This window comes from Lutjanus erythropterus, chromosome 13 (assembly GCF_056507025.1).
Source record: "Lutjanus erythropterus isolate fLutEry1 chromosome 13, fLutEry1.hap2, whole genome shotgun sequence".
NCBI lineage: Eukaryota > Metazoa > Chordata > Actinopteri > Lutjaniformes > Lutjanidae > Lutjanus > Lutjanus erythropterus.
In genome coordinates, this window is record NC_139329.1 from 19,811,983 (window position 1) to 20,037,823 (window position 225,841).

At 39.6% G+C, this 225,841-nt stretch overlaps 14 protein-coding genes across 23 annotated transcripts; 9 read left to right on the top strand and 5 right to left on the bottom strand.

Annotated features, from left to right (window-relative positions):
- The first annotated feature begins 3,364 nt into the window (after nt 1–3,364).
- Nucleotides 3,365–9,012, top strand: LOC146316467 (MOB kinase activator 2). The gene is made up of 5 exons (XM_084735036.1): nt 3,365–3,797; nt 6,807–6,946; nt 7,062–7,158; nt 8,181–8,305; nt 8,393–9,012. Exons 1-5 carry the CDS (start codon nt 3,715–3,717, stop codon nt 8,629–8,631), a joined length of 684 nt encoding a protein of 227 aa, XP_084591162.1. The 5' UTR covers nt 3,365–3,714; the 3' UTR covers nt 8,632–9,012.
- Nucleotides 9,013–16,145: 7,133 nt separating this feature from the next.
- On the top strand, nt 16,146–25,912 carry adm2b (adrenomedullin 2b). The gene is made up of 2 exons (XM_084733903.1): nt 16,146–16,550; nt 23,575–25,912. The coding sequence occupies exons 1-2, from the start codon at nt 16,447–16,449 to the stop codon at nt 23,981–23,983; spliced, it is 513 nt and encodes a 170-aa protein (XP_084590029.1). The 5' UTR covers nt 16,146–16,446; the 3' UTR covers nt 23,984–25,912.
- Nucleotides 25,913–29,446: 3,534 nt separating this feature from the next.
- miox (myo-inositol oxygenase) lies at nt 29,447–34,280 on the top strand. The gene is made up of 10 exons (XM_084733902.1): nt 29,447–29,565; nt 29,732–29,812; nt 30,444–30,524; nt 31,144–31,306; nt 31,386–31,453; nt 31,867–31,976; nt 32,987–33,054; nt 33,198–33,247; nt 33,546–33,658; nt 33,745–34,280. The coding sequence occupies exons 1-10, from the start codon at nt 29,548–29,550 to the stop codon at nt 33,851–33,853; spliced, it is 861 nt and encodes a 286-aa protein (XP_084590028.1). The 5' UTR covers nt 29,447–29,547; the 3' UTR covers nt 33,854–34,280.
- On the bottom strand, nt 34,045–42,375 carry lmf2a (lipase maturation factor 2a). The gene is made up of 14 exons (XM_084733901.1): nt 42,197–42,375; nt 40,675–40,928; nt 40,561–40,589; nt 40,090–40,283; nt 39,189–39,367; nt 38,914–39,052; nt 38,331–38,459; nt 38,133–38,238; nt 37,912–38,008; nt 37,557–37,739; nt 37,178–37,346; nt 36,268–36,379; nt 35,699–35,807; nt 34,045–35,057 (listed from the first exon to the last, which is right to left on the bottom strand). The coding sequence occupies exons 1-14, from the start codon at nt 42,288–42,290 to the stop codon at nt 34,677–34,679; spliced, it is 2,175 nt and encodes a 724-aa protein (XP_084590027.1). The 5' UTR covers nt 42,291–42,375; the 3' UTR covers nt 34,045–34,676.
- A 3,350-nt stretch (nt 42,376–45,725) lies between these two features.
- c2cd5 (C2 calcium dependent domain containing 5) lies at nt 45,726–79,279 on the bottom strand. Its single transcript, XM_084733731.1, has 30 exons — nt 78,975–79,279; nt 78,379–78,488; nt 77,256–77,342; nt 76,824–77,091; nt 76,014–76,169; nt 75,489–75,726; nt 72,143–72,303; nt 70,060–70,284; nt 69,476–69,564; nt 65,784–65,892; nt 58,752–58,866; nt 58,066–58,164; nt 57,832–57,943; nt 57,649–57,728; nt 57,162–57,348; nt 56,914–57,078; nt 56,003–56,047; nt 55,331–55,471; nt 55,189–55,252; nt 55,005–55,066; nt 53,761–53,859; nt 52,846–52,935; nt 52,666–52,744; nt 52,021–52,113; nt 51,858–51,926; nt 50,241–50,273; nt 49,806–49,937; nt 47,374–47,567; nt 46,154–46,300; nt 45,726–46,014 (listed from the first exon to the last, which is right to left on the bottom strand). The coding sequence occupies exons 2-30, from the start codon at nt 78,466–78,468 to the stop codon at nt 45,895–45,897; spliced, it is 3,549 nt and encodes a 1,182-aa protein (XP_084589857.1). The 5' UTR covers nt 78,469–78,488; nt 78,975–79,279; the 3' UTR covers nt 45,726–45,894.
- A 2,555-nt stretch (nt 79,280–81,834) lies between these two features.
- LOC146316472 (uncharacterized) lies at nt 81,835–84,152 on the top strand. The gene is made up of 5 exons (XM_084733302.1): nt 81,835–81,900; nt 82,282–82,378; nt 82,644–82,742; nt 83,548–83,691; nt 83,926–84,152. The coding sequence occupies exons 2-5, from the start codon at nt 82,302–82,304 to the stop codon at nt 84,014–84,016; spliced, it is 411 nt and encodes a 136-aa protein (XP_084589428.1). The 5' UTR covers nt 81,835–81,900; nt 82,282–82,301; the 3' UTR covers nt 84,017–84,152.
- A 2,318-nt stretch (nt 84,153–86,470) lies between these two features.
- On the top strand, nt 86,471–104,511 carry LOC146316473 (cadherin-related family member 5-like). The gene is made up of 15 exons (XM_084734843.1): nt 86,471–86,604; nt 89,521–89,699; nt 89,812–89,865; nt 90,962–91,051; nt 91,730–91,816; nt 93,756–93,857; nt 95,084–95,266; nt 96,319–96,409; nt 96,521–96,618; nt 97,261–97,461; nt 98,666–98,776; nt 98,865–98,931; nt 100,939–101,175; nt 102,312–102,481; nt 103,557–104,511. Exons 1-15 carry the CDS (start codon nt 86,517–86,519, stop codon nt 104,106–104,108), a joined length of 2,310 nt encoding a protein of 769 aa, XP_084590969.1. The 5' UTR covers nt 86,471–86,516; the 3' UTR covers nt 104,109–104,511.
- Nucleotides 104,512–109,732: 5,221 nt separating this feature from the next.
- Nucleotides 109,733–126,868, bottom strand: LOC146316474 (GRAM domain-containing protein 4-like). 3 transcript variants are annotated; one of them, XM_084734222.1, is made up of 19 exons: nt 126,477–126,868; nt 123,360–123,585; nt 121,818–121,923; nt 119,636–119,756; nt 119,450–119,523; nt 119,175–119,334; nt 118,974–118,999; nt 118,656–118,747; nt 118,243–118,334; nt 117,331–117,379; nt 116,945–117,016; nt 116,810–116,853; nt 115,893–116,002; nt 115,646–115,800; nt 113,046–113,193; nt 112,646–112,739; nt 111,494–111,584; nt 110,885–110,953; nt 109,733–110,317 (listed from the first exon to the last, which is right to left on the bottom strand). In XM_084734222.1, exons 2-19 carry the CDS (start codon nt 123,534–123,536, stop codon nt 110,210–110,212), a joined length of 1,788 nt encoding a protein of 595 aa, XP_084590348.1. In that variant the 5' UTR covers nt 123,537–123,585; nt 126,477–126,868; the 3' UTR covers nt 109,733–110,209. The 3 variants fall into 3 exon arrangements, with proteins under 3 accessions (XP_084590348.1, XP_084590350.1, XP_084590349.1); XM_084734224.1 differs by having other exon boundaries at nt 119,175–119,307; nt 126,477–126,865; XM_084734223.1 differs by lacking the exon at nt 126,477–126,868 and adding an exon at nt 126,332–126,465.
- Nucleotides 126,869–126,953: 85 nt separating this feature from the next.
- Nucleotides 126,954–133,204, top strand: LOC146316475 (cytosolic 5'-nucleotidase 1B). 4 transcript variants are annotated; one of them, XM_084734228.1, is made up of 8 exons: nt 127,072–127,090; nt 127,179–127,235; nt 128,123–128,164; nt 128,555–128,668; nt 128,894–129,029; nt 129,194–129,316; nt 130,654–130,784; nt 131,577–133,204. In XM_084734228.1, exons 4-8 carry the CDS (start codon nt 128,642–128,644, stop codon nt 131,820–131,822), a joined length of 663 nt encoding a protein of 220 aa, XP_084590354.1. In that variant the 5' UTR covers nt 127,072–127,090; nt 127,179–127,235; nt 128,123–128,164; nt 128,555–128,641; the 3' UTR covers nt 131,823–133,204. The 4 variants fall into 4 exon arrangements, with proteins under 4 accessions (XP_084590352.1, XP_084590351.1, XP_084590353.1 ...); XM_084734226.1 differs by lacking the exon at nt 128,123–128,164 and having other exon boundaries at nt 126,954–127,090; XM_084734227.1 differs by having other exon boundaries at nt 126,956–127,235.
- Nucleotides 133,205–138,996: 5,792 nt separating this feature from the next.
- On the top strand, nt 138,997–156,590 carry LOC146316476 (D(4) dopamine receptor-like). Its single transcript, XM_084733892.1, has 4 exons — nt 138,997–139,866; nt 146,886–146,998; nt 151,579–152,168; nt 156,029–156,590. Exons 1-4 carry the CDS (start codon nt 139,624–139,626, stop codon nt 156,244–156,246), a joined length of 1,164 nt encoding a protein of 387 aa, XP_084590018.1. The 5' UTR covers nt 138,997–139,623; the 3' UTR covers nt 156,247–156,590.
- Nucleotides 156,591–160,795: 4,205 nt separating this feature from the next.
- On the bottom strand, nt 160,796–173,326 carry deaf1 (DEAF1 transcription factor). Its single transcript, XM_084734677.1, has 13 exons — nt 172,627–173,326; nt 170,883–170,980; nt 169,503–169,629; nt 169,090–169,239; nt 168,383–168,522; nt 167,673–167,738; nt 167,148–167,192; nt 166,680–166,803; nt 166,139–166,279; nt 162,291–162,583; nt 162,023–162,121; nt 161,758–161,847; nt 160,796–161,085 (listed from the first exon to the last, which is right to left on the bottom strand). The coding sequence occupies exons 1-13, from the start codon at nt 172,817–172,819 to the stop codon at nt 160,984–160,986; spliced, it is 1,668 nt and encodes a 555-aa protein (XP_084590803.1). The 5' UTR covers nt 172,820–173,326; the 3' UTR covers nt 160,796–160,983.
- Nucleotides 173,327–175,874: 2,548 nt separating this feature from the next.
- Nucleotides 175,875–177,502, bottom strand: bet1l (Bet1 golgi vesicular membrane trafficking protein-like). The gene is made up of 3 exons (XM_084734297.1): nt 177,357–177,502; nt 176,744–176,800; nt 175,875–176,310 (listed from the first exon to the last, which is right to left on the bottom strand). The coding sequence occupies exons 1-3, from the start codon at nt 177,420–177,422 to the stop codon at nt 176,143–176,145; spliced, it is 291 nt and encodes a 96-aa protein (XP_084590423.1). The 5' UTR covers nt 177,423–177,502; the 3' UTR covers nt 175,875–176,142.
- Nucleotides 177,503–182,282: 4,780 nt separating this feature from the next.
- Nucleotides 182,283–214,834, top strand: LOC146316479 (plasma membrane calcium-transporting ATPase 1-like). 2 transcript variants are annotated; one of them, XM_084735152.1, is made up of 20 exons: nt 182,283–182,492; nt 188,921–189,118; nt 191,845–192,102; nt 192,938–193,063; nt 194,910–195,113; nt 195,580–195,606; nt 199,929–200,075; nt 202,385–202,599; nt 202,856–203,098; nt 204,283–204,524; nt 204,614–204,851; nt 206,464–206,643; nt 207,148–207,235; nt 207,596–207,702; nt 208,390–208,581; nt 208,897–209,110; nt 210,609–210,820; nt 210,921–211,028; nt 211,232–211,420; nt 212,262–214,833. In XM_084735152.1, the coding sequence occupies exons 1-20, from the start codon at nt 182,297–182,299 to the stop codon at nt 212,643–212,645; spliced, it is 3,768 nt and encodes a 1,255-aa protein (XP_084591278.1). In that variant the 5' UTR covers nt 182,283–182,296; the 3' UTR covers nt 212,646–214,833. The 2 variants fall into 2 exon arrangements, with proteins under 2 accessions (XP_084591278.1, XP_084591279.1); XM_084735153.1 differs by lacking the exon at nt 195,580–195,606 and having other exon boundaries at nt 212,262–214,834.
- Nucleotides 214,835–217,108: 2,274 nt separating this feature from the next.
- Nucleotides 217,109–225,473, top strand: gtse1 (G-2 and S-phase expressed 1). 4 transcript variants are annotated; one of them, XM_084735148.1, is made up of 12 exons: nt 217,109–217,225; nt 217,529–217,568; nt 217,676–217,733; nt 219,165–219,870; nt 221,045–221,206; nt 221,384–221,519; nt 221,857–222,255; nt 223,657–223,711; nt 224,342–224,572; nt 224,672–224,897; nt 225,074–225,190; nt 225,288–225,473. In XM_084735148.1, the coding sequence occupies exons 2-12, from the start codon at nt 217,547–217,549 to the stop codon at nt 225,372–225,374; spliced, it is 2,199 nt and encodes a 732-aa protein (XP_084591274.1). In that variant the 5' UTR covers nt 217,109–217,225; nt 217,529–217,546; the 3' UTR covers nt 225,375–225,473. The 4 variants fall into 4 exon arrangements, with proteins under 4 accessions (XP_084591274.1, XP_084591277.1, XP_084591276.1 ...); XM_084735151.1 differs by having other exon boundaries at nt 224,396–224,572; XM_084735150.1 differs by having other exon boundaries at nt 223,657–223,710; nt 224,389–224,572.
- Nucleotides 225,474–225,841: the final 368 nt, after the last annotated feature.

The following is a 225,841-nucleotide window of genomic DNA, read 5'->3' on the forward strand; positions in this document are numbered from 1 at the left end:
TTTGGTGTGTGTGTGTGTGTGTGTGTGTGTGTCTCCTTCACCTTGAGAGTGTGCTGTGTGTGCAGTGTAGCTACGGGTATGGTGTGATGTTATGCATAATGGCATGAGGTACAATACAGTCATCTTTAAGTGCCATTAAGTTTGCACATTAGCCTCATTCACCTCATTGGGTATGTGCTGTATTATACAGTGTGTGCCCAAAACTTCAACTGAGAGACAGTGGGTGTTAAATTATTACTTCATCCCATTGGGTGTTACATACACTGAGGCCATTTCAAAGTTTAAATCTTGCTCGCATTATAGCTCATTACATTTGCGTGTGTGTGTGTGTGTGTGTGTGTGTGGAGGAAGTGGTGTGAAAGACAGCTATGTTATAAAATGCCTTTTTTGTAAAGTGGACTGATGCTGGTGTGTTTTTTTTTTTTTTTGGTTTTGTTTTGTTTTTCATTTAGAGAGTAATGTGTCTGTTACCTGTTGTCAATTTAGCTTGTACATTCAGATACGAACCTAATAAATATGTCAGACCAAGACAAATAATGAGCCTGTCTTTTATCTCACATTTACAGTAGTAATAGACTGATTAATCGGGCTAATAAGCTGGTATTTTGAGATTATAAGGTCATATCTGCAGCAGCTTTGTAGATATGAAACCAGTGATCAGTATTATTGTGTTATTTTTAAAATGTGCTGAAAATGTTCAAAAAGAACCAACACTGTTACTGAAATAATTTCAGCAAGTTTTATATTGAAAACCTCTCAACAGTTTAAAATGGCTTTATGACCTTTGTGATGTCAATTTTTTCATTGCTGCAAAACAAACCCACATTGCTGTGCCTGCATCTGGGAGACTTTGGTCAAACTTTGGACAGTATTGGTCAATGTTGGACAATATTTAATGTTACCTTTTTCAAAACACCACTATCAAACAGATTTAGTGATAATTAAAGTTATCGACAGAAATTTTATCTTGGTTTATCATGAAAGAATAGCCTTTTTAGTGTGGCTGCTGTGGAACGATGTTAACGCTTCTCCTTGTGAGTTTTTGGAAAGCTAGTGCATGCTGCTGTTAATGTTTACAGCAGTCACTATTGTCTTTTCCAAATGTTAACACTTCTCCCTTTCTAAATGACAGTAAATCTAATCTGAAACCATTCACGGTCTAGCGGTAGTACACAGTATATTATGATGATAATAATACTGCAGTTGAATTATGTCTCTCTTCAGATACTGTACCCCATTCTCCCTGAAATACAATGTTGTAAAATCTAATGCACAACCCAATTAATAACCCCTTAATGAATGAATATTCCATTGAAAACGGGGATGTCAAACGTTTTGCCTGCAGGCCAATACTGATTTACCTAATGGTCCAGTCTGGCCCACTAGATGACTTTGCAAAGTGTAAAAAAGTGTGGTTATATTTAAAGATATTGAACATTGCGCAAAATATTGTCAATCAGCAGCTTCAGTTCAAAATAATGTGTCAGACTATCTTAAAACAATATTGGCAGAAATCTGTTGCTAAGGTGGTGCCAAAACGTTCGATTTGTAAATAGTTTGTAAGGCTTGAGATATCTTTCTTCCTCATTTGCTTCCACTTAAGTTGCTGTTGTGTGGTGATGCCGGCATTATTACACAGGAGTAAAGATGTATGGAAAATTAAAAGAATCTCCAGATCTCAAGCAGTTGATAGAATCATATGTAAAATACTATATTATTCCAAATACTGAAACGTTATGTGCATTTGTAGATCCACTGTGATCTGTATAATACAGTGCACATGTAATGACAGTAGACTGACTAAATGTGGAAACACTGAGACATTGTTGAAATTGCACAGATTTTTCTTAAAGAGACAGTTCACCCCATAATCACAAATACATTTTGGCCTGAGGTGCTTTTTATCCATCTATATGGTGTGAGTTGCATAGTTTTCGAGATATCAGCCATAGAGATGTCTGCCTTCTCTCAAATATAATGGAACTAAATGGCACAAGTCCTTTGATGCTCAATACATTTGAAAAATTCTAAACCAGTGTCTGTTTCCAAAAATCATCACCCAGTTGCTGTGAGCAGTTTCATGAAGGAACCACTTTCTTTTGGCAGTAAAATGTAGATGGATAAATAGCATGACAAGCCAGCAGAAAAATATGAAGAAGAGAATATAAAAAAGATTTATCAGGGTATTTATTGCTTGTTCTGTAAATTTATCATTCAACCTTTATTTATTTCTTGGTAATACGTTTCAGTGATGCCAAGATTACATTAGGCAGGAAAGCAGAAATACAATAGAAACAAAACAAGAAACAGACTGAAAGATAATAAAATAAACAGCCAATAAGAATTCTACAATTCATTAAGATCATTCCTAGTTAAAACATGTACATGTAAGAACATTAATTGATTGATGGTTCATTAATTGTATTGATATTCATAGCTTATTATGCAATGGTTTTACTGGTTCGGCCCACTTGAGATTGAACTGGAGTGTATGTGGCCCATGAACTAAAATGAGTTTGACACATCTAAAACAACATGTTACTGGCTACGATGACCATGAATATTAGATTGTAATGTGAATGGAATAATGGAATCATTCATGACTTTTCTTTGTGTTTATATGAGCATTATGTATCGCCCGTTGACCGCACTGCTCTCCAAACATAGGCTTCCAAATTTACTGAAGCACCCATATCAGTCAACTACTAATTTACAGTCTGTAGTAACACACACACATACAGTACAAACACACACAGAGAGAGAGAAGGAGAGCAGGACTTGGTCTGTGGGAACATGTTTACCTTTGGGGCAGGTGAGGTAGTGGATTATGTTGCTTCCCGTTCTTTGCTGTACATCTCTACACACATACTGTTACACCCTCACACCCACCCATCTCCCCCCCGTCAGTGCAAACATAAAGCTGCCTGACACATAGATCTTATGGCTGCAGGCAGAGGTGAGATGAGTTCATTTACCAGTGGGGGGAGACCCGCCATGAACTCCTCTTCATCTTAGAGTCTATATATCATTTTTGCCCTTTCACTTTGGGTGTAGGTTTTCATTCCTTAGCTCTAATACATCATGTTCTGTATGCCATCGCATTCCTCTTCCTTCCTTTATGACTGCTTCCACTTTTCTCCCTGCTTTCCTCCTTCTTTTCCTCTCTCCTTTTCCACTTCCACAGAGGGAAAACACCTTTACTTTGCCATGCACACCTGCCTGTTCTCTATCGCTTTCTGTGTAGAGAGGGCATACATGTAGAGAGGAGTGTGTGTATGCTGTGGGTGGAAAAAAAAGGGGAAGAAGGCGGAGTTGTGTTCTTGTACTTTAATGGGTTGTGGAGAAACCTGCCTGTCCGCTTGGAGCACAGAGAGGAGGAGCCTGTGGGGTGTGGGACTTCCAGACAAAGGAGACATATACACACTGACACTGGATCACTGGAGCAAAAAAGAGAGGAAAGACAGCTGGAGACGATCTTCAAACTCCTGGACTACTTTGTTTTTTGCTTTGTGGAAAACTTCACCATAAAGGGATCTTATGTGTTTGTCAGCTGTATGGATTCATATGTGAACTGAGCTGAGTGGGAGATGTTTGTGTTGCAGCACCCGTCACCATATGCTGCCTGGAGTGTGGGGAAGTGTGTTGGTTAGTATGTTTGGGATGGAAAAGAAGTGGGGCTGGCCTGACCAACAGCTCTGCTCTTAGCTCTACGCCATGGGGGGTTGCCATAGTTACCCCTCGGCTACAAAGCCAGACAGGAAGACTCCTCAACCTTCTGACATCAGCAGTGACAAACTGTGAGTTGCATTTCTCTTCATCAGCTTTTTACACTTATATTCATCTAGAGCTGTAACGATTAGTCAGTTAATCAGTTAGCTGTCGACTATCAAATTAATCAACTATTTTGATAATAATTTTTCTAAGAAAAATAACTGAATGTAAATATTTTCTGGTTTCTTTAGTCTTCCCTGGTGAAAAATAAATATGCAAATTATATAAAATTTTACATACTTGAATACTATAATTGTACTTAGTAGTAGTAGTTAGTTATATTAGTATACTTAAAGTGTGTTAAGGATTAGTTAACTTGGAGTTTGCTATTTTAGAACACCTACTTTTGTACCATATATATTTTAGTTGTAATTAAGTTGTATAAAACCACAATTTTAAGTGTATTCAGTGTACTTTTATGTGCTAAGCGGAGCAACTTTAAGCATATTTAGCACACTTAAAGTATATGGCTGTGTATGCACTAATATACAAGTTTGGTTAATGAAATTTAAGGAAGTTTACCTTGTCTGAGTTATTTTTTCGACGTTCACTGAAGTACAGCTTTAAATAAACTTATATCAAAATGCACTTTTTAAAGCATACTTAAATACACTTCTAATGAAGTTAAAGTGCACTTTAATAGAGCATACTATTAGCGTATTACAAAAGACTTGAAAGTATACTTTTCAAAAGTAAAAATAATTTTCCAACACAAGTATTTGCAGTTTAGTATATTTTTTAAAGTACACTAATGTACAATTTACAGTACACTGACACTTTTAAGTATTGCAGAATTGGTATATTAATTTACATTTTGAAGTACACTTTTTAAAAGTACACTTAAAATATACCTTAAATTATTCCAAAAAAAAAGTATAAGTATACTTGAGTAATTTTTGTTTTCTTAAATTAAATCTCTAATACACTACTCTTTTACCTCAGTCATGTGACAGTAAACTGAATCTACCTGGGTTATGGACAAAACGATTCATTTTAAGACATCACCTTGGGCTTTGGGAAACATTGATCAGCATTTTTCATCATTTTCTGACATTAGTAATCAAGAAAATGGCTGGCAGATTAATAAACAATTTAAATAATTGTTAGTTGCAGCCCTATACCCATGTTTCATATCTATTTCTCATTTCCTGTTTTATCTTTTTATGGAAGGAGTGTACAGAAAATGAAAATGTAGTTGTAGCAGTGGATGAAACATGACTAGAGAGCTGGCTGCACATGGTTCACTGAGGAATGTTCTCCAGATAAGAGTGTGAGTGTGTGTGTTACATATTTGCCTGATGGCATCAGTGAAGGTGAATTCCTCTAACAGCGGGAACACATGTCGAGAAGCAGAGTTTGAACCAAGACGACGAAGGGTTGTATGTGTTTTTATTCAAATATTTGCTCCAGGATGAATCTTTATTTCGAGCCAGCTGGCTGTGCTGAAGAGGACTGTTTATTTCACCCACACACGACAGAGGTAAAGGTAAACAGATGGTCAAGAGCAGGAGGAGCAGGGTCACAGAGGAGCATGTTTACACACAAACACAACATCACAAGTAGCTCCGGGTCCTTTGTGTGTTTATGTATGCTGACAACTGGTAGCCAAGAGGCGGTAATTGAGTTAATGCCATGGAGCTGGAACAGAGCAGGATGTTAACAAAAGAAGTTCCTGTGGACATTAGAGAAGTTTGTCATGGTTTGGAACCGGACTACTGTACCTGATGTTTACATTCTTCTCTGTCACTATTCCTCCCTCTCCACCTCTCATGACCTTTACTTTGGACAAAGACCCGCTGTTTAGACCACTAAACTAATTCTCCCTGCCCAGCCCTCACACACATTTAAACCAGGGGGAGTGAAACCCCACAGAGAGCACAGTGTTTCCCTTATCACAGTAGGCAAGGTCACGCTGAGTAAACTCTCAGCTGCTGTCTAAAAAACTGAGCGTGGCAGCTGCCTGATTCCACCACACTTTGAAATGTTCACTTCAATCTAACGCGCTGTCTTAAAGGGATAGTTCAGATTACTTGAAGTGAAGTTGTATGAGGTAACTAACAGATTGGTTCAGTGGTTCACCGGCTACTCCGGTATCCTAAAGTTATTGATTTTGCCCATGGACTTGGTTTGGAGAGATATTTGGCTTGTATAATGGCGGTTTCCTATCTGAAAAGGCTGTGTAACTGTAAAGTTAAGTGGTGAAAACACTATAAATATAGTGTACACTGATTTGGTGGACCTTTTTTAAACACCTAAAATACATTTTGCTTCTGACCCTGTCTGCAGCAGTATATTGCTTAGCCTTCATGCTGGTATTCTTCTGCTTCTCCAAACCTGCTGACTGCCATCTACTGTAGGTAATACACTGATTATTGATTTAATCCTACGCCAAATAATCCAAACTATCTCATTAAAAACATTCTAGCTGTCAAAGAGACAAAGTAGAACACTCATCATCCTCATAGCACACATTACCTGCGTCAACGTGGCCTTCCTGTTTGCATAAAGTCAAATCATGCTGCCAAGTTTGACTTTCCAGGACACACTGGCATGCACAAACAACATCATTCATTTCCTGCTCTCACAGTATGTAGTTATCACATATTTCCAAACTGCCAGGCCTGTATTACTGATTATATAGCACTACCTGTAGCTTATCAGCAGGTAAATGAACTGATGCAGGAAAGTGAGCAGGCTTCTGAATTCAGCCCCTTGCAGGAGTGACCACTGCAGCAGTGAGCTTCATTAACAGTAATTACTCTGGCTCTGAATGACTGCCTTCATTACATTAACTGCTGCTTTACCGGACATTCAGGTCTGCAGTTACAGCACTGTTTGTATGTGTTTGCGTGTGTGTGTCACAGAGGGCAGAACAGATGAGAGAGCATCAGAGAGGCATAAAATGTGTTATCTACTGACTGCAGCAGGAGTAATTAATCCACTGACCTATCGATTGTTTTACACAGCAATATTTTCTGTCTCTCTGTCCTTCTCTGTCTGTTTCTGCTTCATTAACTCTGTACTGTCCTCCCAAGGGGAATTAACAATAATAATCTGGAGGAGCGTCCATATCTGCAGCAGCAGTATGTGTGCCAGCGGATCACACACACAGACATGTTTGCCCTAACAACGCTGCCGCCTGGCGTCGACAAGGCAGAGTGGCTGGCCAGCAACAGTAAGTAGAGCCCATTAAACACAGCAGATCTCTGACCCCCACTGCACACTGCAAAGACAAAACAGCCAAAGGACAATGGGCGAGATTTAATGTTCCTCTTATCAATTTCTTTCAGCAGTGGCATTTTTCAAGCACATAAACTTGTTCTCCAGTGCCCTGTCTGAGTTCTGCACTCCCAGCACCTGCCCTACTGCCTGTGGACCAGGCAACACGTAAGTTACTGAGCATTCAACTGCACGTATTTAAAGGACCATGCACATACTTTAAGTTTCTGAGATGCCAGAGGCCTCGCAGTGAATCCTTTCTAAAAAACTTTCCACCAAAGAAATTGTCTCAAACCATAAAGCCTGTTGACAGAGGAGTTTCTGGACTATCCTCGGTGACCACTGACCAGGAGGCTGTTTCTGGTCTGATTTTAGTGATTTTTTCCAGCACAAGTGGAATTCTACAGTATTCATGTCCTCTATTAAAAGGGGAAATTCACCAATTTTAACAAAGTTTCACAGACCTCCATGGCCTGCTCCTCATCTCTGCTCGAGGCTAGCAGAGCTGTTGGTGGCTAAGTTGCATCATGGGTAATATAGGCCCCGGTTTTGACAAGAAAGAAGAATGCATGAAACAAGAAAGTTGGTATCTCTGTTTTCTCTGCATTCATTTCAATATGTTTTTAAATTCTCCATTGCAAGTCCGACAGTGAGTCCAAAGTTTGACTAAGCTTGAGATCTCAAAGACTCAACATTTTTTGTAAGACATGGTTGAATGGACCCCAGACATAGGACATAATTTTATGACTTTTGCCACCAGCTCTGGAAAACTATAAAATGCACCTTGGAAATGCTTGAAAAGAATTTGTCTTTGGAATGCACCTAAGTAGTGCACACAAATTCATTGTTCATCATTCATTATCACCTACTTTGTCAAACAATTATGTAACAGATGTAGATATTTTTGAAATATCAACTGTGCAGTTTTTTTATTTAAATAATAGCAGCTAAACTTGAGTCAGGATTGTTCTTTTAGGCTATGGAAACACTTTCTAGCTTTAAACAGAGTTTTCAGCTGCATCTTAAGTTCTTTATCAACAGATAGAGTTTGCTCAGTTGCCATCAGGTGATCCTACAGTGATACCATAAAATTTATCCTCTCAAAAACATTTAATATATTTTCTGTCTTCTTCTTTTTTAAGCCTGAACACAGTATAATGTGTTTTAATGACGTGTGGTGGTGTTGTCAGGGTTTATGTTTGGACCGATGACCACGGCAGGAAGCTGAAGTGCTCCGCTCCACTTTACTTTGACTATGCCATGTCATACATTCAGGAGCTGCTGACTGATGAAGATGTCTTCCCCACAAGAGCAGGTAAAACACATTTTATTTATCTCGCACTGTTCTGCATCACATTCCAGCTTCAGTGTTAAGCCTTTCTATCTCTTCCCTGTTTTCCAGGTTCAGTGTTTCCGCCAGGCTTCGTCTTTCTCGTCCAGAAGGTGTTTTTGTTGTTTTTCAGGACTCTGGCTCACATTTACTGGTCTCACTACAGAGAGACGCTCGCACTGGGCCTGCACCCACACCTCAACACACTCTTCACACACCTCACACTCTTCTGCCGGCAGCATGCTCTGCTGGAACCGGAGGACACTGAGCCGCTGCAGGACCTCATCACAGCTCTGGGACAGCAAGGCTGAGCCGAGAGCAACCACACTTACTCACATTTTCATCACTTATGTATTTGTTATATCTGGTTATAGAGCTATATAGAGTCTCTCACTTTAGGCCAAACTTCACAGTATGGATTTTTTTTAAAGGTCTGGAAGAGGGAAATACTGTTTATGAACAGTATGTGGGACAATGAATGAATCTGTTGTGCTTTAAAAAGCAGTGAATCAGACCAGACCAGAAGTATCCGCTTCCTGTTGTATATAGTTTTCATCATTATTGTGATACTGTGTGAAACTGTAATACTGCATGTTAGTGTATTTTAACATAATGGTGCATTATTATATTTTGATAAGGTCAAGATCTTCAAGGTCATTTAATGTCTTCCTCACTTACCTTAACACAGTAATAAAAAACATTGCATTTTCCTCTCTCTGGTGTCTTTTCCTATAAGCAGGGTTCAACATCAGTGTTTCTGACATGTGAGCTCTCTGTTCAGAATCCTGCAACTATCTTGTGTTTTTATCTTCATGTATCCAAGTGTTTGGTTTGAGAGCAGCACCACCTGCTGTCAGCACAGGAACCCAGCATGCATCTCTTTTTAACCTTCACTGTCAGCTACAGTTTGCTGCAGTCTGTAAGTGTTTCTTTTGCTGGCTGCAGCAAACTGGATTTGAAATAATAAAAAAAAGCAAGTGCTGAATTTCAACTTTAATGTGAGGGTGCTCAAAAATACAGGGCTACCTATGTATCAAAAGGCTACAGTCCATCTATTACAGGTATGAGTACTTTGCAGGACCCTTAAAACTGGAGAGTCAGCAGTTACTGTAAACCTTTGTCATCATTTCATTTCAAATTCAGTGTCTTGGAGTGAAGCCAGAAGAACAGAAATGTGTCATGGTTCAAAATATTTATGGACTGCACTGTACATTTTCTTAGAAATAAAGATTAAGTGTGTTTATCAACACTGTCAGCAGTTTGAGCTACAGCATTTGCTGTCAAACAGCTCATGGAGGCAAATAAGGTTATGTTATTCTTCTGCAATTTACATAGATATTGTACCCCTTTTGGGAGTAATAATTCAGTCAAATCTTAATATATATATATTTAGATTCAACATGACTTACATTTTTAAGAGGCAACCATTATATTTCTCCATTTGTGACAGGTGTATTTAGGACCCAAGTGCAGCACACTGAACAACCAGGATAATTGGTAATGACCTTTATTATGCACAGGCAAAACAGGAACGTGGGCAGGTGAAGACGCACAGGTAACAGCTCATTCTGAGCTGAGCAGGCCGCTGAAGCAGCAGAGCAGACCAGAGACAAGCAGCAGGGAAGTCGGGGCCAGGCAGAGGAGCCGGAGCCGGGAGAGCTGACAGGACAGGCAGACCAGCCGACAAGGGACGAGCAGCAGCAAAGTCAGGACCAGGAGAGACAGTGATGACAGACAGACACACCAAGCAGCCACAGGGACAGGCAGGCAAAAACCAGGAACGCTGAGACAGATCTCAAGGTCAGGGACAGAAGGCTGTGGTGAATATCCAGGAATCAGGCAAGGCAGGAGAGTCAGAGACAGGCAGGGTAGGCAATACGGAAAACAATCCAGGAATAGGGGCTTGAGAGTCTTACAGGGAAATACTGAAGAACAGTCTGGCGAGGAGTGAGTGTGCTGGAGAGGCTTTATACTGGGCTGATTGGGGATGAGCTGCAGCTGAGCTCGCAGGTGAGTGGAGTTGGGCTGATGAGGTGGGAGTGGCTGGCAGGTAGAGTGGAGCAGAGGCAGGAAGAGTGGAAAATTACTGAGGCAGAGTGAGAAGAGGGAAACTGGGAGAACAGGGAACTGATCAAGGGAAACTGGGCCTGCAGAACTGTGACACCATTGCAAACAAAAATCTATACATTTGCATGGAACTAACAGAAAAAAAGACACTCTTTTTAACTCCAAGACTTGCCTGAGAATTATCACATTTTTAAGTTTTCTTCAGTATCAAAGTAATCCAGTGATAGTTTGCACTCATCATGTAAGTGTTGCACCAAACTGGTGAGGTGTTACAATGAAGGATAGTTTCTCTATTTTGTCAGTGTCAGACTTTGAAAAAGCCTCAATACGATAATCACTTAAGTATCCCAGACAAAATAAAATGGAATTCTCTGCAGATGCCAGATCTGCCAGTATACTATCTGCCAGACACCAATCTTTGCCAATATACTGAGTGTTATTTCCAAGGGGGGAAATTTGAGAGCAAGGCTGATTTACTCATAACACCAAGAGACAAACCCTGGAGCTGCGCTGCTACCAGAGAGCACCTTTGTATGTGCAGACAGCACTGTGGGCAATTTGACAAGAGATACAAATTGCTTTTGTCTGCTTTTTGCTGTCAGTCACAGACACAAAAATAATATCCAGGGCTGAAAGCAAACTGACACTGAGACCCTGACGTCACTCTAGACCCTCAGTTCCACTGTCAAAGCAGCATATTATACACTTTAGTGCAGTAGATGCATAGAAACTTGTTTCCATCTCTCTGGAAGTGAGTGAGTGCATTTGTCCTTATGAGACCTTTGCAACACTGCAGAAACAAGAGGAAATTATCTCTTGAGAAATGTTTTTGTTCTGATATCAGTAGGCTATCTGAGGATAAGTTTTACTCTCCTCACCCAACTGGATAGATTATAATGATAATGATCAAAGAATTAATCATTACAGTATTGCATGATAGTTTTTCTTTAACTGTGGGCATGTAGTGCCACATTTCACCACACAGAGGCATCAAAATACCACCACACTGTAATCAAAAAAATATAGTACATTTTACATGTAGGTGCAGGACTAGAATTGCAAGCATTATCTTCCCTAACCTGAGAAAGAGTTTTAACAATAATTCCACTAAAACTGCAATATTTTAATAGGAGTAAATTTATGATGCCTATAGAGTGGAAGACTGAGTAATTTAACAACATTTTTGTCAAAGACAATTTTATCAAAGTTTTAACCAACTGTTAGGAAATAACTAATGTAGCCCATACAGTGTGCTACAATAACTATAAGAATTTTAACTGTAACAATTTTTTGGCATATGTGTGGATGGGACCCAAGATATTTTTCTAGCGCCCTCTATGGGCTGTGTACCATAAGGCTACCTGCAGCTGACATTTAATTAAAACTGATGATGTATTTGTTGGCTTAAAGAGTACATTTATAGTATTACTTTACAAATATTAAGTCTTATTAAATCTTAATATTCCTGGTTGACTTTTTTTGTACCTGGCTTACTACAGAGCACCTGTCAGATTATGTACTTTTTACAGAAATCATACTGCATTTTTTCACTTTTCTGATTTAGTTGTGAAATGAGTGTTCCACTGAAAATACAAAAAGCAGCTTGTCTGGTAAAATATCTTTTCAGTGTAATTGCAATTGCCCTGCAAAGAACCTTCTGATGAAAGCAGATCTCTTTTCGTCTCTGCACACCACTACCACCTCTCTCAATCTGTCTGCTGCACTCACTCAACCTGACAATGAATAAATCTCTTGTTTTAACACAGAAACAGCCCCTTTTACTTGTGGAATATCAGTTCCACTTCCAAAAACTGGACTCTCCAGATTTAACATCAGGTTTTGATCTTTTCCCATATTTACCCATTGACAAACAGATGATACTTACAGATTGTGAATGTGGTCAGACATCTGATTTCCACTCTGGTTTCAGCCCGAGGTGTCCGACTAAGACTGAAATTCAGCCTTGTCATTGAGAGCCAAAGCATCCTTGCTTGCTAAGAGATCAGAAGGAGAGAGAATGAGTCTGGATATTGCACACACACTCACACAAACACACACACAGGTTTGTTCTTAGGATAGATAGGAGAAGTGTTAATGCACATGTTGGACTGAGCTGGGGCTCACGGTGTTGGAAACTGAGCTTAGAAGGTAATACTGCAAACTGCTGACTCACAGACACACAGACACACAGACACACGCACACACACACACACACACACACACACACACACACACACACACACACAGCTCTTTAATTAAGGCCTGAAGTCACCTCCACATACAGAGCATTCTTTTAATCAGGTTCAGACTCTGAGCTTCTCATCTGTGTCCTCCTCCAATAAAAAAGAACACCTGTTGTCGTACCAGGAAAATGAGGAGAACAAGAATGCCAGACCACCTCTCTTTATCTTTTCCTTTACTTCTTTGGACGTTTGCAAATCAAAGGGATACAACGACGATACTAGCTTAACTTGAACCCAGTTACACAACTATATTGATCTCTCTGCACAGCCACTCTTCTGGCAGGTCTGATCCAAGATCTTTCACCATATCAGACAGTATGCCACAGTTTCCAGTGGTCTGGTCATATTACAAAGACTTCACAACTTACAGATCTTGTCTTAACTGTTTGGTAGCCATGGTAATTAGGGTTAGGACTTGATAAAGGAAAAAAGCCATTACAGAAGAATAGAGCCTTAAGTCAATAATCCTGTGCTAACTTAAGATAGGAAACATGTATTACACAAGCATCCTAACCCAAAATCTTGAATAGACTGTCCTCTCTCTTTTTGCAGTACCATACAGTACTGTTCATGGTAGCTAACAGTGGTGTTGGCTTCCAGTAACTACAGGTAGTGTTGGCTAACACTAGCTAATGGTAGTTTTAGTAAACTTTTTCAGTTCATATGGCTGCTGATTTATTGCTTTTACACAATGGATGCCAGATATGATGGAAACCATGTCAACTATTTTAGCCTACTGTCTTTGTTTTATCTCTTCAGTTAGCGTTGTACATTTCCTCAAAACATCGTTTTTGGATCTCTCTACAGATACGAAAACCTCCAACTCATCCGTCTGATGCCTTTTGTTATTTTTGCTACATTGTTTTATATGTGTCAAGGAGAAAATCAAAGTTCAAAGCAAGATAAGAAAAGTAACCACGGTTGTTTGGTAACAGACACAAAAGTTGAAAAGCGACACTGGATTGACTATTCAGGATTGAAAATGTAACTGGTGCATCCCTGAGTCCAAGTGGCCGTGTGTACCAAGCCAGAAGAAATTTTGTATTCTTAATATTCATAAGATATCCATGACATGGATGGACAACCTGAAAACAAAATGCCTCCAGCCACGTCACCTACGTGGAGGCATAAAAACAAAAATAAGACAATTCCCTAAAAGGTAAAAAGTAAAATGTGTTTTTTTTTTTCTTATTCCCTTACTCATTAACGCCACAACTCCACAGATTAAGCTATTATCTCCATGGGGGATCTTGACCCCCAAGCTGGGAACCAGTTGGTGACAATTTGTACACTGACATCCCTTTAATCCACATCTAAAAAACACAGCTGTTATTTTATTTCATTTACTTATTTGACAGGGAAAATAAATGTAGGAATTGTTACATTTCAATTAAGATGCAACCAAGCTCATTTGCAGTTCATGTCCCTGTTTTCTAAGGCTTTTAAGAAATTAAACACATAACACAACGCTCTAACACAGACATAAAGCCTAACATTAAAACATACATACGCAGACAGCCTCTACAACCGTTACCTGAGACATCAGGGACTAATAACAAACAACCACTACAAACATTAATTAAGACAGCAATGACGAAAAACAAACGGCCACCATAAACATTAATTCAGACATCAATGACGAAAACACGATAATTACAACCAAAAAAAAGGAAAAGAGAGTTTATCTGTTACATAACTCATGTCACTCAGTTCATACACTGCTGCAACTTCACTACAATCATTTAAATAAAGCAGCCTGGTTAAATGCTGTAAATGCTGTCCTCTACAAGAAAATCTTTTGCATATGAAGCCACAGGAGTGCTTTTTCGTTTTCATTGAGATTGAATCCCGTGCTAGGTTTCAAAGATAAATGTCAGTTTTTGCAGTTAAATTTACAAATGTCACAAGAACCTCAGCTGCACCAGAGGCAGAGCTTTTAAAAAGGGCAAATACACACCGGGCATAAAACTAGACTGACAAAGCTTTTACTGTACGTACAGTTCAGATACAACATGTGATTTCTCTGTCGGGCAATAAGAAAGAAGCAGGAGCTACACTGTAAGGCCCTTCATTCATCTCTTATCTTTTTACTGTGAGCTAATTATTGATGGATAATTGTATTTATCATTTTCTAATCAATCGCCTACAATCACACTTCAAGGTCTCACTAACACCTGCTGGCTGTCATTGTAAACTTTTATAGCTTGATATTACTTCTCTTATAGTGTCTTTTTTTACTGGACTCATGGTTGATTTTGGATTTCTGTCTTTATTTAGCACTTGTGTGCGGTATACATGGCATCCTCTTCTTCAGCACAAACTCCACTATAAGTCTGATTTCTCATTTTGTCAATTTAACAAAGGATAAAGCTGTCAGAAGACCAAAAAAAACTGACACAGGTGCCTAATATAGAGCATTTTCAGTAACCCCCATATCAACAGTTTTAACCGGTTTTCAGAATAAATAAAGTTATGTTACAGTAAAAGAAACATGTTGTGTGTAGGGCAGACTGGGGACAGCTGCAACAGGGGACAGTTGCAACAATGCATGTCTCAAATCAGAAACATGCTAAAGTGATGATGCGCATACTGCACATACTCAGTTAGACCCACTGCCCACCAGGAAGACAGAAGACACGTTCAACATCTGCTGCTGCATTTATTGAAAACAAACTTATTTTTTCACCAGGTGAATTGTTTTCCTGACCATTTGTATGAATTGATAAAGACAAAGATTACTTTTTAAAACAGATGCAGTTTTGTGCAATAAATAAACAAAACTCAATAACTATTATTTAATAAGTATTACCAAATAATGATTATGACTGTAAACAGCCTATTTTAAATGCTATGCTCATTGAGACATAAAGCAAACGTTAATCAGTGAAATTTAATGTATTTTTAAGATGGAGCAACCGTCCCCTGATCATGTTGCAACTGTCCCCCTGGTTGAGGTCAGTTGCAACTTCTGTCTTCCTTTCAAATAAATATTGTGAATGATATGTAATATGAATCATCGTTAAATGGTGTGTGTAATTAGCAGACATGATGTAAGCTTAATACATGAAGATCTGGTTGGTCTATTTGGTCTAGTGTTGCATCCGTCCCCTGTCTCCCCTATTCACTGATGAATAGATGGACTTTAACATGACCTCACTATGTTAATGATGAGTTCAGCAGTTCATTTCTAAGTAGGTCAAGCTCACTATGGCCACAAATCTAAGTTCACTGAGTAAAAAGAAACTAAATTAAATGATAATAAAAATCTATAAAGGTCTCTGTGATCCTACATTAAAAAAACACCCAAACAAATACGGCAAATGTACTTCACCTTTATAACCCAGATTATATGAGACGATTGAAGTTCTTGAGGTTTAATTAGATTGTGAGGTTCATTAGAGGTTAGGGCAGACAATAAGCCTTCTACCTCCTCCTCCTCCTCCTCCACCTCCTCCTCTTCCTGCTCCCTCAATCAGGCTTTATAAATGAGAGAGCTCAGGACTCCAGTTGCTCCCGGTGTGCGCGTCAATGAGTTTCTAAGTTTCACGTCTTTTTTTTTTCCGAGGATTTTCTCATTGAAAGCCAGGAGGCCAGTGTGCAGAGAGGATGCAGCAGACAACACTGGTGATGCTATCAAGGTCACTTCTCTGTATGGGACAATTTAGTTCTTAGAAATAACTTTATTTGTCAATTCCGTCAGCGTTTTCACTGGATTTTTTTACGCAGTTAAAATAGCTACCATCTATCTATAATAGTTTGGTTTTCTGAGATCCGTCCATCCCCTCCCTCCGGGCAGCGCGTCTCCACTGCGCCGCCATGTGTGCGCTGCTGCCGGCGTGGCTGTGCCTGCTGCTCGGCTTCCTGCCTCTGGAGATCCAGTCCCGAGCTTTGACTCTGCAGAGCTTCACTCACAGACCCAGGTAACAACTGCCTCACTCAGTATTTACACACTGAAGCGTGACTGACGGTGACTGACTTAAGGAGCAAAACTTCGCTTTATATTTTGTTTTTTGTTTTTGTTTTTGCTCACAGTCATTTCCCACAAATCTCTGGAAATCTGTCACCAAATAGTAAGTAATATAACTTTATCAAGGGCCGCTGTTAATAATACTTTACAACTTTATTGTACCTTATTGCTCATCAGTGGTAGAACAGCACATCCATATCCTCACAATATGTCCTATATTCTATTCTATTCTATTCTATTATATTATGTATTTTTGGGATTAAAATAAACTGTGTGGTAGAGTTGCAACTAATGATTATTATGTTTAGTCTGTCAGTCATTTTTGGATAAACTGAATAGTTGTTTAGTCCACGAAATGTCAGAAAAATCTGAGAATTTGGACTCTTTTAATGACTCAAAATGATTTATCGATCATCAAAATAGTTGGCAATCAATCTAATAGTTGGCAACAAATCGATTAATCAACTGATTGTTGCAGCTCTACTGTGCAGAGTAAAGTACTAGGTATTTTGATAATTGATTAACCATTAAAGTCATTTATCAAGCAAATACACAAACATTTTCTGGTTCTATCTTCTCCAGTATGAAGATTTGCTGCTTTTCTCTGTTTCATGTTATTTTAAATTGACAAGACGTTTGAATCCAAGATGTTCCAATACCATTTTTATCCTTCCTGATACTGTGTCTGATACCTGAACTTACCAGTACCAGTCTGATTTTTTTTTTAACAGCTGTACTACTAAGCCTGTATGGATGTGATATGATTGTTATCACTGTTGTATGGCCTGGCTCAGGGTAAACCCTATGTAAAACATAGACAAATACATAGAGAGAGTGAATGCCATAGTAGATGTCTTCACCATCCTGGGGGGGAAAATGCTGCTGGGAAGTTCCAGGGTCCAGTTGTGAGGTTAATAAATTATGTGGTATCGGATTGGTGCATAGACTTGTGTCCTCACTGATACAACATTTTAGGCTGTATGAAAGGCATCTTCCAACACTGGGATCCATATCAGAACAACTGTATTTTGAAGATATCACCTTGGGCTATGTGAACTTGTGATGGGTATTTTTGGGTCACTATTAACAATTGATTAAATAAAGGAAAAAAAAACAGTTTTATCAATAATGATAATAATGATTAGTCGCAGTGTTGAAGGGCAGCAGCTAGAAAACATTAAAGGTTTGTCTGTGTCTTGCCCTCTGGCAGTCATTAATGTGAGAAAAAGGTCCAGCAGCAGGGTGAGGTAATTCCTCTCAGCAGCAGGAGGTGAGACAGAGGTGAGGGTGATTTAGTGGGATTTGGGACAGGGATACATGTAGCTACATACCGAGGGGCCAAGCAGCAAACAAACTGCCCTCAGAGTAAGGCAGACTACAAAGACACACTCCTCATACAGCCGTTTGTAGGTTGCGATAGTTGTCGACGTGAGGGCATCTTGTGACCGAGGCACAGCATCAAATTTCTGTCACATGCACACCCATGCAGCATCACTTTATTTTCCAGTAGCCTCTGTGGTCAGACAAGATGTCTTGCTTTGTTATTTTGTGTTTTTTTGAATGAGAGAGGGGGAGGGTGGGTCCTTTGAATCTTATGTAACAGAGATTTATCTGTGATTAATAGTTTTATTACACTTTAATCTCATATTACTGTGAATACAGTTTGCCCATAGTTCAAGTAAAGGGATTCCTTGCTGATGTATCTTAATAACAAGCTATAAACGTAGTATTCATTTGTCTCTACATACACGCAGTACATAATACTCTTTATTTTTGCATTGTGAACTCTGTGAAGGTTTTATTAGGCTGGGTCGCAGTAGGTGTCAACAAAAAAAAATCCCTGAAGAGAGAGGAGAGAGGATCTCAGTGTGACTCAACACTGATAGATGTAACATGATACTGTTGCTGGCACTTAACAAAATGCCTCAAAAGAATTAAAGGACAAGAGAAAGAAAAACTGAAGGATCCCCTTTTAATTTAGAAAAGACAGAGAGAAAAGGAATGACTAGACCCAGCAACAATGACTGTTAGTGAAACAGTGGGGATCTCATAGGGACAAAAAGTTTGCTTTGCACAAAGTAGTTTTGAGGAATTACAACAGGAAAGTGTGTGTGTGTGTGTGTGTGTGTGTGTGTGTGTGTGTGTGTGTGTGTGTGTGTGTGTGTGTGTATGCGTGTGTGTGTGTGTGTGTTCAGTTCCTCTGTGAAGAACCCCATGCTGCGCTCTAACTTGGGAGGAATGTTGGAGACGCTCCTTTTGCTCTCAGACTCTCCACAGGTTCTCAGAGAGAGAAACTCTGAGAGGTCCTAGTTGAAAGTGCAGATACAAAAGTACAGAAATAAATGTGTGAATGTTCACTTCAACTCGTACTGCTGTCATGCAGCATTCATCAAAACCTCAAAACAGACTCTCCTGACATGTTGCCAGCATTGCTCTTTGGCCCATAAGCTGGTCAGTCCACCAATATCTCAAGCAGGGCTGCAACTAATGATTATTTAATTATCGATTAATCTGTTCGTTATTTTCTCGATTAACTGATTAGTTGTTTGATTTATAAAATGTCGCAAAATAGTGAAATCTGTTGATCAGTGTTTGCCAAAGCCCAAGATGACGTCCTCAGATGTCTTGTTTTGTCCATAGATATCAAGTGTACTATCATAAAGGAGTAAAGAAACCAGAAAATGTTCACATTGAGAAAATGGAGTCAGAGAATTTTCTTTCTTTCTTTTTTCTGAAACAAATACACTAGCTGATTAATCAATTATCATAATATTTGGCAATTAATTTTATAATCAATTAATAATTGTTTAATCAGTAGAGCTCTAATTTCAACAACCATTAGATGGATTGGTCCAGTTTTGTACATACATTCATGACATTCATTCATCCCTTTGACAAAACCCAGTGACTTTGGTGATCCTCTGACTTTTCCTCTAGAACCACCAGCTGATTGTCATTTATTGTGTGAATTACTTTGGCAAGTGGATGGGTTGGTACAAAACTGTCCACCATTAATCATTCCCAGACAATAAATCCTAATGACTTCTCATCTTGCACCTTCATTTTTCGCTCCTGAAATATTTCAAGAAATATTGCATGAATGTTGTGAAATCTGCTACAGATATTCAAGGGCCCTAGAGGATGAACTTAAACATTTGGTGATCCCCTTACTTTTCATCTCAGTTGGGGGTCAAAATTGTCCAATACTTTTGTTTATGGCCAAATTCACGCAAAACTAATGACATTCCCATCAGCCTCAGCTGTTCAGTCCTTAGTACATGTTAGCATGCTAACTCACTGACCGAAGATGGTGAACACTGTAAAACATTAAACCTACTAAATATCAGCATGTTAGCACGCTGACATCTAGGGGTGGGAGATACCACAAATCTAGTTTAATACCATGGCCAGGATCACCAATGTCAATACTTAAAAACAGCTAATCTGCTAACATGTGAGGGAGCTAAATATGTTCTAATTAACTACTATTCTACTTCTGAATATGTTACCACCACATAATTTGCCAAACACGACAGCAATTGTTGTTTGTAAAATTCTCCATAATTTATTATCTGCATGTTTAAACACAAGACAATAAAGAAAAGCACACGAATGCACACAAGCTGCAGAGATTGCAATATTGTCACACTAAGGAAAATGTTAATGTGCCCAGGATGTCATCTAACATGTGATGGATTGATTTTCTTTATGGTATCGGTCTAATGGAAGCTCCTGTAGATACTGAAGTCAAGACTTCATATCAATACTGTGTGGATCAATCTGCCAACCCCTACTGACAGCATTTAGCACAAGTGCAGCTGTGCCTTCGTACAACCTCACAGAGCCACCAGCATGGCTGTAGAGTCTCGCTGTACAAATACCATATCTTTGACACAGACGTACACTTGTATAAGTTCACTGATGCATGCTGGTGCAGTTGGTGATTCTACCTGTGCTGGTTGTGTGACACTGGCAAGCAGTTCAGTGGCCTACATTTCCTTGTATTGGGAGGCACCTCTGCGCCAAGTGCCTTTTCCTCCAGAGACCACAGTGTTTTAAACCTCACCGCAGGTGGCCTTTTAACCGTGTATGCATGTGTGTGCATATGTGTGTCTTTTGTGTAGGAAAGAGGTAAAGATAGTAGGGAATGTGCACCTGAGCATGCACATATAAAGCACACATTGTATAGTGTTTGCACCGGGTATGTGTGGATGTTTTTGTGTTGTAAAATCTTGTTTGTTGCCAGGCAGTCATCACGTGTCACTTGCACGTGTGTGCCCAACCAACCAACACCATGCCTGTGTGGGTGTGTGTCTGTGTGACTTTTGTCCAGAACTGCCACAATTCAGCATCTATTAAAAACAGTTCAGAGCTAATAGAGTTGGGCAATCTCTCAAGCTGCCACTGTGTGTGTGTGTGCGTGTGTGTGTGTTGGCAGTGAGAGTCCAAGGTGTCCGGCCAGAAGAGTGATCAGAATACCAGTCCGGATTACTTACAGGATCAAGATCATATGGTATTCTGGCCCATTTTTCACCCCAAACAAACAAACATTATCTCGCTCCATCTGTCCCTCACCCATTATTCTTTGTTTCTCACCTCATGAATAGCCAACACTTGTGAAAGGGGAAGGTGTGTATGTGTGCGCACACACAAATATCCACACAAATAGACCGTCTGATCTTCTTTGCAGGACAGTTGTACATCATGTGATTGGTAAAGTAGCTGAGCACAGGCAAAATCAACATCCGTAAACACAGATTAAGTCACCCGCAGTTGATTTAATCTGCCTGGGTTTCTGCTGGATTCACCAAGTTAAATTTAACACTTTATAAGACCTCTTTAATCCAGTGTAGAAGCAATTTAATACCTGTTTCATCATCAGTGTGGCCAAGAATTGTTTATCAATGTGTGACATTTTCCAGTATTCAATCTACTATTCAGAACATATTAAAGGGGTAGTTCAGATTATTTGAACTGAGGGGGTGTATGAGATGTGTATCCATAGTCAGTGTATTACCATGGCCATATTTAGAATATTTTCACCGCTTTACTTTGCAGTCAAACAGCACTCTTGCTCTCTTCAAACCAAGCAAACTCCATAGGTAAATCAGTCATTTTACCTCGCAAAGAGGCTCAAATATATTTTGCTGCTGATCCCGACCACAGCAGTTCATTGCTTAACTTCTGTGCTGGGATTCCTCTCTGCTTCTCCAAACTGTCTAAAAAGCCCCAGCTGCCCCGTGTCCCCTGCTGCTTTACATCATCTACACTAAGAATTGCATAATTTGTTATTGGTCCTATGGCCAAACAGACCGGCCCTCTTGCAGCTGAACTCTAGAACATCTGAAGGAGTGTGGGGATGAATGAAAACCCAAAAAGCTATTGTGACAATGTGAGAAAAAGGTCAGGCTAGACAGCAGGGAGGTGAGAAAGAAAAGTACTTAAAACACACTCCAGAGGAGTGGTGGTGGTGGAGCCTCTTACATCTGTCTACATTGTGCTCTGTGGTTTTCATTGTCTTTCTCTCATCATCTGTTTCTCCCTCTCCTGTTCTAAGATATGTCAGCTCTGTTGTTGTCAGCTCTGTACTGTTGTTGATTAACTAGAAATATTAGCCGTGTTGGTGATGGAGCGGATAGCAGTGTCAGTTGGTTGTTGTTGGTTTAAACCACTTTGCTCCAGATTGGTGCAGGAAGCAGAGAAACCTTTAGGGGTTGCTAGCAGGCATTTTACACGGTGGGTCTTAATTATTGACTAAAAGACATGTAAAGAAGAAACAGCTCGTCACCCTTTAACTGCATAATGCAGGTCCACGTGAACATGACATGAGATTTTAAAAGAACACGTTTTGGAAAAATGCTTGTTGAATGTGTTTTGCTTAATTTAGGACAACAGTTCAGAGGCAATTCAAGAGCTAACAGCGAGTGCCGACTTGTAGAGTTGCACAGTTGTTGACACTTTTCGTGCCATGGTGACCATTGATAACAAGGAATTGGGTTTAGATTCTGAATAAAAAGCTGAAGGAACAGCTACCACATCCAAGAAAAGCAGCAGGACTCTCTTTACTCTCTCCTTGGGAGCTAGTGGTGAAAAATAACAGTACTTTCCCTGTAAGTGAAATGAGCAGCCATTACACACACAAACTGTGCAATACTGCCCTAAGTACTAATACAATAATCAACTCTGCGGGGACGCAGGCCAACATTAATGTTTTTCAGAGCATGACTAATGCCAGAGTGTTTTGCTCTTGGGAGTTACAAAACAATTGTTGTGGCTTACGAGAGTGTCTGTAGGCTACACTTGATAATATTACTATAATAATTTTGGTGACTCTGTGGACCCCCTGTTGAGGACCCATGCCATAATAGACATGCTTTCCAAATCCAAATGCCAAAAAAGATTTTGATAATGTTGTATTTTGTCACCGCAAAGAAATTACACCACCAAATGGCCACTAGTCACTCTGGAAATGAGTGACAATAACTGAATGACAATGAAGGGGGAACAGTTTCGCTTTCTATGTATTTATTCCCAACTAGGTATGGACCGAGAGATCACACACAAGCAATAAGATCATGAGTTAAGTGCAAGCTGTTATATTATAATGAATTGCAGACACACACACATGCACACTATCAGATCCAGAGATAGTGCAGCTGGACAAGACAGCTACAGAAGTAGACTTGCACCTTTTCATCACCCTCTGTCTATCTCTCCTTACATCTTTCCTTCTCACTTTCTCTTTCAATCTGCTCTTTCTCTGTTTCATTCCCTGAAAAAAAAAAGAAGAGGCCACAGGTCGAGACTTTCCTGGACTACAAGCCTGACTTCTTGTGAGGCATTTCATCCTGTAGTAGTGATTCAATTTCACTCAGAAACCCAAGCAGGCGACACACGCGTGACTGCTCAGCATCGTATGTGAATGGACTGTGTGTTTTTTGCTGTAAACATTTTCTCTCTCCTTTTCTGTTTCTCAGGTTGAATTTACCCAAAACCTCTAAATACCCAAAGTCTTCTGACACTGCCATCGTGCCTTCTGCATCTGATCTCTCTGTTGCCATTGACAACCACATCACCCAGGGAGACAGGCATATCATCTGGAGGGCCCAGCTGCACAAAGAACCCCCGCTGAGGTTGGCCAACCCATTGCCTGACCAAAGCGACAGTGTGCTACAGGAAGTGCCGGGCTGGCATCGTGGGTCACGAGGTCGTCGTCATGCCCACAGTGGCGGCGGGAGGGGCCATGGACATCTGATGAGGGTGGGGTGTGTCCTGGGCACCTGTCAGGTTCAAAACCTCAGCCACCGTCTCTACCAGCTGATTGGACAGAGCGGGAGGGAAGACTCTTCTCCCATTAACCCTCGCAGTCCTCACAGTTACGGCTAAGACGACACCTCCAACCTAGCCAGACGCCTTTATCAACAAATGAAGTTACCCAGGGTCCTTTGTTGCATCAGTGACATAAGTAGGGTCAAAAATAAGCCCTTGATGTCAGTCCCTGCAACCCTGTCTCCTAGAAACGACATTTATATAATGCCAAATTGTTTTCCCAATCGACAGACATACTGATGGGATTATGTCCAGAGGCAATGTTTCTGAGTGACTGAAGCACTGCATTTATGGAGTGGATGTTTGACTTGTTAACTTGTTAGATACGCTAGTTAACAACATTTTTTATTATATTAATAGAAATTCTAGCAAAACATATTTGTTGCTCCAAATTAGAACCATATAGAGATAATTTTTAGGAGACAGGGTTGGTCCTTGATCATCTGATCTCACCTGCTAGTAGATGCAGTAAAAAGGATAATTATGTTTTTTAACTTGTGTCTTTGACTATCATTTTTATCAGTAATAATAACATTGTACTCATCAAATAATTTGCTAAGTTCTTGGAGTGTGGCAAGATTGCAAAAAACAAAAAAGGGTGCAGATGATGAAAGAAACACAAACAGCTGATCATCAGGAGAGAGGGGAGAAAAAGATGAAAATGTTTTTGGTTAAAATGATCACTTTCTCAAGTTCATTCTCTGACTAGGTTTTGTCAGCTAGCAACTAGCTGACAAACCTAGTGGAGCATTTAGCAGCTAAAATTTGTCCATTGTAATTTTATTGTAGTAAAAGTCAGTGTGGTATATGATAACATTGTAGCCTATTAGTGCAAGCATGATAGCGGTAGCACAAGCTACTGATGTAGAGATGTTGCCATGTTCCCTGATCTAAGCATTTATTCTGATGAGTACGGTGTTATAATAACCTACAGATATGATGATCAACACTTAAAATAAGTTGTCCAGTGTTTCTGTATTCTTTGACATCATGGCCTCCAGTTTCATGGTGGTGTGGGCCAGCATAGATGGGAGTTTCCTTTCAGACCACAGAGTTGTTGGCCATTACGGGCAGTTTACTGCAGAGGAACTAGAGTCCTAGGTATTTTGGCATTCATACAGAAACAACCACTTAGGCACTGTGTATGTAAACAAAGAAAACTGTGAACCAGAAAAGCCTCTGTCCTACCTGACTAATGTGTACTTTCGTCATCAATGGTGATCCTGCTGAGCTCAGAGCTAATCCACCCCGTCTCTTAAAAGCACCGTCATCTCCCTCTGTGAACAAGTAGCTTTACTTCAGTGTGGACAGAAACCAAGAATAACCTCCAATCAAACCTAGTTAACCCTTCACCCAAAACCCCACACTACGCACAATTAGCCAAAATAACCACTAACCCTAATCCAGGAACTGTCTGTACGCTTCTTAACAGATAGTGTGTCTCTTAACCAGTGATCCAGAGAGGACAACTACAGTGTAGAGTGCTTTTTAACTACAAATTGTAACTGTTTATGGAGGATTATTTTGATTGTTGTCACTATAAAGTCTGTTTTTGAGCCTTAATTGATTTAATCATTTGTAAGGCCTTATAATGCTTTGCCTTTCACATTATCCAAATTAAGCATCACGGTTAATGTTGACTATTAAAGTGTTATTTGAAGCTTTATAGTCTTCTGCTTTTCTCTTAGTGTCAGTTCAGCATATGTCCAGTTTCTGTAGTTGCTCTTACAGGTCAATTGTTTAATAGGAAAGCATGAAAGCACTTTATTGTTACATTCAGTATGACTTGAATTTTAAAAATGTGTTATTTAACTTAAAATTGATGAGAGCATTTTGCTGTAAATATCCCACTTCACTAAATCTTCATGTTCATGTGAGAGTTGCTTAAAGTGTCCTTTTGTAAACTGTCTGTGTTGCTTTCATCTAATACTTTGTAATACTACAGTAGCAGCAGTAATCTGTAATAAAACTGCAGTCAAACCTTCACATGTATTTTATCTGTCTTACAGCAATCTGAGGTATGAGTGTGACCTCTTTAGTGTCAGTGCCAACATAGTTTATGATTGGAAAATTTGTCGTCCACACCATGTTAGTGATAATGATTATTAATGTGGGTTACGAATACTATTATTACTACACACACACACACACACACACACACACACACACACATATATTAGAAGGTCAATGGAAGTAAAGGACAAAGAGAGTGAAAAGTCCAAACCATTGCCAGAGAATTTGTTCATGAAGTTCAACTGTGGATGTGTGTGTTTGTGCGTGTGGGCTTGTTAAACTAAAAATGCTGGACCAATCAAGTTTAAAGGGCTGTTTGAGGTAGAACCAGACAGATATATTGGTCAGCTGATAGTATTGGCTGATAACTGCCTATCACAGCTATATCAATACTGGTGTATCTGTTGCCCAGTGTGTGCTAATTACAGAGCTTTTTTTTCCTTTTGGCAGATCATACTGCTTATTGTTTTTGTTGTTTTTAGTTTTCTCAGTTTTATAGCGGCATTGTATGTATATTTGATCCATTTTCTTATTTCAAGTTTAATATATATGCCTATGCAGTATGTTAATAATATTTATTATGGTTGTAACTGTAAAATATCCTGCCTCCGTTACATATCTTTGCCATGACTGTTTGATAAGCACATTTGAGGGTTCATTAATTGCAACATCAGCCAATATGTTGATGTCGGAATTTTTTAAATCTTTATCATCATCGACATAAATGGGGCTTGAGAATACATTTAATCAGTGACAGGTCCACATGAATATAGTAACACAAGTCTGTGAGTGTATGAAGAGCATAAATCATGTCTTAGGTTTTCTAGTTTAGAATGGCAATGCCAATTGCTCAAAAGTTATGGTCAGCTTTATTATCATATATACAACTATGCAGAGTACAATGTACAGTGAGATTTAGTCTCTGCATTTAACCCATCCTAGAATTAGGAGCAGTGGGCAGCTGCTGTGCAGCGCTGGGGACCAGCAGTGTACTGACTAGAGAACTTACACATGCATAGATGTGTTTGACGATAGGAAAACCCACGCCAGAATGGGAATCAAAGCCATGACTTTCTTGCTGTGAGGTGAAAATGCTAACCATTGCAACACCACCTGACAAGCCAACAAAGAGTATCTCAGGTTTTCTACCAGGTAAGTTCAGCTAATTTTACTTTGCAAATCTTCAAGTGGTTCCTGTTCTTCAACAGTTAACATTTCAACCTCTTAATAACAGAATAATGAATTAAGCAAAACTTGTAGATGAAATCAACAGGACACATTGGGCCTCACACAAGAAAAGCTCATACTAATTGATTTATTGTTTCCTAGCACAATTATGTGATTTAAGAGAATTAATAAAATGCACCAGTTTTCTCTTAATCAGAATTTTCTCTTGGGTACAAACAAGATTTGCAAGTGATCCGGACTGTCTGACTCATACTGTGCCTTGCTACACTTGCTTGACGTAAGAAGTATAATGGTATAATCAGAATGAATATGAAGGGTCTTTTTTTAATGAAGTTTTGAAGTAAACTGCCATAGGAAGAAAACAAACAAACAAACAAACAATGCAGACATATCTTGATAGGCCACAGACAGTATTGTATATAACTTGATTTTACTTTCCCTAATGCTTTGCGCAAGGTATCAGTTGTTTTTCTCTTTGCACCACTGGTTCAAGCTTTAGAGAGCCCTGAAGAGATGTCTAATAAGGACTGGATCCATTCAGAAATCCAGAGTTTATGAGGGGGCTTCCAACATTTTTTGGCAGTTGTCAGACCTAAAAGCAGCTGAATCATCATTTAGAAGTAGAACATTTGGTAGACTGAATGAAAGAAGGAATACGAAGATGTTCTATTGAGTGAATCGCTTCTTTTTACTCTTTGGTGACATTTTTGTGAATATACTGTAATTTGCCCAAAAACTGAGTGGAATAGGTAGTTTTATATTACACACACCTCCTCATGAACATGTGACACTCATCAGACAAACAAGTTGTTTATGACAGGTTTGTTCACTCAAGAGAGTTTAGTGAATCCAACTTGAAACACACAGAGGAAAGTAAAAGAGATTTAGCATAAGAACACAAGAACGTTCTTGCATTCAACCCATTGAAAATTTGAGTAATGTGGTAAATGTGGAACATTTTCTCTGTTGATTCTCAGGCGAGCGCTGAACCAAACAAGGGGTCAGAGCTTTGAAAGGCATGTTTAGATTTCATAACCTGTTTGAAGGGCAGCTGGAGAGTCCATAATGAGCAGGAACACACATGATCAGAGTAAGAAGATATTTAGTCTTTTTAGTCTCTAGTATGGGACAACCTCAAAAAAATTCCAGATCTGAAGCTGCACTTAGGCTATTAAGATAATTGCAACTTTCTGGTAGCTGTCAGTACAGTCTGCAGATCCTTTTAGATGTGCGTACCACACAGCTTTTTTGTCCTTGGCCCGAACCTCTTCCACCCCTAGACACCTGAGTTCAACAAAAGTGAAACCAGTTGAAAACTTGGAAACTTTTCAACTTGCTAGAAAACACTTTCAACTTAAATTTTCACAAGGACAAACAAACAGATATCTGCTACTGCATGTATGTAAACAGGCAATGACCTTTAATCAATACAACAGCTTTAAACAGACAGGAAATTGGGAAGAGAGCCAGGGGAGAATGTGCAGAAAAGGGCCGCACTGACTTCTCTAAAGGGCTGTCAGCCAAAAGTAAAAACCTCTCAAATCTTAGAGCAATCTCCAATATATCACATCATATTTAAATCTTTCACTGCCTGTTAAAGCAGATATCATGAGGAATTTCCTCTCATTCACATATTCAGTACTTTCATTCTTTAAAAGTCATCAGAGCACAGGAAACAATTTTTTTTTGTATCAAAATCCTCCCTATTTTTAAGGTCTCAAGGTTTATAAGTATAACGGCGTCACGTAACATCAACTGACCGGAGTCAATAAATAATGAGATCTGGGTCATTGACATTTGAACACTTTGGGCAACTTTACATTTGGCAGAACACCTTAATCAGTCCCAGCCAGTCTGTGGACGTCTGTGTGTGCTTGTTTGTTCCAACTGACATTTGATGCTCATAAATCACCAGTCAGAACCTGTTATATCTGTTTTGAAATGCACTCAATAGCAAGACATAAAACTGTATTGCTAAAAAAAAACTTATTTATTTTAGTTTTATTTGTGTGTGATTTTCTTTTTGTGTGTCTGGTGTGTGTAGGTTTTGAAAACATAGACTTGTAAATCAATGTAAATGTTCTTTTTCCAATAATAAATATATTATATGGTTAAAAATAAATAACTGTGGAAGAAAGAACTACTGAGTCATTCTGCATCGGTCCAAACAGGTAACCTGCTGATTACTGAGAAACTCTTCCTGGGAGGGACACACACACACACACACACACACACACACACACAAACACACAAGGCCAAGGTTCAGCACAGGGTACCCCATTAGATGAGGTTTGGTTAAAGAGTGACTGGACTTCGGTGCACATGTTATGTAGACCTACAGTGCAGGATATATATACAGGCACGGACGTGTTCAGTCAGCTTCAGAGGACCAACACACCACAACACAGACTTCTGCAGCCATGAGGGTCATCAGCTTTGTACGTGTGGTTTCAACACACACCGAGGCTATGCTTACAATTTGATCATTTTTACTTATTTATCTATTTTGAATACTTGTAAATTTCTTTTGAAAGACTGGTTGTTGTTATTTATCTTTGTAAAATGTGGAAATGTTCTCTGTACCATCTGTTATTTGAAATGCAGGGTCCAGACCCGTCTCTGGCATATCGGCCAAATTTGGATAAGAATGAGGCTAAAGAGAAGGAAGACTACAGAAACTTTGAGGTAAGCTTGAAAGCTCTTCATCAGGTGATGACACTTGTTCAATGCTGCATTAATTTAGAGGGGACACACCATTATTACAGTTACATATCAACCGGTTCCTGACTGGTCAGCACCGAAATATTGATAAACTGCTGGACAAATAATACTGCAATTGGCATTAATGTAACCTTACATAAAATGCTGACAGGGCAAAACATTCAAAAGTGTGGGTTGTAAATTTAATGAAAATGCAGTTAAATGCAATAACTCATAGAACAATTTAACATGTTAATTTTGCAAAAAGGTAATAAAATACAATATAATGAAAAATAATATAATAATCTTTTCATGTCATGTCTTTATTGCACGAAATTATGGTGAGTGATAAAAATAAGAGTATTGGTTTTTCGAAAAAAATCCTAATGATACAGTCCCTATATTTATCCACTATATTTTGCAATACACTGCACGTTGTTAAAACAAGTGTGCTCACTAGTTTTTGAAAGTAATGCAGAGAAATTGCTAAACACCAGTTCTTTTGTCTGGTACAGGAACTTGTTTTGTGTGTTTGCCATCATTTTTATATAACAGTTTGGGATGTTGTAAATCTGTTATCGTTTTGCATGCCTGTGTGTGTGTGTGTGTGTTTCAGAGTGGAAGCCTAATCAGCCGTGTGTTCAACACATACAAGCTGATGCACACTAACCAGACGCTGGACTTTGTAAAACAAAAGGTGAGTAAATCAGGAGCACCTGCACAGAAGTTCAGCATGTCACCAAAAATCTGAGGTAAAAACACTTCCACTTTTAAATTACATGTGACGCTGCAACAAAATATTTCTGTCTATGTGTCAAATATCAGTGAATTAGCTGCAGTAGATTTACTTTGCATTTCATGAATTTCCTTTTTTGCAATCCTGTCAGACTGAACAAACAAATGTCACCCAGCCCTCAGAAGTGAAAGACAAACACCAACAGTCTGGACTATATGCTGTTTAATTAAACTTGTCTAACCTCTCCCAAAGGTTACAGAGGTTTCCTGTTTTTGTATATGTGACGCAGCCATGGTCACCTTCTCTAGGGCTGTATTCAGACCATTGCAAAATGAAAAACAATATTGTTAACATTCAATGAGTTTCATGTAACAACTATTTCTGTTCCCTGGATGCATCTGGTCACTTGCACAAAAATACACAGCAGATGGGCTTAATTTAAATGAAGCAAAAGGTTTCTGTTTAAATTAATCGGAGACAAACCTTTATCCCTAAAAGTAAAAACAAAAGTAGAGACTTTCTTGGTACAATAGTGAAAGAAAACCTCCCCACTAATGCTGGAACTCTTACCTTCCTGCAGCATGCCGTGTGGACCAGCTGCAGACACACTCAGATGGGGATGATGGACGCCATCATGTCTCTAGACCAGCTGGTGGACGAGTCTGATCCTGATGTGGATTTCCCCAACTCCTTCCATGCCTTCCAGACTGCTGAGGGCATTCGCCAAGCACACCCAGACAAAGGTACCGTGACAGACAAACACACTGTGTACAGCCACACAAACAAGTCTGATAAATATCTATATTTACTGTTCCTCTGCAGACTGGTTCCAGTTGGTGGGTCTGATCCATGATGTTGGGAAGATAATGGCTCTTTGGGGTGAACCCCAGGTAGGAGACAGGGGCATCTGGTATAACAGTTCCATCAGGGTGCCTGAACAACCTCAATGAAGAATAAAGGTTCAGTTTACTAACTTAATGTCACGCTTTTGTCCTCTCAATACTCTGACGCCTCTTTGATCCGTTTTGTCTTTTTTGGATTACCTTCCTATTATTATGAAAACAATCCCTGACATTTTTAATTTTTATAGAATATATACTGCATTAAGAAATCTAAGCATGGGATAATGTACAGTGAGCAGGTCATTATGGCAAAATAAACACAGACAGGGTGACACATGAGCACACTGTGAAGTGGAGGGGTCTTATTTTGCCATAATGACCTGCTAACCACAGTGTCCTGCTTACTGCATGGCTACTTAGAGTGAGTAATTCTAACAGCAGTCTACATATGTGCTCTGCAGTGGGCTGTCGTAGGCGACACCTTCCCTGTTGGCTGCAAGTTTCAAAACTCCATTGTGTTCAGAGACAGTACCTTCTTGGATAACCCAGATGACAAAAATCCCAGCTACAAGTTAGTATTTTCATGTCACATTTTCAATGTCTGTGAATTTAAGATCTGGTTGACATGACATGTACAAATAATCTGCTTTCAATAATAATGTGTGTCTGAAAAAAAAAAAGGTGCAGTTTCCACATTAAAATCCTTAAAAACACATATAATCCTACCTAAGTGTATGTGCACTGATGGCTTCAAGTTTCAACATCACACTTGCAAACTGGACCAGGATTGACTTCCAAACTATTTGTGATGTCACAAATCATGTTTGTGGGCTTCAGAGGTTCAGCAGATGAATGTGAAATGTCTTTAGTATCAAATGTCAAACATTCAACTGAAAGAACAAGAAGAAAAACATAATTCAGAGCAGAGAGGGACTTTATATATGAAGGATAAGGATTTACACAGATAGACACCATGTATTCTGATTACTTTATTAGTTTGACTTAAATTCCAGATAAAAAACAAAACTCCTACCCCTAACCTTTTAGGAAATGTATTTAAAGTTTTCCATGCTTTTGGAACACTTTTTGTGTGCTAGGATTTTGTTAGCTGCAGTGTAAATAAACTAATTAATTATTGTTGCGATATCTATAAACGATAATCCATGTTTTAATTTAATGGAACTAGGGCTGAATACTTCATTAAAATCGCAACACGGCCTCTGCAATATTTGTTAAAACTGAAATGTGTGTCCATATGCCATTTTAAATTAAATATTGCTGTATTGCAGAGATGTCCTGTTCTGCACATCATATTCAACAGACTTAAGAAAAGATCTTCGTTTAGTACAGATCCCTGCAAATATCACACCATAATCTAATGTTTTCAGTTTCATTAATGAAATAATGATGTAATAAATTATCATTTCCTATGATATTACCTTTATCAGCCCAAAATGGAACAAAATACAATACCATCCTTGTTTATTTCAGGACAACAATACCTCATACAACCTACTGTATAGACTAGTTATTGTAATGGGATGTTGTCCAGTTAAATAACACTTTTTTTAATCTTTTTAGTACTGAAGACGGGATCTATGAACCAAACTGTGGGCTCGACAATGTCCTCATGTCTTGGGGCCATGATGGTACGAGACAATGAGCCACATAACTCTAATACTCCATAACAAAACACATACACAAACACCCACTATAACTTTTAAAGAACGAAAAGTGCCTGTTTATCAGCGATACTGTGCCTGAACTCACTGCATTGTCACATTGTCTTCAGAGTATCTCTACAGGGTTATGAAGTTCAACAACTGCTCAATCCCAGAGGAGGTGGGTCAATTATGACATTAAATGATTGTTAAAAGTTTTGTTTTGGGAAATCAACTTCACACATAACCAGGAGTTAAAGACAGTTATTTTATTATTTTATATGAAGGACCGCTATTGACTGCTGCACTGTTTTTGTTTCATACATAATCCAAACATTCATTGCCAAAGACAAGTCATGCCAATTGGTTTTTGGTATCATTACATCAGAAATAGACAGAATAAAAAAAGGTGTATGAATTTTCTTTCCTCACCTGCAGTGTTTACAGGCTGTTCTGGCTGACTTTTCGTCTCTCGTCAGGGCTTGTACATGATCCGTTTCCATTCATTCTACCCCTGGCACTCTCATGGAGACTACATGCATCTGTGCAATGACAAAGACCTGCGCATGCTGCCCTGGGTCCAGGAGTTCAAGTGAGTATCTTCCTCCCTCATCACAGATGCATAATCATCCTTCTCACCGTTTTGACCTACAGCTCCATGTTCCATCATTTCCACAGCAAATTTGACCTGTACACAAAGACCACTGACCTGCCCGACATCAAGAAGCTGAAGGTGTACTACCAGTCTCTGATCGACAAGTACTGTCCAGGAATACTGAAGTGGTAAAAGTTGTGAAGTTGTCAGAAATCAGCTTACTGAATAACAGAATGATTTGATGTGTTGCTGCTGTAGAGTAACACTAAAGCTGAATGCATATTACTCATCACTGAATTTAAAACCACTCACAATATAACCATAGTAACTGTTTATCTCATCTTGCATATACTGACAATTTATCAAACACATATTGTTACACATTTGATTAAAAACTTCCAGAGAAGCATTTATACTTTATTGTATTTTAATGATATAAAAGACATTTTAAAAGCACTACATTGATTTGTGTGATGCTTCATTTATAACACGATATAAAAGACAAATTTGTGAAAAAGGAAAAAGGTGCAGAGGTGTTTTAGTTCTGTACATACAGCAAGAAAGAAAGAGACCACAGTGATGAATATAAAAAGTGCAACACCACACCCCACAAACAGGAGACAAAGAGAAACATGAACGACACACATTTACTCTCTCGATAGGCAAAAAAGAACCCGTTTTATATTTTAATTTCTATATTTCTCTCTACTTTAAACATTATTTGATCTGTTGAACAGATTTCAACCAGAGGGAGGTTTAAAAATCTGGCAAAACACCTGGCAACATCTGCTGAACTGAGCGAGTGATTTCTGATGTAATCAAGTGATACAGGAACATCATACTGCAGGAAGGCGAAGGTGTGAGAAGGCAAATTAACTTTTTCCCCCCCCATAATTGTCTGACCAGGAGATACAAAATATACACAGAACAGCTTCTTTGGTCATTTCAGTAACATTTTATGAAGGCAGGTGGTGAAAACAGTCTACTGTGAGATTACCTGCGTCTTTTTCAAAACTCATCTTTTTCTTTCCCCGTCTTCCTCCTCCTCGTCCTCCTCTTCTTCTTCTTCTTGCACCTCCTCCTCCTCCTCCCCAACAGTGTCTTTCTCCTCTTCTCCACACTTCTCTCCATCTTCCTCCACCTCCTTCTCTGCTGCCTGCTGTTCGTCTGACTTCTCACGACGCTCTGAAGAGCTGTCAGGTACATTTTCTGTGTGATCGTTCACAGTCATGGGTTTTTTCTTGCTTTGCAATCCCTGAAGCAGACAGAGGGTGGCACTGCAGGCAATGATGGTCCAGATTAGCATGGGGACAGGAACACCTCTGACCTGAGAGCGCACCCACCTGACTGCCTGGGCGACAGTGGTGTTGGGCATGCGACGTGGAGGTGATTTGTCCTACACACAAATAAAGATTAATATTAATCAGATTACATTGCTCTGCGGTTTCTAATGAAATCTTTGTGACAAAAGGGAAATACAGAAGGGGGAAAAGTCCAAAAGGACTTTTAAATCTGGGGACTGTTCTCAGTGGGTCAGTGGGTGACAGGGTTTGCCATCTAAAAGGGTTTCTGCAGGTTTCAACAAGTAAAATTTATTGTGAATACAATTTAAGACCTTTTTCATGTGCATACTGGTGAAATGCAAAGTTTGCATTAGTGGTTACTGGTTTTGTTTTGTAAGTGTTTCTATATGTGCACAGGCTGTGGAAACAAATATCCTCTATCAAAGGACAATAAATGATCCATCTATCTATCCATCCATCCATCCATTGATTTGTTACATGATCAATACAAATACATTTTAAAGTGAGGCTGACCCTAACTTCATAAAAGTGACATTAACTTCATAATTCAAAGTCTAAGACCTGTCAAAATTGTAAAATTGATTAACAGCATTTTTAAGACATGTTTTACCCCATCATGCTAATTCTGTCATGTTATCCAGTATATTACTATTCTAGTCCCACCTGTTATATCTTGTCTTACTAAATACCTTTAAAAAAAGACATTTTCTATCTCATTTTAAGATAAATTTACCTTGAGCCCATACTGGTTGAGCATGCTCTCCAGGAAGGTGTTGCCCAGGTGCACTGTGGGATAGAACTCCTCATCGTAGACCCTCCTCCACCAACGCTGTGGGTACGAACTGCCAACAAAGAAGAGTCTAACAGTAAATATCCTGTTTGTGTGCATGTGAGGTTTTTAATAAAGGCGACTGATGTTTTAAAAAAGTTTTTTTCTAATTTGAACAGGCCAAAATCAAAACATGCAGGAAAGTTGCAGACAGTGTGCAACAATAAACTTGGTACAATACAGTTCAACCCTGTATGTCATTCACTTAATATACTTTTAATATTTCTTTTATCCAAGGAGGTTTTGAGGACGTTTGCACATAAAAAAATAAGACAATATGCCAGCATGCATACCTAAACTCAATTTAATTTAAAAAAAACAGCTGAGAATTCTAATAAATCATGTGAGCACTCGTTTACTGACTCTGAATTGTATTGCAGAGTGTCATTTTCAGTAAATACAGCTTACCTCAAACTCATGCAATATCAGATTTATTCAGTTTACTGAGACAGAGGGAGAAAGTGAGCACTGACCCGTCAACCTTTGATTCAGTGAACCAGTATCTGTAGCGGTGAGCTCGGAGGAAGGCAGGAGGCTCCTTGTGGAATGGATACTGAGATACATCTGTCTGGATCAACTCTATCACTGCAGAGTACAAAGCAACACTTTCAGATCTGCCTGTTCTTAAAAAACAAACAAACAAGAACACTGCATTCTTTTCTGTGGTTATCAAACACTGAATCATTTAAGGTGAAGAACATTTTCTGCAATGTGCTGTATGGGTTGAAACCTTTAAGTAACTGGATCCTGGTCACAAGGTGTAACACCCTGTCAGAGATACTGAAAAATGTAATTGGTATATTTTGAAACAATAATTAATGTTGGATTTCAAAGTAAAGGTAGCACAGCAACGTGTACATTGGTGTCTGCAACACTTCACGATTGCTCCACTAGGAGGCACCAAAGACAATTTTCACATTCACAAACAGTAATTTTCCAGATAACTTACTCAGATTGCACCTTTACTTAGAAAACTAAATTCTCTATTTGAGTCATTCACATTAGTAGACGACAAAAAGAACAATAAGTTTGTGGAAGACTATGAAATAATTTTCCCTGATACCCGTCTGAATATATTCGATCTCATGTACCCTTGTTTTTCCATCTTACATTCTTTATATGTATTTAGCATTTAAATTTGATGTGTGCTGTTATAATTTACCTGATTGTTTGTATGTTATATTGTTCTTCATATAAAAGAAAACATCATCTGACATCAATATTATTGTTTGGTAAGAAGTACAGTATCCTTGAAAGTTTTAAACCATCAAAAGCAGCACACTGGTCGCTTCCTTCCCCATTTAATTCAGTGCTGAATTATCTTTGAGGAAGACAGAATGAAAACAGTTTAACAAAAGGAGAACTACAAAAATCCTTGCGTACCATCTCTTTTTCCCTGCAGCAGTCTGTGCATGAGGCTGGTGAACCATGGAGCCTGTGTATGAACACCAAGGGCAGCAAACCACATCTGCCAGTCCAACCTGGGCTGATGAGGGGTCACAAGAGGAGGAGGTGCACTCAGGTTGCCTGGCTTATACATAAACTCAATCTCCTGAAAGAAGAAAAAAAAAAAAAAAGGAAAGCCACTGACATGAATACCTTGCTAACAGCGATGCAGGGCAATTGTTTGATGCTGCCTCCGTGGTATCATTGTACAGTTAAAGATTGTGCAAACTAGGATCAATTTATGATAATATTAGCAGGGCAGTCGTTAACAGATACATTTAGACGTTGTTTAAACCCTGATACTTTTTTCTCTCACCGTCCAGGACACTCCATCGTGGCTTCCCTCAATGACGACCTCTGGCCGCCCACCAACCCCGGTCATCCTTCTGAACAGGCCGTATGAGTTGACGACCTGGAAGCGATCCACCACCTCGTAGGCCCGACGCACTCCCGGCCACAATCTGGCATTAGAGTCATACTCTATGTAGGTGAACGGCACCTGGAACAGAAGAACATCATTAGAGTGAAACTGTGGCAACATGAAAGAGAAATCACTGAAATAGATAAAGGGGTGATAGCAGCCATGTTTGATGAAATATTGCTGTTCAATTAAAACATTTAAGCTTTATAATATGAAGCTCAATCATTACTGTGTTTCAAAGAACACCCACCAGACTAACAGTGAACATGGCAGCAGCAGCAGCAGCAAACAGAGTCCACTGGACAGTTCCACAAAACCTTTTCAAGAAACCAGAGACACATGCACACCTAGAAAAAAGAAAAACACATTACATATGCTGTTGTTGTACATGAACACATTTTCTATGAGAGGGTTCCTCACTAACATGCAGCTCAGAATCACATAATCAAAGACACAGTGGGAGAGTCCTACCTGAACATGGACGTGACCATCTCCCAGGTGAGAGAGAGGACACCAATCCAGACACAGGGGATAGTGACAGTCTTCAGAAACTGGTTAAACTGGTAGTATGTGAATGCTAAAAAGACAAAAAAAATAAAAATAAAAATAAAAAGCTACTACAAAATTCCATTGTTTCTAATTCACATACATGTACACAAACAAACACACCTATCCTGGAAGAGACTGCGTTCTTCGCTGTATCCAGCTGCAGGTCAAAGAACACAATGGTTCCAAAGATTATGAGAGCCCAGACTGCCAGTTCCAGCAGGTAACACAGCCATGACCAGAGCCTGGAGTCTAACCAGAACAGAGAGAGAGAGAGAGAGAGAGAAATCAACATTTTTACAATACAATCTGTTATATTAGTAAGTCAGAGGTGCTCATAGACCAGCCACAGTGGCACCACATGAGTTTTAGTTAACTCAAGTAACTTGAGCTTCATGGGGAATCTTTCCAACCTCCTTTCAATATGTGTCCTTTTGTTGACCAGATTCACATCATCAGTTTACTAGTTTAAAAATGGAAAACTTTCAAATAAGTGCGTTTAATATGCTCATTTACACTGATGACAGTAAATGATAAAAAATGTTGTCTGTGAAACAGCATTGAGCCTGAGCTGTGCAAAAATTATTTATTATTGAAATCCTAAACTTTAAGAACTGGGAGGAGTGCTACAGATTTTCATTATTTTTCTACACCTGAATTTATGTCACCCATATATGTATATACACCGCTGTTATGTTTATCATACCATTGTTGCTGATCCTGTCTGCCTTGCGTAGCCAGAAGTGTACATGCTGGTCATCCAGAAGTGACAGACAGAGGGCCAACGTTAGCAGGTTGAAGAAATTATAGTTGCCGGTCAAAATGATGAGCACTTGAAGCAGCACCTGCACAAGAAATAAACCCAGAGTTAACCAATACTTCCTTGTGCTGCTTGAGGATTATTGTTCATTAGTTTGTGGGGAAGTTTAGCACTGCGACTGGCCATCTAAGCATTACCAAAGTAAGCATAGCATTACCAACCTGCAAGTAAAAAGACCCAAGTCGGAGTCTGCGCAGCGGGCTGAAGAAAAGCGGGGGTACAGCGATCTCTATGACGAAGGTCCCCATCACACTCAGCTTCTGCCACCACACTGGCAACTGGTGGGCAAACCAGGCCAGTGGGGTGGGGATACACTGAGTCTCATAATGATACGTCAGAGCTGTTCAACACACAGTGAAAAAAAAGAGTCAAATAAAAAGGAAAAACACGTTTTAGTTACAAACAAAAGGAAACACAAAATAGTTTAAATCGTGTCCACTGATGTCATTTCAGTTTTCAAATTATACTGATGTCCTTTCTTCACAGATGTACTGCCTAAACATACACACACACACACACACACACACATCAGTTCATCTTGCTTTTACATGTATTTAAGCTAATTTGCGTCCTTATTCTTAGAAACTAGTGAAATCTCTTGTGTGACTAAGACTGTTTTGGAGTCAGGGTTTCTACAGATATTAACAAAATAAATGTAAGATCTTTTGAAGGCCATTATAAATGCAGTTTAAGGCTTAATTCATATTCATACTGGCAAAAAATACAAAGCTTTTTCGCAATGTCTGAATCAGGGGAGACAGTTTGAAATAGCTCACCTGTCTTAATTGCTTTAATATGACTGATGTTTAGCTATTGTATGCTCAAGACAAATTCATACCAAAAACACATCTAAAAGTGAGACTGAATAACGCAACTTTATAAAATTAACATTAACTTCATCAATCCAATCAAGTTTTAAGACCTTTCAAAATAATCTTTAAGACATTTAAAGGCCAAAAATTCAGATTATTGGATCTTAGACCTTTTAAGACACCGCAGACTCCCTGTGTAGTGTGCAGCCTGACTAAAAGGATACAAAAACACACTTGTACTTGTACACACCAGTTAGGCCCCACCATGTAGGACAACGTGACGTGAGTTTCACCACACCGGAGGCAAACATGAGCCTGAAGAGCAACCAGCGGGTCAACCAGAAGGTCACACGATCATGCTCTCTGACCCCCCGCGACCCCCTAATTAATGTCAGCGGAGCAACAAGGATACAGAGGAACCCCGTCTCCAGAAGCAAGTTATCCCTGGACAGCAATAAATTTAAAAAGAAAAAAGCAACAGAAAACAATTTAATGGACAGAAAAAGTAGAACAGGGAACGAGGCTTGTGATAGTGAAGTATAGAGTGTTGCACAGCAGCAGAGACAAATATTAGTACCATGTTACAAACAGTGGACTGAGGATGACATAAACCTATCAGCAAACTGACAAAACTATCTTGGGACCTTTAACTAGCTGCTTTTTATAGCACTATTGTGGTAATTACAAAAATAAAATATAAATCTACGAAATGATCACTCACCACTGGAAGTAGAGAAATACCTGGCCCACCTGAAACAAGAGACAAAAATGTTCAGAGACGCCACAGCAGCTACCTGTGAAAGAAAACCGGGTAGCATCAATACTGCAAACTCACCTGGTACATGGACAGGTACAAAGCCCAGAGGCAGAAAAACACCACGCTGTCGCGCAGAGCCTCCACCACAGTGGCGGCAAGGCTCAGCACAACTCCTATGAGGCACAGCAGCTCCATGGCGGTGTGTGTGTCCAACCCGAGCCGAGGTCCCAGCCACAGCAGGGTGGGAGACGACAGCAGCTGTTCCCCGAGAGACATACCGCTGTATCGCAGCTGCCAACGAGCAGGCAGCAGCCCATCATTACCATACAGACCTACAAACAGATATAAACACAGGATGCAACAATGTCTATCAAAATTAAGTGTTATAGTAAGGTGTCAAAGTTTTAAAGGGGCAGTCCACCCCAAAAGAGGAACGTTTTAATCGAATTGGCTGCCCATGAACCAAATCCAACCCTTCATTCAGAAAATATGAAAAAAGTATATAATTATGAGTTTATTTAAATAACCTACATTCAAAGTTTATGGATGTTTACATTGTTTATTAGAAGATCATCATTTTAATAGTAGACTAATGAACCCGTTCATTACATCACACTTATTTTAAACAGTTTTAACTCAGGCTGCTTAAGCAGAGAGAATTCAGGAGTCAAACAAACTGATTGAAAAAAGATGTTAAATGCAACATTTTGTTTATAAAAACAACAAGCTACCGCTAACCTAAGATTAAAATGTGTATTTTTTTATACTGTTGTAAATAATGTTTCTTTTCTTATCTTAAAATTAATAAAAATTAGTAATAAATAAATAAATAATTTAAAAAAAAGGTGCATTCTTTTACATGTTTACATTCCTAACTTTACAGGTCAGATCCGGACTCTTACCACATTACTTTTATCAAATCTTGGCCTAGCTCTACAGGTAAGAGGAAAAAGGAGTAGTTTGGAGGTTGGGGTGAACTGTTCATTTAGGAAGCTTTACACCAAATATAAAATTTCAGACATACATTTTAAATGTTATGTATTTCAAAGTGTGTGCACTAAAGTACGCTGCATAGTTTAATGTGATCTGTGTTTCATTTAAGTGACCACACAATGAATCCATGAATTAGAAGTTGCAGATTCCAAGTTTGTAAAGTTGCAAATGCCTCAATGTACTGGCTTTAAATGAATGAAGCATTGTGGGAAAAACATGCAGTGGAAAATTGTCACATTTCCTTTAACACATGGGCGTGGAGGGCGACGTCTTCTGCACTTCTGCTGGGCTACTAAAATAAAGCGTCCCTAGCTGATAAAAATCAGAGGTTTTGTGGCTGTTCAAGTACAACACATCAGTGTTATGTTTTGGGTCTTTCCCTCTCAGCAGCTGTTAGCTTGTAAAGCCAGACAGGGGCAAGGGGATCCATAGAGAAACTTCCAGGCAGTTTTTCATCACATATGACAGCATGAAAAGCACAAAAAAGACGGGGCGCCAAGTTCACAGCTAACAGGCTAATACATGACGCTTCACCTAGCAGCAACAGCAGCAGTTAGTGAGTTAAGAAAGCTAGCTTCCACACGGGCAGCAAACTTGTGAGTCTCACCTGGAATCTGCACATAGAGGGAAACAAAAGCAGTCAGATAAATGACCGCCATGCTCCAGAGGAACATGCGCCGTGGCAGGATGATTTCCCCCATGTTTGGGCTAGAGCTGGACGGGACAGCCGCTGCGTTCACCACCGAGGCGCTGCCGCCTGTTCCTGGAGCAGGACGGAAAGCAGGGAGCGGGATTTAACGTAGCCGGGGGACACGTAGCGGGGTCATGTCTAGAAGAGAACCCTAGATTTAGTAAAGTCTCGCGAGATTAGCACGTGTTGTTTCTTTATTGACCACGCCGTGCAAACTAATAGTTTTTTTATGATGTGACAACGCTGTGATTAAAACAGTGGTACGTTAGGAACAAAAAGACTTGGTTATGGTCAGGGAAAGATCATGGTTTGGGTTAAAATGATCACTCTCGTGAGATCTTTAGCGTGTTTGCGGTTCCCTTCTAGACATTGCTGATACAGCTGTGGGCGCTTGACGGTATGAGCGGTCATAATAAATTCCCTCGAACGGCCACAAGATGTTGCTGCAGTGCATTTAAACGTTATGCTGCATTCACGTGGTATCGGATGAAACATTTGCTATGATTTGGTTTTGAGTAGATTTTTGTTGCTTCTCTCACGATGAAAGACAAAAATTAAAATTAAAATTACTTAATATTTCCAGCAGTTCTTTAACATCTACAAAATGAAAGTTTGAGCTAATGGCTGAAACACATAAGGTCATTGACTATTTACTGTAAAACAAAAAACAGATTAATCAATAATGAAAATCATTCTTGCAACAACCTAACCACTGTAAAACAGAGTATCTTGGTGTAAGAGTTTCATTGCATAGTTTAAACTTGGCAGTGAACAGCAGTGGCTTTTCACGCTTCTTCTACTTCTACTCCATGACAGTTCAGAGGGACATCTGGACTTTTTTTTCAAGCTGATGCAATGAAAGTTAACTACCCAACAAACAGTATATGCAAGTACAGCTGAAATGATTAGTTGAGTAAATGAGTAGTTGATTGACAGAAAATCTTTAATTATTATTATCCTTCAAGTTATTTTCTATGCACATTTCATGGATCCAGCAGGATTATGAAGGTGTCACTTAGGACAGTGGCAGCATTTCTTGCCATTTTCCTGATTTCTAAGAATCAATTGTCTATGACTTAAGAAAATTTGTATATTAAATATGCATTATGAAAATTATCATTGCAATCTTCTTTTATAGTAATGCATGGTAATAAAAGGTAATATTACTTTAGTAACATTTTCAATGTAGGACTTTTACTCATGGGTATTTCTATAGTGTGGTAGTGCAGTGGACCTAAAGTATATCAATTTCATCCTTCTTCCTGTGTATTTAAAAAAATATGTCCTCAGCTTTTATCAAAGACAACGATCAAACATATACAACTTTGTTTGAGTTTATTGTGCAAGACTTACCAGGCGAGCATACAGATTCATGGCAATAAAAAGTGGGTCTGCATGCTGCTAGTCAGAAAGCAAAAGCATACAAGTATGTACATTCAAGTTTTAGACACAAATATAACAAAACTGATCACACAAACAGATTAGAGTACCACTAATTCTCTGACAAAGTGAGTCAAAACATCAGGAATCGATTGCACAGGCAACATGAGCAGTAGGTTTCATAAATTTTATGTTACAAAAATATTAAAATCTGATTTTAGAGAACATTTACACAGTTTTATTTTCAGGTGGCACCTACACCAGGAGATGCTTTTTTCTCCAGCACTGGACATGAAAATTGGAGATGGACAAATCAGTAGCAGATTATTCAGAATATGAGTCCCAAAGCAACAGTGATGAAGCTTGACAAAGAATTTGTGAAATCAGAGAAGCAAGAGTCGCTTCAACACACACAGCGTCATGTTTAATTCAGTCAAAACGACGTCAAAGACTTTATCCTATGAAAAATCCTTGGTGCTGGACCCCCAAAGGGCCACATCATATGACTAGGACTGCATTTTAAGAAAAAGCAATAAAAATCTTAGTAGTAGTAATAATGGCTGAATACAAATATGTTCATAAGCCTTTCAGCCTGGCCCATTTTTTACTGTTGCATGTGAAAAAAAAATAACCTGTGACATTATTTGACACTAAAGAGATTTGATTTTCCTTAGGATACTGCTTCTGAGCAATACTGTGACCGTAATTAGGAAGATTATCTATCGACAAAATCAACACAAAATCTATTGGACACAAATTAACAAGTATACAATTGTAACAAAATGACATCACAGGTTTGTCTGGACTGTTTGGATTCTAGCTTCACATATTTTCATTCTAGGGTGATTTTTTTTTCTATTTTGCTGAAATTTAAATACTTTCCTTACCTGACACAGGCATTATTAGTGTTGGGGTAACGTATTACTCTGCAACATACTTAAATTACTTTTTTGTTGTAACTAGTACTCGGTTATATTTTTAAATGAGCAGCCTGTTACAATTTTACCACATTTTCACCACTGCAAGAAGCACTGCCATCTGCATCTGTCTGTAGGGGAGATTGAGGGTGACTTTTTTTTCATTTGAGGAGAGACACAGCCTGTGGTCTTGGCAGATGCTGAAATTGCACAGTATCTCAAGTTGGGTCTCAAGATGAATGTTTTGTCTTTCTTCAAGCCAATAATCCAACACCATGCCTGTGGAGAGACTTACTAGCCCCAAAATATGTGTATGATAGTCTGTACTTCTGAAGTCTTATCAGAAGAACAGAATATCACACATAATTTGAAAAACTTCTCCTGTGTTATAAGAGTAAAATACAAAGAACATTGGTTGGGTGACTCCATGTGATTTGAGCCTGTGTACTTTAATAGTTTCGATATAGGCATGTGCTTTGAGAAGCCCAACTGGTTCATTAGCTGCTTGTTGAAACATGATGTGCTGTAGGCTATATAAGCCTGCATTTCTATGTTTTCAGTTGTGTTACACCTCTGCCCAGTTTGATATTAGATTGTCGGGACAAGATATACCAAGGAAACTCTCTAAGGAGTTACTTGTCGCAGTAGGTATCAAGTTACTTTTTAATAGCAGTAATCTTGTAATGTAACAAGTTGCTCTTAAACGTTCCCCAACACGGGACATTTCTGTATGTGACCTCTGTGAGATAAGAGATGGGAAGCAGCCTAACACTGAGTGAGAATCTGACTGTACTGAAATGATTTGATGGTATACAAATGTGTCCCTTTTGGCATGGTCATTTAATGACTACTCCTAGGAGATGCAGATGGACAAATTACTCATAGCTGCCTCAAGCATCACTTGTGCCCACACACGACGGGATGGCCGACACACTACAGCCTTGAGTGACCCCAATATGGACGGCTGTAACACATGGGTGAAAGTTAGATGTAGAGGGGTCCTTTGGCTGTTGTTTTACATCTTCAAACACTCCCAGATGACCTAATTCCCAAATAGCTACATCAGCATCTCTTATAGAAATGCCCTCTTGAAACATAGAAAAACAAAGAGAAACATCCTGCACTCCTATATTAATACAGACTGCATGTTTTTGAGTGTGTGTGAGTACTTGTTCTTTATTACCTGTGTCCAAACCTGTGGATCTTTCATAGTTTTAAGGCAGACATAAACAACTTGTATTTGGACGGCTAGACTCAGAAAGTAAGTTCACTCAGATTGTGCGTCCTGCAAACAACGTGAGGCTCCGTGTTTCACTGTCATGTTGCCCCATCTGTTCCGCTAGTGCAGGTCTGTCCGATACTTGAGGGAATGAGCTCCTGTTCCGTTTCCCTGACACAGATGACGGCATCACCGCTCACATTAATGAGACACTGAGCCTAGAGGAGGCACAAAGGAAGGAAGATTAAACCACAAGTACAATAATATATCTGAGGTCTGAGGATGCCAGGAGTAGTTCATTGTGCGTTCATGTATAGATAGTGTACTTGGTAATGATGAGCACGAGTGTGTGAGTACCTGGTTCTTGTTTGGATTTTCCATAAACACACACTCTTTCATGCTGTAGGAAACTACTGCATTGCCACCCAAGGCTGCTACATGGGCTCGAACCATCGCAAACACTTCTGCTATGAATGAATGGAGAAAACCACTGACACCGCCTTCCTGCAGAGGACAAAACACACATTTAGGAGTGTTAAGAAAATATCGATACACTCAAGTATTGCAACTTTACGTTGTGATACTGTATCAATTCTCCAAAACCCTGTTGTGATATATGCAAATATTTGTGGCAGTGGTTCATTTTGTGTTGTGTTTAAACCACCAAGGTAATGTTATGCATCTTCACTGGTTGGACTGCATAAAAAAGTCAACTTTTTTTTAAACTTAGCTATTACGCATATGGTGGTGTGGTGTGTATACAATGACAGTTTTCCTAAAATTACATTAAAAAATAGCAATATATCATCTTGATACAGTATCATAATATATTGAATCATAACCTCTGTATTGTGAGAAACATCACCAGATTATTGCCACCAAACAATATTTTTCCTGAGGCCAGTATATTTTCTCAGTTACTTCTTTTGGGAACACAGCGTATTTACATTTTGCTACAAACGTCTGCGGCATGACAAGGTGCTTTTTTCTGGTCGCCAAGAGTTTAAAAATGTTCATCTTAGGGTAAAACACTGCACCCCTCACAGTCACTTTTTACCCAGCCATCCAGTCACAGTGGAGAAGGGCTGAGACAAATAGGTGACCACAAACTGTGTCCTGCTCGTATTCCTTGAACCACACTCAGGCTAACTTCAGCTCTTGAATCAAACAGTGGTACTCACCGACATGTTTCCTCCACAAAACCTCATGAACTCGCACACAGCGGCAAGTCTGTCCTTTCTTCCTACGTACTTCAGCCATACCCTTGTCAAGAGCAGGGACAGGAGCAAGTACTCTACCTTGTGCCAACATTTGGGAACTATGTACTTCCAAGACATGAATTAACCGTTTCGTCTGCAGATAGTCCACATCATTGCAACCAAAGACACTCTGCAGAAATAACAATGTGCCTCCAAAGCGCTCTCATGTGCTCCCAGCTGAGTGTGTTCAGCAGAGGGCCTGGCATTTTCAGGTAGGAAAAAATGCTTTGGTGGACACAGCCCCTAACAGGTATGTCTACACTCTGCACAAGAAGATTCTGGGGACTATGCATGTGTAGTGTGTCACTGTAGTTGTACCTCCCGCAACGACGTTGTCTCTCTGATAAAGAACATGTTGATGATCCCGAGGTATTTAATGATGCGTGTTCCAGGGAGAAAGGAGAGTGGCGTCATCTTCACCACGGCAACTGAACTGCCCCCAAATGAGCGGTTGGAACGCAGTGAGCGGGAACGTCCCTCAGGCACCGGACTGGAGCGCTCCAAAGATGAGACTGCAGGTTCAGAGAGAGCAGACAGAAGCCCGAAAGAGGAGACGTGAAAAGAAAACAAGAGGAGGGGAGGGAGAAAGAAGACAAATGGAGATACCAGAAAACACTCAAAAATGGTGGAAAAATTAAAAGCAGATTATGAACTTTAAAGCAGAAAGAAATGTGAATGTGGAATGTGCGTGCAAAAATGCAGTCCTGTTAGCGTTTGAACAGCAAGAGTGACACGTGTACACTTCCATGTGAATGAGTCTGTTGTCTGTGTGTGTATTAGGTGCATATGTGACTTGACATGCAGTGGTGTGCACGTGTGGTGCCAAGACAATCACGTGGAAAGCGTGCACTGCCATGCATGTCATGCAGTCAAGGCAAACGGACAAGACAGTTACACAGTGTCTGCAGACAGACGGACAGACCTGGGCACAGCTGAGTATGCTTTTGTGTGTGTGAATACAGTATCTGTTTGCATTTGTGAAAGAGGTTTGAGAAAATGGAGACGGACAGAGACAGCTATGAGTTGAGCTGGGCACACGTACACGAGCCAGAGTGTGAAAGATGCTCCATCGTCTTACTTCAAATTTACCTGATGTGGCTTACATCCATCAAACCAGGAACCTTCGGATTAGATCGTAGTTCACTTACAATGCACAGGACTGAAAACCATACCAGATCTTGCAGAAAAGCATTGCCCCCCTTGCCCACCATGATCTCTAGGGCTGGGTATTGCCACTGGTTTCATGAACTGATCTGATTCCAAATCATCTGGATCAGTCTTGATTCAATTTCTGATTTGATATCGATTCTTTTAGGTATAAATATTTAAGTTACAATAACAATTCTGCTTAGATATGAAAGACATTCTCATAGAACTAATGCTGTAAATTGTACAAGAAACTAAAGGTAAAACAATCCATCAGTCTGGATTGATACACTGATTCAATAGTCAATAGTCACCATATTTAAGATATCCTTAATTTTGAAATTAAAATTCCCGTGTTGCATGTCTGTATCACTGTTTCCAACCTAACTAGATGGCAAAAAGTTAAAAACAGTCAGTCAGTAAGTCAGTGATCAGTCAGATGTGCCACACTGCCTGTATACCTGAAAGGAAGATTTTCACTTGACTCAAAAAACCTCCATGATACATGTAAGTTAGCTAAACATGTTGCAGAATTTTGGTGTCCTTCACACTTTATTATTGTGTGGTAAATTATCAGCATGTATACACATGGTTTGTGAACTTACATTCACATACTTAAATTCAGTGCATTTACTGTATGTGCTAAAAAACAAGAACTAAACTCGTTTACAGTCATCAGTTAACCACCAGTGAATGCTTTTTTAATAAGTGCAACAACTGATATAGAAAATATGTTTATAATTTATTTATTTATTTATAATTCCTCACTGAAGTGTTAAACCAGTGCATTTTTATATGCCTCTATTTGCTTTATCCTGTTATTGTAATGCACACTGACTGACAAAAGAAAACAAACAAGAAGAAAAAAACACACCAACAAACAACAACAAAAAAACAACAACAAATGCTCAACTGGAGGAATCTCAGATTGATTGAAGGGTCTCCAACTGATGACTTTCTGAGGGCAGCCCCACTTGGCACCTACAAGTGCTTCATCCCAGCTAACAGAGAAAAAAATTGGTATGGACACAAATCCTAACATGATTAAAGCTTCATGCATCCACGGGAAAATGCACGTATCAAAAAATTGATCTTGGATTGTGTGTGAGTGATTCAAATCATTTTTTTAAACCCAGCCCTAGTGATCTCTACCACAGTAAGATTTGTATGTGTGCAGTATACCCGCAAATCGTGACATATTCTCTGCTTAGATTCACGAATGCAAATCAGAGAAGAATCAAAGGAAGTCTTTCAGAAACTGTCATCAAATTGCTGCAAGTTAAGTACAAGCACGCTGAAGGCAAAAACAAAAAATAAAATTAGCTTCCCATTAATTTGTTGCCATGGTTACCACAGCTACAGGCATTTCAAAGCCAAGCTACTGATTGTAGATCCCTCTGAGGGGCGGGGCCTTAACTTTCACACTCTAGCTAAAAAAGCTGGTGCTTGATTTACAATGCTCCGCCCCCCAGCGGCATGCATGGAGGGGTGTGTGAGTGTTTGCGAGCATGTATGTATGTATGTGTGTGTGTGTGTGTGTGTGTGTGTGTGTGTGTGTGATTGCTTGTGAAACTGTGTGTAACTGTATTTGTGGGTTTGGTCACCAGAGTGTGCTAGAGACTGTGTCCTCCTACTTGTCTTAACTGATCCTCGTCTTATGGTGTGAGCTTTCAGCCTAAGCAGCTCTAGCCAGGTGCTGCATCTGTCTGCAAAGGAACCGTAATCAACGGAGGCAGCTGGAGAGAACACACACATACAAACACACACATACACACACACACACAGCCCACAACCCAACACACACAAACGCAACAACAACGACAACAAGAGAAAAAAAAACAAAAACAAAAACAAAAAAAAAATAAAGACACAAAAAATGAACAAACGAACAGAAAAGAACAAAAGTGGATGAGGTTTGGGAGCGGTGCAAGATAACTCTGTCCGAGACAAAAGGATGAAAAGTCAAAACAGGGCAGTGTAGTAGTTTTGGTAGCGGGGAGGTGGGTCAGGGGGACATGGTTGGGGAGAAAGGGGCTTACCTCTAGATGAGATGTTGGTAGTCTCTGGGACACCTGTCACACACACACAAACATCACAGTCTACCTTTGTCCTTTACAGCGAGCGAAAAGAGTTTGGGGTGAATCCCTTGCCCTTGCCACAAGGCTGGCACAGCATGTGTTACTTAGTTTTCACCTTCAAATCTACAGTCCCTACAGTTAGAAGATCTATAGCAAATGATCTAAAGTGTATGACGCAAGTGCATTTAGGTCCAACTCCACTTTGCAGCGCATACTTTCAGTGCAAAGTAAGGCACAAGATGCAAAGACGTTGAATTTAGTCTCTTAATTAATCATAGGTGTGTTTTGGGCATAACATGAATGCAACCTTTTAAGAGCAAGGTGCACTTCTGTACCGCATTGCTATTTAAATGGTGGATTCAGCAAGTTGGAGAAGCAAACAAGGATGCTTTAATGACCAACTTGTACAGCCACTGTGGTTAAGCATGCAGGTGGAGCATGCTGGGTCATAAAAATTAACATCATGATTAATGATGGAGAGAAGCTATATGCATTTACACATGAAGCACAGCAACATGACAGCTATGACATTACTGCACACTGACTGGAACTTAACTAACTTACTAGAAACATACACATTAATGACTGAAAGCAGCCAATCATAAAGTAGATTGTTAAAGAAAACACTCATACATCAATACAACACACAATAAAGAAATCACCAGGAAAGCTTGTGCTGCTGGGCATTATTTGAAAGATGCTTTAATAATCAGAGAGGCTGCTTTCAGTTATATTTCCATGTGTGCAGTAACGTCAGTGTGGAAAATATTGTTAATATTTAAACAGCAAAACTAAAAACTGCAGTTGTAAACTTGACAGGACAGAGAAACAGAGGAGATCTGATGGAGGTCAGAATTTATACAGCTGCTCTACTCCAAATTATTCACTGTATGAACTTTGTGCGCAAGACTTTTCGAATATGTCAGAGAAAACAAAATATTAACAGATCCTGGCTGATCCTGTCAGATTTGAAAAATCAATTAAGTTACAGCTGCTGTGTGTAAATGTGCATCTCTCTTAATGGGGGAGATAATTACCCTATTTCACCCACGTACAGCCCAATTGCTATTAATCAAAATGTTAATTTTTATGACCTCTGGATTATCTGCAGACCCCTAGGTGGAGAGTGTGCACATGTTGTGAATCCACCTACATAGGTGCATCTTACTCGATTTCTGCTGCCTCAAGATAGCAACGTGCCAACAATGCACCTGACCACACCTCATTTTAAGAGCAACACACCAATGGACACACAGATGTGCACAAGCACATTTGCTACTTACACAACGAGGGCGTTGGGTGAGAAAATGACAACTGCGTCAGTCTGAAAACAGCAATGACTGCAGCACTGCACTGAGCACCACTTTGTGCCAGTCGGAAGAAAGAGTCCTAAATGTTTTGAACATAAAAAAGGCCTATGTGTATGGTTGGGATTCGCTAAGGTGCTCTTGTTATGTGATTCATGTGAATGGAAAGTAAGCCACGCTGCTTTGGGAGGACGTCTCATCTACATCACTCTGCCATCTAAGTTCAAATCAACAGAACACACTGAGCTATGACACATCACTCTTTATTTACCTGCTGAACGAACCATAACCAGCTGATTTTGGCAGAGTTTTGCAGCTGGGGTGAGTAAAGAGACTGTACCTAAAGTGTTAGTGGAGGAGACGGGCAATGCCTGTTAGTGAGGTATGGCAAAGAAGGAGGTTAGGAAGTCAATAAAAAAAGGGGAAAAGGCTACCTGAGATTTTGGATGATGGCTGAGTGTTGGCAGATGACAAGTCTGCGCACAACTCCAAGGGAAACTGCAGCTGTTCTTCAGTCTCACTGTATCCTGTGAAGATGTCCACAAAATCATCCAGGTACTTTAACCAGAACACAAAGCATAACTTAAGTGATGTTTCTTGAATGACTTACATTGTTCAGACTACTGTGGTGTTAAAAGGATAGTTCTGTACTTCACTACTATTGAAACAAACTCTTAAAAGCTTTTCCATTTTTCTACATGCAGTTTCAAGGTTTATTGAATATTGATATTGGCCTCTTAGCTCAGTTTCTGCATGACCATGGGAACAAGTAGCAGCTCTACTGAGAAACAGCTTTAAAATTGGCCAAAGATACAGGAAGTGGCTTGTCTAATTAAATCTAATCTACTAATTTCACTTGTGACAAAGAATGTATATAGTATCTTTTTAACAGAAAATGTACTTTTGCATTTTGGTTCAATGGAAATGTTTGGAAAACAAAGCTCAATAAAAGTGGTATTAAAACTTCAGTGTTGTCAAAGATGTGTACTGCATGAACATAAGGTATTATTGACTTTGGGTAAGATGAAAACATTAAAAACTTCCCAATGCCATATATAATCTCCTTTAACCAGACAGACCTTTGGCGATTGGCTTGTCTGCTGGCTTCTCCTGAGTCTGGTCTTTGTCAAATGTCATGGCAACTGCTGTCACTGCAACCTGCGAGGCAGACAGACAGAGGTACAGTGAAATTTTAATTTTAATATCAGTTCTGTTCTGTATGCTATTCCACAAATCAGAGATGGGCTGAGAGTTCTCACCTGTATGAGTTCTTCTTCTGGCACTGCTACGGCGAAGTTGAGATGACAAAGACAGCAGGGGATCATAGAGCGCAGCTTGAAGTAAAAACTCTGGAACAAACACAATGAATCAGTTTGTAAGTACTCAATCTAAACACAGCAACTCCAAGTACCATCATAAACAGAGCAACAGAGTGTAACAAAGGCTAAACATGGCACCTCATATGGTGTAATCATAGGGGTGTAATGATTCACTCATGTGTCCGATGCATCGGACTTTAATGTGTTAGATACAAGTGCATCTCTCCCGCTGTCTCTGCCTGCACCGCTCTTGCTGGACGCCTGCTGCCGCGCTCACAAAAACAAGCGCTCCCTCCTCCCTCTCCTTTTCATTTGCTCAAAACAGACAGCGCTGAAAACACCGACAGAAGTGACATTGTACCACGTCGCACCACCAATCTTTCACAACGCTCAAGTGTAGAATACGTTTGGGTTTTATAAGAAAGATGAGAAATGCTGCTGCAGATCATTTATGCAAAAATACTGAAATTTTCAACAGTTTTTAAGTTTCTCATTTATCTCACCTCATTTACACGAGACTCATAATAAGATATAAACATCACTGTGATATCTCCTTCTCTCTGTCTCTATTGTTACTATATTTAGTAAAACTATCAGGATTTTTTGGCAACTAATAGCACTCTACAAACGTAGCATTAGTTGAATCAAAATGTAAAGACTGACACATTGCATTGTCTTGTATTGCATCATATCGTATCGAATCATGACAGAGCTGAATCGTATCAAACCAAATCGTTGGCCACTTAAACATTTATAAAATATATCGTATTGTTGAACATGTATCGAGATTCGTATCGAATCGTCTCAGTCAGTGAGATACACACCCCTATGTAATTACTATTAAGGGTTTCTTACCTTTAGTAGATTCTCACACAGGTCAGTGAAGATCTTGTTCAAGCCTTGGTTAGTGAGATTGGCATTACTCAACCTAAAGACTCTCACCGATGTAAACATCTGGAAGGCAGTAAGAGAAACACATGGCATGAACGGGGCCTAATTTCCTAAATTCCAGCACAGTAATTTGCAATCTGCCCTACTGGCACACTTGCTCATACTGGCTACTATATTCACGTTGCTGTTTTGCTATATGTGAAAAATATTAAATGTGTACAATATAGATACATTAAAAAAGACCTCGAAAAAAAACAACCCCAATTCTATATGTTATTCTATAACATAAATAAAAACAGAGTGCAATGATTAGCAAAACCTTTTTGACCTATATTCGATTGAATACAGTACAAAGACAAGATATTTGATGTTCAAAATGATAATCATTATTGTTTTTCAGAAATATACACCAAGTCTTAATTTGATGTCAGCAACACTTTCCAAAAGGTTGTGACAGCTGTTTGGAACATTCCACAGGTTGTTAATTGGTAACAGGTGAGAGTATAGTGATTGGGTATTAAAGGAGCCTCCTTGAAAGGCTCAGTCGTTCACAAGCAAGAATCCCTGTATCGAAGGGGTAAGGCCAAAAACCAACAGCATCTGTCATGGTTTTGGGGTGTGCTAGTGCCCATGACATCATGGGAAACTTGGACATCTGTGAAGGCACCATTAATGCTGAAAGGTACTCATGATGCCATCCAGACAATATCTTTTTCAGATACGTCCCTGCTTATTTCAGCAAGACAATGCTAAGACACATTCTATATGTGTTACAACAGCTAGACTTTATAGTAAAAGGGTTTGGGTACTAAACTGGCCTGTCTGCGGTCCAGACTTCTCTCCCATTGAAAATATGTGATTCATTCTAAGAGCAAAATACAACAACAGAAATCCTGGAACTGTTGAGCAACTTAAGTCATTTATCAAGCTAAAATGGGAAAATCCCTTTCAAAGTGTCAACAATTTCATCCTCAGTACCCAAATGTTTACTAAGCAAGAAAAGGTGATATGGTACACATATCCCTGTCCCAACTTTTTGGAGCATGTTGCTGGCATTTTAAAAAAAAAACACGTTAAAATTAATTTAACATTTGAACATTTAATATCTGAATATTGTCTAAAAAGGTTGTTGTTTGGTAGTTTGGTGAGAATAACAAAAGATTTGCTATAATCTGTGAAGGAAATCACACTGTATTGTCAAGAGTTACCTGAACTGCTGAAGTCCAGTTGTAAATCCCAGGCATGGTCTCAGTGTTGCAGCTGAAGAAACCTGAAGACAGGAACGAGTAAATAGAAACAGGGATGATGAAGCAGATGAATAATGGCATTTACCCCAACCCAATCAGGAAATAACAAACTATAATTGCTGTGGAGTAAGTGGATAGAACATACCTGTGGGGGCAGGGGCATCAGTGAGGAGGGAGTGGATGTCCTCCACAGCATCTGTGTCATCAATCTATTGAAATGGAAATGGTTATATTTATCTATGGAAATAGTTGCATATTTATTCATATTTACTTTTATAGATACACACCTCAAGGACAAAAGCATCCTTCTTGCCGTGGGAGAGGTCCAGTTCTGACACTTCGTCTGAGCTTTCCGAGTGGGAGCGGAAGAGTCTGGATCTTTGCCTTGGCTCAGGAATCGGAGATCCCACTACTTCCTCAGTCAGCTCCTGCAAGCAAAGAGGGACAAAAGGCCTAAGCAGATAGGATGTCAAAGTAAATACCAGAACACCACAGCTGCAGCCCACATCTGCATCTCACATCTGTCCAGCTAGTAGAAAGACTATGTTAATAACACACCACATGCTCACATTCACTCAGGTAACCAATCAGTTGCACCATTACACACTCATGGCTGGTGTTAATTTGAATATGGATCTGGAAGAGTAAGGAGTGACGCAAACACACACACACGCACACACAGACACACACACGCACACGCACACACACACACACACACACAGGTGAGAGTGTGAATGGGCCGGGTAGATGGTCATAATACAAATACATTAACACAACTATGATGAGTCTACAGCGGGTTTGCCCTCAAGAGGTGACTCTGGAGTAGGTTACACATTGTCCGGCTCCCAAACGTCCCCAGTTAAGAGCTGTTATATAGTTACAGTAAAAGTGGTGTAGTATTGAGATTAATATAGTGAAATATTTGTCATGCTTTGCTGTGTCTCACAGCTAAAAAGTACCATGTTTATGCCGCAGAACACCTCAGGGTCCAGGGCAAATAATTTCTTTAATGACCAGAGAGAGACAACAGGGGTAAGTTTATGATGATTCACAAAGAACAGACTATGTATAATGTATGATTATGTACATGAATTTAATACACTGAAACAGAAAAAATTATACCCAAAATAATGGAAACAGTTCACCACAAAATGAATCTATTGGTGTAAAAGTATCACTACACTTATTGTGTAAAATAACACCCAAATAACTTGATATAGCATGTGATACAGAGGTATAAATCTTAGGTATTTAATGGCCTGTAGATATTATTCTGACATCTGATATCCATGCTTTTTTTAAATTCAAAATATAACTTATGATACAGGTAAATTAGTAATAAGATTTATCAGGGTAAATGCTAAGTTTCCAACACATCTGAACAACACAATTCTAGTTTAGAGGTAGGGATGCCACGAGAACCAATACTTCAGTACCAATTCAATGCCAAAATTCTGAAAATGTGACAGTACTGTTTTTTTCCAGAACCAGAGGTACCGGAGATGCAATATTTCAGGACCCTGATAAGGACAGCATATGCCTACAAGTGTTTTAGTCTGCTTTTGAATGCCAAAAAAGATGAATGGCTACCAGAACTGAAGAACAATAACGTGTAAAATAGTGACAAGTACAGCTGCAGTAACAGTAACAGAATTGCTTTTTGCACTCATAAGCAATATGCTCCCCGATGTGATTGGTGTGGTGTCGAATTGCGTATTGAGAATTGCTGAAATTCACTGGTACTGGTATCGACTACTAAATTTCTGGTATCATGACATCCCTAGTCATGGGCTGTAATGTTGAACTGAAACACTGTAGAAACCTGTTTGACAGTAACTCTTACTGCCCATGCATGTGTCATGTGTCTCACCGGAGGGTTTATTTGATAGAGCTCTTTGTTCTTGGCTATGGTGTCATTGATCCTTTTCTGGATGGTCAGGATGTGGTGCTCATTATTCAGGTCACCAGGAGTCTTCCCTGCAATCTGGATGCCCCCTGGTGCCGGCAGGGCTGTCAAGTACACTCCTGTGGCAGACTGCACACACACATACCCACATTTTATGTTGCAGTAAACACACATAAGGCTGATTAAGCTGTAAACATAAAATGTCAACCTACAGCCAGACCCAGGAGCATGTTCTCTCCAACACTGATCTGTATGCGTAAGCCAAACAGAGCGTTCATGCTGCGCAGCTTCAGTTTGTTCATCAGCTGAGTGTGCAGCTCGTATTCCATGAAAGGCAGCAGGTTTGAGATGGCTGTTGCATTCACCTCCCCCTGGGCCTTCTTTTTTAGCCGACACAATCTGGAAGACAATAAACACGGGTATTAACTCACTTTGATCAATGTCTTTGATGTGAGGCTCTATTTTGGGACATGTGGTTCAGCCTAAATGCTGCCACTGGGAATATATTTTCAGATAACACACATTTTTAATTTTTTCTATGTGCTACATTTCAATGCACTAAATCTTTCCTCCATTATTTAACAAATCATTTTATTGTATTTGGAAAATTTCTGTTGCAACTGACACGTATCATTTAGTGCAGCATTTCTTTGATCTTTTCTATAATTTTGGAGCAATTTTAACTGTGAGTTGTTTTACCTGGCCTGTATGAGGCAGCCTGTCCCTGTCACAGCCGCTTCTGGTGGCAGGTCAATTGTTGTGAATAGCACATCAGGAACCTTGAGAAAACATAATGATTATCGTGATTAATTCATACTTATTTTTCACCAAACTTCATAAAGAAGTCTTTAATTGAGGCAAACAAGAAAATATATGCGAGACCTTTTGTCTTCTGCAGTGGTAGCAGTAGGTGAGCTGGGCAGGAAAGGGCATGTTGAGCTCATCATACGGGATGTGACAGAAGCCACAGCTCGGGGGAGACGGCTCTTCAAATCTGGTGAACAACACACACCATCTGCTATCAGCCTCCACAACTCAACCCAAGCTGTACTGACACAAGCTGTACACATTACAGAGATTTACACTCAGTTTGCTCAGTCTCTGAACTGTAACAACCTGTGGTCGGTGATTCCGATGTCTAAGCAGCCTTCACGCATATACCGAGGATTCAGGATGGCAGCTGTGCCTGATGCTGACAGGATACACACCTCCTCACTGTGTTGAGGAGAGATGAACAGATCAAAAGAGCAGAGGATGAGAACAGGGCCTGAAACCTTGTGTGTTTAAGACTTAATATCAAACTGGTTTATAACATATTGATTTTGTGATAGGTAAAGCAAACAAAAATTGATAAAAGGAGTGTATTTTTCCATGTACATATGGTTTTCCCTGTCTATTTAAAAGCCAGGCCATCACTGTATTTTGGCCACCACCTTGGTTGAAAATCAAATCAAATCAAATAAACCAAAAATGTAGGCCTAAAGGCACTTTTTATGACAAACTACTGTGCCTTTTATCAGCAACTGCTTTGGTGCACTTATACTCAGTACACAAACATTACGCATGGCACTCATATTGTACTATACTAAGTTGGTCTAATGTAGCACACCTATTTTGACTGCTAATGCGTAAATGATTCATTTTGCATTAATACTTGAATAAAAAATAATTGCACTTTTTTCAATAGTTTCTATGTCATGAGACCAGCAACTTGAAAATGCAGAACTGTATCACTACACTGGACAAATTAGTGCTTCCAGAGATCCAGGAAAAATCCTGGTATGTAGTCGTACATTACATACCAAATGCTAGTGCTCTCGCTGTACCCCACAACAGCATGGCAACCAAGAGCTTTGGCATGAGATTTGATCTCCTGGCGAATCTCCTCCCACCAGGCATCACGAGTCTCTGGCTCATCTGCAAAACACAAAACCCTGTATCAAACAGCTTTCACAAAAAATTCTGACTGTCTCATCAAAACCTCATACTGAAGTCATAACCTAACTAATGGCTGTCAACACTGATAAAAAAAAAAAAGACTGCCCTGACAAGTACACACTGAGAAACCTGACAAGACTACATCATATCTGGTTAGCTGATCTGACTGCTTTGAAGAAAACAAAACAGACAGCAAACAGTACAGTTTGTATTCTCTGATGACTCATGAGTTAGATGGTGTCAAAGCAAGCCAAAACCAAGTATCAGTGTGTGAAACAAAGTGACAATGAGGATGAAAATGAATTTAAGGGTGATGATGAAGGCAAATTCAGTGGTTAGGTTAGTCCTGTGTGTTCTTACTGCTGGCATTTCTTTAGTGCATATTATCTAAAAACTTAGCGTTTCCCTTTTCTATTATGTTCCCTGTCAGTCAGCTGTACTAAGGCCGCGTTCAGACAGATTCAGGTGCTGTGGCAAAAACAGCAGTCTCCTCTCACATCCTGAAGGAGGATAGTCCGTTTGGGCTGTGTTGATGTGGGCTGCTGAAAAACAATCCAGCGGTGTGCGACGGAGAAACTTGAAACAACTTTTTGAGTAACGCAACATGACGCTGTGGCCAATCACAAGCCACCGATTAGATGCTCTTGACAGTCAACGTGATAACTCTAAAAATGGGTACTACCCAGGCAGAGTTTAAGTTGACACTACAGTTGTTTCCTTGCTTGGTTTATTTCATGTACCTAGCTTCAACGTCTGGGTTTGGCTGAAGTTAATGCTACAGAATAACGCTTCCAAGAAACTTCCTTTGGTATGTGTCTGTGTGTTTGAGAGAGAGCGTGTAGCTGTGGGCAGTCAAGCTACAGACTGAATAGGGAGAGAGCAGCAGCAGCACGATAGTCGACAGACACTATTTTTTTGATTATTTCAGATTATTTCAGATCAGTTATGTTCTCAGCACAAATAAACACCCCCTCAAATTTTTGCACAGCCTGATTCTGTCTGAATGTGGCCTAAAAGAAAAGACAGGCAAGAAATACACTACGCCACCAGCCATAAGGTATGTTTTGGCTGTGGTGGCATGACTAGAAATAAAAGATTCCTGGTTTACATAAAAGATAGTGTGGCTGATGTGTTTCCTGCCCTTGTGACAAAGATTTTAAATTCAAAAGGAGTGAGCCTTCATCATACTTAGGCTAAACCATGGGTGTGTTTCAATAGTCTCATGAGGCTTTACTCCAATATCACCTCCATTTAACTAGTATTGTTACACCTAATTGTTTCAAGTTGTGAGTTTAATCTCACTCATTTGGTAGTTCTGGATCACTCAACACATGAAGGAAGCGACATTAGAGTATTGAGCCGCACCCCATGACTCCCTGGGAGGGCCACATGCTGACGATGCCCCAGAAAGAGAAAGAAACTCAGCTGCTAGGAGAGACAGGGAGAGAGGAGGAATGAATAAGGGGAAAAGATCAACTGAGGAGAAGATGAAGAGTAATGGCCGATGGTCAGGCATCAGGCCCACGAGGTGGGTTCCTTTAAACCAGAAGCAGCATGTCACACAGGCACAGGCTCACCAACGTGCACACTCATGACCATGTGCACGCTCATGGGCAGAGAAGGGCCATATTCATTCACCAGAGTCCATCTAGTTTTTAAGTTAGAAAATACTTAGTGATAACATACTTGAGCTCACATCTTTCCTTCCATCCCCATCATACATTCCAAATCCATATTTTAATTTTCCTCTACTGCCACCCATCCAATCAACCTGCCTTTCATGCATTCATCCATCCCTCCTTCTCTCTCTCTCTCACTTTCTCTCTCTCTCTCTCTCTCTCAGTATGAATACGGCCCAGTGAGTTAAGGATGCACATGCCCGGTCAGTGGCTCTTTGTCACAGAGTAAACCTCCTAAACCTCCTCTGGTCTAGACAGGTTTGACCACAATGCTGATTCAGGAAGCATTAGAACAGCGCTGGGACAACGTTAGGGAAGAGTTGCAGCTCTTCTGTGCAGCAGGATGAGCTGGGTGGGTGGGTGGGTGGGAGGGAGCTGGGCCAGGCTGGATGGGGTGGGGGTGGGGACACAGCGCATGCTCAACTCAGCTCAGCACACACTCACACAGATTAGAGAGCGGAGAATGGCAGCTCACTGAATTCATCACATTTCAGTAATACACTATCCAGCTAATGTTGGGTTTGTTTGTGGAGGTTTATGAGGTCTATGTTGGTTAAATTTCAGAGGTTTAACTTCACTGAGCTGCCATCACTCCTGTGGGTGAGAGCAGTAAAAGGGGGGAAATACCTGCAGTGACACTATTCCAGTCTAGCAGTTTGTATGAGCGCGTGTTACCCAAGGCTGGGCCAGAACACACCGTTAGTACAGAAAAGAGAGAAAAAGAAAAGAAGAGATAGTCTAACAAACAAGCACAGCACAACAGCAGCACTCCACAGTCACTATGCAAAGACAGACAGCACATCACAGTCACTACGCATAGACAAACTATATTCAGGCCTACTAAAACAATCTCGAAAGAAGAAGACTGGCGAGGAAAAGAGGAGAAGAGAGATGAGTAAAAGCTACAGGCCTAGCCGAAATCTTCAAAAGACTTGAGGAGAAATGAAACTATACAATACAAAAAGGAGCATGCAGTCACAGTCTAAATGGCCATCCACACCAGGAACGGTAACTATAAAAATACCAAGAACAATAGTGATGTGAGCATCCCCACCCATAAAACCAGATCTAGGAAAAAAAACAACAACCTGGATTTGACCCACTACCGCAGCAGCCAAAACCAATAAGTTGAGGGCAACATATTTTGCCAGTTCAGCGTGGCGAGATGCCACCAAAACATTTTCAACTATGGCTACACTAAATGCCTGTGGCATCCAATAAAAATAAATTCATAAAATGCAGAAAAATAATTTAAGGAATGCTTCCATTCAAACAATGGATATCAAATGAAGTACTTGATTGATATCTGTATCACTTTAAGGATACTGCTATCGAACTGGCATCATAATTATATCAACAATGCCCAGACCTAAGTCGATGTCAATTTGATGGTATTCTGGCATTCTGGCAATCTTCACAGAGGACATCAGTAAAGACCAAATGCCCCATCAGAATCAAAGACCATGGGCAGTATATTTCAGGGAAAATTACCTTTTTTTAATGTGTAATTTGTACCACAATAGTATGTTATATAGGCACAAGTTGCATGGGGGAAAACAAACTTTTTAAAATGTGAACATCTACCGCCCACTGACAGATAAATGTTAAAATTCACCAGCCACTCAGTACTGAATCATTGTTTTGTGTCTTAAATCTACCAGCCACTATCATACTGGTGCTGATTTCCCGATAGTATACCAAAATACAATATGGATTTTGATTTGACTTTGTGTTTCTATTGTTCATCAAGTCACTGTGAAATGAATCACAACAATATTGCTCACCACTGTTGTCATTAAAGTTGTGTGGATTCCACCATCCACTTGAGTTAGAACAATATACATATACATATATACATATATATATATATATATATATATATATATATATATATATATATATATATATATATATATATATATATATATATATATATATGTATGTATATATATGTATATGTATATAGTTACTGTTGTACTTGTCATTCGTGGTGTGGATGATCCTTAACTCTTATATACTTTCTAAGCTTAAAGGTGCCCTGCTGAGTTTTCTTGTAAACAATACAAACATTATTCACTTTCAGTTTCTCAAAAAAAAAAACAGTGTGTGTATCCTAAAACATCTGTAAAGCCAATGTTTTAGTGTTTTAAATCATTGCTTGTTATTGCCACCAATTGTCGATCAGCAGTGTAACAATCAGCAGTGTCTGTATCGCATCACCTGCAAGCTGGCATGTGTGTTCATGTACACAATACAAAGAAACAGTATAATATTGCTTCATAGTGCTATGTTTGGTCAAAAACTCCACAGGGTACCTTTAATGTTGCTCTGTCACTGATAATAGTAAAGGCATAGGAACAGTGGACAGGGCTCTTTTCAGAATGGCATCCAAGTTAAACCTGAAATTTGGACCAGGGAATAATGTAGAAAACTATGTTGTTTACCCTCATTTTGACAGGAATACTAGAAGTTTAATCATTGTATGCCTAGAGCTTTTTGGAGATTCTTAGTAAAAATCCTTTTAGGGTAGCTCGTTTTGGCTCCCCAGTCCACCTCTGCAAAGAACCCTGCTTATCCTAACCCAGCCAACATTCATCAGCACTTCCCTCTCCCTAAATTTTCAGACCCCCTTGATTCAGAGTGGTAAAGACCCGTAAACTGAGCAAAGGGCAAAATTATTTAGGCTGCCAAGGGGACTCAGACAGACCAACGCCTTCAACAGGCAGATGCCACCTATATGAACAAACTGTCATCAATATAAACCCATTAAAAAGTCTATAAAATACACGAAAACATAAGGATTTCATTAAGACAAGAAGCAAATTTGAAATCTGAAGGCTGCAGAGCATTTACTGTATAGAGGGTATGTCACTGTACCACCAGAGCATGTCCCCTCAGTCAGACTGTGCAGCAAAGCATCCTGAAGCTTTAATAAGAGGAACTGCAAAACTCAGAGTTAAACAAACTATTATCTGCTTTTATTAAAGGCAGTTTGACTAGACAATGGCGTCTCATGCCAGAGCCACTCGTACAAACAGATTTGTTCTTAAGTGGTGTGTACGAGTGATTTAAGAGAACTTGTGGCATTCACCAACTTTCTCGTATTTTTAATTTTCTTTCAGGTATGAACACAATTTACAAGTGGTCCAGACCTGTCGCAGAGTCATGTGCAGTCAGTGTGCTGTTATCCAAACTGAAGTTTTTCACTAATGACTGTATATTTCATTAGTTTGAAGACATTCTGAGTTTATAATACATATAAATAAATAACATTATTCTGTTTGACTACATTTCAAATTATAACATAATTATACATTTACATATAAAGCCTCTCATCCTTCATTCAATGATCTATTATTACCTGCTGTCAGGTGTATTGTGTATGTCTGCATAAGCAGGTTTATGAAGTCTCAGTCCAAGCGAACATCCTCACTTATTCTGTCCTCTTTCTCCGTGATGAAAACTTCCCCTTAAATCTCTCCTCACACTGCAGTCAGCGATCGCCCCTCACTGTGGCGAGTTATTTTTTTTCACTTAGGTCATTTTTATATCGAGATATGTCCTCTTTTTTTCAGTGACAGTTCGACCCTCCAGTTAGACAGCATTAACAGCACTTGCTTTACCCATTTCTTTGCTTTAACAGGTCTTTTAATTCCACTGCTGTTAAAATAATTTTCCTTAATGGATCTCTGAAAGCCGGACGTCAAACTCATTAAGTTCTGCTTTTTTCTCTTTGATGCTAATTTGCAGGACTCATGCATGTGCAGTCAAATACGCACAGGTGAATAATTTGCATGGTCTTCTGAAGTTACGAGCATTCATTGGCTCTAATGTGGCATGTTCGTAGGAGCCCTTTGTAAAATACGCACCAAGTCTATTTGTGACGGATGCCGCGTCAAGTAGCACAGAGCAGGTTGAACGGGCAGGAAGTCAGGCATGGAAAAGGCAAGGATGATCCAGTTCATTTTCAAAATAAGAGACCCTATGCAGACTCACAATCATAAGGACAGACAGAAAAGAAACTATTTAACTACGTATCCTGCTTATCCATGGTAAAGGAAAGAGGACTTAATCAACAAAATCAGAGCAAGTAAACACAGTCAGACAGGCAAAATGCTCCGCTGCTGAAATTCTTCTGAAACACTGCTGGTGGGAACTGTCGTGCATATGACGGAACAAAACCGTGGTGCACACGCAACGTCACAAAGCTGCATCTGGTGGAAATCCCTGGTAACACTGTCACTCAGTAGTCTTTTTGCTGAGTCTTTTTTTTGGGCTGATGGATGTGACCATTGTCCATTCTCAATGGCTGCCCAGTGAGGCAAACCCAAGACGCTCCGTTAGATTGGTGGCAGTAGTGCTTCTTTTCTCCAGACCACTGTGTATTTCATTGAATCATCCCACTAATATTTGCAGTATTGTTTTCTTAGCTTAGCTTCCTCAGTATAGCTCATTGGCTAACTTTGTTTCAAGCTTCAGAGGCTGAACAAGTAAAACGTAACAGAAATGAGGTGCATTACAATATCATAGTCCATCGCCATTGCATTAACTGTGGACACACATACCCTACTAGGTGGGTATAACCGCAGTCTCGTCCACATACTGTGACATTTGTGCATACCCTCTATACTGTATGAGTCACCACAGGACCTTATCACAGTGCCATCTGCAGCCAACACCACCACACAACAGAAGCAGCAGGCAACAAACTGGAGCCATGCACCACTATTGCACCTCACCTCCAGGGGGCAGCACCACAGCATACAACAACACAGTGACCAGAGCATACACACAACCACACACGCACACACACCCACAGCCATCACATAACCGGGACAGATTATACATTACACAAAGCCTGTCAGTCAAACCACAAGGTGAAAGTTGCCCCTATTCATATTCTGACACAAGTGATGTTAGCCTATCCTAACTTTATTTCCATTCAAAAAGCTACCGAGCTGCAAACTGTAAGTGTGACCAGGAACAGCTTTCACCTCCTTTAGGAGTCGTCTATCTCTAAACAATCAAACAGATTGGAACTTGGACCATACACAGTTTAATATAAGAGGATAATGGGCAGCATTAACTAACAGCCAATTGCAACAAGACCAGACACTGACAAGATACTGTAGGTCAATGGAGGAGCTCATTCATATAATTTTACAGGAAAATGGACAAACTACATTAGGACAGTGCTTTTGTGTGCGCTGAACTCACCGGGGTTGTGTATACGGTCCAGTAGTTTGACCGAGCGAGCACTGACCACTCCACCGACATGAACCAGAAAACCAGGAGGAAATGCCGTCAATGTGAAGAAGGGGAACTCCTGCAGAGAGAAAACATCCCTGTCACTTACAGTCGTGGAACACACACTGGAATTTTCCCAATGTATTTCTGCTAATCATATTAAGTGACAGCTCCATGATTGGAACATTTCATTACACTGTATGGTATTTCTCACAATTTAAGCTCTATAATATCAGTGTGTCTGAGTTCAAATGTTGTACAAACCCTGACTCCAAAAACTGACGCTGTGTGAAATGTAAATAAAAACAGAATGCAATGATACAGTACAAAGTCAAGATATTTAATGCTCAAAATGACAGAATGTTTTTTTTTTTTTTAGTACATGCTCATCTTGAATGAGATGCCTGCAACTCCTTACGGTTTGAAGTCACATTCTTTCCCATTCTTGCTTGATATACGACTTCAGTTGCTCAACAGCCCAAGATCTCCATTGTCGTACTTTGCACTTCATAAAGGTCCACACATTTTCAGTGGGAGACAGATCTGGACTGCAGGCAAGCCATTCTAGTACCCAAGGACTTTTACTACAAAGCCACACTGTTGTAACACATGCAGAATGTGTCTTGGCATTGTCTTTCTGAAATAAGCAGGGACATCCCTGAAAAACATGTTGTCTGGATGCCAGCATATATTGCTCCAAAACTTGTACATGCCTTTCAGCCTTAATGGGGCCTTCACAGATGTGACAGCTGGCCATGCCATGGGCACTAACACACTAGATGTTTTCAATTAACCTGTTTACCTGTGTAATGTTCCAAACAGTTTTTTTGAGCATTCTTCAAGTTTTCTAGTCTTTTGTTGTCCCTGTCCTAGCTTTTTTTGAAATGTGTTGGAGGCATTAAATTCAAAATGCAGATATATTTATAAAAATCAATTAAGTTTAACAGTTTAAACATTAATATCTTGTTTTTGTATTTTTTTTTCAACTGAAAAATGATTTGAAAATCATTGCATTCTGTTTTTATTTACATTGTACACAACTTCCAAACTTATTTTGGAATCAAGGTTTGTAGACCGTTTTGAGAGTCTTGTGTTCTGTTTTGGCTACATGGAATAAAATCAGAAAAAAATTTCAGACATTTCTTTAAAATATATAAAACTTAAATATAGGCACTTTATGTTGTAATACAAAAATGAAGAATTTTCATAATACCCAAAATTTTCATAACAGTCAAACACTATGTACTGTATCTTTAAATGATGTTTATAGACTTATAGACTTATAGATACGAGTGTTAGAAAAAGTATCAACATGCAGCAAGGACTGAGTGTGATGGGTCCCCCCATGCAAGGTTTCTACCCTCAAGAAGTCCCCACTCGATCCATTCCAGCCTACATTCATAGACACAAACTCAAGAGCATTTCAAATAGATCTGGAAGTGATTGAGCCTCGATAATTTGTATCACTGATTTAGTGATTAATTCAATCCTTTCAAATCTATATAAATGCATCAATTAGGTTTGGTGCTGAAAGTGAAGAACAAACACACACTCACAAGGCCCTGGCTAAGATTCAGGACTCTGTTTTACATGCTCTGTCCACTAACACAACAGCTGATCCTCTGCTCTGAGTCAAACAATGAAATGCAAATCCATGCAGTCACTCACAAGAGGAGCTGGAAATACATGTGCTGCAAGTTACTGATTCTAGGTTAAAGTGCTGACCACCTTTACAGAAAACCTGAGGGTTACATTGTGATTTCCATCATGCAGGTATGTGTGATGAGAAGAACCATTACTTTCTTTCTTGTCCAGTACTCCAGGAAGGAAGACAGCTACTAATTTGACTGATAGCTCCTCCCATCGGAGCAAGAGGGCAAGAATGAGGTGATGAGATGAGCGTGCTCATTCCCATTATTGACACAGGGGAAACCAAATTGGACTCAAGGAAGAAGTCAGAAAGGAGGGAGGTGTTTGAATATCCAGAAGGCACACACGCACGCACAGTCACACACCCCTTCAAACCTGAAGGGAACAACTCCTAGCCTCCATCCCTTCATCTAACATGTCTGTGAATCTTTTAGAGTGCGGCAGGTGACAAGCAAACACACAAACAGGGTTCGACCAAGAACCCACTGCCATGTTGCTCAACCCAGCCTGCCCCTCTGAGATCTACAAACAGCAGAAAGAGGGGTGGGTTAGGAGTTGATTCAGACTTGGTGGTGGCCATCAGTTGGTCAGGGTGTTAAGGGGAAGGTGGAGAGAGAGAGTGTCACACTGATGGGACATACCCTTGCGTTTAACAATAACCCAGAGGAGGACGCTCCCTGAGTAGCACAAGCAGTGAGGACAGAGAAAGGGAACATTACTTGCTCTTACACAGACCCTCTTAACCCCATTAAACACTTCACACCTCACCAGTGTAAATTAGTGATCTCTCACAAAAAAATACAGCTGTGTGAAAAGTGTGCACATGGTAAATGTCTGACCCTATGTGCAGACATCTAAGGCTGATACACAACACAAACTGCGTGTCAGAACTATGGAGAGTAGAAGAAGTGGACAGAAACTCCAGGTCTGAAATATGAAGCTGATGTGGAAGTGCCTTAAATCTGCATTCTTTCTAATGGCCAGCAGGGGGCAACTCCACTGGTTGCAAAAAGAAGTCTGACAAAGTAGTCTTATGAGAAAATGACCTTGCTTCTAACTTGATTTATGACCTCAGTGAACAGTTTCCTATTGAGTGTATGATCACAATCATGAGTTTCAAGTCTTCTTCAATACTGCATGATGTTAATCTTGTAAATTATGATCCCACTTATAGGAAAATGAATGACGAAGCAAGTTATGCTTTAGAGTGAGGCTAACAAGTGATTGACAAGTCATTCTCAGTGAGTCCATCCGGTGTAAAGCACAGGGCTCATGAAACTCAGTTCAAACTGTCAAACTAGACAATATTGATCAAACACAAATTTTGTTGATGCATTGCATATTTCTCACCTAAAAGGTTTTCAGAAACATGATTTAGTGTACTGTTAATCTGTAATAGAAAAATCGCCATTGTGTTTCTGGCCTCAAACAGGGCCTCCTGAAACTCAGATCAAACTGTAAAACTAGGCAGTGCTTAAGATTTTCCTAATATGTTGAGTATTTCTTGCTTAAAATGTTTTCAGAAACATATATCAGTGTACCTTTTAGTTGTAATACAAAAATGATCGCAACCAGGAAGGCAACCATTATTTCCTGCTGAAGGGTCTGGCCAAAACCAAGCACTGCCCAAGTCATAGTGCGTTATCCACCAGTTCCACACTGTTCACTGGTACTGTGCCTGCTCTGGTTGCAAAAAAACAAGATGGCAACCCCCCCATAACACCAAACTCCAGGTTTCATAATAGTAGTCCAGAAACCAATAGGTGACAACATGGTGACTCTGTCCACTTATTCTACTGTCTATGGTCAGAACATAAACTGTCAAAAATACCTGTTTGTTTTTTTTTCTTCTGTTTCACTACAGTGATGTTGCTAGTCAATCAAGCCCGATACAAGACATTATGTATGTGTAGGAAAAATTCTGTTTTGCAGAGCACTTTAGTCTCAGATGTCTGCATGCATAGCCAGCCTGTACGTGTGTGAGCAAGTGTGAGCCTCAAGTGTCATCATACCCTCTGCTCGAGAGCCGTCTGTGTCTGTTGTCTGAGTAGGGTCTTCAGAGGCCCTGCCTCCTTCCCGGCGCTGCCCCCGCTGCCCATTCCTGATCACAGAGGAGAGTCTGGCCTTAGTTTTGTCACTTTCAAAACACAGGTCAATGGATTTCAGATAATTAGATAATTATTACATTGCATATTAATGTTATTGTGACAAATCAAGTGAAATTGACTTCTGGAGTTGCACACAACACCTTAGACTGAGAACAGTCAATAAACCCACTTCACCCTCAACCTAAGACTAGCCTACTCTTAATTTTTTTTATTCAGGCCTACATACAGAACCTAGAGAAAGGTTTGGGCACGCCTGACAAACACATCAATCCACATGCTGAGGTAGGAGAATCCTGTGCAGGACTCAGGACTATCAGTCAAGCTCTTGGCAGTCACAGCATGCATGTTGAGTTAATGTCTCTAATAACACCAGCCAAGTTGATCTGGGCATGAACAGTTCTTCTGTTGACCCAATATATAAGAGAGGCGCCATTCCTACACTGCCGTAATGTTCAGTTACTCGTTGACACACAGCGGTCCTACTATACCGGAGGCTGCCAGCAGCAGGTCCTCGGTGAAGGACACACTTTTTCTCAGCAAGGCAGAGTCTGAGCAGATGGAGGAGGGAAGGGGCGGGGTGATGGCTCTGGCGACAGAGCCATGACCACAGCTCACTGAGCCAGAACCAGGAAGGGACAGAGTGTCTGTGGAGAGGGTGGGGGAGCTGGGGCAGAGGAAGATCCCAGGCCCACGTCTCACTGGCTGGGGACCCTCTGTCCAGCAGAAAAAGAGATGGAGGGTGCACAGAGAAAAACAGATATATTGAGAATGGACAGGCAGAGAAATGAGGTGAGCATTCAGAAGCACAACAACTGAGGAGGGGGGGCGGCGAGAGAATGTGACGGGGAGAAACTGGACACCAGCGTAGAGAAAGAATACCTGGTAAACAGACAGAACTGTTTCCATTGATTTATTCAGCATGACATTGTGTTCATGTTAGAGATTTTCTTGTTGATGGGTGTTGTCTTTTACTTAATTCACTCATCAATCATCCCTAATGAGTAGCGAATGACAAATCGATTTTCAGTCGGAATGGAAACCGTTTCAGAGGCTGCTAAGAATAGATACTACACACACAATGTCTGTCAATTTAAAAGATAGTTTTACAATTCAAGACAGTCACTGTTCGCCTCTCTATTTAAAGTGTATTTTACAAAGTGCAATTATCAAACATGGTTTTCAAGTTAATTCAAATTTTAAAGAGTAATACTAACCATTGGGAAATTTATTGTGGTCTATCGTGAAACTGGTAATCATTTCATCCAAAGATAAGAGCAGCTGACTGGATGCTAATGCTAAGCTAATTTACAACACCCTGTACAACTGCTTCAGTCTCATCCACGCTTGTCTCCATTTTTCATGGACAGAGCTAGCAAGCTATAACAGTTCCAGAGTTCAACGTTACTGTTTTTTTCACTTGCCTGGTCGGGCAAGTGGGTCAGGTATCTACTTGCCCAAAGTCAATTTTAACTTGCCCAAGTACAAATAAAAATTTGCTTATTTAATTGATAGTTATCAAATAACAAAAAATACTAAAGTTAATTGTCATGTTTAATTCAGGGCTGCAATAAAAAATGTCCATCCCAGTTTTTCAAAGTCCAAGGTGATGTCTTTAAATGTTCCTTTTCTACTATTTTTGCATGAAAAATTACTTTAATGATTAATTGATAATCACAATAGTTTAATATTTTTTTTACCACTTGGTAAAACTGACATAGCATTTTACTCACTGATACTAATCCATAGGGTTGAGCCCTGAGTTCTGATTGGCTGACCGTTTCCCACCTAGTGAAAACAACCATCAGTGGGCAAAATAATGCCAGACCTACAGTATCTGAGCAGAAAAGAGGTACACAAAGAATAACGTTGGGCAAGTTAACACAAATGAGGGGGAGAATACAGGAGCAAAAGGAGGAATAGAATATGAAAAATGGATGAGAGTAAAGACGTAATATGAAAAAGAAAAGCAGATGAGTGGGAACAAGCAGGAGGGATGCTGGTTTGGAGGGGGGCTGCTGGTCCCCTCCTGACGGGTCAGGGAAGTGGCTCTGGTAAGAAAGTTTTTCAGGCTAAAAGAAGGCGTTTACAGCTGAACTGCGTTAAAATGTGTTCAAGTTGTCCTTGGGGCAGAGTTTGACTACACTTACCTTTTCCACAATGATTAACCATTAATGGCTGCTAAATGAAGAAGTGACCTTAGATCAACAACAGCCCCTCATGAGACACAGTGCTTCCATTAAAGACCACAACAACAGATGAACAAAACTAATACAGAGATCTGGTGTGTCTTCACACTATTATACAATTTTCATATACACCAAAGTCTGAAGAGAATTTTTTTTAATAGTGTGAAAAAAGACACACCAGGCCACTGAGGACAAAGGAGAGGATGGGACCCGGCTAAACAAATATTTACAATAAAATAATGTTAAACTTAAAAATGATTAAATGTAAAATAATTCATTAAATAAACAAAATTTCAAAAACCACCACTGGAGTAGCACCACAATGAAGTGGAGGAGAAGGGAGGGATATGAATGGGGAGAGAAGGATGGGGCCACGTGTTCTTACCCGTCTTGGGCGTCAAACTGAGGTCTGTGTCTGATGATGAGGACTGGCGGCTGCATGGCTTGGAGGGAGAGAAGGGGGGAGGAGAGGAGGAGGAGGTGGGGAGGGCTCTGAAAGGGGTTGGTGGGCCGGAGGACGAGAGCAGGTCCTCAGCAAATACCGGCCTGCCAGGAGAACATGACACATACACACACCCACGTCAGTCGCCGCCTCACCCTCTCTGAGCGTGTGTGTGTGTGCTCATATGGGAGTGGGTTAGTGTTATCGTTAAGTGGGAAGGTTGTATTTTAATGTGTGATTTTGTTTGCTTTGGGTGAGGTGTGTTTGAGGTGCTACGGATGGCTGGAGAACAAAAAAAGCAAGCGAGGAAAGCAAAAATTAGACAAACACAAAGCAATGCACTCACATTAAACTAAAGAAAGCAACGTGGCAAAACACAAGAAGGTCAGACTCAACAGAGGATGACGAGCTGAAGCATGTGTCCCAGTAGAGTGAAGCAAAGGTCAGGTGACTGTAGAGAGATCACAGGCCCTTCCTCAGAGCTAAAACCACACTGTAAACACTTCTTTGTTGCAAACAGCCAATAAAAATGCAGAATCTGGCTACCCACCCGCTGTCATTGGAAAAAAAACTTGACAGTTGTTTTCTGATTTGATTTGAGGCTACTCTCGACATATGGTATTTGGCCTTCCTACAGAGTCATGCCTATGTCTATGTCATGGCTTTATTGCTACTATGTGGCTGTCAATCTACCAGACTCCAGCAAAAATATATTCACTTTTTTCCTTTCATATAAACATCACCATCTACAATCCCAATTCCAAAGATGTTGGAGCGCTGAGTAAAGCTTGAATAAAAACAGAATGTAATGAGTTGCAAATTCTTTTTGAATTGTATTGTGCAAAGATAAAATATTTAATTCTCAAACTAATATATGTGTATACTGTGTGATACGGTATAAGTGAAGTTGTATATCAAGCAAGAATGCAAAAGAATTTCACTTTCAAAACTTCACCAATTAGTGTCCTCAGTTCCCAGTTGCTTACCGTGTGTTGTTAAAAAAAAAAGATGAGGTATCTCACTGGTAAACATGCCCTAGTCACAACCTTTTGGAATATTTTGCTGGCATCAAATTAAGAATGAGTGTATATTTACCAAAAACAATAAAGTTGATCAATTTAAACATTAAATAGCTTGGCTTTGTTCTGTTTTCAATTGAGTATAGACCAAAAAGTATTTGCAAATCATTGCATTATGTTTTTAATTTATGTTTTACTCAGCATCCCAACATTTTTAAAACTGAGGTTTATACTTTATACTCTTTGTGTTTCAAACTTCTTCTCTTTCTCCTGTATCTAATTCCTTCCCTGCCTCTGCATACCAGTGAAGATGAGTGTGGGAACAGAGACAGAGAAGTTCTGGGACAGTCTCTGGGAGCTGCAGGCCGAATGCACTGGGCTGTTGTGGGTGGAGCGACATCCGTGGGCAAGGGGAGACCTGGGCGAATCAGCACGTAGAGAGAGGAAGAAGACGGGGGGGCCGATTTGGACACAAGAAGTGAGAAACGTCCCAATCCGAATGTAGCCAGAGAACCAGAGGGGAAGAAAGAGACGCACACAAGAACCAACACCACAACATTGCAATAGAGTGAAAAAAGGAGACAAAAAGGAAAAGAAGTTTTTACTCCCTGTCTTTGCCTCAGCAGGAAACTCATGCAGAGCTCTCAGCTAAAGATCTCAGTCTCTCACACAAACATACACAGACAACAGGGATGTAAGCACAACAGAAAAAGGTGACAAGGGCTCAAACAGGGACAGGGACAAGCTAACCTGGCAAGTCCCCATTACAGCTGAAGCAATAGTCAGTGACAGAAAATAAAGAGGCAAGAACTTTGGTTTCAGCTTCTCAAATATTAGAATCTTTTCTTTGTTTCGTATTACTTGGTTTTGGGACAAAACAGGCAATCAGACATCATTTAGCTCTGGGAAATTAGGGCTCAATGCTAATGCGTTTTTTTTTTTGTTTTTTTTTTACTTGCCTCTGTATAAAATTTTTGCATTTATTAGCTGTTCTCACAAAACAACAAAGACTAAAGTTACCATGTTTCGCTGCAACATCTGAAAAATGTCAGAAAATAATGAAATAAGTCAATCTGTTTTTCTAAAAGTTCAAGGTGATGTCTCTGAATGTCTTGTTTTGTCAGTCCAAAACACAAAGAAGTTCAGTTTAATATCAGAATAAACAGAACAAAGCAGGAAATCTTCATATTTGAGAAGCTGAAAATGGTGTTTCTGCCAAAAACTACTTTACTCATTGATTGACTATCAAAATGGTTTAATAGTTTAATTCTTTCTTACCCTTGCCTAGTCGGCAAGTGAACTACTAGATTTACTAGCCTGACATGGCATTTTACTTGCTTTGGCCATGTGGGCAATCCTTACTGATGAGCCTTGGAAATTGTGAGGGGCTTGTGTGACTTTTTTTTAACATTTAACTGTTGATTTAGTCTTTTTCCTTTTAGCCTTTACTAAGTTAGATCCAACTGAGGAGAACTTTGGTTCACTGAATAAACAATTTAAAAAAAGAAGAAAAACATGGACATAATGCACAGAAAATGATATATTTGGTGCATAACTTCCTGAACACTTTCTCTGAGCCTCACATCCACTCCATTATCACCATAATCACATGAGCAGGGCTAGAATCAAAGTAATCACTGAACAGAGTTTGCATCCCTGATACACACATCTCACACACACTGACACACAGATCACCTGTACTATAAATGCAAACAAGAGCCAGACATGCACTCAACTGTGATTATGCTTACACTAACTGGATGAAATCACAAGCTAAATACTAAATAGTGGGGGTGAGGACAACAGAACAATGTGAAGGAGCACACTGTTAGAGGCTGAGGAGGCAGAACACGTGTGTGCTAGATAGATACTCACTAAAAGACGTAGCACTAGAACATGCAGAGGCAGAGCAGAAAGCCATGCAAGAGCGGTCTAAAAGAGCAGACAAGGGAGGAGGGGGGTTGAGGATGGCTGTGTGTGTACTGTACATGTGTGTGTCTCAGGATATGTTGTGTGCTGTTAGTTTCATGATGCAAATACACGTGACACAATAGACACACCAACTACAAAGGGGAATCAAAGATACTGAGACACACACAGGACTAACTGCTAGACTATAAACAGACAGAGTACATTTTGTCCACACACTCTCCCTCACATGCACACACACACACTGATCATCTTTGCCCATTCTCACAAACTAGATTTGCAGTGAAACTTGCACATAAAAAGAGGCAGGGTCCATGCTTGCATTGTTGGTTCATACTCACTCCTTTCCATCCTTGGAAGGGGAATTGCACGCATTGGAAGCAGGGGCTGTGTTAGGGTGCATGTGTGTGGTGGTGTTGGGGGCGCTGCCAGAGCTCAGTTTGTCCAGAGTGCAGGCAGTACCTATGGCCCGGACCACCAGGCCAGACTCTCCCTCCAGGTCAAAACACTGCAAGTAGCCCACTACTGCATTTCCGCCCATCTCCAGTACCTTAAGTCCTATTTTCCTCTGCAGCTCTCCTAAAGAGGGGTAAAACAAACATTAACTGTGTTAAAGCTACAATTGGTAACTTCTATATATTATTATATAATATTTAGGTTTTTTTTATTTACCTACTTTATGTGTTATTGTTCCATTTTAGCCCACCATGATCAAAATATTGTTCTTATCTGTCACTTCATATTACTGTATGTATATAGTTACGGGAGAGATGGGGAGGACCCAAATTCCCTTACCTCCACACACACACACACACACACACACAAACACACACACACACACAAAATTTAACTGTAAATTTCCTTACCAGACATAAGGGAGATGAGCCTCTGACGGGCCTCATTGGAGGCTCGAGGAGTTCTAATGCGGTCAATCCACTGGTACTCTGGATCTTCATTCACTACAAGTTCCTCCACAAATCCGTGCACCATCACTGCCCGGTAGCACCGTGGAATGGATGTGGCTATCAAACAGATACATAAAGCGTAAGGATTTTAGATTAAATAGAAAAGGTTCCTTTTAACTTCTCTTCAGCTTTTATTCTATTTTTAGCACACATTCTCACAGACACACTGTTCGCACTAACAGCTTGTAATTTTGTGATCCTTGGAAATAACACAATTTCTGTTGGTGTAGACTAAATAAGGGTATTATCGATTGATCTGCTGATTATTTTCATGATTAATCAATAAGCTGTGAATTTAGCCTGTGAAATGTAAAAAAAAAATCCCAAAGCCTAAAGTGACATCTTGAAATTGCTTCTTTTGTCCAACCAACAGTTAACAATCAAAAGACTCTTCATTTACTATCAGTATGTATCAGTCCATCATAAGAAAAGCAGCCAATCCTGAAATTTACGAAGCTGGAAACAGCAAATGTTCGACATTTTTGCTTGAAGATGGCTGAGACATGCCAAGTAATTTTCTTCTGAAGAACTAATCATTTAATCAATTAATCATAACATCTCCAAATAAAACATCTCTCATGCTCTTTACTGCGCATCACTTCAGACACCAGCTTCACTGTCAAACTGCATTTTATGCATATGAATGCTGTGTGTTTTGTATTTTAAAACTGTAAACAAACAATTGTGAAGCAAAAGTCAAGTCAGACGTACTGCAGAAGAACTTGACCCCACAGGAGGACTGTCGGAAGCGGTTCAAATCATTAAAAAGCTCCACTTTGACGAGGACATTGATCTCCCCTCTGATACCGTGGATGGTATCATAGATGGGAAACCAGCCAGAGATGACAGAGGCAGCCTCACTGCACAGCAACGGGTCAATGTCAATGTAAACTTTCCCTATGGCATCATTAGCACTGTAAGTGTCGTGGTCCAACACAGTGACCTGCAATGGTTCATCCTGCAAGTCCTCATCATCAACCTAGACAGCAAGACAAGGAGATGCAAAGAGGACAGAAGGGAGTAGAGATAAAAATGAGAGAGAGGTTAAGAACGCTGAAATTCAATGTAATTCATCCACATTGTATGATCATCAAAATAATATCAACACTGCCATATTTAAAGAGAAGTTAACAGGCACTTTACCTCAAATTTGAACCACTCTGAGTTCCACTGTGGATTCAGTGATTTGGGACAGACATCAGTTTTAAAAGTTGTGTTTCCAAACTTAACCTGGGAAATAAAAGGCACAAAACACTCATTTAAAATGCATCATTTAGTATTTTGAGTAACGATGATGAACTACTGAAATAAAATATAAGTTACATTGTTACAGAAGCAGCTGGGCAATATGGTTTCTGAATAATATCTTGATATTTTTAAGCTATGTCAATACACACACACACACTTTATTTTTAATTACCTACCATATACATTTGAGCATCACAGTGTTATGTTTTATGTTACTATGCTGATTCTCACTGTATTGTGATATTGTGATACAGTGTTTCATTTTGTGTTGTGTTTTAAAACCCTGACTGCTAGATATCAGTGTTGCTATCTATTTTTACTTTTCTGATTTCATAAAAAAGTATACTTTTTAAACTTAAGATTCTATGCATATGGTGGGATGCTATTTGTACTACGATGGCTTTCCCCGAAACTAGATTTAAAAAACAGGATTATATCACCTTGCTTACAGTTTCACAATATATTCTGATATATTTAATCATGTCCACCTCCTGTATCATGATAAGTATCGTACCACCATAATCTTGCCAAGACATGGCCCCAGGAAACACGATGATCGTATAAAATATCAAGCTTTGCTGTTACAAAACTACCAAACAGAAGGGCTGAGATTAACAACATCAAATATTGCAATATTTTTTACCAACTACCTCAATATGGATATTGTAACAATACTGTAGGGATGTTGATTGATACCTTCAGAAAATAAAACCACAATGAGATTTCTGATAAATAATCATCAGTAATGTGGATATAGTAACTAAGAGGGGAAAACAAAATAATAGAGCAGCTCGTCAGTCTGGTAAATTAATGAACATTACATCATTTTACTGTAATGAAGCCTTTAAAACAAAAGGCAATACTTATGCCATATCACAATACAACGATATCCTACCTCAAGGACAATATCTAGTCATCTAGTCATCACAACATCAGTATATTGTCCAACCCTAATTACAAATGACTATTATTTCATTAAAAAAAACAAGTCTTGTTTTGCTCTTCAAGCTTTACTCACCTCTACAAAAGCATCAGTGAGGTCACTGGCTCTGTCCATCACAGGCAAGTGGCGCCCTGCCACAATTTTGGCCTTCAGTTTCCCAGGCATTATTTAGTTTTAAGTGCTATCTGTGGTCATAATATCAATAACAATAATAAATGTATCAGAAACTTTTCACCTGTAGCAATCAAACCCTGATGTCTCTAACAAGTGTATACTGAAAAGTGGGCCTCTTAACTACATGGCCATATGTTAATGACAATGTGGAGAGCCCCTTCCTCTGTTTACATGCTCACTAGCTAATAAGCTAGCTTCCCTCAGCTAAACAAGTCTTTACCGCTTCAAGCTCATGTCTAAATAACTTATCGATTCGGTTCAAAGTCACCTGTTAAACTACACTTTATCAATACGACAGCAGCTGTCAGTTAGCTAAACAGTGTTAGCAAAGCAAGGTTAGCAAGAAAAGCCACTTAGCAGGTTAACTGCATTGCAGCAATCTCCTTAGCTGCTCTACCTGATCGGCCATGTTTTTACAATCACACTGCAAAGCCGCCACCCCATATAACAACAATATTACCTCCTGCTACTCCCAGTGCAAACAATATAATCCTTACCAGTGCTATAATATTAAAAGACAGCTGTCAAAGCGGCAGCAGGCTCGTTTAACACGGACATTACTGTTGACAGCCCACTGCTCGTCTGACCTCCGTGTATCTCCCATAACACGACACGTTAGTTTCCCGTACACCAGGATGGAAAGTGTAGTTCGAGTCAGGAATGTTCATAAGCTGATATTACAGCTATATGATAAGCAAGAGCTGCACGGGTGGCGTTACGACCGACTTGTTAAGTCACTGCACATGTCACTGGTTAGCGCGCAAAGCCAACTGTTTGCGTGATAAGGGAACAGTCCGTGATGAATGAGTTTTGGTCGTATAAAGAAGGGATTCCTATATTTACGTAACTCTCGCGAGATTTGTACTAGTTTTCTCATTGTTCCTTTCTTTTTTTACAAATAAATTAGTAAATTGTATGATAACGATGTTCTTAAGTTGTAAATCGATTTAGGGACGAAAATCACCTTGTTAGCATTCAGAAAAGATCATAGTTTTGGTTAGATTGGTCACTCTCGCGAGGTCTTTCGCGCTCCTGGGGTTCCTTTTTAAACACACGATTTTTCAGGGGTTAGCGTGTGCTGCCTTCCTGTACACCTCGTAAGCTCGTTCATTAATGTTCCTCTAGTCAGAAAAAATAACAAAATACTTAAAAAAAACAAAAAAAAAAACAAGCAGTCACACCGTAAACATCGAAAAATATACATATAGATACATAATAAACACTGAAAATAGATTTTGGTCTGTTTTGCTGTATTTTACGGCGCTACAACCTCAGATCATTACATTATTATACAGTATTCCGGAGCTACTTAAAGGCAACGTAAGGGCTTGTCATGCGCAACTTAAACAACCGGGCTTTATTTTTTAGGTGACACTGAATGAAAGAAGCAAATAGGGAAGACTGGGGCAGTTGTAATAATTTTTGCATTTTCTTTCACAACACAGCTATTTGGAATAGACATTTCATGCTTTGATATGAGAAACACATATGTGCACGACTTAAAAACACAACATGTTTTCACAAGATTATAATATTTAAATTTAATTCAAGAAGTCAGAGTGTTTCAGTTGCCATGTAGTGGGGGTAACTGTAATAGTGGGTTGGGCAGTAGTAGCCTAAGTCATATTAACCACTGTATTTTTTATTTTTATTAATTTACATTTGTGAAAAGTAATATAAAAATTAAGAATTCATTGAATTAGTTAAAGAAATCTGCCTGAATTTGATAATCTTTGGTTGCCCTAAAACTGAAATAAGAGCCCCATCTACTGGCCAGCACTGAAAATTGCTTGAGTTCATCAGATAATTTACAGTTGAGGACAAAATTATTAGCCCCCTATGAAATTTAAAGTTTTTTTCAAAATTTTCCCAAGTGCTTTTTTAACAGAGCAAGGAATTTTCAACGTAGCATTTCTAAACATAGTAGTTTTCTTTACGAAGCATAAATTAATTCTATTTGCACAATAACATAATTATTTCAGAAAAAACAAAAATGACTAGGGTCAATATTATTAGCCCCTGTAAGAACGGACCTTTTTATTGAGCCATAGCACAAACCACTGTTGTGCAATGATGTGCTTTAACTTTGTAATGATCAAAGCTAAAGTAAGCTCAAATCAAAACTGATCTTCCAATTTACACACAGTATAAAAACGTCATTTGAAAAAGTATCATGCCAAAAACAAAAGAAATCAGTTTAGACTTGAGAAAAAGAATTGCTGATATTGGATATACAAAGTTATCACAGCATTTCCAAGTGTCAAGAGCTGGAGTGAGAAGTATCATCAAGAAATTCAAAGAGAGCCACACAGTACAGAACAAGCCTGGAAGAGATTTAGTGAGAGATGTGTCTAAAGACCCCAGAACAACTGCCAAGACACTAGTGAATAACTGTGAAGACAATCACGTCTGCAGAAGAGACACCTTCGAGCCAGACTGAAGTATGCTAAGGACAACCTGGAGAAAGATTATGCATATTGGAAGTGTGTCCTTTGGTCAGATGAGACAAAACTAGCGCTCTTTGGCCATAGAGACGTTGTATGACTGGAGAAAGAAGGGAGAGGCGTATAACCCAAAGAACACCGTCCCCACAGTGAAACACGGTGGTGGGAGTGTTATGCTGTGGGGATGCTTCAGTGTGTCCTGAACTGGGAATCTTGTCAAGGTGGAAGGAATCATGAAGAAAGAAGATATGTTAAAAAAATGATTTTTAAAACAAAGATGATAGCCAATAGCACAGTTTTATACCTATGGTATCAACAGCTATTGTTTATATAATAATATAGACTATGAAGGGTTTTAATGCAGTTTTAAATAGTGAATTCAAAGGTATTTTCTGGGACAGAGAAGTTTAGAAACATTTAGGCCAACCAGAGCATTTCATAAATGACATTTCATATATATAAATTCTTAAAGAATAAATTTTCATCCAAAACAATGAAATTAGAATGTTGGTGTTAATAATCTTTAAAGTTTTGTCACAGTTCTCAAGAATGGGGGACATAATAATGGTCTGAGGTCAATTTCTCCACTGAGAACTGTGGTAACAGAGCAAACAGGCACAAAAATCATAGTAATAAAAAGATATGAATGTGTGTTTGTGAATCAATAGTCTGTATTGATGAGAGGATGATTTCATGTGAGCAAACAGCAGGCAGCTCTCTCAGGTGATTAGAGCTCATTAAGGAAGTCAGATCCAATAATTTCATTAAGATTTCAGGGGATGAACAAACTGACACTGCTTCTGGAAAATCTGATTCCCTGAAAATGTTGACACGGTAAATAATCAGAACAATAAAATCAGAGTAAAGTCTGTCAGAGGGTCGATAACTGAGGGGCTACAAAAGGAGGCAGCCCAGCCCCTGACAGCCAGTCTGCAGGTCTGATCCGGTCTGATCTGGTCTCTGAACAGGATCTCTCCAGGTGAGTCTCTTTCACAGAGATGTGCTTCTTTTGACCACCTTTTGGAAAACATTAAACATGAGGTTTAGGTCACAAATTTGTCATAATATGTTCATATTATTAGTATATCTATGCTGTTTTCTGACTTACATGTGAACATGTTTGTGAATGTTGTATATTTTTGTAAACAGCAACATGTTGAAACAGCAAAGAAAGAAACACAGCATGTTGCCACTAAGTTGGAAGCTCACTGTTGTCTTGTATATCATCTTGTGCTGCACTGTTAAGATTTCCTTTCATTGGAAACAAGCAGCAGAGTAAAGATCAAACAGACCAAGACTGAAAGGACACTACTGGATGTTTTTGTCTGCTTGAAAAAAATAAATCCCCTTGTCTCCTCAGAAAATCATCTACTCATCCTCATGATGCCATCCATCGGTGTGACTCAGGTCTTCCTGCTGTTGGCCCTCCTCCATCTCGCCACAGCGCTTCCTGTCAGGTATTATGACTTGAACAAAGACTGAAAAGTCAAAAAATCTCATCCTTCCCTGATAAACTACAAACCAATTCAATATCTACCAAAGAAATCTCACCCAGATTCCACTACATATGATAACAAACTTCCACATGATCTTTTTGATTAAAAAAAACCCTTTGATTTGTATTAACCACTGACAGTACATGAAATTAGGACAGATTTCATCCTCTTCTGATATTGTCCTTTCTGTTGGTTTAAATATTTAAATACTGTTATGTGACCTCAGGGATGAAGATGAAGTGGAGGGTTTCCTGACTCAGATCAGACCAGTGAACGCACCATGGTCTCTGTCGGACGATGACACTCTGCTCGAGGCCAGACTCCGGTGAGTTTACACCAAAAGAAGAGAAAAACAAACAAAACTACAACACTTTGTGATGTAGAAAATGAATCCTTACTTCCCTGTGGAGCTTATAGCCCTGATATGCACAAATGTTACTGACCCCTTAAAGTGTCTGTAATTGATATATATTTATATGGTAACAATGTGTAAAATCACAATGTGAAAGGGGTCATCTGTAGTGATGAACCTACAGAGAATTATGATCTGAATCTGCAGCTCCTCTCGGCTTTCTGGAGATTTATAGTGAATTTCAGCTTATTGAACATATTGATAATGTGAATATATTGTATACTGTGAAAACATTAAGTCATGAATTGACCCTCCACTGAACTGTCCAGTTATAGATTAGCACCGCAGGCCTGTCAAGCTTTGTATGTCTCTTCATGTTGAGGTGGTATTCATAGGGCTATAAGACAAACAATACTCTGTGTTTCCTGAGTTTAGAGGGTAGCTTCTGTTTTTGAAGTCTTTCAAAAATGTAAAACACATGGGTGAGGAATGGCCTAAACTTTGTCAGTAACTGCTCTAACATAAACTGCAAACGAGAGTCATCATTTTAGTCGGCTACATCCATGGTCATCAGCCAGAATTAAGAGGCTGCTTTTGTTTACGTCTCTGTGGAATCAAAGACCTTGTATTCTAAAAATTACTCACAATTTCAGTGTTATCTGCTACTGTCATCGCTGTAAACTGCAGTGCAAGAAAGCTTGACAGGCATCAAAAACCTGATGTAGATGTGTGTATGCTGATCCACATTAATGTGATTATTGATGTGTCTGTGTTTCAGGCAGCTGCTGTCTACAGGTCTGGACCGCAGGAGGCAGCTGGGAGACATCGAGTTCTCCAACAGATATGCAGAGTTCCTGCGATCCAAAGCCAAACACAGCTCCATCTGCGCCTTCCTGCGCCGTATGCAGGGCGTCAAGAGGAGGTGTGAGACTTCACACACTTAAACACATTTTAACAGCAGCGTTACACAGTACAACAACTGTTATACATGTTTTAGTTATAAAAATTGCTGGCTGCAGGTCTTTAGGTCATTTCTTTATTTAAAATGAAAAGAAAATACAGAAAATGGTCCAGGTGTACCACCGTGCCTAGTTATGATGATAGTTACTCTTCCGGCTGTAGCAGTGTTTAAATGTTGCTGTGTTTTTGTCCACAGTGGGGTGGGAGGAGACACGGAGAGGGTGAACCTGCTGCTGAAACAGTACATGTGCCCGTCCGTCTACAACAGCTGGCCGACTGACCTGTAGAAGACACTCAGCAGAGACAGAGGCAGATTAAAGCTGATGTTAGGAGGACAAACATGTTACTTGTATTCTGAATAAATGCAGCTGTTGTCATATTTAATGTGGAAACATGGATATCTTTGTTATTAAACTATGTTTTATGAAGTATTTTTGTGTGTTTAGTGTTTGATAACATTTACTCACACCATTCATACACTACATTCACTTTGATGAGTGGATATTAAAGGTAAAATATGCAACCCCCCCCCCCCCCCAAAGAAAACAACCAAAAAAACAAAAAAAACAATGCAAATTCTAACATAATCCCTTTCACTCATTATGTATGACCCACTAAAAGTGTGTGGTGGTGGCTGAATCTGTAGAAACCGCTCTCTCTGCCTGTGTTTCCTTATTTTTGTCATTATTTTGTAGGTTCTGTAGGTTCTCCTACAACCTTGGAACCAGAGAGTGAGACAAAGGACACTATTTTCTGCGTGGCGCAAAGCAGCGCACAGCACAGCTATCATTGCTATTTTTTGACTGACAGTTTTCTCACCCAGTGCCCACACTGGGTAGGTAGCAAATGTACTTGCACCCATCAGTGCACCCATGGCTGTGTTGGTCTTAAAAGGAGGTGTGGTCAAGTGCATTGGTGGCACATTGCTTAAGGCAGAAGAAAGTGATTGCACCATTGACGAAATAACCTGTGGTTAATCCACTGGTCATAAAGATTAATATTCTGATTAATACTGAATGATTGCAGGTGGGAGAAATAGGATCAAGTTGTGTGCACATTTCCGCACAGCAACTGTAACTTCACTGATTGTTTAAATCAGACAGAATCTAATGTTTATTAATGTCCCGTGTTCTTCTATACATCAAAAAGATCTCACATACAGTCAGTTCATAGAATGAAATTGTTTGGAGTAACACAGTATAAATCCTTGCTTCCAACAGAGTTTGTGATGTTTTAATGTGGAGAATTTCCTCTGTTCTGACCATATATAATGACAGTTTTTAGCTTTAATGCTTAAATATTAGCAATATTTGCAGCAGCGACATTACGCGTATATGGAAATGAAACTGAAAGCAGTCTCTCCAATCACTAAACCATCTTTTAAATGATGTCGGGCAGCACCAGCGTTTGAGGTGATTTCTTTATTGTGAGTTGTACTGAAGTATAAGCATTTCTTTAAAAATTTACTTTAATGATCAGAGAAGCTGCTTTCAGTAATGAACATACTGTAGTAACTTGTCCATGTGCACTGTAATGTAAGGCGGGGGAGAGGCTTCAGCCTATTTCACCCACCTTCAGCCCAATCACGATTAATCATATTATTATTTTTTATTGACCCGTGAGGTTAATTGCAGTACCTGAATCACCCAGTGGGTCATTTCCGTTTATTCCTGTTTGCTCTCCAACTTGCTGAATCCATCATTTAAATAGCAATGCACCAGACGCAGGTGCACCTGGCTCTCAAAGGGAGTGGGCGATGACACTTGATGATTGGTTTCATTCATGTTACGTCCCCCAAAAAACACCTACAATTAATTAAGACACTAAATACAACACCTTTACTCCTTACTCTGCACCCAAATTATGCCCTATTTAAATAGCAAAGTGAAGTTGGACACGCCCTAAACGGCCATATGTACATTGGACCATGCGCTATAGATGTTTAAATAAGGCCCAAAGCAGTTGCAATCTAAGAAGCTTACTGTTAGGTGCCACTGAAGTCTCTTTCCAGAACTCATGACCCCGTTACTCAAGATAATACACAGACCTTGTTGTTAGCTGTTTAATGTAGGAACGAAAATAGATCCAGCAGAAGCCAAGTGCAATCCACCTCCATTATATTCCATCTCTATGGCTGATATCTCCAAAAATCACACTAAAACAGTCTAGATGGGTTAATATCACTACAGGTAAGAGGGAAATTATGTTCTTTTTGTGTGAAATGTCCCTGCTCAGATATGAGCAGCCAAAAGAGTTGGGGAGCTCTCAGAGGACTAAAGTTACAGTGTAACCACACATAATGGTTTGAATGGACATTTTAAAGGATTTGTTAAGACTTTAGGATATGTTGAAGCATAGATATCGAACCTTCCGTATTCAAAATATTTATGGTGCCAAATTGTGTTTTCTTCCTCTTTCTGTGTTTGGTGTTATGTATGTTCCCTCACTGTTGTCAACCATAAATGCAGAATCTAGAAACATGAACTCATGAAAAAAGGGAAATAATAAAGAATGTGCTTATATGAGGACATTAAGTGATAGAAAACCTAATGAATGTAATCATTAATTCTCTCTTCTTCTGTAAACATGTGACCATGGAGCATCTAAAGTTTAAGCAGTCAAATAAAAAGACAATTAGTTAGAAAAAAAAATCTTATGTGACTTCCCAGCAAACAGATGTGCTAGTGTTATGTCTTTATGACGGGGAAAAGTCCACTGCAGCCATAAAGCGAAGCAGATAAGCAGAGAACAGAGACAGACACAGATCAATTCAGACAGGACCGAGACATGGACGGGATTCATCCACACTTCACTATGAAGGCGTCCTTCAGCTTTCTACTTCTGATTCTGCTTCAAACATCCACTGAGGCCCAGAGTGAGTACTGAAAGTACCTGAGGCTTGTTTGTTTGATTTGACTTCACAGAAAATCAGTAACAGTGTTCCAACATGTGGGACTGACAGACTAGTTCAAAATACTCATTTATCTTTATAAAGATAAATGATGTACATTTACAGTACTTTGACATCTAAAAATAGCACAGTGAAACGTATATGTGTGGAGGCCAGAAAGGTGAGGGATGGAGACATTTATAATGTGGGATTCTAAACTAAAATTACAACTGATCTAGGGATAATATTGTTTGTTACACACTTCTCAAAAAGTGGAAGACCTGTTAAAGAAGAAAACTGTAATATATGTATTGTATTAAATCATAAAAACTATGATATGTCATCAAAGATCAGGGAAACATGTTAAGTTGAAATACTCGCTACTGCAGCCCTTAGAAATTGCTATTCCAGACCAGAATAACTACTTTTGTATGTCTGTATTAAGTTAATTAGAGTTCAAATTTATGCCGAATGTTTGTTTAATTAGTAAGTGTCTGTTTATTAGTTATAAGAAATCATTAATAATCTTGTAGAAGGTGTAGATGTTTATAAAGGTTAAATTGAGCAATAGGTTAATGGGGCCTGGCAGTCAGATTCCTCGAGTCTGCGTAGAAGAGGGCAGGTCGAAAAAACTCGTTTCAACCATAGACCATATATTAAACAGGATTTCAACGCATTTAATATACAGTCTATGGCTCAGACTTGCTATTTCGACTGCTGTAGTCATTTGTGGACGTGCACTTGCTGCATGTTGCTCCTTTAATCAGAGACTCTAAGCTGGCTTGCTGGGAAGCGTAGGCAAAAGCTGTGGGGGGGAACAACAGATTAAGCTTCCATATAAGTGCTAAAAATAAATCCATAAAATTACAGTGACACCCTCAGAGTGCCTTGGCAGAAGCAACCTCTATTTCAGTGTAACTTTGTTTCCTCGAGCAGGAGTCGGACTTCTACAAAATTCTTTGTATTTTACCACAGCCGGCACAGTGTGGATACCTTCCAAAACAGAAATCATGTGCAGAATAATGGCCAACTAGAATTTTTTTTTTTTATATTATGCTAACAGCAGTGGATGTATGTAGATCTAGAACTGCAGGTTCTACCTAGAACCTAGCATAAAGGGTTATACCTAGAACCATGTGAAAGGTTTCACTCAGAACCTGCCATGAGACTTACTACAGAGAACCCCTCTATTGTGTAATGAGAACTCTGTCCACAATAATTCCAGTTTAGAGGGATGCTAACAAGAACCCATCCATGAGGTTCTTCTGAGAGCCTTTTTATATACCAAGGGTTTTATCTAGAACACAGTCAGGGTTTCTACTGAGAACCTTTTTAAATTCCAAGTGTTTTATCTAGAACCACCATGGGGGTTATGCTGACAACTTTTTTATGCCCAAGGATTTTATCTAGAACCCACCAAGGGAGTTGCTACTGAGAACTTTTTCAAATTCCAAAGGTTTAATCTTGAACCTTCCAAGGGGGTTCTAATGAGAACTTTTTTATATTCCAAGGGTTTTACTTAGAACCCACGAAGGGTGTTCTATTGCAAACCTTTTTAGATTAAAAGGGTTTTGTCTTGAATTACCGAGAACCTTTATATTAAGTGTTTTATCTAGAGACCACCAAGGGGGTGCTACCAGGAACCTTTTTATAATCCAAGGGTTAGCAAGAACATTCCATGGATGCTCTACTGATAACCTTTGAATTACCACAACAAGCAAGATTTGGGGGTGGCTAACTCTGTGGCAAGCTCCAACATGACTTACTAGCTCTTAGTTTTATAGTAAAAAAGGCCATAAAATACACTTAAAACTCAACAGAAACAAAATAAAACTCACCAAAAAGTCTTCTCACATTAGATTAGATAGAATATGGTGGCTCCCCGCTGCCTCTCTGATGTGGTGTAGGAGTCCTGTTGTATGTCAGCTTGGTACAGTGTTCCCCATTGTCAGGCCGGTCCCTCTCAGTCACAGAGACTGTGTTTGGTCCCGGTTCAGCTGAGAGGCTGCTGAGCCCAGTTCAGTTTCCTGCAGTGTAAACATCAACACTCCTTTAGTGCTCTGAGCTGCAGATCCAGCCAGACTCCAGTCATAATTGAGTCTTTACACGCAAGTGATCACATGATGCTTAAATACTTTAAATTTAATCAAGATTGTCTGAAAGACATCCATTTAGGTCTAAACATCCTTCTGAGGGCCACACCTAAGCAGTTACAAACTTATGTTACAAACAGCTGGGTGGGATCAGCAATGATTCCTCACCAAATGAAGACATCATAAATTGCAACTTACTTGTGTAGAGTGACCAGTTTTTAATGAGTTATAACTTGGGTATAATAATCCAAATCATTCTGTTTGAACCTACATATGATGCAGCTGTCTGAAGGCTTTTAATTTCTAATATCCTGTTTTATTAAATACATTAAGCATATTCCTATTTAGTTAGTATTCGGTTCAACTCATTAGCTTTATTGGCATGTCTGCAGAAATTACAATGTTATCAAAGCATGTCAATACAAACATGCACATAGGAAACAAAATAAACAATCCCTGTGTTCCAGTAAGGGACGTCTTCCAGAGTAATTTAGGTAGAGGGAATCAGGGAATATTTCTTTTATTACTTTTTTTGTAAAATATTGCTCTCTAATATCTTTGTGTGTTTGACACAGAGTCAGGAAGTGCAGCTCTGGCTCTTTTTGTTAGTACACTGAATATGTAGTAGGTCTACACTTATAGAGTAAAGAATAGCATAAAGTAGTAGTATAGTAGTAAAGTAGTATAAAGTATAGAACTTTCAGGTTTTTCATATTTTCAGGCATTACACTAGCACTCTGATCTCTGTTTCTCTGAATAAACCCATTTGGTAATCTGACACAGCTCTTTTCCTCTTCTTTTCCAACAGTCTGTTCTGCTGCTAGATTTGTGGAGTTTCCAGAAAACAACACAGTCAATGCTGTCGTGACAAAAATCACCGTGCAACCAGGGGTGACCGTGATATTCAAACCTCCCCCTGCAAACCCTGACAACCCATTCGGGCTTGATGCAGACAATTTGATAGCCGCAAAGGTGTTGGACCGTGAGGTACTGTAGATCATGTCTATAAGCACCAACTAGATCCAAAATCATGTCTCACTTTTGATACCGGTTTGTGACAATATATGTCCGGTAAACATGTAGTTTGTTTTGTTTGCAGAAAAAAGAAACGTATACAGTCGAAATCAGCTGTGAAGGAACCGACGGCCTCACGGTAAATCTGATCTGTACTGTGCTAATTTCAGTTTTTCAAGGACCAGTGTGTAACATTGAGTAGTATCTATGAATGAATGAATGAATATGACGTGACAATAAAACACTCAACACAAATGGGGGAAGAATAAAGAAAGGAAGAAACAAAACAACACTTAGGGTTCTATTTTTTGAGACCACTTGAAAGGCTTGATGAGGTTCTCCAGGTTTCTATGGAGGTTATACAAGGGGTTGTACAGATGCTTAAATAGGCTGTACAGGGCATTTAGGAAGTTGTACACATTCTTTAAGAGGTTGTTAAGGGACATAGGAAGTTGCACAGGTTCTTGAAGAAGTTGTACAGGAACTTTCAGAACGTGTACAGGGTCTTTAGGAAGTTGTACAAGTTCTTGAAGAGATTGTACAGGGACTTAGGGAGGCAGTACACGTTCTTGAAGAAATTATATAGGTTCTTCAAAGGGTTGCATAGATTCTTAAACAGATTGCACGGGGACTTTAGAAGGTTGTATTAGTTCTTGAAGAGGTTGTATGGGAAATTTAAGAGGTTGTGCAGGAACTTAGGGAGGTTGTACCGCTTATTGAATACGTTGTACAGAGACTTTGGGAGTTTGTGCAATTTGAGGAGCCTATATTGAGAGTTTAGGGAACATACAGGGTCTTATAGAGGTTGAACAGGTTCTTGAGGAGGTTGTACAGGCATGTTAGGGGGTGTCCAGGTTCTTGAAGGGGTTGTAGTATTTATCCTGTGATCCAAATTTATACTCTGGGCACATTAGGAGGTTCATCAGGTGCTTGACAAGGCTGTAAAGGTTCTTAGAAGGCTGAACCATTTTTTTATTTAGCTTTAGGGGTCCTGTTGTTTCACATTTTTAGGCAGGTCATACACAGAAAATTCTCACAATCAGGCTCTTCGCACAGCTCAAAGAGGGATGTGGGATTTTTGCGTCTTTGATTTATTTCATTCTTGATTCATTCTTATATTTTAATCACACATTATTTGTGGTTGTAGTAAACATGCAATATCAACAATAAACAATCATATAGATAACAATACCAAAGAAGTATTTCAAAAAAGGATTATGTGTCTTTGTTTCCAGTTGGGCCTCATCATCATTGTATCTGTGACCAATGTGAATGATAACCCTCCAGTCTTTGCTAATAGCACCTACACTGTCAGTCTCAATGAGGTAAGTGTTTGGTAAATACATTTAACTTAACAGGAATTATTGTTTATCATTGTGTTTTTTTTTTGTCAGTTTGCATGCATGCTATGCATTCATTTTCTTCCAGCATTAACATCAAAGTTTCTCTGAAGTATTTGCAACCTTTTCTCCTTTAATTGGAGATACCCACATCCATATATTTTAATGTATTATTTGACTGGAGCTAATTTTCACGGTATGGATCCACTGAAATTGATCTGGATCTGGAAGAACTTGACCTGCCTGCACAGAGCCCTGACCTCTACTCCATGCATCACCTCTGGGATGAACTGGAACGCAGACTCTTGTGGCTGAATGAGAGAAAATCCCTGCAGCCAGTTTCAACATCTGGTGGAGCCAGAAATCAGAGAAGTGGAAGTTGTTAGAGCATAGATAGATTAGATTAACACCCATGGTCTTGGAATTAACGTGCAACTCTCATAAGCTGTCCACATACTTCTGGCTGTGTAGAATATGACCACGAACCTTAAAGTATAGTTTTAGGTCTGGTGACATTGTAAGTGACAACGACTTTTGAACACAAATGACTGAACAGTGTTGTGGCTGCTAATTAAGGGTTTGTTCTGTGAATCATTAAATGAAATGTTGAAAACTGTGTTTCATGGTAGTATGGCATTTATGGTATACTGTGTTTTGTTCCAGATGTCTCCTCGAGGCACATCTGTGTGCAACTTCCCTGCCACAGATTTAGACAAGGAAGAAATCTACTACCGACTGACACCTGAGTCTGTAAGACTTATTATTTTTCAATTGTCTCTCATATTTATGAGATATTGCTCATAGGTCTAACATTTAGATGAATCCTCTTGTTGGCTGTTTCTCCAGAGTCAGATGACATTAATTTGCAGCTTTTGCCCATTGCTGACACACTTGTTGCCTAATCTAGTTCATTGTGTCAAAACTCTCCACACAAGGCAAATAAGACAGAACAATTGGTGATAACATTTCACTTCTTTATTTTAAAATTCTTTATTTTAGAACGCCATGTTATATTACAGGCATATCTTGAGACACTAGCTGTATCATTTCCTCTGCTGCCCGCAGGTTTTTACAAGATGTAAAAATACATTTGGGGAGAGTTAAAAAAGTGCACACAAGAGAAATGACAAATATGTCAAAGAGAGATTGGAAAGGAGATAAAAATTCATTGAGGTTCAGCAAAACACAGGGTCACTCATCCTATTGCTCCACAAAATCAGGCCTTAAGGGCTTTACATATTTGACCCATTTGGTCTGGTACTTAATGAACACTTTTTCTTAATGTAGAGGAGAGAATCAATCTTTTCCATAACATAGATCTCGATAAAATCTCACTTCTATATCAATATGCAACTCTCCAATCAAAACTATACAATCCTTTCATAGTACTTTATTAACCTTTTTTAATTTTCTCATAGAGGCTTTTGTGAAGATTGTCCCGGTGCAGTCCATCTATTCACATTTAAATCAGATAACGCAAAAATCAGTCCAGAGTCTCCATATTTTGTGCTTCATAATGCACCACATATTTTCAGATCTGGTTTGCAGGCAGGTCAGTCTAGTAACTGAACTCTAGTAACTAAAATACAGAATGTGACTTGGCGTTGTCTTGCTGAAATAAGCAGCATGTTGCTCCAAAAACTGCATGTACATTTCAACATCAGTGAGGCCTTCACATATGTGCAAGTTACCCTGATGCTATGCACACTAACAAACCCTCATATCACAGATGGTGGCTTTTAAAGTTAGCACTAGTAACAGTCTGGATGGGCCTTTTTCTCTTTAGCCTGGAGGTCACAACATTCATGATTTCCAAAAACAATCTGCAATATGGACTTGTCAGGTCACAGCACACTTTCCCACTTTACATCAGTCTCTCTTAGATGAATTTAGTCCCAGAAAAGTCAGCTGCGTTTCTGGGTGTTGTTGATATATGGCTTTTGCTTTGCATAGTAGCATTTTAACTTGTATTTCTGGATGCAGTGATAAACTGTATTTGCCGACAACGGTTTTCTAAGGTGTTTCAGAGACTTTATAGAGTTACATGGGTTTTAATGCAGTTTTTAATGCAGTCCTGCCTGAGGGGTCAAAGGTCACAGTTCGTTCAATGCTGGTTTTTGGCCTTGGCCCTTAGGCGAACGATATTATGGATTGTAGATGGTGAAATCCCTAAAGTCTGTGCAGTTTGTGTTGAGAAACATTGTTCTTAAAGTGTGGGACTATATGGCCTCTTAATTTGTCACAAAGTGGTGAATCTCACCTCGTCCATTCTTGTGAATGACTGAGCCTTTCAAGGATACTCTGACCTTTTACCAGTTCACCTCTGTAATGTTTCCCATTGTTTTCTTAGCATTACACAACTTTCCCAGTCTTTTGTTGTTCCTGTCCCAACTTTTGTGAAACATGTTGCAGGCATTAAATTCAGAATGCATGTAAGTGTGCTTCAGAATTGCAAAGTGCAAAGCAGAAAAAGCGTTTGTATTATTACAAAAGTTACAGAAGTTTAAGGTTTTGATGATTTTGTCTAAGCATTCCCTTTCTATGTGTAATCAATGGGCAAAAATTGTAATCTCCAATACAGAGAGAGGTGTATTTCTACGCCCAAAGCCCAGCACAGAAACCAAGGGGAATCTGTTAGCTTGAGAGGCACATAAAAACATTGCATTTATATCCTGTTTGATTTCTGCAGAGCCCCTTTAAACTGGAGTCATCTAGGAGCCCAGAGCTCCTGGTTGAGACGCCTCTTGAGTACGACAAAGTAAAAAGCGTCAAACTGATATTATATGCTCAGGTGAGTGCTGCTTATTGCTGGTCCTAAACACTGATTTCCTTTTTCCAACTCATTAAAAACTAATATAAATAAATAAATAAATAAATAAAGGTCAGGTATGCTCTCTTACAGTTTTTACTCACTCAGTTTTTGACATTTGGCCATTCAGAAGTAAGATTTTAAAAACAGATCAAACACAGGCCTAAACTGAAAGTCGCTGGTCAAAATGAGTCAGTTTTCTTGTGAAAAGCTTTTACACTCACAAAACATTAAAATTGCTTTTGGTCAAATTAATATATTTATTAGTATGTAAAATAGATAACAGAATACAAAATACAGCTATCAAAATGAACTGGTTTAACCTTCATTTGTGCTGTATGCCTGTGCACTTTATTGATACTTTACATAGTTATAGTATGTGCCGAAATATATCACAGCATGAATTCTAATCTTTTCCCTAAAGATGATTTTGCAAGAGACAGCGTAACCATTTCTTCATTTATTGTATTCTTGTCTTTCTGTGTCCATAAACTGTTAACATGTTAGACCTACAGGTACCTAGTAATTTTCTCTGCACCAAAGAACTGATTAATAATTTCACCTGAAGTAATTTAGTAAACATTTAGAAAAAAATGTGTCACAGTATTGTATTCAGTCAGATTTGTCCATGTCATTCTTTTTGGCTGTAATGCACAGTGGATTCAACCCTGTAAAACACCAGTTCCTCCTCTAGGGATGAACAAGAGTGTCTTTCTGAATTTTATTGTCACACTTGCAGGCAGGTGACCACAATTATCAACAGAGTATCAGACTGTGAGCGCACCTCTCATTTTCTCACTCCGTTATTTATAGTCACAAGTTCAAGATGTACAAGAGTTCAATAAAAGACTCATTTGGCGTTTCTTTCAGACGTCAAAACAACATGTGTTTCGCAAACTTTTTTCTGAGAACCCACTTTTTAAAAAAATGACAAACCATCACAACCCTGCACAATCTTCTGAAGAGTTCATTTGTGCAGTTTGTGTAAGTTTTGTGTAACTCAAAGTCTTGAATTTTTAAAAAGTTTTACCAACTAATAAGCATTAATATGAGAGCATGCAAGGCTAGTACTCTCTCTTGAATGTTAGGACCCTACAGAAAACTGTAAACTTTGAGAGATTAGTTTCAGTCCAGTTTCTCAGACCGCCATGCTGTAAGTATGTTGAACTGAAATGATCAGGTTCTGACTGTCACGTCTTTTTTTTAAGGACACACCACTAACATCGAGCGCCAGCCCTTCACACACAGCCTCTGCCACCATCATAGTCAACATTGTAGACGTTGACAACAGGCCGCCGTGGTTCCTGCCCTGCACCGTGGATGATTCTGCGGGGCCTCTGGTCTGCCAGAGCTCCGGCTACACCACCAGGGTCGTCCTAAATGAACAAGAGGTGCGACACTTACATTGTGGTAACATTTTATCTGGTACTGAACTGTCAGATGGCTAACATAGATGGAGTGAGGCAAAGTGAGCTTGCTGGGGGTTTAGTCTAGTCAGGTTTCTTATTTGTGAACAGCATCTCAGAGCCACTCAAAGACTCTTTTATGTCACTTGAACTCAGGTCTGTCCTGTCTACATTAGTTAACTGGTTGTATTTGGCAGTAGTCGATGGTTACTAAAATTCAGTAGCAGTGAATGCCCAACTAGTTGGACCTTTGTGTGGATTGACCAGGTCTAAAACACATCCACTGACTCCCCGATTTCTTCCCAACAACTCTCTGTCTTTTATGCATCTTTCTAGACTCAAAGGAAATATAGACAGCTATACAAGTGCATTTGTTATTTTTACATGGATTATTATGAATACTAATACTGCCAGATATCAAGCAAGTGCAACAAGACATAGCAAATCACTTCATATTAATGACTAGTCCCACAGCAAGAAGCCCAGCTCTGCGTTTGTCTTGCAGCCTTGCATTTCATGAAGCTCTCGCCACTGACTAAATGACAGTGTGACGTTCTCCACATAAAATCTTGTTTCAGCTTCAGAGTGGGAATACAGAGGCACCATTCACCCAATTACAAGTCAGTGTAGCATCAAAAAGAGTTAGAAACTGTGTAAAATCTGCATTATTGTTGATTTGTCGGTTTCAGAAAGCTGCAAAAATTGTTGGATCCCTCTCTAGGTACACAAAATAAGCTTGACCATTACACATTCTGAATAGGTAAATATGTGTGTTATTATATACAGTTCTGAAAAAAGATAAAGAAAGTCTCATTTTGAAAAGTTACAAAATGAAATTGGCACCGATTTGGTGGAAGGAAAGAAGGTTTTAGGTGCTTTTTGATAACATGACAAGCACTTTGTTTAAAGCAGGTTAAGGCATTAACACAGCATCTAAAGTCTGTTCTCCACTTTGCTCATGCTAAAGAACGACTTTCACTGCTGTGTTAGGCACATGATGATGATGATGATGATGACAGTGTATTCCTGCCCCGCAGGCTGGAGTGTTACCACTGAAACCAGGACCACTTTATGCTATTGATGGAGACTCTGGGTTAAATGAGGAGATAACATACTCATTCCTGGGCGGTAAGAAGCCCAGATTATAATACACAACAGTGGTTTATTCTCTGCTAAGACAGACATCAGTTGTTGATTATTTGCAGGTAGAAGCAACTCAGTCTGTCTGATTTTTTTTAGGAGATGCTGGTGGTCTGTTTAAAATCAACTCAAACACGGGGAACATCACCATGCAGAAGCCGGCCGATGTGTTGGGGACGGTCACTCTGACAGTGCTGGTAAAGACGAAACATTCAATTGCTTTTCTGTAATTCATTCAAATAATAGTGTCTGTGTCTCTGTTGAATCTTTATCTGTTTTTTAATGCTGCAACCATCATGTTTGTAATAACTGAATGATAGAAACACTGTACTAAAATATGAAAGTAATTATCTGTATACAGCATTACTAGAACACTAGCATCACAAACCAAAACAAATGGGCTTGTTAGCCTAAAGTTCGTGCTATCAGTTAGTTTCCTGTGGGATTACTCCAAGGATTGTTTCAGTTTAGTTTTAGTATTTACTTTCAATATTAGATTTTGTTTTTTGTTAGTAAGTTATATAAGTTATAACATAGGCCTTTTTGTCAGGGGCAAGGTTTTTGTAAATGATTCACAGAAAATCAAGAATGAATGTTAAAACTAAATGGGAACGATGTAATTTTCTTAAGTTCCTTTAATGGGTTTGGTTGGTGCATAGCCAAAATGACTTTATAAGATGGTGTTCTACTGGGGGAAATCTGTTTCTAAAATCCTGGTTGCTGTCCTGCTTTTCACCTGCAAATCACCAACCATCTCAAAGATCTCTGTGGTTATAAACAAGACAGTGAGCACTTGTCTTTTATTTAAATCTTCTACCTGGCATGTTTTTCCCTCCCAGGCATCTCAGAAGATGAACATTCATCAGTTTTCCACTACCACCGTCTCAGTCAGGGTTCAGGAGAAGAGTAACCACCTTCCAAAGTTTCAGAAGTCTCAGTATGAAGGTGTCGTCACTGGAGTGGGCAGCATGGCGACTGACCCAAACAAGAATGAACCACTGATAATCCTCGCTACAGATGATGATTATGCTGCTACTGGGGTAAAACACACAGAATCTATATTTCTCTTTTTCAGTCAAGCCACATATCTTACCAGCATTCTGATACTAAAATGATATGTTTCAGACACAAAAATCAGGAGAAAAATTACTTTGTTCAAGACCTGCCTTTGTCTCAGCAACACACTCTCATGAGATCTGGCAACACAGATAAATTTGTACTGTGTCTAATGCACCATATCTGCTTTTATCCATCCACACAACATTCATAACTATTCCTACACTTTTCACCCGTGTGCGCTTAGGAGACAGGAAGATGATATAATTTCATACCATTGGTATGCAATTGTTCCTCAAGGTTCCTCAAAATTAAAGGTTAAGCATGGAACATTTAGGAGGATTTATTTGCAGAAAATGAATAGAATATTCCTATAAATGTGGATGTGTGTAATAAATATGTAAGGAAACTTAGCTTCAGACTTAATTAAAGGGGAGTTCTGGTTTATTTCAACCTGCATCTAGTTTTTGTAGTTTTGTCCATCATTTCAATCAGTAATAACATTGTACACAGTAAGTTAAAGGGATAGTTCAGACTATTTGAAGTGGGGTTGCATGAGGTGCTTATCCATAATCAGTGTATTACCTGCAAGTAAGTGGTGGTTGGCATGCTAATTTGGAGAAGCAGAGCTGTGGACAGGGTCAGCAACAAAAGGTTATTTAGCCACTTACAAAAGGTCTACCTAAAAAAATGAATATCAGTTTGTGTAGGCAATATACTGACTATGAATAAGTACAGCATACAACCACAGATAATCTGAACTATCCCTTTAATAGCTGTGATCTGGGAACACAGTGACGTGTCAAGAAACACAAACAGGCAGTCAGTCAATACAGGCTGCAAACAAGCCACAACTAAAAAACAACACAGGCATGTGTATAGCTGACAGTTTGGACAACATTTTTTCCATTCAACTTTAACTCAAATACATTTGCCAACCTTGGGGTTATGACCAGTGGACATAAGGTGATAATTTTTTTTTTGTTTTTTTTTGGCTCTGAAGTAATAATTAACCTTCATGGCTTTCAAACAGTCTAATGGCAGTAAATTTGAGACATGGGCGGTGAGGTCTGGTACCTGACAACGTAGCTCAATGAATGAGCTTCATTCATTAAATCATTAGGGTCTTTTTGTAGTTTTATGTCTACTTGATGAGCAGCACTAACCTTTTCATTTCTGTTCAAACAGGGTTTAAATCCCCACATGATTTACACCATTAAGGGTAGCAACGATTTCTCCATCGTTGATGGCTATTTATTCATGACTAAAGATCTCCCAGAGGGCACATTATCTCTGCAAGTGAGTTTTCAAATATCATAAAACTTAAAGTGACTAATTCATAGTTTATTTTCTCATTGAGCACTCAACTTCACTTTTGCACTTCCAGGTGGTGGCAACAGACAAGTCCAATGATGACACAGTCACAGCTCAACTCTCAGTGGAGAGGAAATTAGGTAGGAAGAAAACATTGACAAAGTACTCTACTAAAGATGGAAAGATAGCCAACAAAAGTGTGGTTGTTTTTCATCTATGGCTCTATGCCATGTTATAATCAAATCTCCTTCATGACCATCAGGTACATGCATACATGAGTGCCAGAATGAAGAGCTTGTATAATTGTGCAAATTAGCTGCTGGACCCTGCAGACCAAAACAAGCCTTTTATTTTTAATTAATTGCAGGATCATAATTGGCCAGTTTCCACTGCAAAACTTTTCCAAGACCGCAAGAACCTTTTCAGGAATTCAAGGAAAAATTTATTGGCATTTCAACCAGAGGAATCAGAGTGTAAATCCTCGTTCGGTCTCCCCTGTCCTGTCGATTGCATTTAGTTATGTTTTTTAATTGAGGCTCAAATCCATCGTGACACAGTCCTGTGGTTGGTCTGCTCTGATGTCAACAACAACAACAACAAAAGACAAGTTTACTTGGATGTCGACAAGAACTTTTCATGCAGTCTTGGTGGAGTTTTCCCTCCAATGTCCTCAGGCTGCTCAGCTTTAACTCTCTTTAAAGGGCGACTCCATCTTCATTTTTCCCCTGGTTTTTCAAAGGGAAACTCCCACTCAGCCGTCACAAAAAGCAGTGCTGTAGGTTCCACTGCTGACACCCTCCCCTCCTCTCCCCTCCCACAAAAGAAGTCCGATCCTCTTGCTGTCTCAGCTGGAAGATGTGTATGAGCAACAGCGTTGCAACTTTCACAAGCTCTTAGCTTTTTTAGGCTAAAGACAAAATCAACTCACAAAAATATAAAGAAAACCTTTTATTTGTAAAAAACTGTACACCTTGTCATGTGGGAAAAAGTTTTTAGAAGGGCTCAAAAAAAATAATATTTTGATGCCAAGACATATGTACTTACACCAAAACTTGGATGTTTGAATTTGAATACATAATGATTACTACTGGGAAGGAACAGAATGATATAAAAACCTCAAAAACACAAAAGAAATAATGGCCTTGCCCTTTAAAGTGAAGTTATTTGTCTTTTAAATATATACAAAACTGTACAAAATTTGTGTAATTCATTGATAGCAGCAGCTGTGTGCACACACATTTGATGCATAGCTGTTAACTGGTGTTTATTAACAGTCCTTTATTTCAGATGCGGAGCTCTCTCTGTCTATGTAGGTTCATTAATGAGGCCAGAGGTCTGAGGTGCCACCACACAAAAAACACAGGAATTTAGCTAGCTAGGTAGGTAGGTAGAGCACATGCTGGTACCGTTGGCGCAATTGGGTGTTTGTAGCCAATTTTTAAAAAACGCACTAGCAGTCAGGTTCACTTAAACAAGGTGAAAATTAGCTTTGCGTCCAATCTGAAGTACCTTAAATGGCTAGTTTGCCCAAAAATGAGTCATTATCTATTCACCCTCACGCCGATTTAAGTTTGGGTTGATTCTGCTGGTTCACAAAACACTGTTGGAGTTTGACAGGGAAAATAGTGCTGCAGAATTTCCTGAACAACGTGACCACTTTTCAAATAAAAAAAAAATAACAGAGCAAAAACATCAAACGCCTCCATACTGCTTGTCTGGTGTAATCCAAGTCTCCTAAAGCTCTGACATGCCATGTTGACCTAAAAAATGTTTTTTACACTGTTTTTGGCCTCAATCTTCACTGTAGATCCTTAACTTAGAGCCATGTTCACTTGCACATGCACACCATCTGTACTGGGTATGTCAGGACTTTAGGAGACACCAGATGATCAGTATGGAGGTAATTTATGTATATATTTATTTTTTCCAGTTGTTTTTTACATTTGGAAACTGGTCACCATTCACTTCCATTGTTTGGGAGATTCTGCACACTGTTTTCCCGTGAAACTCCAGCAGTGTTTTGCAGACAAACAAAATAAACCGGAACCTCAATCGGCCTGAGAGTGAGAAGACAATTACTGAATTTTCATTTTTGGGTTTTGGGTTCAGAGAGAGAGTCGGGACATAAAAGTGTGCTCTCCTCCCAGGTCTCAGCACCACCACCAGTGTGCCTCTGAGCACCACAGACAGTATGAGCACAACATCCATAGGAGAATCCACCACAGAAGATATTTTGTCCACCAGCAGCCCGAGCAGCATCTCAACTACCATCCCCAGCGCTACCAGTGACAGCACCGTCGCCAGCACCGTCGCCAGCACCGTCGCCAGCACCGTTTCAACCACTAATCCCAGTCTGACGGCCAGCACAGCTCACCCTCACACAGGTGGTTTTCTCTCAGAAGTTTCGGTCACATAAAATATTTAATTAATTTAAAGTGAGAACGAACCTCACCTGGTTCATAAAAATTATAACACCACAAATTATTTAAAAACATGGAATACTATACTACGAAGCAGCTACCTGTACTGCAAAGTGACAACCAAGCCTGAAGACAGTGAAGACCTGCAAAATTACCAATCCCAATGTGTTCAGGAGATGCCAACTTTGGCCAGGAAAGATGTCTTCTTGTTGATATTCAAGGAACCAACCACAGACTCTCTGCTTCGCCACACAGTGAAAGCAGTCAGCTCTGAAAAGATGCTACCAGACTTAAATAGACCTACATGGAACTCATCATTCAGCTCAACGCTAGGCTAGGCTGACATTCTCAAGTAACATAATGATAATCGTTTGAAATTCGACTGAAAATGAGTTTGAGGTCATCTGGATTTGTTTTGGTGCTCAGTCCTGGGTCCCGCCCATTTTAAATGTCTTCCTACACGAGAGCTTCATCTTGACATGTTATTATGCTGGATCAAAAATTGTCAGAAACTCATACACAACAGGTAAAGTGATACAGTTGCATGATTTGTTTGCTTAAAGACAGAGACCAAATGAGCTAAAAAGAATCTATTAAAAAATATATAATTTCTGGTAGACAAAAATGAAAAGAAACCATATAGCTACTTTCTGAACACACAGCTGATAACAAAAAATCAGAGTATAGCACTGACTAAATGTTACTGTCAAATTTGGCCAAATTTGGCCCACAGCTTGTTGTTTAATCAGAAAGTCATTCTGCAAAATCTAATGGTTGACTACTGGCACATTAGCTACTTTTTCGAAAAAGGTGTTTCCATCTCCCATTAAGCACATTAATTCTTTTTTGAAAAAGGAAAAGACCACCTCAAGTGACAAGGTTTTCTACAAACTTTGGTCTTTCCATCAACCTTTTCTGATGTGATATTTTACATTAAAATATGTTAATGGAAACTTAATTAGTGAGTGTAAAATTTACAATCCTGTTACAGAATTCGTCAATTTAAAAGAGAAACTGTTCAGAAGTAGTTCAAGGATTTACCAAGTTCCTTTCAGAGTAAGCTGTTTTCTTGTGACAGTTGTTGACCTTTGTTTCTGCAGAGATCGTACCATCAGGTGGCTTTGGGCCTGTGGACATGGCAGTGCTCGGTGCAACCCTGGGTGTCCTGCTGTTCATCTGCCTGGTGACCATTGGGGTTCTCGTCTGTCGTATTAGGAGGGGGGACGCTGATTGGCAAAAAATCTACGAAACCAGCATGTTCCGAAGCTCTGTAAGTTGCAATTTCAAGCCGTTGTGAAAGTGCACAGAGTAATTACAAGAATTAGAAAAGTTTTTCTACCATCCAGGCCGATTCCTGACCCTGACTTAAGATTATTGTACACATCACTTTGCTAAAGTGATATATGCTTTAATATTAACATATTTAGCTTGGAATCTGTCTGTCCAACGCTCCCTACAACTACTGGTCAGATTTCCATGCGAGTTGCTGTGGATATTCATGGCTCCCAAAGCCCTACTTTTGGTCATTCTCCTCTAGGACCATCTGTAGTACAGCGTTTCCGTTTGTGCTCAAGAAGGCTGAATATAATTGGCAGATTCTGATCCCCAGAAGATGAACTCTTTAGTTTTTAACACCATCTTAAAAAAAAATACATTTTTAGTTTCACCACTGGTACTGCTGTAATAATAACTAAATTATCAGTATGTTGACCTTCAATTCAACAATGTTTAGTCCATACTCAGGTATTCTCCTCTGGCTATTATTGCCTTTATGTCATCCATCTTAGCCAGCAGCTGGTCCTCATTGCCGTCAGATCAGATTGTGACGTCCCATTGTTTGGCAGGATGTGGGGGTCAAAGGTTGTGTGTGCTGTACAATAAAATCCTGCCAGCTGATCAGGCTTGATATTACTGTATTAGTGGATATAACTCTTGAATATGCTGCACAATCATTTTCATTTCTGATTTCTCCAGGGAAAAAAACATTGCTGTTCTATTGTTATATTATTGTTCTCACCTGCTGCTTGCCCACAATTTGTTCATTTTTACCTGTGCCCGCCCCTGTGAATTTATATAAATGTATTTTTTTATCCGTTACACAACATTTTTGGGGGTCATCTGCCGAGCACCCAACTTGGTGCAGGACACTAAGCGAGAGTCTTGGACGCGCATGCTCTCAACCTCATGAGCAACAGTCATAGGAATAGGAATATATGAATCTCTTTGCAAGTTCCTTACAATACTGTAATGAACACTGCAGACTCTAGTGTTCACTTACAGAGCTGAAAATTATATATCTTGTTTTCTAACGGTCTTCTCTCCCTGAATGTGTTGTCCTTCTACAGCTGGGTCAAGGTTCAGGTGGTCAGAAGCAGGGCATCCAGTACACCAATGAGGCCTTCCAGAATGATGATGATGGAGATAGCACTGTCTCTGGCAGTCCAGAGAAAGACAGCGTAATGGCTGACAAAATGCCACAGAACGCAGCAGGGTCCACTCCGCACTATGAGACCATCGTGACATCTTCGGCGCCGCTGCATGCCCTCCTGGATGACGACATCAGCCAGGCAGGGTCAGAAAAGGCTGACAGCGATAAGGAAGTGAAACCAATCCTGACTAAGGAGAGACGCATGGACGAAGGATACAAGTCCGTCTGGTTTAAGGAGGACATCGACCCTAACGCCAAGGAGGAGGTAGTCATCATCCCAGACAGCAGAGAGAACGACAGCGAAGAGGAAGACGAGGAACAGCCGTCTAGCAGCAGAGAGGACGACGAAGACGACAACCCACAGACAAAACGCCAGAGAGTTGGCTTTAATGATGCCGATCTGGACAGCGGGATGGGGGACCCAGCAGAGGACTCAGAGGATGACGAAGATTTGACCGCTGATCTGTGAGACGCACTAGATGGGAAAAAAACGACGAAGCGAGAACCGCCCCTAATAAAATAATGATGACTTATCAGCATTCAGTCCTGCAACACTGTGCCTTATCGGTGCTTTACAGAGGACCAGGACTGAACACACCCTGTGGAAAGACTGATATAAGTAAATTACAAATCTAAATTTCATTTGTTAGCCTCGCCTTGTGTATGAAAGTTTAGATTCTGAGTAAATTGAACCTCTTACAACTATTATTCTTTATGTAAATACTTCATTTAATGCAACCTGGTTAGATATTATGTTATTATGATCGGCGTAGTGGAAGTGCAGGCATGAAGACCCCTAGCAGTCTTTGCTAGCATCACCAGACTAATCCACAGTCTGGAACCTTTCAGTCAATCTCCAACGGGTGTTAGTTAACGTATTACGTTAACGTATTTTGGCCTGCAGTGCGCAGGCCAAAACGCCTCTGGACACAGTTGTATAGGGCCACAATCATTCAGAGCAATGAAACGTGCGATGTAGCAGCACTTAATCTCTTTTCCAAGCAGGGAACACAATGGCGGCTACCTGGTTACAATCTTTCTCCTATTACAGCTAAACAGTAACATTTGAGACAAGAAATAAACAATTTTGATCCATATTTGATCAGAACTGACTAGTTTGACATGTTGATCTGAGCCTGAGGCACTAGACTGAACCAACGTGCTGAGTGGATAAATTAACTTTTCCTAAGCACCGTCCCTTTTTCATCTATGCTCCAAAAACAGTGGAACAAATGTGGTACCTCAGTCAACTTTACTCTTTCCCTATAAAATCACTACATAGGGTCACAGCTTAAGTTAGCTAATGTCAGCAAAACTGCTAGCTTGCTAGCCGTCTAACTCGGCTCGGCTGGAAGCTCGGCCAGTTTGTTTGTTTGTTCCCAGGTTAGCGTGTCCAAGATTTTTAAAAATAATTTACTGGTTTATGCTCACTAAAATCAGACATGCATTTTAAACTTCTCATTATTGCTTTCATTATTTTCATTATTAGATAACAGAATTCCTCAAGACACCAACTGACAACAGTCGAGGTGGATTTATAGATTTGTGTTAAGACATTACAGCATAGCTTCAGTCCTGTGCACAAATATGTGTTTGATATTAATTATGAAGCTATAAAAGCACTCACTGTAGTTAAATGCAAAATTTCTTCTTCTTTTTTTTCAAAAAATGAATGTTCTTTATTTTTGTAACACTTATGTTTTGCAGTAGAGCTGTCAGTAAACATGGTTTTAAACTGAGAGGAAACTAATTTACCCAAATTTTTTGTATTTTGGGTTAATTATTTACTGGTTGTGTTGGTTATTCAATACTGACAAGCATGTCATATAAAACAAGTAACAGCAGGCGATGAAGACAAACATGGTAATAAAAACCCTCCCTGCTGATACTGGTAACAATAAAACATTATGACACAAACTCTGAACTTCTATTAAATTATACACAGCATTTACGACAAATGTTTGTCAGCAGTTTCACTGAAAGAGGTGATGCTTATTGAACTTATAGCAGAAAAACAAAGTAAATAAGTCTGTTAATGTTTGACTCAAACCAAAGTGACAAAAAAAAATGTAAATTAATGATAATAAAACCCTTAAACTGAGAAAGAAGGTGACTGAAAATTCCTGTCTTCCAACTTTTATGATTGTTAGTATAAACATCCAGCCTACATTGAATATATGGTTCATACATGTGCAGTCTCTCTCTTTGTTTAAGTTACGAGAATATTTTGGTGTTTATACAAAAAGAAGACAAATTTCATTCTGCAACCACAGAGGAAGAATCCAACCTCCTCAAGTGGTGACACCAGCAGGCTGAAGAAGGTACTGCACATAAACAGAAGACTGTCAGTGTTTAACATTTGATTTTACTTAAATAAAAAATGTACATCACATTTTAACAACAGAAATCAGTTAAAAATTGCACCTGTTTGTACAATGACACCATTTTATAAAACCATCAAATCCGAAAAGGACGCAACAGGTTGACAGAGAAATGTTCACAGCGTTGACGTAAACACGACAGAAACGAAACCTGAGACCACAAAAACAAACTGAGGAGGATCGGGAGTTAAAGCATAGAGTCAGGAAACGCATAGAGCAAAAAGTCTGGATGAGGCAACATGGCGGTAATAACTGGCATCAATATTGCAAAAAATTAAAACAAAAAACAAAATGAAGAAAAAGAGAAAAGATTTGGCAACTTAAGAGCTTTGTGAAACCAAATGACACCAGTGGGAGAGATTAATCAAATCTGTTTTGTCACAAACATCGATATAATGTGTTGTAACTTGAGGACGAAAAAAATTGCTTCCTTTATACTTTGAGTTTCAAGTCCCGGTTAGAAAAATGATTATTATTTTACCTTTGCTAACAAAAAGGATAGCCATTTTAGACAGTTTGTTTTGGTCAAATTTGTGATGTTTTCATTAAAACTAAGTGAATTTGATGAGAAATATAAGTGATAAATGCTGGTGGTACATAGTTAATACACAGTTATGATCGGCAGGAAATCTTTGAAAATCTACATAGCTGCACTTTATCTGGCTAGCAAAATGTGCTTAGGCTGCAAAAAAGTTGTCCACGTTTAGCGTAAAACTGAGAGGAGAAATCTGTAATATATTTACTGTAACTTATCATTAAATGACCCTGATACGCCATCAGACATAAAGGAAACATGCCATGGTGTCCTCCTATTCTAAGCCCTTTTAGTTTGCCCATTTCATGTTAATTAGGGTTGAAATTATTTCTAAATGTTCGCCAAATGAGTAAGTGTCTGTTTATGAATCACAAAAAAAATCATCAATAATCTTGTAGAAGGAGCAGATGTTTAGAAAAGTTAAAATAAGCAATATGTTAATGGAATTTGGCAGGCAGTAACTAAACTCCAGGCCACGTGTTTGTGATGTACAAAAGCCTGATAGGTGTTATATTTGCGTATAAGTAACACAGCTTTACACTTTCAAGCAGCATGTGGCGCATACATCAAAGTCCAATTCTGCACGCAGGTGATTCACCAATCCCTCCCATAAACTTCTGAGGAGAGCAGATATGTAGTCAAGTGACCTTTGTTGTCATGGTGACAAAACTAAACATAAGGTTATGCAATTAAGTTTAGGCAACAAAACTACTTGGTTAGGTTCAGGACACGATCATGGTTTGGGTTAAAATAAGTACAGGACATAAGTGAAGCAAGTCACGTCAATGCACGTAACTTTATGTTACTTGAACCCTGGTCTCCTGTGTGAAAACTGATATTTGTTTGACTCATTCAACTACCGCATGTCCTACACACACACACACACACACACACTCACTCTTTACACTATGTCCCCTGACGTTTCTTTTATGGGAAGGACTGGTATGTGTCACCTGCAGGCAAAATTGGACTTAAGTCTATGTACTGCATGCAACTTCAAGGTCTAAATTTGTGGTCTTTGTATGCAGATTTAAGGGATTAGGCTGTGTTTCTGGATATTGAGATGTCAAAGGAAAATATAAGTAGGCTATATCAAAGGGTCTTGGTTCAAAATTACCTTTTAAAAAATCCAAGCTCATTTAGATCAGATCGGTAGCAACTTAGGAGCTATAATTAATCATCTGAGATCAACAATTAGTAATATTGCGTGAACAACTTAAATGTTTGTATTCTGTGACACCTGCTGACTGAAAAGGAAAAAAAACTTTTAAGACTTTGTTTTAACTTGTCTAGCCTTAGCTTATTGGATAGGGCAGCAGTGTGCTTAGCATTTTGTTTTATTGAAGCATTAGCTTCAAGGTAGGAAAAAAAGCTTAAGCTGAAACAAACCGGGGGGGAAAGGCAAATATTTGATGTCACCGTGTGGCTGCTTTCTCCTTACAGTCTTTTATATTAGTGCTTGTGAAAGAAAACTAATGATAAAGCATAAGATGAATTAACTATCATCAGTCAAAATGAAAAAGATGAGCTTAAAAGCTGAGATTAATTTTGTGGTTTACATTAAATGACACAGAACTAGTTTTTGAACATTCATAGGATACAAACAGTCTTATACCACCACATAAAAAACAACAGGGGCTACTGTGATATTAACATACTGTAAGGCTTAGCTGCTACAATACAGAGTCATAATGAAGATTTTCCCTGAAGACACTAACGTAAATTGATGAGATTTAAAAATGTTTATGTTTAAACCTCGTTACATAACACATTAACACTGTAAAAACAACTTTAAATCCAAATAAAAATCTTTCTTTTAGATGTAGGTGGAATATGTTTAGAAACTTAAGTAATTAAGCTATTTCAGAATTAAGTGATTATTTAGTAAACTTTCTAGTGTAAAACATAATCAGGGTAAGGACAGGATGCTGCAGTAATGAATGAAGATTTGCAGCTTTTCTCGGTTTTATGTCATCTTTAACTGAATTTTCTTTTTTCAGATTTTGAACTATTTGCCGGACCAAACAAATAATAGCATTTTTCATTACTTTCTGACATTTTTCTATATAAAATGATTGAGAAAATATCCGCTTTACTTGATTTACAGTGAAAATAATTGTTGGTTACAGTCCCTTTTTAAAGTTAAGTTCTGCTGTGACTGTTAACAGAGTCAGTAGCATTCAACCAAGTCTTTAAATTTAGGAGGAAGACATCCTGTTATTGTTTGATACAAATGTCCTCTGCATTTTTTCATCTGTTTCTAAATATTTTTTTCTCTTAATTAACTTAATCAGGTTGCTGTAGACTGATAGCCAAAGGTGACATCTGGTTTTGTCCTGCTAAGATACTTAGTTTACAATGATGCATAAAACAAAGAAAAGCAGCAAATCCTCACTCACAGAAAAGCTGCAGCCAGAGAACGATTGGAGCTTTCTGATTGATAAGTGACTTTATTGTAGTTTTTGAAATGGACAGTTTTTTTTAAGTGGGGTTGTATGAGATTCTTATTCCTAGTAAGTGTATCACCTGCAGTAGAAGGTGGTCGACATGCTCCGAGTTTAGAGAAGCAGAGAGGAGAACCAGCGTGGAAGCTAAGCAATGTACTGCTGTGAACAGGGTCAGCAGCAAAAAATATTTCAGCCAGATGTGCCGCTGCCTCGATCGATTACTTAGTTTGTGTCATTGTGTGATTTTGGTGTTTGAAAGGTTAGTTCAAATTCCCCAAAGTAACACAATAACACTAACTAACAAACCAATCAAGCAGCAGTAGACCAGCAACTCTTGCGTTCTCTAAGGTAAAAATAAATGATTTTACCAATAAAGTCTGGTTGCTTTAGAGAGAGCAAACTCAGGGCCTGCTGACCACAATCCACTGGAGGTACACTGACTATGGAAAGTACCAAAGTACCTCATACAACCATACTTCAAATAATTGGAATGAGGCCGTTAGCAGTCGATGTTTCACATTAAAAACCTACCAAGTAAGGGAAGGACTGTACCTTTGGGAAGCTTTAAATGTGAAGCAGGAAGTGTTGAGCTCCACAGATATTAAATATACAAAAAAAAACAGCAAAGAAGAAGCATCTAGAAACAGTCAGTGAGTAGTAGTAGAAACAGTGTTATTAACATTAATCAGAGAAAGTGATTTCAGCAGAGCGGTGAGTATGACATGACTGATGGGATTAATGCTGTGGAAATGTAAAATGTACATTACACTGAATTTATCAAGTGATACATTGTAGAAAAGGTAACCCCACCCTCCCTTATTTGTTAATGCACGATTATTTGAGACTGACATTATTTAAATTTAAATACCAGCCATTAACTTGGGAAGTTACAGTAAAGTAACAGTCAAGAGTGACATACAGTTGTGTGTTTTTCTGTACACCTGTTTAAGAAGAGTGGCTGCTACTGGCTTGGCTGATTCTGACATGAACTGGCTGATGTGACTGTAATCAGTAATGTAATGCCACTGAATTATTTAGTTTTGATGACTGAACTTGCCTGGGTCCAGATCTTTGAATCTCCGCTGATTCTCTGAAGATGAAAACATGGCGTAACAGATTGACAATAGCAGCTCAAACTGAAGTCAGCAGCTGTCTGAAGGTGTCACTAGTGAAGAGAAACAGTTTCAGGGTTGGTGTGAAGGTGGTACTATGTCTCTGGGTTAATGGCTGCTGCCATGGCGTTGATCTTCATGTACTGAGTGTTGATGGCATCGAAGGCTTCGTCTCTGTGCATCATCGCACCAAACACCATCGGCTGCAACAGAACAGAGGAACATTGGATTCAGTCTCAGCAGAGACGTGATTAGGGACTTTTATTTTATCTTATTATTTTATTTATTTTCAGGTAGTTTTTTTTTTAACTTATATCTACTTCAAGGAACTTTCATATTCTGTCGATTTGATGGCCCCTGTTGACAAAAGCAGTAGTGTTTCCACTGCCATAAGCACAAAATATAACATGAAAAGTAAAATTATCTAAATAAAATTCTCCTCCTGCTTCCTTTTAGCTGGCTAACAAAGTACTTGCTGTAACTTAAGCTGGAAAAATGTAAACACAGGAGTGTTTTATCTGATTTCAAGGAGAATCTGACCTGGTGGCAGCCATTAAGAATAGCTTATCGCTGATGATCTCATTTGTAGGTCCTATAGAGGCATCAGTATTTAATTGAGACTGTTTCATAACCAGTTAAAAATCCTTGTAGTAGCTTTAGGTAATGCATCTTGTATTGAGTATTTTTACACCACTGTAATGCTACTTCTACTGAGGTAAACTGGGTGAAGAGTGAACTCCATAATTAGGCTCCTCCCTCTGACCGCTTACCTTTTGGGTGGATGGCGTTGCTATGGAGATCCCCATCCCAGATCCAGGCAGCACAGACAAAACTTTATACTATGAGGGAAAGAGAAGACAATGCATCTAAAGCCACATACAAATTAACAGCATTTTCATGAATTACTATCAGTTTAAAACTAAAGTTTATGACACAACATAAAAAAAATATTTATAAACAAAACAAAAGGACAAGCAGAAACCTTTAAACTGCCATGTCTTCCTGCAGCAGACAGAGAGGCCCAGTTCCAACATCCTCCCTTATGCACTCACAGACTTTATGCATACTATCTCAACAATTGATCGAAATTTTTGATCACCGGAGGCGCAATATTTGTTAAAGACAAAATGTGTGACAACAAACCATTTGCAGAGATGTCCCAGACTACATATGACATTCTACAGACTTAAGAAGACATCTTTGTTTGATACAGTTACAGCAAAAAATCACACCACAATCACTTTAATATGTCTGTCAATGAAAATAAGAATAATGATGTAAAAATTATTATTCCTCTAGAATTGCAATATCAATCAATTTCAATTAGATGTTTCTTCAAAACTGTTGGACACTGGAACAGAACCAGATACTCTGCATACCTTCTGGATGTCTGTGATGTCAGTGAGTTTGATGACTTTGTTCCTCTTGGAGGATCCAGACCTGGAGCTGGAGCTCTCGAAACACAGATGACTGAGGAGACAGAGGGGATTCAGTTAACCTTCCTTACACAGACTGAGTCAAAGACTGGAACAGAGGCAGGATCCAATGAATGGATGATAATAAATTCTGAACAACATAAAACGTAAAACAGTATCCTCCAGAAGTCAGTAATATCAGTGCTTCAGTTGATTTAGCCGAACGGGTTCTTCCCAACTTCCTAGACCTTGCTGTCAAAAGTAACATTAGATAAAAAGTAAATGTAAAAGTAGAAAACTGTACACTACTTATGACAGCTCATATTCACTGTTGAGAGACACCACCGCAGTAATGGTGGCTTGTTTACTTCTGGTACTTCCCAGGATTCATGTATAATTTATTTTTTATTTTTTCTAGATCTGGGTATACAAAGTTTTGATACTTTTTGGTTCTGGGTAATTTAGGCAAATATCTTTAAGGTATTGAGTACAGATACCCAGCCTGAACAGTAGGACAGCTTGTTTACTTTCTTTGAATCTTTGAGTCACTTTCTTATTTAGACAGTAAAGCTCAGGTCTAAAGGTTCACTAGTTTTACAATGAACATTTTACAATGTTCAGGTGTGTTCAGGCCATTGTCATTTTCCTCCAGTCTCTCCCCTTTTCACTTTTGTCTGTTTGCATTAATGAGGTGGATTTATAAAGTTTTGGGATAAACACAAATTTTTTGGTACATTTTCAACTTGTACCGAGGTGTCTTTGCCTCACAGCCTGAGTGAACTCACATTTAACCCAAGTTCACTCACATCACTCCATTGACTCTAGATGCAATCACACTGCCTCAGAAATTGAGAATTTACTGAATACACCTTTAAAAGGAGTGTAAATTTAGTCATATAACAAATGTAGATAAATTAATGAAGACATGAAAACATACTTCTGAGTATTATATGGAATATAATGTCATTAAATTGATATTTCTGTCAGTAGATCTCCCTAAATCTAACACACCTGACCTTTAAATATACAATGCTTGGATCCTTGGTGGATCCTCAGAAAAAAAAGTTAATCTCAGTCTTTAAAATAAACGGAGTCGACAGGAAGTGGATAACTTACTTCTCAGTGACGTAGAGGACTCCATTGCGGATGTAATCTGTCGGTGTTCTCCGGTCTCTGTTGATGAGGCAGCAGCGCCAGCCGTTCTCACACACTGAGCCAAAAACACAGAGGTCAGACAACAGTTTATATCCCCTGTCCTTGATGTGGGAATTGCATTTTAAGCAACCTTTGCAGGATACAAGTGCAGAAATGAAGAAAAAGAATTCAGTATTTCCCATCAAAATAAAAAAAAAAAAGAAAAAACAAGAAAAAAGAAAAAACAAGACATCCACGCTGGCACATGAAGAGTAATAAAAAAATGAGTACAAAATGTATATTTTTTTAAAAAAAACTTTTTGTCTACTTTGAAGAAAATAACTAATAATGGATTTTGCCCCTCATGCATTTCCTCCCCCACCTGTCAGAGGGCGCTCACTCTCCGGCAGGTTGAAGACTTCGTGGAAAGCTCCTCTCTTGGTGCTGTAGTACCGTCCTCCGTCCTCCTCCCGGCTGACATTCAGTGGGGCTGCAGCGCCGAAGCTGCCTCGACCCGCCGCTGTAGGAACCTGAGCAGGTGGACGGAATGGGGAGGGGGCGGGGCAGATACCAGATTAGCAAATCACATTCAGAGAGTGAAGTTGCAGGCAGAGCCGAGAGTCGACAGAACATCTCACCTGTCCAGGTGTGTTCACAGCTGTTTGACAGATTGGGTCGGAGGACTGTGCCTAAAATCTCACTATAGCGGTTAATATAATGTTTATTACAGTGTAATAAACATTATAATTAAATTCTAAAAACAGCGGTAAAGTCCAACCCAAAAATTCACATTAAAACTATAAATAATAATAGATAACATGTTGATACAAACCTGGAAATCTGAGTCAAAACGTGAAAATTGTTAAGATCTAATCTAACTTTATCCTGAGGTTAGCGCTAGTGGAAAGAACCGGGATAAACATTCACGTAAAAAATACAATAAAATCCTCAAATTAAAATCTGGCCCAAAAATTCACATAAAAACAAATAAAATGTTCATACAAATGTGAACATTTGGGCAAGAACATGAAAACCAAAATACAAAAACCAAATCCCATTCAGATAAAGTGTGAAAACAAGATACAAACCTGAAAATTCAGATACAATATAAACTCCAAAATTTTGAAGTAGGCAGTAGAGGAAGAGGATGGGGTCATTATCATCTAAAGCACTGGTTACCAACCTGAGGATCCCAACCCCAACTAGGGGTCACCAAGGCCTTCTTTATTTTAAGGAATGTGAAAATTGTTTTTAAAAGATAAATTAACAGTAAGCTAGGGTTCAATCTTTTTCACTTGCCTGATCAGGAAAGCGGCTTAGAAGTATATTTGCCTTAAGTCAGTTTTTACTTGCCCCTGCACAAATTGGCTTATTCAATGGTGGATATCAAATAACAGCAAAGAAAAAAGTTAATTACCATGTTTAGTCCAAGTCCAAGGTGATGTCTTTAAATGTCTCATTTTGTCAAAGAGATTCAGTTTAATATGATATAAAACAGAAAAAATGGAAATTTCCATATCTGAGAGAATGAAAACAATATTTTCTGCCATTTCTACATGAAAAATAAATGTAATGATTGCTCAATAATCAAAATATTTTATTCTTTTTTACCTTTTGCCTGGTCCCATATGGCATTTTATTTCTTCCGTACAGTGGGTAATCTTTATTGTTGCACCCTGTAGGTTTATATCTCTGCATTTCATTCATTGTCGTAAATAAATTTAAATGAAATTGTTGCTTTAAAAATTTATATTATTATTTAAGAAATAATTTATCTTCAAAATCTTATTTAAGAAAAAAATCAACAATTGAAAAACAGCACAAGGAACTGACACCCATTATTCCTGTAGCGTCTCAACATAACTTTAAAGACAGCATTGCTTGACTTGAACTTTATCTGCACAGAAATTAATGAAATCCTAAGATACAGGCCTTCTGTATATATATTTTTAAAAAGTTGTCTGACACCCCTTAAAATCAGGAAGACCTTGGGACTCTCCGCGAAGCTTTGGCGACCCCTAGTGGTGGTCAGGACTCCAAGGTTGAGAACCAGTGCCTTAAATAAAACGGCTGGAAACAGCTGGTCTAAAGGATCCATCCTGATCACAGCAGGAATTAGACATTTACTGACAATCTGACCAGTGGGATTTAGGATATCTGAGATTTAAACAGCCTAACACTAATGATCGGTTCTGTCGGCCAGAAGAAGAAAAGCTGCTGATTGGTCACATTCAGTGATGTCAGCATCAGACTCTACGTCTCGAACTACAGTACACACTACTGAGCTCTACACTGAGACTGTAAATACACACAAAACACACACACACATCAGGATCCTACCTGTTCACACTCAGACAGCTGAGAGAGAAAAACAACAGAGAACTGAAACCAGACAGACCAGAGACCACCCACTGGGACCAGTAAGAACCAGCAATACACTGATCTCATTTGTACTGGTGCTTTTTTTGGCAACTAATTTTCCTTCTCTTCAGGCTGCAGTAAGCAGTGATGCACTTTATGATCCGAGCTCATGTTCCTCTGCAGATCTGTCCTGAAAATGAGTCTGAATTTAACTTTCTATTCAAGTTTACATAATTCGATTAATTGAGGAAAATATCTTGAACAAAACAGATGAATAATGTATTAATGTGCTGGACCATTTGAGTTCCTGCAATAAATACGAGAAAAGTAAACCTGCCTCTTGTGTTCTGATCAACGCCCCACAGAGACAGTCACACTGTATTCCCTAACCCAGCAACCTAACCCCCCCCCGACCGAAAAAAATGTATTTATTTATAATTCCTCATTGAAATGTTATCCCTGTGCATTTTTGTAAGCTTCTATCTGTTTGATTTTGTTATTGTGATACACACTGACTGAAAAAAAGGACTTGAGGAACTTCAGTCAACAGAGGGGTCTCCGACTGATGATTCAACTCATCGACTTTCAGAGGACAGCCCTACTGTGAGCGTTCATACTGACCCGTCTGCTCAGTGTGGTGCTGCCGCGCTCCTTCAGCTGCAGGTCGGTGGGTAAATTAGTCCAGATGATGTAGGGGGTGTCATATCGCTGCCTCAGCTTGGGACAGCTCTTGAAGATGAAGTCGATGATGAAGAACTTTATGCCTGCATAGACACCTGAGGTGGAGGAAGACACAGACAAAACAAATGTGTGATGATTACAGTATTTAAGTGTATAGCCTATAGGATGCATACTATAAATAATGTACCTATGATAAATCCCAGCAGTTTGTACGGCAGCAGGCAGGAGGAGATGAAGGCCACCCACAGACCAATGTACAGCTTCTGAGTCAACTCTGGCTGAACCCACATGAACAGACTGCACATGAACACAAAGTATTAAAGATCCTGGAACAAACTGTTTGCAGACCAAGGTTATTATAGTTAAAGGACAAACCTGTAATCATACGTCATCAGAAATCAAGGAAAAATTCTAAGTTGAAATACTCGCTGCAGCTGCAGTTTCCCCCTTTGAAATATCAATTCTGAGCCAGAATAATTGTTATTGTTTGTTCGTCTCAAGTTAATTAGAGTTAGCCACTTAACTTCAACTCCAGAGTGTTTATTTTCAGACCAGTGGACTTTTATTTTCACAGCGGTAGAAAAATTATCGACTTACAGTGAAGGACTCGTCAGTCTGGAGAGGAGAGGATGGGGGAACTACTCCCTTCAACCATAAACTGTATATTAAATAGGATCTAAATCTATTTAATATACAGTTCATGGCTCCAACTCAGTATCTAAACTACAGTTCTCATTTTTGCACACATAATTGCTACATATTGTTCCTTTACCTGAAAACTAAAGCAAGGTGTAAAAAACAGAGAAGAAACAGAAACAATAATGTGGAGGCATTGGTGAGTATGTTTATTGAGACTTTGACTTCAATGGGCTTCACAAACTGTTGTGTTTCTCTTGTCAAACCAATTCTGCACTTCGTAAATCTTGGCCCTGCCACATACCCTCCATATTGTAATTGGGAAAAAAACTACTATGGAAATGAATAAAAAAAAATATTTAGAAAATAAACTGAAAGAAGCAAACCCACTCTGGAAATTGAAACTACAGTTAAAACAAAAAAAAACGAATGAAAAACACTGAACTATAATAACCCTGGTGCACTCACTTCTTTATTTTCTCCAGGATGTTCGCCATCTTCCCAAACAGATTCTGTGAGGACAAAAACAAAAACAGTTGTGGTGAAATCTGTCCAGAGGTATCGACTGTGACGTACAGCCTCTGACTGACCATCACGTCTGACCTGAGCTTTCTGAGCGACGTCCAGAACCAGCTGGAACTTCTCTGAAACGGTTAGGTCTTCTTTAGGAGGCTCCTGGGAAACAGAGGAGACAGTGATGCCATCAAACATCTGTCAATCACCTGCAGAAAATCCTGAACACTTGATCCAAGGCACAATCTGTGATCATAATGTTAAATGCTAATTAAATTTATTACATCAACCAAAACAAACATTTTCATTCTGAATTGGTTAAAGTCATTCCTCTATTTTATAGTAGATATAACAATGTCACTGTCAGATCACCTATATCCTCTTGGTCACCTGGTCCAGGTGGGATATCAGGCCAATTTTACCTGGATATTTCTCACGTTAAGAGGCTGATGTGTGTGTGAAGAGAGATTTCTCACCATGGGCTCTGAGACTTCAGGTACGATGCTCCACTGGATCCTCCAGCCTCTGAGAGCAGTGCATCATGGGAACAGACAGATACATATGAGATCATTTCACACTCATTACATATCTGTGTGTCAGAGATTTAAATTCAAACTGATCATCATAATCATCGGGGGGCTTTAAAACATAGTGAATCCATTGTGTGTTTTTAGAAAGTCAGAACTAGAACTAGATTAGTGTTGTCAAATATATTGCTAAATATTAATACTTGAATATTTGAAATGCTCTCAATACTCGCAGTATTGATAGTCTGGTACATGATGTACTTTCTCACTCTCTTTTCTCTTCAACAGTGAGAAGACACACAGCACACAGCGCCCATCCAGTCTCATATTATAGCCTCATTATATCTACCTTTAAAAAAAAATCTGAAATTTTATGCCCTCAATGTTGAGTAATTTTTTTCCCCAGTGGTATCAAAAATTATATAGATTATCAATATTTCTCAAGATATCATAGTGAAATTACAAATTCCAGTATCGTGACAACCCTAAACTAGACATAGTGGTAGGTATGACATTACCCGAGTGTCATAACCATAGACTGGAGCCTTATTTGATCATATTCAGACATATCCTTCTTTATCACCTGTTTTACTATAAATGGGAACAAAATTTACAAAATGAACATCGTGCTGTATTGAAGAAGGCTTGAAACTAGTGATTGAGACCATTAACTAATTAGGAGGTAAGTGTATTTTCTGATAAGCTTATATAAAATGATTTCACAATGGCTTCACTTTTCAGACCTGGAAGCCATGTCCACTTTTTATACAAGACTTTTATACAGCCTGTGCTGCAACCTGGAATCAAAGGCTGAATCAAAATGCGATTGGCTGACACAGAGTGGGCGGGGCTTGCACTTACTTGGCAATGAGGTAATTCAGGGAGAGACGGAGGATGGCGAGGAACAAGAACATGGGGATGGCCCAGCCGTGCCACGCTGCATACATGTAGAGCTGTAAAGAACACACACAAACACACACAGTTCATTTTTAAGGCAGTGTGCAGATTTACTTTCAATCAAGTTCATCTACGTGAGATGCAAATATTTCAACTGAAAACTTATCCTGAAACTGCTTAACTGCATTGCCCTATCATTCATAATATATAAAAATAATAAAACAATCAGTGGGGCTGCACAATTAATTGCAATATTATCAAAATCACAATGTGGCCAAATATAATATCCATATTACTTTCCATTATTTTCCATATCATCATCATAACAACCCCTGAACATCAGTAACCTGCTGCTGATTGTCTGTGTGTGGACTCACAATGAAGGCGATGCCCGACGTGTAGACGGAGTACCAGCTGGATAAGGCAGAAAGGTTCCTCATGAAGTTGGTCACAGGTTTGAATCCTCGTTCTGGAAATGCAACAACAGATCAGCTGACCAATCACAGACTGAGAATCTATCATGACAGAGAAAGCTCTGATTCTTCTGTATGTTTTAAATAAACTGTTAAATAAAAGCATCTGCAAAAGCATGCAAATGTTTGTGGACACCACTGTATTTTTGGTCACAATCTGTTTACCCTGGTTTGGTGTATTTGATGTATTAGAGCTGTGAATTTTCAATCAGAAATACTCACTGAGACGTCTCATGTTTTCAGTCAACCTGTGGAACAGAAACCAGATATTTACTTACCAGCTCTAACACACACACAAAAAAACATATAGTACATTAATGTTTTGGTTGTGTTTCAGTGTTTTCAAGAAATTACTCCTAAAGCAAGTGGACATGACAAGACAATGGTGTCTGATCAGACAGTTAGTGAATTTTTCCTCTTCACCTCTTGGCACTCAGCGGCTCCTCCGTCTCCACTGTCTGTTCCTCCGGTTGAAAGCGGAAATCTTCGATATAAACGCCAAAACGATCATAAAGCCATTTCAGGAGGCTGTCAGACAAAGTGTCCTTCTGTTTGTCTGAGGACAGGGAAAAAGAGAAAGAGTCTGAAAGAGGTAACCAACATGTTCATTAACATTTAACCATAAACCACAAACAAATTAACCAAGGTGGGCATTTTTTGAGGCAGCTAAAATACATTGAGTGAGTTTTGCAGCTCACCTGTACCGCTGACTGCAGGTGCAGAAGGCTGAGGGGACGGGGCTTTAGGCGCCTGGGAAGGTGAGTCTTCAAGGCTGTGAAGTGACCAGCAGACAGAAACAACAATCAGTTAGAAAAGCTGCTGTGTCTGATGTCTCATAGCAGCTAAGTAAATAATGTTTTTTTTTTTGTTAATCAAATAACAACCTGGATCTCAAGATGTCGTTGATCTTCTGCTCCAGCTCACTGCATCTGCTGCGCTCCCTCTCCAGCTCCTGCTTAAGCGAATCCACATTGGACTCCTCTTTAAGTTTCCTCAGCTCTTCCTCTGAAACAGATGAATGGTCACATGATCAGTCTCTCTGAGTGGGAGTTAGTGAGGGGGGACAAAATCCAAGATCAGCTTTTTTGTGCAAATCTACATTCTAAACTTCAGCTGAAACTACAACCCAAATTCCAAAAAAGTTGAGATAGTATATAAAACATTAATAAAAACAGAATACAATTTCCAAATCCTTTCCATCCTACATCCAACTGAATACAGTACGAAGACAAGATATTTAATGTTCAAACTGATCAACTTTACTGTTTTTGCACTCATTCTGAATTTGATGCCTGCAACATGTTCAATAAAGGTTTGGACAGGAGCAACCAAAGTCTGGGAAAGTTGTGAAATGCTCAAAAAAATACCTGTTTCACAGGTAAACAGGTTAATTGTTAACAGGTTGCTGATGTCAGGGCCAGTAAACCACATTTTTGATATTAGTTATTAAACTTGCTGTTTTCAAGCTGCACTAATTTTAAGAGATAATCTGGTCCATTCAGCTGCATGATGAGATTATAGTAGGTGGACAGCAGCAGCCTGTGAGGTATGGTGCAGAGCATGGGAGGCAGCTGCAGACAGCTGCAGACAGCAACACCATCACTGGGTGGCAGATGCAGCCTAAAGGCACCTTCACTCATCACTTACATTTGAACTGCATTATGAAACGATCACTTTATGGCCAGTATTGAGACAAAGGAAAATCTGTCAACTCCTCCTCTAACTGACACATTTCAGTTTCATAATTTCACTCCAGAACTCTGCTTCTTGTTTCATAACATCTAACAGAGATCAAGCAGAAAATGGCAAGACATTATGCTGGGACTGTCATGTAATTCCTTTAAATGCTATTAATACTTTTATTTTACTGAAGTCTTTATTCAGTGGGTTTGTATGAATGTGTGTGTGAGATCAGGTCAGTATGGTTATTAATAGCTGTGTGTGTGTGTGTGTGTGTGTGTGTGTGTGTGTGTGTGTGTGTGTGTGTGTGTGTTACATAAAGCAGATAGGCAGATATTGATGGATTACCCAGCATTCTGTTGTGCTGTGGGATGTTTAACTCCAAACTGAAGTGAGAAGCCACAGTGACCCAATAGCAAATGAACACGAACTCATCCTGCACAGATTAAAGGCACTTTACTATTTTACATAATTTTATCAATTTTTGAAAGCGGCAGATGGTAGACTGCAAATTATATCACAAATTATAGCTGTTGTGCAGCGATGAATCGGGGCTGGGTATTATGGAAAGGAAGAGGAAGAAGTGGAGGATGATAAGGAAGAGGGAAAAAAATGACAAATACATGCGGGTCCATCAGCAGAACTGCCCAGAGCGATAGTTATTTAAAAATTTTAACATTAAAAGTATCTCTAAAATCATGTCTCTAATCCCCAAAGCATGAAGCTTAAGCAAGCATTAGCACATCCTGGATCACCCAGGAGGCAAACTCACAACCTCTGACTCCAAGAGCAACTCACAACCCTGTAGAGCTACGTGTCAAGTAATAAACCACAGATGGCTTCACAATGTGACTCTGGTAATCAGCAGGGGGGTTGTTGTGCGTTGGCAAATGTCACACTAGTTTCAAAAATTCAGTTTTTAAGAAAACAATTCTGAGACTTTATGTACCTCATTTATACAATATATAGCTGCCTGTAATTCATTTTCACAAAGACTAATTGCTCTACAATAGACAAACTGATGTCTTAAGATGCTCTATTTTCCATTGACAATAATGGCTTAGGATACAATTCAAACATGTTTTGAATTCTGTTTTTAAGATACAATTCTGAAATTTACTACTTCTACTTTGACATCAATATTTTGTCATTTTTTCATGAACATCATAAAACATTTCTGTGCACTGGGGGCTCAGTTTTTTATAAATCCAAAATCCTGCTGGATCCTTTGTGGAGAACAGTCTGGACATGCAGTGGAGCAAGTTTTAAGGCAACTGAGCAAAAAATTAAGTTGTGCAACACTTGTCTTTTTTCTTAGGTTCATATTATTTATATAATTTTTTTATGAAACCCCATGTAGATGACAGTCCAGGTAAGACTACTCACGTAAGAAGTGTTTCTCTAACAAGGCAATTTCTAGGTGACCTTTGACCTCATTGAGATCTGTCCTCGCGTCATCTTGGAGAGCTGCAGAAAATGATCCTGGACCAGCCTGAGACACATACACACAGACAGAAATATGAAATAATAACCAGACAGCATAGAAAAGATCATATAAAAGAGTTAAATAACATCAGTTACACAAAATAAAACTGACTGTTTGATTATTGATTTTTATACATTGTCAATTTCCAAATAAATAAGTAAATAAAATCTCTGATTAAGCTGGTTGGTTCACAGATGTGACAATGACCTGGATCGAGGTTTTTCTTTGTGAGGTGCCACGACCATCAAACCTGGATCCTCCTCTATTCACACTTTACATTAATATTATCCTTTACTAAACCAAGTAAGAATCTGTTAACATTATAAATCTCAACAGTAGACAATGGCCCCCAATCACATTTTTTTTTCTAATTTATTTCTCCTAAATTTGTTTGTTGATATAATGGTAAAATAAAGGAATATAAGAAAGTCTATGTCTGATTCATGAAACATGTACAGACTCCTGATTCTTCTTAACCAAACAGAAATCCAAAAATAGTTGTGTAATGTTGCATCATTATGCATGATGCATCATCTAATATCAAACAGATTCCACACTACAAAATAAGTAATAAAAGTATGTATGATTCGTGCTGATATCGTATCGGATCAATATCGGTATTGGCCAACACTCAAGGTTATCGGTATCGTATCGGAAGTGAAAAAGTTGTATCGGGACATCCCTAATGACGAGACTGTTGGCGTTAAATGTTTGCTATGTTATAACTTCCTCTAAGAAGTGTTTCCACCCCCATTAAGCTTGTTAACCCTTTTTTAAAAAGACAAAAAAAAACACCTCAAAGCAGGCATGAAAACTTGTCTCACAAAATTGAGGATATATATATATATTTTTTTTTCCCAGTTTTTCAATGGTGTGAATGGGCATTCCCATCAGACAGCAGCAGCTTAATGAACACAGTGTGTGAGGCTTCAAAGCGCCATCTCTGATTGTCAACTAGTTACCCTCCAAAAGGTTCATCAGTGTATCAAATAAACAGTCCTCCAGGATGGACAAATGCATGATGATGCAGGTAGCAGCTGGAGGACTATCAGTCTTTACCCACAGAGATGCAGTCAACAGGAAAGGGACTGAATCAACATAAACACTGAGGAACATGAAGGAGGAAACGCCTCAGCCCCAAGGTCTCTGGAGGACCTGCAGCCCTTAAAGCACATTTCTGTTTTCCTTTAGAGACTCGCTCTTATTTTGGTGGTTTTGAGCATCATTTCCATCAGTTCTGGACACATTTTACTCAACAGCATCATGATCACAACAACAGAGTCCTGCAGCAACATGAGCCTTCAGACAACCAGCAGGTCGGTAACAAACCTGTAGTTTAACCCAACAGTTTTGGGTTCCGTCAAATCAGAATTTCTAACATGGTTTAGTGGATTTTAAGGATCAGAAACATGTTCCTGGTTCAGTCAGGTGTGTTTGTGTACCTGAGTGTCATTCTGCTGCTCTCCCTCTGCCTCCTCTGACTCTCTGACAGAGCCACGAGGTTTAATCACAACCTCTTCTGTGCATTCTGTGTCAGACGTGTTGGGTGACTCGGCCAGATCCAGGAACTCGTCCCGTCTCTGGCCCCGGAACCGGATCCTGTCCAGATGCTTCCGCATGGTGGGCGCCGTGGAGCCGGTCTCTACCTGAACATGACTGACGATGGCGCTGCAGAGACAGGAAGAGAAGAGGAACACTGAGAGATGATCCACAAAACTGACCTGACAACTGTCATGTGTTTCCACAGTGAGTGTCAGTTTTTCAGCCTTGATAGCAGCATGGCTCTGGAGATAACACTGTCGGTTCCAGACTGAAATATCTCAACAACTACAGCATGAGTCACCATGAGATTATGTGTAGATGGTTCTCAGATAATGTATCTTACTGACTTTGGTGATCCCATAACATCGCCTGTAGCGCCACCATGGGGTTGACATTTGTATTTTTTGAAAGATGTCTTTACAACTTAAGAATGGATTTCAATGAAATTTGGTTCAGACATTCACAGTTCCCAAACAGTGGTATGGTTTATAATGAAATGCCTGAAAAAATAATGACTTTCCCATCAGCCTCAGCTGTGCTTTGTTTTAAGTGCTAACTAGCAAATTTAAGCACGCTGGAGAAAATGGTATACACTGTACCTTATAAAGATCAACATGGTAACACTGTCAGTGTCAAACAAGACATTTGAGGACGCCATTTTGAGCTTTGGGAAACACTGCACACCATTTGCTTACATTGTATGGATCAAACAACTAAATGATCAATTGATGATGAAAATTATTGCTAGTTGCAGCCCTAGCTGCTGGAGGGACCTGCAGCCAGGTGGAGGACGGATCAAACCCGTGGTGTAGATATGATTTGCCCAGTGGAATCAACTGGTTACAGAACTGTTAACATGGACTCTTAGCCTTGTTAATATACTAATAACTGACATGTTTTAGATCTTCAGTTACACAAACACACTTGTGTTGGTGTGTAGCAAATCTGCAAATTATTGATAATATCAGCGTACACTAAATGGTCTGTGTAAGCTGTGTGTAAATCAGACATCTTTTTTCAGCTTTATTGCTAAAATTTATAACAGAAATACAGCAACAATATCATCGTCCATCATGATGTTTCCCTGTGGACATCATCATATGCTAATTGAGCAGACAGGTCAACCCTTTTGGTGACCACAAATGTCCTTCTAAAACTTTATGACAATCCCTCCAGCAGTTGTTTAGACAGGCTGACTGATCCGTCTCTAGAATCAACCAAACTGAATCTAATCAGATTTTTTTTGAATTGTCACATCTAACCTCTGACACGTGTTAAAAATGATGTTCATTTAAGCTCCTGTGAGATAATTCAACACATTAACCCTGAGTCTGAAAGTGAGGAAACAGATCAACTGAACTTGAAACCAGAGTTGGGTGAAAAGCAGAAACAGGAGACAAAACCCAGATGTCTGAAAATGAACATGCACGTCTTCTGACTGACCTTAATGTCAAGCTCCCTCAACACTGAGTGATCATAAGCTTTATTTATACAAGGAGAGTCAGCACTCAACACTCCAACCCACTCCCATAAAGACTTGTACAAACAGCCAATCAGATGCTCCTCTGGGACGTCATCATTACTGTTTGTTCAGAGAGGAGAAAATGTTTCATCATCTCTTAATGTTCCTCCTGTTCACATTTCCTCCCCTGCTCTCAGATCAACACAGGGACCATAAAACATGACGGCAGAAACTGTCCAGTCTCCAAACCGACTCATCTAAAACCTGGACTCTGTGTTCATCACTTTTCACTATGGCATTTGCAAAATTACAATACCAGTACCCTTAAAATGGAAAATGAATAGATCAGATTAATATCAGTTTAATAACATAATGCAAATTGCTCTGATATTTTTAACAATTTCAGAAACACTTAATTGTCAGCTGTTGTTTTACTCACTGTGAGTTTCTAGAATGACTTTGATTATTCTTTTAGTGTTCAGAGCAGAGGCTTGTCTCACATTTTATTCACTGTTTGTTATATGATTGATTGTTCATAATATTTATTATTATTAATTTTGTAGTCTATGCATATACATGTGCATACAAATCCCAACTGAACTCCTGGCGATAGCTACAGCGGAGGTCTACAACACAGGGACAGCTGACTGTGTAAGACTGAAGGTGTTGTTCAGTCTGAGGATCACTGAGCTGCCTGACTGGTCTGACCACTTCTAATGGTTATGGTCTGATTCTGCATCAATGCTGTCTGAGCATGCAGGACTGACTGCTCACTGATAACATGAAAGTAAATCGCATGCTGTCTGATAGATTGATTGACAGACAGAGAGACTGACTGGTATGACTGCCTCTACATATTACAGATAACTGTCTCCTTCTTCACCTGCACACACTTCAACACTGATGGCCCATGGCCACAAAAAGGTACTTTGGCCACCAAAATACTTCATGTAAGGGGCCACCTGTGACCACCAAGTTTTATCACCTTACTGTGGGCCTTCAGCAATGTTACATTTCCATTAACATCCCAAATCCTTTAAACCTTCTGGTTTAACACTCTACAAAAACATCAAACAATACTATGATATGTCAGATCTGATAATTTGGACATTTTCACTTAAAAAATGACTCAGATCGATTAATCGATTATCAAAATAGTTGGTGGTTAATTTAATAATTGACTAATTACTGATTAATCAATTCAATAATCCCGTATTTACTGACATAATTATTAAGTGAATGGCTTGCATTAGAGAGACTTTCCATGTGACTGACAGTTTACTGACGAAAACAAAAAAACTGACCGTTTACGGACCAACTATCAGTCTGTGCCTATGACAGCAGAAAACTGTCTCCTACTGATGTCCATCACCTGAATTAAACCGGTGACAGCAATCTGCTGCTGCTTACCTGCAGACCTCAAGGGGTATCAACAAGAACCTAACCGGTCCGCGAGGTCCAGGTTGGACATACTTAGACACCACAAAGGACCGAGATGAAGAGGGTGGGAGGTGGGGAGGGAGAAGAATAGGGGGACAGAGGAGGAGTTTCTCACCTTGAACCGAAGCAGAAGCAAACTTTGCCTCCTTTTCTCGTCCCCAGCGGTCCACACCCGTTACAAACCCGCTCCAAACCGGGTCAAATCCTTCTCCAAACCGGTACCAGGCTCCTCTCAGACCCGCTGAAGACCAGCCTGCCTCCTCTGTCGTCACAGTTAGTCCAGATATGGAGGTTTTATTAGGCAAAGCCGGACCGCGTCTCTCTACCTGACACAATAATCACCGCTGTGGGCGGGGTGGCAAGTGGCAGACAAACAAGGAAGTGACGCCATCACGCTGCGCGCGGAAGGAGTCATGTCTAGAAGGGAATCCCAGACCCGCGAAAGATCTCGCGAGAGTGATCATGTTAGCACAAATCGTTATATTTTCCCAACCACAACCGCGCGATTCTTGTCTCTGAACACAACCGGTTCTTGTCTACAGCGTTTTCACATTATAAATCACAATTTCTTTGTACAACATGCACAACAAAAACACAACGCGCGCAAATCCCGCGAGAGTTCCGCAAACTAGGTTTCCCATCAGGACACGACCCTCTTAAAGCGAACGTCGGGGTTCAGGGCAGGCGGAACCCAAACAGACAGTTCTCTGTTTCTGGAGGAACTTTGAAGTAAGTTAGTTTGACTGCCAGTTCAGTGGTAGTTACTGCGTTGTGACGGTGAATAGACTCACCTGTTAAGACTGTTAAAAACCTGCAGAGTTTCAGCTGCGAGGCGAACATGGTCTCCACGATCCAGAACACCGACGTGAAGCAGGTAAGACTCACCTGCGGCAATTTACAGTTGCACTGTCTCATTCCGAAAGACAGTGAGACAGGTGAGAAGATCACATGCTTGCAAAAACGTTGCCACCCAGCCCTGAATATTGCACTGGACTTTGTGCAATTGCTTTTTCCAGATTACAAATAATAATCAGATTTTTTAATGCCATCTTCCTTATTTCCAAAACAAAAAAGCAAAAACAAAAAAAACATCGCGTAAGTTTTATTATTCTAGATATCAAAGTCATGTGGCAAATTCGGCTCATAAATAAACCATGCAGCCCACTATTGCACCAGAGTTTGACTTCCGTCAGCCAACAAATGTCCTGTCCCTGAGAGAAAATCCAAAGTGGCAAATGTATTTTTCTAAAAGCTAAAATTACACAAAATATTACTAGATAGTGTATGTAATGTATGCCGAATTGACGAGTATGACCTAATAATTTAAAATACAACATAAGTCATGTATTAATAATGCCAAACTGTCAGTTGTTATCGACGAAATGCTAAAATTTCCTATTTTTTAATAGCCATTCGGACTGGAGACTGTCAAGCTACAATTAGGGCGGCGTCTGCAAAGATTGGGGAGAAGCTGGCTGCACAGAACAAGCAAAACTATTCTTTAAGACAATGAAAAAAATGTACATTAGCACGATGTTTTCTGACATTCAAAAATCTGTACGACAACGTAAGTTTAAATGTGTCTATAAGGTTAAAGGCCCGGTTTCGCGTAAGATTCTGGCATTTTTAATCATACCCTTAAATATTGTTCCATGTTGATTCTGTTTAGGTTTTCTGGTGATTTCATACAGTTTGTGTATTGTTTGCTTGTTTGTTCGGTGTGGCTTCTGTGTGTGTTGTACTGCTATGGACTCTCTCCAGACCAGATCTCCACATCCTGTCTGAAGTGCAGGGCTGGACAAGGTATCGATATTGTATCGATATCATAAATTGCAATATGGCATGTGTCTTTTCCTGGTTTCAATTAAAGGCTGCATCATAGTAAAGTGATGTTATTTTCTGAACCTAAAAGACTGCTCTAGCTGTTCTGTTATTTGTCTTTGTCCACTTACTCATTAGATCCACGCTACTGATGCTTATTTATCAAAAATCTCATTGTGTTGTTTGTGAAAGCACCAATAGTCATCCCTACAATAGGAAAAGGTATTTTATCAAAAGTGTCATGATGCTGTGAACACACCTTAAACATTTTTTTTAAGTTATTATTATTATTATTTATTTATATTTTATTTAGTCAACGTCCATATCACCCAAGCTGAGGATGAAGATTCATGATGTGTGTCTCCTCTGCAGAAAGATGCTGAGCATGCAGTGGTTGTTGCAGTAACATCTTGTGCAGTGTTTGAAGCTGGAGCCGATGGTGGCGATGATGTGTATGGAATGGGCGTGGCTTTCCCACTGCTACAGGTCAGAATATGACACCAAAAGATATCCACTATAAATTTTTAACTACTGTTATTTTTTGCATGTGCAAAGAAATTTGCATAAATTGTCTTTGACAATAAATATTTGAATTATGTGTGTACAGTTACAATTAAAAACTCCAGTACGGTATTGAGACATTTTTTATTGCGATATTGTGATATTCACTGTATTATTATATCCCTCTCATATGCATGCTTTATTCTTCAGGCGCTGCAGAAAGTGAATGAACGTCTGCTGTGGGAAAATCCTGCTGAGTCCCTGCTGTTTGATGTTGTCCTGATCACCACCGACAACCAGCAACAGCAGCAGAGCTCCCGCATTGTCAGCAGCACCAGACATTATGGTAATTTAATTCTAATTACTAGCTGCAGCACCAAACAGTATGGTAATCTAACTTTAACCTTCAGTAGACAGAATACAGGCAAGTGCTGATCAGTGTTGGAGTTTGTTGTCTTGTTGTTGACAGCATTGACTTCCTGTCATGATGTCATCGCCGCTCTGTTGCAGGTCTCGAAGTCAGCAGGTTCTGTTTTTCTAATGAGGAGGATTTCATTGAGAGTTTACTGACAAATAATGTGCAGCTGTTCCTGACTATGGACAGAAACGAGGCGTCACAGGCATCACAAAGAGGTCTGGAAGTTTCTTCTTCTCTGTCATTTATTACAGCTGATGTGTGATAGATATGAACCTCCAAAGGTTCAAGCAAAACAGGAAAAGAGATAAAACAGCCTATAAGTTTGAAATTCTGAGACTGAAATGACCCCTAAAACACACAAAAAAGGTTTCTAAATAACAGTCAAATATCTCTTAACAGGGAGACCAATTAAATTGCTATCTAGGCATAGTGTTCTGCAAAAATAAATACACACTGGCCTACAAAATCATGTTCTCTAGACTCCCAATGGGTGGTAGACTCAATTTCATCCCAGGCCACGGCAGCAATATGGTTTCCCTCAGAGGGACGGCTGTACATGTAAGACCTATATAAATGAAATATACAAAATAGTTGTATAAGTAATTAACTCAAAATAACAATAACTGTTGTTTTAGCCCTTTGGCTTATGCGCTTCTGCTGGAAAAGCCTATCTGATATTGAAGTGCTCTCTAGTGCAGGAGTGCTCAACCTGGGGGTCGGGACCCCCAGAGGAGCTGCGAGACAGATGGTTGTGGAGAATAAAATGAAATGACACAGTGTGACAAGCAGCAGGGAATTAGAGCCAGGAAGCATCCCCTTAATGACATGCAACATAAGAGACAAACACCCAAAAATACACAAACAGTTGGCCTCAAGAAATGTAATAGCTGCCTCACTAATTGTTATATTATATATGTTATATATATATTATAAACAGCACAAAAATTACAAATACCAACATAAACCAACGGTAGAATTTGCATTGTGTAACATACGTTGTAAAATAGCAAACTGAACAAAATAACCTATATGACTGATATAATGTGTCCTCTGACAGTCTCAGACAGGTAGGGGAAGGGTCACAAACCACAACCTGGAGCACATTAAATACAACACGAACAACACATTTTCTCAAAACAGTGCACAACAATGTGCAACAGGCTTTGAGATGAGTCTTTTCTCTTTGAGTGCGTGTGCCACAAGTGTCAACCAACACAGGAGCGATGTGTATGTAAATACAGCCTTATTAAGAGGCTCGTGTAGTGTGCTTGCATACACCACAGGGTGGCGTGAATCTGCAGTCAATCCATCAACTAGTTGTTGAGACATTTCAGTCAAAACCAAAGAAATATTCTGACCAAAACCTCCTATTCGTTTTGCTTTGCAGTGTCCCTGATACTCCATTGTACTAGTCATGATGTCAAAGACAATAGCATGATGACAAATTTATTAGCAACACTGGCAGTTTTTAATGTGTTTTAATAATGTATTGATCGCTGTCTAGATAATTGTCATGTTAGAATTTGAATGCTTCTTGTTGTCATTGGTCCAGGTGTTCTCTCAGTGCTGCTGGACCATCAGATAGCTTCCTATCCGTCAGAACAGCTCAGAGTGATGTTTTGTGGAGACGCCATCATCCAGCCCAACACTGACCCAATCCTGGTGAGCCAACAGGCTGCCCAGGTACTTACATAAACATCCTGCTGATATATCTTTATTTCTAAAAGGTAGATCTACTATGATTTGCCTGAGCTGTGTGTAAACGCATCAGTAGTTGATTGTGTTGATTGAGTCTCATTTCCAGGGTGAAAAATACCACCGTTTTGGGTTGTTAAAGCGTCCTGAGCACCGAAAAATTATGAGAAAATAAGGAAATACAGGCAGAGGGCAGGTTGTCAGCACATACAGACCTCACCACAGACTGACCACAAAGTGACCAACATTTTATAGGCAAACAACTATGAATCAATTAATGGAGAAAATAATCAACTGATTAATCGATTATGTTTGTTGCAGCCCTAGTGAGTCTAAACTTTTCTAAGGAAAACATTGCATATTATGCCTTTAATTTATGCAGTTTTCCAAACCTGACATAAACCCTTTTTCCTTCCTGCCCCCGTTCTTGTATCTAAGAAAAGCTGAGCCCCCCCGACCCCCCCCACACAGCCTTGCAGGGGTCGTACAGGTGCTGAAAATCCATGAAAACACTTGAATTTTAATGTCATCTTTTCAAATTTTGGATAACGTGCTTGAAAGTGCTTGAAATTGCTTGAAATTGTAATGACATTTCTTTCAAATAAGTTGCTCTCTGACTGAATTAGTTCACAGCCCGACCACAGACTTCTGTATAACTTGTATAACAAACCCAGGGTGGGAACCATTGCTTTATACACCAATGCATTAACACACCTGTGCATTCAAGAACACTCAAACATCTGAGATTTGTAAAGGATAATTCACATTTTTCCTCTGCAGAGTTTCTCGGCTCAGCTGGGTGAGATACGGCAGAGGTTCGGCTTCTTTGACAGCCCTCTCTGCTTCATCCTGGTGACATCACATGGTGGCAGGGACAGCTGTGGCGAGGCTTTACGGACATTGAGGTCCCGTGGAGTGAGCATGGACGAGGCGTACTGCCTGGCTGGGGCGCCACGGGGACCCATCCTCTCCCTGCTCCAACCTCACTTCCTGCTCAGTGACGACCTCAGCAGCCTGGAGGAGTGATGACATCATCGACAGGATGTGTTGTCACATGAACTCACAAAAAGCCTTCACTGTGTCTTTGAAGCAAGCTGCCACATCCTCAGACTGAATTCAAACCTGTTTGAACAAATCTGTTCAGCTTGATGAGCCTTAAAGCGATAGTTCATCCAAAAATGAAATTTCACTCAATATCTACTCACCCATGTGCCGATGTGAGGATGGGTGAAGATCTCCAGTTCACAAAACACTCCCAGAGCTTCAGTGGAAAACAGCGCTGCAGCCAAATCCAGTACAATCGAAGTGAATGGTGACCAGTTTTAAGATGTAAAAAAAATATCACAAAAAAACCCACAAAATGTCTCCATACTGCTCGTGTGGTGTAACCCAAGTGTCTGTAAGCCGTGACATTAATATTTGACCGAAAAAGATGCCATTTACACCATGTATTTAGCCTGAATGTCAACTGTGGCCTCTCAGACCTGATCCTCGTGCACACGCCTGAAGCGGGTATGCAGGCTCTGATATCATCACCAGTATTAGGGAGTAAAAAAAATTCCAATATCAATATATATCAGGTGATTTTCTATATATACAGAATGTAATATACAGAATATAGATACACATTTTTCGCAGTAATCCCTCAAATATGGTTATCAAACACTGGTGACAATGATATGAAATTAAGGCAGGATATTTTAAAGTTAAGCAATAAACATTATTGTCCAAAAGGGCAGGGCACTGAAACAGCAAACTTTCACTGATATTCTTTTTAAATTATATATATTCAACTTAAAGTAAGGGGTCAAATATATGTAAAATGCTGCCTATAAAACAAACAAAAAAATAAAAACAATCTGCATTATGTTCTGTAAAAAAAAAAGGTTTCATATTTGCATATCAGACAACATATATGTCGGTGTGATATATGCCAATATAGCTGTGGTAGGCGAAGTTGGGCTCTAATAATAAATCAGTCTGAATGTGTGTAACTCTATTACAGTCCAGTAGAGGGATTAATTAGCCTGTTTCCAGAATAGTTGAAATGCTTGTGCACTTGTGTGTAAGTTCTGTCTTTATCCACTGCAATTTTAGATGAGAAGAAAGAGAGATGGCTCACTCCTTTCCATTATCAGCTAAATAAAAAAAAACCAATCTGTTGAATGATGTGTTTAAGCTGCTAGATTTACAAGCCCAATGTGGCATTTTACTTGCCCAAGCAATCAGGTAATTCTGTTGTTGAGCCCTGCGCAGCACAACATCTGATCTTAATTTTCTGAAAAACTGTATGTCAGTGAGATTTGATTGAGCATGAAGAATAGAGATTTTGTACAACCCCAAATCCAAAAGAGTTGGTAAATTGTGTACAACATGGATAAAAACAGAATGCAATGATTTGCAAAACCTTTAATCTATGTTCAATTGAATACAATACTTGTATCTTGTGCACACAAGATCAAAAAGATCTCACTGAAGTGGCAGAACTTCTGTCTACAAAAAGAGAAATACAGTTGTTGTGTGTGTACGTGTGTGTGGTGTTCTTGTTGCTGTGATGTTTAAACAAGACCAGCAGGTGGCAGCAGAGAATTTCACACAAATACACAGACATACATGGAGGCAGTCAGTATAAAATAAAAGGATCTAGCGGTCCTCAAGGAGGTTCCAGTGATCTTTAGGGAGGTTCAAGGTCTTCGTGAGAGTATTCCAAGGATCTGCAACAAGGCTCCAGCAATGTTCAGGAAGGTTTCAGACGTCCTTAAGGCAGTTCATGGGGTCCTCGAGGGGACTGAAAAGAGTGTTTTAGAGGGTTAGAGGGTGAAGTCAGGACCCCTGGAACCTTCTCAAACCTCAAGCCTGCCATAGTTTCCTACACTGGTACTCCTGCTCCTTTTCCAAACTGCTGACTCCCATCCTCTGTCGGTAATACACTGCCTATGGATAAGTTTTTCATATAACCACATTTAAAAAAAACATAACTATCCCTTTAAAACCTCTAAAGGATTTTGTTGTTTTTGTTTTTTATTTTGTTGATATTTTATGCACAATTTCTGTACAACTGACCCTTCCTAGGTCAGCTTCTTTTGAAACCTTGGTCAACTTTCTCATTTCTTTGTTTCCTGTACTTAGATATATATAACATTTTCAGTGCATTTTAATAATTAAGTGATTATACAGTAACTGCAATCATTTTGGTGACTATAATCATGATATGAAATTTCTCTACCATTTAAATCCTGCAGATTCATGTGATCAGTTTGTGATGTAAAACAGACGAAGCCTGGGCTGATGTCATCAGAAGCCGGCATCTCACCTCGCTGCCACAAATTAAAACATGTTCAGTGAAATGAGACGGTCAGATGTGGTGGTCTGTTTGTGACAGTCTCATATCGTCTAAATGATCTGGAGCAGAAAACACTTTGTTTTTCATTATCCTGAATGTGGTTTCTGATGAACACTGCCATCAACATCTCCTGTTCAGCCCCACCTCCTGAACATAAACACATCTTTAATTAAAAAAAAAAAAAAGAACCTCCAGGAAGCTTCATTTGTGTTGCTGAAACAGCTATCTGCAGAAATGATTCGGTGAGTGTCATTGGAGGTCCTTTAGGAAGTTCCAACCATCCTAAAAGAGGTTGTAGTGGTCCTTGAGAACACTCAATTGGTATTAACAGTGGCGATATGGGTCCTTGACCAGGTCCCACAGTCCTTGAGGAAGTTTTGTGGCTCCGTAATGTGGTTCCATCTGTCCATTAGATCATTCTAGGTATCTCTGAGGCAAGGGCAGGTATTTCATGCCAATTTTTGTGGGGACATGCCCCAGTCTGTTGATACAAACACAGTGTGTCCCTATAAGCATAGTAAAAGCTATCAGTCTCTGATGCAGGGTACAAGGGGAGACGGAAAGCTGCTGTGCTGCTGCCAGAGGAGTGCTGACTAACATTACAGCATGGGAATAAATAATAAAATAATACATTTGTGTATATCACTTTCTCTCTAATGTTCTGAACAACTCACTAGACTTCTTGCTAGTTATTTAATTCATATATTTGATGACCTTCTTAAACCCTTTCCTCACATGATTACAGTGCTCCATATAAACCCCCCAGGCTGAGAGAGGGGAGGGTAACTATGTCACTGCTTTTTAATAATGGCAAAAGTTTCCATTTGAAAAACCCGCAAAAGAACGCAGATGGAGTTGCCCTCTAATATGACCTCAGTAGTCCTTGAGGTGGGTCCAGGGGTCTTCAGTATCCCAGTGTCCTTGAGAGGGATAATTTGTACTGTGAGTGGTTCCAATCTTATCTTGGATATGGTTCCAGTGTTCCTTAAAGAGATTCCACTGGTCCTTGTAAAAGGTTCTTTCCACCTAGCCAAATCTGAATGATTAAAAAATAGACCTGAAAACACCCACAAACATGGACACCCGTCTTTATTATACATGTTCAGACATGTTTCAGTCACCAGAGCCAGAGGACAGTGGTAGGATGGTATTTTTTCTTGTTTATAAGGCAAATGACTAAACTAAAAATGGAGGTGTGTCATATTTCTGAAAGGTCTCCATAGACAGACTGGAGGTGTGGTCGGTGCCACTCTGTCATCCTGGGAGGTTTGGATGACATAAATGCAGCTCATCCATCATGAGTGCAGACAACAAGGCCTCAAAATTAAAAACTCATGACTCACTCCATGGCCTTCAAACCAGAGTTAGATGAGAAGAGGGAGTCCAGACCCTCATCAGTGTTTGTTTTATCAAACTAGATTATAGAAGATTTAAGAATCACAATGCTGCAGAGGAGCAAACTGTATTAAACTATGAAGATTGTTTTTCTATCTCAGCAGGGACCTGGATTCATTATCAGTCAATAACACCATCAGCTCCATGTCCTCTGTTTTGTCCGTCCACAACTGTTGACTTTACTGTCCTACCAAATGTCCTGCTGTCACCATTTTGTCTTTGATGTGTGCCTGAAAATATCCCAATTTGCAAAATAATGTGGAAACCGAAGGAGAGCCTGACTACTCAGAGGTGGGGAATAACTAAGTAAGACAAATTATACAAGATGAAAAAGACAACAAAATGAAAAACAAAATAAAAGATGCAAAAAGACAAAAAAAGATTTTTTTGTTAAACAAGTATCTGTGCTTCTGCAGATGTTAAAAGTGAACAATGAGCTGGTTGCATGTAGATGTTGACCAAAAAAAAACATATATACAATGAGATTAAAAGCAATAATCCTCCCTCCTCTTTTCTTTTCTCTATTCCTTCTGCTCTCTGCCACAGGCAGGAAGGTCATGATAGAGGGAGGAGGAGGAGGATGTTGAAGCATCTGTTGGATCCTGAAGCAAACTGGAGTAGAAAAATTACAGTGATGCAACATGTGAAAACTGTTTTTTTTTAAGTATAAATAAAATTAATTTATCAATCAAATGGCAATCTAATTCTGAAATTTATGAACGTGTGAATAGATTCTGTGCCTCTGAACAGTCTGCATTGATATGGAGTTTTAGTTTATGGAATATCTAAGCACCAACGGTGATTTTTTTTTATTATTGCTTTTTTTTAATAAAAGCACTAGACTGAAAATAGTGTTACCTGGAAACAGGTGAGGTCATGTGACAGCATTATCTCATTTAATCTCAGCTCATTTTTCTTAAGAGGCAAACTGATGTTCAGATGCTGAATCTGACCGGCGGCGGTGATTTCTGACTGCCTGAGTGAAAACAGCAGCTGAGCTCTGATGCCCTGACAAACACTCTGGATCTGAATCATACAAAGTCGTTCATACCCGTTCATACCTCCGATTAACATAAAACACAGAGAGGAGGAGACCAGCAGCGTGTCTGCTTGATCAGTACAGTTTCCCAGAGGGACCCAGCGTGGCCTCCCTCGTTCTGAGACCTATTTTTAGCCTCCTGGTAGACAACTGGAGGAGACTTATAATATTTCAGTTTATAGTGAAGCATCTCCACCTCTTTGTGGAGCATTATGACTTTTACTCTTTGGTGCTTATGCTAGAAACACTGCAGTGACCACATCGTATCACCTAAGCCAGGGGCTCCCAAACTATCATCATGTCTCTTCTATTGCAAGATGTCTTTAAAAGCCCAAAGTTAACCGTTTTTTCAGCCTCTGTTCGGTGCTTTTGTTTCAAGTGAATTTCAGACTGTTTAAAACACTCATTTTAAAGGGTTTCAAAATGAAGAAAGCATTTGGGGCATTTATATCCATTCTTATGTGTGGCAGTAAATCATGCTTCATGTATGCTGCATTGTACTTGCAAGTTTCCTTTGCCAGGAGTTCTTCAGACTTTTTGTAGCTGAGCTTTTGTCAGCAGGGGTGTTGGGTCTGCTTGTCAGGTTGTTTCCTTTTCAAAAATGTGTCCATTTTTGTGAGTTAGTGCTAACTTTCAGGAGCAGAGCAACTTCATAGCTGCCAGCAGGCAGTCCAGGTCAGCACTGACAGTTTATGACATGATGACCGATGCTTTGACTGGCAGAAAATTAATGAAGACCACCCCGAACCTTTCAGCTACTACCTTAGCCATTAATCAACACCAAAGCAACCATGCCAACTGTGTATCAACACCATAACAACCACTCAGCAACCACCCAAGTAATACAATATCCCAACTTCATAGCAACTGCTCAACAACCACACCAGCCACGTCTCAACACCATAGCAACCATTCAGCAATTACATCAGCCATGTATCAACACCATAGCAACTACTTGGCAACCACGTCAGCCATGCATCAACACCATGGCAACCACTCAGCAACCACCCCAGCCTCGTGTCAACAGCCACAGCAACCAACCTGTTAATACTGTAGAGTTCACTTGTAACATCCTTGTAACCACTAGTAATACCTTAGCAACCATTTAGCAGCTGCTATGGCAGTACCTTGTAACCTTTAGGTTCCCAGCCACTACATATCAGCCACCTACAAAACCCAGCAACCAATTAGTAGTTTGTTGTTTGTTGGTATTGTAGCTGTGATGAACATTGCAGCCTCTAGGGGGCGCTAACAGCACTTTACACTGGTACTCTGGTTGTATGTTGTATGTTTACAGTGTTCTTATAAAAAAAGTGTGCAGTGTTAAAATATGAGAAATATGAGAGTGTTACTGAACAAAATAGGTTATAATTTTAATCAGGTTTTGATCTGCCGCCACTGATGTGAGTCTGTGATCTTGATTTAGATAAATCCAAATGTTGAGACTAAACAGCAGCAGAGGATTCCTGCAGTTAGCTATCAGAGGAGGGGATTCCTCCTCTCTGCCTTCTGGCCCTGCAGATCTCTGCTCCTTCCATCACTCCACACTGCAAAAAATGTCCCACCAACATGTTTTAGCCTCCAAATCTCTCTGAGACTTTAACTCAGAATCTGACCTCTTAAATCCCCACAGACACTTTGGTTTAATTTCAGATTCCAGTAGACTTCACAAAGTTTCCAAATATAACAATACACCTTATGAACAGGGTTGGTTAGCAACTGATTACATGTCACTGGCATTACATATTCAGATAACAAAAGCCCAAATCAACCCAAATTACATTAGAAAATTATTAGTTACATGGTCAAGGATTACTTGTTTACAGGAATACAGCAATGTTAAAATCCTGATTTTTTTTTTTTTCATGATAACCACTGCTCTATTAAAAAGTGCGCCTGATATTTGGGGTTTTTTAGACAACTGCTTCACAAAAACAACCCGATGAAAAAAAACAAAAAACATTTCATTTGCACTGAACATATTTTAAGATGTTTAAAAAGAAAAAAGAATGAAAGTCACATTTTTGTGGCTGCTTACTTTTTTTTTCAGCATAAGGTGCAATATTTTCGATGTTTGATCTTGAAGTAATCCAAATTAGAATACATTATTGTAATCCATTAATCCTTTAAGGTACAAATTACAAAAATTGCCATATAATTTGGTATTCAGTAACTCAAATCTCACACACTGCTCCTTTAAGAGACATGAATCATGCAGTGAATTCATACTGTATTGAACATATACAGCTCTCACACTGTTCTGTACATCTTGTTAATAAATATCTATTTTACTGCTTATTGCGCTTCTCGGTGACATGTCTTCTTTAATCTTAATTAACTGTTAAATAAAGTTGTGGATATTTTTTGCAGCGGCTGCTCCTTTCTCTCTCCACACAGGAGAGATGAACAGACAAGACAGACGGACGGACAGACAGATGGACAAACTGTGTCTCCTGCTGGAGCTCAAGGACTGAAGGACACCGTAAAGCGCAGCTGATAAGCGGCTTTAATCGGCTAATTTGGCCCCGGTGGCCTTTAGCAGGCTGCAGGTGAACACACACACACCGGAGCTGAAAACAGCCGCCGTCCGACACACACACACTCACCACCGGCTGCTCTTCATCTACAGCCTGAGCGTTTAACTGAGGACACATGGATTCACTCCTCAACTTTCTGCCGATTAGAGGATTTTAATGCGCTTTTGTTCCATTTCTCCTCTTTTTTTTTCTTATTGACGACAAAAAATGTTTCCTCTGAGGAAGACAAACGGAACTTTATCAGAATCTATTTAATAATTATGAGTTAACGATGTAAAAGTGAGTCTTATATTGTAAATAGATCCAAACCTCCACCTGTTTCCATTCTGTTTTACGCGGAGTTTGTTGCGTAAAGTGCGCACCGGAGCGCACTGGAGTTCCACGGCAGAGTCTGAGTCTCCGTGATGATGGCACCACAGTGCGGGGACCAGAGTCCAGCTCGGCCTTCATGAGAGCCCGCTGGCCGCGCTGCTGCGGCTCGGACCGGGACGGAGCGGAGGAGCCGCGGCGGAGATGGCAGCCAACCTGAGCGCGGTGGTGGCGACCTCGGAGGCGGCCGAGAGGGGCCACAACCTGCCCGCCCTGGTGTTCGGGGTGCTGCTGATCGTGGTGATCATCTGCGGGAACCTGCTGGTGTGTCTGAGCGTGTTCACGGAGAAGGCGCTGAAGACCACCACCAACTACTTCATCGTCAGTCTGGCGGTGGCCGATCTGATGCTGGCGGTGCTGGTGCTGCCGCTCTTCGTCTATTCCGAGGTGAGATCAACCTAAACACTCTGTCTGTGCAGATATTACTCGTTACTTTTAATACTTTTTGCTTTAAATGTTCACCTCTCAGCTGCATTCAGGGGCCCCATGGGCCCAAGACTGGTTCAGGAGCCCCACTGAGCTGCCTGAGCTTTAAATTTCATCCCAGTCCAGATGCATGTGTGTGGGATCTCTGCACAGCAGGTGTCATGGATTCCAAATGTCATCTCATTTCTGTTGATTGATATCAAAATAACCTTTAAAATGTCCAAGTAAACCTTAAGAAACCCCTGAAAACACACCAAAGAACTTTATCTAAGCAAAGCTGAGCCAGAGATCTCTAAATTTGTCCATTGATTTGGAAAAGGAATAATCAAGCCTCTTAGAAATACCTTTATTTGAAAGGCCCTGGAGCGGGCCTTGACTCTGTGATTGTAAAGAGGCAAAACTTTATAAAAACACCTTAAGTTCTAGAACCCTCAAGTATCAAACTGGACCAAATTTACTGTAACAGTACTTTCCCCTTAATTTGAGTTACTGCTAACAGAAACATTAGACTAATCAAGTTGACCTTCTACTCACCAAATCTACAATAACACCATCACCAATCCAATGGATGAATTATAACAAATGAAGTTGTTTTAGTTGCTTATATGTTTGGTTTAAAGGGTTTTATGGGCTAAAAATCTCTTAAAATGAACCAAAGAGCATGAAAGTCATCACAAAATTTACATGTAAAAGTTATTTTAAGGTATAAACTAAGCAATGTCTGCCATATCATGTTGTCAGGTGTTGGTAAGAGCACACCTTAACCCATGCAGATAAACCACTAAATAATATATCAAGGGTGTTTTAATTCACTGTCTGCTTGGTTTAAAGGGTTTTTAAGGGCTAAACATGATGAGAGGTTTATTACATCCTGAATACTTTTAAAATGCTTTATATGTCAAAATCCATTAATTTCTAAATTAACTATGCTCTTACAATCCCATTAAAATCACCTTAATTACATCATCAACCTGCAACCTGGAGCTCCTGGGACCCAAGACTGGTTTAGGGACCACACAGAGCTGCCTGACATTTAAACTGCAGGTCTGTGGGGTCTCTGCACTGCAGGTATCATGGATTACAACATTTTACTCTGAAATCTGTTTCTTCTCTTCTTAAAATGTCACAAAAGAAACCTAAAAAAATATCCAAATAAACCTTAAGTTACTCCCTTAAAAATATCTTTATTTTTAAAGGTCTTAAGAGGGGGCTTTACTTCGTGATTGTCATGAGGCAAAACTCCATCAAACACCTTAATTTCCAGAGCCCCTTATTATCAAACTGAGCAGAATTTGACATAAGTTCCCCCTTAATTTACATATGTACAAGATGCTGCTGACAGGAACATCATTTAATCTCTGTTCTGATTGTCTTCCTCCTCTGTTTGTCAAATCTAAAGCAACACCAGCACCAACCCATTAATTAGTGGCTCAATTAATGAATTGCATACATTATTACAAAGAGTGTTCTCTAACTATCTATCTGCTTGCTTTTTCGGTCATGGCATTTTGTATGGTGTTGGTAATAGGTTTTTACACCTTAAATTGTGGAGATAAACCATTAAAATCCTGTAATATATCACAACCAATTAATTTATCCTCTTAAAATCACATTCGAAACACCTTAACTACATTATCATTATACTGTATGGGTATATTATTGCAATTTGAAGGTAAAACATTAAGGGATTCAGTTTCACAGTGTTGCTAAAACAGACGGGAACAACAGGTTTCTCACCAGATATTTGTTGCTGAAATCTTTTTGTTCTCACAGTTCATTTCAGATCTTCATGGTCCCATAAGAGTGAATTTTGTTTTGCAGCAAGAACAACTAAAAATAACTTGAGACTCTTTACAGCCTCATTTTCCGTAAGAATGTGACACAACCAAATGGTGATGCTCATGTGTTGCTTGGATCACTAAAACAACACACATAGAGAGGTCACAGCCAAGTGTGACAGTTCATTTTGCTTGTAAGGACCAGGCCTGTTGATACAGTATGTTGTCTGACAGAGAGCTAGACATAGAGAATATCTTAGCTTTTCTATATGCAACAAAGAACAAAGTGGCTAAGAGACGACACAAGGATTAAAAAAAAATAAATAAAAACATAAGTGCATTATAGTGAACCCCTACTCTCCATGCCCCCTGCCACAGAAACAGACAGACAGACAAACAGAAATGTGTAAGTGTGTCAACAAATAGTAAAGTTATGCAGGTTACAGAATAGACAATGTCTTAACTGGGCGCACACTCCATTGTAAGACTGTACCACAACTTTTTAGCTGAAACAATGTTTCAATCAAAAAACAAGAAGAAAAATCACAAAATTAGTGGGACACAGGCAACGTTTTTCTGCTTCTCATACATACACTTCATGAATCATATCAACATCATCATCTGAGCTTTGTGAATTATGTAGGAGCCAGTGTAAGTGGCTTGTTTGGTCTGTTTGACGTTTGTCGGTCAGTGGATTGGTCTGCCGGTCTCATTTGGTGAATCTTTTACTCTCTTTGTCAGAACGCCAGAACAGTGCGGCTGTCTGGGTCTTAATCACTGTCTTAATCACTGAAGATAAATGTTTGGAAATTACTGTAAAATGTAATGATCCAATAAAGACACAACATTGGCATATTTTTTACTATTATTATTTATCTCAGAAAGCTGGTGCTCTAGAGCTCTCCACAAATATCCCAAAGAAGACTTTCAAGTTCAGCAGCAAACATATTTTAGCCACCTGAAAAAATAAGTTCAAGTGTAAGCTATATTCAGAAGATTTTCATTGCTCTACCTTGACAGTCAGAAAGCTTTTTCCAATGACAAATGGCTGTTGTACAAGTCAAATATTGCTCTCTCCAAGACAACCAAACTCCTTTGGCAATCGCAGATCTCTGGAGTTGCTGGTCTGCTGCTGCATCAATCTGTTTTTGGGAGATTATGTGACAGTAACACCTACAATAACACAAACAAACTAACTGATCAAGACAGCAGTAGATCATCAACTCCTCTATTCTGTAAGGTGAAATTACTGTTTTTACCACTGGAGGCTGGTGGCTCTGGAGAGAGCTGTTGGAAAAGGCTGTCTGATGGCAAGGTAAAATAGTGAAAATATTCTAATTATAGTGTACACTTTAACTGATATAGATTTCTTTATGTCGTTAAAATACGTTTTGGTACTGATCCTGTCCACGGCAGTACATTGGTTTACTCCCCCTGCTTCTAAATACCTCATACAACCTGACAAACTATCCCTTTAAACTCTTGTCTGTGGTCCTCGAGGGAAGCAGCATGTTAGTTAGAGCAGGGTTTTCAATTCAGTGAACTGTCCCTTTAACAGTCAGGTCTGAACTCCATCTGACCCTCAGATGAAGCTCCACCCCCTCGTGTGACATCACTGAGCAGACAAACAACAGCAGCATGGTTCTTTAAATTAACAAAAAAGTCTCTTTTACCTGTTGCTTACCTGTCTCATTAATCAATTGCACTTTTTAAATCTTTTCTTAGTGGTTCAAAAATTATTTTCTCAGCGGTGACAAAGTGATAAAAAGGGGCAGAAAATTCTTTTTTTTATCCATAAAACCACATTTAAATTAACCTGAACTCTGGTCCCTATATAATCGGTCTTTGTCTATCAGAGCTCAGAGAGGAACACAATGTGTACATTCCTCCTGACACTGGCTCTGCTCCAGGGGTCACAGGTCAACCAGGGGCCCCACGATAACAATGGCTTTGAGAAACAAAACAATCAGAGTGTTTGTCAGTAGTGTCAGCGCTGTTGTTCTTTCACCTTCTTTGGTATCTGTTTATTAATTATATATGTCCTGCTGTTCCTCCTCCTGACAGTTTCTCTCTCTGTGTTTTGTCGCCTGATCTGTTTTTGTTTTCAGCATCTCAACAACAACAGAAAATAAACAATTGAAATCAGAGCTGATCAGCTGATTCATATTTCAGCCCCAGGGTCCACTTTAAGACAATGTCAAAATTTATCATCACAAGTGAACTGATGAACATATTAAAGAATTCCTGCTATCAAATGCACAACATGGCCAAGTGCCGTATCCAAACTGCAGAGCCCTGCAATGTTTTGATAAAGGAAAGATGTCTGTGGTGCTGCAGAGATGCTCTGACCTGAAAATCTTGATCTCCAAATGTAAGAAAACATGTTTATTTGGTGCAGAAATGACAAATGTCACATCATCATGATTTTAATGGGTTCTTTCAGTGAAAATGAAAATTGTGATGCAAAAAGTTCATTCCCACTAATTGTATTGCATATTGCAATCACAATTGCAGTCAGAATAATTGCAATATGACTTTTTTTTTTATTACCATGTTGTGCAGCCCTAAATCCTGGCTTAATTTATATTAAGTTGTTTAGAGGGTTTCCAGGGGCAAATTAAGGTTATTTTAATTATAAATTCAGGAAAGAAAATCATATTAGAAGTTTTTTTGCTAGAGGATGTTGCGTTGAGAGTATTAAATGTTTTTATTTATTAACTTTTATAATTTGTTTGGTAAGACTTTACAATTTAGGACTCAGAAATATGATAGTTAGTAAGAAACATGTGACAAATTAATCAGGAACAACCTAATTATTCTTCAGTCGTTAATGAGTAATTCCTGAATAACTTTGTATAAGTCATCCTGATGAGTTACTGAGAAAAAAGTGGGGAATAATGAATCATTAGGTAATGATTAGTTCATAATTGACATACTGACCACTTTCTTCATGTGTTGCTCCTCATTAACTCTGAACCAGCTTCTAACTCATGAATTAATTAATTGCTCTTTTTTTTTGTCCTATCAAGTAAATGATACATGATACAGATACCTCATTACTTCATTCTCAGCGATTGGTTGATAGTAAATCAAGAAAAACTCATAAAGAAAGTGGTCGGTATGTTGAATCACAGATATTTATGAACTAGAGTTGCAAATTTTGTGGATTTTCCCTAACTGATAGTTGAACACATTAACAATTAATTAATCATTGATAATTAGTAGGGGTGTCAAAATTTTTGTGTTAAATCAAAAATTGAATCGCGCTTGCAGTTTCAAGAATCAAATTGAACTGCGTAATCTGTTATTCTTCCAGGTTTTTTTTTTGTTTCCACCTCGGCCTGTGTCACACTTCAGCTATCCAGTTGTTACATCACAACTGGTACCATCTAGACTCTTTTTAAAGAAGAATTTGAAAACGTAAATGGCAGCTGTCGGGGCATAAAACCATCTGTTGATCTTCAGATGGGCCACAGTTACTGCCCTTTTTAGATGAACGAGGCTGACCAAACCAAGACATAAGAAAACCTGTGAACACTGGAGAAACTGTGCGTAAAACATACATTATCAGTCAATAGATTTTAAGTTGGTTAAATTCTTGATGACAATTCATCGATTGAGGGTTAATTACTAACATCCCTATTATGATGTAATCATTATCTAATGATTAATTAATATATTATTTTCCAATCTGTTCTCCAGCCACTCCTCGTCATTGAGATAATCCTCAAATCACAATCAAGTAATCAACACATTTGTGTGTATCGTATTATAAAGTGTTAACATTTGTTTATGCTAACGTGATATCTTTGTTTAAATTATTGTGTACACTGTCCTAGGTTAAACTGTGCTCACTGTGATACTTTGTCTTTTTTGTTTTCTCGTGTGAAAAGGTTGAATTACTGGTGTCCAGAAGATGTTAAATGTTACCAGCAGATAGAGGCTGAGGAAGAGACTCCATTAAAAGGATTGTTTGGATTATCTGAGGGGTTGCATGAGTTACTTATCCATAGTCAGTGTATTACCGACAGTAGAGTAGGGTAGTCAGCATGTTCCCAGTTTGGAGAAACAAAGAGGAGTACTGGTGTAGGAAGCTGAGCATACTTCATACAGTATCTCTCAAAGGTCCATAAAATGATTGTCTGACTATTTCAATAAACTATTGGAAAGACAATCACTCTTTGTGAAATTTGTCTCTATTATGGAAAATTTCCATAACAACATGCACATTTATTCAGTTTTTTTTATTTGCATTAATGCAGGGCTTCTTAAAGTGGGAATGGCTGAGTATCCATTTAGGGAGCCAGCATATGATTGAGGGCTGCACAGGAAAAACCATGGATTTATTATAGGATTTGTGATTGATCATAATGGCATTTCATATTAAATTCCTTGGATATCGAATACAGCAGTAGGAGAGTAGTACATTAAATGCAGGATATTGAAACTATTGAAATGCGCTGCAGATGATTTAAATATAATGCATAAAGGTTGTCAAAACTATCAAACATTTTCAATACCACATGTTTTAAAAACAATACAGTACTAATATTTGATAGTATTAAACATGCAGCTGCTGCAAAAAATTATCTAAGTGCTCATTCAAGACCTCACTTAAGTTAAATTTTTATTAATTTGATTTGGAGCACAGCAAACCTGTTCACTGGCCTTCTCTGCACCACCACTGTGTGCAAGTAAACTAAAGAATTACTCTATTTTGTACACCTATGGGCGTTTTATTCTTTTCGCCATGGTATCAAAAGAAGTCACGAATGTCATTTTTTTAATGCATGTGTTGTATGGAAGTTTAAAATTCTGGTATTGTGAAAACTATTGTGAAGCATTACATATGTTTAAATGTATTTGTATTCTATTTAATTTATTTATGCTATTCTTGTGCATTTTATTAGCTACTTTACACTTTTCTTAATTTTTTATACATGTATTTATTTATCGTTTACATATCTGTATGTATCCAGATTATTGAAGGCAAAAGTACCTCTTCTGATGCCCCTGTGGTTTATAAAGTGCCCTCCCTCCAGTGGACACAATGTGATACATGTTAGAAAAGGGTTTGAAATGTTTCACCAGAAATGCATCACCACTTTCTGCGTACTGATGCCATTTTCATCTTTTTCCACCCCTGAACCTGAGTCCACCACTGGTATGAGTGAAAATACCAATCATGTTTCTGTGTTTCAGTTCCAGGACGGCGTTTGGACCCTCAGCACCACCGTCTGTGATGGTCTGATGACCATGGACGTGATGCTGTGCACCGCCTCCATCTTCAACCTCTGTGCCATAAGCGTCGACAGGTCAGTGCTCACCTGTACAGGTACATACAACAGTAGCAATATGTAGCAATGCCTGAGTGATGAGATCAGTGATGTGCCTGGCTGAGAGAGTATTTAACAGTCACCACACCCACTGATCTACATTCACCTTCACTCAGCCTTTTGCACATTGCCCTGCGGCACATATATGAATCAAATTAGAAGGTGTGCACTGAGTGCGTTTGCACCCTCATAGGCTGTTAAGTTCTGGTAAAAACCAGGACAATTTGGTAGTGAATGTTGCATACATTTTAGTATTTACAACCCTCTGTTGGGATTTGGGACATACAACTTGAAATTTGTTCTGGACAAACCGGGATGGTCCAAGTCAAACCTGGATGTCTGATCACCATACTTATGAGACTGATTACCTGCCCGAGCTCATTGTAGCGTGCTGCAGACAGGCTGGTTTCAGGTTTTGGGATAATCTCTTGTGGAGCTGAGAGCTGGCTCTGGGCATGGAGAGCCTGCTTGAGGTATCTCATTAATTCTCAAGTGAATGCACTTCACTTCCATACTGATCTGTTCATTTTAATACATTTCTGTTGAAATTGGGTAATATCTGTACTAGGCCTGAGTGATTTAACTGAAAGGTTTATCATGATAGTCAAGTTTTATATTGGTAGATAGCAAAAATTATGAATCATGCAGCTTATGACTGATGACATATTGTGTGCTATTCCTGCAGTTTACAGAAATGGTGTTCAGATATTTGTCCATCCATTTATATCCATGGCCAGGTTGCAGTGGCAGTAGACCAAGCATGACACCCCACTCTCCAGCAATGCTTTCAAGCTCCTCCCCCTCAGCTGGCTGAAGGAGCAGCAGTTCTACTCTAGGCTTCCTCCAAATATCCAAGCCCCTTACTCTTTCATAGTCATCTGACTTCAAAAAAAATATCCCAAAAAAATGCCACACCAGTGAGCTGACCTATCCTGCTTTACCTGCACTCATTGTACACGCTGTTCCTGTTGTCCCATGTACAATGGAACAACAACAGCACAGATTGAATGCTTGCATGCCACTCGTAGCACACTCCGTTTAGGAAACTAAAATAATGTTACCGTGTCACAGTCTCTTCTATTTCCAGTAGTAGGTCTCATTTGCAGAAAGCGGTTTTACAGGTACAAACATATGTTTCCTAGGCCAGAACATTAAACAATGAACGTTCATACAATATATGTAAAAAAAAAAAAAAAAAAAAAAAAAAGGACAAGCCAACAAAAACTATAGACATGTAGTTGAAATGAGTTGAGCACATCTTTCAGCACCAAGGCAAGAGACAGGAAAGGCTGCCAATTTGAGTAAAAATGTTCATTTGATTGTCTCAGTGTATATTTATTTATTTTTTCTAAGATTAAATATGATATTATATTTTTTAACCACCCAGAATGTGAAGGTGATGAGGGAGATTTCCAGGATAACAGAAACCTAATCCTAAATCAAAAAAATTGTGACTGCAATAACACCCTTTTGTTTAATACTCAAGACTTAGAAAAATTATTCAATACTCCAAAGATGGCAATTTGTGGATTTGACTCAATTACAACTCCAAAAACATCTGATAGGGTCTTGGAAATGAAAGATCAAATCATTTTGGAGAGCAGAGCATGACTGAAACATATGGTTCAGATCTGAGAGTGAAAGTAACACTCACACCTCGGGTAGATCTCAGCTAGACTGAAGTTACTGTGATAAATTCTGTGTAACACTTGAAATTGAATGCACCTGCTAGCATGTTCTGAGGAAGAGTTGACACACTTTAATGCTCCCTCCAAATAGTCATCTGTTCAAAATCCTCTCCCAGTATGATTTGTTTTTCTGAGTTGAATGATTTCCTTTTGCAAAACCTTTCAAACATAGTTTCAATTTTCATTCATTCTTCCATATATTCATTGTCTGTGGTAGGATGACTAAGAGCCAAGCAGCTAGCGCGGTTAAAATGAAGAAGTGGACTTGGGTTTCATCCATAACTTTATCTAGAACACCTAAAAACAATCGTCAGATCTGAATTTTTCACCAGAGCTGTTCTTTTTCATCATGGTGAATTTTCTCCAGCTGTAGTGAGGGACAGCAGGTGGTTCAGATGCAGCTCTGCAGCTGAACAAAACCTGAACCTCCTACAGGACCATGTGCAGTTGATTAAAAGGAGGAGGTCAAAGTTCAGCCGTAACTCACAGAGTCCGTGTCATAACCAGAGCTTTAATCGGCCTCAGGTCTGGGTCATCCAGCAACAAGCAGCTGATTAATCAAACCTGAACCCTGGGAGGTCTGCCAGGACCACACGGGACACTTTGCGAGAGTTTCAGCTCTCCATCTGAAGGTCATCAGGGTCAGACAGTCACGCCACAGTTCCCTCTGATGTGGAAATATTATGATGACCTTTTATCCGTTTCCTGTAAAAGCTCCAAAAGATGAGAAATCTGAGCGGACAGAACAATTTCAAGCCCTAAATGAAGGATGCGTCTGCGGTGATGAACCGCCAGCTTCGCTCTGCGCTCGTTAGTTTGACTCAATGAGATTATCTGAACTCTCGCCTGATGTTGAAGGATGAAAATCTGAGCTGAAAACCTGAGCTGCTCCTCAAATCTGATGTCCCAACTCCAGAAAATATGATTACATCAGAGACTGATGGAGGCAGTGAGGCTAACGTGGACTGATGGTGATGATCTGAAGCTTTTTGAAGCAGCCGGCTGCAGTTAGAGGTTTAACTGGATGACAGAGGCTGAATAATTCAACAGACTGAGCAGGAAACAGATCCTGAAGGTCTGCAGAGAGTCCACCCGCCGCTGCTGTCCACAGGCCGAAGGGGGAAATCTTCTGGTCCCTCTGCAGTGTTGATGGTTTTAATAGCAAACTGTGTGGCTACCTGCTGTCATTCATGGATAGATTACTGAACAGGACCAGGGGCCCGAGGGCTGAGGTGGCCCTTGAGCTAGAAGAGCCTCTGAAAGAAGTGTCTTTTATTAATATTTCTGTCTCACTTCATTTACAGCACACTAATAAGATGTAACAAGCTGTACTTTATATTAATTTAGACAAAAAATAGAAATATGTTCTTTATTAGAGGGTTGTCATATTCTTCATAGACACCATACCCCTAACAGTACTTTAATACAATAAACAAGGTGTACTTTGTACAAAATTGACACATTATAACACAACTATACTTTAAACTGGCTTTCATAACTGTGGTTTCCCTTACCCAGTGACAAAGTAAAGTGGTGAAAATATACTAGATTCTATATATGCACACAAGATAATAAGAGGTGGCAAAAGTACACACATTTTTTACTCAAGTAGAAGTACAGATACTTCTGTAAAAAGTTTTTTACTCAAGTAAAAGTTATTTTACATTACATTACATGAGAAATAAATGCATTTAGATGGGTTAATAGGTCTCATTGTTTTAATTTTCCCTTATCAGGAAAACAAATTATACAAATTTATACTAATTCCATAAGTATTTTATTAAAAAAAAAATCCAGATCCAGTCTTTGGGAATGACTGCTCTATATGCCCTGTGTATATGGGAGAATCGACAATAAAGTTGACTTGATCATAGGTTTTGTATGTAAAATCAAAGTAACTGTAGTAGTTGATTAATGTAGCAGACCACAGCAAAATATAAAAATACAAAATACTTCTCTCTGAAATCTAGTGGAGTAGAAGTCTGAAAAGGTCTGTGAATCTGATTGAAGACACAAGAATGCTCTAATTCTGCCATAAACTGTCAAGATCCAGGTTAGAAAGATTCATTTAGACAGCAAAACATCCTTCTTCTCAAACTTATGTGTTTTATTTTATTATTTCTTTAATTTTATTTCCCTCCTAGCTTTAAATTGGTGGAAATGGAAATGTATTAATTATTGCTTAAACTGTCTGCTCAAAGTGCTAAAACAAAACGTTTTTGTCAAGCACTTTGAGGTGACTTTTTTTTTATTTTTTGCCTAAAATGTGCCATATAAATAAAGTGTATTATTGTTGTTGTTATGTAAAGCACAGGATAAAAAGATTTGACAGAGAAGAATGGAAAAACAGGTGCTGCTCATCAATCAAACATGTCTGATATGAAGGCTGACTTTCTCTAGTGTTGACTGTCAGTATGACAGGACTGATGATTGCTGTCTGTCAAAACTTTGGTAAAGTTTAACTTATATATATATTTTTTTTATTAACAAACAGAAACTAATGACAAACGCATGAAATGAAACGGTTATCAGCAGTTCTTGTCGAGAGTATAATGTCATATCGCTAACATTATTTCAACAAGATTCAGTGTTGATGTATTTTATCAGACAGAGACAGATATCTCAACAAACACTGTTTAGATTGACATGAAATCTGATGCGACTATCCATGGTGCTCTGAACGTTGTTCTTTCACTGAGCTGCCACCAACGTCCACGTTCAGTTATTACTGTGGGCTCAAAGCTTAACGAGCAGTAGTAGTGAGTGCTTAACAGGGTTTTCTTTGCCCTGAATTTGAGTGGCTTTGGTGAATCTTAAGTCACACATTAACAATAAACTAACCAATCGTGAAATTTCTCTCTTTCATTGTAGGTTCATCGCTGTGTTAATCCCTCTCAACTACAACAGGAAGCATGTGGATCTGCGGCAGACCGTGCTGCTGTCGGCCACATGGATCCTGGCCCTGGCCGTGGCCTCGCCTGTCATGTTCGGCATCAACAATGTGCCGGGCCGAGACCCCAGTGAGTGTAAACTGGAGAACGATGACTATGTCCTGTACTCGTCCGTGTGCTCCTTCTTCATCCCCTGTCCCATCATGCTGCTGTTGTACTGTGGCATGTTCCGCGGCCTGCGGCGCTGGGAGGAGGCGCGCAAAGCCAAGTTGAGGAACAGCATCCAGGCCTGCCGCAAGCTGCAGGAGGCCGCCGCATCGCTGCCCCCGTTGGCCTCGCTGCCGCCACCGCTGCCCCCCATCATAGAGAGGGACCAAACAGACACTCTGGACGAGCCGTCCACCTTCCCGTCCCCAGACCGGCCCTTTCCCTCAACAGAGTGTAAAGACGGCCCTGTGCCAACAGTCAGCTTCGCAGAGATCAAGTTCAACCCCGACCCTCGCAAGAGGAAGACGGCCAAGATCAACAGCCGGGAAAGGAAGGCCATGAAGGTGCTTCCTGTTGTTGTGGGTGAGTTAGTGACCCTACTTCTCTCTTGATTTATTAACTCTGTTAACAGTTTCTTAATGAGTTTATGGTCCCAATCGCTAGTTTCAAGTCTTCTTCAATTGACCTAAGTCTAAGTCCCGCTCTTTTTCAGTCTGTGCTCCAATGACAGTTGAGCTAGCTCTGTGCCTCAGTCACCTTTCTCCTTTCTTGTTTCCTGTATTTAGATATGCTGTGAGTTAGGCTCATCTATGTTTAAATAAAACAAAATTTTAAAGATTATTACAAGATGTTGCTGGGGGACCTCTGAAAGCAATTATTATTTCTTGCTGAATGAATGAGCCAAAAACAAGCACCGTCAAGTGGCAGTACATCACTCACCAGATCCGCACTCTTGTTCATACTGCACATGCCCTGGTTGCAAAAATCAAGATGACAACCCCCATAATACCACCTCGAGGCTTTGAAACAGCGGTCCACAAAACAATAGGTGATGTCACAGTTGGTTCTGGGCCTCGGGCCACTGTAGAGTCGGGGATTTCTGGGACAATTTGTCCTGCTTCCAAGGTGCGCAGACAGAGGGTTGAATCTCTAGCAGCGCCTTTGTTAATTAAAAAGTTATTTCTCCATGAACTCATAATCTTACATGAATAGTAATATAATGGACATTGCAGGTACCTGAATGCCTCACCTCCACCTTTTATGTCTGTTCAGACACTGCCAGCACATAAACACCTCACCCAGATAACTGAACGCCACACCTCCACCTCTGATGTCTGGCCAGAGGCTGCAGGTACCTGAACGCTTCATCTCCACCTCTGATGTCTGTTCAGAGGCACTAACAAATCATTTAGAAAAGGTCGGCCTATTAATAGCAACCAGTGTTGGTCCTAATGCGGAGAAGTGCTTCCCTTTAGCACACAGCAGCTAATCCTGCAGCTCCTTAATCTGAAATCCAATTATTATGTAAGCTTGGTTGGTGTGCAGGTACTTCTCATGAATTCATTTGTTCACCTGATAGATTCAGTGGCAGCCGGAGAGAAGGACTCAACTTTCCAAATAACATAACCAAGTGGAGACTGTCTGGCTAATATAATATTCTGTCTAAAATAGATTCTGGGTCTGTAATGATGGTCTATATTCTCTCTAACAAATACTGGTTCTAGATGGGTTCTTCCTGAAGGGCTGAGGTTCTACCCAGAACCATTTGCTTCTGAAGAGCTCTTTTTTGAAGAAAAGGTTTGTAAGACTAAAGCCTCCATTAAGAACCCTATTCACTGAAATAACCTCTTTTAAGAAAAAAGAGTTCAGACAGAAAACAGGGAAGGGTTCTCTGTAGAATCTCGTATAGGGGGTTCTGGGTGAAACCTTTCACAGATGGTCTATTAAAGAGATCTAAATGGAAAGGTTCAAACAAGAACAAAAGGGTTCTCCTATGGGGAGAAGCCAAAGAACCCATTATGGGTGAGGTATTTCTTGGTCTGACTCCAGACTTTTGAATTCACCCACTCCTCTGAGTTGGCTGGAAATGAGGTACAACAAGTGGACAGTTCTGATATCAGGCTCAGTGTTTATTGTAGTAACAAGAAAAATGTTCTAAGTATAACCTGGTCTACCTGCTACCTGTGTGAAACTGATAGCAGGTGATCACCTACATCAGCAGGGCGATTATTTTAATCATCAGTTAATCAGCTGATTATGTTCTCAATGAATCAATCAGCTATATGATCCATAAAAGTATCTGGCATATAACTGTATACAGTGTCATCGGTATTTGTGGCAGAGACCTCAAAGCACCTCTGTAACAGCATTTTCACTCCAGACCGTGACTGCTCTTATCTTCACCTTATCCCTCTTAAATGTTGACCTATATACAGGGGTGAGATAGATGATGCTGTTGTCAGAGGAGCCAAGACTTGTATACTCCTTTTATAGAACCATAACACAAGTCTAGTCTTATTTTTCCTGATTGGGAAGGTGACGCACTGCTAAAAATTCAGGGATTGGTTCAGTTTGCAGTTATTAAAAACTCAGATTAACAAGCACGGGCATCAGGGGAAAGAGACTGGAGTCCTCGAGTTACGCTATAGATGGTGTCAGCAGCCATTTGTATGTTACCATCTACAGAGGGGCTCGAAGACTCCAGTCACTGATGGCCCGTGTTTGTTGTTTCCCGACATGAGTTCTGCTGCAAATCAATCTAGCCACTCATGTCCACATGTTCTGGTCACGCAGTAAACTCAAGGAAGTCTGGTCTCATCTCCCACGCTTCACCTTTCAAAAGCAGAGACAGATTGTATTGCCTTTGCTGTGTGTCTTGCTGTCTAAACCTTTTAAAATGGAAAAACATCTTTTCACCCAGATTTACACAATAAGTTCATGATTTATTGTTCTTTTATTAAATTCTAGAAAATTATATTGTCTTTGAGGGGTGCCACAAGCTGATTTGACAAACAATGGAACTCTTTCCTGGTCCATAGTAGAGAGAACACCCAGCTCTTGCAGAAATATGAGTCACTGCCTGATTAACTGCAGCGAGAAAAAAAAAACACATTGGGCAGGAAGATCTTGTCATAGTAAAGGAGAATGATACACATTCATTTTTTTTTTTGCTGGATTTGATGATGGAAAAAGCTAAGGAGTGAAGCCTCCCTCTCATCTCTGTTCAGCTTGATTGGGTAATTGCAAGAAAATGTTGGTACTTTAACACAAAGTTAATGAAGCGAACATTTTAATTATCCTGGAAACAGGATTTAAGTTGGATGGCGTTAGAGGATGTTGGCGAAATATTGATTACGCAGTCTGCTGCAAGTGTCGGAGAAACATGTTTGTGAAGTATGTATGTAATTTGGTGAGTAAGTAAGTGACACTTTGCTTCATTAGCTCATCCGACAATTAAAGTTGCAGTCCAGACCTATGCTGCAGCCAAGGGTGTGGCAAAAATTTAATGCAAAATTAATTCTTAGTTATGGCCTTACTAAAACATTTGCTTTGAAACTTTGCAATTGTCTTATTGTAATAATTATTATTAATTTAAAATAGATTCTAAATCATTTTTGTCAAAAAAAACAGCATCCACATCATCATCATCATCATCATCATCATCATCATCATCATCATGGCAGATTAACAGGGTAATAAACCATGCAAGGCCAAGGTGCTTAGTGTTGTTAAAAGAAAAGGTGATGTAACACAGTGGTAAACATGTTGCATGTTGCATCAAATTCAGAATGAGTGTATATTTACAAAAAATAATGAAGTTAATCAGTTTGAACATGAAACATCTTGTCTTTGTGCTGTTATCAGTTGAACACAAGTCAAAAACTATTTGCACATCATTGCATTCTGTTTTTATTTGCACAACGTTTTTGGAATTGGGATTGTAAATTTAATCTTTAGTTTGTGTGGCTGTTGAAGAGGCAACCTGACAGTAGAGCTGAACAGTCAGTTGGTAGATTTGTATAGGTTTGTAGTTTGGTAGCTTAAATGTTAAACACATGTCGCCTGTGATTGGACAACTACTGCAGCAGCTACTACCAATACAGTCTGTAGTGTGGTGAAGTTGAACACATATTTCATATAGTCGGCAATTCAGCTTGCCAGGATGCCACCAAAATGTTTGAAAGTACGGCTTGCCTACATGCCTTTTACATCTGATAAAAATAAATGTGTAAAATGTGGAAGGATTATTAAGGGAATGCTTCCATTCACATGATGGTTATTCAATGAAGCGCTAATAGTTTTTAAAAAAGTATATTATTGGTACAAGTATAGTACTTATTTTAGATGAAGAGTTTAAAAATGCTGGCAAAAATGAAATTAGGTTCTTGGTGTTTCTGTTTTACGCTTGACAAACTTTTCTTCTTCTTCCCCTCCTCCTGCAGGTGCCTTCCTGTTCTGCTGGACTCCCTTCTTTGTCCTCCACACGATGCGAGCTCGCTGTCAGGGCTGCCACATCCCACCGGCCCTGATGAGCGTGGTCACATGGCTCGGCTATGTCAACAGCGCTCTCAACCCTGTCATCTACACGGTCTTCAACACAGAGTTCAGGAACTTCTTCAAAAAGTTCCTTCATCGCTGCTGCTCCAAGAGCGCCCAGTGAGGACGCTGCTGCTGTTGCTGCATGGACAACTTTTAAATGCGCAACAGCTGAAAGAGATGCTGCTGACTGTTGATTTGACTGTTGATCTGTTGTGTCTGTTGCCATTGTTTCCTTCCTCTGTGAGGCTTTATTTTTCTACATGTGCCGACAGCAAAGTTTGTTTGAGCTTTGGAGAAGCTTCGGTCTGAGGAACAAACTGTTCAGAGAATCAGCAACACATCTACATCACACAACCAACAAGAACTGATTTTATATGTTGAAATTCATCTTTTCAGAATAAAAGTTTTCACAAAAAAGTAGCTGGTTGTTTGTGGAGCCATGCAGACAAAACAGCTCTGGTCTGTAGCTGAATTTCAGAAACTTCTGTTTGGGGTCAAATCAACCAGATGATCAGAGCTGGGTTGCACCAACTGATCTTGACTAAGCCTGGTCCCAGTGAAGACCAGTCTTTAGAAAGTTCTTCACCTTGTTTGCACAAACCAGACTTAAGCCTAATCTCAACTATACCTGTCTTAGCAATGTGAATGCCCATGACACTATGGGTGTTGCCTTGAAACCTGCCTTGCTAGGTTTCATTGTTAACAGTATTTGTATTTGTTGCAAATCATTTCTAATTTGCTGCATCGTTTTGGAGAATCAAAGATTAATTTCATCTCGCATCGAGGTAAGAAAATTACAAGAGCTGTACAGCCAGTACAAGAAAACGTTGTCTTAATATATTTACTGTGACAAATTCTTAATTATTTGGGTATTCTTGTTCATTCTTTAAATGGTATTTAATTCTTATGTCTGGTGTTATGTCTGACTGAAGATTTTCCACACAATTCTGTTGAATAACTCATCTCTTTGAACATTCATGGCACAGAAGAGAAGGTAGATAGGTCTATGGCACAATATATTCTGAGTAAATGAGCCTTTTTCAAAATTAAAAAAATGGCTGACCAGGTGACTGCATCCAACCGCCCAACTCACCTAGTTCACCCCAGCAGAAAAATATGTCTTTTGCAGGAATTCAACAGTTATAAGGACATTTTACATGAGAAATTTAGTGTTCTACAATAGAGTTCAACAATACAAAAAAAAAAGATCTAAAAAAAAATCCAGCAACAGTAAACAGTGTTAAACCCATCGCTGAGACGAGCATCGAAAATGTTTTAAAAAGATTTAAAAATATGGTACAAGATGCAATCATTGATGGACTGACTGTTACCATGGTAACATGGGTCTTGAGCCTGAGTGAGTAAGGCATACAGTTAGATCTTTAGGTCTTTATTTTTGTGAAATGGTCTAATTTGCAATAGACTGATCTATGAGCAAAATTAAGACTAGTCCAACTTTAAAGACCAGTCTGAAATATCTTTGTGAAACTGTCCCCTGATGTAGGTCCTGTTGGTGCAACTGGCCCCTGATGTTTGGAACTTGGTGCCTATATGCTGCTATAAGGTGTATTCTCACCTCTACGCAGGAGTACTCACCATATGTGCAAATTGATTCACCTGACAAAGAACCAGATGAACCTAAACAAACAAAAAAAACTAGATTTGTGAAATCTTGGGAGGCGAAGTATCTTGGCATCTTTCAGCTGGACAGAAAATTATACTGCAAAGTATTAACACACAACTCGATAACTGAGGAAATTAATGAGGAGCCAGCTGTCCACACTCATAACTACAAAACAAACAAAGCTCATTAATAAACTGCGTCAGAGCTGCTCAGCATGTTCCAGATTGTCCAGGGTCGCAGCAGGATCTGGACCTCCACAAGGTCACCTGAAGGTCATTAAAGTTTGATGATGAAAAGTCCAAGACAACAAACAGACGTGAAGCTTTAAAAGCATCTCGGCAGATTTCATCAGAGTCAAAAGAGCTAAAATCTCTGAGGACACACTGACAGCAACACACACACACACACACACACACATACATACACAAGTCCCTCCTGGTGCCGCCCCCTGCAAAGGTGGATTTAGCTTGTGGTGTCGTCTGTAAAACCAAATCTTTGCCATGCTAAATGGTACAGTACGTACACCATTTTTTCTGGTCTGTTGTGGCTTTTCATAGTTTTTCATTCCCAGGTTATTAAAATACTTCTCTTTTTACAGTTTGATTTGCACATATTGTTAATATTTCACCGTTAGCTTTGTATATAGTGTGTTCTGGGGTTTTGTTAGTGTTTTTTATAATTTTAATAATCACATATGTGTTTTTAAATAGCAAGGATAACCAGTTAGCTAGCCTAGCTGGCTGCTAACATGACAAAAAGCATGGTGAAGTTTATAAGGAGAAGTTTATAAGGAGGGTGGTCAGCTCCACAGAAATCCTGCAATATTGTTGCAGCAAGGGCTTTGTTTTACACTGACCAAGTACTAATGGTGCTGCATCAGTGCTGCTAAAAAGTGTCCACTTAGCCCCCCCCCCCCTCTACATTTCTGTTCGCTTTCACAATACTGTGGACTTAATGTGAACTTATCCTTTACAAAAGGAGTCTGTGAAGTTAAAGTTGAGTGTTAAAGTTTCTTACATTTACAGTTTGCTGTTAATGTAGGAAATGTCTGGTCCTGTGGGGGTGGGTCCCCGTCACTGTCAGTGAGCAGCAGCAGACACCTGAGCGCCTCTGGGACTGAGAGACAGCAGAATCAAATGCCATCATGTCTGAGGTGATTCATCAAGAGTCGCTCTGACAGATCACCTGACTACTGACTGTCACATATATTAAATAACTTAACTCTGTCTTCAGCTGCTAAACACACACACACACACACACACACACACACACACACACACACACACACACACACACACACACACACACACACACAAACACACACACAAACTGAATATAAAAGCTAAATGTGTAACAGGAGAGAAATCAGTCGGCTGGAGTCCTGCAGGAGGAATGATCCTGAATTTTCCCTCTGAGACTCCAGTTGGATAAAAATAAACCTGAAATTTGTATTTCATTAATAAATTAACTTATTAAATAAACATCTGAGGAGATGAAAGAAGACAGAGGTCTCTTCTGAATCCTGTTGACGGAAGAAAAGACGTCCTTAACACCGAGTCAGGAGAAAATACAAAGTCTGACAGAAAACAGGGTTGATTTAATGTGATTTAATGTCCAGTTTGTAATGATTATTGATCACTGAAGGAGCTGATTTATGATCGGAATTATTATGATTAGAATTTAAATTGGATTAGATGAATGTGATACACTACATGGCCAAAAGTATGTGGACAACTAAAGTTTTCAGCAATATATTCCCTACAGAGGGCACTAAGATTTATCTTCCTTGGCAGATGGAGTTTGGAATTTAAAGGAATAGTCTGGATGATTTGAAGTGGGGTTATATGAGGTACTCAGTGTATTATCTGCAGTAGATGGTGGTCCATACACCCAGTTTGGAGAAGCAACAGGAGTACTTGTGTCGGGAGCTAAGCAACATACTGCTGTGGGGGAAAAAAAAAATCAATATTAGTTTAAGAGTGCATTTTATTGGGATATTTTCACTGCTTTAACTTACCATAAGACAGCAAAACAACCAAACTCCTTTGATAAAAACAGTCATTTTGTCTGGTTGAACATCTACCACTGCCTTCATTCTTTAGTTTGTGTTGTTGTGTGACTTTGGTGAATCTGAAATAACACCGTTGTGTGAGGATAAGTACCTCATACAACCCCACTTCGAAAAATATGAACTATGAACATAAAAGCATAAAAGAAATAATATAAAATAAAATATGTCAGGGCATTTACTCCACCCTTCTTTTCATCTTTTCTATCTTAAATAATGTAAACACTTGAGGGCAACTGCTGCAATTCTTTATTTTCTGTCTTTCTGAGCTTCCAACTTTGAATTCCAAGTAAAAACTTATAAAACGACAGAAATTCAAAGTCCTGAAAGATGATCTGTTTTTAATCTTGTACACAACATATACAAAGAAAATAGACATCAACAGAAACTTTCGCATACTACGAATATAAAAACAAACATTGTTTTACCTGGAAAATAAACCTGAAGTCTGAGCATTTTATGATTCAGACAAAAATACATTAAAACCAGATGACAAATAATCTCTTAGCATTGGTTGGGGTGGGGGTGATTCAATAATATTTTTATTTTATTGATGTGTTTGACCTTTGTTTGCCCAGGATAGTTTCTAGAGGTTTAAATCTGTTTATCAAGAGTTTAATGGCAGCCAAAAAATAGTGTCATAAAACAACACAGGTAACAGTCATTGGGGGAGGATAAGAAATAAAAGTCATTATGCTGATAAAATAATTCACTTAAGAAAATAACTGGCAGATTAACCTGTAATGAAAGTAATAGGAATATGCAGTCTTTTACCGGATCTTATTATGTTACCTAATGTTTTGGTAATTTCTGAAAGATTAACTTGGTTCAGCTCTCCTTCGAGTGTGCTGAACTGCAGTTCCTCTAATGTCCACTAGATGCTGCTGTGATCAAACTCTGACTGCATTGAAGTGAATGGAGAAAACACTCAACTTCTCCCTCCAAATACAAACCCAGTACAGCTTTTATACAAGTTCAGAGGAGATCAGAGACTTTTTCTCATGTCAGCCTGAGGGGATACTTTCACAGTAAAAGTTCCTGAAAGGAGATTTTAAGTCTTTGGCACAGCTGTGTTTGGAATAACCTCCTCTTTCCCCAGGACTTCCTTTATGATGGCCTCACTGTTCATGTCTTCATACAGACTGTGGGCAGGGCCTGCTGCACCTTCATTTCACTTTGTCCATGTCCATTGCTGTGATTGGCTCCTCTTCCTGAACAGCTACAGCCCCTGCTGACTGACAGCAGGTGTGCTGATGATCCTTCCAGTCCTGCAGTGAAAAAAAAAACCCACAATAAACAATCTGATCTGGGATTGTGTTCACAGATTCTCGTTTATGATTCGTCATCATCACCCTGATGACATGTTGATAACAACTGCTTACCAGGGCCGACATTTATCAAGCCTTTCAGAGAAGGAAATCAGTCCAAACTGGCCAAAAACTGTCAGAGTGATGCATTTGTGGTCCTCCTTTTAACTCTAGGGATAGATATTGCGAGCCAGTATTCAGTATAATTGGTACCGGTTCTTGATTGGTCAGTACCTGGAGAAAATGATGCTGCTGTTGGTATTTCTGTAACTTGAATTTGCTCCAACATAGCTGGCATTTTCTTTTTTTATATTTTTCGGGGCTTTTATGTCCCTATCCTAGATTGGACAGCGAAAGTGAAGACAGGAAAGGGGGAGAGAGAATGTGGGATGACATGCAGCAAATGGCCATAGGCAGGAGTTGAATCCACAGGCACTGCAGAGTGTACCCATATGAGAAAGTTATTGCTGTACTTAACTGTTAATACCGATGCTTTCTGAATGACAGTGTTTTAATAAGAGCTGTATTGCTCCACGTGTGACAGCAGAACTGTGTGCTGTGTGTACGCATGCTGTTCCACACACTGTTTTCACTGAAGCAGAGCAGCACGAGGATCATTCAGGCGAGTCTTACCTTCCTCTGACAGAAGGTGGAGCAGTAGTTGACCTTGTGACAGCCGTTACACTCACTCATCGCCACCCGACCACAGTTCACACACATCTGCTGCAGAACCACAACAGAAGAACACATATGAACACATGAGGACAAAACAAATTAAGGGATTATGTTTTAACATGTCAGTGGATTCAATTTTCTTTCTAATACTTTTTTGGATTTATATTATGTCCATAAGGCATCCTTAAGGGATTTTGAAGACGTTTGTGTGTGTGGGACCTACATTGATGAGGATCTCTGTGATTTCAGAGCTCCTCTTGGCGTCTGAGTCGTCCGGTTGCTGAAACGAAATCTGGTTCTGAAACGGCTGACTGAGACCACACTGAACACACACACACATACACACACAGAGTCAGTGACTCAAAAATAAAGTAATCATCTCATTATTTTATTTTATCATATGTAATAATTTGATTTCTAGTTATTACTACTGATCGAAATTTGAGAATATGTATGTCTTTGTCTGTGTGTGTGTAAGTGTGTGTTCTCACCTCCTTCCTGCCGCCCTGACCTTTGACCCCTGCTGTGTCCCCTGTGGAGTTTTTCGCCTGTTCAATCAGAGCCTTCAGCTGCTGGACGTTGCTCAGCAGGGTGTTGGCCAGCTCCTCCAGGTACAGCCAGGTGTTCTTCTGCCCTTCGCTGACCGCTGGCCCCGCCCCCCCCACAGGCCCCACTTCCAACCCGCTCACCAGCCCCGCCGAGGGGGACGCTGCTGCTGCCGCCACCGTCATCTTGGCCTGAACTGGCTGAGGAGCCACTGCCAGCGCCGGCAACGCTGTCAGTACTGAGCAAGAAGAAGACAGACAAGGTTTTTCAATCATTTTGTGCTTTTTAGTACAGAACCAGGTGTTTTATTGCACGTTATCCCCTGTTCTTTATCTCATCGTGTCTCATCGGGAAAATATGCAAATCATTGCATGCTGTTTGTATTTACACTTTACACAGCTCTCAACTTTTTTGGAATTGGGGTTTGTACATTAGAAAACTTGGTCCACATGTTGAGTGTGTGCAGCAGCAGTTCACAGTCGGGTCTCAGTGACAGTTTCTCAGGTTCACTTCAGTCCTTCAGATATTTAATATCGACATGAAGTGTGTGCAGAATCAATCTGAGCAGGTGGTGTGAACAGAACCAGGTCACTGTGTCTGTGCGTCCTCCATACATTCACTCCTGGCCTACATACATGCTGTAAAGTCTGTTTTTATTCCTATGGCGGTGGAGTCACTGACAGCTCGGAGCTCCGCTGAGAACAAACGAGTCCAAAAATAACTGCACATCCATCTCAGACTCTCAGCTAACATGTCGTGGGGAAAAGGTGCGTGTGTCTTCAAACAGGTAAGTGGAGGTATGTTGATATCATCAGTTAATATTTACTCTAACTGGACTCTTATTTTCCTTATCTGCTGGAAGATTTCTGAGTAATTTTCTAGAAAGGAGCTGCTGTGTGATTGTTGAATTTCAGGACATTTTCTTAAAAGAGTAAATCTGCCATTAGAATAGAGGAGAGCAGCACATCTGGGTACTTTCTTATGCCCTCGCCCTTCTCCGTCTGAAAGCAGTCCCATGTTATGACTGGCAGTAAAGTCAGGAGTTTCATAAGAATACCACACTGCTTTTTTAACTATCACAAGCTCAAATCCTGTGGGCAGTCGAGCAAACAATAATGATATATCGTTACCGACTGATGTTCACAGGAGATAAAATAGGGATGCACAATGTGGATTTTTTTTTCAACCAATACTGACAACCAATGATTACTTGCTTCTGCTTACTGATACCAATAAGATAACCAATAATTTTACATTTTTGTATTCACAAAAAGTCTGTAGATTATGCACACCTCTGATTTAATATTATTAATATTCAATTTAATATATATTAACATCACTTTTACAACAAAAACAAAGAACAATTCTGACTCATTAAATGTTCATTTAGATTTTCTTGTAAAGTTCATAAAAAAAAATGTCACAAACATATTTAGGCTTTTATAAAGCATTTTGCTCAAAAATTGATGAAATGAAATGCTTTGACATAATCTATCAAATCTTTATTTACGGGTATTTCTCTTCCCACTCCTTCTGAGACTAAACTGAAAGTTTCCACTGTGCAGGTAAAACAAAAGGTTACCTATTAAGTTTTCTTTGGTTACCAGGTGAATCTGTCAGTTTTTCTATATATTGAATCACCAGGTCATATTCTTAAGAATTTATGCAGTTCTTTCTGTCTGGATACTTGTGCACCTTCTTCTTTAACTGTGTGTTTCTGCACTAAAGCAAAGGCTCACTGTAGCTCTGACTTTACTGCCACCTACTGTTCCCCTGCTGAAAATAAAATAAATCAGATCAGAGAGCTTCACCACCAGTTTCTTCAGTTCATCCAAATTCCATCTTAACACCTCACCTGAGAGAAAAACATCTGTTATCATTTGATCACTAAAGTCAACAGAGAGACGGTGTGTTTTAGATCAACGTGAATTTTAGGCAGATTAATCACTGGATTTAGTCTGAATCTGTGCTCATGAACTGATGTAACAGAATCTTTCAATTATTTTCTGACGCACATCTCTTGATCTGAAACACACACACACACACACACACACACACACAGACCCAGGGTGCTTCATTAACCTCAGGGTGAAGGACAAGGAGACAGTACTGACAGCTGGATCACTGCTGTGAGCGTGTGTGTTGCCCAGCAGTCAGATGAAGACATCAGCAGCCTTCCGGCCAATCAGAACAGTCCCAGTGATGGTTGAAGGTCCAATCAATTTCTCATATTTAGATGACAGATATATTTATATTTCTAACAGTTTGAATTCTGGATATTTTCAATAAGCTATTCAACGCAATGAATCTGGAATATCAGCCTCAGTGAACAGTAACAGTTCAGATTTAAGTGTTTTAAGAGGAGGAGTGAGGAGGTGTGGTTTGGAGATCTCTGATTGGTCCTTTAAAGAGGAGGTTAGCATGGGACAGAGACATTAGTCACACAGTGCTCACACACAGGCACACACAGAGGTGGCTTCTCCTGAGAGCTCATTACAGCAGCACAACAGCCAATCAGAAAGCAGCTTTGGTGCTTCCCTGAGGCCTGATAGGATGATGGATAGGATGCAGGACAGTGGCGATGCGGGGGATTGTGGGACAACCCCTCCTCTTTCCCTCATTAAAGAGGAAGACACACCAAACATCCTGGACGACTGACGGACACAAAATGATCCAAGTTCAGAGGAAACGGAGACTATATATAAAATACAGGGGTTACAATTCAATAAATAACATGTGAAATATCATGATACTGTAAGCCAGGATATATTCTTATTTTTCTTCTATCTTTGGAAAACTATCATAGTATAGAGACTGCCACAGTATGCATAAAATCTGAGTTTAAGCGGCCAGGGACAAAATGAAACACTGCCACAAATCTTTGCATGTATCACAACATCACCATATAGTGTTTTGAAAATCAATACAGTATCACAAAAACATGATATTGTGACACTCAAGTGTATTGATATTAACTTACACTAGGCTTGGGCAGTGTAAAGGTATTACAGTATATCGGGGTATTAAGAAATCCCAATGGTATGATTTTCAATACCATCAAAAATACAGATGTTCTTCCTTCTAAACGCCACTAGGGATCAGTCTCTGCGCTGCAGTGCAGCGAAGCAGACAAACATGGCATCTGGACGATAAGGTTACAGGACTAACAAGTAAAAAAAAGGAAAAGGCAGATTACAGACCGGTTAGAGTATATATGGTCCGAGTAGCATAGCGCAGTGCAGTGAGGGTGTAACAATAGAGAGCATAAGAGAAGGCGGCAGACTAATTATGGTTTATGGTGGTGGAAAGTGGCGGTTAATGTGTGGTGAGTGGAGGAAAAGGTGAGCAGTGAAGTTAGCAGTCTGGCGTGGGATGGCATTGAAAATGTTCAGTTTAGGTCTCAGTTTGTCAGTGAATAAAAGCTATAGCTTCTCAAGCCCAAAGCAGAACTCCTATGTGCATGTGTGAGTGTGTGTGTGTTTTACAAATTGTGGGAACAGCGTAGCCATGACGATCATCTCTGCCTATGTTAAGACAGTATGACAGTACAGTGGAGTACAGTCGAGTTGAGCAGTTTTAATCAAGTTTTACACAAATACCGTCGTAATACCTCACACCCCAGTAAAATCTGGATCTGGATCCCCTATTTTCATGATAGTCACAATTTTTTTCTTTGATGAATGCAATGTTCTTCTGTAAAAAGCACATTGGTTTGATTAAACCAATACACAATACACAGCTGTGCTACAGATGATGGACAGATGGACATCATAATAACAGTGATGGACAGTACCTGCTGTGCTGGCGAACACCTCGCTCTGTGCTGAGCCTTCTGAGATGATGGCAGCAGCGGTGGCGGTGGCGTCACCCGTTGGAGTCCGGTCAAAGGTCAAGGTGCCAGAGGTGGTGAACTGTCCTGATGGAGACACTGTGACTGTTGGTGGAGGACAGGAAATGTTTGGACAGTCAGACACTTCTGAGGTCACAGTTTAAATGTTCACACCACAGATCTGATGGAAACTTCAGGACTTTCAATAACTTTCAATGATTGTTCATGTCTTACTGAGAGGACCACCAACTACTGAGCAGGCAATATGGTCATCAATAGTTCACCAATTTCAATAATTCAATACTGAATTTAATGCAGAGGTGTTTACAGAATGATGTGACTAAATTTTAAGGTCATTTCAAGGTCAAAGGTCAGGAAATGTTGGGACTGTGAAGACACAAATCTCTGGATTTAATCTTTTAATCTTTTAATATTTTTTTCTCTTCTTCCTCTGCTGTGTGGCACAGATGGCCCGCCGCTCCTCCACTAAGGTCACCTGACGTACATGTGGTCCCCGGGGGCAGCGTGATGTTTTTGGTGGCGGGAAGTTCTTTTTTGGGGGTTGTGACTGCAGGCTCGTTGTCCTTCTTCCGTCTCTTGTACGGGACAAAGAGGCGGACTGGACCAGTCTGAATCGAGCGGAGAGATAGATGAAATGACAATGGGTATCATGCATGAATGTTTTCTTACTTTTCTCTTGTATTTGTTCTTAAACAAAGCAGTTAGAGGAAAACACAAAAACTGATCTTAAATCGGATGCTCATGCCAAGAAGTTTGCAATTAGAAAAGATCCTTGGTAGAACCACCTGAGATGGTTCTAGGTAATATTCTCTGAAAGGGTGTATTGAAATGTCATTAAAATGTAACCTGAGATAATGAGAAGTCTTAGTGATAACAGGTAATGAATTAAAATACAGATCACAGGTTAAAAACAAGTGGATGACAGTTACACACACACAAAAAAAATATTTACCATACTAATATTTTCTGCTACCAGAGAGTCTGGATCCTTTGGACACTAAAGAGAGAAGAGGAGAATAAAATCAATTCTATGTTTATGAATGACCATTTTACTACATTTTTTATAATTTATCAGTTAACCCTTTAGTTCATCAGATGTCCAAAATGATAGAAAACATGCATCTTTTGTTTCCAAAGATTTCTTCAACCTATTTATTCAGTCAGTTCAGTTCATAATGAAATAAAGAAAAACAGAAAATCATCGCAGAAACTGGAATCAGACACAGTTTTGAGAAACTTGACTGACACCAAACACCTCGATCAGAGTTTCAGACCAATCCAGTCATCACAAAAGAAGCCTTATTCTTTATTTCTGATGTCAGGTGGTGTCATTAAAAGGGGAAATTGCTGGTTTTTTATGCTCAGTATCTTTTATGAATTGAAGCACACTGTCAGAAACGATCTTAAGACTGAATTCAGGTACAAAACTAAGAACAATTTTATAAATGAGAACCAAGGACCAGTCCTGCCAACTCACCCCTGTCAGGTCATCACAGCAGGCTGCACAGGTACAGGAAGCAGCGTGGGGATTCAGGATACGCTCCTATGCACATATGACACACACAAACGACGTTAAAATGTAAACAAAATTTAACTTACATACAATTTACACTCATACTGCAGTGGTAGTACCAGTGTAGTAATCAAGGTTATTATAGTTAACTAAAACGAAGTGTCAAAAACATGTTTTAGTTAGTTTAGTTAGTCAAATTAGTCAACAGAGCAAGATTGAGGAGGCATTGCTGCACATTTTGACTGGGATGTCGACATGACTGTGAATCAATTGCCTTCACAAAGTCTTGTGCAGGGAGACCGCTGCTTTAATGGCCAAAGAGTCACATAAAGAAGGACCATGTGTAGATTATATTCTGAGCTGAGGAATCCGTGATGACACAGATCACTGTCTCCATCCTGATACTGATAAAAGATCGATCATAAAAGTGCTAAAGTTAAAGCCTTGGTGAAAAATCTAAGATTTATCCTGGATTTCATGTTTCTAAAAATGTAAACATCTGTACATGTGCATATTGGAAAACATTAGCATGACTGTTTGAAAGAGGAAATGAAGTGGTTAGGTTCACAACCGCAGAGTCATCAACCGCAGTAACTGATACAGAGTTTAAGTTATCTCTCTGTCTCTGAAATGTCTCTGTCTCTCTCTGTCTCCCTCTTCTAGCATAGTCATACCTGTATGAGGCAGAGCAGAGGTCTGCCAGCATATCTGATGCTCCTCTTCCAGTCTTTGCTGCTCGCTCTTCCTGCCAGACCCTCAAACTCAGTGGGAGTGAACCACTGCTGGTTGTGTCTGATGCAGCGACCTTTACCACCTGAACACAACACAACGCTACACTGTCAGTGAGGGTAACAACAGGACAAGTAACTCAACAACAGAACAGTCTAATCACCAGAACTAAGCAAGAAAATACCAGATTCTTTGATTTTAAAAAAATGTAAGTCACAAGCCTGTAACTACTTTGTTCACGTGCATGTGCACACTGTCACACCACACACACCCAGTTCAGATGGATGTCTACAGTGATCTATAGTGAAGATTTAGGCTAAAAACATGGTGTAAATGATGTCTTTCTAGTCATCTTGGCAAGTTGGGACTTTAGGAGACTTGGATTATACCACACGAGCAGTATGGAGGCTTGTTTGTTTGTTTTTTCATTTGTTTTTTTAAGTTTGATAACTGGTCATAATTCACTTAAATTGTTTAGGGGATTCTGCAACACTGTTTTCCCATGAAACTCCAGCAGTGTTTTGTGGACTAAAAAACTAAAGATGACCTTCAATCTGCATGAGGGTGAGTAGATGATGACTGAATTTTAAATTTTGGGTGAACTATTCCTTTAAGTTTACAGCTTCAGTACACGAAGCCCTAAGTTGATCACCTGATCCCAGTCGGTTCTTGTAGAGGACTCCGCTAGTGTTCCTGCATCGGACCGGCAGCTCGTTGTTATAGACCGAGGGATCCCAGTTGTACTTTGAACAGGAGTCTTTGTCCTGAGGTGGAGTCAGTGGGGTGGGCGGAGTCTGTGGACCTGAGGGACACACAGGAGGATGAAACAAACAGACACAGTTAATACTTTAATACTTAAAGTTCAGGCTATATCTATAACAGATCATAATAATTTCTCAGTAATCTGCATGTCCTCATTTAGTGAATTGGAGAATAATTTGTATAGACTTAAATCAAATCGTCAACATTCTAATTTGGATATCGACATACAAAAAACGGGTTCAACATGGACACCTCAGAAACAGCAGAACCTCGTTAGTACTCCATACACACACACACACACACCTGTTGCGATGGTGGCAGCAGACTTGAGGCCAGCAGCCTCCACGATGCTACCATCAGTGTGGACGACGATCAAAGTGGCCTTCTGGGTACTGAGACCTTCACCCAGCTGGAGGGTTGTCCTCCCACTCTGTGACACACACACAAAAACAGTATTTACATTAATAGATGGTGCAATATAGGAGGAGGCTCAGTTGACCGTCTGCCAGCAGAGGGCACTGAGGTTACAGTGGGCATTCAGGTTTTTTTAGGGGCCTTTTAAAGGGATAGTTCAGATTATTTGAAGTGGGGGTGTATGAGGTACTTATCAATAGTTAGTGCACCTACACAGCAAATGGTCATCTACTGTGTAGAAAATACATTGGCTTCAGCCCCACTTCATATAATTTAAACAATCCCTTTAAGAGGTTGAAGATCTTGTGGTAGATCATTTACACATCATTTCCCACCATCATTATCAAGGAGTGAAATTAAACTGGAAGAAAAATGTTGCAAGTTATCTAAAACAGCAGTCTACAGATCTATAACTGCAGGATTAGGGAGCATTAATTATGCACAAGAATGCTTAATTTCAGTGTACAAGTTAGTAATTGCAGTTGAGTCTGAACCACTGTAACAGTGAATCTGGAGGTGGTTGTGTTGTGGAGAAAATTCAGATGCAGGTTATCTGACACACATTTGTTTCACCAACAGATGGCAGTGTCACTGTCTCTTTTAAAGCTCAGATCAATTTCCACAGATTTCCAGCAGTGTGTCAGGAAAAATGTTTCTGAATGCTCATTTCATCATTATTATTTCTGACTGAAATGAAACACATATTGATCATAACACAGGTACAGTTGTTCACTGTTAATCAGTCATCGGACAGTAGTCAATACTGAGCTGGACAGAACTCTAACATACAGATCCTGTTCAAGCTCTGGTTCTCTCACTCATTCTCTTAAAATTGCTGAATAGTCAGGTAGTTTTTTTGCACAGTTTCTTACTTGAATGGTGCCTTCAAGCACATCTGCTTATCCAAAACACAAGCCCAGTTTCAGTTTTTACTGGCATTAATTTGCAGTTGCAAGAGCAAAAGTGTAACCAAGACAACAAACGCTCGTAGAAAGCAGAGTTGTCAGACTCTACTTCCTGTTTACTAAAAGCTGGCTGTTGCTTCTGTGTGCAGGTCTGATCACCCTGTTGGACATGTGAGACTGCGATGAGACCCTGAGGTTGTTCATGGGTACTAATAATGAGAAACATCACATTAATAAGTGGTGCTGCTGCCCTTCGACGTGTCTATTGCTCTTTGATGGAGGTTTGATCCAACAGCACAGACTGTATATACAGAGCGACACTGAATATATGCATTATCACAACCATCAGTGTGTGTTGATCTACCAGCATGTGTTCAGGGAGACTTCCTGACGTGGCAACCGTTGTGGTAAAAACATTGTCCTCTGCAGCTTGAACGTCCCCCACCGTCACAGCCGTCACCTCTGATCAAAAACAAGAGTTGAATATTTTATCATGACACTCATCTTCAGATCAGTCTTTCCACTGCATGATAGCTTCTACAGTACTCCTTGACTGAAAAGATAAACTATCACAGTCAAACTGTGTGATGCATTAGGTAGTACTACACAGTCATGGGAGTTAAAATGAGCAATGCATTCTCAATATTTCAGACATCAATCTGAGAGTAGAAGCAATCTTCTGCAGAGTTAACAGTAATTTATGTTAAATATTAATGTTACAGTTTTACTATTATTATTCTAACCACAATCACAGCTGTTTGGCAATCACTCATCCCTCCTGTCCACTGGTGACAGCTTGGCTAGTTCCAGGAGCCCTGGCACACAACTTATTCGAACGAAGGTAGCAGATATGCAGAGTTATAGGCTATTAATTCATTTGTGAGTCAGCACATTTCTTAAGTAAAACTAGTAATATATAGACTTTGAACATGATTAAAGTGAAAATTCAGCCCTTTTTATGCAGATGTCCAGTCCGTGTTGAGGAGAATTCAGCTGTCTTGGTCAATGTAGGAATTTAGTACGTCAACTGACTACACTTACCATCAACCCTTACTGGACCTCCACAAGAAAAATGCTGAAATTCCCCTTTAATCTTATTGAGTTAAAAGGATAGTTCACCCATAAATTAAAATTCTGTCACTATGTTCTAACACTCATGCCGAGTGAAGTTTGTGTTTATTTTGTCAGGCCCCAAAACACTGTAGGAGTTTCACAGAAAAACAGCATTACAGAATCTCCAAAACAATGGAAGTGAATGGTGTTTCAGACAGAAAAAACAACCCCCCAAAACACATAAAATCCCTCCATACTGCTCATCTGGTGTGATCCAAGTCCAGGATCTATGAAGTGAAGATTTAGGCTAAAACTTGAGTCAACTTGGCATGTAGGAGACTTGAATAACACTAGACAAGCAGTATGGAAGCATGTTAAGGGTTTTGTTTGTTTGTTTGTTTGTTTGTTTGTTTGTTTGTTTTTATTTTTGACAACTGGTCACCATTCACTTATATTGTTTGGAGGTTCTGCAAAACTTTTTCCAACCGTTTTCCTGTGAAACTCAGTTGTGCAGACTAAAAAAAATGAAGCCAACCTTTAATCTGCATAGGGGTGAGGAGACAATGATTATCTTTATTGGTTATTGGTTATCTTAATCCACCAGTGAACAGTGTGGTGGGCAGTGTGCACTGTGCAGGCACGGAAAACCAACACTAAAAGTCATCATTTTAAGGTTGACTAGTTGCTTAACAATGTCTGTTATTGCCGAATTTGGGAACACCTGCTAATTTGGGAAACGTAATATAAACTCGGTGATATATAAGAAATGCATACGATCAATAGGCTAAAAACATTAAATTGATAATAATTGAATGGAGATTGGCAACAGGATTATTGTTGTCAAGTACCAGCTATGGGTTATTGTTCTTACTGAAGATCTGAGCAGTTAAATGTGAGAATCGTTACAGATTAACTTTACTCGAACAGAAGTAATATATTCACTAGACATCAGTGCTTTCTCTGTGACTGAGGATACATGAACATTATCATTTTGTGTTTTAGCGCCACCCCGCTCAGCTCAGCAGCGGCCTGCTGTTAGCTAAAGCCCGCCTTGCCTGCGAATGCCGCCTCTGCCTCGTCTGGGTTCGGCAGGGACTCGGCTCCCATGTCGATGTTTCCCGGTTCTGCCATCACGGCCATCGTGGTGACTTCGGCCTCCGACTCGGTATCCGAGCCGTCCACCGTCTGCATGCCGATGGGCGGTTCATCCAGCCCGAGTGCTTTCGTGGCCGAGTCGGCCTCGTCCATTCTTCCGCCGAACGACAAGAGCCGAATGTGAACGAGCAGCAGCTGCGGGGCAGAGCGGGGTCCGAGCGCAGCCGAGCCTGGTACGAACCACAAAAGAACCGCAAACACAGAACCTGTTAACGATAATCGGTAAAAATCAACAAGAATTTCTGTGAAATTAATAGAAACGTCAACGAATCAAGCGAGAAAAGCCTGAGAGGGTACAGCCGCTTGCTCGGCTGTTTGTTTTTTATGAAGTGTCAGGAGAAGGATGCAGCGGAGACTATCGAAAGAACCCGAGCGAATCCGAAACGACAGCCTGTGGCCAAAACACGATCGTGTCTAGAAGGGAACGCCAGACCTGCGAAAGATATCGCGAGAGCGACCATTTTTACGTTATGATCTGTGTGCTTGTTTATATACCAAACTCTGTATTTAGTAACTAACGTTCTTGTAGCCCTAAATAATTGAAAATTCTGTCTATTTAATTTGCCAGTATTTGCATTGTGTGAGGGAATGTTGAATTAAAGCTATCTGTAAATATCTGTTTTTTCATGTTCCATTTTTGGTACATTCACTTCTGATTTTTACTTTAACTTTATATATTAAATATTAAGATACTATTATTATTAGTTATAAATTCAAAGATGCATCTACTCATTATTGAAGCAAATTGTATGAAGCATCACTAGATTATGGGACCTTACAGTAATTTATTAAAAAAGCATGTTGGTATGAAAATTCAGACGCAGCCAACAAATACAGAAAAGAACATGACAGGAATGAGATCTAAATTTGTAGACAGTTTATTGCTGTTAAAATTCATAAACCACAGGTTTCCATTCCTTAAATTTATTTTGTGATGAATTTGAAAATGATATTTATCTGTGCTGGTGTAAAAAACACTGCCAAGTTGATTAATGAATGAAATTACTCCTGATGAAGAAAATTAGTTTTGCAGTCAGAGGAAATAGTTAATACAAAAATGTGTAAATAAACCATTTGCTAAAATAAAATCTGTAGCCTTGTGTGCAAGAAACAGTTTAATATAAACTGATCTAGAGCTGCAATGCGTAGTTGATTATTAATCGACTATTAAATTCATCAATAAATATTTTTGTAATCAATTAATCATTTTGAGTCATTTTTTAAAATGTCCAAATTCTCTGATTGAAATCATCAGCTTTTTTAAAACCAAGAGTCATACTATGATTATGAAAATAAAAATATGCCTTGTTTTAAATTGCAAACTCTTTTCAAAGGATACAGTATTTCACTCACATAATACCAACAATCTAAGTAAATACTAAGTAATTATCCCCAACAAGTTCCACATTTATTAAATGCGTGTTAATATAATAAAATGTTGGCTGTGGCTGATTAGCAGTCTAAACAGCTGGAATGTAAACACATGGAGAAAGGAAACTCTTTTTAACCCTCTTAAATATTGTTCAGTCTCTGCTGTGCAGACAGTCATCAACTGAATGTGGAATTAAAAAAGCAAAACGTTCAGTTACGAAATGTCATTGTAAACCATACACAGGACAGGTCCCAAATTTTAATATTAAGTATTAAATGGAAACATGCTGAACCTCAAAGGTGACTGAGGTAAAAACTGCTCATCAAACTCAAGTGAAACACATTAAAAGCACTGATGTTCAAAATTTTTTTTTTTTTTTTTTTAGAAAAAAATAGAATCATGTTACAGGATCTGGTGGTAGTATTTGCCTTGTCTCCTGTCAGTCATCTACAGGATCAACAGAATTTCATCTGATGCTTACAAGAGTGAACACAAACTTCTGTTAACATATTGAGTCATTAAAAAAAAAAAAAAAATTAACAGTTGGTTGACAGTCCTTCGACACATGGTGTCATCACCTGCCAGACTGAAGACTGTTTTAAGTGCTAAACTACGACAAAATCTTTGAAAAAACATGTTTGTACTGACAGGAAATAATAAATATGCACACTTTGGAATAACACTGCCAATTAAAGAGCACAGTGTTTTACACAATGTTTTCTGCTTAACGTATCTGTAGCTGTCTTACACAAGCCCTCAGAGGAAAGTGAAAAAATACCTGGTGATCCATTTTCTAAGTGTGATCAAAATTATTTTCTCTCCTGTGTTTGACTCAAGAAAAGGTAAAAAGGGTGTATGGCAGGATGATCTTCCTAAGTTTCTTATTATTTTCCATCTGTGAAACAGGTGGGGTTTTTTTTGCCATGGCCATTTTTCAGTTTTTGTTGTTGTAATACTAATTTGGCCACAAGGGGCTAAAGTGCACTTCTACCCCATCTTCAAAATAGAACTCAAAAAGTTAATATTTTTTCTAAGGTGAGTTTTAATTTCTCCACTCTAAACACAAGGTACAATTATTGTTGTCTAGCTAGTTATAATGTGACTGTGTTGTCTTTATTTTGGCAAGAAATGTATTTTAACACTAATGGCCGATTAATGCCGATTAAAATGTATATCTAGTAAAAAGAAAGACATGACAGTTTCATTTTATGGCTGAAATAAGCATTAAAACAACAAACACTTAACAAATCATCCTTCAAAAAACAACTGCACTGACCAAATTTATTTTGTACTCCTGTTTCACAGATTAAATACAAAGTTTAGAAACTTAGACAGATTATCCTGGTAAAACTCTTTTCCCACCAGTTCTAAAGTCATAAAAAAAAGAGAGACACAATTTAGACCCAACTTGAAAAATGGATCACCAGAAATGTATTTTCTAACTTGCCTCTCAGGGCTGACATATTGTCTCACCACCAAACTTACAATTTAATTAGATTTTTTCCAGCTGTGAGTCATTCCTTCGTCTCCTTTTTGTACCAATATGTGAGATAATAGTGTACATCAACAGCACACTAACAAATGAAGAATTTTGTAGTCTGTAATTTATATTTTTTAGTATTTTTTGACAGGTTCATCAGTCAGCTGAGGTGGGCACCACTCCCATTTGAGCTGTATTGAGGTTCTACCTTCCTTTTGCCCATATTAGGACTTCCTGTCTGCACCAGGAAGGGATAAAAGTGGTCCCAAGTAGAAAAGTCCATGTATACAGATATATATATATATATATGTTTTTTTGTTTTTTTTTTAAATGGGCACCAGCATCTTTGGTACAACCAAAACCACTACCATTTACCCTGTTGAGCTGGCCAATGCACCCTGCTGGTCAGCTCAACAACTTAATGTTTTCTGTCTATTTCCTCTGTTGTCTCACTTTGGTGCAGAATAAAGAGTCTTCAGGAGAACCACAGAGATGATTATGACGTCAGAGTCTACAGTCTGGGCTCCACATCAGGACCGGCTCCTGAGAGTTCTGGTTTTCCTGTCAGCGTTGAATCCTGGAGATCATGTAGTACAGCAGGAAGAAGACAACTACTAGGCCTACAGAGACGTAGCAGAGGATGCGGCGGTTGTCTCTACCGGATCGGACCATGGTGGAGAAACGTTTCACGCTGCCGCTCAGCAGACCTGTCGCACTCAGGAAGTTCGAGTCCTGAAAGGAAAAGGAGAAGAGGAAGTAGAAGAAGAGCCAAACAGGCATATGCTTGAGATAATAAGTTATTTACACCCCATTTTAGCTAGAAAACAAACATTTTAAAGATGGATCCAGATCCAGAGCAGGCTTAAAAGGATATGCAAATCATTACATTCTGTTTTTTTTTTGTTTTTTTTTACATTTTACACAGCATCACAACTTTTTGAAATTGGGGTTGTACATCCATGAGATCTAGGACGACCATTTTGTATTGACGAACAATGATTTGTAACTTGCTGGTTGCTGACGCAAGGATGATGCATGTATAGGAAGTGATGTAGAAACTAGATTTTCATGGACGCCAATGAAAAACCAAATCCTTCCAAGGACACAGAAGAAATTTTCAAAAACAATTAACTATATTTTTGTGCCATAGACACTAAGGACTCACCATGCTGTCCAGATACTCATTCTGATCATCAACCTCTCTGTCGATGTCATACGCCAGCTGTTGGATTCAAAGACAGAACTAGTGATTAAAAGTTAAAATGGTACGTCTTATGGTTAAAGAGGGTCAGTAGAATTTGTCTGTTCCTAAACACATCAGGACATCAAATACCAACATTTTGGGTTAGCGAAATGTCCCCACCACAACAAAACGATGAGAAAAAATAAAGAAATACAGGCAGAGAGTAGGGTTTCTGCAGATACAGCCACCAGCACACACTTATACTGAGTAATAAGTGACAATTAAAAGGTATTATGCATGAGTCAATACACTGTGTTACACTGTGAGTCAATAATCTGTCAATACTCTGTTGTTGTTTTTTAAGAAAAATGTTGCAGATTACACCTTTAAATTTTACTAACTGATAACATAATGGTGGATTTCAAGAAAGAAACACAACAGTGTCGAGTCATTTATTATGTGATGCTGATATATGGACTGTATGTCAGATTGAATCAACCCTCTGAAGAATCACCTCCGACTAAAAACCTTCAAAACATTTATTTGAAATGATGAAACTAGTAAATGAAGAGAGCAGTTGTTGGTTGAGACTTACAGATTTAAGTCTGGAGACTTTGGAGGCCAAATTCTCAGCCATCCGTTTATTTTCAGTATCCAACATGTCATCCACAGAGCCATGACCTGGACATACACAAACATGTTAGGTGAGGAACCAAACAGTGGTTTAGGTGCCGAAGACATAAGATTTCTATTTCAAGTAGTCAGTACGTTCTGTTGTTGAATCCTGGTATTAATTTATAAATGTGAGATAGTTAGATAGACAGACAGACAGACAGACAGACAGACAGACAGATAGATAGATAGATAGATAGATAGATAGATAGATAAAGTTAATTAATAATCTGTATATAAATATTATTGTCATTAACCTGTCCTGCTTATTGCTTGCTGGAAAACCAAGAGATGTAAAGAGACAGATACTTCACTATAACCAATATGGATCAATTTTGACTGAAAATGTATAAAACATTATTGTTGAATGATCTTTATATTTTTGTCAGTGTATAAACATGTAGACATTAGCAGATAGTTCTCATTGTCATTTTGACACTTTGGTTTGTTTCATTTTAATTATAATGCAGTAGTTTGACATTATTGACAGCAGTTATTCTAGCCAAATATTCACAATATGTAATGTAAAATGTTTAAGATAAATTTAATTCTTGTCTTTTTGTGCGTGTGTATTTGGCACACGTTTTGCCTTTAACAAATATTGCACTTCCTGCGATTTAAAAATTGCAGCAGGCCATAATTTTGGTTAACTGTACAGTCTTAATATCTACGTGGAAACAGTCTTCCTCATTTCCTCTAATCTCTCTCTAAGCAAATCATGTTGTGTTCCCCCTGCACAGTAAATAAGCCAACTTCGTCGACACACAACAGTGCTCCTCATAATGTTAGCTGTTAGATGGTAACTGTGTGTACATATTAAACATCACCTGGTCTCTAATTTGATAGAAAAAATAATGTAATCAAGACCTGTTTGATGTTGGAACAACTACTAGTTAAACCGCTAAACTCCTCAGTTAGTTAGCCTGCTAGCTAAACTCCAGGTTTGTGTCCGGCTCTAAGGCTCAAACACAAAACACACTGCTGGTCCGATCCGTCGTTTATGTCAGAGCCTTCAACACATCGCTGTAACATTAACTCTGTACTGCTGGAGACCTTCAATGGCCGAACATTTAAAAGTAAATACGTGTCAAAAACACATACCTCTGTTCCAGTCCGCCATGTTGACGAGTTACGTCACGATCAGCTGTGCACACAGGTTTGATAGCTCCACGTCACCACGTGGCCACTCCCCCTAGCAAACGCTTCTGTTTCGCTTTGTCTTCTTCTTTGAGGTTTAATGGCAACTTGCAGCAAATACTGTATGTTGCAATTACGCCACTATTTCTATTTTATGTTTTCCGAAGGGCTATATACTAGATAGATAGATAGATAGATAGATAGATAGATAGATAGATAGATAGATAGATAGATGTGTGTGTCAATAGACATAAAACCTACACACAGACACACAGAACAACCTACACAGTGCTGGTACACAAATGTAACTTAAAATTAGGGTTGCAAATTTTGTGTATTTTCCTTAACCAATATCCACTGTCGGGTTTTGTTTTGCTGCAAGCCAAATTTCAGGCAGGACAATAAGGACTGAACTGAGGTTTTCAATAAGTACTTGGATCATTCTCAGTTAGAATTCAAACAAAAAGATTTCCTGATGGTCGGAGGGATGAAAAGAGAGGCACATGAATGTGTAGTTTGCCAGTCAACTTCTGGTGTATGTATGACTGTTTTCTGTATTTCTCTGTTGAAACAGCACTCTGTCAGGGATCCCATGAAAAGCTTTCAGATTCACTCATTTAAATTATTATAGCAGTATTTATTTGTTTTTACAAAAGGCTTCAGGTGACCACTGGGTGGCAGCTTTCACACACAGACACACACACACACACATCTGATGACAACATGCCAACTGCTGTCTGAACCAATTCACTCAATGAATTTATCAAGCAAGTTTATTTCACGGACTTTAATCTCCTTTATGAGATGTTTATTTGGTATTTATTTGAACAATAATCTGAGCACAAAATCAGTCACCAGTCAAATACTGGTAAAATATGCAAGTAGCTGGCAGATTTGCATCACTCACCAGCCCCAAGAAAACAATTTTAATCTGTTGAGTTTACTAGCCATTTGGCCAGTCAACAAAAAATAACATTCCCAGATTTATTTACCTTCAGAGTTGTGACGTGCCACTAAGTGTGTACCAGATTAAAAAGAATATATCAGACATTTGGCAGCATGAATCAGAACTCTGATCGATTGATGAATGTGTGGTGGTGTCGCTAATCCCTGTCTGATTTGTCCAATAAGTACTCAAACTACTGCTGTGGTAGTCCTCCTTAGAGTGTAGGGTCAAAGGTCATGCTAGCTCAGTGCGAAAATACTATCATGCAAATGTGAAACAGTGATATCACCGTGTGTGTGTTCAGTTAATCCTCCTGTGTCTCTATGTGCTGTAATCCACCTGTGTGTGTGTGTGTGTGTGTGTGTGTGTGTGTGTCACGTGTGTGTGTGTGTTCCACCTGACGTCAGCCTGTGGGGGGAAGGGAAGTGTGCATGAGTTTTGTGTCTGTCTGTAAGAAATGACAACAGCGGTGAACAACAACTAATGCAGTGAGGGCGCCGAGAACAGGATAGGCATTACAGTTGGCTGGTTTTAATAGGTGTTTTCTGAGGTTTACTTGCTGGTTTCTATTTTTTTTTTCTTGGCGGTTGCTAGAGGATGCTAATTGGTTGCTAGGGTGTTTTCAGGTGGTTGCTCCCTTAGTTGTAGACTGACCCAGCCTTCAATTTTAGACCTGGTGTGTGTAGATCTGGTGGGTCCCTCTCAGCAGGACAAGCTGCTGCAACAGGTTTAGCCCCATAGTCTGTGTATACCTGGTCTGTGAAAACCCGGTGTGTGTAGACATGGTATGTCTCTCTCAGCAGGAGGAGCTGCAGCAGCAGTCTCTCTGGCGCTCACTGAAGCCACAGATTGTCTAATTAGATTAAGCGAGGCTTTCCTCAGATAATCATTTAGCCAGCTCCTGTTTTTTCCTCCGATGGAGTGCCGCTTGCGACTGTGAGCTTGCTGAAGGTCAAACAGAATTTCTGAAAAAAAAAAAAAAAAAAGCAGGCTGGTTTTGGGAGTAAGTTGTGGTCTTGGAGCAGGTCTGCAGACTGCCGGCTGAGGAGCTGTGGCCGGGTTATGGGCTGTTTTTGGAGCTGTGAGTGTGACACCGCTCAGAGTAATCGGACTGCCACTAAAACCTGCTGCTGCTAACAAGAGGCAATGGGGGAAGTTTCTGTAAGTAAAGCCTTTCTTCTCCTCTGTGCTGCAGTAATACTGTTGCTGTTTTATCAGTAATTACTAGATGTTTTTTTGTTTGTTTGTTTCTTTTCCCAAAAGCCTGAATGTATTTCCTCAGAGGGCTGGCTGCTGAGTTTATTCAGCTCTTTCACACAGCTATAGCTTGTGTATTTTCATGTAGGCTACTGCTGTGATCATGAATAAAACCTATAAATAAAATACAATCATGTAGTTGCAGCCGCTCCAATATTATGATTTATAGCTCTTTGTTTTTCCTGTTGTAAACTGAACAATTTTATTTTTATTTTTGGACTCTTAATTGTAATCACTTATGAGGCTCTAGCTTTGTACAGTGAGCAGCAAAGCTTTATCCACCAGTTTGTCCGTCATGACATGTGTCCAGCCTGTTCGCCTCTCAGTGGCTCTTTTCTTTCTCTCCTTCAGCCTTAAACAGACTGCTTCTCTCTTTGCTCAGATTAAGCCTCTGCTGACTGATTGACACAGATTACAGCTGAAGGCACAGAGGTCACAACCTGTGAAGAACAAATGTAAAGGCTTTCAGTTCACACACCAGCAGGCACAATACTCTACACCACACACAAATATCCATCCACACTCAGTTTGTTCAAAGTGAATCAACAGTTAAAATATACTTATTCTGAACAGAGCAGTGTGCTGGATGGAGGCTTGATCAGGTCTGTCAGGTCTCGACTGTCTTGCTTCACATTAACCTGGTCGATTGAGGGCTTTTTACTTATATGGCTGGTGACTAACAGTGATGAACTGAGATTATGTGCTGAATACAAAGAGCCTTATTCTCTTTTTGTCATTAAGTTTGTTCTTGCCTTGATTTAGCCTAATATTTACTCCTGCTCCTCTTGGTTTTCTCGAGGTAGGATGTGTCAAATATGGATAATGGAATAGTTATTTGTTTTACACACGAGGCATTACTCTGTCACTACTATAGAGGTGTCACAATACCAGAATTTTAAATACCACCATCTATCTAAATACCACCCTAAAGGAAAAATAAGTATTTTAACAACCTGCACACAGTGCTGGTATAGAAAAACTCACTGAACCATTGCATCATTGTTTTTATAGCACTGGTGCTTTCGATACTATAACTAACAGATATTGTATCATTTTAAACATGTTGTATCAAGAAAGTATTGAACTATCAAGTACTTTTGAAAACATTATAAAGCATTATAAATACACCGGTCACGGCCCAAGTTCTCCAATTGTAACCCCACCCCAACAAGACATATTGCATTAACCACCAAGAAATTTTCTGATTGTCATTAACTTTTCACATTTTGTTGTCCTGTTCAATTATATTTTCAGTAAACTTAATATTTCTTTATTATTGTCTAATCACAGGAATGCAATTCTGGTCCAGAAACACTAAATACCTCTTACTCTACTAATGTATTTTTTGCCAGACAAAGTCGATTCTGTCTATAAAAAGCCCTCATGTGTAAGTACTACTTATTTGTTTGAAATGACCTGATCTATTTATCCCTTTACAGTCACAGAGTCCCCGTCAGCCCAGATCTGTAACTCAGACCGACCACTGAGTCTGTGTTTTTTGGGGAGTCCCAGAGGAAGGAGAAATGGCCAACAACTCTTTTCGTGGGTCCAAACATGGCCGACGTGGCGAGGCCAACCACGAACCGGAGTTCAGATGCTCACTGCAGGAGCTGCGCTCGCTCATGGAGCTGAGAGGAGCAGAGGCGCTGACAAGAATCCAGGAGTGTTACGGAGATGTTCACGGACTGTGTGCCAGGCTAAGGACGTCACCTGTTGATGGTAAATATGTTCAGAAACTCTCCATCTGTGTTTGGTTTGTGTCAATACAGACAGTCCTTCTAAAACAACAGGGCTGAACACCAGCTGGAGCATCTCAGTACCAGAAATGTGAATCTAAGACTAAGTTTAGCTCAACCTCAGGCAGTGTAAGACTGTACTCTAAATACAGTTTGGTGTTTGCAGTAAGAGCTACTCTGCAGTGTAATGGTGTTTAAGGTCCCTTCTCCAGTGACTCACAGACCCCCCCTCGCTGTTGGCACCATTAAACCAACAGAGGATATATTAAGTTTAGTCTGGCTTGAGGGACTGTTGACTGTGAGATGCTCAGACTCAACTGTTACCTGCAGCCTCTGTTGATCCCGCTCTGTCCTCTGCCTGCTATAAGACAATTTGAGACAAACACAGCATGGTCAAGTCTGTAAATACTGACTTTAAATCAAGAAAATTTCAAACAGCAGTGAGGATGAGATGATTTATCCTGTTTTTTTTTTCTGGGGCACTTTTAGAAATGTGAATTGGTCTAAAGTTTGACCAACAAGGCTTTAAAGATGTTGTTAGAAGGAAGTTATTTAGCACTTTGTTGGGATTGTCCAACATCTGCATTGAGCTGAGAGGAAACTTTTTGGGATACTGTAATAAATCACAGTTTGTGTCTTTGACAAGGATGCACTGATCATTAGATCAATCAGTCATTTGTTTGGTATTGGCTAGGAGTATAAGAAAATATCAAAAACATTGAATATGGAGTATCGTAATATCATATTTTGTGATATTGTATTGATTCTCAAGACACTGAATTGTGATATTATGATACATGCAAAGATTTTTGGCAGTGATTGATTTTGTCTTGTGTTTAAACCCACCAATGCTAGAGAGCAGTGCTGTTACCTATCCTCCCTGATTGCATAAAAAAGGTAACTTTTTTAACTCAAACCACATATGGTGGTTTGTTCTTTTTGCTAAGACAGTTTCCCAAAAATGTGTTTTTAAATATCAATATATCACCTTGCTTATAGCATCACAATACCCCTAGTATTGGCATTGATAGTAACCTTATTAATCCAGGACTGTGATGAAGTTTATATTGAAAATTATGGTTAACCTTGGATATTTTTTACTCAATACTGATAGGTCTAACAGCCTATCAGATAACATCTCAGATAACAGAAATAAACACAACAGCCAATACGGGAGGATAAATATGATAAATATAATTATGATGACTAAGTAGGAAAAGGCAAATAATAGAACAGCAAGAAAAGTCTGGTAAATTCAGAAAATTACATCAATTTACTATAATGTAGCCTTTAAAACCAGGAAAAATAACATATATATCACAGTATTGATGTCCAAACTCTAAGACAGTATCTAGTGAAGTGCATTGTTTGAGCTACTGATGAAGAAAATGGATGTAGTCTGAAAAAGAGGAAAAATGTGAGTGGAACCGCAGGTCATGAAAGCGGCTTTTGTCTCTGTTTTCTGTGTCACAGCTGATTTGCACGAGGGCGGGGCTGAGCTCCACCAAACGGTGGACAGATATATTTTACTGGAGTTAAAAACTACAATGCTTATTATCCATGAGAGCAACAAATGACAACGCCTGTTGAACAAGCAGATTGCAAACTTGCAGAAACGTGACGTCTTCGGCCCACTGTCATTTGCTGACCCATCTTAATCCACACAGTACTAATCTGTTATGATAGGTACTGAAAATGAACTTGTGTTCTCCTCCAAAGCTAACAAAATGGTTGACAAAAAGGTAATACAACATCAATCATATATAATACCTCAAAAGTGGTGAATCACAGACAGTCTGGTGCCGTCAGTCAGTGCCTACCAAGACAGGAAACATAACAAATCTTTTCCATCACCTGAAAAGGTACCATCCATGTATATATATTTTAAACTGAGCCCTGTTTGCACAGTTCAGTGTTAACATTATATTATTCTATTTCTTTTAATGTTTATAAATTATAGTCTAAAACTAAAATACGAGAGCAGGGCAGGAGGAGGAAGGGCATATGGATTTCAGAATTGCCTAGCTTGCCTCTTTGTAAATTTTGGTCCCTGCAGTTTTCACGCATATGCAATTTGTTCCATCCATCACATATTATTTTAATCCAAATGCTGTATGCTGGAGGTTCAGAATTCAACCATCCAGCTGTGATACTTTTAATCACAGCCCCCAAGAGTATTTGCAATAGATAGATTTTGGCCCTCCCCTAAAACTCTTTAGCGATTGTACCGATAAGGATAACCTTTGGAGCTTTGGGGTTATCTTGATGGAACACTGCCTTCAGGGCATCTAACACTCTTTTTCCAGAGATTATTCAGCTTCAGGCAGGACCAAAAAATATTGTCTGAAACAGTTCAATTTGGGGTCAAGTTTTGGGTCCACATTTTCTCCAACACTTGTCTGAAACAGTTCAATTTGGGGTCAACTTTGTGGTTTGCTGTTGACTTTCCATTAAACTCCCACCAAGTATTAGAATTAATTGTCAAATGTGACTTTCTGTAAGAAACTGTTGTATTGGAGTAGGACTTTTCACTTTTTCCCTTTCTTTGTGCTTTGTGAGTCTAAGTTGTAAATCTCAGAAAAATTCAGGCCTTAAGAATCTGAACTTCTGTCTTATTTGTTTAAATGACTTGAGTCCTCGTTGTGGAGGATTTGATGCAGAAAACTGAGCAGTGTTTTTAGTTTTAGTCATGGTTGTTTTCCATGTCATAGAAATTCAAAACAATTTTATTCAGTTTATAAATTGTTAATGTTGGAATTTCTGAAGGCAATGTTTGGAACAGATAAAGTGAACTGGGCAGGATGTTCATACATATTCTCTCCATGCGGCATATTGGAGACAGAAGAACTTTTCATGATTAGTTTCATAATTTTATAGCAGAGGGTGGAATAATACCTAAATATCTGAAGCCATCCATAGTCCATTTAAACCTGGTGGCAGATACTGATAGCTTCAGTCTTATCCATGTTGACTTTAGCCTGAATAATATTGGATGAGAAGCTCTTTTGTATGTGGTATTGTTGTTGTAGGTTCTGTAAAAAGTGCAATTCATCGTCAGTGTACAGCGATAACTTATGTTCCTCTCTACTGATAGAGATGCCCTTAATGTTACTGTCATCTCCAATGAGCTGTGCCAAAGGCTCAATGCTGATGGTGAACAGGGGTGACGGCCCTGTTCCAATACGAAAACTCCCCTTTTTGTAACCATTAACGTTTGAGCTGCTCTTTTAATGAACATCCTGATGTTTGTTTGTTTTAGCACTTTGACTGCAAATTGGATGTTGATAATTTTCCAAATTATTCATCTGTTTTTAGATTGATTTCGTTCCTTCCATATGCCCATTGGTTTCAGTTAATATCTATAAAATCAACTTGCAGAGACATAGTCCATCACAGTCAAGATTAGCCAAACTTTGTCTTGGTAATGCCGCTAAGATCTACAGACAGTGGATTTACTGCTTTTCACACTGAACTATAGTGGACTCAGTGTGTCTCATACGCCTGGCCTTTGACATTTCCTCCTCATCTTTAATTCATTCAGTCTGTCCGTCTTGCACACGCTCAGTAAACACCTTCCGCATTTCGACTCCTGCTGCCAGAGAGAAGTAAAATGTCAGCAACAGCTTGAAATCGGTGGAAAATCCATCACACTGCTTCACTCCACTGTGTGTCTCTGTGGCGTCAGGTGAGAGGCAGATCCATCAACTTTCAGAGTGATCCTACTCACCTGAAAGATCTGCTCATTGAGTTTCATTTTCAGACATAGTGAGGAGAAGTGTTGGGATAAAAACCTGTTCAGACTGACCGAGTCAGCCGCAGCCATGCAGCAGCAGCTGCGGTGTGTCCAAAGGGATCTGAGCATGTCCTGACATGTTGTACTCCACAGAGGAAACCAGTCTGCTCTCTGCTCCCAACATCACAGTCCTACAGAGAAACACCAGCACCACACATAATAAACTGTCATTTTTAAAACATCTTGTTGAAATTATTGAAATGGTTTATTCAAATGTTCGTCCACACGGTGCTGGTTTAATGGTTTTTATTATTTATTATCATTCATATACTCTACACTACAGAATAGTTCAAAATGAGCTCCACCTCAACCAACTACAGCAATAAAATAAGACGATCTAATTAGACAGTCTTAGGGGACATTTTTCTGCATTGAGTGCTTTTATTTAGAATACTTTTAGTACATTTTCCTGATTATACTCACACACAGTAGTTTTACTTGAGTAGCATTTTAAATGTAAGCCTTTTACTTGTACCTAAGTATATTATTTTCACAGTGCAGAATGAGTACTTTTATGTATGTAAAGGTCTGAATAGGCTACATACATACATTGTCAGAGTAGCAGCAGTGACACAATGTTATTTGACATTTCATCCATGCCAGCCAAGTTAATATACAGTAGCGAATATTCTTCCTTATCATCTTTGAAAAAGCGGTCACCAGAAAATACAACTAAAGCATCTTAGGTTTAGTAGCCCATGTCAGTTTACTGCCGTCTTATAACCACAGATCTATCAGTTCATCTTTTCGATTAACATCTTTCTGATTAGTGTGCAAATATGGGTCACTTCCTTGTGTGGTCTTCAAAGGGTTTGACGTCACAAACGTCTGTTCGCTATGACTGGATGAACAATTGATTGTCACTGTTGATGAGCTCTTAGGTTCATGTAGCACAATAGCTTGATTCTCTCTCTGTATTTCACTGCACTGTCTTGTTCAGTTGAAGTGTATTTATTGTACTGCTGTAAAGTCTGTAAAGACTTGTTTCAGTAATTACCCTGTTTGGAAATAAGCCTTGCCAAGTGTAAAGCCAATACTTTTATCAATATGCCTGCTCCAGCAAGCATACCACGTATCATATTTTAAAACGTGGTGAATTCTTATAAATTCAGCTGCTGGCTGAGACAAAGCAGCCCCTCCTCCATGTTGGTGCCACGTGAATCACAGCACAGCGAGGAGGAGAGAGATACTGATCAGTGTCTGTGTTCTTCAGTCTTTTTAAACTTCACTCAGTATTTCAATGTCAGGAATATGATTTATTTTATTGACATTTTAGATTTGTTTCCTGTGCACTGTGATTGAGTTTATACTGTATATTGACTTAAAACATTGCTCTAAAATGAGTTATGATTAAAATATCCAATTCTAACCCTGCTCTGATTTATTCTTTTTAAAATAATATGTTATTTAAAAGGCAATTATTTGGTAATGGAAAACAAAATTCTAAGACGAATTAAAATGGTTATTTAGTCCTAAATCTAATTTAGCTGCCATGGCACTATCTTCTGGTGAATGGCTGCATATTCATGTTTCCACTATGGGCTTTGACTGATAACTGACTGTACTTCATCTCTGTTGTCTCTGACATTAAACTTTTGATGGTCAAAACAAAGATGGTAGACAGTGTGCACATCAACCTTAGCAGGACTGAGCTGCAGGATAAAAGCAGCACACGGAGAAAAGAGAGATATATTCCTCACAATTAGAGTTTTGCACACTTTCAAAACAGTAATGATGCAACATTTTGCAACAGCCAGTTTTGGACAGTGATATGATTTTATGTTCATAATTGATCCTTTTGGGATGATGTTTTTCACAATCTCCTATTTGTGGGTAGAGCTGATGCTTCTGTCTCTATATTTACCCTGTTAACCTTAAAGGTCAAAACGTTGCCTCATTACATTTCTTTCTGAGGCTGAATATAAACTGTGGGGCGACTCAGGTCATTAGACCTCCTGTGCAGTGCCATAAAGACCCAAGCGTATATGTTTAAGAGACAAATAAGATCAGAAAGCCATAATGGCACAGCGATACCACATGCTGTTTTTTTTAATATCATATGCTCACACCCAATCACAAAGCAACAGATCTTCAAGTTCACAGTTTATCTTTATTGCTGTTGATAAAGAAATATTTCTTTATTTAGTGAGAAATACATTTTAATCCTGAAAGACACACGAACAGTAAATTGCATGTTGCAGCTCTTTGTTGAAGCTAGGAGATGGAAACATTTTACATATCTGCTGGATCATTTCCACAAAAAATATATTGACAGATTTGGGATCTTTGCACACTTTGCAATACAATTTAAAATAAATTTCTGTGAATTTGAGCAAACAGTTTGAGTTTGTAAAGATGGAGGCGCTGGGGAGTCTTTGGGATTAAATAAAGTCAGTATAATCAGATTATACATCCTGTGAGTGTGAGACTAATCATTATACAACTTATATTTATCAGTGATTACAAATGTTAAATCACTTCTGAGTTTAAAACATGAAGTATTTTGGATTAAGCGTTTGTTTGGATCAACAGGTGCTCGATTAAATATGAATTGAGTTTAATGGTATAAGATCAAGTATGACATGTCACTGATGTTGTCTTTGTGTCTCCTGCTGCAGGTTTAGATGGAAATTCAGAGGATATCGACAGAAGGAAAGAGGAGTTTGGACAGAACCTCATCCCTCCTAAAAAGCCAAAAACCTTTGTGCAGTTAGTCTGGGAAGCCCTGCAGGATGTCACACTCATCATCCTGGAGGTGGCAGCCATCATTTCATTAGGCCTTTCTTTCTACAGACCGCCAGATGCTGAGAGACAGAGTGAGTTTATCTTTTTGTTTTAATAGTCCCTCTGGTTTTTCAAAAGTTTTATGAACCTGTGTATAACCAGGAGCCTCACTGATAATCTTGTTTACAGGGACAACTCTGCTGGTGAGACATCAGCAGAGCTATTAAGTGATCAGATGGTTAGACTGTGTTTCCTGTTGTCTTGTTTTTCTGTTGAGCGGACATTTATTCATTTTTAATTACACTGACCTTTTCCATCAGCACTTACGTACATGAATATGAGAAATTAAGTTTTAGAACATCATCATCATCAACATCATCCAATTTCCGCATCCACATCTCTTCATCCCTCATTCCTCCCTGATAATACAGGTGAATATTTGCTACTGAAAACATAGTAATGAATATTATATTCAATGTCTGCCAGATTCTGCCAATAGATCCCTCCTAAATATTGCACAGTGGATCTTAAAGAACAGCTTATCTGTTCCCTTCCTCTTTGATTCAGTTTTCACATCACTCCCCCAAAGCCTTATTTTTTTTTGTCCTTTCTCTCTCTGCTGATTGAATACAGGACCCACTGCAGGCTCTATCCAAATACAGCACAAGAAGAGTAGGGTTATAACAGTCCATCAATCTGGACCGATGTTGTGTCCAAAACAAATTTTTTCATATCGGCACTTATAAAAAGATAAGGCGATACCAATATTGATAGGCTACCCATATGTATCTGTCTTGCTCTACTCTCTGTCAAAGCGCATCTCCTTCCTGAGCAGAGGACAGAGGACAGGGCGCCCCGAGAGCTCAGCTGGTAGGGCATTCGACCGATGCTAACAGTCTCTAATCTAGTTCAGTCCTCTGCAGCAGCCCTGGTTCAATTCCAGCCTTCAGCCCTTTGCTTTGCATTATCGTTTTTCTCTCTCTCCACTTTCCTGTCAAGGTGTCCTATCTAATGAAGACAACAATGCTCCTCTCCAGAAAAATAACTAAAAACTTTGCTGGTGCCAGGCAGATGAGGACAGGCAGTCAAGAAAAGCTTTTTACAGCTTTTTTCCACAAAAACTGGACCACAACTCTTAAAGAGCATTAAGCATCACAGCTTTCTTTTTTAATTAAAAAGAAACAATTGTTTTTCATTTAAATAACTGGAAGAGGTTATTAATATTTTTTAATCATATTATGTTTGTTGTTTGATTATGTTAAATGATCATATAATATTGTCGATCACAGGCCCCTGAATTAAACTGTAACATGGCACACCTTGTGATATCAGCAAATATTGTATTGTTGTCCAAAGACTAGATGTGAGAACATATCGTGATGAAACTTGTCATTTACACTTGTAATGAGAGGAGTCTCAGCTCCCCTGGTTGCCACCCATCTTTGACACTGGTCCATCATATTAGTCCATCTATCCATCCACTACCCTGATTTGTCCCCTCATTCCTTCATCCCCAACCTTCATGCCCCTCCACCAGACCCTTACTCCATACCTCCTACATAATATTCAATCAATTATGCTAAATCTGTATTTTAACTGGCATTCTATATTACCCATGTCCTTGGTTTATTTACATGGCTGTCCAATTCACCTTCTGAGCAGCTGCATCAGACTAAAAACAGCCTACAGGTCAAGTTTCAGGTTTTGCTTTCAGACTCATGTTTTGGAGCCTTTATAATAATGTTACATGCTAATCATAAGTAATGTGAAAACACCAGATTGAGACACACAATGTACTGATCATCTCACTGTAAGCAGAGACTCCAGTCTGCAGCATAGTTCATATATTTTATTGGCTTTTACTGGCAAAACCACAGAACTACACTGAAGTAGATATATTACATTAGTACCAAATAAAAGCTAAGTTTCAGTTTCATTGTTCTCCCTGAGTTCATATGCAGGAAGAGACAAGCTTTCTGTTTGTCTCACTGTCCTTTCTCTGTGAATCAGTTATATCACATATAACCAGATGTTGGTATCATTGAATTAGCTTTCATTCCTGATAGATAGGTCAGTTCACCGAAGCTAGGCTGCATGACCCTGGAGGAGAAGAGCTGTGAGGAGGAGTTGACTTTCAGATGCACATCTGATCCATGTAACTATGTTATTCTAAATGGGGTATTAGCAACATGGACCAAATATTTCCAGACATATGCAGGACAGAGGACAAAATATGTCTAAACTGAACTGCCACTTTTTTATTTGATCATTTAATCACAAACTTTACTTCTCTTATTGCTGATGTCAGGTGCTGCTTCAAGTGTTTTAAGTGATTATTTTCATTCAAACTGTGTCCTCATCTGACGGTACCACAGGACTCATCAGTTTACTTTGCCATCAGACAGCCTTTTCTTATTATATAAGCCATATATTTTGCTCTTCTTAAAACAACCAGACTCTTTCATTTTACCTTGCAGAACACAGGAGTTTCTGGTCGAGTGCTACCTCAGTTGGTTATCTGGTTTGTGTTATTGTGTAGAACCCGTAGGCCTGCAGTTGTATCTTGTTTAGATCCCCCCATTTAACCAATTTATTAGAAAGAAAAGCCAGAAAACCAGGGAGCTGCTTGGCCCAGCTAAGATTTTAGTGGGACAGTATGTGAGACTTCTCCTTAGAAACCTGGATCCTCCTATACAGGAGGGTCAGATGTCTCTTCATGTCAGGCTGCACTGTTTGAGTGTGTAAAGAGGCAAAGGAAAAGTCTAACACTGACGAACACTCAGAAAACTAAAGCTCCAGATATGTTTTCTCCATTCAGATTGTGGCAGTGCGGCTGGCGGAGTAGAGGACGAGGGTGAGGCAGAGGCTGGGTGGATCGAAGGTGCTGCCATCCTGCTGTCAGTGGTGTGTGTGGTCTTAGTGACAGCCTTCAATGACTGGAGCAAAGAGAAGCAGTTTCGCGGCCTCCAGAACCGCATTGAGCAGGAGCAGAGGTTCACCATAGTGCGAGGGGGGCAAGTGATCCAGATCAAAGTGTCCGAGATTGTCGTCGGAGACATCGCACAAGTCAAATATGGTAAGAGAACAAAAACGTGCACTTATTATTATTGCAGAGCTTACAATTGGTTTAAATTAAGTTCAGACAAGTTGCGGAGTGATGTTTTGAGCTCGTCAAACCGTATTATTTTTGTGGTATTGAGGGGCTGGATGTTGATATCAGATGTCTGGTCAGAGACGTAATCTTGTTTACTTTTATTTCTAATTTAAACCAGAATTTAAGTTATGGTCCTGAAAAAGCAGTGAATCCCTTCCTCTGAATTCCTTTCCACTGGTTTATCCACTGAGCCCACTGTCAGCAGATCATTGGGACTGTTTAAAGTAAATGCTACATGATAAAACAAATCTTTTAAAATGACAGCCCAGAAGACTGCAGAAGAATTATTTTAGTTTTCTTATGGTGACAGAAAAATCTGGAATGAAGTCATTTCAACAGAGCCTTAACTGTCTTCTCTGGATCATATATTAACGTGAGAACATCAGAATGAAACCGTATAATAATATAACAGTGGTGTGGAGTCACATCACTTGGACTTAAGTCAGACTTTAGACATATTTGATTACTTTAGACTCAACTTGATGTGTTCCACGAATTGAATCCACAAAATGAATTTCCTGAATCAGCTAACGTTAACACTATTCATTCCCAGGTGTTACATTTAGTGAAGAACACATAATGACTTGTTTAGGACAGGAAACGAGGACTCAATCCCACCTCAGCTGTATACTGCAATATTTCTTTCTCCATTAGTCGTAATATGACGGACAGAAGATGTAATGATGATGTAACATTATGACCTGATGTGTGTGATTTGTTGTTAAAGTGCGCCTGTGTGTGTGTGTTCCTCTTCTAGGTGACCTCCTTCCTGCTGATGGCGTCCTGATCCAAGGCAATGATCTGAAGATTGATGAGAGCTCTCTGACCGGAGAGTCGGATCATGTCAAGAAGAGTCTCGACAAAGACCCCATGTTGCTGTCAGGTGCTTTACTCTACTCCGTTCATGTCAAATTGCAGCCAAGTTCAGTGTGACCTGAGATGTCATTGTCAGCCTTTACCAGCCAGCTTCTCCTGCTGATTTTACATGAGATCATCTCTCTGTTTCTTACACACAGCCTGGACACTAAACCTCTTCCCACACTAAAATAATACAACTTTGAACCACCTAAATTGTTGCAGAAATGACAATGTTTTTATATTTACTTAGTGTGAAAAAGACAATGACCAAAAAACAGTTTCATAGTTATTATTTTAGGGAGAGTCACCACAGTTAGAGTAAAGTGAAGGCATCCTATTGGACCAGAACTCTGGCCAGCTTCTCATGGCGGGCACTGCAGACATGCATGCATACCTGCAGAGGTTGCTTGGACCAGGTGTATCATAGTCTGCAGCAGCGCTTCTTGAGAGTACAGAAAGTTATCATGGCAAACGAAATTATTACATCAATGCATCATGGAATATATATCGTTATAGGTGTTCAAGCTTCAAAAATGTGAGGTGTCACCGGCATTAACTGAGTGACTCCTTGTTGATTGGCTCAACCCAATCATGTCTTCTTCTGGCTCCTTCCAAACAATGTAGGCAACCAGATAACCAATGTAGTGTCCAAGACAAGAAGAACACAGAGAGAAGTGACAAACAACATGCATGTTGTATGACGTGACAAAGCAGCCACTGTAAAAGTTTTAGCTACAGTAGGAAATGTCACTCGGGGCCTTCCCTGCTTTCTTCTTCTACAGTGGTCTTCCTGTGTGCTAACAGTAGATCTGTCCACAGCTCCCAGTGCTTTGTCAGAAAGCAGCGGCAAATTCCAGATAGACAATAGCTCGTCTCAACCAATTATGTACAAAATAATTGTGGAAAGTGCACACATAGCCAAGAAGACGGTACACAGGTCACCAGAAGATGTTATGGTGATGTCATAGGTTTGATTCAGACTGTGATTTGGCCACATTATCCCCCGTCCACCTTGTGTCTCCTTGAAGAGGGAGACACAAGGTGGATGGATGAGAGCAACCTGTCCGGCTCCAGCGTCATGCCCCCACCTCGTTTTGGGCAAAAACAACCACGCACCTTTGACTGGTGGTCAATATAAATCCCAAGGTCTTTGGCAGTTTAAACGCATAAAATAAGGAACTTGTATTGCTGTTTTGCTATTAGAAACCCAAATCCTCTGGCTTGTCAGATGAGCAATTGTGCGATTCTTTGCTGATTGACTATCGATGTTGTGCACAGAAAAAATTAAAGAAAAAGGGGTCCTTTCAGTCTGCCTCTATTAAAGTGAACAAAATTGACATACAACTACCTTACTGAATCTTAAGGTAATGTATTTCAGACATCTGTCACTTTTTTATATTGTAAAAGTTACACCAGTTACACCATCACTAAAACTCTTTCTGAATAGCTTTGATCTACAGACACAATTGTCTATTACCCAGAAAGGTCATTAACAAAACTGTGAGTAAGTGTTTGCCACTGACACACATACCAACTGGCCACTTTTACAGTACTTGATTTCTCCCAAAAGAGGGGCATGATCATGGTATGTCAGAAATGGCTGCTCTCATCCATCCACGTGGCAGGGTTTTCACAATTTTTAGGGGGCTCAATGTGAACTCCATCAGGTTTGCCACTGACTGCTTATTCCCAAATTTGGCATGCCCCCCCAGGGCATGTCAGTCTGTGCAGCAAACAGCACCCTTTATCCGTAGAGCCTCAGTTTGGATAAAGGATGAGGAATCACTCTCGCAGGACAGACAGATATGCAATTCAATGTGGTGTGTACTGCACAGGAAATAGCAACGCTAAAATTCTTGTTTTTCCCTCAGGTACACATGTAATGGAGGGCTCTGGAAAGGTGGTGGTCACCGCTGTAGGTGTGAACTCTCAGACTGGAATCATTTTCACGCTGCTTGGTGCGAGTGAGGAAGGTGACGGTGATGGTGAAGACAAAGCTGAGAAAGAGAAAAGGAAGAAAGAGAAAGAAAAGAAGAAAGAGGAGCGGAAAAAGAAAGGGAAGAAGGACAAGAAAAGTAAGTTCAGAGTATAAAGGGATCTGTTTACATTGAAGAGGAACAGGATGCTGCTGCTTATCAGTTCAGATAATTCACAGTTTGGGGCTTTAAGAGCATGACAGAACTGAGAACTGTCAACGTGTCCTGAGTAGTTTGGCAAAGTTCATATTTCACTCCAAAAAAAATCTGCATGTCAAGGTCCGCATTAGGGATATTCCAAGTGACAAATTTTCCTGTCAATTGAACAGAAATTTTAATTTTCAATAGTAAGAAAACGGTCACAATTGAGCTAAATTACGATTAGAGAATAGAGAAAACAATATAAAACATTGGTTGAAAAAATATTTCACATACCTAAGAGCCATTTCAAACCATTACATTCATTCTGCTACCAAAAGTATTGTTATGTTGGTCATATTTATAGTTAATGTTCTTCTATATGAATGACAAACTAATGGCTCTTATTACATATTTTCCTTTGCAGGTAAAAAAGATGAAAAAGGCAAGAAAGGTGAGCAGCTTAAGTTCTGTGGCCAACAGCTGGTAACATTAGTTTTGTTCATGGAGCTGCCGTCTTGTTTGTGTTTTAATTCATCTGTCATGTTGGTGTATGTACACGATATGTCTTCTATGAGTGAAGGATGGAACCTTTGCAGTAGGGCTGCACCAAACAATTATTTTTAGTGATTAATCCAACAATTGAATGATGAAGAAACATTGAGTAGATCAATCTTTAGTGATACCACTAACAGAAAGACGTTCCATGTATTAATTATCCTAATATATTGCACTTTGGTGCTGGTAGAAAGTGAACAGGATGGCGCTGCCTCGCTGCTGCAGGAGGATAGACTGCTTGGTGCTTCACTTCAGGTGTTCATGCAAAGCCAGTGTCCTGCTGTGATAAGTCATGTTCCTGATGTGTGCAGAGGTGTCTCTCCTCCCAATCATGGTTAGGTCTCTTTTCAGAAACTCAGTAGTGTGGATCAAAGCAGTGTGACATCAGTGTGGTTCAAAGACTCACAAAAACATGAGAGCTGACTTTTGTGTGGACAAATATGACAGCATGCCTTTCAAACCAATCAGTACTGAGGTTATGAGTAGCGAGATGCGTATCAATGGTTATACTGACCCAATTAAGCAGATCAGGTCTCTGCACTGATGGGAATTAACTACTTTTTTAGCTCTACGGTATTGCTGACTTCATGTTACCCTCCGTAAATAAGTGAGGTATTCAGGCTTTAAATTAAAGCTGGGTTAGGCGATTCATTTTGGCGTCATTGGGCAAAGCATAGTGTAATTAATGTGGTCTGAGCGAAAAGTAGACCTCTGCTCCTTTGGCCTGTCAAAGGTTGGTAAGATTTTAGGGTTTATTGTTGAGTCTTGTTCCCAAAACATAAGTAGCCTATTTGACAACTTGTGAAGAGACTCAGAAATCAAATATCTTTCTTCAGAATTGCTTACTGCACCTTTAATAAAAAGAAAACACTCTGTCAGGTCTGTTTAGGTACTGGAATTGCTATAGAGACTCATATAAACTCATATAAATTTGGTCAACGGCTGTTATTGTGACACTAAATTTCTTTTTGACATGTTAACATGTTGCATATGTGCTCATTTCATGCAAATAATTCCTCCTTGGAAATAGGTTTGTAAGAAAACTTGATCAGTTCTATATCATGTTTTGTGTTAATGTATTGATTCTCAAAAAAAAAATTGAATCGTGATATGGTGATACGGGCAAAGATTCGTGGCAGTGATTTGTTTTGTGTTGTGTTTAAACCCCCAACTGCTAGATAGCAGTGTTGTTATCCATCTTCACTGTTCTGACTGCATAAAATAGTACATTTTGTTTTGTTTTGTCTGATGGAGTTTTTAGTTGAAAAAGGAATCTTAAACTGAAAATAAGAAAAAAAAAGAGGAAAAAATGACAATCAAAGCAAAAATGATTATAAAAATAATGATTAGTCAGCAGGTGATATTGAAAATTTGCACAGTGCATCCTTGACGAAAAGGGCATTTCTGTTGTATGAAGTGGATTCCTTTTAAAAATGTGTTTATTTATTTATTTAATAGAATCCCCTATCTTCCTGGAGTCCACACATAAAAGTACAACACCAACATACAACATACATGAACACTTACCAACCACAACCCAAATTCCCCCTCAGATCAGATTTTACTAGATCAGAAGATCTCCAACAATATCTATTCTAATCACACAATGAATAACCCAGCTGCATTCAAAACAACATATTAAAATAATATATTGTCAAACCATATTTAAAGAAAATATACCGACAACGATGATGATGATGATAATAACTAACAATAAACAGGAAAAATGAAATAGAACAAAACAAAAGTCAGTTTCCACCTGGAAGGAAAGCACTCAGAGTAGAAAAATAGAACTGAAATTACTAAACAAAACAAGATTCCTGGGAAGGTCCATGCTGGGAACAGCATAAGACGTCATCATACACCAGACTGCAGCTAACAAGTCATTCTCTGCAAAAACTGTTTTTACTTTTATAGAAAGATCAAATGTTTTAGTTATTTTATAAAAGACTCTTTTTAGTTGATTGTGTGGTTGCTCTGTAGAAAACTGAATTTGTACAGCATGATTTGCCACATGATGATCTTTGCTGTTGTTGTCTATTACCTTGTAAGCCAATATGTGTTGTGCAATGTGTGACGTAGGACACACAGATCAATCAATCAATAAAAAGATTGCTGGTTCTGATCAGACTGGTCAAAGATCCTGTAGGAGATTAGGAGTCTGAGGCAGATCTCAAGGATTGAAGTCAGTCAGACTCCTTGTTCTGGGTCTGCTCAGGGTTCCTGGCCCCTGGCAGGACCTCCTGGTTCCCAGTGGTCCCCTGTGGTCCCACATGGTGCAGTGTGTGTCTCTGTGGTCTGAGCAGCAGCAGCAGGTGCTCCTGACTCTGTTGATGGTGATTAGGACCAAGCAGATTATCGGCCTTAAGCTTGGCAGCTGCTTTCTTCTCCTACCTGCTGCTGCTGCCTGCCTGTCCACTAATAACCTCATTACTGAGCTGGGATCAGCACGCTCACACACACAGAAACAAACACACACACCTGCAGATACCCTCACTGTCTTTCACAGAGCTGCAGTGTCACTTGACTCTGTTTGCAGTGCTGCTAAATGTGACGGTGACCCGGAGAGAACAGAGATAACGCACACTGGCTGGTTAGTTTGGAGGTCTGCTCCGACTCCAGTTAACCAACAGAGCACAATAAACCCAGACTGGGATTAGACACACCTACACCACCTACCTGTTGACACACAACATTATGGCCCTGCCCTCCACTGGTCGTCCAGTCACACACTCTGACTCTGCTAACACTACGGCTGAAACATATGCAAAAAATTATAAAATGATTATTTTGCCATATGAGTCAATTTTAGTAGTTTCACAAAAAAGTATATTAAAATGACAATGTGATTTTTGCTTGAGTCTGCAACAGTTGGGCAATATATTGATTATATTTGTTATATTCAACAATGAATTGATGTGCAATATAACAGATGACCATATTGTCATATTTGAGTTCTCACTTTTTCCAGTGGTCACAACTGAGGGGCAGTTACTTTACTTCAGTCAGCTATATATTGTGTATGTCAGCCCTGGCTGCAGTATAATAGTTCCTGAGAGGTTGTTGGTTGTGTTTGTTGCCACAGAAAGGGAAAAAAAAATCCCAGTTTATGTGACGTCTCACTGTATTCAGAGCAGTGCTGGTCCATAAAAATCTAACTTAACTAGTTAGCAGGTTCGAGTAATTGTGATTTTATTTTTTTTTCACTGTGGGGAGTGAAAAAACTCACCTGAGAAAAAACGCAGTCAGTCATTTGATCGTCTTTGCTAATTTGCCTACACCTTCCAGTTCTGAAAACTATCTGGAAGACCTCTGGTTTTAGGCTTTAATTTTCTTTAGCCTGACTCGTAGCAGCTAACTAGCTAGCTCACTTTCTAGTAACACAGGTGCAGTGTGTGAGATTAACAGTAAGCCCATTATTTAGCATGTCTGAGAAATATGATTTCTAGGTTGGAGCATCTATGTAGCACTACAGTGCTTCATTTTTAATGGTATGTTTTGACACATTTTGCGTTGTAATTATTGGCACGTTATGCAGGTGCAAGGCTATCAGGAACAGCATCAAAGGAAAAAGGTAATGCCTGCACAGATCACGCCACAAAAGTTTAATAATGTCAGTGTTTGGATCCACTTGGCTCTTTGTCAGGTCAGAGGGTTTGAATGGTGGAAGCCACACTCATACGTGGTCAACCATTCACACTGTACAGGGTGATAAACATGCAATAGCCATTACTAATTTAACAAGTTAAAAAGAAAAAGTACACAGAGAAAAACAGTAATACAATATTGAGGTGCATGATGTAACAATATGGGTGTGGTTTCCACTGTCCAAACATTTTGACATCACGAAGATCCAAGTGGGATGTCATTATTAAACTTTAATGGCATGGGGTATGTGTGCAGGTATTACAAGTTTTTCATACAAAAATGTTCCAGATGTTCATGAAGTAAATCATAGTATATTGTAGTGTATGATAGAAATGGACAGCCTGGTTTTTGTGGGTTTTGGGCTGCTGTAGTTGCTGTAGTGTCGCCTTTTACTTCTATTATGATCAATTCCCTTTGCTTCTAAATTTTTGACTTTGTGTTGTTGGGTTCAACTCTTTCTGCAGATGTTTAAAATTGCCGTCACTTGACTTGAAGTATCACTAACAGATGAGTGTGATGGTTTGTGTTTAAACACTTTAATGTTTTACTGACTTCCTGTGTCCTCTGCAGGAAAAAAGAAGGATGGAGCAAATGTGGAGATGCAGCCACTCAACGAGGACGAAGAACAAGATAAGAAGAAGAAAAATCTACCAAAGAAGGAGAAGTCTGTCCTCCAGGGGAAACTGACCAAACTGGCTGTGCAGATCGGGAAAGCAGGTAGGGATAAATGTCAAAATAAATGTGTGAAGATTAGGTTAGATTAGCTTGAACTTTAAAAGTAAATTTGTATAATAAATCATAAAATGACTACGATGTGTCATCATGAATCAAGGAAACATGTTAAGTTGAAGTACTCACTTCACTTGACATGAATACTACAGCCGTGGTGTTTGAAATTTCCATTCTGGACCAGAATAACTGTTTTGTAGGTCAGTTTCACATAAATCAGAGCTAAAGTTAATGCCAAATTTTCATTGAAAGAGTAAGTGTCTGTTTATGAGTTGTAAGAAATCATTAATAATCTTGTTGAAGTCGTAGATGTTTATAACTGCTAAATTGAGCAAAATGTTCACAGAGATTAGCAGACAGTGAAACAGACAGCCACTTAACTCATCGTCCAGTGTTCAGAGTGTTTTTTTTTTTTTCAGAGCAGTGGACTTTTAATTTTAGGATAAAGAGCTTAACTTTACATTGGCAGACAACTGTCAGTTACAAATAGGTGATCAATTGACAGTGGAGGACTGGCCATCACTTGTTATTGTCAATTTCCGATGTTGTGCACATCCTGTACACCTGTGGAGCTCCTGCACCCTGCCGGCCTCTGTCTTGTTGAGGGAGGAGGGGGTGGGGGACACAACTCATTTCAACCATAGATCATATATTAACTATTTCATATACAGTCTGTGGCTTCAACTTGCTATTTGGACTGCTGTACTTATTTTTGCATTTGCAATACATAATGCTCCTTTAATGTCACTGGAGAGTACAAGTAGCGATGTAGACATCATCTGCAGGACAGACACCACCTCCCTGCTTGGTGGAGTCCTGCACTCATCCTCAATGAAACAATCGGAACAGCAACATGCTGCCCTGTAAATTACCTCCACCTCATTCATTACTTTGTTGTGTTAAGTATCATCATCAGTGGTGGACTGAGGGGCAGGGGCAAAAAAAAATAAAAAAGCTGCCAGTGGTTTGTGGTGGTGAACTAGCCTCACCAGTCATGATGCATTTATGGCAAAACAGTTCCAGTTTTATTATGTGATTTAAGCTACAACAACTACTACAACTACAATTAATAAAAACACAGGGAACTATTAACTCTTTAACCATTTAGAGCACGTAGAGGCCAACTAATTTTCTAGCATGTAGGGCTTTTTTTCCACTGGAAGGGCATCCTAGGGGGCACCTCGCCCCTCCCATTGTTCCTCCTGTTACTGCTTACTTCGTGATGTGTGCTGTTCTTGGTGGCCGTGGTGTGTGTTTGTACAGACAAGGGCCTGTATCTATCAAGTAGGAAATCAGTCCAAACTGTTCAAAGAATTTAGATGGTGAATATTTGTTGTTTCTTGAAGGACTAGGAGTAAAATAGTGCTGTGCTGACATTTGGAAGACTTTCAGAGGTGTCGTTACGTGGTAGGAGTTGCAGGAGACAATCTGTGGATGGAGAGCTCTTCAATGATGCAAACATTTTCACTGATATTGTGCAGGATGTCAAAGAGAGCACAGGCTCTCATAAATCGTGACAACAGTGATGATTCACAGTCAGAAATTCCAGCAGCATTAAATCAGCACTTTTATAGTGCACATTAATTAATGTTCTCTTTGCCTTTAGACATAAAGTCTGTACATAATTAATATTATGCAGCTTTTTTCTGCATTTGGCAAAACTTTCTATTAAGGTGCCTTTAAGTGTTAGTTAATAGGTAGTAAGGCCCTTATAAGAAACTCATTAACATTATATGTGTTTGTAAGACTATATATGCATTGAAAATAGCAAAATTTCCACATTTATTAGATTACAGGACAATTATAAACACTTGTTAGAAACGTATTAACAGTTTATAGACTCCTTGAGAATGTTAATAAAAACCTTTTGAGTCTTTTATAACCTTTTTAATATCATCACAAACACACATATTGAGCTAACTTACCTATTATGTCAGTATCAAACTTTTAATAAGCTTTTACTGTTACTTTATTGGGATTAATGCACGATTTCTTATGGATTTATTACAACATAGCATCATAATTTTCACTTTGTGTCTGAGAGTGTTAAAACAGTGGCATCTTGATCTCTCCTGGGGTCGTCTATGTCTTTGCTCAAAGTTAGTCAAGAAAACTACATCAGTAGCTCTCAGTCCTTCTCTGAAGTAAGACTGATTTTAGTTTTCGATTAACTGTCAGCAGTATTCCTAGGAATAAGTCTTAAATGCTTGATAAATACAGGCCCAGGACACTCTTCACTGCTCTCTACTATAACTCTCTGTCTGTCTGTCTCTCTGTCTTTCCGTTTGTCTCTTCAGGTCTGTTCATGTCAGCTCTCACTGTCCTCATCCTCATCACTCGCTTCCTGATCGATACCTTCTGGATTCAGGGGGTTCCCTGGGCCAATGAATGTGCGCCCATCTACGTGCAGTTTTTGGTCAAGTTCTTCATCATTGGTGTGACGGTGTTGGTGGTGGCCGTCCCCGAAGGTCTCCCTCTGGCTGTCACCATCTCTCTGGCTTATTCAGTCAAGGTTCGTCTGCATACGGCACTATATGCATACAATATGTCAGATAACTGTAACCATATTAGGGCTGCACCATCCTTGCTAAGATGTGAATAACAATAACTGAGATCACGATTCTCTCACAGAATTCTTGATTTTTTTCAATAAAAACACGTATTGCACTCTTTAATGCTCAAGTAAAATAAACCGTGTTGGACTTAAACTTTAAGGTCTCTTGTGACAGAAAAAATACCTCATGCCTGCTGCTTTCCTCCTTTGTCAGAAAATGATGAAGGACAACAACCTGGTCCGCCACCTGGATGCCTGTGAGACAATGGGCAACGCCACAGCCATCTGCTCCGATAAAACGGGCACGCTTACTATGAACCGAATGACAGTGGTGCAGGCCTACATCGCAGGGCGCTACTACAAAAAGGTGCCGGAGCCGGACCTGATTCCTGCCAAGATCCTGGACCTGCTCATCATGGGCATCGGGGTCAACTGCGCCTACACCACCAAGATTATGGTGAGCTGTAAAAATAGGCATCCATTCAGGATGCTCTGTGAGTTAAGCATTTGGCCTAGAGAGCAGGTTAGTTTGGAGAGCTGCCACAGCAGCTCAGGACTCATCTGATCACTGCCTCCTGGATCTACGGCACAGATCAGAACACAGTGGAGACAAACAGGTTCAGTTACAAGAGTCCAGAAGAACCAACAAGTATTTTCCATTTTTCAGATTCCTTTCTGTCAGTTCACTTTTGTCAGCAATTATTTACATTATCAGTTATAGTGACTATTATTTTCTGGATCAGAGCTGTGGTGGGCAGTTTATTTTTGGTATAATTTTGCAAAAATTCATAATAACATGATTACATGATGTAATTCAAGTGGTCAGAGAGAAAACTAGATGTCTGTTCCTCCTCCTGGTTCTGGTTTGAGGCTTTATAAAATCTAGCCCATGACAGAACTCTCACATTTCATCGAGAGGTTTTGTACAGATTTTGCCTACAGGAGTTTTAATTAATTAATTGTTTAGTATAACAGTATTTCCCAAATTAGGGATCCCCTAATGTGTCATTTAATAAATCTAGGGGGTCATAGATGATCAACAAAATAGAAAGACACAATATTACTGCTACACAGTGGTCTAGTTTACTTGTTTTGCAAATCTTGTGTAAGACGGAAGAGTTTTATCTATTCAGGAAACTTAAGACTTTAAGATGAAACAAAGTGAGAAGTTAACATCGGCCTCTGGTTAAACTGCTCACAGCTCATATACAGCCTGTGACAAGGGGTTGCCAGTTAGTGTGGACTGACTTTTAATATCCAAGAAGACAATGAAAAACTGCCTTCAGTTTCTAAAAGCAGAAGATGACACCATCAGAGTAAAATCCAAAACCCAAAGATATTCAGTTTACTGTCACGTATGACAAAAGAGGCAAACCCTCATAATTGAGAGGCTGGAGCCAGAAAATATTTAACAAACAACTTAAAAGATTGAGGAAAAGTGAATTTTGAGCCCTGCTTCAAACATTGTTACCTTTTTTGTGTTTGTTGAAAGTTGTGTCTTGTTGCTGTTAATTGATGTTACTGTCATGTGCTGCTGCAGTTGTGAGTTTAATACACAAACCATTTAAAGAAGCTGATGTGTCATTAAAAACTAAAACGTAAGCTGTGAATTAACATTGTCTCTGCTGCTGCTTCCTGCAGCCTCCAGAGAAAGAGGGCGGGCTGGCTCGCCAGGTGGGAAACAAGACTGAATGTGCCTTACTGGGACTCTCCCTCGACCTGCGCCGAGACTACCAGACCATCCGCAACGAAATCCCAGAAGAGAAACTATTCAAAGTCTACACCTTCAATTCTGTGAGGAAGTCCATGAGCACCGTGCTAAAGAACCATGATGGCAGCTACAGAATGTTCAGCAAGGGGGCCTCTGAGATCCTGCTCAGGAAGTAGGTTTGCTGCTGCTGCTGCTGCTGTTGCCCACACAGCTCTGTCCTCAGTTAGATGATGATCACATGACTCTTGCCTGTTTTTCCAGGTGCTGTAAGATCTTGATGGCCACTGGGGAGGCCAAAGCATTCAAACCTCGGGACAGAGACGACCTGGTGAAGAAGGTGATTGAGCCGATGGCGGGGGAGGGCCTCAGGACCATCTGCCTCGCCTACAGGGACTTCCCTGCCGCTGATGGGGAGCCTGACTGGGATGACGAGGTCCACATCCTCACTGGCCTCACCTGCATCGCCGTGGTTGGCATCGAGGACCCTGTACGACCTGAGGTGCGTCAATCCTGTCTTTCCACACAGATAGATGGAGATCACAGTAAAAATAAGTGACAGTGAGTTCGTGAGCCTTTTTCACCGGTGAAATCATGGTCTGTAGGCACAGACTGGCCATCGGGAAGCTCAGGAATTTTCCCGGTGGGCCAGTCATGTCAGGGACAGACCCCAGCATTATATAGCCCACACACAAATATTCCATAGATCATCTTAGCTGCAGCAACACAGCTGGTCCAATCTATAACAGCAGTTGCTGTCACAACTGAAACCGGAAGTGTCAAGCAATCATTGCAGAAACATGGATAGAAAGAGAAAACCCGCGGCAGAGAAGGTGCGCCAAAAAAAGAAAAAGGCTTTGCTGGCTGACGCCGCATAGTGTGCTAAGACAACGGATTTATTTAAGCAGTCTGCGGGTGAGGATGAGGACAGTGGAAGAGAGGCAGAAAAATCAAGAAGGAGTAAGCAGGGAGCAGGTGCTCTGTCGTACTCGTTTTATTAAGCTTGGGGTTGCAAGACAAGAGTCCTGCTGCAGGTTTGACTATTTACAACTTTTAACTAGTCAGTCAAAACATGGAAATTTGATCATTTTCCCCAAGACCACCCATCAGTTCTTTTTCACATTACAGTCAATATGCATATAATATTTGAATATTTCTACACTTGAGCATAGGGAGCAAAACCTTCAGAAACTATTCCACCTTTTTAGGTCTGGATATTGTTTTAAAAAATCACAATACCAGTACCAACACCAGTGCTCTTAAAGTGATACCACCAATGGAGTACTTAATTCTTTACCTTTTTTTGAAGGTTTTTCTTTATGAAGAATGCTTGTGGGACTGGCTGCGAGCAAAACTATGTAAATAGTAATTTTTTTCAAGATCTGGGTACTGAAAGGATTGAATGCAGGTATTGTTTGACAGGAGAAGTTTCAATACTACTTTGTGCTGAGCTATTCCAATCAATACCTTGAAGGTATTGAGTCTCCATTCCTAGCCCTAAACCTTTTACATATTAGCCTAACACAAACAATACAACTTAACAAATTGCGGGTTTGTTTTTTAATTAATTAATGATTTGTTTGTTCACAAAGAGGTTGTGTCCCTTCAAAAATGTAACATGCTCTTCCTGTAGAAAGTGAAGTCCTCAAAACCTCAGAGCAACGAGGAAAATGCTGCTTTACAACAGTGATAGTTCTGTCACAAGGCAAAGAAGATTAATGGTTGCTCATACAGCCCCTCAGATAATGTGCAGCTTCATCACCTCCTCACCTCAGAGTGACATTAATCTGGTAAAACAAACTGCCGCCCACAGAGGGTTTGTGACATTGCTGCTTTTAATTTTTGTGTCATTGTTTTTAAGCTATGCAAGTGACTGGCCAGTGTTTACTTACAGCTTATAAAAATGGCTCATTTAGTTCATCTTTTTGCATATGCAACCTTGACCCCACAAGGCCAACATTTCTTTGTCCTTGCAGTTGTCTGACAATCATCAGTTTTTGTTATTTCCATCATATAGTTTCTTTATTTCCTCAGTGCTCTGTCATCTGTCTGTAGTGCTCCATAACCCTCAACAAGTATCACTTTGTTGTTGCTTCCTGTGGTGTTCTCATCAGGTACCAGAGGCCATCAGAAAGTGCCAGCGGGCCGGGATCACTGTTCGCATGGTGACTGGAGACAACATCAATACTGCCCGGGCCATTGCCACCAAATGTGGCATCCTGCAACCTGGAGACGACTTCCTGTGTATGGAGGGGAAAGAGTTCAACCGACGAATACGCAACGAGCTGGGAGAGGTCAGAGAGGCACAGACTTGACCAAAAGACAGTGGTGTCTGTCCTAATGTCATCTTTAACACTTTAACAGTTTAACAGATTTAATGGCCCCATGACAAATTCTTATTGTGGCTGTGATGTTGCATTTCATAAATTCAGGCAGACAGTAAACAACAAATGGCACAGTTGACGGAGCAGGACGGTAATATTAGATGAGACCAACAGGGAATACTTTAAACAATGTGTGGCATTAACGAAATACAGGCAGAGGGCAGTGTCTCTGAAGACAGACATCATCACACACATCCAGTGGGTCATAAGTGATGAGTCTACATATTGTTTTTTCGGAAAATATTGCAGATTATGCCTTTAAGTTTACAATAGAATATTAACAGAGAGCTGCATTTTGTAGCTACATACACTGCTAGAATAATTAACCACTTTTATCTGAAACAGATTTAAATGTATGTTTTGCAGCTAAAACTCAAGATTTATGTCTTTATTTATGTCTCTTTTTGTCTGCAGATCGAACAGGAGCGTATTGATAAGATTTGGCCAAAGCTGAGAGTCCTTGCCAGATCGTCTCCAACGGACAAACACACTCTAGTCAAAGGTTAGGCATTCTTAAACCAGGTCAGATAGGTCAGGGGCAGGCTGTTAATTATCATTATCACTAAATTTATAATGACTATTGATTATTTATAAGCATAATTTATACACAAGGCAGTTTCAAAGTTGTTTTAATACATGTAAAAATTAAAATGAATAAAAAGAGTGAACTATAAAATTGAAATGAAGACATGAAAACAAAATAAAAGTCTAAAAAGTTTTGCTGATTTTTAAGCAGTAAGAGTTTGTGCACACTTTAGATCCTCATTTGTTCAATACATGTGTCTTTGTGTGTGTGTGTGTGTGTGTGTGTGTGTGTGTGTGTGTGTGTGTGTGTGTGTGTGTGTGTTCGTTGTCATCTCAGGTATCATCGACAGCACTGTGCTGGAGCAGAGGCAGGTTGTCGCGGTAACTGGAGATGGAACAAACGACGGTCCTGCCCTCAAGAAGGCAGACGTTGGCTTCGCCATGGTAACAATTGTCACCGATATCGTCAAACTCCTGCATCTATAACCTTGAAACACTTAAGGTTTTATAAATCCTCCTCAGAGTGTTTGTAAAGCAATAAAGAGCAATCAATAGATAAAAAATCTTTATTAATGAATTCACTTCATATGAACTGGTCTGAAAAAGCAAATTGCAAATGTATTAATATGTAATAATTTATTCAGATTCATATTAAGTTGCTACATTTTGAAGTTTAAAGAAAAGAAACAAAACGTAAGTCGAGATGAACATTAAACTTCCCGCTCTCTTCTGTTGTGGCTCCGCCTCCTCAGACCTTCACTCAGTCTGACATTTTTCCAGCATCCTGAGGGTTAAACAATTGATTATTCTGTTTGTCTTTTCAAATTTGATGATTGATTCTGCTCATTGTTCTCCCAAATCCTTGTGTGTCAGAACATGTGGCAATCCACTTAAGGTCAGCTGATCTTAAAAGATATGTCAGACCAATCAGAAATGTGAGAGGAACCTTTAGATCATCACATCATGTCTTTCAGTCATCAGCATCCTTCACATAAAGACTGACAGCAGATTCAGGTTCAGAACCAGAAAGACTCCTGAACCCCCTGTGTATCAGCCCAGGTCTGATGTTAGGCTTACAGCCTGGTATATTCTCGGGTTTATGTAAGCTAACCTACACGCTGTGATCTGCAGGGCATCGCAGGGACAGATGTGGCGAAGGAGGCATCTGACATCATCCTGACAGACGATAACTTCACCAGCATTGTGAAGGCAGTGATGTGGGGCAGGAACGTCTACGACAGCATCTCCAAGTTCCTGCAGTTCCAGCTCACCGTCAATGTGGTCGCTGTCATCGTGGCCTTCACCGGAGCCTGCATCACCCAGGTCAGAGCCATCTGACACTGCCGCTGTCAACACGAGGGGTGGACAAAAACAGCCTTATAGGCCAGCCCAACTGTTTCAGTTCATGCTGGAGTTCAGTCGTGTTGTCAGGGGCAGGTTTTAAGAGGGTCCAAAAGCATGCATTGCACCCTCAGTTTAATATTTTGCACCCCCAGTTGAAAATTGAATGATAAATGCTAAGTGCAAGGTGGTAGGTTTGCAGCTATCTGTGTACGCCTCCATTTAGGAATATCATGATGAGGTTTGTGGTTTTTCAGCTGACATACACTTACTGTGGATCTGTGTGCGTGTTTCCAGGACTCTCCTCTGAAAGCTGTGCAAATGTTGTGGGTCAACCTCATCATGGACACGTTCGCTTCGCTGGCCCTTGCCACCGAGCCACCAACTGAGGCTCTGCTGCTCAGGAACCCTTATGGCCGCAAGAAGCCGCTCATTTCCCGCACCATGATGAAGAACATCCTGGGACACGCTGTCTACCAGCTGACCACAATCTTCACCCTGCTCTTCGTAGGTCAGTGAACGCACTCCAGCTACATGGTCTGAAACTGACAATCTGTGCGTTTGAGCTCAGAGCCACAGATTCACATTATTTTTGTGTTTTAACACATTTAGATGTGCTGAAATTGTTCTCCATTGAGATTCAGGTCATGTAATGTCATGTTTCCATTCATGCTATACAAAAAAGTATTGATTAACTGATTGACTTCAACAGTTCTCTTTAAAGTGTGATCCCATTCAATGCAATAAGACAGGGTTGCCTTCCTTGCATTTGTTATTTATGTGAGATGCAATTAATGCATATACCAAATTTAAAAGATGATGATACATAAAACAAAAACGAGAAACACAAATATATAGATAAAAGATAAAATCTAAAAGTCACACATGAAGATACAAGGAATAATAGAAGACTGGAAGTTGTGAACATATGTCTTGAGAAGGGACTTGGAAGATGACACTGGAATAGAGTTGCTTTGGCAAAGTGATCCAGTGGTACCCTCATTATATAAAGTGTTTCTAGATATTCTGTAGGAAAATTATACCTCTTTATCTCAGAAAAGAAGCTTTATAGGACTGTAGAGCTATTGATGGTAAGCTGTGTTTATCGTATTGGCTGCTCATATTGCCTCCTTAAAATCTACCTGTTAAAACACAGCTGATATGCCTGCTTGATTTGAGATGTGTTTCCAAGATAGGGTTTTGTCGTACAATTCAGGGAATTCAGACACACAATATTAGTTTTCCTCAAATTTATCATACATGCCTGGCTAGCAGCCACCTTTCTATTGGCCATGTGATATTTGTCACAGTGCGAGCGACACATTGCGACACAGCTAAATGCCTTTGCAACGTGGCGCAGAGCACAGTGGTGTCATTGCCGTGTTGTTTTTGAAACATCCTTCAGGTTCAGGGGTGACTTTGTTACTTGGTAAATGTTACAGGGTTGACCACCACAAATTTGGGGTTTATGGATAAAGTAAAGTAATTGTAATACAGCATTTTGACCCATAAAGCTAAGCAGGCTGTATACATTCATTTACTGCACATAAACACCTACTGTAATTACTGAAGCTAACAGCCAAATGCTGATAAAATGTGCAAGTAGATGGTAGATTTGCTCCACTCACCAGTCCAAAGTATGGTAATCTATCCATCTGGCTGGTGTACAAAAAAGTTCATTTTGAACCCTGTTTTGTGTTGGATTATCTTTGTACAGCTTTGTAAGCACACTGAGAGTCAAATTCCTTGTGTGCCTAAACAGACCAGAAAAGCTGATTCTAATATTAAAGGGAATTTAATACATTTTCTACATGGATTAAGGTGGAAAAACCTCTTGGAAAAAAAAAACATAAAAAATACCTTAATATATTATATTGTATCGACCAAAAATCCCACCAACCATAATATGAATCCATCATTATTCATGTGTAAATGACTTAAATACCTGTGTAAAAACATTGTGGTTGTTTTACGTGCCTGCTCAGTGGTCTTTGACCCCCCTCTTCCAGGTGAGAGGATGTTTGACATCGACAGTGGCAGGAACACCCCCCTCCATGCGCCACCCTCTGAGCACTACACCATCGTGTTCAACACGTTTGTCCTGATGCAGATCTTTAATGAGCTTAATGCTCGAAAGATTCATGGCGAGAGGAACGTCTTTGAGGGTGTCTTCAACAACCCCATCTTCTGCTCCATTGTCTTTGGAACCTTCATTGTGCAGGTAATCTGTGAGGGACGAGGAAATCATCACACCTGGTCAGGTTCACATTGTAAAGTAATGAAAGATTACCTGTATGATGTTGTGTCCTTTCATCCTGTAGATCGTCATTGTGCAGTTTGGTGGTAAACCGTTCAGCTGTGTGAGTCTCTCCCCTGAGCAGTGGCTGTGGTGTATCTTCTTTGGCCTTGGCAGCCTCTTGTGGGGACAGGTGAGACACTTTTGCCATTATTTTCATATTAGATAGTAAAGGAAGAAGACATACATTGTTAATCCCTGTTAGAGGTATGGGGCTGCCACCACATCACTCCCTACCGTGGTCTGTGCTGAACCAGCAAATGCTGTGGTTCCCAAACCGAGTCCCTATGCACTGAGGGTACTGCTGTGTAATATTTGTGTCTGTTCCCCTCTCAGCTGGTGTCCAGCATCCCCACAAGTTGGCTGAAGTTCCTGAAGACAGCGGGACACGGCACACAGCGGGAGGAGATCCCTGAGGAGGAGCTGGAGGAGATGAAGGACCTGGATGAGATCGACCACGCTGAGATGGAGCTGAGGAGGGGCCACGTCCTCTGGTGCCGTGGCCTCAACCGCATCCAGACACAGGTATGGTTTCACCTTCAAAGGGTCCTATTTTCACAGCTGTGTCTATTTTGACTTGTGGGTTATTATAAACTTTGACACGTGACTCCAACAAAACAGGGACAAGCAGTGTGAGCCTCCTGGAGCTTTCCGCATACACTTCACTTTCACATAAATCATTTCACTGAGTTGTTTCTGAACCCAGATAAAAGTAAACAGGGAATTTAAAAAAGTAATCCCCTGGATTAACTACTGTAGCTATTTGCAGAGGGATCTACTTCTAACCAAACAGCTGCCTGTTCATCTGCACACAGCGGTTTGTTTCCATCTGCGAGACAGAGGGTTGCTGCAGATTCAGCCTGTGGTCATAGAGAAGTATTAGCAAATAGGGCTGCACAATTGATTGAATATTAATCTTGATCATGATTTTGGCTTTCCTTAATTAAACAACAACAGTAACAGCCAGTCATCCTGCAGCAGCAGCCTGTGCAAAATCTCCTGGATGTTGCAGCTGCAGTCTGGAGTAAAAGTGTGATATACAACAGAGAGCAGACAGACAAAACTAAAATGAAATGTCTGGAGTAGAAGGTGAAGAGTTCTCCATTGAAATGCATCAACGTCTGTTGTTTGGAGGTATTTTGGATTTAGAGATTTTAAGCAAGAACTAATCGTATGCATATGAGTGCATGAAACTTGTTTGTGCTGTAAAGTAGCACAACTAATTTGTTCAGTCGCCTGAAAAAACACCACAAACTGCAGTGTGATGAATGCATGAAGGCCAAGAGAAATTACATCAGTTAAGACACCAGGATTTTCCTCCTCCATTAAACGCTGAGCTGATTGTTTGTCTTCCCTTGTTTTTCAGATTCGTGTCGTGAACGCCTTCAGAGACAGCGTATCTCCCTACGAAGGCCTGGAGACGCCAGAGTCTCGCAGCTCCATCCACAACTTCATGAGCCACCCTGAATTCCGCATCGAGGACTCTGAGCCTCAGATACCACTGATCGATGAAGGAGAAGGTGAGGACGACGCCCCCACAAAACGCAACTCCATTGTCATCCCGCCGCCCCTGACCGGACTGTCCAACCTGCCGCCTCTCCCGTCCTCACCCAACCAGAACAACAATGCCATGGACCGCATAGGCACCCTACCAAAGGACGCCTCCAGGTCCGGACTGATCCCGCCCAACTCAGCGGGGCTGCCACCGTGTCCGGGGAGCCCACTGCACAGCCTGGAGACCTCACTCTGAAACCCCACCCCATGAACTGACCATTTGCAGTTACGATGATGTCACAGCCTGGCTCAAGGACAAAGAAGGGAGACAAAATAAGAGGTGGAGGCCAAAGAAATTACTTAACAAAAACATAAGGAAAATAATTCAGTGCTGATTCATTCATGCAATCAGTGCATCAGTAGTGTGGAGCATGTATGGGTGTGTGTGAATGAAGAGAAACAGAAGAATAGCGGCATCATTCTTCTGAGGAGGGTGAGAGAGAGGGACTGCAGTCTGAGGCAGCTATTTAAAGAGGTATTGCACATTTAAACATGTTTTTTTTCAGTTGTAAACTAAATTATGTTACTATACTATATTGAACTGGCGACTTGTCCAGGGTGTACACCGCCTCTCGCCCAATGTCAGCTGGGATAGGCTCCAGCCCCTCAGCAACCTGTCAGGATAAGCAGTTACAGACAATGGATGGATGGAAGTTACTATACTGTGATGAAACACATCAGTGCTGGTGTTAATTTTGACATTTCTTTTGTGGTTTATAAAGCTTATAAAAATTGGCATTTGGTGAGTTAATAATGGCTAAAACCTCACCCACTGTTTTAAAAGCCATCCTGAACCGTGTGAAGCCAATGCTAAGATAGAGAGGTGACTCTGTGTTATGAAAAGGAAAAAGGAAACACAAAAACAGGTTAACACTCTCTAATCAGCCCCTGCTCAGCGGGAGTCTGTGAAGCAGTACTGATTCCAAATATATGCTTTTCGAGATTCATCATTCACAGTTTACAGTATTTTTTGTTAACCCTCAATGTAGTATTTTTACATTTTGCCACCGTTGGCGGCTGTAGAAGAAGCACCAGACTGCAACAGCTGGGCTATGGCTATGTACTGATGCTCCCCTGAACACACACAGACAACTGAGAGAACAGCCTTTCTGCAGCCTCCCTGCAGCCTCTCTGCGCCGCTAGCATTAGTTTGGCAAACTACAACACAGAAACTTTTTCAAAGAGACACAAATGTACTTCTAGTGACTGTCAAAGCTCCAGCGGACTCTCTGTTTCTCCAGCGCTTCTCTGTGTTTCCAGTGTTCCTCCATGGACGTGGAGAGCCTGACAGCAGCTGCTCATGGTTGGTTAGCTCTGACCACTAGTTGCTGTTGTAGCCATGCCCCCCACTCTGCCCCCTCGTCAACAACTTGCCCTCTTTTTTTTTTTTTTTTTTTTTTTAGCATTTTTCACTTAAAAGGCCTGGACACACTGGACCCAGGTGTGACTCATCCTTCTGACAACCCTCTAGCCCGCACCTGCCATACACAAAGCAGGGACACAACAGGGACACCTAGTGCCCAGGTGGAGGGCCCGTCACAATGGTCTGTTCGTTCTGCGTTTGTTACGGCGAGAGTGAGAGCCAAGGACTGAAAAAAAAAAAAAAAACATTTTAAAAACAGACTCTGATTGTCTGATTGCTTCCTGTCAGGAGTTCACCTGCTGGTTTTTAGAATCCAGGAAGCAGAAATGTTTCCAGGTGTTTGTGTTAAATGTTCACACAAACTGATGTTTTCTTCTTTACTTTAATAGACATGAACTCTGCAATTGTTGTTTAGGAGAAGTGTTTGTGAGGTTATCGATCAATAATAAATCTGATCTGTAAATATTCATGTTGATGTTCAGACATAGCAAATGAGCTAATGTGAGCTGACGATGACGAGGTAAGGTTAGTTTTGTGACAAGGTTTAACTTTTATGGATCTGTGACTGAAATGTTTAGAGTCAGTCAGCTTTTATGAGGTGTGTTTATAGACAGAAAAGGTTAAAGTAAATGTGTAATGTTGGATTGTTTGTTTGACTGATTGTTTTGTAATGTTTTAGGTTTTTCTTCTTATCATCATTATTATTATTATTATCAATATTGTTATTATTATTAAGTCATTAAAAGATAAAAAAACAACTTCCAGAGCAAGATGTTTGTGATGCAGCTTCACATTCAACTGAAGAAGAAATGTTAACAAACTGATGATTCCTCTTTTATCCCTGATATCAAATGTGTAATTGTTTGCAGGGACAGTCCACCACAAAATGAAAACTTTTTCCCTCTCACCTGTAGTGCTGTTTAACCATTTAGATTGTTTTAGTGTCACTTGCAGAGTTTTGGAGATATCAGCTGTAGAGATGTCTGCCTTTTCTTGAATATTATTGAACCAGATGACGCTTGTGGCGCTCAAAGCACCAAAAAAATACATTTGAAACTCAACAGCAATGTCTCAGCTGGGTGATATGGCTTCTAAATATTATCTTGATATTTTTAGACTGTTCTGTGATATACACTATATATCTCGATATGTACATTTTTTCTAAAATAACTGTTCATTATCATAAATGCTCAAATTGTGCAAAAATATGTTGATCTTACAGAATATGTGGCATTATTGCAGTAGTTTAAACTATCCAAAATTATAGAAAGTAGTTAAAATGAGCTCAACCTCAAACATCTACAGCAGTAAAATGCAATATACATATTAAAGCAGCAGTAATATTAATTCCAAAACATCAGTTCGATAATAGTAAAACACTGATGAGGACAGTTTAAGTAAATTTTGCTTTAATACACACACACACAAACACACTTTTATCAAAGTTTAGAGAGCAGAATTTTTACTTGTAGTGCAGTTGGGGCTGGGAAATCTGGAAAAAATCAAACATCACAATATATTTAACCTCCATTTGACCCTGACTTTAAATATGATTTGGTGCTCTCACAAAATATTAAAGCAATGAGATTTTCATAAGTTATCATGAGTAATAGGGATATAATAACTAAGTAGGTTAAAAAAATGCCTATGAAAAATGAGTACTGTAGTCCAAACAGTAAGTTGGCGATATAGGTAGTCTGTTGGCCAAAGTAACAGCTATAGGTTAGGGTGGTGATACATGGCAACATGGGCATGTCGTGGGAGTCAGGTCAGTATGGTTCTCACAAAAACGTGGGATGGGATGGAACACCAGGACTGGAGTGAATCTCAAAAACAACAGCAGAGGCGGAAAGAATTTGTCCAAAAACCTTTAGTGAGAATAAAAAATGCCTCTAAAACAAATTGTCTCAAACCATCCGGTTATTGAAAGCACAAAAAGGACTCATCTGACCTCTAAAGTGCCTGTTGGTCTTTATTTAGATCAGGGCTGCCCAGGGCTCACACATCGGCTAAACCCAACAGGAAGTCAGCCATTTTGAATTTCATAGTCAACTTTGGCATTTTACACATGTCGTATTTTAACGAACTCCTACAGAAATAATCCAGTTGATTTCAGAGTTAGTTTGTGCCATCTAGATTACTTTGTGAAAAGCTATTAAAAGATTTGGTCAGTGTTGAACAGTGTGGCTGCAAGTTTTCCTGCAGCTGTTATTAGATTTACAGTAATCATACTGTGAAATGTATTCACAGCAACTTACTAATTGCTGCCAGCAAGTATTGAACATTTCACAGCATTCGTGTTACAGTGTAGCTAATTATTTCAAATATTTACCAGTTACTTTAAGCTAACTATTGCAAAAACTATATCTCAACCAATCAATCAACCTGTTACTTTTGACTAACTATTTCAGCCATTTATCCATTACTTTTAGCTAATTGTTTCTACCATTAATCTGTTACTTTTGAGAAATATATTTCAACCTCATATCCATTATAGCTTACTGTTTCAACTATCTGTCCATTACTTTAAGATATCTATGTCAACCATTTCTTCATTATTATGTTATATGTTTCAACCATTTATCTATTACTTTTAGCTAACTATTTCGACCTTTACTTTTAGGTAACTGTTTGGACTTTTCTGCTCATTTGCCAACTAGTTTTGAAATACTCTTAAACGCAAAATGCTGCAGGAGTCACGGTTGACTCTATATGTGGATGTTTTTTTGTTTGTTTTTTAATCAGATCATAATCTCTTTTTTGTATTTGTGTCATTTTCACATGCACCCCCGGTACCTGGCACTTTGGTACAAAAACTGTTGAAGAACTGTTTTTTAACAAGGCATCTGTTGACCCCTAGTGGTTTATGTCAGTATTGCAGGGGGCCTGTGGCAGACTTTAGTAATAAATACAGAATCTATATAGATTTACTTTTTCCTAGCATATACAGATAAACAATTTATTTTGCTTATTAAAATGGTTATTATCCTAGGTTTCAAAAGGCACTATTATGTGTCTGACATTCATCTTTCAACGACACATACTTACTGGTTAGAAAAGCCTCAGGCAAGCCTTGAAAAAGAGTCAAAAAAGGTTTTGCAAAAAATTAACCACATGCTAAGTTATTTCCGAGTTTATTCATTTGTAGTCTTTGTTGAGATAAAAGTTTATCAGCTTTATCATAATTATTTTTATACAAATCAAACGTTTACTTCCCGGAAACAGGTTTTAACTCTATGGACTACAATCCCCACAACTCTGCTCATTGCTTCCGTCGTACGCTTCCAGCCAATTGCTGAGTGCGTCTGACTCACGTGAACAACAGCGCAGGAGATTTGAATTGTTTGTGTGTTTTCTTCTCGCCCTTTGAATGTCGAGTAGAAAAGATTTGCGAGTTTTCAGAGGAACTTGAGGTTTGTAGTTTTTACTTTAATGAGGCAGTAACTCTGTGTCGCTGAATTAACCAAATTCATGATTAAATTCTCCGTTTAAAGTTCATATCAGTTGACGTTTGATTTAAGCTAGCTTTAGCTGATGGACTAACGGGCTAGCAGGCTAACGTCGAAGTTAGCATGCCGCTTAAAGTAAATTTCGTGTTTAAATTCACTCCATGCCCATCTGTTAGAGTGTTTGTGTGACTTATTATCATTACAGTTTAATGTCAGAGCTGCATGTGTCGCTGAAGGTCTGATCTGGATCAATCTGTTTCCCCACAGTGAAGAACCAACAGCGGGATGGACTGTCGAGCTAACAGCGGTAAGTTGACAATGACTGACCTTCTGAGTCACCATTTATACTCAGTTAACCTCCTGTTTACGTGTTTTATCAACTGTTTAATGAACAACGTTTGTGTCCCTGAACAGAACTGTTCTTTCTGCCTGATGAGAAGTTTGACTTCGATGTTTCTCTGTCTCCTGCCAGGTAGGAAACATGATAGTTTTATGTTCAACTCATGTCTGCGGAAGTATCACCAAGGGCCATTGTTTTAGCAAGATCAGAATTATCAGGATATGATTAAATTTCAAATGTGTGGTTTTGCAATGCATAATTTATCTGGATCATTCTTCTGGATTAACAGTTTTGAAATGGTGGCCCCAGTGCTCACACTGATACTAAAGTACTGCCATTAATATGTCATTATTATTATTGTTATCATTATTATTATCATCATCATTGAGAAATATATTTATTAAGACAACATATATACTTAAAGATCCACATACAGATGAGAAAATGAAGCAAAAATTACAATATTATCATAACGTTCAAGATATTTAATAAAATATCCCCATATTAAAAAAGAAAGCTCTTTATTTTCCCCCTGGAAGCTAAAGTCAGTTTTTCTGTGGCTTAACTGTTGGAAAAACCAATGTCCAACTGTAGGTGCCTCTGTGCTCTTCCAGGCAGTTGTAGTTACAGTGTTTAGCCTTAAAATGACTCCCTTTATTTGCACCTGACAGTCTTAAAGTAGGTGGGACTAGTCCAAGAATAGAATAGCCAAGGGCAAACAGACAACCTAATAGCAATAATACCAGATAAAGTTTGTATGACCTCTACCCACATTTAATTTTTTTTGTCCACAAAACGCTGCTGGAGTTTCTTAGAGAAAATAGCGTTGCAGAATCTTTCAAATAATATAAGTGAATGTTGACCAGTTTTCAAACAGGAGAAACATGAACTGCCTTGGTACTGCTCTTGCAGTGTAATCTAAGTAACCTAAAGCCCCACCAGGCTGTTCAATTGCACACACACACACACACCATCACACCACACACAGTTAAGCTGGTGTGCATGCGCCCACGAACATGGCTACAAGCTACAGTGGAGGTTTAGGCTAAAAAACATGGTGTAAATGACATCTTTCAAGTCAACTTGACAACTTGTTGGGGCTTTAGGCGACTTGGATTACACCAGACAAACAGTATGGAGGCATTCTATTTTTTTTATTTTGACTGCACTAAGTTCTGCATGTTGCTACATATTTCCCCTTTAATATCAGGTGTCTACAAATTGTAAAAGTAAACACAATTGCAAATTGGTAAATAATTGATACCAAGATTTAGCCGACACCACATGGATTCTTTTAGTTACATTACAGTCAAAATGGTGACATCTGCAGGTGAACTACTGGTACTACATTAAATATAAATCTAAGACTGACTGGTTAACGTCACTTTGTTTGGTTTAACAAATATAATAATATAAAAAAATGAGGTGTAAATATTTACATGTTAAAACTAAAAACTGAGCTCAGTTCTGGAGCTGTGACCTTCTTCATCCTTGAGTTTCAGCTCTCTTACATATTGTGAGCTATTTGTGGTCTCATCTGTGATGTCTCTCTCTGCTCTGCAGCTCCAAAGGTGATGAAGATGAGGATGAGGTGTTCATGGGTCCAGTCAGCCATAAGGAGAGGTGTGTCTCTGTTAATGTGGCATCTCAACTTGAGGACGGCAGCAGTAGTGTGCGGACAAGCTGGAGTCCGTTGACTGGTGATCAGCTGGAGGCCGTGTGTCAGGAAGCCCACAGACTAGCCAACCAGCTGCAGAGTGGTGAACTGAAAAGGCCACACAGTGAGGGAGATAAAACCGCTAATGTGACCAGTGACTATACAACCAACAGGGAAGAGTTTGTCCAGGACACTGAGGCCAAACTGGGTGTGCTCGGTCAGACCGCCAGTGCACTCAGCCCCATCAAACGTCAGACCTTCTGTGTGCAGGACAGTCCCATGAAGCAGCTGCCGCCTGCCATCCAGCGCAGCCTGCTCAGAGGAAGCAGCTTTAATGCAGCTTCATCCACCCGTCCTGCCAACGCAGCTTCATCCACCCGCCATTCCTTCGCCAACAGAAAGTCATTCAACCCCCCAGCTACGTCTGTCAGACTCAGCACCTCCAGCCCTGTGGCTGGAGCCAAAGCTCAGCCAAGGACAGGGCTGCGAGGGAAAGCCACAGTGGGTGTCGTGCTGCCAAGCAAACCGGCAGCCCCAACGACTTCTTGTTTAGCCAACAAGAGCAAAGTGGAGAAACCCAGACTGCAACCACCAAGCAAAGTAGGAGAGAAAGTTGGTTTTTACTTTGATTCTCAGGTGAAAACATTGACACTGGGTTGCACCAACAAAGATTGATTTAAATTAGATCTAATGTAAATTAATCTAATCAGAGTTTATCAAAACCTGTTTTTAAAATGAGTAAATTTAAAATTAAGCACAATTTGTTGCACAATTTAAAAACTAATATATAAAATAGATCTGAGTGCTAGTATAACAGAAGGTGGGAAGCTGTTAACTTTCCCCTTCTCTGTATTCATTAACAAAATGTGTATTGTTTGCCAGCCAGCTAAAAACCAAGCATCTCCCCTTCTTTCCACTGTACAAAACTAAAGCCAAAATATCCTTGATACGAGCACAGCCATCTTGCACTGGTCCTCGACACACCTTTCTACTGCACTTACAGGTTTGCAGAAGATTTGCTCTTTGAGAAAAAAAATTCAGATGTTCTGAGATTATAGTCTTAAATGTGACAGAATAAACTCAAAAAATAGTAAAAAAAAAAAAAAATAGTTTAACTTGTAGAAAACCATATCATTAGGGCTTCAACTAATGATTACTTTGATTATCGATTAACATGCCAGTTATTTTCAGGACTAGTCGATTAGTCAATAAAATGTAAAACAAAAAACCCCCACACAATTTACCAGAGCCCAAAGTGACATCCTTGAATTGCATCTTTTATCCAACCAGCAGTCCAAAACCCAAAGACTCTTACTTTACTAAAAGCAGCAAATCCTCACATTTAAGAAGCTTGAACCAGCAAGTGTTTGAGATTTTTGCTTACAACACAACCGAAGTGATTAATCGCACATCAAAATAGATGGCAACTAATTTGCTGTCAATCAGTTAATCAACTAATCGTATCAGCTCTCTACATCACTTCACAATATGCTTGCATCTGTCAGTTGAGTAGTAGTTCTGCTGCACAAACCCATCCCCTCATCCAAATCAGCTAATTTGTGTGTAAAACAAGATACTGTGTGACCAAAAGCTCTGGTAAAAGCCAGTAAATGGTCCATGAGTTACGTTTTTCCTTGTTTCTCATGTGTGACCCCTTTGAGATACCTGGTGACCCACCACAGGGGTGGTGATCGACCCCTAGTATGGATATCACTGTGTTATTAAATAAATGAAGATGTCTTTATGTCACCTGTTGGCTCTTGTTTTTTTTTTCTCCATGTTTCAGGCGGTTGGCAGTTGGAGGCGTAGCCCGACCTCTTGCTCCTCCAGCAGGGCAGGGTCATGTGAGGATCTGCTCTCTGATTCGGCAAGCGTGGCTTCTGACATCAGTGACTCCTCCCTCAACTCCAGCCTGGTGGGAAAACGCACGCTGGCTCCACCCACAAAGGTAACACCCTTGTTCAAAACTGAGTCTGGTTGATTTATCATGGAAATCTGGTCAAACAGCTCCACCTGTTCGACAGAGTCAGTCACTCCAGCCAGGTGTGTTTGATATGTATTTATGTGTATTATCACAGTCATCCTGACATGGAGCTGAAAATAATTGATTTTTTTTTTCTGTCAGAGTGTTGTGAGGAACATGTCAGGTGTGAAAGCTCCACCCCTTCAGAGCAGGAGGGTGACAGACAGGAGAAACACGTCTTCATCCTCGTCCTCGGTGTCCAGCTTCAACTCCAGCATATCTTTGTCCCCCGCTAAAGGTACTCTTTAAGCCACTGAGATGCTTCCAAGAAGCAACCTAATTTATGTGCTGATAATTACTGTGTCTGATGAATCAAAGTCTGAGACAAACTTGGCAGTTGAACTAAATGTTGATAAATAACCCAAGTATTAAAGCGTGAATGACACTAAACTTCGGCAACATATCAAGCTAATTTACATGTATGACAAAGGTTTTGTGAGGTGAGGTTAAACTCCATACGGACCACAGAGCAGTTGCTTCGTTGCTCTCTGATAGAATCGATATCAAGTCAGAAATGAATGCCCTCATCATGCAATCAGAACATGCAGCAGAACAGGTGTTGTGTCTCCTCTCAGGTAAACTGAACTCCTCTTTGAACCGGAGTCTGAGCAGCTCCACTGGCCCCGCCCCCAGCAGCATCAGCCGTCCGGCAAATAACACCAGACTGCGCCGCTCCACCGTCTACAGTGCCGCAGAGCCAGTGTCCTCCACCTCTACCACCAGCCGCCGTTCGCTGTCTGCTCAGGCCAGGAAGCCCCCTGAGGTGGAACGTGTCAAAGCCGCAAGGTCCACACCGCTAAAGAGAGCTGAGGCCACGCCCCTCCAGCTGACACCCGCCAAGAGAGTTTTGGGGAAGACCACCTCCGTCACTGCCTCAGGCCGGCCGCAGAGCGGATTCAAGACCAAATCCAAACCAGAGGCCTTGGTCCCACCAACACCCAGTGGAGAAGTCAGAGGAGTCTCCCAGGGAGACGGTAAGATGATGATGTCACAGCTGTCAGTTTAATGTGTTCATCAGCTGAGTTTAACATCAGTTTGTTTCATCCTTTAAGTTATTCAGAAAACTGTTATACTGTTTGTATTTAGAGTAGGGCTGTAGTGGTTAATCAATTATTAAATTAATTGCCAACTATTTTGAAAATCAATTAACCAGTTAAGGCATTTTCTCAGAAAAAAGACAAAATTCCCTGATTTCAGCTTCTTAAATATTAATATTTTTTGGTTTCTTCTCTCCTCTATAACAGTAAACTGAAAATCTTTTTTTGGTTGTCATCTTTGGCTTTGGGACACACTGATCAACATTTTTTACCATTGTCTTTTACATTTTTCGAACAATTGTTAATTGATTAGTTGGCTGCTTAATTGACTCAGTTGTAAGCTGCTGCCCTAGTTTAGAGTTTGGATTCTTCAGGGTTCTTATGGGTGCTGAAAATCCTTGAAAACTTTGAAACCTTGAAACTGTAGGCCTAACTGCATTACTTTCACAATAAATTGCTGTCTGACTAAATAGTTTGCTTCTTAGGTAAGGAAATAATATAAATTTAAGAGAGCCTAATTTCTTTTGCCTTTTGCACAAAATGAAGACACTCAACACTAATTCATTAGTTGTTTTTTCCATAAAATATAAAAATACAGCCCAAGATGATGTCCTCAAATGTCTTGTTTTGTCCACAACCCAGAGATATCCAGTTCAGTGTCACAGAGGAATAAAGAAACCAGAAAATATTCAAATTTAAGAAGCTGAAAGCAGAGGATGTGGGCATGTTTTCATCAAAACAGTTAATCCATTATCAAAATAGTTGGCATTTAAAAAAAGTTGACAATTAATCCATTAACTGACAAATCATTGCCGCTCTAACTTTCATAATAAATTGCCACCTCACTGAATAGTTCACTTTTTAGATAAAGAAATAACATTCAGCTGGGCGTTGGCTCATCCTGTTTATGTACAAAACTAAATCTACTTACAGAGAGGTGACGCAAGTTGAAACATGAAACTTGGTTGTCTTTTCCTTGATATTGTCACCTTCCTGATAAATGCTATTACAACACATAATTTTGGGTGTTTACAGTACAGCAGGCATGGCTGTACAGCGCTGGAAAATCTTGAAAAGTGCTTGAATTAGATATTGTAAAAGCTGTAGGAACCCTGTCTGTGCTAAATGGAGACAGCCTTAAATAGAGAGTTTTGATGTCTAAAGGAATGCAGATTCTGGTCTTCACCTCCAGGACTAAACTCATCAGTTTTAATTTAAATCTTTTGGTTCAAACTAAAGCAAAGTCTCCAGTTTCTGTATTTGATCCTCTGAAAACACTCTGTCTGTCTGTCTGTCTGTCTGTCTCTCACTCTGTCTGTCTTTGTGTTTCATCTCCAGATGTCTCAAAGATGTTGAAGCCAAAGAGGCTGATGTCAGCGAGCAGCGTGGACAGGTAGATAACATCCAAAGTTCTTTGGGGTGCTGGAAATCCTTAAACGCTTGAATTTTAAAATGGTGTTTTCAAGGTTTGAAAAGTGAATTAATTTTTGATGAAACGCTTCATATTGTAATTGCATTACTTTAAATAGTTCACTTTTTAGATAAAGAAATAAAATGGGCCACATATTGGCTAGGTCAATATTTTTGTCACCCATAATGCTATTTTTTGGCCAACAGAGTAATAGCTAGCTTTAGGTTAGGGTGGTGATACACAGCACCATGAGCGTGGATATCAGAAGCTCACACGCAGTGTATCCTGGTACACATAGGCACTGCTGGCAAGGCTCCGCAAGCAGAGGAACTGACCTTTCTTGATCAATATAGCACACACTGAGGAATCGGTTACTTCATTTGACTACATTTACCCTCAACACTGACTGGACATCCACATAAAATCAGATTTTTCACTTTGAGGACTTACAGTCTATCTTTTTGTATACAGTAAACACGTCATCCAGGTAAAACATGTGCACCATCTGTCCTGTCACTTTGTGTTGCCTCTTTAGTCTGAAGTTTGGTTTATTGGGGTTATTGTTTCTGGCAGATCAGTGATGTGATCCATAAACACCTTCCTCTCCCGTAGTCTTCCTCAGAAGCCATCTGCTGGTCCTCTGACACCCTCTGTTGCCGGCTGCAGGTCACTGCAGGTGAAGGCACGGCGTCCCTCTGCCCTCCCGACCCCAGTGAGGCGCAGGATGTCTACCATCCCCGTAGCCACACCTACCAACCAGACCCGGCCCACAAGACCACCGGCCGCCTCTGACTCTGTCCCCGCCCCAAGCTCTGCCCTAACCAGGAGAGAGAAAGACTGCAGGTAAAGTGCCTGCTGAGTCAGATCATCTCCCTGTTACCATGACAACTCATGCAGCGGTCTCGTTTTGGTGTTTATCGTTGTGTTGTTGTTTCTGTGTAGCCCCGTCCCTGCAGACACACAGGAGGCGGAGCTTGTTGATGCCCCCGACATCCAGCCCTTCTGTCTCGAGGAGGAGGAGCCTCCTGTTGCCCCACCCGCTAGCCCTCCACAGGCTGACCAGTCAGAGAACACAGATCCTGGAGAACCGCGTCAGGGCGAATCAGAGCCCATCAGAAACCTGATTGAACTGGAAACTGCAGAGGAGAGCAACAGCAAGCCTCAGGAGGTCAGAAGACACACACATGCGTGCACACACACCAGCTATAAGGGTGACTCTATCACTTTTCATCTAGTCCAGAGTTATGAAGAGCTTCATCTTCCTCCTCCTCAGTTCTCCTCTGATTGCCTGCTTCCTTCAGGAGAACCTCACAGATCTTCCTCACTTTAACACTGTCTCCTCAGGTTCTCCTGTTGGATCTTCCAGCTCCGATTCTGCAGCCTCAAGAGAAACTGCTCATTGACTTGACCAACACCCCTGACCTGATCCGGACCAGCAACAAGTCCTGCACCACCAATCAAGTAATCGACACCTTTCCTGGTTACATCCTCTGAGAACAGAGAACGTGTCTGGAGGTTATCTTTAACAAAAATCTGTTTGTTTTATTTGTTTGAGCAGCTGATCGACCTGAGCTCTCCACTCATCAAGTGGAGTCCTGAAGACAAGAGGGAGAACAACGCTCCTCTCATCAACCTGTCCTTCTGATCCAGATCCTCCTGAAGATGTTTGTCTGATGGTCTCTGCAGGAAACTAGACTCAGCAGAAACTCTAATAATAACCCAGATAATTTAATGACAGTTTTTTATCAGTCACAGTTATGTTTTAAATGATGAAAATATTCAAAAGTTGCTGAAGTTTTTCTGCACCTGATTGTACTTTTATCCATGTCTGTCTTGCTGCTCTTATTGATGTCTGAATAAATGTTGTTAATGTCACTACTGTAACACTTAATGCGTCTGTGTGTTCATGTGCTGCTCAGCTCAATCAACCAACAAGAAAAATATTTAAAAATCCATACATGAAGGGGATAGGAATAAAGCTCCATTCTGAATAAAAGCACAGAGTGTATTATTGTGGTGCATTAAAATGGGCTTGAACAAAGCTACCTGCCATTCTCAGATTTGATCCTCCTCTCTACTCTCTCCACTTCCTTCTTTCTTTCTGGGGCTGTC

Excerpts from the sequence above, each read along its gene's own strand:
- LOC146316467 (XM_084735036.1), top strand. The coding sequence starts at position 3,715 with ATGGGGGGTTGCCATAGTTACCCCTCGGCTACAAAGCCAGACAGGAAG. Across the intron at positions 6,947-7,061 it reads AGAGTGGCTGGCCAGCAACA|CAGTGGCATTTTTCAAGCAC; the intron begins GTAAGTAGAGCC and ends AATTTCTTTCAG. Across the intron at positions 8,306-8,392 it reads TGTCTTCCCCACAAGAGCAG|GTTCAGTGTTTCCGCCAGGC; the intron begins GTAAAACACATT and ends CCTGTTTTCCAG.
- adm2b (XM_084733903.1), top strand. The coding sequence starts at position 16,447 with ATGTGTGCGCTGCTGCCGGCGTGGCTGTGCCTGCTGCTCGGCTTCCTG. Across the intron at positions 16,551-23,574 it reads AGCTTCACTCACAGACCCAG|GTTGAATTTACCCAAAACCT; the intron begins GTAACAACTGCC and ends TCTGTTTCTCAG.
- miox (XM_084733902.1), top strand. Across the intron at positions 30,525-31,143 it reads TGGACTTTGTAAAACAAAAG|CATGCCGTGTGGACCAGCTG; the intron begins GTGAGTAAATCA and ends ACCTTCCTGCAG. Across the intron at positions 31,454-31,866 it reads CTCTTTGGGGTGAACCCCAG|TGGGCTGTCGTAGGCGACAC; the intron begins GTAGGAGACAGG and ends TGTGCTCTGCAG.
- lmf2a (XM_084733901.1), bottom strand. The coding sequence starts at position 42,290 with ATGGGGGAAATCATCCTGCCACGGCGCATGTTCCTCTGGAGCATGGCG. Across the intron at positions 40,590-40,674 it reads TGTACCTGTCCATGTACCAG|GTGGGCCAGGTATTTCTCTA; the intron begins GTGAGTTTGCAG and ends CTCTTGTTTCAG. Across the intron at positions 40,284-40,560 it reads GTATTTCTCTACTTCCAGTG|GGATAACTTGCTTCTGGAGA; the intron begins GTGAGTGATCAT and ends ATTGCTGTCCAG.
- c2cd5 (XM_084733731.1), bottom strand. The coding sequence starts at position 78,468 with ATGCCTGGGAAACTGAAGGCCAAAATTGTGGCAGGGCGCCACTTGCCT. Across the intron at positions 77,092-77,255 it reads CAGAGTGGTTCAAATTTGAG|GTTGATGATGAGGACTTGCA; the intron begins GTAAAGTGCCTG and ends CTTGCTGTCTAG. Across the intron at positions 75,727-76,013 it reads GCTCATCTCCCTTATGTCTG|GAGAGCTGCAGAGGAAAATA; the intron begins GTAAGGAAATTT and ends ACCCCTCTTTAG.
- LOC146316472 (XM_084733302.1), top strand. The coding sequence starts at position 82,302 with ATGATGCCATCCATCGGTGTGACTCAGGTCTTCCTGCTGTTGGCCCTC. Across the intron at positions 82,743-83,547 it reads CTGCTCGAGGCCAGACTCCG|GCAGCTGCTGTCTACAGGTC; the intron begins GTGAGTTTACAC and ends TCTGTGTTTCAG. Across the intron at positions 83,692-83,925 it reads ATGCAGGGCGTCAAGAGGAG|TGGGGTGGGAGGAGACACGG; the intron begins GTGTGAGACTTC and ends TTTTGTCCACAG.
- LOC146316473 (XM_084734843.1), top strand. The coding sequence starts at position 86,517 with ATGGACGGGATTCATCCACACTTCACTATGAAGGCGTCCTTCAGCTTT. Across the intron at positions 91,052-91,729 it reads ACACTGTCAGTCTCAATGAG|ATGTCTCCTCGAGGCACATC; the intron begins GTAAGTGTTTGG and ends GTTTTGTTCCAG. Across the intron at positions 95,267-96,318 it reads TCGTCCTAAATGAACAAGAG|GCTGGAGTGTTACCACTGAA; the intron begins GTGCGACACTTA and ends CCTGCCCCGCAG.
- LOC146316474 (XM_084734222.1), bottom strand. The coding sequence starts at position 123,536 with ATGCGGAAGCATCTGGACAGGATCCGGTTCCGGGGCCAGAGACGGGAC. Across the intron at positions 113,194-115,645 it reads GCACCACACTGAGCAGACGG|GTTCCTACAGCGGCGGGTCG; the intron begins GTCAGTATGAAC and ends CCACCTGCTCAG. Across the intron at positions 110,318-110,884 it reads CAACGCCATCCACCCAAAAG|CCGATGGTGTTTGGTGCGAT; the intron begins GTAAGCGGTCAG and ends GTTCTGTTGCAG.
- LOC146316475 (XM_084734226.1), top strand. The coding sequence starts at position 127,200 with ATGGTCTCCACGATCCAGAACACCGACGTGAAGCAG. Across the intron at positions 128,669-128,893 it reads TGGCTTTCCCACTGCTACAG|GCGCTGCAGAAAGTGAATGA; the intron begins GTCAGAATATGA and ends TTTATTCTTCAG. Across the intron at positions 130,785-131,576 it reads TGAGCCAACAGGCTGCCCAG|AGTTTCTCGGCTCAGCTGGG; the intron begins GTACTTACATAA and ends TTTCCTCTGCAG.
- LOC146316476 (XM_084733892.1), top strand. The coding sequence starts at position 139,624 with ATGGCAGCCAACCTGAGCGCGGTGGTGGCGACCTCGGAGGCGGCCGAG. Across the intron at positions 139,867-146,885 it reads CGCTCTTCGTCTATTCCGAG|TTCCAGGACGGCGTTTGGAC; the intron begins GTGAGATCAACC and ends TCTGTGTTTCAG. Across the intron at positions 152,169-156,028 it reads GGTGCTTCCTGTTGTTGTGG|GTGCCTTCCTGTTCTGCTGG; the intron begins GTGAGTTAGTGA and ends CTCCTCCTGCAG.
- deaf1 (XM_084734677.1), bottom strand. The coding sequence starts at position 172,819 with ATGGACGAGGCCGACTCGGCCACGAAAGCACTCGGGCTGGATGAACCG. Across the intron at positions 168,523-169,089 it reads CAAGAACCGACTGGGATCAG|GTGGTAAAGGTCGCTGCATC; the intron begins GTGATCAACTTA and ends TGTTGTGTTCAG. Across the intron at positions 166,804-167,147 it reads TAGCAGAAAATATTAGTATG|ACTGGTCCAGTCCGCCTCTT; the intron begins GTAAATATTTTT and ends CGCTCGATTCAG.
- bet1l (XM_084734297.1), bottom strand. The coding sequence starts at position 177,422 with ATGTTGGATACTGAAAATAAACGGATGGCTGAGAATTTGGCCTCCAAA. Across the intron at positions 176,801-177,356 it reads AAGTCTCCAGACTTAAATCT|CTGGCGTATGACATCGACAG; the intron begins GTAAGTCTCAAC and ends TGAATCCAACAG. Across the intron at positions 176,311-176,743 it reads ATGAGTATCTGGACAGCATG|GACTCGAACTTCCTGAGTGC; the intron begins GTGAGTCCTTAG and ends TTTTCCTTTCAG.
- LOC146316479 (XM_084735152.1), top strand. The coding sequence starts at position 182,297 with ATGGCCAACAACTCTTTTCGTGGGTCCAAACATGGCCGACGTGGCGAG. Across the intron at positions 204,852-206,463 it reads AGGACCCTGTACGACCTGAG|GTACCAGAGGCCATCAGAAA; the intron begins GTGCGTCAATCC and ends TGTTCTCATCAG. Across the intron at positions 206,644-207,147 it reads TACGCAACGAGCTGGGAGAG|ATCGAACAGGAGCGTATTGA; the intron begins GTCAGAGAGGCA and ends TTTTGTCTGCAG.
- gtse1 (XM_084735148.1), top strand. The coding sequence starts at position 217,547 with ATGGACTGTCGAGCTAACAGCG. Across the intron at positions 221,520-221,856 it reads ATCTTTGTCCCCCGCTAAAG|GTAAACTGAACTCCTCTTTG; the intron begins GTACTCTTTAAG and ends GTCTCCTCTCAG. Across the intron at positions 223,712-224,341 it reads TCAGCGAGCAGCGTGGACAG|TCTTCCTCAGAAGCCATCTG; the intron begins GTAGATAACATC and ends CCTCTCCCGTAG.